This window comes from Scyliorhinus canicula, chromosome 17 (assembly GCF_902713615.1).
Source record: "Scyliorhinus canicula chromosome 17, sScyCan1.1, whole genome shotgun sequence".
NCBI classification, from domain to species: Eukaryota; Metazoa; Chordata; class Chondrichthyes; order Carcharhiniformes; family Scyliorhinidae; genus Scyliorhinus; species Scyliorhinus canicula.
The window spans coordinates 4,452,123-4,740,480 of NC_052162.1; the positions used below are offsets into that span (position 1 = coordinate 4,452,123).

General features: G+C 48.1%; 2 protein-coding genes across 2 annotated transcripts in view; both read left to right on the plus strand.

The window, feature by feature from the left end:
• Positions 1 to 62,322: 62,322 nt before the first annotated feature.
• LOC119951295 (tripeptidyl-peptidase 2-like) lies at positions 62,323 to 220,970 on the plus strand. The gene is made up of 29 exons (XM_038774358.1): positions 62,323 to 62,561; positions 78,249 to 78,377; positions 81,016 to 81,111; positions 81,749 to 81,853; positions 90,552 to 90,676; positions 98,477 to 98,640; positions 99,041 to 99,195; positions 101,750 to 101,826; positions 115,506 to 115,633; positions 120,839 to 120,938; positions 136,246 to 136,394; positions 141,184 to 141,299; positions 143,653 to 143,824; positions 147,207 to 147,364; positions 151,089 to 151,165; positions 155,643 to 155,749; positions 161,100 to 161,269; positions 163,498 to 163,614; positions 173,973 to 174,073; positions 174,960 to 175,056; positions 183,790 to 183,927; positions 184,896 to 185,140; positions 188,024 to 188,102; positions 195,271 to 195,422; positions 199,196 to 199,283; positions 202,718 to 202,848; positions 205,166 to 205,376; positions 213,050 to 213,169; positions 218,195 to 220,970. The coding sequence occupies exons 1-29, from the start codon at positions 62,373 to 62,375 to the stop codon at positions 218,282 to 218,284; spliced, it is 3,786 nt and encodes a 1,261-aa protein (XP_038630286.1). The 5' UTR covers positions 62,323 to 62,372; the 3' UTR covers positions 218,285 to 220,970.
• Positions 220,971 to 267,887: 46,917 nt separating this feature from the next.
• The window catches only part of f9b (coagulation factor IXb), a 25,674-nt gene continuing 5,203 nt past the window's right edge, over positions 267,888 to 288,358 (plus strand). The window contains exons 1-5 of the mRNA XM_038775913.1: positions 267,888 to 268,094; positions 272,167 to 272,327; positions 274,324 to 274,348; positions 280,192 to 280,305; positions 283,555 to 283,689. Coding sequence (XP_038631841.1) covers positions 268,028 to 268,094; positions 272,167 to 272,327; positions 274,324 to 274,348; positions 280,192 to 280,305; positions 283,555 to 283,689 — 502 coding nt within the window. The 5' untranslated portion in view covers positions 267,888 to 268,027. The remainder of the gene's footprint in view (positions 268,095 to 272,166; positions 272,328 to 274,323; positions 274,349 to 280,191; positions 280,306 to 283,554; positions 283,690 to 288,358) is intronic.

A 288,358-nucleotide genomic window follows, 5' to 3' on the forward strand; every position in this document is an offset into this window, starting at 1 on the left:
CTGCAGAATGGGGTGGGTCATGTAAATACATCTTTGGGAGATTCGTGTGGGCCTGCGATGCCTCAACTTTATCTCCGCATTTTCCTGATGAAGTCTATCGAAGAGTTTGATGCCTTTCCCAAGTGAGCCTTTTTCATTTTGTCAGTCAGAAGCCAGAGACTCCCATGTGCCAGCGAGGATGTTTGACCTGTTGAAGGATAATTTGAGGAAATCCAGAAAGCTTTTCCCTTGTCCTCCTGGGAGTCTCCGGCTGTGACCACGTTCTGAATTGAGCTGTTGCTTCAGGACTTTGGTGTCAGACTCTGCCCAGTGGAGCTGGTTCTGAGTGATTATTACCTGGATGCTGGGAGTGTTGGTTTGGGAGAGGACGCTGCTCTTGCTGGAACCACCTGTCCCCTGCCCCTAGACTTGGAGGATCTTGTGAAGGCTCCGCTGGTTAGACTTCTCCAGTGCTTGGAGGTGTCTGTTGTAGGTTGTCTAATCTTTGAAACATATAGAAGTTGGTGAATCACAGTACACCAACACAGTACGCTGCCCAGTACACAGGACCATCGTCTCTGATTGAATATCCTGGTCCTCAAATGCTCTTTCCCACTGTCGGCGAAAGGTTGAACTGGCACATTGGAGCTGATAATGAATTTTGTCATCTATAGTTAAATATAGCACTTATAGGGCAGCACAGTGGCACAGTGGTCAGCACTGTTGCCTCATGGCGCCAAGGTTCCAGGTTCAATCCCGGCCTTGAGTCACTGTCCATGTGGAGTTTGCACATTCTCCCCATGTCTGCGTGGGTTTCACCCCCACAACCCAAGGATGTGTAGGTTCCGTGGATTGGCCACACTAAATTACCCCTTAATTGGGAAAAAAGAATTGGGTACTCTAAATTTAAAACAAAAAGATATAGAACTTAGGGTGAAGGGATCAAAGGCTATGGGGAGAAAGCAGGATTAGGCTATTGAGTTGGATAATCAGCCATGATCGTGATAAATGGCAGAGCAGGCTCGAAGGGCCAAAGGCCTCCTCCTGATCCTATTTTCTATGACTGTCTTTGTTTGGAGGAGGTTCCCAAGATACGGAAAACCGTCCATATTTTCCAGGATTTCAGCTGTGATCCTAATTGATGAGGTGTGCAGTGGGAACTGGCTGGAAGAAGACCTTAATTTTCAATGAGAGGATTCCCCCAGGTGCAGGGTGTGAGTAACTCAATTGTCTCTGTCTGGATCATTCATCAACAGGAAATTAACCGTTCAGCTGGATGTGGAACCGTTGTCCGCACTTCCTTCAGGTTCACGTGAAGTATCAAAGTATCAGCACTGGGTTTAGCAGAAATAAAAGCACAGATTGCTGGGAATACTCAACAGGGCAAGCCACAAGAGTTAAACGTCTCAGATCACCACCAGGAGTTAGGATGGAGTTAAGATACAGATCAGCCATGACCTTTAGGAGTATCAGGCGAGGGGGAAGGGTGGAGGGTAGGTGTCCTCTGTGAGTATCAGCTAGCATTCTGTGCTCAAGTCCCAGAAGAGGCATTTCAACTCCCAGGCTTCTGATTACCCATTGGGTCACAACTGGCAAAAGTGGCAACAAACTGAAACAGATGGGGAGAGAGTGCGGAAATAGCCAGAAGCAGCAGAGTACCAGCAGCAAGCGATGAAAATCTGCTGAGAGTTTGACTGAAAGCTGTGGAGTAATTTCATTCAGAATTGTAAATGGAGTTTAATTGAATGTGCATGAAAGGGCAAATTAAGAAACTTTTAAGAGGATAGAGTAACTATATCGAAATCTTAATGCAAAAGACATTAAATATTTACAATATTTATAAATAGGTAATATAAATCAGGACTAACTCTTGGACTAGTTTCAATTTTCGAAGGGGGAGGGGAGGTCACAGAGAAATTTTCCAGTTTTCTTTTATTCCCCATTCCAACTGGATGTTCTCACTTTTCCCAGAAGCTCCCATGGTGAAGCGAGGAACATTCACAACTCTGAATTTAGGGGAGCAGGGCAGCACAGTGATTAGCACAATTGCTTCACAGCTCCAGGGTCCCAGGTTCGATTCCTGGCTTGGGTCACTGTCTGTGCGGAGTCTGCACGTTCTCCCCGTGTCTGTGTGGGTTTCCTCCGGGTGCTCCGATTTCCTCCCACAGTCCAAAGATGTGCAGGTTAGGTGGATTGGCCATGATAAATTGCCCTTAGTGTTGGGTGGGGTTATTGGGTTATGGGGATAGGGTGGAGGTGTGCGGTTGGGTAGGGCGCTCTTTCCAAGAGCCGGTGCAGACTCGATGGGCCGAATGGCCTCCTCCTACACTGTAAATTATCGGCTGCTTTCTTATCGGCTGTGTGGGCCAGGTTGAATCCGTCAGTGGGGCAGTTCCACTCCATCTTATTAATCCGCTTGGATCCAGTAGATTGGGAAGAGATTGAGCAGAAATTGCTCAATGCTGGGATTTTTCACCCGAGGATGGTCTTATGCTCAGAGAGAGAAGCTAGAGGGTGGCGCAGTAGCATAGTGGTCAGCATCGTTGCTTCACAGCTCCCAGGTTCGATTCCCGGCTTGGGTCACTGTCTGTGCCGAATCTGCACATCCTCCCTGTGTCTGCGGGGGTTTCATCCGGTTTCCTCCCACAAGTCCAAAGATGTGCAGGTTAGGTGGATTGACTATGCGAAATTGCCCTTAGGGTCCAAAAGAAAAGATGAAGTGGGGTTACGGGGATAGGGTGACGGAGTGAGGTTGAGGCGGGTGCTCCTTTCAAGAACCAGTGCAGACTCGACGGGCCGAATGGCCTGCTTCTGCACTGTAAATTCTATGAAAATCTCTTTGAAGTGGGTAAAATTTCCAAACCACTGGTGGGAATGTGATTTGCTCAGTTGTGTGTCAGGTGTGATTCCAGTACCTGTGTTACTAAACATTATAATTAAAACATGGGACTCCAAAGAGATCGCAAGCACCAATAGCAAGTAACCATGACACAGAAAAATATTTTCCATTCCCAGGAATACTGGCTAGCTTCCCGATGAATTCACTATCGAATTTCTTGTGTTTTTTTTTTCAATTCAAAGTGTGTTTAGCCAGAGCTCAATAGAATGCACATAGAGTCAACAATGTGACACGACAGTCAGGTATGTCAAGTAACTGGAAGGCAATCTTAATGTGACGAGACATTAAATATTTAACTACTCCGTAAAACACTTTAGATAATCTGACTGGGTGGTAAAACAAATACAAATCTGTCAAAAGGGAAAGCCAAGCATTTATACAGCATCTTTTACAGCCTAGATCGTCCCAAAATGATTTACAACCAACTATGTTGTTAATTTTTTGGTTTGTTTTTCCAATTAAGGGGCAATTTAGTGTGGCCAATCCGCCTACCCTGCACATCTTTGGGTTGTGGGGGTGAGACCCACGCAAACACGGGGAGAATGTGCAAACGCCACACGGACAGTGACCCAGAGCCGGGATCGAACCCGGGCCCTCGGCGCCGCGAGGCAGCAGTGCTAACCACTGCGCCACTGCAGCGCCCTAATTTGCAACCGATTAAGTATTTTTGAAGCTGTTGTGATGTCAGAAATTGTGCACACAGCAAGGTCCAGCAAACAGTGGGGATCAGTCAACAAGAAGGAATTAGATACAGCTCTTGGGGGGGGTGAAGGAATCAAGGGTAGGGGGGGAAAGCAGGATCAGAGTGTTGACCTCAATGGCCAGCCATGATCTTAGTGAATGGCGGAGCAGGCTCGAAGGACCAAATGGCCTCCTCCTGCCAACTAGGGGTTTTTCACAGTAACTCATTCAAGCCTACTCCTGACAATATGCGATTATTATTAATATTATTATTATTTTCTACATATGTTTCTATGTAACACATTGGCAGCACATTTTTATTTTAGTGAGATATAAATAATGGCAGGGTCAACAATGAGAACACAGCTGCTCTTCTTGCAATAGTGCCATCAGAACATTCACATACCAGCTAAGGGCGCAGGTGAGGCCTCAGTTTAATGGCTCAGAATTAGCACCACTGACAGTGTGGCACTCCCTCAGTACTGACCCTCTGACAGTGCAGCACTCCCTCAGTACTGACCCTCTGACACTGCGGCACTCCCTCAGTACTGACCCTCTGACAGTGCGGCACTCCCTCAGTACTGACCCTCTGACAGTGCGGCACTCCCTCAGTACTGACCCTCTGACAGGGCGGCACTCCCTCAGTACTGAACCTCTGACAGTGTGGCACTCCCTCAGTACTGACCCTCTGACAGGGCAGCGCTCCCTCAGTACTGACCCTCTGACAGTGCAGCACTCCCTCAGTACTGACCCTCTGACAGTGCGGCACTCCCTCAGTACTGACCCTCTGACAGTGCAGCACTCCCTCAGTACTGACCCTCTGACAGTGCAGCACTCCCTCAGTACTGACTCTCTGACAGTGCGGCACTCCCTCAGTACTGACCCTCTGACAGTGCAGCACTCACTCAGTACTGACCCTCTGACAGTGCAGCACTCCCTCAGTACTGACCCTCTGACAGTGCAGCACTCCCTCAGTACTGACCCTCTGCCAGTGCAGCACTCCCTCAGTACTGACCCTCTAACAGTGCAGCACTCCCTCAGTACTGACCCTCTGACAGTGCGGCACTCCCTCAGTACAGACCCTCTGACAGTGCGGCACTCCCTCAGTACTGACCCTCTGACAGTGCGGCACTCCCTCAGTACTGACCCTCTGACAGTGCGGCACTTCCTCAGTACTGACCCTCTGACAGTGCGGCACTCCCTCAGTACTGAACCTCTGACAGTGCAGCGCTCCCTCAGGACTGACCCTCTGACAGTGCAGCACTCCCTCAATACTGACCCTCTGACAGTGCAGCACTCCCTTAGTACTGATCCTCTGACAGTGCGGCACTTCCTCAGTACTGACCCTCTGACAGTGCAGCACTCCCTCGGTACTGACCCTCTGACAGTGCAGCACTCCCTCAGTACTGACCCTCTGACAGTGCGGCACTCCCTCAGTGCTGACCCTCTGACAGTGCAGCACTCCCTCGGTACTGACCCTCTGACAGTGCAGCACTCCCTCGGTACTGACCCTCTGACAGTGCAGCACTCCCTCAGTACTGACCCTCTGACAGTGCGGCACTCCCTCAGTGCTGACCCTCTGACAGTGCAGCACTCCCTCGGTACTGACCCTCTGACAGTGCAGCACTCCCTCAGTACTGACCCTCTGACAGTGCGGCACTCCCTCAGTACTGACCCTCTGACAGTGCAGAAGTCCCTAAGTACTGACCCTCTGACAGTGCAGCACTCACTCAGTACTGACCCTCTGACAGTGTGGCACTACCTCAGTACTGACCCTCTGACAGTGTGGGGCTCCCTCAGTACTGACCCTCTGACAGTGTGGCACCCCCTCAGTACTGACCTTCCCACAGTGCGGCACTCCCTCAGTACCTACCCTCCCACAGTGCAGCACTCCCTCAGTAATGACCCTCTGACAGTGCGGCACTCCGTCAGTACTGACCCTCCCACAGTGCAGCACTCCCTCAGTACTGACCCTCTGACAGTGCAGCACTCCCTCAGTACTGGCCCTCTGACAGTGCAGCACTCCCTCAGTACTGACCCTCTGACAGTGCAGCACTCCCTCAGTACTGACCCTCTGACAGTGCAGCACTCCCTCAGTACTGACCCTCTGACAGTGTGGCACCCCCTCAGTACTGACCTTCCCACAGTGCGGCACTCCCTCAGTACTGACCCTCCCACAGTGCAGCACTCCCTCAGTAATGACCCTCTGACAGTGCGGCACTCCGTCAGTACTGACCCTCCCACAGTGCAGCACTCCCTCAGTACTGACCCTCTGACAGTGCGGATGACCCTCTGACAGTGCGGCACTCCCTCAGTACTGACCCTCTGACAGTGCAGCACTCCCTCAGTACCGACCCTCTGACAGTGCAGCACTCCCTCAGTACTGACCCTCTGACAGTGCGGCACTCCCTCAGTACTGACCCTCTGACAGTGCGGCGCTCCCTCAGTACTGACCCTCTGACAGTGCAACACTCCCTCAGTACTGACCCTCTGACAGTGCGGCACTCCCTCAGTACTGACCCTCTGACAGTGCGGCACTCCCTCAGTACTGACCCTCTGACAGTGCGGCACTCCCTCAGTACTGAACCTCTGACAGTGCAGCGCTCCCTCAGTACTGACCCTCTGACAGTGCAGCACTCCCTCAATACTGACCCTCTGACAGTGCAGCACTCCCTTAGTACTGATCCTCTGACAGTGCGGCACTTCGTCAGTACTGACCCTCTGACAGTGCAGCACTCCCTCGGTACTGACCCTCTGACAGTGCAGCACTCCCTCAGTACTGACCCTCTGACAGTGCGGCACTCCCTCAGTGCTGACCCTCTGACAGTGCAGCACTCCCTCGGTACTGACCCTCTGACAGTGCAGCACTCCCTCGGTACTGACCCTCTGACAGTGCAGCACTCCCTCAGTACTGACCCTCTGACAGTGCGGCACTCCCTCAGTGCTGACCCTCTGACAGTGCAGCACTCCCTCGGTACTGACCCTCTGACAGTGCAGCACTCCCTCAGTACTGACCCTCTGACAGTGCGGCACTCCCTCAGTACTGACCCTCTGACAGTGCAGAAGTCCCTAAGTACTGACCCTCTGACAGTGCAGCACTCACTCAGTACTGACCCTCTGACAGTGTGGCACTACCTCAGTACTGACCCTCTGACAGTGTGGGGCTCCCTCAGTACTGACCCTCTGACAGTGTGGCACCCCCTCAGTACTGACCTTCCCACAGTGCGGCACTCCCTCAGTACCTACCCTCCCACAGTGCAGCACTCCCTCAGTAATGACCCTCTGACAGTGCGGCACTCCGTCAGTACTGACCCTCCCACAGTGCAGCACTCCCTCAGTACTGACCCTCCGACAGTGCAGCACTCCCTCAGTACTGGCCCTCTGACAGTGCAGCACTCCCTCAGTACTGACCCTCTGACAGTGCAGCACTCCCTCAGTACTGACCCTCTGACAGTGTGGCACCCCCTCAGTACTGACCTTCCCACAGTGCGGCACTCCCTCAGTACTGACCCTCCCACAGTGCAGCACTCCCTCAGTAATGACCCTCTGACAGTGCGGCACTCCGTCAGTACTGACCCTCCCACAGTGCAGCACTCCCTCAGTACTGACCCTCTGACAGTGCGGATGACCCTCTGACAGTGCGGCACTCCCTCAGTACTGACCCTCTGACAGTGCAGCACTCCCTCAGTACCGACCCTCTGACAGTGCAGCACTCCCTCAGTACTGACCCTCTGACAGTGCGGCACTCCCTCAGTACTGACCCTCTGACAGTGCGGCGCTCCCTCAGTACTGACCCTCTGACAGTGCAACACTCCCTCAGTACTGACCCTCTGACAGTGCGGCACTCCCTCAGTACTGACCCTCTGACAGTGCGGCACTACCTCAGTACTGACCCTCTGACAGTGCGGCACTCCCTCAGTACTGAACCTCTGACAGTGCAGCGCTCCCTCAGTACTGACCCTCTGACAGTGCAGCACTCCCTCAATACTGACCCTCTGACAGTGCAGCACTCCCTTAGTACTGATCCTCTGACAGTGCGGCACTTCGTCAGTACTGACCCTCTGACAGTGCAGCACTCCCTCGGTACTGACCCTCTGACAGTGCAGCACTCCCTCAGTACTGACCCTCTGACAGTGCGGCACTCCCTCAGTGCTGACCCTCTGACAGTGCAGCACTCCCTCGGTACTGACCCTCTGACAGTGCAGCACTCCCTCGGTACTGACCCTCTGACAGTGCAGCACTCCCTCAGTACTGACCCTCTGACAGTGCGGCACTCCCTCAGTACTGACCCTCTGACAGTGCAGCACTCCCTCGGTACTGACCCTCTGACAGTGCAGCACTCCCTCAGTACTGACCCTCTGACAGTGCGGCACTCCCTCAGTACTGACCCTCTGACAGTGCAGAAGTCCCTAAGTACTGACCCTCTGACAGTGCAGCACTCACTCAGTACTGACCCTCTGACAGTGTGGCACTACCTCAGTACTGACCCTCTGACAGTGTGGGGCTCCCTCAGTACTGACCCTCTGACAGTGTGGCACCCCCTCAGTACTGACCTTCCCACAGTGCGGCACTCCCTCAGTACCTACCCTCCCACAGTGCAGCACTCCCTCAGTAATGACCCTCTGACAGTGCGGCACTCCGTCAGTACTGACCCTCCCACAGTGCAGCACTCCCTCAGTACTGACCCTCCGACAGTGCAGCACTCCCTCAGTACTGGCCCTCTGACAGTGCAGCACTCCCTCAGTACTGACCCTCTGACAGTGCAGCACTCCCTCAGTACTGACCCTCTGACAGTGTGGCACCCCCTCAGTACTGACCTTCCCACAGTGCGGCACTCCCTCAGTACTGACCCTCCCACAGTGCAGCACTCCCTCAGTAATGACCCTCTGACAGTGCGGCACTCCGTCAGTACTGACCCTCCCACAGTGCAGCACTCCCTCAGTACTGACCCTCTGACAGTGCGGATGACCCTCTGACAGTGCGGCACTCCCTCAGTACTGACCCTCTGACAGTGCAGCACTCCCTCAGTACCGACCCTCTGACAGTGCAGCACTCCCTCAGTACTGACCCTCTGACAGTGCGGCACTCCCTCAGTACTGACCCTCTGACAGTGCGGCGCTCCCTCAGTACTGACCCTCTGACAGTGCAACACTCCCTCAGTACTGACCCTCTGACAGTGCGGCACTCCCTCAGTACTGACCCTCTGACAGTGCGGCACTACCTCAGTACTGACCCTCTGACAGTGCGGCACTCCCTCAGTACTGAACCTCTGACAGTGCAGCGCTCCCTCAGTACTGACCCTCTGACAGTGCAGCACTCCCTCAATACTGACCCTCTGACAGTGCAGCACTCCCTTAGTACTGATCCTCTGACAGTGCGGCACTTCGTCAGTACTGACCCTCTGACAGTGCAGCACTCCCTCGGTACTGACCCTCTGACAGTGCAGCACTCCCTCAGTACTGACCCTCTGACAGTGCGGCACTCCCTCAGTGCTGACCCTCTGACAGTGCAGCACTCCCTCGGTACTGACCCTCTGACAGTGCAGCACTCCCTCGGTACTGACCCTCTGACAGTGCAGCACTCCCTCAGTACTGACCCTCTGACAGTGCGGCACTCCCTCAGTGCTGACCCTCTGACAGTGCAGCACTCCCTCGGTACTGACCCTCTGACAGTGCAGCACTCCCTCAGTACTGACCCTCTGACAGTGCGGCACTCCCTCAGTACTGACCCTCTGACAGTGCAGAAGTCCCTAAGTACTGACCCTCTGACAGTGCAGCACTCACTCAGTACTGACCCTCTGACAGTGTGGCACTACCTCAGTACTGACCCTCTGACAGTGTGGGGCTCCCTCAGTACTGACCCTCTGACAGTGTGGCACCCCCTCAGTACTGACCTTCCCACAGTGCGGCACTCCCTCAGTACCTACCCTCCCACAGTGCAGCACTCCCTCAGTAATGACCCTCTGACAGTGCGGCACTCCGTCAGTACTGACCCTCCCACAGTGCAGCACTCCCTCAGTACTGACCCTCCGACAGTGCAGCACTCCCTCAGTACTGGCCCTCTGACAGTGCAGCACTCCCTCAGTACTGACCCTCTGACAGTGCAGCACTCCCTCAGTACTGACCCTCTGACAGTGTGGCACCCCCTCAGTACTGACCTTCCCACAGTGCGGCACTCCCTCAGTACTGACCCTCCCACAGTGCAGCACTCCCTCAGTAATGACCCTCTGACAGTGCGGCACTCCGTCAGTACTGACCCTCCCACAGTGCAGCACTCCCTCAGTACTGACCCTCTGACAGTGCGGATGACCCTCTGACAGTGCGGCACTCCCTCAGTACTGACCCTCTGACAGTGCAGCACTCCCTCAGTACCGACCCTCTGACAGTGCAGCACTCCCTCAGTACTGACCCTCTGACAGTGCAGCACTCCCTCAGTACCGACCCTCTGACAGTGCGGCACTCCCTCAGTACTGACCCTCTGACAGTGCGGCGCTCCCTCAGTACTGACCCTCTGACAGTGCAGCACTCCCTCAGTACTGACCCTCTGACAGTGCGGCACTCCCTCAGTACTGACCCTCTGACAGTGCGGCACTCCCTCAGTACTGACCCTCTGACAGTGCAGCACTCCCTCAGTACTGACCCTCTGACAGTGCAGCACTCCCTCAGTACTGACCCTCTGACAGTGCGGCACTCCCTCAGTACTGACCCTCTGACAGTGCAGCACTCCCTCAGTGCTGACCCTCTGACAGTGCAGCACTCCCTCAGTACTGACCCTCTGACAGTGCAGCCCTCCCTCAGTACTGACCCTCTGACAGTGCAGCACTCCCTCAGTACTGACCCTCTGACAGTGCGGCACTCCCTCAGTACTGACCCTCTGACAGTGCAGCACTCCCTCAGTACTGACTCTCTGACAGTGCAACACTCACTCAGTACTGACCCTCTGACAGTGCAGCACTCCCTCAGTACTGACCCTCTGACAGTGCAGCACTCCCTCAGTACTGACCCTCTGACAGTGCGGCACTCCCCTCAGTACTGACCCTCTGACAGTGCAGCACTCCCTCAGTACTGACCCTCTGACAGTGCAGCACTCCCTCAGTACTGACCCTCTGACAGTGCAGCGCTCCCTCAGTACTGACCCTCTGACAGTGCAGCACTCCCTCAGTACTGACCCTCTGACAGTGCAGCACTCCCTCAGTACTGACCCTCTGACAGTGCAGCCCTCCCTCAGTACTGACCCTCTGACAGTGCAGCACTCCCTCAGTACTGACCCTCTGACAGTGCGGCACTCCCTCAGTACTGACCCTCTGACAGTGCGGCACTCCCTCAGTACTGACCCTCTGACAGTGCGGCACTCCCTCAGTACTGACCCTCTGACAGTGCGGCACTCCCTCAGTACTGACCCTCTGACAGTGCGGCACTCCCTCAGTACTGACCCTCTGACAGTGCGGCACTCCCTCAGTACTGACCCTCTGACAGTGCGGCGCTCCCTCAGTACTGACCCTCTGACAGTGCTGCACTCCCTCAGTACTGACCCTCTGACAGTGCGGCGCTCCCTCAGTACTGACCCTCTGACAGTGCGGCGCTCCCTCAGTACTGCAGCGAGAGCGTGGCTGCCTGAAGTTCCTGGAGTGGAGCCACAACATTGTGACACAGGTGTGAGAGTACTACCAACTCAGATAGATTCATAGAATTTACAGTGCAGAAGGAGGCCATTCGGCCTATCGAGACTGCACCAGCTCTTGGAAAGTCTAATCCCACACTTCCACCCTCTCCCCGTAACACCACCTAACCGAATCTTTGCTCCCACATGAAATGGGGATGAATGTGGGGAAATGCAATGAGGCGGGGAAAAAGGGCATTAACCGTGGGAATATAAAACAAAGTCACTATAATTCTCTGATTTTGGTTCAGGATATATAATTATATATATTGCTCAATAAATACTGCTACTCCAGCTGTCTGGGTTACACAGGTACAACAGGAGCAGCAAAAATCTGATATATGTCCTGAGGCATTTTACAGGAGTGTAATCAGCCACATTTTGACAACAGGCAGCAAAAAGAGATGTTTGGACAGGTGGTTGGGGAAAGAGGCAGGTTTTAAGGAGTATATTAATGGAGGAGAGAATGGTTGAGAGACTGAGACAAGGAAATTCTGAAAGGAATATTATGTGTAGCTGTGTGGTGAAATCAGAGTGTAAATTAACCATTTAGAGTAGTGTTTGCCAACCCCATCAGCAGAACCCTTTTGATCTCCCAAGGGTTCTGAAGGAATGGCAGAGAAACATTCCTATTATATTAAAGAATTAAACCACAAAATGTGACTACTATTGTGCAATAGGTACAAATATACAAAAACAAACTTAAAAGATGTTTCTATGTCTGGAATGTAAACACTTATAACAATAAGAAAGTCTGTTATTCAACAATTATTTCCCAGTCTTAACTTCTTTATGTTATTTTTAATGAGAGCCACTCATTCGCCAAATGTAACCCTCACCCACTCTCACCCTCACCCTCACCCACTGTAACCCTCACCCACTCTCACCCTCACCCACTCTCACCCTCACCCACCCTCGCCCACCCTCACCCACTCTCACCCTTACCCACTCTCACCCTCACCCACTCTCACCCTCACCCTCACCAACTCTCACCCTCACCCACCCTCGCCCACCCTCACCCACTCTCACCCACACCCACTCTCACCCTCACCCACTCTCACCGTCACCCACTCTCACCCACTCTCACCCTCACCCACTCTCACCCTCACCCACTCTCACCCACACCCACTCTCACCCTCACCCTCACCCACTGTAACCATCACCCACTCTCACCCTCACCCAATCTCACCCTCACCCACTCTCACCCTTACCCACTCTCACCCTCACCCACTCTCACCCTCACCCTCACCAACTCTCACCCTCACCCACCCTCGCCCACCCTCACCCACTCTCACCCACACCCACTCTCACCCTCACCCACTCTCACCGTCACCCACTCTCACCCACTCTCACCCTCACCCACTCTCACCCTCACCCACTCTCACCCACACCCACTCTCACCCTCACCCTCACCCACTGTAACCATCACCCACTCTCACCCTCACCCAATCTCACCCTCACCCACTCTCACCCTCACCCACCCTCACCCACCCTCACCCACCCACACCCACACCCACTCTCACCCTCACCCACTCTCACCCTCACCCACCCTCACCCACTGTAACCCTCACCCACTCTTACCCACCCTCACCCACCCTCACCCACACCCACTCTCACCCTCACCCACTCTCACCCTCACCCACCCTCACCCACTCTCACCCACACCCACTCTCACCCTCACCCACCCTCACCCACTCTCACCCTCACCCACCCTCACGCACCCTCACCCACTCTCACCCTCACCCACTCTCACCCTCACCCACTCTCACCCTCACCCACCTTCACCCACTATCACCCTCACCCACCCTAACCCACCCTCACCCACTCTCACCCACACCCACCCTCACCCACTCTCACCCTCACCCACTCTCACCCTCACCCACTCTCACCCTCACCCACTCTCACCCTCACCCACTCTCACCCTCACCCTCACCCACTCTCACCCTCACCCACCCTCACCCACTCTCACCCACACCCACCCTCACCCACTCTCACCCACACCCACCCTCACCCACTCTCACCCTCACCCACTCTCACCCTCACCCACCCACACCCACTCTCACTCTCACCCACTCTCACCCTCACCCACTCTCACCCTCAACCCCTCATCTCATCCACACTAACCCTTTGTCACTCTCACCCTCACCCATTCTAACCCTCATCCACTCACACATTCACTCCCTCCCCCTCATTCACTCTAACCTCACACAATCTCACCTCCTCGCCCCCGTCCAGTCTAACCCTTGCCCACTCTCATCCTCACCGACCTTTAACCCTCACCCACTCTAAATCTCACCCCTCTCACCCACTGAAACCCTCATGCACTCTAACCCTTAACTATACTCACCCCATCAACCTCACTGACCCGCACTCCCACCCACTCTCACCCTCGCCCAATCTAACCCTTACCTTCCCTCACCCCCTCACTGAAAAGTAACTGAAAAGGCTATTTCTCGACCCGCTGAGCACATTGAGCAGAATGTCCCATGAGGTATTGGGATCTAGAGGAATTGGCTCCTATGCTTCCTTACCCTCTCCATTGTGGTCAATAGACGTTATCCGGGAGGGGATTCTGAAAATCTCAGTCACCAATGCTGCTGCCCAAAACATCTCAGTCCCAATACGGGTGTCCAATGACTTTAGTGCATATGTCACCTGCCTGTAGATTCTTGACTGGGGTTCAAAGTCCTACCCCTGTCGCCAATTCTCCATCACCAAAGGACTTAGTGAATGAACCATGGTAATAGCCTGTGTGTGATCTTGTTTATCGAGGGGACCTTGTGGTGACAATATTGAATTCTTTACCCATCAGTCTGGCCTCAATAAAACTCGAGATGGATTTGTAGGTATAGTATTATTTATTTTTAACCAACTTGCAAGGCTGACCCGCTCCACAGAGATTCAGAACACAGACAGTCTTCTGAAGCCCCAGAGCCGAGTGAGGTTGGAGACAAAGAAATCTCTGCAAATATCATTCAAATGGCATCAAGTTTCACATACAAGATTCCCATAGGTCATCCTATACACCTCCTGACCTGGCCATATATCCTGATTGGCTCACTTCGCATTTCTCAACCCTGGGCCTCTTGTTACCCAGCATCCTTTTCCCCATCCTCCACGAGGCTCCCCTCCCCCCTTCCTGGCCATGCTTTCCGAATCCCTTTGTCCTTTGTCTGTGAGCTCACTACTATCAGACTGGCTCACATCTACATTATTCTAACTAAAAATCCTATTTTATATCACATTTGTTTGTTCAATTCCTCAGTGGCACCATCATTGTCCAGATATCAGTGATATGTTGACCAAGATGGCTGACGCCACCTTGTCATTGCGGACTTTGTCCACCTTCGCAGTCATTGAGACCTTCCTTCACCCTGTTCTGCTATTGAGAACAGTCTGGATCGCACTTGGTCTGCCCACCAACCCCCCCCCCAGCCCCCCAACTCCCTGCCCAACTTTGTCACCATGGGTGACCCAAGCAAGGGCAAGCATAGCCTGATGCTGTCACTCAAGGGATTGTCGGAACGCACAAGCCTCTCCACCACATCAAGAGGGCAAACAGGGCTTCAATTGAAAGATGGCATCTCCAACAGAGCAGCACTTCCTCAGTATTGCACAGCAGTCATGTGGTTAAATCTGTAGGGTGAGGCTTCCATGAGATAGTTACTCATAAATCCAACAGAGAGAAGAATCTCAGTGATAAGAATGTGGAACTCGCCACCACAGGGAATGGTTGAGATGAATGGCAGGTTTGCATCTAAGGGGAAGCGGGTTGAATGCATTAGGGAGAAAATGACAGAAGGGATATGTTGCTGGAATGAGTTGAAAACGGGAAGTAAGAGGCTCGTGTGCAGCATTGATATTGTCATACATCAGGTGGTCTTCTGAGTTTCTACCTGTCTGCATATTAGAGTAGTGATATTCATTGTACAGACAATGGTTGGAATGTGGAATTGTGCCCCACTGAAACAGAATCCAGAGCTTCTTCTGAAAGGGAATGAGATACTTTCTTGAAACAAAAACATTGAAGTTATGCAGGAAGGGGGAGTGTACTTAGGCCCACACCCACTACCCTATTCCCATAACTCAGTAACCCCACCGAACCTTTTGGACACTAAGGGCAATTTATCATGGCGAACCCACCTAACCTGCACATCTTTGGACTGTGGGAGGAAACACGGAGCACCCGGAGGAAATCCACGCACACACGGGGAGGATGTGCAAACTCCACAGTGACCCGCCGGGAATCAAACCTGAGATCCTGGAGTTGTGAAGCAACTGTGCTAACCACTGTGCTACGGTGCAGCCCTTGCTACCGTGCCACTCTCGCATCATGATAGCTGAGCCTGGATTCATTACTTTCCCTGCTACCAGTGAAGAAAATAAATGGTTTTGTTCATCAATCGCCTTTAGTTATTGAAATCTGTTTCTCTTTAATAATTTCATCTGTGGCATGGTGGCACGGTGGTTAGCACTGCTGCCTCACAGCGCCAGGGTCCCAGGTTCGGTTCCCGGCTTGGGTGACTGTGTGGAGTCTGCACATTCTCCCCGTGTGTGCGTGGGTTTCCTCCGGGTGCTCCGGTTCCTCCCACAGTCCAAAGATGTGCAGGTTAGGTGGATTAGCCATGATCAATTGTCCCTTATTGTTCAAAGGTTAGGTGGGGTTACTGGGTTACATGGATGGGATGGAGGCGTGGGTTTGAGTAGGGTTCTCTTTCCAAGAGCCGGTGCAGACTCGATGAGCCGAATGGCATCTTTCTGCACTGTAAATTCTATGATTCTATAATAAGGGCTGCTACATGGCTTCTTAATTTTGGCTCACGTCTGTTCCTTATGGGCGGTATTCTCCCTCCCCCCCCCGCCAGGTGGGAGAATCGCCGGGGCGCCACGCGAATCGCGCCATGCCGCCCCGACCCCCGCACGCGATTCTCCCACCCCCACCCCAAAACCAGCGCCGCGCGAATCACATTGGCCGCTCGGAGAATCGCCCCAAATGGCAGACAGCGATTCCCCGGCCTGGATGGGCCGAGTGGCCGCTCTGACATGACAGGGTCCCTCCGGCGCTGTCCACCCCTGGTTTCTGCCGGCAGGAACTCTGTGGGAATGCCCGGGAGGCGGCCTGTGGTGGGGGGGGGGGGGGCTCCTTCACCGGAGGGGGACTCTGAAAGGGTCTGGCCTGCGATCGGGGCCCACTGATTGGCGGGCCGGCCTCTCCCCCCTGGGCCTACATTCCGCCGCGGCCAGCCCCTGAACTCCCACGCCACATTGCGTCGGGGCCGTCGTGCGTAAGAAGTTCCCCGCGCATGCGCAGGATGGCGTGGCCCGACAGCGCACGCACAGGATTGAGCTGCCCCAACTGCGCATGCGTGGGTTGGTGCGGTGCCCATTTGGTGCTGCATACAGAGGCTGGAGGGGCATGAACCGCTCCAGTGCCGTGCTGGCCTCCTGTGAGGGCCAGAATAGGATGTACCCGGGCCCTGTTCGCGCCGTCGTGAAACACGATGACGTTCACAAAGGCACATACACTTGGCCGCCATATCGGAGAATCACCCCCTAGATTTTTGCTCAGTACTTTGTCAAAATTGATTTTAGTCGCTACAATTACATTGGTCCCAGTTTGGACTTTGCACCTGACACTACCTCAGTCAAATTATTTTAAAGAGGCCAAAAAATGTGTCATTAAACAATTACGGGTCAAACAGTTTCATTAAGTTTTAGTCACACATTATCTGCCAATTTGCTCTGTGGCCGAACATCGATGTAATATGTTGTCCACATCCTTTCCTATTTTTGATGTTGGCATAATGGAACTTTGTCACACAGAAGGGACCCATCAGCCCTTCATCGCTGTCCTTTGCCGCCTCTTTGAAAGGCCTATTCAATTAGGTTGGGGGTCTTTCCTCGGATGAGGGTCATGTGGCAGGCTTTGAAAATCATTCAACTGTCTTTAGAGTTCACAATGTGAAAAGCAAACAAATGCAAAGAAAGACTGAGCTGTTGCTTAGCAACCAGGGGCCACCTTTAAGTTAGAAAGACCTTTTAAGTTTTGTTTTAACTGGAATGGTAGTTGGAGCCTAGCAACTGGAGAGGTAACAGCTCTCACATCTCTACCACATACAGCAGCAGAAGCAGGACATTCAAAAGTTTGGTGGAAAATAAGTCCCAAAAATTAATGAACAGATAATTCCAGAAACCAGGAAATGAAAAGAGAAGTCCCAGGAAGATTGAAGACAAAGGAACAAAAGGAACGGGAATTTGAACAAGGTGCTTTTCATTGGAAATTAAGGAAAAGGCAGAAAACGTGCTCTGAGGGAAAGAGGCAGCTGCAGGAACCAGATTTAAAGTGGGGACCCACACATTCAGAGGTAAATCAAAAACTTGGTGACATCTTAACGCAGCCTATGAAGCAGTGGCTGTGGCTGAGTGCCTGAGAGATTATATGGAAGCTTGAATGCATGTGGCAATTCAAGGCACAGGAATACTGACAGGAGAGTTGGGACTTCTGGAAATGGATCCTTGCTGAAAAGAGCTGTGGAAAGCATTGTTTGGAAGATTCTAAGACATGTATTTTTGAGAGTGGAGTTTGGGGGAACAGTCATATGGAAGCCAGACTCCAGTGAGGTCAGTTGGCTCACAGTGTAACAATCATCTGGGGGAAATTGAAGAGAAATCCACAGATGTTTGATTGGTGGCATCTGCCAATTGGTTTCAGAGTGGAGTGTATCTGACCACAGTAGGACCTTTGGTTTACAGAGACTGTGTATTTACTGAGAACAATATAGCAAAAGGTATATTTTTAACCTGTGCTACCCTTAAAATCAGCATATATTTGTGAAAATAAGTGGGAGTGAAGGAGTATTGTCGTATTGTCAAACTTTTCATGTTTAATAATTGATTCTCTGGGAGAGAGGAGTGGCTATTATTATGTTACAGGATTTGAGAACACAAAGGTTCAATGATTCCTCCAGGACCTGGGTTTAATATTGTTGCCATCTTATTATTGGTCTAAAGTGGGTTTCAATGGGTTGCTCTCATGCCTATGAATCAGAAAGTTGTGTATTTAAGCCGCACTCTGGAACCCTCAGAAAAAAACTCGAGGCAGGCACATCAGCATCAATGCAATACTTACAGAGCATCAGTACTGCGGGAATATGGGGGCAGTAATGCGGGAATTCTGGACAGTCGGTGTGTTGTGTAGAACTGAGTGAATGCTGCACTGTCAGAGGGTCAGTACTGAGGGAGTGCCGCACTGTCAGTGGGTCAGTACTGAGGGAGTACCGCACTGTCAGAGGGTCAGTACTGAGGGAGTCCCGCACTGTCAGAGGGTCAGTACTGAGGGAGTGCTGCACTGTCAGAGGGTCGGTACTGAGGGAGTGCCGCACTGTCAGAGGGTCAGTACTGAGGGAGTGCTGCACTGTCAGAGGGACAGTACTGATGGAGTGCCGCACTGTCAGAGGGTCAGTACTGAGGGAGTGCCGCACTGTCAGAGGGTCAGTACTGAGTGAATGCTGCACTGTCAGAGGGTCAGTACTGAGTGAATGCTGCACTGTCAGAGGGTCAGTACTGAGGGAATGCTGCACTGGCAGAGGGTCAGTACTGAGGGAGTGCCGCACTGTCAGAGGGTCAGTACTGAGGGAGTGCGCACTGTCAGAGGGTCAGTATTGAGGGAATGCTGCACTGGCAGAGGGTCAGTACTGAGGGAGTGCTGTACAGTCAGAGGGTCAGTACTGAGGGAGTGCTGCACTGTCAGAGGGTCAGTACTGAGGGAGTGCGGCACTGTCAGAGGGTCAGTACTGAGGGAGTGCCGCACTGTCAGAGGGTCAGTACTGAGGGAGTGCTGCACTGTCAGAGGGTCAGTACTGAGGGAGTGCTGCACTGTCAGAGGGTCAGTACTGAGGAAGTGCTGCAGTGCGAGAAAAGTGTCATCTTTAAGAAGTGTTTCTGGTCCTTGTTAAAACGATTGCAAATTTAATCTCCCTGAGTGCACAATGCGAGTGCATTTTATGAAGTCTTGTTGAGTACATTACTCTACATCGCAAAATGACTTGTCTCAGCATTCTTAGCCCTCATGATCGTTCATGAACTGGAAATGTTCCATTTCCCAAGCAATGGGCATTGTAAGTGGGTTTTGATGAAGTGTTGTCAAATTGCACACAGTATGCTGTATAATGTATCATCGGGTGGAAAATAACCAGGCTCGTCAATAGTTCAGTATCATCACTCATCTGCCAAAAAAATCAATTCTTTAGTGTCAGCCATAATATGATTTCCTGTGCTTTATTTGATAAAATAGCAGTGAGATTGCAAAGCAGTGTCAATTCATAATATAGTTTTGATATTTTCATCCATCAAAAATATGAGTCTGGGTTCTCCGTTCTGGAGTCTAAGTGCTGACACCAGTGTAGAAAGTGTTGACTTTCACAACAGGAAATTGGCACCAACTTCTCACCAATTCCGGTATCGGTGAGGAGCGAGCACCGTCGCTGACTGAAACAGCTGCCGTCACAGCCGGAGAATGGCCGTGTCCCGGGCCACGCGTGCGCACAGCCGCGACCTGCACCGGTCATGCTGTACAACATGGCGTCGGCCGGGCGCTAAACTTAACCCGCCGACCGCCACCCCATAACCCACCCCCTGGCCAGCCCCCAGACAATCCCCCACCAGTCCCCCCGGTCTAAAAGATGCTCCTCCGGCCAGCGGCATGGATCCGGGCCGAGAGCGGCGGCACTGGACCCAATCCGCAGCCGGCACGCCGTCTCAGACCACACGTGTCCTGCGCCGTCGGGAACTCAGCCCATCGGGGGCGGAGCATCGCGGATGGGTCAGCTGATGAGACGCAAACGGCATTGCGATGCGCACGGCACGCGTCACGATGACGGCGTTTTGGAGGGGGGGGGGGGGAATCAGGAACCGGCGTCAAACCTGTGCCAGCACCGATTCCGACGCGGAATTGATTCTCCGCCCGATCGCCGATTACGATTTCGGCGTCGGGCAACAGGGAATCCCGCCGATGATTTTTCTACATACCTGAGGGAGAAGAGAACAGAAGGATATGTTGATGGAGAGATGGAGTCGGGTGCAAAGCGGTTCATATGAATCATAGACCCCGGCATTGACCAGTATCAGCCTTGGCTTGCATGGCAGCCCTCTGGCCTCTGGGTTCAAGTCCCAGTCCAGGTCTTCAGCACACAATTCAAGGCTGCCACTCCAGTGCAATATTGAGGGAGTGTGATAATAATAATCTTTATTACTGTCACAAGTAGGCTTACATTAACACTGCAATGAAGTTACTGTGAAAAGCCCCGAGTCGCCACATTCCGCGGTGCCTGTTCGGGTACACTGAGGGATAATTCAGAATGTCCAATTCACCTAACCTGCACATCTTTGGACTGTGGGAGGAAACCGGAGCACCCGGAGGAAACCCATGCAGAGACGGGGAGGACGTGCAGACTCCGCACAGTGACCCAAGCCGGGAATCGACCCCAGGTTCCTGGCACTATGAAGCAACAGTGCTAACCACTGTGTGACCTTGCCACACTCTGATGTTTTTCAGGTATGGTGTTAAACTAAGGCCCATGTAAAAATCCCCTGGCACTCTTTTAAAGAAGGAAAGTAGAGCTGTTCCTAGCATCCAGCCAATATTTAGCCCTCAATCAACTTCACAAAAAACAGATTAATTGTCCTTTGTAATATTGCTGTTTGTGGGAGCTTGCTGTGCCCAAATTGGCTGCCGCATATCCTGCATAACAACAATGACTACGCTTCAGAAGTATCTAATTGGCTGTAATAAAAAAAGCTTTGTGACGTCTGCCAACTGTAAAAGCAGTTGTATAAATGCAAGCCTTTCTTTTTCCATGTAACAATATTATTTCTGTGTTGGTGTAATATTTGCATTCTTCTGATTAATATCTATCCTTGAAATGTACTAAATGTACAGAGTCAACATTTTCTATGATTTATTTTACTGACCTACAACCTCACGATTGTAAAGCAAGGAATAAATTGTGAATAAAAGCAAAATACTGCAGATGCTGGAAATCTGAAATAAAAACAGGAAGTGCTGGACGTACCCGTATGGTCAGGCAGCATCTATGGAGGGAGAAACATTTCACGTCCAATATGACCCTTCTTCTGAACAGAACAGTGCAAAAAGTTGTGAACTATGTCTCTATGAAAATCCAAAATGACTCTATCACATCCTTCTCAGAGGCTTGAGGTCAGGATTCTACAGCCAGGACCAGATTGAGCTGGAGAGAGCAATCAAAACGCTGGAGAAGGATGTGCTTGCACTGTGTGGGTCTAATTTTGATCTTTTAAAATTACCTCAAGGCAAGAGCCTTGAAGGATTGTCCATTGTACACTTGTGCAAATAGAAAACTGCAACTGGTCGCACAACCTTATCAGTCACAAGAATTTTACAAAAGACCGTCATTAATGAGCATTCCAAAACATTGGTGAGCATGAGCATGATTTTGTGAATATAGATCATGTCTGACTAGCCTGACAGTATGCTCTGAGGGAATAGTGGATAGTACAGTTGAGAATAATAATCTTAGTGCCACAAATAGGCTTACATTAGCACTGCAATTACGTTTTTGTGAAAAGCCACTAGTGGCCAAATTCCAGCACCTATTCGGGTATACAGAGTGAGATTTCAGAATGTCCAATTCACCTAACAAGCACGTCTTTCGGGACTTGTGGGAAGAAACTGGAGCACCCGGAAGAAATCCATGCAGACACAGGGAGAATGTACAGATTCTGCACAGACAGTGACCCAAGCCAGGAATTGAACTTGGGTCCCTGGTGCTGTGAAGCAACAGTACTGACCACTGTGCTACCAATGGCCAATAAAATGTATGCGGTGGATGTGGTTTATATGGACTCCAGGAAATAATTTGATAAACTGTCATGTAAGAAACGCTTGATCAACAAGGATTTAAGAAATATCTTAAAGGAGAGGGAGAGAGACAAAGAGACAGAGAGACAGCGAGGCAGAGAGACAGAGAGACAGAGAGACAGAGAGGCAGAGAGACAGAGAGTCAGAGAGGCAGAGAGACAGAGAGGCAGAGAGGCAGAGAGATAGAGAGGCAGAGAGACAGAGAGGCAGAGAGGCAGAGAGATAGAGACAGCAGAAGGAAATTCCGGAGCTTAGAGCCTATGCATCTAGATGCACAATCTGGTGCAATGAGGAAAGTGAGGAATGAACGAGGCCTCAATTGGAGGATAAAGGTGACCTTGGAGGGTTGCAGAGGTGCAGAAGTCTACAGAGAAAGGAAGTTATGAAACCGTAGAGGGATTTGAATGTGGGATGAGAATTTAAAAGCAAGACATGGTTGGACCAAGAGCCAATCTCGGTCAGTGAGCAGAAAGCTGAATGGGATTTGGCGTGATTCGGATACGGGCGGTTGGGTTTCCAATGGCAATGGAAGACCATCGTGTTCTGAAGCACTCTAAGCTGGAGTCACTTTGTCACGGTCTCCAGTGGCCTCTATTTCAGGTTTCCATTTGATGAAATCAGTTCCTTGCAATGCGAGTACATCAATGCCAGGGGCATCTGTACCGATGTATCAAATGGTGAGGTATAACATTTTCAGGAAAAAGTTGAAGAATTAAACAGAATTTGAACAATTTCCCTTTTACAAACGGAAGAGTGTTTGATATTCAATATTGGATTTGGCACAGAGCTAGCGACAGCTGGCACAGAATCATTTTCATTCCAGCTGACCCCTGTTCAGCGCAAAACACAACACAATACAATCGAAAACATTTCTCAGCCGTTTGTTACATGGGCATTCTTTATTTCCCCAAAGAATTTAAAGTATCTTTTAAGAACACAGGGAGCGTACCAGCTGAGGACAGATAGCAAAATAGGGGAATAACTTGTTTCAATTCCTCGCCTCACGGGGAATTTCGAGCAGCTTTTCAGGATCATTAGAGATTTGCCAAATGGCTTTTCTCACTATTAATCTCACTCAGCCACAGTGAGAGTTCATGCTGAACTTCAAAGGTCTCACCATCATCCAACTGTTTCATAAAATGGCAAATAGGATTCAAAAGGAATTTGGGTTCTGGGCTAAACAATTACGAGGATTTTGTCGCTGATATTTTCAGTGACCAGTGACATTCTCCCGTTGGGTACCTGAATGTCGATGAAACCCAGTTTATTTGATTTGAATCAGGGTTATTGTGCTGTGATTACATGAAGTGCTCCTCCAATAATACCCACAACAGTATTACGTCAGCCGATAAGAATATAAGGGAAGCAGGAGCAGATATAGACCATATGCTCCAGCGACACAGTTTCACCATTCAGTATGATCATAGCCCATCTCTGGTTTCAACTCCACTTTCCACCTGACCCTCCTACATATTGGATCTCTGAGACGCCAAACGTCTTTCCATCTCAGCCTCAAATATATTCAACGATGGAGCATTCACAACCCTTTTGGTTCGAGAATGCCAAAGATTCACAACCCTTCGAGCAAAGAAAATTCTCCTCATCTCCGTCTAAAATGGTCCGCTCCTTATCGTGAGACTGGGCCCCCTTTGTTCTAGAATTCCCAGCCAGTGACACACTCTCTCAGTGACTATCTTGTCAACCCCATCAGATTCTCACTAGATTCTTCATTCCTGAGACTAAGTGATGGAACCATCAATTCACTAGACACGTGCTTTAAGATATGAACAGTGGTTTTAATCTACTTACTACAGAGCCAGCCTGTTACCCGCTGAAATCTCGATGAACTGCAGGCTGGCTCTGGACAAGGGTATTTATACAGTAGTCCAGGGGGAGGAGTCGTGGGCGGAGCCAAGGGTGGAGCCCTGTACAAACTCCTGAGCATTCCCAGAGCTACTCCCCCTAGTGGTCGGCTAACGCTACTGCGCGTACAATGGTATTGGTAAATACAGTGTGAATTACTAAGTTACATTCACCACACTAAGCGGGGGCAGGATTCGTGGACTTCCACCATAGCAAAACTGGCGCTGCACCTGGACCAATACTATTCAGGGACCAGTACTGGCGCCACATGGAACACAATCGATTCCAATGAGAACTGGTGCTGGATTTGCCAGGTTTGGGGTTGACACTCGGGAGGCTGACAAGCTGCCGCCACATCTACACACTTCACCCCTCCCCCCCCCCTCCACACAGACCATCCCAGCCAACAACATGACAGCAAGGAGAGCGACACTCAGCGAGAGGCCCTCTGCACGCCATGGAGGAGAGGCGGGCCACCCGGTACCCAGCCCGGGACTGCCAGCCGCCGCCAATCACCATGCCTGGGCGCAGGTGGCAGAGACAGTCAGCGTCACCAGCAACATCGTCCAGACAAGCCTGTAGTGCAGGAAAAAAACTGCAGCACCTCCTCAGGGCGGTCAGGGTGAGTATGCAGCACTGTGCCCCAGGCACTAATCCCCGTGCCAGACACCCGTAACACCCTCCCCCCCCGGACCACACAGAGGGTGGCTGAACCCCCACCCTGCACCACAGGTACTCACCCAATCTGGGTGCCCTGGCTGCCCTGGGTGCCCTGGCTGCCCTGGGTGCCCTGGCCACAGAGGCCACCAGCACCTCACCCCCTGATCTGCATGCGTCGGACTCCCTCCCCCGAGGAGAATGCTGCCCATAACCACCGAGAGTGGGAGAAATCTGGAGAGGGACTGCCGGCCCTGCAGCCTTTCACCCTGGCTGAACAGAGGGCCCGGGACGTGGGCAGCAGCCCAGAGGAAAAGGGCGTTGCTGGGGTGGAGATCGGCCGTGGGAAAGGAAGTGAGACCCCGCTGAATTGTGGTTCCCCATGCTACATATGTCAAATCCCCGCTAACACCTTCCCCACACCACCCTCACCCCCACCCTTACCCTCACCCCTGCCAACCCCACTCCCCCACCCACCTCCCCCCTCTGCCCGCGGTCTAATGCCGGTGTGGTGGTATGACTAGGAGGTTTACGGTACCTCAGAGTAGTGCTGCCATTGGTGCAGAGGACTCGCTGCCCATTGGCTCAGGCAGGTCATGTGTCTCTCTGCCAATTGGCTGAGGTCAGTCATGTGACTGCTCGCCGATTGGCCGAGAGGCCAGTAGCCCCTCCTATGAGGCGGGGTATTAGAACCCGTAGCAACCGGCAGTCGGCCTTTCTTTGTAAGTCGACTGCCGGGCACACAACTAGTTCATTAAAGCCTAATATTTGGAACTTCTTCACGACTCGAGTTCAATTGATGGTGCATCAGTCGGTTTGGGTCACTGTATGTGCGGAGTCTGCACATTCTCCCTGTATCTATATGGGTTTCCTCCGGGTGCTCTGGTTTCCAAGTCCCAAAAGACCTGCTTGTTAGGTGAATTGGACATTCTGAATTCTCTCTCTCTGTACCTGAACAGATGCCGGAATGTGGCGACTAGGGGCTTTTCACAGTAACTTCATTGCAGTGTTAATGTAAGCCTACTTGTGACAATAAAGATTATTATTATAACCATGCTTCTTGTCTTGCACACACCCCCAGCTGGACCCCCACCCCGTGAGCTGGTCAGTGACGAGGAGAGCAGATTGGACGGGAGCCCCCAGGAGCTCGAGTCTGGGTATGATACAGATTTCCCGTCACAGCTCCAACCCTTCCCAGAGACACTCACCTCGGTTGGGCTTTAGTGAAGAGGCTCCTGGGACACTCTCTGGTGCAGGACACACAGCTAAGCCGGTACAGCAGGTGGAGGTAGGAGCACCCGAGAGGGCAGACGGTCAGAGGACACCAAGGACAAGTTGCCGTCCCGACCTATCTCAGGCTTCTGGAATGGACAGTCCCATTGATTGTGGAGATGCAGTCACAGAGCCAGGGACTACATGACGGGTTGCCGGCGAGCATCCAGCATCTGCAGGTCCAGTTGGAGGAGTCCAACCGTGTGCGGCAGCAGGAGGTGGTGTGGACCATGCAAGTCACCCAGGCCAACACCACACGGATGGAGTCCATGGTGGAGACATTGGAGGCAACGATTTTGGCTATGGATCAGCATGTCCAAGGCCTGGGGAATTCTGTGCAGGTTTCCTCCTCCAGTATGTCCGATTCACCCAACAAGCACATCTTTGGACTGTGGGAGGAAACCGGAGCATCCGGAGGAAACCCACGCACACACGGGGAGAACGTGCAAACTCCACACAGACAGTGACCCAAGCCGGGAATCGAACCTGGGACTCTGCCGCTGTGAAACAACAGTGCCAAACACTGTGCCATCGTATGTGGTATTACTGGAAAGGGTGCAGAGGAGATTTACCAGGATGTTGCCTGGGCTGGAGAGTTTTAGTTAAGGAGAGAGATTGGATAGACTGGAGTTGTTTTCCTTGGAGCAGAGGAGACTGAGGAGGGACATGATTGAGAAGTTTAAAATTATTAGGGGCATAGATGGAGTAAACAGGACAAAACCTTTCCCCTTGGTAGAGGGATCAATGACCAGGGGGCAGAGATTTAAGGTGAGGGGCAGGAGGTTTCGAGGGGATGTGGGGAGAAACCTTTTCACCCAGAGGGTGATGGGAGTCTGGAACTCGCTGCCTGAAAGGGTGGTGGAGGCAGAGACCCTCAGAACATGTAAGAAGTATTTAGATGTGCGCTTGCAGACATGGCTATGGGCCACGTGCTGGGAAATGAGATGTTAGGTTGTTGTTTTTTGACCGGTACAGACATGATCGGCCGAAAGGTCTTCTCTGTGCTGTAGATTTCTAGGACCCTATAAATAGAAGCAATAAAACGAGGTATATATATTTTAAATTAGTAATTAACCTTGGGTGGCATATTATGCAGTGAAAAATCGTTTGCACTTGCTCTGCTAAATCAAATTATAACTAACATCTTTGTGTAGATCTTCCGATATTTTGTCACTGGAGAGTTTATCTGGCCAGTCTCTGCAGGAAAGCTGTCGTCAGACTCATTGATTTGAACAAGTTAGGGCGATAAAGTCCTTTAAAAATGTGACAGGGTCCAAAAAGAAACCCTGCTAAACATGTGTTAGAAAAATTCCCGCAGGATAGTCGAATTTCAACTCAATGGTTTAAACACTTGCAACAATGTCGATCACAGAGTACCACAGGACCACACACTGATACTGGACTGAAGAAGACCATCTGGCCCATCAAACCCATGCCAGCTCTTCATAAAGAGCTATCCACTTAATTTGACCCCGCACCCCCCCACTCCTTCCACCTAACCCTGCAATCTTTTCCCCAAAACTCCTCCTTTTACTGCTGCAATCGGCTCTAGTCCAAATCACCTGTACAAAACTTTTTACTGTTTATGATGGGCAGCACGGTGGCGCAGTGGTTAGCACTGCTGCCTCACGGCGCCGAGGACCGGGGTTCGATCCCGGCTCTGGGTCACTGTCCGTGTGAAGTTTGCACATTCTCCCCGTGTCTGCGTGGGTCTCACCCCCACAACCCAAAGACGTGCAGGATAGGTGGATTGGCCGCGCTAAATTGCCCCTTAATTGGAAAGAAAATGGAAGAAATTTGATCATGGGATTTGAAACCGACCAATATAACAAAATTTGTAGGGAGGCAAAGGTCTATCTTTCCACCACGGTGAACGGCATTCAATGCAGTGTGGCCCCCGAGCAACACCTTTTCTCCATTTCATTGTCGCTTCCAGCTCTGCCTGAAAACAATATTCAATTGCATTAATTATTGCCTTTAATCATGTACAGAACATGGTAATATATTTGCTTGAAAATGTTGGCAGGATGTTTATTCAAATTGTACTCTCCCTCTGTGTACCCGAACAGGTGCCAGAATGTGGCGACTGGGGGATTTTCACAGTAACTTCATTGCAGCATTAATGTAAGCCTCCTTGTGATAATAAAGGTTATTATACTATTATTATTCCATCACAAAGCCCAGTTTCCAGTGGAGATCCAACCTGAAGAAACCTTTCTATCAAACTGCCCTGCTCGTTGTTTCAACTGGGACATTAGCCAGCTTATGCTGATGTTGTACGGTTTATTTCAAGCACCCTGGGACATGTACTACATTAAAGACACAAACAAATGCAAGCTGTTGTTGATTCGAACAGATTTGAAGTGAGATTCTCTGAGCGGACTTCTCCATCCCGCTCGCCCCGTTTTCTGGTGGGGTGCGTTCCCCCCGCAGCGGGAATCTCCCTTCCCGCAGCCGGCCAATGGGGTTTCCCACCCACACGCAGCCAGGGAACCCCGGGTGTGGATGCACTTGTGTCGAAACGGAGGATCCCGCTAACGGTCTGGTCATCGGGAATCTGACACCATGGGCTGAATTCTCTGATCCCCGACGCCGGAATCACGTTCGGCGAGGTGGAGAATCCCTGGTGATGACGTAACCTGAGGCGACGCCGCTTTTGCGATGCTCTGCCCCCTGAAATGTCGCGTACTCTTGGAGTACGCCGCACGCCGTATCCATGGCCTCTGAACATTGGCTGAGGCCCGACCCCCGATGCTTCGTCCCCGACCGTTCAAGTTCCCGACGGCATGGGTCACGTGTGGTCCCACCCGTCGGGAACTCAGCGTGGCGACTACGGATCAGTCCAGCGCCGCCACAGTCGGCGGAGAGCTGATCTGCAGGCAGGGGGGGCATTGTTCGGGGCTGGGGGCACTGTGGGGGGTGGGCTGGGGGCACTGTGGGGGTGTGGGCCGGGGGCACGCCAGCCGACCAAAGGAGGGGACTATTTCACGGGCCGTGTCCGCGGGCAGTGTCCGTCTTGAAGCACGGCGCGGCCGCTGCAGGTCACCGCCATGCGCATGCACGGCCACGGACCCAGCAACTCTCTACCTACCTTACCGGCGTGGACGGGCTCCGGGTCCTGCGGGGGGCGCGGGGCGATCTGGCCCCAGGTGGTGCCCCCATAGTGGCCTGGCCCGCGATTGGGGCTTACCGATCGGCGGGCGGGCTTGTGCCATGGGGGCACTCTTTTCCTTCCACCTTCACCATGGCGGACGCGGAAGTGACCCCCTCCCCTGCGCATGCGCCGGGATGATGCCAGCAGCCGCTGACGTACCGGCGCTTGCACGGACTTCCGCCGGCCGGCGAAGTCCCTTCAGCCCCGGCTGGCGTAGCGCCAAAGACCGTTCCTGCCAGCCGGCCGGTGAACCACTCCGGCACGGGCCTAGTCCCTCAATGTTAGGGCTTGGCCCCTAAAGGTGTGGAGACTTCCGCACCTTTGGGGCGGCCTGACGCCGGAGTGGTTCACGCCACGCTATCATGCCAGGCCCACCCGCCCCGCCGGGTAGGGGAGAATCCCACCCCAGGCCTTGAATATAAACAGAGAACATACAGAGCAGAAGGAGGCCATTTGGCCCATCGAGTCTGCCCTCAAGCCACTTAAGCCCTCACGTCCACCCTATCTCCATAACCTAGTAACCCCTCCTAACCTTTTTGGGTACGAAGGGCAATTTAGCATGGTCAATCCACCTAACCTGCACGTCTTTGGACTGTGGGAAGTAACCGGAGGAACCGGAGGAAACCCACGCAGACACGGGGAGAACATGCAGACTCCGCACAGACGGTGATTCAGGCCGGGAATCGAACCTGGAACCGTGAAGCAACTGTGCTAGCCACTGTGCTACAGTGCTGCCCCTGACATTACAACTGTGGCTACACTTCAAAAAGTAATTAGAGTCATACAGCACAGAATAGGCCCTCCAGCCCATCACATCGGTGCCGATCAGAAACAACCACCTAACCATTCCAATCCCATTTTCCAGAAATTCTCTGGTGATTATCCCTTTATGGTCCAATGAAACTGTCAGGAGGAACCATGGAGACCAAATCTGACAATTCCTCCTCAGTATCGGAACGCTCCACATGGAACAACCGGAGATCCACCAGTAGAACCGCTAATGAGACACCAACTCAGAACGAGACTGAGCCTCGTGTTCCCAATGTGCCAGCGAGGGTCACAGCCAGCCAAAGAGATGAGAAAACAAGCCAGGATCCACATACAGCACGATCATTTATGGGAAATGAAGTCACGCATGTGAAAAACCTTGTTCATGGATCTATTTGGATCCTGGAATTATTGTCTCTAAGACATTCATACCAAGTGGATGGGGAGATACAGATTGTTCATAAACACATGGGCTACGTGAGCAGTAGGGAGACGGACCAGCCGTCAGTGTTGTCATCAAGAAATGTTTTTGACCCCATCAGCACCGAAGTACCTGATCGACCTGTTATCAACATAACTGATGGAAGCAAATCGTGCTGAATCGCCTGTATCAGAAGATTGCAGGTCCTGTTAATGTCAATCCTGTGGAAGCATCTCAGACAACTGAATTACGCCACTCTACAATGAATACAAAATCCCCTCAAAGACTCGATTTACAATTGTCCAACTCGTGTACATAATGTTTAGTTAATATTAAGGACGGAGTGAATTAGTTATTGAAGATTGTACAAAGGAGTTCAAGGGGAGAGGATATCCTTTTAAGGGCAACACAGCAGAGTAAAGGTCACCTGGCCTGGGTGACCAATCAGGACTCAGGGTGTGGAGTCACCCCATGGTGAGGGAGGCTCAGAGATATTTTGGGAGCAAGCTACAGCCATGAAGCTGCTGTACACATTTTATGAATAAATAACTTTTGTGTTCACTAATATAGTCTGTAAATGTGCATCTTTACAACTTCATTGGGTGGAAAACATTTTGCAATGTCTAGACATCGTGACAAGCACTACAAAAATGCCAGTTTTTTAAAATTTGGAAGCTTTCATGACCTCAAGTTATCTACAAACAAATTTAAACTCAGATCGTGGGATTCGATGCTTGTAGATGATTAGCCCTGTTATGGGCAAGGGTTTAGAGAACCCCAAAGTGCATCATGGAGTTCACCTGACCCACAACTTTTAATAGATTGTGGTACAGCAGAAATGGAAAAGTATTTTTTAAAGCAAAACAATGTTTATTCTATGAACTCAAGTTAAACTTTTTAAAACAACCAGTGAACATCTTAACAACCATTAATTTAAATACAACCCCCAAAGAATACAACACTAGGTAATCTGTAAGATTTCCTTTTAACGTCCATACCACTTAAAAATAAAACCTTTAACAGAAGCACATTAGGTTAAAGTCACTACTGAAAACATTTATAATTCTGAATTCACCAAATGATCAAGAGATAGTCTTTTGATGGCAGAGAGAACAGCAGTACACCTGCCTCGACTGGCTTCAGCTCCAACACTGAAAACAAAACTAAAACACACCCTGCAGCAAACAGCCTAAAACAAAAGTAAAAGCCTGACAGACAGTCCAGATCCACCCACGCTCTGACATCAGTGATAAACACCCATTTCTTAAAGGTACTCTCACATGACAGCCCAGTAACATGATCCGTACACCACTCTTCCTGAGCCTGTGGGTGGGGAAGTGTCCCATAGGCTTTGAGGTTATTCTGTGAATATATCAGGGTACAAACAAAGAACAAAGAAAAGTAAAGCACAAGGACAGGCCCTTGGGTCCTCCAAGCCTGAGCCAACTATGCTGCCCATCTAAACTAAAATCTTCTACACTTCCGGGGTCCCTCTATTCCCATCCTATTCACGTTTTTAGACATGTAGCCCATCATTCTGAATCTGCTGTTTGATTTTAACAGTGGTGCAAATCCAGTTAAAATGTATTGGTTATTGCGTCTGTTACAATGATGGATGGAGGTTACCTATCTGTGGGCAATCACAGAGTTACTACCTTCATTATAATACAGAGCTAAATTATCCCCTGGATCAAGGATCAGAGGTTTGAGTAACATCTGGAGAAACTTGAGTCGTGTTTTAAAACAAACGGTTTGTACCCAACTTTTCACCTGTCATAGTGTTCAATAGTACTCAGTGGAAAAGATGATTGGGCGAGAGTACAATATGGAGCTCCGACAGGCGACCAATTCACTTACAAACACAGGAAACTGAAATACATACTTGGGCTTTTGAACCTAGGCTTTCAGAGGTAAAAGCACTGGAATTGTTGAAGAAACAGTTGGATAATGCAATAAGGTAATGTTAGGTTGAATAGTATTTTTAGGTAAGAACAAAATCCTCACCCCATATTTATAGAATCCCTACAGTGCAGAAGGAGGCCATTCGGCCCATTGAGTCTGCAGCGACCCTCTTAATAATTAATAATAATAATCTTTATGAATGTCACAAGTAGGCTTACATTAACACTGCAATGAAGTTACCGTGCAAATCCCTTAGTCGCCACATTCCGGCGCCTGTTCGGGTACACAGAGGGAGAATTCAGAATGTCCAATTCACTTAACAAGCACGTCTTTCAGGACTTGTGGGAGGAAACCGGAGCACCCGGAGGAAACCCATGCAGACATGGGGAGAACGTGCAAACTCCACACAGACAGTCACTCAAGTGCTGACCACCGTGCCCCCCCCTATTCAGCCCACCTATCCACAGCATTGTCATGGCACATTTCTAATGACCCTATGTGCCATATGTTCATAACAGCCTGCTGGCTTCCTTCTTGAACCCCCTCACAGTTTCTTATTACACCCACCCCTGACTATAATCTGTTCTACACACTGACCATCCTCTTAATAAAAAGCTTCCTGCAATTTCCATTTTCTTTTGCTCTCCTTAATTTGTGAACATCACCATTTGTTTCTAGATTGTACAGGGCAGAAAAACTAGTTATAGAATTTTGACACAGCAACAGCGAAGGAACAGGGATATATTTCCAAGTCAGGGTGGTGAGTGACTTGGGGGGGAGCCTCCAGGTGGTGGGGTTCCCAGGTATCTGCTGCTCTTGTCCTTCTGGATGGTCGTGGGTTTGGAAGGAGCTGTCTGAGGAACCTTGATAAGTTCCTGCAGTGCATCTTGTAGATGGTACACACGGCTGCCACTGTTCAACGATGGTGGAGAGATTGAATGTTTGAAGAAAGGGGAACAATCAAGCGGGGCTGCTTTGTCCTGGATGGTGTCGAGCTTCTTGAGTGTTGTCGGAGCTGCACTCATCCAGGCACGTGAAGAGTGTTCCATTACACTCCTGACTTGTGCCTTGTAGATGGTGGACAGGCTTTGGGGCAGTCAGGAGGTGAGTTACTCTCCGTAGGATTCCTAGCCTTTGGCCTGCGCATCATACAGATTTAGACATGCGAACAGACTAGATTTAAAAATGATCTCTGACCCAGTCATGCTAAACAGGCCATGTTTAGGTTTCCTGACTGCAGTTTCCCACCCAGGTAGCATTTTACTGTGACCATTTCCTATGGCCTAGTTTGATATTTAAATAACTAGTTCACTAAATTAAACATTGCATTCAGCAGAGGATAATTAATTCACTGTTTAATTAACACTATCTGGTAATCTCCAACAAATTCTGAAGGAGATTTATAGCCATTCGTGGAGGGTTTGATGCAATTTCAATCAATGCATTAAGGAATGATGGATGTCTAAACATCAGTTATGCACATTGGAGTCGGTATCCATGACGAAGAAATCCTTTTTAGACAGAAGCAAAACACTGCGGATTCTAAAAATCTGAAATAAAAGCAGAAAATTCTGAATAAACGCGGCAGGTCTGGCAGCATCTGTGGAGAAGAAATAGAGAACGTGTGGCCTTTCTCATACAGATTCAAAATGTTAACCCTTTGTTAAGACAGCTTGTCTGATCAGCCTATGCTAAACACAAATCCAAGCGGGTACGTTGAATGTCGCTCCTTCAAAACGGTAACACTATTAAATATCCAAAGAGGTAAATAGAAAACAGTGTCAAAGGTGAATCGATTATTTGGGAGGACTGCCTCTGTATATGATGCAGATTTCCACCCGAGTAAAATTGACCAGCACTCGACCCCTTGCTCACCCTTTAAGATGCTCCTTAAAATCTAGCTCGGGCAGGTGACAGGCAATCTGGGAACAGGCGTCATCCAATGATTTGGGCAAATAGGACGTAATACTGATCACTAAATTAAAAAGAATGGAAATCACAGACTGGCAGCCTAACATATTTATTCTCCCAAGGGTGTCACCGACAAGGGCAGTGTTTGTTGACCCTTAACTGAGTGGTTTGCTCGGCCATTTTGGAGGCGGGTTAAGCGTCAACCACCTTAAGACCATAAGACCATAAGACATAGGAGTGGAAGTAAGGCCATTCGGCCCATCGAGTCCACTCCGCCATTCAATCATGGCTGATGGGCATTTCAACTCCACCTCCCAGCATTCTCCCCATAGCCCTTAATTCCTCGCGACATCAAGAATTTATCTATCTCTGCCTTGAAGCCATTTAGCGTCCCGGCCTCCACTGCACTCTGCGGCAATGAATTCCACAGGCCCACCACTCTCTGGCTGAAGAAATGTCTCCGCATTTCTATTTTGAATTTACCCCCTCTAATTCTAAGGCTGTGCCCACGGGTCCTCGACTCCTCGCCTAACGGAAACAGTTTCTTTGCGTCCATCCTTTCTAAGCCATGTATTATCTTGTAAGTTTCTATTAGATCTCCCCTTAACCTTCTGAACTCCAATGAATACAATCCCAGGAACGCCAGCCGTTCCTCATATGCTAGACCCGCCATTCCAGGGATCATCCGTGTGAATCTCCGCTGGACACGCTCCAGTGCCAGTATGTCCTTCCTGAGATGTGGGGCCCAAAACTGGACACAGTACTCCAAATGGGGCCTAACCAGAGCCTTATAAAGGCTCAGTAGCACATCGCTGCTTTTATATTCCAACCCTCTTGAGATAAATGACAACATAGCATTCGCTTTCTTAATCACGGATTCAACCTGCATGTTTACCTTTAGGGAATCCTCGACTAGCACTCCCAGATCCCTTTGTACTTTGGCATTATGAATTTTCTCACCGTTTAGAAAGTAGTCTATGCTTGGATTCTTTTTTCCAAAGTGCAAGACCTCACATTTTCTCACGTTGAAATGCATCAGCCATTTCCTGCACCACTCTCCCAAACTGTCTAGATCCTTCTGCAGCCTCCCCACTTCCTCAGCACTACCTGCCTGACCACCTAACTTCGTATCATCAGCAAACTTCGCTAGAATGCCCCCAGTCCCTTCATCCAGATCATTAATATATATGGTGAACAGCTGCGGCCCCAACACTGAACCCTGTGGGACACCGCTGGTCACCGGCTGCCATTCCGAAAAAGAACCTTTTATCCCAACTCTCTGCCTTCTGTCAGACAGCCAATCCTCAACCCATGCCAGTAGCTCACCTCGAACACCATGGGCCCTCACCTTACTCAGCAGCCTCCTGTGTGGCACCTTATCAAAGGCCTTTTGGAAATCCAGATAGACCACATCCACTGGGTTTCCCTGGTCTAACCTACTTGTCACCTCCTCAAAGAATTCTAACAGGTTCGTCAGGCACGACCTCCCCTTACTAAATCCATGTTGACTTGTTCTAATCCGACCCTGCTCTTCCAAGAAATTAGAAATCTCATCCTTAACGATCGATTCTAGAATTTTACCAACAACCGAGGTTAGGCTAATTGGCCTATAATTTTCCATCTTTTGTCTTGATCCTTTCTTGAACAAGGGGGTTACAACAGCGATCTTCCAATCGTCCGGGACTTTCCCTGACTCCAGTGATTTTTGAAAGATCTCAACCAACGCTTCCGCTATTTCTTCAGCCACCTCCCTCAGAACTCTAGGATGTAGCCCATCGGGGCCAGGAGATTTGTCAATTTTAAGACCTTTTAGCTTTTTTAGCACCATCTCTTTTGTAATGGCAACCATACTCAACTCAGCCCCCTGACCCTTTATAATTTTTGGGATATTACTAACGTCTTCCACTGTGAAGACAGACGCAAAGTACTTATTAAGTTCTCCAGCCATTTCCTCATCTCCCATCACTAGCCTTCCAGAATCAGAATCACCTTGCCGTGGGTCTGGAGCAGGGGTGGGCAAACTTTTCCGTGCAAGGTTCCACATTCAGAAATTCACAATTTTAAAGGGCCGCATAGTATATTAAGTAAAATAATTACTTCACCCGGTTATGATTCTGGGCGCCTCATACAGAACATAGAACAGTACAGCACAGAACAGGCCCTTCGGCCCTCGATGTTGTGCCGAGCAATGATCACCCTACTCAAGTCAACGTATCCACCCTATACCAGTAAGTAACCCAACAGCCCCCCCCCCCCCCCCCATTAACCTTAAAAAAAAAATGTTTTTTTTAATGACTTGGTGGGCCGCATAAAGACCTTTGGCGGGCCGCATGCGGCCCGTGGGCCGTAGTTTGCCCACCCCTGGTCTGGAGTCACAAACAAGGAAGGACAGCACATTGCCTCCCTTAAAGGACAGTAGTCAGCTAGATGGGTCTTTTCAGCAATTACTGAGACTAGGTTTCAATGCCAAATCCATTTAATTGAGATTTAACTGGTTGCCGTCAGACCTCCCGCCCACACTACCAATCAATGGTCAAGCGAGCGTTATTGGGCAGTGTGTTTCTGAGCGATTCCGCAGTTAGAAAGAAGTCATTTTGGCCGTTGCTCTCCAGCCCAGCCAGTCACAGCGCTGCAGTGGCCAGACGCGGTACTGCAGTGCTCTGCCTGGAACAATGTCTGGGTCTATTGGAAAGTTAAGTACTGGAGGTCCTGGGGGCAGGAGGGTAGGCGATGCCCTGGTGGGCTGGGAGGGGGGCAATCAGCATGTCAGGGGTGCGCTAGGGGAGGGAGGCCTGGAATTCTTAGCTTCCAGAGGGGAGTGCACCCCAACTCTGAAGGGGCCTTCAGATTGATGTGCTTCCCCCCACTTCCCACCCGAGAATGGAGAAAATATTGTTTCTGTTTCCCACCCTGCATCTTCTCCAACAGCCTAAAAATTGAGGCTGGTCTGGAAAAGACCATTAAGCATTGAAACATAGAAAATAGGAGCAGGATGAGGCCATTCAGCCCTTCGAGCCTGCTTCGCCATTCACTCTGATCATGGCTGATCATCCAACTCAGTAACCTATTTACGTATCCTCTCCATATCCTTACCTATTCCCGGCTTGGGTCACTGTTGTTGCACGTTTTGCTATGAGTGTAAAACGCGTTTATTGGGGTGTATTAACTTCCAAGTGCTTAACACCACTAGGCTCTGTTCTATGTATTTATTCATCTTAGGAGTCGCCAGGTGCCGTATAGACACCGTCACGAGTATTCCAAGGTCAAGTTCAAAGTAATAAAGACGATACACCGATTAGTAAGGTCCAAACGATCAATATTTATTATACAATTATAATAAATACTCATGCACACACTAAGAGACTAAGCTATGACTAAACTAAAGTAATCAGAATACTTATCTAACAGGAACAGGCAAGGTCAGGGAGCGAGGCCTTCGTCCTGGTCTTGGGCTGCAACCTTCAGCAAGCGTTCTGGTCACTGGGGGTTCTAGCGGGCTTAGTTCGCGTAGCGAGCGTCGTACTGGCACTTAAGGTTCGGCGGCTGGTGCTCGACGGCTGGAGTCAGGATGTAGCTTCAAGGTCTTGGTCAGGGCCGGAGCACGGAACAACAGACCGGACAACACGAGGTCCCTGTCTTTTATAGGGATCCCAATGTCCTTCCCTCTTCTTGGGCGGGCTTTAACCTTTGGTTATCTATTGGGTCAATTCCTCATCGATACTGTTTGAATTCCCCAATGCGAGGGGGTCTCCGTGATGGGGGGGGGCGTTTCTTATGCCCTTTTGTTTGGAGGTTTCTGGTGCCTCGATGTCTGGGCCTTGGTTCAAATGTGTCCATTCAGAGTCAAATGTTTCTATTGTGTGGGTGTTCAGGTCTGATTGCCTCATTAGTATGCAAAGCGTTTTGCCATTTGCACCTAACTAAGGTCTTCTCACCTGAGCCCAAACTGGTTTCTGCTACTTGCAGAATGCAAAATGCTGTCTTTGCAGACTGCTGTTTTGGCTAAACTGCCTGTTTCCCTGCAGTCTTAGCGCTTGGCTTACTTTGTAGCTCAGCGTCCATTTTAGGTGGCTACATTCCCTCCTTGTGATCCTCACAATCAAAATATTGTGAAGGATCACCTATGTACGTCGCCTTGAGTGCATCTGGGTTGCCTTCTTTGTGTCCCCTGACCTCTTGCCAGTTCCTGGGCTACTCTATCTTAAACTATGGGAAGAAAAATTTTTACCTGACATCTCTACTTGGCGCTATGTCAAAGGGGACATGCATTGCCACAAACTGGGAACCTCTACCTATCACAATTATCCTTAACTTAACTTAAACATTTCCTCACAGACTAAAACCTTAACCATTCACACCACAACATCACACTTCCTAACTCGGCAGTCGAGTATAGGACAATACAATACAGGGTCGAATTTTTTTTTAAATTCATTACACAGTGCTTTATTCATCATGGGGCAAAGGGGATTGATGAAATCGGAAAATAGGAGATCGAACTCCATAGACGGAAGGGCAGGAACGGGAGGCTCTCCTCTTCCACTTCCTCAACCTGAGGGTCTGTACAAGTATGGCGAGGATCGCAATCACCAACAGTGATTCGATTACGTATGACATGGAGTACCATGTCATAAATTTTGTGCACCAGGTCTGAACCTCACTGATCAGAGCTGAGCACTGGGGAGTGGCTGTAAGGGAAACATTTACGGTGGGGGTTGTGGGGGAAACGTGTCTTGCTTCCACACAAACAGATATAACAGTTAAAAGCAATAGGTGAGCTTCCATCATCTTCAACTTGTTCTTCCTTCTTTCTTCCTCCTGTATGGACAATCCTTGCTTCGATCCCTGTCTCGTCCTTCGAAAGCTATGGGATCAAGCACAGTATCTGTCAATACACAGTTTAAGATCTTTACCTGTTAGTGCATCTGTCTTTTAAATTCCAATTGACCCTTTAAAAATGACTGGCCAAGTCACACCCTGTGACTCCCCTCATTTTTTTTTTCAAAAGCGAATTTGAAGACCAGAATACACCTAACAATCCTTCTCCTGCGAGCCGTCTCGCAGGCTTTGCTAGTTTACCATCCGAATGTTCCCGGATGTAAATAGCATGTGGGATGGCGGCCTAAGGGCTGCCTAACGAAAATGAAAACAAAATTTTGAAAGAAACGTCCGAATGAGTTGCGTATGGGCCGCGACGGGTACGAGTTGGATGGGATCCCCGGGTAGGGCGTGCTGTGCCATACCCGAGCTTGGCTGACCAAAGTGGGTTCTCAGACAGGGCGGGTTCTCAGTGCCGTTTGTCCACTGCCTGAGTAACCTGGATTAAAACGGGTACGAATGTGTTAACCGTGACTTGCAGCCTCTATTCGCCGAATAGAGGGGCATCTAAAAACAATGGAGGAGCCAAGATGCTCCTTCATCTGAAAGCATGAGCTGGGCTTCAGACAATTTAGCTGATAAGGTGAGCTGCTCACCATAGAAGTTCTCAGAGGTTTCGGCAGAGAAACTAAAGTGCGTGTAAGGTGGTCACAAGCCTTACAACTTTGAAAAGATCTCCAATCAAACGGGTTTGGGAACTGAAGTTCTCAAAGGTATCGGCGGACAAACTAACGTGTATGTGAGGTGGTCACAATCTTTTCAGCTGAAAAGAAGATGTCCATCCTCCAGCTGAACCATTTACATTCCTGAAAGACAAACAAACATAAAACGATAGACAAAATACGTGCAGGTTCCATCAGAAAGGACATCGCTTCCCTCAAGCGATTCCTATTTTACATCATCTGGACACCTCACTTTTCCTCTGTCTCTGTGAACAGGGTCACAAAGGGGTTGCCGTATCGGGATTCAGACACCGTGTCGTCCTGCTCTCCCGGATCCCACACCCTTGTGTGGATCAGGCATGATATCATTGCATTGTGTGACCGGGGGTCACGTTCGTCATTGCGGACAAGTCGGTACGAATTGTCCCTGTGCCATAGTGTTGGGTCCAAAAGTGAATGGGTATTGTCGGGGTCGTCGGGGTCGGGTGGTGGGTCTGGGTTTTTAATGTAAGTGACTTCCATGGGGTCACTGTAGTCGGGGTCATAGTCGCTGCTATGTGGGCTGTAGTGTGGTGTGCTGTGGCTGTCCTCAGAGTCAGTGTCTGTCCTGCTGTCTCTGCTGTGGCAGCTTGTGGGGGTTTTGGGGCGTGGTCTGTCGTGGTCTGTGGGCGGAGTCGTGGGCGAGTCCGTTGATGAACTGGTCTGTGAGGGGGATGGTGGAAAGGTGTCTCTGGTGGGTGGGGTGCAGTGTTCTGCTGCGTCTAGCAGGACATGGTGTGCATGGTTGGCCTGTGTTCCATATGCCTTTAACTGGTTGATATGGAACCACGCGGTCTTACCATTAGGATATTTTATCCTATAAACTGAGGGGCTAATTTTATCCGAAATTGAGTATGGGCCGGAATATTTTGGAGCCAAAAAACCGCTGGGGTTGTAAACAGATAACATTACCTGTTGCCCAACCTGGAATTCTGTGGGGTGTACGGTCTTATTAAAACAAGCTGTGCGTTGTTTACGGCGTTTCCCTAGCTGAACTGCGGCTGCAATCTGTGCAGACCTCACAGTCTCAACCAAGTCTTTAACCGTCTTTTCGTGTGTGAGGGCCGTCACTTTGGGGCTGGTCATGTCCAGTCCTAAAAGGAATTCTGTACCTTTCATAGGGCGTCCGGTCATGAGTGTGTGTGGTGTGTATCCTGTGGAGGTGGAAACAGTGTTCCTTATGAACATGAGTGCAAATGGGAGCACTGAATCCCATGTGGAGTTGTTCTCTTGAACCATTTTTCGGAGCGTTGATTTTAGGGTCCGATTCATGCGCTCCACAATCCCGCTGGACTGTGGATGATACGCAATGTGGAAATTTTGTTTTATGCCGAATATTGTCAGGACGTTCTTCATGACCCGTCCTGTGAAGTGAGATCCCTGGTCCGAATCGATACTTCGGGGTAAACCCCATCTCGTGAAGATGTGGTGGGTCAGGATCTTTGCAGCTGTCTTAGCTGTATTTGTTCTAGAGGGGAATGCCTCTACCCATTTGGTAAAGGTGTCGATGACCACCAGAACGTATTTATAGCCATTCCTACAAGGGGGCAATGGTCCTATAAAATCGATCTGGAGGTTTGTCCAGGGGCCGTTAACTGGGCGAGTATGCCGAAGTTGTGCCTTCTTAGAATACCTCTCCGGGTTATTCTGAGCACAAATAAGGCAATTCTCAATATAATGTGTGACATCAGTCCTGAGATTAGGCCACCAACAGAGTTGCCTGAGGTGCCTCGTTGTTGCATCAATTCCCTGATGCCCGTGGTTATCATGGAATAAAGCAATCATTGCATTCCTGTCCTGCTGCGGGACCACATAAAGTTGTTCCTTAATGATCACACCCTCATGTGTGGTCAGTGCGTGTTTAAATCTCTCGTACTCTGGCACAAAGTTGCCTTTAAAAACCTCCCTGAGGTCCTTATCCTGCTTTTGTGCTGCTACAAGATCTTTAATATCTGTCTGTGAGATTTGGACTGCGCTCACAGGGGCGCTAGCTGGTGCGCTAGCTGGGGGGGTCCATAAGAGTCCTCGCCTGGAACCTGCCTTAGCCAGTGCGTCGGCTTTTACATTCCCAGGGGGGGATGACCTATGGTGACTTCTTACTTTTATTATTCCGAAGGTCCTGTCCTTCGCTTTTTCTAAAATATGCTGGAGTAGAGGGGCTGATGGAAGGGGTTTCCCGTCTGCGGAGACAAAACCTCGTGTCCTCCACAGGGGCAGAAAATCGGTTAAGCTATTACAGACATATAAGCTGTCTGAATATATGTCTGCTGGGCTGGGGAAAGAAGCGGGGTGGTCCACTATATACGCTATGGCCGCGAGCTCTGCTGCCTGCGCGCCTAAGTGACCTGGTAGTTTTAGAGCGATTTCTTCGAGAGCGCGACCCTGCGCGTCCTCTACATAGATGCCGCATCCTGTGATACGCTCACCTTCTAAAACTGTGGAGGAACCGTCTACGTAAATCCTCAGTGGTCCACACGTGTCTGTGGGTTGGGGGCTTTGTTTTGGGTTCCCTATCTTCCTGGGGGGTGTTTTTGCGATAAAGGGTCCTGTGTTATGCAGGGAAGCTACAATTTCACAGTCATGGGGCTGTCCGGGGTATTGGAAGTTGTCTGCTAAATATGTGTGTGTGCGGGTCCGTTTTACTGTAATGTCCCGTCCTTGTAAGAGTAGTGTCCATCTAGCTGCCCTAATCTGGCTAACTGAACCGTCCTTCAGTCGACCGTCTAGGAGTAGCTGTGTGGGTGTGTGTTCGGTCAGAATAGTAATGGGGTTGAGTCCGGTAATGTATGAGAAGTATTGTACTGCCCAGAAGACAGCAAGGAGGTGCCTCTCACAGGCAGAGAATCCTTGTTCTACCGGGTCTAACAGTCGGGAGGCATAAGCCACTGGTCTTAGCTGCTCGTGCCGTTCCTGAAGCAACACGGCCGAGAGGGTCAGATCGGTGCTCGCTACCTCTATTGCATAGGGGGAAAGTTGGTCTGGGACTAGCAGCGCGGGTGCTGCGCTAAGGGCTCGTTTTAACTCCTCCACAGCCCCTGTATGCTGCGGAAGCCATTCCCAGGGGGCTCCTTTCTTAAGGAGGTCTGAGAGTGGGGCGGCTTTTGTCGCGAATCCGTCGATGTGGTTCCGACAATAGCCAACCAGTCCTAAAAACGACCGGAGGGCTGATACATTTTGGGGAAGGGGCAATTTGACAATCGAATCAATTCTTTTGAATTCGATCTCGCGTTTGCCGTGTGTGATGACTGTTCCCAAATACATCACTTTATTTTCCAAAATCTGGGCCTTTCTCGGGTTAACTTTACATCCAATTGAAGTCAACAGTTCCAGGAGTTCGGCCAGAAGCGTAATGTGCTCTGCCTTTGTGTCTGTCTGCAGTAGTAGGTCGTCTACATACTGTACCAGACATTCAGGGCGGGAGAATTTCTCTAAACCACTTGCCAACTGTCGGTGGAAAATGGAGGGGGAATTGTGGAATCCTTGTGGAAGGCATGTCCACGTATATTGTTGTGTTTTAAAAGTGAAGGCAAATTTGTACTGGCACGCTTTTGCCAATGGTATTGACCAGAATCCGTTACTGATGTCCAATACCGTGAAGTATTTGGAGTTGAGTCCCTGCTTGAGCATGGTCTCGGGACTAGTAGCTACCGTTGGGGCTACTGCGGGGGTGACTTTGTTGAGTTCCCGATAATCGATGGTCAGACGCCATGATCCATCGGGCTTCCTCACTGGCCAAATAGGGGCATTACTGGTCGAGGCTACCGTTCTGAGCACACCTTGCTCCAATAAGCTTCCTATCACCTTTTCTATTTCCACCTCTGCTTCCAGGGGAAATCTATACTGTTTCTGTGGTCGGGGGTCCTGTCCGGTAACGTGAACTGGTCCAGTCATTCTGCCACAGTCATGACGGTGACTTGCAAATGCTGTCCTGTGTTTGTTCAGTAGGGCTTTTATTTGTCTGTCGGTGTGGAGTGTAGTCAGGTCAAATGAGTACTCTCCCACTGCGCTAATCCGATTAGCGTAGTCTCCTACTGTGAGGGTGGCTGGTGCTCTGTCTGATCTAGCCATTCGCCAGACACACTGGTTCACTGGGTCGAACGACAAGCTATGAGCGTTCATAAAATCTATCCCCAGGATGTGTTCTGCTGTCCGGGGAAGATTTACTAAAACTACGGGGTGTTTGGTGGAGATGCTCCCTAGCTGGATCGCTACGGGTGCTGTGATATGTCCCTGCTGCGAGTGTCCGGTGAACCCGCTAAGTGTAATGGTGGATGTGGTCGGCCACGTGTCTGCGTGTGCCGTGGTCGTAGAGTTAATTGTGGTGCGGGAGCCTCCTGTGTCCCAAAGTAACTCTATGGGCTTCCCTTTTACTCTCGCTGTGACTACGGGTCTCCCTGATAAATCCCATAGTGTGTCACAGACCCAAGTGGGGGAGCCCGAACACCGTCAGTTCGTCTCGTCCACATTGGTGGGTCCTGACTGTACTGCTATATTGTGGATGGGTTTTGCCTTACTGCGGTTCAGAGTGCCTGTCTGCTGGCCTCTCTGAGATCGCTGGGGTGCATTGCATTCTTTTGCCCAATGCCCTAACTGTCCACAGTTATAGCATTCCTGGCCTTTCTGCTGTGGGCTGCTCTTCCCTTCATTTACCCATGCGGGTTTCTGGTGCTCTCTCACTGCCTGAATATCTGCTGCAGCCTGAGCCTCTTCTGGGGATTGAACCTTACTCTTTCCCTGAATTGATTGCTCCCAAGCGCGGGACAACCTTTTCAGGACCCATTTCTCATTATGGGCCTCTTCTGAGGGGTCATAACTGTTGCAAGCGCTCTGTCCTGCCTCTGTCGCGTGTGAGATTATGGTGTGCGTCCATTTGACCATATTTTCCCGGTTCAAATGCGCTCTATTTAAATCGCCGAAAACTGCGTTGAAATGAATCCACAGCCTTCCTGCGAATGCTGTGGGGTGTTCGGATCTTTTCTGCCAGCACTTATTAAGTCCTTCTACGGGGTCACCTCGATTATACCCTATGGCATCTAAAATGGAGGTGTGCATTTCCTCTAGGGTGCCTCCGGCAACGTTCTGTGGGTCGGGGAGGGCTGCTACTACTGACTGGTCTAAGCTCAGAACTGTGAGCTTAACCTGCTCTCTCTCATCCAGGCCGTACATGGTCGCCTGTTGCTTTACTTTAGCAAAGAACTGGTGGGGGTCTGCGGTGGGGAGGAACGGAGTGATCTTCTCACATGCGTCCCTGAGCTGGGTTACAGTTAAGGGGGTGGTGTAGGTAAGATCTGGTGCGCCTTCTGTTGTAGCTTTTCTCTGCGTGGTTACGGGATTCATGGGTGCGGTTATGATCTGATCTGTGGGGGGTGGGGGTGCTTGCCTTTTCTGCTGCGCTGCTGGCGCACATGTTCCCTGAACATAACGCTGCGCTGTCTCACTTAATTCTTGCCAATCTGGGGCATTTTCTCCATCTAGCTGGGTTCCAAAGGTGCTTTGAAACCCATTTTGCACCGAAAGCAGCGATTGCAGCTCTGCAATCTGTTTCCTGCATTTCGCGTGATCCACAGTACTTTGCCTTTGTTCTGTGGTTGCAGCATGGAGTGCTCTCAAAGCTGCTTTGAGATCAGAGCATTGCCTCTGCAAAGCCTCCACCTGCTTCTCTGATTCCTCTCTTATCAGAACGGCACGTTGCACGTCCTGATAAGCCTTTTCGTACTGGGTCTGGGAACTGCTGAGATGGGCTAGACAAGACTGATGTGCCCTCTTGGCATCATCCACCTCTCTACCTTTCTCTGCCAACTTCCCTCTTAGATCCAGATTTTCCTTCTCAATGTCCCTGACATCGACCTTACTCATTCGGTTCCTTTCTTCTAATTCTGCCCGGAGCGTCCTGACGACCTCCTCTGTGCCTCGCAATTGTGCCAAACAGGACACAATCGCCATCGGCTTACGTGCTTTACTAAGGTTCTTTTTGTGAATTTGAGAGAGGTTCTCCCACCAAGTATGTCCTATACTTCCGGGACCTGTCTCCTCATTCAAACAAAACTCTTTCCAAAGGGGCCATCCCTTTCCTTGCAGATACTTGCGGAGTTCCAGCTCCCACGTGGGACACTGACCTACCTGCTACTGCTGCTGGTCGCTGCGACCACAAACCTTTCTGGATCCATCAGACATTCCATTGCCTGCATGGCCATTTTCTCTGACTCTCTTTTAGTTAATTTGGAACAGGGGGTTGCTGGGGTTGTGTTTCAAGAAACGGGTACGGCTTACACTATGTTCCGTTCACAAAACTACCGAAAGTTTGTCGCAACAAAAATGCTTTCAGTTTTACCTTACAGCCCTGATAGTACGCATGCACTAAACACACTTCCGAATTACGCTTATTAGTTTGAACACCTTGAATACTCGTGATTTTCTTTACTTTCTTACTTTCTCTGTAATTTGGAGTTCTAATTCAAATTTCAGGGTCCTGGACGGTGTGGGGTTTCCACTTACAACCGTGTCCCGTCAGGAAGTCGCCACTAAATGTTGCACGTTTTACTATGGGCGTAAAACGCGTTTATTGGGGTGTATTAACTTCCAAGTGCTTAACACCACTAGGCTCTGTTCTATGTATTTATTCAGCTTAGGAGTCGCCAGGTGCCGTATAGACACCGTCACGAGTATTCCAAGGTCAAGTTCAAAGTAATAAAGACGATACACCGATTAGTAAGGTCCAAACGATCAATATTTATTATACAATTATAATAAATACTCATGCACACACTAAGAGACTAAGCTATGACTAAACTAAAGTAATCAGAATACTTATCTAACAGGAACAGGCAAGGTCAGGGAGCGAGGCCTTCGTCCTGGTCTTGGGCTGCAACCTTCAGCAAGCGTTCTGGTCACTGGGGGTTCTAGAGGGCTTAGTTCGCGTAGCGAGCGTCGTACTGGCACTTACGGTTCGGCGGCTGGTGCTCGACGGCTGGAGTCAGGATGTAGCTTCAAGGTCTTGGTCAGGGCCGGAGCACGGAACAACAGACCGGACAACACGAGGTCCCTGTCTTTTATAGGGATCCCAATGTCCTTCCCTCTTCTTGGGCGGGCTTTAACCTTTGGTTATCTATTGGGTCAATTCCTCATCGATACTGTTTGAATTCCCCAATGCGAGGGGGTCTCCGTGATGGGGGGGGCGTTTCTTATGCCCTTTTGTTTGGAGGTTTCTGGTGCCTCGATGTCTGGGCCTTGGTTCAAATGTGTCCATTCAGAGTCAAATGTTTCTATTGTGTGGGTGTTCAGGTCTGATTGCCTCATTAGTATGCAAAGCGTTTTGCCATTTGCACCTAACTAAGGTCTTCTCACCTGAGCCCAAACTGGTTTCTGCTACTTGCAGAATGCAAAATGCTGTCTTTGCAGACTGCTGTTTTGGCTAAACTGCCTGTTTCCCTGCAGTCTTAGCGCTTGGCTTACTTTGTAGCTCAGCGTCCATTTTAGGTGGCTACACTGTCTGTGCGGAGTCTGCACGTTCTCCCCGTGTCTGCGTGGGTTTCCTCCGGGTGCTGCTGTTTCATCCCGAAAGACGTGCTGTTCGGTGAATTGGACATTCTGAATTCTTCCTCTGTGTACCCGAACAGGCGCCGGAATGTGACAACTAGGGGATCTTCACAGTAACTTCATTGCAGTTAATGTAAGCCTACAGTAAATATTATTACATTATAAGGAGACAAAACAGCGCACAGTATTCCAGGTATACTCTATGGGGAAGCGGGATTAGGCTATTGAGTTGGGTGATCAGCCATGATCGTAATGAATGGTGAACATAAGAACATAAGAACATAAGAACTAGGAGCAGGAGTAGGCCATCTGGCCCCTCGAGCCTGCTCCGCCATTCAATTAGATCATGGCTGATCTTTTGTGGACTCAGCTCCACTTTCCGGCCCGAACACCATAACCCTTAATCCCTTTATTCTTCAAAAAACTATCTATCTTTACCTTAAAAACATGTAATGAAGGAGCCTCAACTGCTTCACTGGGCAAGGAATTCCATAGATTCACAACCCTTTGGGTGAAGAAGTTCCTCCTAAACTCAGTCCTAAATCTACTTCCCCTTATTTTGAGGCTATGCCCCCTAGTTCTGCTGTCACCCGCCAGTGGAAACAACCTGCCCGCATCTATCCTATCTATTCCCTTCATAATTTTAAATGTTTCTATAAGATCCCCCCTCATCCTTCTAAATTCCAACGAGTACAGTCCCAGTCTACTCAACCTCTCCTCATAATCCAACCCCTTCAGTGAAGCAGCTAGAAGGGCTGAATGGCCTCCTCTGGCTACTATCTTTTCTATGTTTTCTATGAATTTGGCCCTTGGATTTTCTGCCTTCTCACTTTTCTTATTCCTCTTTCTGACTTTTGTTTATGTCCTTATTTCCCCCTCTCCGACTACTTGCATAGATTCCCATTCCCTGCCATTTCAGTTTAAATCTTCCCCAACCACTCTGGCAAATACTCCCCCTCGGACATCAGTCCCAGTCCTGCCCAGGTGTGACCCGTCCAGTTTGTACTGGTCCCACCTCACCCAGAACCGGTCCTAATACCCCAGGAATCTGCAACCCTCCCCCTCACACCGTCTCTTCAGCCACATATTCATCCGGTATAACCTGCTATTCATATTCTGACTAGCACGTGACACTGGTAGTAATCCTGAGATCGCTACCTTTGAGGTCAGACCTCTGAACTTTCTTCCCAACTCCTTACATTCTGTGTAGAGGACCTCCTCCCTTTTTCTACCTAGTCATTTCTCCAATTGGCTGTTCACCCTCTCCCTCCAGAACGTCCTGTAACTGCTCTGAGACACACTTAACCTGAGCACCAGGGAGACAACATACCATCCTGGAGTCCCATTTGCGGCCACAGAAATGCCTATCTATTCCCCTTGCAATTGAATCCCCTATGATTAATGCACTCCTGTGTCTTTTACTCCTCCCCTCTGCAACAGAACCATCTGCGGTGCAAGGAATTTGGCTGATTTCCCCTGACAGTCCACTCTCCTGAACAGTATCCAAAGCGGTATATCTGTTCTGCAGGGGAATGGCCACAGGAGATTCCTGCTCTGCCTGGTGGTCACCCATTCCCTTCCTGCCTGTGGAGTCTGAGCCTGAGGTGTGGTCACCTCTCTATGCGTGCTATCCACGATACTCTCTGCCTCGCGGATGCTCCACAGTGTCTCCAGCCACCGGTCCAGCTCCAAAACCTGGGCTTCCAGGAGCTGCAGCTGGACACACATCCTGCACACAGGCTGGCCCTGGGCACTGGAAACGTTCCTGTCCTCCCACATGGAGCACGAGGAACAAACCACGGCTTTGAGCTCTCCAACCATGACTTAAGTTAAACCTTTGGAAGATGCTTGATATCAGATTATATCCAGTTCTCTCGGTCTCTTCTTTCCAGGTCCTTGTTACTCCTGAATATAGCCCTTACAAACTATAAACCACAAAAAGACCTCCCAAGCTACAAGTGATAAAAGTAATAACTTCATACCTGGCCTCACCCACTAATTGCCAATCAACTCTCCCCCTTGTCTCCTCTATTGCTTCAGCTGGTCAAGAATGCCCTCTGAAGATTGAAAAGTTATAAAGCAAGGGGGAAAAGCAAATAGTACCTCTTTTCACTCTGCACCTAATTCTCACTCAGCTTCAAATTCCCGATCCCCACTCTCACTCTGGCCGTGTCTCACTCCAGCGGTGAACTCTCCCACTGCTCGTACACACTGTGCTTCCAAGCCCCTTTCTTAAAGGGCAACTCATCCTACTGACATGTGTAAAGTTGACCACTTACGTGAACATGTAGCTCGTGGTGTCTTTTACTCCGAGTGCATGAATATTGGTTACAATTCTTTTTGATAAATTCATATTGGTTTAATTAGTCCTTTTGAATAAATTCATATTAGTTTAATACGTGTTTTTAATTCCTAAAAGAAGTACTGTAAACTGTGAAGAGGACAGTGTAGAACTTCAAAAGGTCATAGACACGCTGGTGGAGTGGGCAGAGAGGTGGCAGATGAAGTTCAATGCGGAGAAGTGTGGGATGATGCATTTTGGTTGGAAGAACATGGAACGCATCTGTGTTTTGGCACAATTCAAGGACAAGTCAAGTCTTTTGTATGCAGAATTGAAGAGGTCAAGAAAGGCTTATAAATCTGGCGGGGAATGAACAATGACCCTGCAGTCATCCGCAAACTGTTTAGTGTTGCTGCAGAGGCAACTGAGGTGTTCATAATAATAAATCGCTTATTGTCCCAAGTTGGCTTCAATGAAGTTACTGTGAAAAGCCCCTAGTCGCCATATTCTGGCACCTGTTCGAGGAGGCCGGTACGGGAATTGAACCCCTGTTGCTGCCTTGTTCTGCATTACAAGCCAGCTGTTTAGCCCACTTTGCTAAACCAGCCCTTGTTTTTGATCTCGGTGACATTTAATACTCAGACCAGAGGGCAGCTGATCTTTGATGGCATGAATGGCCATCTGGTGGAGCGTAATCAGTACAGGGGCTATCACGGAGTCTTGTTGCTTCACAGCACCAGGGTCCCTGGTTTGATTCCCAGCTTGGGTCACTGCCTGTGCGGAGTCTGCACGTTCTCCCCGTATCTGCGTGGGTTTCCTCCGGGTGCTCCGGTTTCCTCCCACAAGTTCCGAAAGTTGCGCTGTTGGGTAATTTGGACATTCTGAATTCTCCCTCTATGTACCCGAGCAGGCGCCGGAATGCGGTGACTAGGGGCTTTTCACAGTAACTTCATTGCAGTGTTAATGTAGGCTTACTTGTGACAATAAAGATTATTATTGAAAGTGATTTCAGGAAGTAGGTGATTTAGGAGAACATTTGAGGATTTTCCCTGATCTGGACAATTTCTACAACATGATTTATCTCCTTTCATGAAGGTTAGTTATAACTGTTGCATTCCTTTAAGTGCGGGGGCATGGGAGGTGGTTATGGTGGAGTGGGCAGGGGGTTGGCAGGGGACTGGGGGGGGCGGGCTCTGAGTTCTTTCACATCCCATGTTCGCAGGATGCTTGGCTGGAGTGTTGATGTGAGTAAAAGCCCGTCAGCTTTGGAGACCGCAGCTGGAATATAATCCAAGCCAGAGGCTTTGTTGTTTTTCACCCGTCTGGTTGCTCATTGCACCACTCGCACTGATGGTGGTTCACCGCTGTGCCGGGGGATAGCCTGGAGAATAACAGCTGCCACTGTGGATTCATGGTTGTGGCATTTATCTGGTATCTGCAGCAGTTTGTACAACTGACTGACTTCCTCGGCCATTTCAGAGGGAAATTTAAAAAAATTATTTGATGGGATGTGGGTGTTGCTGACTAGACCAACATAGCCCAGTCCTAATTGCCCTTCACAAGGTGGTGGTGAGCTGCCTTCTTGAACCGCTGCTGTCCCTGAGGTGTAGGTACATTCATAGTGCTGTCAGGGAGGGTATTCCAGAATCTTGACCCAGCGACACTAAATGAACGGCGATATGTTTCCAAGTCAGGATGGTGTGTGGCTTTGAAGGGAACTTGCAGGTGGTGGGGTTCCCGTGTATCTGCTGCCTTTATCCTTTTGTTTGCCCAGAATGTGGGGTTTGGAAAATGCTGTTGAAGGAGCTTTGGTAAGTTCGTGCAGGGCACCGTGTCGATGACACATTCTGCTGTGGTGGAGGGAGAGAAATGAAGGTAATGGATTGAGTACTCAGCAAGCGGGCTGATTTATCCTGGATGGTGTCAAGAATCGGAACATTAATGGCATTGCACTCATCCAGGCAAACTGAGTTATTCCATCACATTCCTCACTTCCATTTTGTCGATGGAGGAAAGGTTTTGGGGAGTCAGGAGATGAATTACTCTCTGTAGCACTCCCAGTCCCTGACCTGCTCTTGTAACTGTCATAGTATCCACTCATGTATATAATGAGATGCAGACAGGCAGTGATTGACACACAGGATGACCAATGAACACACAACACAGAACAACCAATCACCAGACAGGACACCACCACTATAAAGCCCATAGGGCATTATGACTCCCCCTCTCTCAGGACCCAGATACTGAGACAGTCAGAGTGCACAAGTTAGTGAGCACTATCACCATGCGGTAGCTAGTGAGTCTGGTCGAGCCAGTAAGAGGTTGTCAGTTGGATTAGTAGAGTGCCAACCCACAGCTGAACATGTACAGCAGTCCATAGTTAAATAAAGCAGTGTTGGATCATCTCCAGTCTCAGACGTTTGCTTCTAGCTTCCCTGCATCCAGTTGCAGTCAACGTCGAACCGACCTGCCTAACACATCATGGTAGCAGAGAGCTATTAATCCTAACGAACCTACCTCGAGTAAATCTGCAACGACCAGCAAGCGGCCATCCAGCGAAACTGAAAACATCCAGCCTCCTCCGCAGCTCCGCATCTTCGGCAACCTCGCCGCCAATTGGAAAATCTTCAAGCAAAAGTTCCTCCTGTGTATTGAGGCCTCCGACCTCGAGGCAGCATCGGATGCCAGGAAGATCGCGCTATTCCTGTCAACCGCGGGGGATCACGCCATCCATATCTACAACTCGCTTACATTTACCGATGGCGAAGACAAGACAAAGTTCAAAACAGTTCTGCTAAAATTCGACAGCCGCTGCAACATTGAAGTGAATGAGAGCTTTGAACGGTACATCTTCCAACAGAGGCTTCAGGGTAAGAATGAACCTTTTCAGTCCTTCCTGACCCAGCTCCGCATCCTAGCGCAGTCATGTAATTATGGCTCGACGGCTGATTCCATGATCTGGGAACAGTTCGTTTTTGGGGTCCACTCCGATTCCCTGCGGCAGCAGCTCCTCAAAATCAAACAGCTGACCCTCTCCGTCGCTATTGAGACGTGCGTAGTCCATGAGCATGCCAAGAATCGTTACTCCCACATCAGGGCGGCAGAAACTACAAAACTGGCCTCCCACGAGGCAGAACGGGTGCAGGCCATTGCAAAAATGCAAAGCCTGAGTATCGAGGAGAGTGGCCGTTTTGTGGGCTTTTCCCGGGTCCCTACGCATGATGACCACATTTCACAGCAGAGTGTGCAACCTGACACCGACGAGGTGCTGGCGATCAACACCATGAAGACCCCGGAGGACAAGAAGGCGGTCCTCCGCTTCCTCGGGATGGTAAATGTTCTCGGGAAATTCATTCCCAATATGGCAGCCCACACCACGTCCCTCCGGCATCTCGTAAAGAAGTCAACAGTGTCCCCCCGAGGACTCCGCAGGCCACCCGCAGAGCCAGGTCCCGCCGGTACGTACATGTTTGATTTACGGCAGCGGCCGCCAACCGGCGTGGCGCGATTGCTGCACCTGCCAAAACTCCGGCGCCAGAGAATTCGGCAGCTGGCGGCGGGGTGGGATTTACGCCAACCCCCGGCGATTCTCCGGCCCGGCATCAATGACATTTCTTTCCTTTGGACGCACGGTGAAGAATCACTGAAACAACTACACGATGACACCAATACGTTCCATCCCACCATCAGACTCACCATGGACTACTCTATAAAATCGGTTGCATTCTTGGACACACTCATCTCTATCAAGGACGGTCACCTCAGCATTTCGCTTTACCGCAAGCCCACGGATAACTTCACAATGCTCCACTTCTCCAGCTTCCACCCTGAACACATTAAAGAAGCCATCCCCTATGGACAAGCCCTCCATATACACAGGATCTGCTCAGATGAGGAGGAACATAACAGACATCTACAGACGCTGAAAGATGCCCTCGTACGAACGGGATATGGCGCTCAACTCATCGATCGACAGTTCCAACGCGCCACAGCAAAAAACCGCACCGACCTCCTCAGAAGACAAACACGAGACCTAACCGACAGAGTACTCCTCGTCGTCCAGTACTTCCCCGGAGCGGAGAAACTATGGCATCTTCTTCACAGCCTTCAACACGTCATCGATGAAGACGAACATCTTGCTAAGGTCATCCCCACACCCCCACTACTTGCATTCAAACAACTGCGCAACCTCAAACAAGCCATTGTTTGCAGCAAACTACCCAGCCTTCAGAACAGTGACCACGACACCACGCAACCCTGCCATGGCAATCTCTGCAAGACATGCCAGATCATCGACATGGGTCATCATTACACGTGAGAACACCACCCACCAGGTACGCGGTACATACTCGTGCGACTCGTTGAACATTGTCTCCCTCATAAGATGCAGGAAAGGATGTCCCGAAGCGTGGTACATTGGCGAGAACATGCAGACGCTGCGACAACGGATGAACGGACATTGCGCGACAATTGCCATTGGATTGTTCCAGCAACTGGAATGTTCCCTTCCAGTCGGGGAACACTTCAGCACTCGAGGGCATTCAGCCTCTGATCTCCGGGTAAGCGTTCTCCATGGCGGCCTTAAGGATGTGCGACAACGCAGAATCGCCGAGCAGAAACTTATAGGCAAGTTCCGCACACATGAGTACGGCCTCAACCAGGACCTGGATTCATGTTGCATTACATTCACCCCCCACCATCTGGCCTGGGCTTGCGAAATCCTACCAACTGTCCTGGCTTGAGATAATTCACACCTCTATAACCTGGGGTTACCCCATCTCTGGATCTGTAAAGACTTAATTACCTGCAATGCTCGCATTCCAAGTATTGTCTTGCATCTTTGACTTTGTCTATATATATGTTTCTGGAACAAACCCCTTCATTCACCTGAGGGAGGAGCAGTGCTCCGAAAGCTAGTGATTTGAAACAAACCTGTTGGACTTTAACCTGGTATTGTAAGACTTCTTACTGTGCTCACTCCAGTCCAGCGTCGGCATCTCCACATCATAAAATATTGTGTGCAGTTTTGGTCTCCTTTTCTGAGGAAGGATGTTCTTGCTCTCGAGGGAGTGCAGCGAAGGTTTACCAGGCTGATTCCAGGGATGGCGGGACTGTCATATGAGGAGAGATTGACTAGGTTAGGATTTTTCTCGCTGGAGTTCAGAAGAATGAAGGGGGATCTCATAGAAACTTATAAAATTCGAACATGACTAGACAGGGTAGGTACAGGGAAGATGTTACCAATGATGGGTGTGTCCAGAACCAGGGGTCACAGTCTGTGGATTTAGGGTAAACCATTTCGGACAGAGGTAAGGAGACATTTCTTCACCCAAAGAGTGGTGAGCTTGTGGAATTCATTACCACAGGAAGTAGTTGAAACATTGAATATATTCAAGAGGCAGCTGGATATAGCACTTGGGGAGAATGGGATCAAAGGCAATGCGGAGAAAGCAGGATTTGGTTATTTAGTTGGATGATCAGCCATGATCGTGATAAATGGCGGAGCAGGCTCCAAGGGCCGAAAGGCCTCCTTCTGCTCCTATCTTCTATGTATCTCTGTACCTCATGATTCACAGACCCCTCTCCCTTTCGCTCACTCGAGAGTCAACTTTCAAACATTTGCCTCCAGCTTTTCCCTCCCATGACATAACAACAGTCTACATGTACTTGAATCTTGCAATTGTTATCAAGGTGTGATCATGATCATTGTATTGTGCGTGAATTGTATGGAAATAAATAAAATTGATGTAAAATCTCAAAAAAAGTTCTAAACTCAGCCTGCGACAGATTGCACATGACCTAATTTAATTTGGTGCTCATAATTCTCAACAGAGTTTCTCTGCATTGATTATGAAGTTCATCATTCTCCCAGTCTATTTAATTCACTCTCGTGTTAATTCACTCGATGCTAGGTAAAGGAAAAGGTTATTGATGAGATGGGTGATTAACAATTCCATTTTCAACCAATCACCCCCATGGCAAATTCTATCATACGTTTGCTGACAGATAAGGTAGAAAAGTTGCCAGCTTTCTTTAAAAGTCAGAGCAACGTTCTAAAAGATGATTAGCTACATGAGATGGTAATGAGGCTGCCAGTCACAATCAGGACCTAATCGTGTCATCTTAATTGTCAGATAACCAATCTGTCTGGAAATTGCTGGTGACTAAGTTAATTTTATTTTTAAATGACTGTCTTCATCACCACTTCTTCAACTGAATCTTCTCCCAGTGGAGCAGAATAGCTTGGACATGTTCAAAGTGGTCAAAACAGACACAACAATGGGAAATAATAGAAAATAATAAAACACGCTGATTTTCCAAATATGTTTGCATTTTTAAATGCAGTGGGAAATAGACCATGGCAATAAATTGATTTTGAGAGGTTCTCGCCACAAGAGAGGAGAATTGGATATTTTAAGGCTGAGATTGATAGATGGTTGGGTAAAGGTGTCGAGAGATCCTGGGTAAATGTGGATGGATGGAGTTGAGGTACAGCTCAGTCATGATCACATTAAATGGTGGAACAGCCTCAAGAGTTGAAGGACCCTCTCTTATCCTTTAAGAGTGAAAGACAAGCAAACCATTATAGCTACGCAGAAGTCACAGAAACTGGTGTGAAATTGATTGTAAATATCCCACAATTTTATTGTGATGTTGAAGCTCAGTGAACTACAAGCCGGAGCACCAGTGGAGAGAATACTGTGGATGGGGACATGGCCGGGGGGGGGGGGGGGGGGGGGGGGGGCATTAACATTATAAACAATAAACACCCACCATCTGAACACACCCAGTTGCTATAGACCCACTTGTTTATCTCTCTGCTCCAGTATCTATACACCCCCAATGCAGTCGCCCTGACCCCTCTCCAGTTGCCGTGGTCCCTCTCCACCTAGTTACCATGACCACCCCTGTTGCCACGGTTCCCTCGGTTGCCCTTCTCTTTCCCCCACCCCACCAGTGCTATGCCGACCCCCACGCCCTCATCCCCAATTGCCATTCGCCGTCCGCACAGTTGGCATGGTCCCAATTGTCATGCCACGCCTCTGATTGCCTCTGCCCCACTATCACCATCACCCCGGTTACAATTCAGCCCCATGCCCCCGGCTGCTAATGCTCCATGTTTTAAAATTGTTGTTTCAAGGGACATGATTATTGAAGAGAAATCATGGGCTAGATTCTTAACCCCGCCTGCCACAAGAATTCCACGGGCGAGACGCGGACAACGGAGAAGCCCATTGACCTCGGGCGGGATTATCTGGTCGCCAGGCGGACACGGCCAGAGAATCCCGCCCCATGTTTGACAAACAATGGCCAACGGGCCACTCTATGGGATGGGGATGCGAGCAGAGTTATTCCCTGAAGCACCCCCACCATCTAGCGCTGTCAATCGTGGAGGCCCACACTGGTCTGCATGCTCGCGGCCAGTGAGCACAGGGACTGGACCATCTCCGTCTGGGACTGTACCACGTCACCCATTGACTGTGCCACCACTTTCTGGGTCTGTCACATCAGCCAGTGACTGCGCCATCCCCCTCTGGGACTGGGCCAGCTCCCTCTCTGTCTGCGCTATGTCAGCCAGTAGCTCGGCAATGCCACTGATGTTCCCAGCCATGGTCTGCTGCAGCTAGGCCATGCTCAGAAGCGTTGCTGCAATGTCCAGGTGGCTCTGGCACACGGCTGTCTGTGAGGCGGCAACCCTGTCATGGGCCTCGCCTGCACAGAATGCCCAAGGGCTTGAGCACGCTGATCCATAGCCAAAGCCCTCACCCCCAATGCCTCCACCACGGACGGCAGCTGTGCAGTGTTGGCCTCGATGGCACGAATGGTCGGCACCACCTCCTGGTCCAGAAAATGACAGTGTGAGAGAGTCTAATGCATGGAGCCCAGGGGATGGGTAGCTGGTGACCTCAGTGGCCATGGCGGCCGATATGGGTGCTGGCATGTGGTGTAGAGTGGGGGTTCGGCTGTCCTCCAGAGGGAGGGGGGGTTGGGTTACAATGTGTGGTAGGGGGGTTGGTGCCAAGGCCACAGTGCCCCTAAAAAGTCACTATTGTATCTGCTTCCACCACCTCCTCCGACAGTGAGTTCCAGGCTCCCACCACTGTGTAAAAAACTTGCCTCGTACATCTCCTTTAAACTTTGTCCCTCCCACCTTAAACCCCTAGTAATTGACTCTTCCACATTGGGAAAAAGCTTCTGACTATCCCACATGCTACAGCCCCTGAGCTAGAACCCCCCCCCCCATGCTACAGCCCCTGAGCTAGAACCCCCCCATGCTACAGCCCCTGAGCTAGAACCCCCCCATGCTACAGCCCGAGCTAGAAACCCCCCCATGCTACAGCTCCTGAGCTAGAACCCCCCCATGCTACAGCCCCTGAGCTAGAACCCCCCATGCTACAGCCCCTGAGCTAGAACCCCCCATGCGACAGCCCGAGCTAGAACCCCCCCATGCTACAGCCCCTGAGCTAGAAACCCCCCATGCCCACAATTGTTCACAATTTACATAGATGATTTGGAGTTGGGGACCAAGGGCAATGTGTCCAAGTTTGCGGACGACACTAAGATGAGTGGTAAAGCGAAAAGTGCAGAGGATACCGGAAGTCTGCAGAGGGATTTTGATAGGTTAAGTGAATGGTCTAGGGTCTGGCAGATGGAATACAATGTTGACAAATGTGAGGTTATCCATTTTGGTAGGAATAACAGCAAAAGGGATTATTATTTAAATGTTAAAATATTAAAGCATGCCGCTGTGCAGAGAGACTTGGGTGTGCTAGTACATGAGTCACACAAAGTTGGTTTACAGATGCAACAGGTGATTAAGAAGGCAAATGGAATTTTGTCCTTCATTGCTAGAGGGATGGAGTTTAAGACTAGGGAGGTTATGTTGCAATTGTATAAGGTGTTAGTGAGGCCACACCTGGAGTATTGTGTTCAGTTTTGGTCTCCTTACTTGAGAAAGGACGTACTGGCACTGGAGGGTGTGCAGAGGAGATTCACGAGGTTAATCCCAGATCTGAAGGGGTTGGATTACGAGGAGAGGTTGAGTAGACTGGGACTGTACTCGTTGGAATTTAGAAGGATGAGGGGGGATCTTATAGAAACATTTAAAATTATGAAGGGAATAGATAGGATAGATGCGGGCAGGTTGTTTCCACTGGCGGGTGAAAGCAGAACTAGGGGGACATAGCCTCAAAATAAGGGGAAGGAGATTTAAGACTGAGTTTAGGAGGAAATTCTTCACCCAAAGGGTTGTGAATCTATGGAATTCCTTGCCCAGTGAAGCAGTTGAGACTCCTTCATTACATATTTTTAAGGTAAAGATAGATAGTTTTTTGAAGAATAAAGGGATTAAGGGTTATGGTGTTTGGGCCGGAAAGTGGAGCTGAGTCCACAAAAGATCAGCCATGATCTCATTGAATGGCAGAGCAGGCTCGAGGGGCCAGATGGCCTACTCCTGCTCCTAGTTCTTATGTTCTTATGCTACAGCCCCTGAGCTAGAACCCCCCCCGTGCTACAGCCCCTGAGCTAGAACCCCCCATGCTACAGCCCCTGTGCTAGAACCCCCCCCCCATGCTACAGCCCCTGTGCTAGAGAAACCCCCCCATGCTACAGCCCCTGTGCTAGAGAACCCCCCCATGCTCCATCCCCTGTGCTAGAGAACCCCCCCATGCTACATCCCCTGTGCCAGAGAACCCCCCCCATGCTACATCCCCTGTGCCAGAGAACCCCCCCATGCTCCAGCCCGTGCTAGAAACCCCCCATGCTACAGCCCCTGTGCTAGAGAACCCCCCCCCCCATGCTCCAGCCCCTGTGCTAGAGAACCCCCCCATGCTACAGCCCGTGCTAGAGAAACCCCCCCATGCTACAGCCCCTGTGCTAGAGAACCCCCCCCATGCTACAGCCCGTGTGCTAGAGAACCCCCCCCCCATGCTAGAGCCCCTGTGCTAGAGAGCCCCCCCCCCCTATGTTCCAGCCCCTGTGCTAGAGAGCCCCCCCCCCATGCTGGTTTATGCTAGGGTCATGCTAAATTCACGATTCATGTCAGGGGCTGGTTTAAGAAACTGGGCTAAATCGCTGGCTTTGAAAGCAGACCAAGCAGGCCAGCAGCACGGTTCGATTCCCGTACCAGCCTCCCCGGACAGGCGCCGGAATATGGCGACTAGGGGCTTTTCACAGGAACTTCATTGAAGCCTACTCCTGACAATAAGTGATTTTCATTTCATTTCATGCTCCAGCCCCCAATAGAGTAATGCTAGGACATCCCCCACCCCACATGCTACACCCCCCCATGCTAGACCCCCCCCCCACATGCTACATCCCCCTCCACCCCACATGCTACACCCCCCCATGCTAGACCCCCCCCACATGCTACATCCCCCATGCTAGACCCCCCCACATGCTACATCCCCCATGCTAGACCCCCCCACATGCTACATCCCCCAATGCTACAGCCCCTGTGCTAGAGAACCCCCCCATGCTCCAGCCCCTGTGCTAGAGAAACCCCCCCATGCTACAGCCCCTGTGCTAGAGAACCCCCCCATGCTCCAGCCCCTGTGCTAGAGACCCCCCCAATGCTACAGCCCCTGTGCTAGAGACCCCCCCAATGCTACCGCCCCTGTGCTAGAGAACCCCCCCATGCTACAGCCCCTGTGCTAGAGAACCCCCCCCATGCTCCAGCCCCTGTGCTAGAAACCCCCCCCCCCTCCATGCTAGAGCTCCTGTGCTAAAGAACCCCCCCCCCCCATGCTCCAGCCCCTGTGCTAGAGAATCCCCCCCCCCCCATGCTACAGCCCCTGTGCTAGAGAACCCCCCCCCCCCCCCCCCCATGCTGGTTTATGCTAGGGTTCATGCTAAATTCATGATTCATGTTAGGGGCTACATAGAACAGTACAGCACAGAACAGGCCCTTCGGCCCTCGATGTTGTGCCGAGCAATGATCACCCTACTCAAACCCACGTATCCACCCTATACCCGTAACCCAACAACACCCCCCCTTAACCTTACTTTTTAGGACACTATGGGCAATTTAGCATGGCCAATCCACCTAACCCGCACATCTTTGGACTGTGGGAGGAAACCGGAGCACCCGGAGGAAACCCACGCACACACGGGGAGGACGTGCAGACTCTGCACAGACAGTGACCCAGCCGGGAATCGAACCTGGGACCCTGGAGCTGTAAAGCATTTATGCTAACCACCATGCTATCGTGCTGCCCACGGCTGGTTTAACACACTGGGCTAAATCGCTGACTTTGAAAGCAGACCAAGCAGGCCAGCAGCACGGTTCGATTCCCGTACCAGCCTCCCCGGACAGGCGCCGGAATATGGCGACTAGGGGCTTTTCACAGGAACTTCATTGAAGCCTACTCCTGACAATAAGTGATTTTCATTTCATTTCATGCTCCAGCCCCCAATAGAGTAATGCTAGGACATCCCCCACCCCACATGCTAGACCCCCCCACCCACATGCTACATCCCCCCCCATGCTAGACCCCCCCCACATGATAGACCCTCCACATGCTACATCCCCCCCATGCTAGACCCCCCCATGCTAGACCCCCCCCACATGCTACATCCCCCCATCCTAGACCCCCCCACCTGCTCCAGCCCCTGTGCTAGAGAAACCCCCCATGCTCCAGCCCCTGTGCTAGAGAACCCCCCCATGCTACAGCCCCTGTGCTAGAGAAACCCCCCCATGCTCCAGCCCCTGTGCTAGAGAACCCCCCCATGCTACAGCCATTGTGCTAGAGAACCCCCCCCATGCTCCAGCCCCTGTGCTAGAGAACCCCCCCCCATGCTACAGCTCCTGTGCTAGAGAATCCCCCCATGCTACAGCCCCTGTGCTAGAGACCACCCCATGCTCCAGCCCCTGTGCTAGAGAAACCCCCCCATGCTCCAGCCCTGTGCTAGAGAACCCCCCCCCCCCCATGCTCCAACCCCTGTGCTAGAGAACCCACCCCCCATGCTACAGCCCCTGTGCTAGAAACCCCCCCTCCATGCTAGAGCCCCTGTGCTAAAGAAACCCCCCCCCCCCATTCTCCAGCCCCTGTGCTAGAGAATCCCCCCCCCCCCCCTGCCCATGCTGGTTTATGCTAGGGTTCATGCTAAATTCATGATTCATGTTAGGGGCTGGTTTAACACACTGGGTTAAATCGCTGGCTTTGAAAGCAGACCAAGCAGGCCAGCAGCACGGTTCGATTCCCGTACCAGCCTCCCCGGACAGGCGCCGGGATATGGCGACTAGGGGCTTTTCACAGTAACTTCATTGAAGCCTACTCCTGACAATAAGTGATTATCATTTCATTTCATGCACTGGCCCCCAATAGAGTAATGCTAGGACATCCCCCACCCCACATGCTACATCCCCCCCCCCCACATGCTACACCCCCCATGCCAGACCACTCCCCCACATGCTACACCCCACCATGCTACACCCCCCCACATGCTACATCCCCCACATGCTACATCTCCCCCCCATGCTAGACCCCCCCACATGCTACACCACCCTCCACATGCTACACCCCACCCCCACATGATACATCCCCCACATGCTACATCCCCCCCCCACATGATACATCCCCCACATGCTACATCCCCCCCCCACATGATACATCCCCCACATGCTACACCCCCCCATGCTAGACCCCCCCACATGCTACACCACCCCCCACATGCTACACCACACCCCATGCTAGACCCCCCACACGCTGGATCCCCCCACGTGCTAGACCCACAGGCGCTGTAGCCCCCCCCTTCTAAAAGGTGACTCTGCCCCCGCCCCGTTGCTAGGTGGCTCTGCCCCCCCCCCCCGTTGCTAGGTGGCTCTGCCCCCCCGCGCGGTTGCCAGGGGCACGGTTGCTATGCGGTCGCGGAAGTGGCGTCAGGCGGCGGCGGGCTGTCTGGAGCCGGGATGATGTCGGTGGGTTGGGAGCGGAGCCGCAGCCCAGGCCCGGGCCTGACCTTCCCGCTCCAGGCGTTGCTGCCCAAACAGGAGACCGGGGCGCTGGGCTTCCTCAGCCGGAGGCCCGAGAGTGACGGCCGCGGGGTCCTGATCGCGGTGCTGGACTCGGGGGTGGACCCGGGAGCGGCGGGGCTGCAGGTACCGGGGGGGGGGGAGGGTAACACAAACACCCACACAGCACCCCCCCACCCCACACAGCACCCCCCCACCCCACACAGCACCCCCCCACCCCACACAGCACCCCCCCACCCCACACAGCACCCCCCCCACCCCACACAGCACCCCCCACCCCACACAGCACCCACCCCACCCCACACAGCCGCCCCCCCACCCCACACAGCACCCACCCCACCCCACACAGCCGCCCCCCCACACAGCACCCCCCCCCAATCCCACACGGCACCCCCCCACCCCACACAACACAGCACCCCCCCACCCCACACAGCACCCACCCCACACAGCACCCTCCCCACACAGCACCCACCCCACCCCACACAGCACCCACCCCACCCCACACAGCCGCCCCCCCACACAGCACCCCCCCCCAATCCCACACGGCACCCCCCCACCCCACACAACACAGCACCCCCCCACCCCACACAGCACCCCCCCACCGCACACAGCACCCCCCCACCCCACACAGCACCCCCCCACCCCACACAGCACCCCCCCACCCCACACAGCCGCCCCCCCACCCCACACAGCCGCCCCCCCACACAGCACCCCCCCCAATCCCACACAGCTACACCCCCCCCCAAACACCCACACGACACCCCCCCCCCACCCTCCCCCTTCCCCAAACACCCACACAGCACCCCCCCCCCAATCCCACACAGCACCCCCCCAATCCCACATAGCACCCCCCCAATCCCACACAGCACCCCCCCAATCCCACACAGCACCCCCCCAATCCCACACAGCACCCCCCCACACAGCAACACCCCCCCACACAGCAACACCCCCCCTCACACAGCAACACCCCCCCACACAGCAACACCCCCCCACACAGCAACACCCCCCCCACACAGCAACACCCCCCCCACACAGCAACACCCCCCCCCACACAGCAACACCCCCCCCCACACAGCAACACCCCCCCCACACAGCAACACCCCCCCACACAGCAACACCCCCCCCCACACAGCAACACCCCCCCCACACAGCAACACCCCCCCCCACACAGCAACACCCCCCCCCCCACACAGCAACACCCCCCCCACACAGCAACACCCCCCCCACACAGCAACACCCCCCCCCCACACAGCAACACCCCCCCCCACACAGCAACACCCCCCCCCACACAGCAACACCCCCCCCACACAGCACACCAACACCCCACCCCCACACAGCAACACCAACTCCCCCCCCCACACAGAAACACTCCCCCCACACAGCAACACTCCCCCCACACAGCAACACTCCCCCCACACAGCAACACCAACACCCCCCCACACAGCAACACTCCCCCCACACAGCAACACCAACACCCCTCCACACAGCAACACCAACTCCCCCCCCCCCACACAGCAACACCAACTCACCCCCCCCCCCCCCCCCCACACACAGCAGCACCCCCCTCCACACAGCAACACCCCTCGCTGACGTCCCCCAAACAAAAAATGTCCTAAACCCTGTCAACTACAATCACCCTTACAATCTCCCTTTAATGATGCTGGTACATCTACATTGTAAACATTTTTGAGTGTGAAATTGAATTTTGGGGTATTGTACATGAGCAAACTTGTAGCCAGCTTTGCATCACCATGTTGTGGATTGTAAGTAAAAGAGTGACTTGCATTTCTCCAGTGCCTTTCATGACCTTAGGATACCCAAAGACCTTTTACAGCCAATGAAGTCCTTTTGAATTGTCGTTACTCTAATGTAGGAAATGTTACATGCTAAACTGTGAACAGCACAAAGTTTTAATGATATTCCTGGAGCAATAGACATCAGGAATAACTCCTCTGCTCTTCAAATAGTGTTATTGATTTTTATTTGCAACTACCTGAGTGCCTAGAAGTGCTTTCACATCTCACGTGGAAAGCAGAATCTCGGACAGTGCAGCACCCCCCCCCAGGACTGTCAGCCTGGCTGTGTTCAAGTGCCTGAAGTGAGACATGAAGCAATGACTTGGGCAAGAGTTCTATACTGTATACTGAGACAAGGCTGTCTGCGGGAGGAGTATGCCGTTGGCATTTTAGTTGCACCGCCAAGAAATAGACTCACAAATTGACAAATTAGTTGCTTAGGCTTCACAGGACAGGTTAGCGGAGTTCATGAGCTGCACATGGCACCTGAGCGATGATCTGCACCCCTCCCACTAGTGTTAACGTCACTTATTCCCTAGAGCTGTGAAATGATATGGCAAAGAGGGGACCATTCTACCCACCTCATCTGTGCCAACGCTGATATCTGGTTGGAATTCAAGGCACAGACTGATTAGTGTCTCTGCGTGTTTACCGTGATGGCTGCCCATCTCCCTGTCGATTACAAGAGGGTAGGACACTCGACAGGCTATTACAGGGATTCTGCAAGATTCCTGCCAGCTCTTGTCTGACCATTGCTTTGATTGGTCTTCAAAATGGGTTAAGATTTAAAACATTATTGAGTTGCCACTTGGGGCTGGGGAAATGTTGAAAATCCAATGGATCAACTAAATGATGTAAATTTTAGTCTTCTGATATTATTACGCCATTAAATGAAGATAACATGAAATGAAAGTCGCCATAGTCCCCGATGCCGTAGGCTGCCCTCCCCCTTTGAGAGAGAGCTGACTGGTAGTGATTAATCCTGAGGGTCACCACACCTCGGGCAAGGTTGAGAAGGTGGGGCCTTCATGAGTAATCTCAGCCGCGCTGTTGGCGTCACTCCGCATCACGAACCAGCCGTCCAGTCAACCACACCCCCAAATACATTAAATAATTAGGCATCAAAAAGCATCATCATGAATGGTAGGGGGGTGCTGGGCAATCTGGTGTTTAAAAAGGATTCTGCCGGTAAGATACAGAGGAAATAGTCCTCTGCTGGTGGAACCACGAACAAAGTGACATAAAAATCGAAACAGAAAATGCTGGAAGTACTCAGCAGGTCTGGAGAGAAAATAGATTTGAAAAATCCACCTGGCCTCCTCCTCCCCCACTAGGCCATCTATCACTTCTTCAGTTTTGCTCTCACTGAACATTAATAGATTCTGATATCTCACCTTTATGCACCTACTACCTCCTGCCATTAACGCTTCTTCTGTCTCGTGACCTACACCTCTTTGTTGCAATCTGTCCAAGCTCCACCAGTAGCTCTTCTCTTACTGAGCAGTACTACATTCCGTATGCTTCACCCGATGTCTGTGCCTATTGATTTGCATCTCGTATCTAGCGTATGCCCTCTGTGTTTTCATGTATGGAACAATCTGGACTGTACGCAGAACGATACTTTTCACTGTACCTCAGTACATATGACAATAAATCCAAATCCAACCACTGACCTCCCTGCTCCAGAGAAGAAGAGTCATGTAGATTAGAAACATAGGAACAGGAGTAGACCATTCAGCCCCTTGAGCCTGCCCCGCCATTCAGTGAGATGGCTCCAGATATATCTGCCTTTGGCCTGTATTTCTTGATATCTTTGCTCAACAAAAATCTGTCTCAGATTAAAACATTAACAACTGTTCCAGCTTCAACTGCTGTTTGTTGGAGAGGGTTCCAAACCTTGACCACACTTTGAGTGAAGAAGTTCTTCTGACATCTCGACTGAACGGTCTAGCTCTAATCTTTAGGCAACTGTTTTAGAATCTCCAACCAGTGGAAATAGTTTGTCTTTCCCTGTTAATATCTTGAATCAGATCATCCCTTAGCCTTCTAAATTCTAGGAAAAACAGGCTAATTTGAGTAACCTCTCAATTAACTCAACACCTGTAATCCAGGTATAGCTGCAGCATAACCCCTGCCTTTATAGTCCAATCCTCTATTTGCTGTATAGAACCTTAGTTAGGCCACACTTGGAGTATATTGTTCAATTCTGGTCGCCACACTACCAGAAGGATGTGGAGGCTTTAGAGAGGGTGCAGAAGAGATTTACCAGGATGTTGCCTGGTATGGAGGGCATTAGCTATGAGGAGCAGTTGAATAAACTCGGTTTGTTCTCACTGGAACAACGGAGGTTGAGGGTCGACCTGATAAGAGGTCTACAAAATTATGAGGGGCATCGACAGAGTGGATAGCTTTCCCCCAGGGTAGAGGGGTCAATTACTAGGGGGCATAGGTTTAAGGTGCGAAGGGCAAGGTTTAGAGGAGATGTACGAGACAAGTTTTTTTACACAGAGGGTAGTGGGTGCCTGGAACTCGCTGCCAGAGGAGGTGGTGGAAGCTGGGACGATAGTGACATTTAAGGGGCATCTTGACAAATACATGAATAGGATAGGAATAGAGGGATAGGGACCCAGGAAATGTAGAAGATTTTAGTTTCGACGGGCAGCATGGTCGACACGGGTTTGGAGGGCCGAAGGGCCTGTTCCTGTGCTGTACTTTTCTTTGTTCTTTATAAAGGCTAGTATTCCATTAGCCTTTTTGATTCTTTTCTGCACATGGTCCTGGCATTTTAAGGATCTATGCAGCTGAACCCCAAGCCTCTTTGAACATCCACTGTACCTAACCTTTTCCATTTAGAAAGTACTCTGCTCTATCCTTTTTTGGTCCAAAATGGATAACCTCACACGTGCTTACATTGAATTCCAGCTGCCACAATTTTGCCCATTCACCTCATCTTGTCAATATCTCCTTGCAATTTTATGCTATTACCTAGGCTATCTACAATGCCACTCAACTTTGTATCATCAGCAATCGTTAACTCTTTTATCTCCCTGCACAGATGCTGTCAGACTTGCCGAGCTGTTCCAGCAATTTCTGTTTTGTTTCAGATTCCAGCCTCTGCAGTATATTACTTTTATTTTGACATAAAATGAGGGCCTGGCCATTCAAGTATGACATCAGGAAATACCTCTTCACACACAGGCTGGTGGCAATCTGGAACTCTCTCTGTCCTCAAATAGCTGTAGGTGCTGGGGGACAATTGGAGCTGTGAAGACCGAGATTGATTTATTTTTGTTGGGTTAGGATATCAAGGATAATGGAGCAAAGGCAGGCAAATGGAGTTACACTGCTTTAATTTGAATGGCAGTGCAGGAACATTGGGGCTGAATTGTCCCCTTCAGTTCCTGCAGCCCAATATGTATTTGCCGATACATTGTAGTGAGAATTAAGAGTTCAGGCACGGGTTTGATGAAGGCTCTTGTAAAAGTTCAGTGTAAACATGCCAGTCCGATTGCTTTGTGATGCTAAGGCACGGTAGCACAGTGGTTAGCATAGTTGCTTCACAGCTTCAGGGTCCCAGGTTCGATTCCCGGCTTGGTTCACTGTCTGCATGTTCTCCCCGTGTCTGCGTGGGTTTCCTCCGGGTGCTCCGGTTTCCTCACACAATCCAAAGATGTGCAGGTTAGGTGGATTAGCCATGATAAATTGACTTTAGCGTCCAAAAAGATTGAGTGGGGTTGCTGGGTTACAGGGCTTGGGTGGGGTGCTCTTTCCAAGAGCAGACTCGATGGGCCAAATGGCCTTTTTCTGCACTGTAAATTCTATGATTCTATAATTCATGCACGGGCTGGACTAGGCATTACTGACCACAGTTAGAGAGATAACAGTAGCTGTGCTTGTGATCTGGAGAGAATTCATCCTTGTACTGACCCAGAGCAGGTAGGGTTGACCAAAAATGATTTGGTCCATTGATTTTTCTTACTTCGCTGTGCCTGATCGGCAATCTCTGACAAGCTGTGAAAGCATGCAAACAGAATCAAACCTCAAAACCTGCGAGGCTAGCTGGCATCTCCCCAACTCCTCATGGGTGATTTATCTGTAGCTATGCTCTCCAAACATGACTATATTATAGATAGATAGAACAGTACAGCACAGAACCGGCTCTTCGGCCCTCGATGTTGTGCCGAGAAATGATCACCCTACTCAAACCCACGTATCCACCCTATACCCGTAACCCAACAACCCCCCCCTTAACCTTACTTTTTAGGACACTACGGGCAATTTAGCATGGCCAATCCACCTAACCCGCACATCTTTGGACTGTGGGAGGAAACCGGAGCAACCGGAGGAAACCCACGCAAACACGGGGAGGACGTGCAGACTCCGCACAGACAGTGACCCAGCCGGGAACTGAACCTGGGATCCTGGAGCTGTGAAGCATTTATGCTAACCACCATGCTACCGTGCTGCCCACTGCTACCATGCTGCCCACATTACTTTTAAAAACTGCTGGCAAAATTGTCTCTCGTCACACCAGTGTCAATTGAAAGGGGTTTAAAGTGCAGGAGAGGACTGCCAAGGCAGTGCCAACTACTGATTGTATGGCATGTGCACACTGATCGATATATGTTCAGGAGATAATAAAACAGGGTATTTCATTGCCACCTTTAGTCTTTTTATGCCTGGCTAAAATAATTCAACAATGAAGAGGAATTGCATCGGTTAGGTTTGCATTCCCTTCATTACAGAAGATTAAGGGGTGATCAATTGAGTTGTTTAAGATTATTAAATGAGTTGATAGGGTAGAGGGAGAGAAACTTTCCTCTGGTGGGAGTGCCCAAAACAAGAGGCCTTAACCATAACATTACAACTCGGCAATTCAGTGGTGATATTGGGAAACCTTGGAATGTCCTGAGGTCATGAAAGATGCTAAAGAAATGCAAATCTTTCTTTGTTCTGTTCTTCAGTAGTTTATCTCCTTTGTCAGCTCGAAGAAACATCCTAAGAAACATGCAGGTCTGGAGGCTGCTATTTGTAATTATCACATCCCTTCAGTTGATAAACTATTTGAGACCAGATGACGTAGGTGCAGAAGTAGGCCACTTGGCCAGTCAGTCTGCTCCGCCATTTAGTGAGACCATGGCTGACGTGTTACGATAATCCTCAACTCCACTTTCCTTTTTCTCAATAATGTCACCTCTCATTCTTTTAAACTCCAATGAGTACAGGGCCCAACCTACGCAATCTTTTCTCATCAGAAAATCCCATCATATCTAGGATCAACCTAATGAGCTTTCTCTGGTAAATGGTAAGCCCCCAGCATGTTTCAGTGGGGAATTCATAGACTTATATGGAGTTTTACAGCACAGGAAGCCTCTTTGGTCTATCCTGCCTGCGCCGGCCATTAAGCACCTATCATTTCTAATCTCTTTTTCCAGCATTTGGTCCGTAGCCTTGTATGCTATGACATTTTAAACGCTCATCTTAATACTTCTCAAAGGTAAGGGTTCCTGCCTCCACCACCCTTTCAAGAGTGACTTCCAGATCCCCACCACCCTCTGGGTGAAAAGTTTTTCCTCAAATCCCCTCTAAATCTATGCCCCCTGGCTATTGACCTCTCTACTAAGGGGAAATGTTTCTTCTACCTTGTCTATGTCCTTCATGCATTTGCACACTTCAATCAGGTTCCCGCTTCATTCTTCTCTGCTCTGAGGAGAACAGCCCCAGCCTAACCAGCCTCTGAAATGCTTTATCCCAGGCAACATCCTGGTGAATCTCCTCTGCACCCTTTCTAGTACAATCACATCCTTCCCATAGTGAGGTGACCAGAACTACACACAGCACACACTACTCTGCTATGGCCTAACAAATGTTTTATACAGCTCCATCATAACTTCTCTGCTCGTCAATTCTATGCCTCGGCTAATAAAGCAAATATTTCATATGTCTCCTTAGCCACCTTATCGACCTGTCCTGCTGTCTTCAGGGATCTCTGGAGCATGCACACCAATGACCCTCTGGCTCGCTGTACGTCCTGACATCCTACTGTTCATTGCATATTCCTTTGCCTTGTTAGTCTTTTCAAAATGCATCACCTCACATTTTGATGGATTAGCCGTCCATGGCCTTAACTGTTCAGCCAGCTCATCAATGATGGTAATTACGTTTCATGTCAAGGGGAAGTGGTTGGATTCTCACTTGTTGAAGGTCGTCATTAATAAAATTAATGAGGGAGATAGAAAATGGGTGACCAAAAGAAAGAGCAAGAGTAGGAAGGCAGTGCAGGTGTCCCCTGCGGTCATCTCCCTGCAAAACAGATATACCGCTTTGGATACTGTTGAGGGAGATGGCTCACCAGGGGAAGGCAGCAGCAGCCAGGTTCATGGCACCGTGGCTGGCTCTGCTGCACAGCAGGGCAGGAAGAAAAATGGCAGGGCTATAGTGATAGGGGGCTCGATCGTAAGGGGAATAGACAGGCGGTTCTGTGGACGCAATCGAGACTCCAGGATGGTATGTTGCCTCCCTGGTGCAAGGGTCAAGGATGTCTCGGAGCGGCTGCAGGACATTCTGGGGGGGAGGGAGAACAGCCAGCTGTCGTGGTGCACATAGGCACCAACAATATAGGTAAAAAACGGGATGAGGTCCTACAAGCGGAATTCAGGGAGTTAGGAGTTAAACTAAAAAGTAGGACCTCAAAGGTAGTAATCTCAGGATTGCTACCAGTGCCACAAGCTAGTCAGAGTAGGAATGTCAGGATAGATAGGATGAATGCGTGGCTCGAGAGATGGTGCAAGAGGGAGGGATTCAAATTCCTGGGGCATTGGGACCGGTTCTGGGGGAGGTGGGACCAGTACAAACCGGACGGTCTGCACCTGGGCAGGACTGGAACCGATGTCCTAGGGGGGGTGTTTTCTAGAGCTGTTGGGGAGGGTTTAAACGAATGTGGCAGGGGGATGGGAACCGATGCAGGAAGTTGGAAGGTAGTAAAACAGGGACAGAAGCAAAAGGAAGTAAGGGGAAAAGTGCAAGGCAGAGAAGACATAGTCAAAAATCTAAAAGGGCGACAGTACAAGGTACAGTGACTGAGGGGAGCTCAGTGAATAGGCCCAGTAATAACAAAAGGAATAAAACTGGAGATGTTAAGATTCAAAACAGAGGTAAAAAAACCAACATAAGTGTACTTTACCTGAATGCTCGTAGTATTCGTTGGAATTTAGAAGGATGAGGGGGGATCTTATAGAAACATTAAAAATTATGAAGGGAATAGATAGGATAGATGCGGGCAGGTTGTTTCCACTGGCGGGTGACAGCAGAACTAGGGGACATAGCCTCAAAATAAGGGGAAGTAGATTTAGGACTGAGTTTAGGAGGAACTTCTTCACCCAAAGGGTTGTGAATCTATGGAATTCCTTGCCCAGTGAAGCAGTTGAGGCTCCTTCATTATATGTTTTTAAGGTAAAGATAGATAGTTTTTTGAAGAATAAAGGGATTAAGGGTTATGGTGCTCGGGCCGGAAAGTGGAGCTGAGTCCACAAAAGATCAGCCATGATCTAATTGAATGGCGGAGCAGGCTCGAGGGGCCAGATGGCCTACTCCTGCTCCTAGTTCTTATGTTCTTATGTTCTTATTATTCGGAATAAAGTAAATGAGTTGATGGCACAAATCATCGTAAATGACTATGATTTAGTGGCCATTACTGAAACATGGTTAAAGGATGGTCACGACTGGGAGTTAAATATCCGAGGGTATCAAACTATTCGGAAGGACAGAGTGGATGGTAAGGGAGGTGGTGTTGCTCTGTTATTTAAGGATGACATCCGGGCAATAGTAAGGGATGACATCGGTGCTATGGAGGATAAGGTTGAATCCATTTGGGTGGAAATCAGGAATAGTAAGGCGGAAAAGTCACTGATAGGAGTAGTCTATCGGCCACCAAATAGTAACGTTATGGTGGGGCAGGCAATAAACAAAGAAATAACTGATGCATGTAGAAATGGTACAGCAGTTATCATGGGGGATTTTAATCTACATGTCGATTGGTTTAACCAGGTCGGTCAAGGCAACCTTGAGGAGGAGTTTATAGAATGTATCCGCAATAGTTTCCTAGAACAGTATGTAATGGAACCTACGAGGGAACAAGCGGTCCTAGATCTTGTCCTGTGTAATGAGACAGGATTGATTCATGATCTCATAGTTAGGGATCCTCTCGGAAGGAGCGATCACAATATGGTGGAATTTAAAATACAGATGGAGGGTGAGAAAGTAAAATCAAATACTAGTGTTTTGTGTTTAAACAAAGGAGAGTACAAGGGGATGAGAGAAGAACTAGCTAAGGTAGACTGGGAGCTAAGACTTTATGGTGGAACAGTTGAGGAACAGTGGAGAACCTTCCAAGCGATTTTTCACAGTGCTCAGCAAAGGTTTATACCAACAAACAGGAAGGACGGTAGAAAGAGGGAAAATCGACCGTGGATATCTAAGGAAATAAGGGAGAGTATCAAATTGAAGGAAAAAGCATATAAAGTGGCAAAGATTGCTGGGAGATTAGAGGACTGGGAAATCTTTAGGAGGCAACAGAAAGCTACTAAAAAAGCTATAAAGAAGAGTAAGGTAGAGTATGAGAGTAAACTTGCTCAGAATATAAAAACAGACAGTAAAAGTTTTTACAAATATATAAAACAAAAAAGAGTGGCTAAGGTAAATATTGGTCCTTTAGAGGATGAGAAGGGAGTTTTAATAATGGGAAATGAAGAAATGGCTGAGGAACTGAACATGTTTTTTGGGTCGGTCTTCACAGTGGAAGACACAAATAACATGCCAGCGACTGATAGAAATGAGGCTATGACAGGTGAGGTCCTTGAGAGGATTGTTATTACTAAGGAGGTAGTGATGGGCAAGCTAATGGGGCTAAAGGTAGACAAGTCTCCTGGCCCTGATGGAATGCATCCCAGAGTGCTAAAAGAGATGGCTAGGGAAATTGCAGATGCACTAGTGATAATTTACCGAAATTCACTAGACTCTGGGGTGGTCCCGGTGGATTGGAAATTAGCAAACGTGGCGCCACTGTTTAAAAAAGGAGGTAGGCAGAAAGCAGGAAATTATAGGCCAGTGAGCTTAACTTCGGTAGTAGGGAAGATGCTGGAATCTATCATCAAGGAAGAAATTGCGAGGCATCTGGATAGAAATTGTCCCATTGGGCAGACGCAGCATGGGTTCGTAAAGGGCAGGTCATGCATAACTAATTTAGTGGAATTTTTTGAGGACATTACCAGTGCAGTAGATAACGGGGAGCCGATGGATGTGGTATATCTGGATTTCCAGAAAGCCTTTGACAAGGTGCCACATAAAAGGTTGCTGCATAAGATAAAGATGCATGGCATTAAGGGTAAAGTAGTAACATGGATAGAGGATTGGTTAATTAATAGAAAGCAAAGAGTTGGGATTAATGGGTGTTTCTCTGGTTGGCAATCAGTAGCTAGTGGTGTCCCTCAGGGATCCGTGTTGGGCCCACAATTGTTCACAATTTACATAGATGATTTGGAGTTGGGGACCAAGGGCAATGTGTCCAAGTTTGCAGATGACACTAAGATGAGTGGTAAAGCGAAAAGTGCAGAGGATACTGGAAGTTTGCAGAGGGATTTGGATAGGTTAAGTGAATGGGCTAGGGTCTGGCAGATGGAATACAATGTTGACAAATGTGAGGTTATCCATTTTGGTAGGAATAACAGCAAACGGGATTATTATTTAAACGATAAAATATTAAAGCATGCCGCTGTTCAGAGAGACTTGGGTGTGCTAGTGCATGCGTCACAGAAGGTTGGTTTACAAGTGCAACAGGTGATTAAGAAGGCAAATGGAATTTTGTCCTTCATTGCTAGAGGGATGGAGTTTAAGACTAGGGAGGTTATGTTGCAATTGTATAAGGTGTTAGTGAGGCCACACCTGGAGTATTGTTTTCAGTTTTGGTCTCCTTACTTGAGAAAGGACGTACTGGCGCTGGAGGGTGTGGAGAGGAGATTCACGAGGTTAATCCCAGAGCTGAAGGGGTTGGATTATGAGGAGAGGTTGAGTAGACTGGGACTGTACTCATTGGAATTTAGAAGGATGAGGGGGGATCTAATAGAAACATTTAAAATTATGAAGGGAATAGATAGGATAGATGCGGGCAGGTTGTTTCCACTGGCGGGTGACAGCAGAACTAGGGGACATAGCCTCAAAATAAGGGGAAGTAGATTTAGGACGGAGTTTAGGAGGAACTTCTTCACCCAAAGGGTTGTGAATCTATGGAATTCCTTGCCCAGTGAAGCAGTTGAGACTCCTTCATTACATGTTTTTAAGGTAAAGATAGATCGTTTTTTGAAGAATAAAGGGATTAAAGATTATAGTGTTCGGGCCGGAAAGTGGAGCTGAGTCCACAAAAGATCAGCCATGATCTAATTGAATGGCGGAGCAGGCTCGAGGGGCCAGATGGCCGACTCCTGCTCCTAGTTCTTATGTTCTTATTACTTTGCACTAACAGAAGCAGTCCTGCTCCTCAAACCTGCTCCGCCATTTAATAAGATCATGGCTGATGTCTTGGCCTCGTTTCCACTTTCCTGCCCGCTCCCCATAACCCTTCATCCCACTGACTATCTCCTCAAAAGGTGTTTGATGTTCCTGCATCCACTGCATTCTGGGGCAGAGAATTCCACAGATTCACCACACTTTGAATGAAGTATTACTTGTGTGGCATGAATGTCACCAGACCTGTTGTCCAGGTCTTGCTGCATGCACGGATGGACAACTTCAGTGCCTGCGGAATTATGAATGGGGCTGGACATTGTGCAATCTTCAGTGTACATCCCCACTTTTAAGGGACTCACATAGCAATGTCCTGGGGTTGAGGTTGACCTCTAACAATCATAACCACCTTCCTTTGTGCTAGGTATGACTATGACTAATCAGATGAGAGTCCCGCCCCCCCCCCCCCCCCCCCCCCCCCCCCCCCCCAACCGATTCTCATTGACTCAGTTCTTTCAGAGCTGCTTGATGCCACACTTGGTCTGGTGTGCTGATGTTGAGGACAGTCAATCTGATCTGCAGCTTGTACAGTTTCACTTTCAGTTTATGATATTTGGCCTCTTCACGTAACCTTTTTTGGCTGGAGGCAAACATTGAACTGTGCTTCCGTCTCCATTGAGGTTAATAAATGTTTTGAAGTGTTCTGAGTTGATGGTTTATTTTCTCAAAAGGAAGAAGACTGTATTTATGAAAACTTAGCAGCAATGTCTCTACTTCATTCGTTAATACATATCAATACTTCAATGTTAGAGATGCTGTCCTTCACATGCGATGTTAAACACCATTGATTTTTTCCAGAAACAACTTCTTGAATGTCAAACCTTTAGAGCAGGGGTGGGCAAACTACGGCCCGCGGGCCGCATGCGGCCCGCCAACGGTCTTTATGCGGCCCACCAAGATTAAGTCATCAAAAAAAAAATAATTTAAAAAAAATTTTTTATTTTTATTTTTTTATTTATTTTTTGTAAGGTTAATGGGGGGCGCTGTTGGGTTACTGGTATAGGGTGGATACGTTGACTTGAGTAGGGTGATCATTGCTCGGCACAACATCGAGGGCCGATGTTCTATATGAGGCGCGCAGAATCATAACCGGGTGAAGCGCCATTTTTGAAAAGTAGAGAAAAAGAGGGCTAAAGGCAGGATGCCGGCGGGGGAAGCGCTGAGGTATATGCCGCACGCTAATTGGTTACAACTGGGACTATTAATTAATATACTATGCGGCCCTTTAAAATTGTGAATTTCTGAATGCGGCCCTTGCACGGAAAGGTTTGCCCACCCCTGCTTTAGAGTCTTTCCGAAAGTTGTGAAGTGTAAATGTGTGTTTGTTTTCTTCCCTTGGGAAATAATGAGTTGGGTCGAGTTCAGGATGATTAATTTGCAAGAAGATGTTATTTTTAATATATAATCACTTACAATAATAATTTGTAAGTTGTCATCTCCAAAACTGTCAATTGTCAGAAGGATGGGTGAGTAAATTTGCAGACGACACTAAAGTCGGTGGAGTTGTAGACAGTGCGGAAGGATGTTGCAGGTTACAGAGGGACATAGATAAGCTGCAGAGCTGGGCTGAGAGGTGGCAAATGGAGTTTAATGTGGAGAAGTGTGAGGTGATTCACTTTGGAAAGAATAACAGGAATGCGGAATATTTGGCTAATGGTAAAATTCTTGGTAGTGTGGATGAGCAGAGGGATCTCGGTGTCCATGTACATAGATCCCTGAAAGTTGCCACCCAGGTCGATAGGGTTGTGAAGAAGGCCTATGGTGTGTTGGCCTTTATTGGTAGAGGGAGTGAGTTCATGTTGCAGTTGTACAAAACTCTAGTACGTATTGCGTACAGTTCTGGTCGCCTCATTATAGGAAGGACGTGGAAGCTTTGGAACGGGTGCAGAGGAGATTTACCAGGATGTTGCCTGGTATGGAGGGAAAATCTTATGAGGAAAGGCTGATGGACTTGAGGTTGTTTTCGTTAGAGAGAAGAAGGTTAAGAGGTGACTTAATAGAGGCATACAAAATGATCAGAGGGTTAGATAGGGTGGACAGCGAGAGCCTTCTCCCGCGGATGGAGGTGGCTAGCACGAGGGGACATAGCCTTAAATTGAGGGGTAATAGATATAGGACAGAGGTCAGAGGTGGGTTTTTTACGCAAAGAGTGGTGAGGCCGTGGAATGCCCTACCTGCAACAGTAGTGAACTCGCCAACATTGAGGGCATTTAAAAGTTTATTGGATAAGCATATGGATGATAAGGGCATAGTGTAGGTTAGATGGCCTTTAGTTTTTTTCCATGTCGGTGCAACTTCGAGGGCCGAAGGGCCTGTACTGCACTGTATCGTTCTATGTTCTATGTCACCATTCATGAGTGTCTGTTTTAAAAAAAATAAATCCCTATTTGGGATGTGTACTGGATTATACCCAGTGCACTTGACTTCAATTTACTTATGGTTTATTCAGAAGCTCTGTTACAATATAAAGCAGTTGATCATTGAGTATTCAGGGAGTAGGATAATATATAATCCAAGAGTAAGGCAACATTTCCATAACAAATTATAGAATGACTCACTGAATAAAGTTTTTAAGATTCTGCTTTTTTGAGGTCTCAAAGATTACAGCTTTACATTGAATTAATTTTTTAGTTGTAATGTTCTTAACAGTAGAAATCTTGTCGGAACTCTTCAACATACATAGGGTGAGCACAGTAACAAGTCTTACAACACCAGGTTAAAGTCCAACAGGTGTGTTTCACCTGTTCACCTGAGGAAGGAGCTGTGCTCCGAAAGCTAGTGATTCAAAACATACCTGGTGTTATAAGACTTCTTACTGTGCTCACCCCAGTCCAACGCCGGCATCTCCACATCATACACAGGGTAGATAGAGGTTTGAAGCACTCTGTTGCGAATAGCAATTGATATCAGATCAATTCTTGGTTTTAATTCTGGGACTGATAGATTTATGTTGCTCAGTGGTATTCAGGACTTTGAGGAAAAGGCTGGTTTATGGCATTGGCCCGAGATCAGCCATTATTTCACTGAATGGCAAAGCAGATTTGAGGATCTAATTGGCCTGTGACTATATTTCTGTTTTCTGTAACACGCTTTTGTTGAAACACAGCATGACCTCTGACTAATTGTTAACAGCAGCCCAGAAGACCAGCTATCATTGAGATAATGTCTAATTCTTACAATTCAAAGATATGCTTAAAAAAGGCGAATCATGTAACATAAGCAAGGGAGGGGTACTGATACATATGTTCAGAGCATTTGAATAAGACACGTTTGCTTCACATTAGTGGGAGGTATATTTTGTGTCATGAAGGATATTCATTTTTCAGTGTTCACAACATTTCTGTTTGAGTATGTGCAACTATTAGAAATGAGCATATGAACATCTGGTCTCCCAGCTGTTGAGAACATGGAACACAAATGAACTGCCTGATTTGCTGACTACTTCTTACGTATTCTTTAGATAACAACAGATGGAAAACCAAAGATTGTTGACCTCATTGATGTCTCAGGAAGCGGAGATGTGGATACTTCCACGGTGCTGGAAGTTAAGGATGGCATTCTAGTTGGCCTCTCAGGAAGAACTCTGAAGGTACCACTAGGTCACTTCTGCACTGTTAACGTAGGCACAACATTGTTCAACACTTCCTCTTGTTTCAGCAATGAGAATGCACACACTAATAAAACACTAGTACCATGCTGGAAGTATTTTATAGAGTTGGGTTTAGGATTACAAGGAGTGTATGGCAGAGACTTGACTTCTTTGGCTTAACTGGTCTATGCTGCTGTTTATGCTCCACTCAAACCTCCCACCTTTCTTCATCTAACCTGTCAACGTGTATATCTAACCTCCCATAATGTATCTATGCTATTTGACTCAACCGCTCCATGTCTCAGCACTTCTGTTCTAACCACTCTCTGGTTAAAGAGGTTTCTCCTGAATTCCCCTGGATTGATTAATTGTTAGGTCTGTTGTGTGAGAATCCCAATAATTTGTAAGACTAAACTACAGGAATGATAACACTGACTAATAGGTATCTTTTATGCTAAAACAAGTTTTAATTTAAGCACAAAATCAATCACATTAGCAAAACAGTAATGGCCTTTCAATTAACAGTTAAAACAGTTCTTGAGTAAAAGGAAAAAGAAAACCCCTAGCTACAGCTGCCACTGTATATTCCAATTAAGCAACCCAATACAATTCAAATAGCCACATATACAGAAACCTCACAATTTGGGTTACTTGCTTATTTGTGCAGACCTTTGAAGAGAGAGAGACCCTTTCAGGAACAACCTGAAAATCGTTTTGTCTTGATAATCTTTTATTGTCACAAGTAGGTTTACATTAATTCTGCAATGGAGTTACTGTGAAAAGTCCCTAGTTGCCACATTCCGGTGCCTGTTCGGGTACACGGAGGGAGAATTCAGAATGTCCAATGCACCTAATAGCACGTCTTTAGGGACTTGTGGGAGGAAATCGGAGCATCCGGAGGAAACCCGCGCAGACACGGGGAGAACGTGCAGACCCAAGCCGGGAATCGAACCCGGGTTCCTGGCGCTGTGAAGCAACAGTGGTAATCACTATGCTACTGACTAAAACCCTATGGCAAACTGCTGTTCATTTAAAACCTTATAGCAGACTGCAAAACTACAGACCGACAAAGCTCTTCCCATTAAGTGCATCTGCATCAAAAACATAAAGCATTCTTCTGACTCCTCCCACTAAGATATCCCATGACCTGCTTAGCTAGGAGTAAACACAATCCCTCATATCTACACCCCAGGGACCCCCCAAAAACATAAACAAAAATCCATTAACCATCTGTCTGTAAACAAATAAATGGGTAAAATCAATGATTACCTCATCTTTATGACTCCTTAATCACAGCTTTAGCAAGAGATATTGCCTGTATCTATTTGAAGCCAGGGATTTTAATAACATTACAATAAAACATGTAACAATTTCTTACATTCATCACATAGTGACTATCTTGTATTTATGGCCTTTCGTTTTGGTCTCCCCCGACAAGTGGGAACATCATCCCTGCATCTACCCGATGAAAGCTTATCATAATTTTAATCCCCTCTGTCAGATCACTCCGCAGCCTTCTCTCTTCTCTTTGGTTCTTACAAGTACACATATGTTAAAATATGTTACGATGCATGGGTTAAAATTATTAATCATAAGAGCTGATGACTAAACTGTTACAATGGGAGGATATGTTTACATATAGTTGTGACTTATGTATGAGGTTTCTTAAAGTAGTTGTCACTCATCCCCTTGACTCAGAATCAAATGGAACCCACCACTGACGAGTGTGGGTATGAGATTGCTAATGTTTCTGATGTGTTGTCAGTTTAACTAATGTTGCAAGCTAATCAGCTGCCTTTGATCCTGGTGGTCTTAGCAGCATTCTGTAGGAATGTGGAGTAGGATTGAGATATGTGTCATAAATTATGCATATGATATATTCAATTATGACTGTAATGATTTGCATAATCTGGCTCACATTAGAAAAGACCCAGCTACAGTTCAACCATCACCATTACTACCATGCAGTGACGGGTATTCCATCCTTACTGTTTAGAGATAGTTTTCACAAATATAATTTTTTTGATGACAGCATTTGATGTCTTGCAGTTTGGGATTTAAAAGCCCAGTTGCCAAAGTTGTCTTGGGAATGCTGGCCCAAATATTTTTTTCAAAAAAATGCTTCATTAATGCTGCATATGGATTTTGCTAATTTCATACTTTGCAAGTCAGGTACATTTGGTGCAGAACTGAGACATCCGCTGACCCTGCCCGAGTAACAGGAAAAAGACCATCATTAGTTATTCAGCACTGGAAGGCACTGTGTTAAGCAGATTAGGTGGTTGCTTCCCAACCCGTGTGAGGCGTAACTGGGAAGGTTATCAATGGAGGGAGTATGTGGGATAAACAGTGGGCTAAACAGCTGGCTTGTAATGCAGAACAATGCCAGCAGCGCAGGTTCAATTCCCGTACCAGCCTCCCCGAACAGGCGCCGGAATGTGGCGACTAGGGGCTTTTCACAGTAACTTCATTGAAGCCTACTTGTGACAAGCCATTATTATCATTATTATTAAGGCCCTAACAAATGATGGAGATATTGTGCCATTTATTCAGTGTACAACCTATCGAGGACCCAAACTCAGAGATTGCTGTGTGTGATATACCCTCTGCATTGTGTAATGCTTGTGTTTTAATTTAGGTGCCACCAGATTGGATTAACCCTTCTTCGAAGTACCACATTGGTATAAAAAATGCATTTGAACTCTACCCCATAGCCCTCAAGGAGAGAATTCAGGTGAGGTCTTGATTTGATTTGATTTGATTTATTGTCACATGTACCGAAGTATAGTGAAAAGTATTTTTCTGCGGCCGAGGGAACGTCCACAGTACGTACATAGTAGACAAAAAGAATAATCAACAGAGTACATTGACAAATAGTACATCGACAAACAGTGATTACGGTGTGGAACAAGGGGCCAAATAAAGCAAATTCACGAGCAAGAGCAGCATGGGGTGTCGTGATCAGAGGAGAAGAATGAGGTATGTGCACAAATGCGTATGCGTGGTGTGTGTGCGTGAGCATGTGTGTGCGCGCGCGTGTGTCAAGCTGCTGCTCTATGCCGTGCACATTAGATTACTTCATTAAGACAGCTATTTTAAACTTTCTTTCTGCATTTAATCAATGCAATATTTAATATAAGCATTATTTTTCAATGCTGACAATTTATAAAGAAATAATTTTGATGGAACATTGTTTGGGATAGACTCTTTCCTATCAATGAGCTAACATTGCATTTTAGATCTAAAGGATTGTAGATGTTTGCAGCACAGAAAGATTCGCCTAATGTTCTGGTCCTCATTCTTTGTTTTCTTCATGACCTATTTTTTTTCCTCTGGCCTAATTTTGTGTGTTTACGTACTTTTACAAACAGCAAGAAAGACGGGAGAAGCAGTGGGACCCTTCCCATCGTGCTGCTGTGGCAGAAGCTCATCGAAGACTGAATGACTTCAACAAAAAGAGCACAAAGCTAGCTCAGGTACCAAGCACTAATTTGATCATGAAAAATAGGAGCAGGAGTAGGCCATTTGGCCCATGAAGCCTGTGGAAGGAAAGGAAGTGAAGCCATATTGGTGTCGGCTCAATTGGGGCTGGTCAGTTTTGAGTTTGTGTTAAAATGAGTGAGGGATGATCCAGTTCATCACCAATTAGCAGACTACCCCACAAAGCGGACGACCCTCTGGGAGGTGCACTGCAGGGCACCACCAGACCGGTCCAGGCATCAGAATTGCATCTTGAGCAGTCCGATGCACCGCTCAATAACAGCCCGGGTGACAACCATGGGCCTCGTTATATCAGGTCTCTGCATCAGTCTTTGGCCTCCACACTGCTGCTCTCAGTTAGGACCTCAGCAGGTACACCTTATCCTTCAAGAGCCGCACAAGTTCTCGCTCGAGCCCTAGAATGATCTGTTTGCATAGAAGTTCAGGGCTGTGTTGACCTGTATGATAAACGGGAGCAGGTGTCCTCCTCCTCCACGAGGTGCCACATCGGTGAAAATGTGGCACAGGTGCCATATTGTCTCTTTGTTGAGACGCAGTCTCCTTTGGCACACGCTGTTTGTCATCTCTTAGAAAGACCAACGATGCCTGTACACCTTGGGTAGTCGCTGGTGTCCCCTTCTGGTTCCTGCTCAGACTGATGGACAGCCGGGTCTTCAGAGTGTGAGGCAGCCCCCTGCACCTTGAGCCTGCGTCGACGCTGCCGCCGCATTCTCTGGCGTCTGATTGCCTGGACTGCCACCTAAGCCGTGAGGTCAGTCACTGTGGGACTGACATAACCAGCCATGTTTTGTATATCTGTGAGGAATTGGTGAAGAGAAGAAACCGTCAATCAATTAGGGCTTCCACCCCGGAACGCTCAAATCCCCAAGCCTCCCACATCCTTCCGCGTCCCACCTTCTTTGAGTGCCATCCACCGAACAAGTTGTGATGGAAAACCTCGCTCTGCACCCTCTCCCCGGGGCACAGCAGGAGCCCCTAGGCCCCAGCTCCCTGCCGGGAACATTAGGGAGACCGTGCTCAGGTGCCCTTCCCTGATCCACACAATCACCATTTGGTCGCGAGGATATCCCCAGTGCTGAGTGTTTCATTGATGGCTGTTGCCTCTGGTGCTGACACTTATAAAGTTCAGGCAAATTGTTGAGGCTTCAAAATTTGATTGAAATGTGATGCTTCAGCACCCCGCCCCCGACTAAGCGCAGCACCCACCCACCCATCCCACCGCACCCCACCCCCCCATCCCTCCGCACCCCACCCCCGAGAGCACTAGAGTAACAGCTGCATGCCAGAAAATGGAAATGGCTACTCACCACCCTTCGCAGCCATTGCACCTGCTTCATGTTTTTAAAAAGGAATACTGAACAACGCCCGCCTGATTTCTCACTGGGGAGCCGGTTAATTCCCGGGAGGCCGTTGCATTCGACTTCAATCTCTCGAATGAGATAGAAATGAATGTAATTGAGAGTTAATGATCTGCTCGCCATATTTAGGCGTGATCCGGAACACTCCCATCGGGAGCAGGTCAGTTGGCCTTTCCTGCTATTTAACTGGTGAGCACAGATCCGTGCCGGGCGCAATGCGGTGGTTAAATCGCGCCCCTTATACTTGAAGTTTCCTCATTTGCAAGAGCAATCTAACAGGGCTATCACCCTGAGAAATTAGCAGCATTTAAACAGTTGGTCTCTGCTGCTTGACTACCTTTGAGGGTCACGGGCATGCTCAGACATCTATTCTCATGCATGTGGAGGGTGTCCACAGGATCCAAGCCACCTTGTGAATTAAAAAGCAAGACACAGAGATTCTCCTGACTGAGATAATGTATTGACATCCCGATTTATATGATTTTTTTCAACATTATATGCTCTTTTTGAGACAAATAAAAGAAACTCATTAACAAATAAACTCCTTAACTAATTGAAAGCCCCTTTAGGGGATTTATATGTGCACAAAGAACTTAATTAAGCAAAGCCTTTCATCAGTGCAGCTCAACAATATAGTATATATTCGGCCCATCGAGTCTGCACCAGCCCTTGAAAGAGCACCCTACTTAAGCCCACACCTCCACCCTATCCCGTAACCCAGCAACACCACCTAACCTCGGCAATTTAGCGTGGCCATCCACCTAACCTGCACATCTTTGGACCACGGGAGGAAACCGGAGCACCCGGAGAGAACCCACGCAGACACCACACAGACAGTGACCCAAGCCGTGAATCGAACCTGGGACCCTGGAGCTGTGAAGCAACGATGCTGCCCACTGTGCTACCGTGCTGCCCGGTTAACTTGATATTAATAGCGGGGCCCTCTGAACTTTGGGTGAAACTATAGCAGGCTTAAAATCTGGCTTACTTTCCATGTGCGGAAACACACACATTTTGTTCCTGGTTCCCAGCAATGTTTGGACTTAAGGCAGCAGCTAGATTGTCAAAGCCTTGTTTGTGCTGTTGGTCTTATACAGGCTTTTACACAAGTTGCTCGTGAAACCTTTTGTGGGATGTACACTTATTTCTGAGATTGCTATATTATTGTGTCACCATCATTTTACTGTTTGACCCAAACCAAAACTGACATGGGCTCAGGACCAATTTACAGGTGTACCTGCAGAATTAAATTGTACTTCATAAATCAGTTCAACATTAAGGAGGGCTTGGTTTGACACTTCAATGATGAAAATAATTACCAATTTGGACATTGAGACGAGGGGCTTTCAGAATTTCAGACTTGTTTGAGGGCGAACCCGACCAGTTCTTGGTTTATATTGTGCATTTTGTTTTTGTTGCTGGATTGACCTAGGTTTTGCATTTGTAGGTAAAGAATTTTGTCAACGGGAATGTCAGCCTAGATGATGCACTCAGGTTTCCAGAGTGGAATTTGATCCAGGAACATTCTCACTCAGAAAGAACTGGCTTTTTCCTGATGCCCAGTGTGAATTCTATGTATCCAAACAGCTCAACACCCTTTGTTATAAATGACCCGTCACTCGTAAATTATTCTTCATTATCCTATTTCAGTTGGCCTTCACCATGCTTTTTCCAACATTAAATGGCTTTTGCTAATGATCTGGTTACGAACAATGTATTTCCTCACTCTGAATACTGTTCGGCCTCTAACAGAATGAGGCAAAATCTGTAAGTGGACATTGTTCCTGGTACGTGGTCTTGTGTGGATCACTTGGTGACAGTCGACAGGCAGTTTTTACTCTGAATTCCCAGCATCTGCACAGTGATATTGGGTGCTTCTGGCTAACTACAAGGAAACCCTAATGCAAATAAAAGAACCAAGAAAGCTAGTGCTTATTGCATTTTGTCACAATGGATAGAAACATAGAAAACAGAAGCAGGAGAAGGCTATTCGGTCCTTTGAGCATGCTCCGCCATTCATTATGATCATGGCTGATCAACCAACTCAATAGCCTAATCCCGCTTTCGCCCCCATATCCTTTGATCCCAGTCATCCCAAGTGCTAAATCTAACTTCTTGAAAACATACAATGTTTTGGCCTCAACCAATTCCTGTCGTATGCGAATTCCACAGGCTCATCACTCTCTGGGTGAAGAAATTTCTCCTCATCTCTGTCCTAAATGGTCTACCCTGTATCCTCGGACTGTGACCCCTGGTTCTGGACACGTCCAGCATTGAGCACATCCTTTCTGCAACTACCCCGTCTAGTCTTGTTAGAATGTTATAGGTTTCTATGAGATTCCCCCTCATTCCTGTGAACTCCAGCAAATCCAATCCTAACCGACTTAATCTCTCCTCATACCTCAGTCCCGCCATCCCAGGAGTCAGTCCCTCCATAGCAAGAACATTCTTCCTTAGATAAGGAGACCAAAACTGCGCACAATATTCCAGGTGTGGCCTCACCAAAGCCCCGTATAATTGCAGTGAGACATCCCTGCTCCTGTGCACTAATTCTCTTGCAATGAAGACCAGTATACTATTTGCCTTCTTTACCGCCTGCAATATCTGCATGCTTACCTTCAGCGACTGGTGTACGAGGACACCCAAGACTGGTTGCACATTCCCCTCTCCTAATTTATGGCCATTCAGATAATAGTCTGCCTTCCTGTTTTTGCTACTAAAGTGGATAATCTCGCAATTATTTAAATTATACAGCATCTGCCATTCATTTGCCCACTCACTCAACCTGTCCAAATCACACTGAAGGATCTCTGCAGTCTCCTTACAGCTCACCCTCCCACCCAAGTTTGTGTCATCTGCAAATTTGGAGATATTACATTTTGTTACCTCATCTAAATCATTGATATATATTCTGAATAGCTAGGGTCTGAACACCGATCCATGCGGCACCCCATTAGTCACTGCCTGCCAATTTGAAAAAAAGTCTTAATTCCTATTCTGTTTCCTGTCTGCTGACTAGTTTTCTATCGATTTCAATACAATTATATGCTAATCTCTTATGCCAAACTTTGCCAAAGGTCTTCTGAAAGTCTGAATAAACGACATCCACTGGCTCCCTCCACATTTCTACTAGTTACATCCTCTAAGAATTCCAGTAGATTTGTCAAGCTTGATTACCCCTTCATAAATCCATGCTGGCTCTGTTCGATCCTGCCACTGTTTTCTAGGTGCTCTGCCATAAAATCTCTGATAATGGATTGTAGAATTTTTCCCACTACTGACGTCAGGCTTATGGGTCTCTAATTCTCTGTTTTCTCCCGACCTCACTTTTTAAATGGTGGAATTACATTAGCTACCCTCCAATCTGTAGGAACTGTTCCATAGTTTATAGAAGCCTGGAAGAGGACCACAAATGCAGCCACTCTTTCTAGAGCTACTTCCTTAAATACTCTGGGATGTAGATTATCAGGCCCTGGGGATTTATCAGTCTTCAATCCTACCAATTTCCCCAACACGAGGCAGCACGGTAGCACAGTGGTTAGCACAGTTGCTTCACAGCTCCAGCATCCCAGGTTCGATTCCCGGCTTGGGTCACTGTGCGGAGTCTGCATGTTCTCCCTGTGTCTGCGTGGGTTTCCTCCGGGTGCTCCGGTTTCCTCCCACAGTCCAAAGATGTGCGGGTTAGGTGGATTGGCCATGCTAAATTGCTCTTAGTGTCCAAAAAGGTTAAGTGGGGTTACTAGGTTACGGGGTTGGTGTGGATGCGTGGACTTGAGTAGGGTTCTCTTTCCAGGGTCTGGTGCATACGCGATGGGCCGAATGGCCTCCTTCTGCACTGTAAATTCTATGATTCTATGAACACCATTTCTCTACCAATATTGATCTCTTTCAGTTCCTCCCTCTCACTAAACCTTGCGCTCTCCAACATTTCTGGCATTTGATTTGAGTCCTCATTTGTTATTTTTGTAAATTTAGATTACCCTATTCCTTTTTGCCAATTAAGGGGAAATTTAGTGTGGCCAATCCTCCTAACCTGCGCATCTTTGGGTTGTGGGGGCGTAACCCACGTAGACACGGGAGTGTCCTCATTTGTGAAGACAGAACCAAAATATGTATTTAATTGCTGAGCCATTTCTTTGTTCCCCATTATAACTTCCCCTCTTTCTGACTGTAAGGGACCTACATTTGTCTTCACCAATCTTATTCCCTTCACATACCTATAAGAAACATTTACAGTCAGTTTTATGTTCCCTGCAAGGTTACTCTCATACTTTATTTTCCCCTTCTTAACCAATCCCTTGGTCCTTCTTTGCTGTATTCCAAACTGCTCCCAATCGTCAGACCTATTGTTTTTCTTGGATAATTTGTCTGCTCTTTTCTTGCATCGAATGCTATGTCTAATTTCCCTTGTAGGCCATTAATTGGTCACCTTTCCTGTTTGTTTTAGTGCCAGACAGGAATAAACAATTGTTGCAGTTCCCCCATGCGCTCCTTGAATATTTGCAATTGCCTATCGGCAGTCATCCCTAATCGATCAAAGCCAACTCACACATCATATCATCGTAGTTTCTTTTACTGAGATTCAGGACCCTAGTCTCAGAATCAGCTCCTTCAATCTCGAGCTTGCTGAAAAATTCTGTCATTATTATGGTCGCTTATCTCCAAGGGATCTCACACAATTAGATTGGCAATGATTCCGTTGTCATTACACAGTACCCAGTCGAGGATGGCTTGTTCTCTAGTTGGTTCCTCAACGTAATGGTCTAGAAAACCATCCCGTATGCACTCCAGGAATTCCTCCTCTACAGTATTGTTACTAATTTAATTTGCCAAATCTATATACAGATTAAAATCACCCATAATTACAGATGTTCCTTTATCGCATGTAATAATCTTTTAATAAACTTTTATTGTCACAAGTATGAAGTTAGCGTGAAAAGCCCCTAGTCACCACATTCAGGTGCCTGTTCAGGTAAGCTGGTACGGGAATTGAACCCACGCTGCTGGCCTTGTTCTGCATTACAAACCAGCTGTCTCTAATTTCCTGTTTAATGCCATTCCCAACATCACCACTACAGTTTGTGGGGTGGTAAACAACGCCCTCCTAGGTTTTTTGCCCCATGGTATTTCTCATATGTACCCATAAAGATTCCACATTTTCAGAGCTAATATCCTTCCTCACTATTGTGTTGATTTTCCCTATAACCAGCAATGCAACTCCACCACCTTTTCCTTTTTGTCTGTCCTGCCTAAATACTGAATACCCCTGAATGTTCAGTTCCCATTCCTGGTCACCCTGCAGCCATTTCTCCGTAATGCCGATTGAATCACACCCATTTACATCTATTTGCACGATCAGTTCATCCGCTTTCTTGCGAATGCTCTGTTCCTTAAGGTACAAAGCCTTTAAGCTTTGTCTTTTTAATATTACTTGTCCTGCCCCCAATATTTTGCATTGTGGCCCTTTTTTTTCTCATTCCCCTTTCTGTCTTTTGTTTTTGTCCTTGTCTCCTCCTCCTCTGATTCCTTTCATTAGTTCTGATCCCCCTGCCGTTTTAGTTCAAACCCTCCCCCAGCCACTCCCGCAAATATTTCTCCGACATCATTCCAAACCCTGCCCAAGTGTAACCTGTCCAGTTCGTACTAGTCCCACCTCACCCCGAACTGGTCCCCAGGAATCTGAAACCCTCCCTCTGACATCACCACTTCAACCACTTATTCATCCGATATATCCTGCTATTTCTACTCAGACTAGCACTTGGCACTGGTAGTAATCCTGAGGTCAGACCTCTGAACTTTCTTCCGAACTCCTTACATTCTGTTTAGAGGACCTCATCCCTTTTTCTACCTAGTCAGTTCTCCAATGTTTAGCATAACTACTGGCTGTTCAATGCCCCCCCCCCCCCCCTCTCCAGAATGTCCTGTAACCGCTCTGAGACATACTTTTCCCCTGAGAGGTCATTCCCTATAACAGTATCCAAAACGATATATCTGTTCTGCAGAGGAATGGCCACAGAAGATTCCTGCACTGCCCTTCTAGCTCTCTTGCTCTGCCTGGTGGTCACCCATTCCCTGCCTGCCTGTAGAGTCTGAGCCTGCGGTGTGACTACCTCTCTCTACGTGTTATCCACGACATACTCTGCCTTGCAGATGCTCCACAGTGTCTGCAGCTGCCGCTCCTGCTTCAAATGCCAGGCTTCTAGGAGCTGTAACTTGAGACACCTCCTGCACACATGCTGGCCCCGGGCACTGGAAATGTTCTCGGCTTCCCACATGGAGCAGAAGGAGCAAACCACGGTGCAGTACCACAGGATATAGATTCTAACAACGCAGAGGAGGCTGTTCGACCCATAGTGCCTGTACCAGCTCTTGGAAGCAGCTATCCAATTTGTCCTCTCATTGTTTCCTATTCAGGTTTTCACATTGAGTTGACTTTCAGTCTACCTCCTGCACTTTCGGGCAATGAAGTCCAGATCATACCAATGTGCTGGGTCCCACTCGCCAGTGTGTAGGCTGTCTTCCCCTTATTTACTCAGTCAAAATGTCTCATTATTTTCAATATCTCTTAAATCTCCTCCTCACTTTCTCTGCTCTATGGGGAACAATCCCAGCTTGTCCAGTCTCATCCCATGACTGAAGTCCCTTGGGCCTTCGGCGACCGGCGATTCTCTGGCCCGGATGGGCCGAGCGGCCTGCCGTTCGTGACCGGTTCACGACGGCGGCAACCACACCTGGTCGCTGCCGTCGTGAACATGGGCGGCAAAGGCCCGTTTGAAGCTTGTGAGGGCGGACGGGAGTGAGCACCACGGCCGTGCTCGGGAGGGGACTGGCCAGCGATCGGTGCCCACCGATCGTCGGGCCGGCGTCTAAAAGCAACGCACTATTTCCCCTCCGCCGCCCCGCAAGATCAAGCCGCCACATCTTGCGGGGCAGCGGAGGGGAAGACGGCCACCGCGCATGTGCGGGTTTGAGCCGTCAGCTGTCGTGACGTCAGCCGCGCACGCGCGGGTTGGAGCCGGCCAACCTGCGCATGCACGGCTGACGTCACATAGGCACCGCCGTCGCGTCATTTGCGGCGTCAAGGCCCGGCGGCCGAGAATAACGGAGCGCCGCTCCTAGCCCCCTGGGTGGGGGTGAATAAGGTGAGAGGAGCGGCCTCCGAGGCCGTCGTGAAACTCGGTCGAGTTCACAACGGCCTTCCCGGGAGCGGAGAATTCCGCCCCTTGTTCCTGAGGCTATTCTGGGGTTGGGGCTGGGAAGTTCTCTTATCCTTTAAGTTGTTAACATGTTGTCTTACAATTGAACTCACCAACAGGAAGAGAAGTTGATCCTGGAAGACCTTCAGTGCCAAGTTGATCAGTTGGACCTACTGGAGAAGAAATACTCAGACCATGGGCCTGTATATGATTGCTTGGTTTGGCAGGATGGAAACAGTTGGAGGTGAATAAATTTTACATCTTCCAGTGTCAGCTCTTCAGACTTTTAACATAATGCACAGTGAATGTACCATCTCACAGTAGCAGCAGTATACACCGTCTACAAGATGCACTGCAGGGACTCATCAAGGCTCCTTAAGCAGCACTCTTCAAACCCATGACCACTACCATCTAGAAGGACAAGAGCAGCAGACACACGGGAATACCACCACTTGGACGTTCCCCTCCAAGTCACTAACTATCCTGACTTGAAAATATATCGCCGTTTCTTCACTGTCATTGGGGTAAAATCCTGGAACTCCCTCCCTAACAGCCCTGCGGGTGTACCTACACCTCAGAGACAGAAGTGGTTGAAGAAGGCAGCTCACCACAACCTTCTCAAGGGCAATTGGGGATGGACAACAAATGCTGGCCTCGCCAGCGAAGCCCACATCTTGTAAAATTGAATTTTAAAAAATTGTACTTGAGGTAATTTCCAACAGATGCAATCAAACGCTTGAAACCAATTGACATTTTCCAAAAGTGAATCTGCATGATAATTAATAATGTGTTGGTCAAATAATTACCTTAAGCAATGACGTAGCAGGATAAATTCTTTATTTACCTCTTGATTGCAAGAAAGTAGAAAAATTTACTTGGAAGCAAAGCAAGCTTTTTCTTAAATTGCAATACTTGTAATATTTGCAGTAATCATGTGGCAGTTCTAAAAGGGAGAATCAAACTATGATCACTTTGTGACCGAATTGTTAAATATTTCCTCTTGTCGAAATATAATCGTATCCTTGAGGTTTTTTACGCTTCTGAGCTGCACGTCATATTTACTTCAACCTATTTGGTTTGAAGATTTTGGATGTTGCCTGCAGGATCTCGCCATTCAATCCTCGCTGCCAGCTTTGGCAGATTCCCACAGCTCAGGCGTAGAAAGACACAAGTACATAGAATTTACAGTGCAAAAGGAGGCCATTTGGCCCATCGAGTCTGCACTGGCCCTTGGAAAAGAGCATTGGCTAATCTGAACTCCAAAAGTGCCTCTCCCGAGCTAGAATGTGCTCAGTGTTAGCAGGTTATCAGAGCAGAGGTTAGTTTGCGCTTTTGAGCTTCAGAAATACAGTGCAAAGGGATACAGGACTCTCTTGGTATGTTTTAAATTTAAATAAAAAGTCAATCTGAAAGCGAAAGCTGAAGGCATGCCCGCCAGTGGTGGGGCAAAGGAAGCTGGGGGTATACAAAGGCCAAAATTGAAGGATCGCAGAAGTCTCAGTGATTTGTGGGGCTGGTTACAGAGTAGGGAGGAGTAAGACCATGGAGGGCTTTGAATATAAGGATGAGAATTTTGAGTTGGAGGCAATGTTCGTCTGACCAATTAGTTTACATTTGACAACAGTTGTTTATGAAAGGCAAAAGTGATAGCTGGAGCATTGGGACCTTTTATTTAGAGAGGATCTCAAATTGCTCAGTGAGTGTATCCCAAAATAATATTAATTGTTATAAATCTCTAATTTGTATTTGAATGATTCGGTATGAATTGTTTCCATTGTCTCCCGAGGGAACCTGTCAGATATATTGACCACTCGCTCACTGATTAGTTTTGAATTTCCTTCGAGCGCGAACTGTGTCCTCTGATTTTCCTGTTCTGGACAAGATGAAACAGTTATTGTGGTTAACATTATCCAGTCCTGAAAAAGACTGTAAAGGGAACAACAATTTACAATATGAGAGCATTGCATGATTGCTCAGTGTACAAACTTGTGGCTGGAATAAGGAGCTTCAAAGCCATACCGCGAGATAATGGCTACCCTGATCTTTTCATTTCACACTTGTGTAACACGCAAGCTCATGAATGGACCTAAGGCTGCCACTTCTGGTCCTGGAAAGTGCTCAGACTACCTCAAATTACACTGGAAGGTTAAGGAATCTCAAACATTTGAGTAACAGGCAAAGCTAGATGTTTCCCGTACCTACTTCTGCAGTAGCAATACAAGTGGTGTTCACCACTAAGTCAAAAAGACGTTCTGCCAATCACACAAATGAGTAATGTGGTATATGGATTTCAGTGCTGATATGATGCCAGGTGTGTAGGCCGTACATCCCAAAGATTGGTGGATTGTATCAGACAGCTTGCCCCTTCCACTGTTTGCAATAAGTACTGACCAACCTGCGCCAATCAGAGCTCACTTGCCAAGCAACCAGCAATCCAGATTGAACAAAGAACAAAGACAATTACAGCACAGGAACAGGCCCTTCGGCCCTCCCAGCCTGCGCCGATCCAGATCCTTTATCTAAACCTGTCTCCTATTTTCCAAGGTCTACTTCAATCTGTTGCCGCCCATTCATATACCTGTCTAGATGCCCTTTAAATGATGCTATCGTGCCCACCTCTACCACCTCCGCTGGTAAAGCGTTCCAGGCACCCACCACCCTCTGCGTAAAAAACTTTCCACGCACATCTCCCTTAAACTTTCTCCCCCTCACCTTGAAATCGTGACCCCTTGTAAATGACGCCCCCACTCTTGGAAAAAGCTTGTTGCTATCCACCCTGTCCATACCTCTCATAATTTTGTATACCTCAATCAGGTCCCCCCTCAACCTCCGTCTTTCCAATGAAAACAATCCTAATCTACTCAACCTTTCTTCATAGCTAGCACCTCCCATACCAGGCAACATCCTGGTGAACATCCTCTGCACCCTCTCCAAGGCATCCACATCCTTCTGGTAATGTGGCGACCAGAACTGCACGCAGTATTCCAAATGTGGCCTAACCAAAGTCCTATACAACTGTAACATGACCTGCCTACTCTTGTACTCAATACCCCATCCGATGAAGGCAAGCATGCTGTATGCCTTCTTGACCACTCTATCAACCTGCGTTGCCACCTTCAGGGTACAATGGACCTGAACTCCCAGATCTCTCTGTATATCAATTTTCCCCAGGACTCTTCCATTGACCATATAGTCCGCTCTTGAATTTGATCTTCCAAAATTCATCACCTCACATTTGCCTGGATTGAACTCCATCTGCCATTTCTCTGCCCATCTCTCCAATCTATCTATATTTTGTTGTATTCTCTGACAGTCCTCCTCGCTATCTGCAACTCCACCAATCTTAGTATCATCTGCAAACTTGCTAAACAGACCACCTATACCTTCCTCCAGGTCATTTATGTAGATCACAAACAACAGTGGTGCGAGTACGGATCCCTGTGGAACACCACTAGTCACCCGTCTCCATTTTGAGGCACTCCCTTCCACCACTACTCTCTGTCTTCTGTTGCCCAGCCAGTTCTTTATCCATCTAGCTAGTACACCCTGAACTCCATACGACTTCACTTTTGCCATCAACCTGCCATGGGAAACCTTATCAAATGCCTTACTAAAGTCCATATATATGACATCTACAGCCCTTCCCTCATCAATTAACTTTGTCACTTCCTCAAAGAATTCTATTAGGTTTGTAAGGCATGACCTTCCCTGCACAAAACCATGCTGCCTATCACTGATAAGTCTATTTTCTTCCAGATGTGAATAGATCCTATCCCTCAGTATCTTCTCCAACAGTTTGCCTACCACTGACGTCAAGCTCACAGGTCTGTAATTCCCTGGATTTTCCCTGCTACCCTTCTTAAACAAAGGGACAACATTAGCAATTCTCCAGTCCTCCGGGACCTCACCCGTGCTCAAGGATGCTGCAAAGATATCTGTTAAGGCCCCAGCTATTTCGACCCTCGCTTCCCTCATTAACCTGGGATAGATCCCATCCGGTCCTGGGGACTTGTCCACCTTAATGTCTTTTAGAATACCCAAAACTTCCCCTTTCCGTGTGACAACTTGGCCTAGAGTATTTAAACATCCATCCCTAGCCTCAACATCCGTCTTGTCCCTCTCCTTTGTGAATACCGATGCAAAGTACTCATTAAGAATCTCACCCATTTCCTCTGAGTTCCTCTCTTGTCTTTGATTGGGCCAATCCTTTCCCTAGTTACCCTCTTGCTCCTTACATACGAATAAAAGGCTTTGGGATTTTCCTTAACCCTGTTAGCCAAAGATATTTCATGACCCCCTTTAGCCCTTTTTATTGCGCGTTTGAGATTCGTCCTACTTTCTCGATATTCCTCCAAAACTTCATCAGTTTTGAGTCGCCTCGATCTTACATATGCTTCCTTTTTCATCTTAGCTAGTCTCACAATTTCACCCATCATCCATGGTTCCCTAATCTTACCATTTCTATCTCTCATTTTCACAGGAACATGTCTGTCCTGCACTCTAATCAACCTCTCCTTAAAAGACTCCCACATTTCAAATGTAGATTTACCCTTAAACAGCTGCTCCCAATCCACATTCCCTAGCTCCTACCGAATTTTGTTATACTCTGCCTTTCCCCAATTTAGCACTCTTCCTTTCGGAGCACTCTTGTCCTTGTCCATGAGATCCATGTGATCGCTATTCCCAAAGTAATCACCGACTGAAACATCAACCACCTGGCTGGGATCATTCCCCAATACCAGGTCCAGTATGGTCCCTTCCCGAGTTGGACTATTTACATACTGCTCTAAAAAACTCTCCTGGATGCTCCTTACAAACTCTGCTCCATCTACGCCTCCAACACTACACGAATCCCATTCAATGTTGGGGAAGTTAAAATCTCCCATCACAACCACCCTATTGCTCCTACATTTTTCTATAATCTGTCTGCATATTTGTACCTCTACTTCATGCTCACTTTTGGGAGGCCTGTAGTAAAGTCCCAACAATGTTACTGCACCCTTCCTATTTCTTAGCTCCACCCATATTGCCTCAGTGCTCGAATCCTCTATCGTGCCCTCCTTAATCACAGCTGTGATATCATCTCTGACGAGTAATGCAACTCCTCCACCCCTTCTACCTCCCTCTCTATCCCTCCTGAAGCATCTATACCCTGGGATATTCAGTTGCCAGTTCTGCCCTTCCCTCAACCAAGTCTCAGTAATACCAATAACATCATATTCCCAGGTACTGATCCAAGCCCTAAGTTCATCTGCCTTACCTGCTACACTTCTCGCATTAAAACAAATGCACGACAGACCACCTGTCCCTTTGCGTTCACCTACTCTTCCCTGTCGACTCTTCCCCTTAGTCACATGGAGTTTATTATCTAGTACCTTACCGGATTTAGTTGCTGCTTCTTTACTGACCTCTAACCTCCTAATCTGTTTCCCATCCCCCTGCCACATTAGTTTAAAACCTCCCCAACAGTGTTAGCAAAAGCACCCCCTCGGACATTGGTTCCAGTCCTGCCCAGGTGTAGCCCGTCCGGTTTGTAATGGTCCCACCGCCACCAGAACCGGTTCCAATGTCCCAAAATCCTGAACCCCTCCCTCCTGTTGCCTTTATATTTGGTGAATTCTTGTGAATTGTCCCGAAGAGTACAAAATTACAAAGCTTTAACAGCATGATATTTTTCAGCAATACTCAAGTTCTGTACTGCCAAACAACTCTTATCCAGTCCCTTTAGAATCCTGAAAACTACAATCAGGTCATCTCTATACCTCTGGGTTCCAGTGGGAACATAACCAATTTAAATAGTTGCGCCCTGTAATGCAATTCATTTGTAGAAACAAAAAAAAACACTTGCCCTTGAGCCTGTTAATCTGTCTCTTAACTATTGCCTTAGTTTTGTATCCAAGAATACTCTTGCCTTACCAAAGCCTGTTAATCTCAGTTTTGAAATTTTCAGTGGTTCCCAATCCGACAGCTATTTGGGGGAGAGAGTTGACTAACCTTTGTGTGAAGTCCTTCATCCCTGAATGCATTAGTTCTAATTTTAAGATTGTTTGCTCCTTGATCTGACACCCTAATAGAGGAAATAGGGTCTGTGGAGAGAGGAAATAGGGTCTGTGGAGAGAAACTATCAGTTCCTTTGATCATCTTAAGTAATTCAATTATACCACCCTTTACCCTTCTAGACTCCAGGGAATACAAGGTTAGTCCAAGCGACCTGTTCTCATCATTTTAAACCTTTCCACTCAGGATGATCTCTTCAATAGCAGCAATTACTATTTTGTAAGGTGACGGCCAGGGCATTATACAATAAGGGTAATTTCTTAACTTCACTATTTCAGTTCAACATTCACAGGGGCAGCACGGTAGCACAGTGGTTAGCAGAGTTGCTTCACAGCTCCAGGGTCCCAGGTTCGATTCCCGCCTTGGATCACTGTCTGTGCGGAGTTTGCATGTTCTCCCCGTGTTTGCAAGGGTTTCCTCTGGGTGCTCCGGTTTCCTCCCACCGTCCAAAGATGTGCAGGTTAGGTGAATTAGACATGATAAATTGCCCCTTAGTGTCCAAAAAGGTTAGATGGCATTACTGGGTTACGGGGCTAGGGTGGAGGTGTGGGCTTAAGTAGGGTGCTCTTTCCAAGAGCCGGTGCAGACTCGATGGGCCGAATGGCCTCCTTCTGGACTGTAGATTCTATGAATACATCCCAACATTTTTCCATGCACCACACTTTCCATTAAATTTCATTTGCTACCTGTCTGCTTAATTCCCAAGTAAACTGAATTCCATCTGTAGCTTATCCTATTCAAATTTGGAGTGTACATCTTTATTAGCTTTGTATCATCTCCAAATTGAGCCACTGTGCTTGTAACTCAGTCCTTAATCGTTTATAAGACTATTAAACAAAGGCGGCCCCAAAACAAAACAAAGTCATCATCGCAGTGGAGTCACGCTCCACAAGTGTAGTATTGGTACAGAGCCAACATGACTTTATTCCAAACCTAAACTTGGTATGTGAAACCTGAGAGGAATCTGCAGCAATTTGCTCGAATGGTATCAGGGATGAGGGACTTCAGATATATTAGGGAAAGTGGAGAATCTGGGATTGATCTCCTCGGAGAGCAGAGAATGTTAACGGGAGATTTAATAGAGGTGCTCAAAATCATGAAGGATGAGTAAATAAGGTGAATTGTTTTTCTCTGACAGGAAGATGGGTAATCAGAGGCGCAGATTTAAGATAATTGATTGGGGAATCAGAGGAGTGCAGCATGTTATTGTGATCTGGAAGATAAGAAAGAGGAGCGGGAGCAGGTCACATGGCCCATCGAGACTGCTGCGTCATTCAATACAATCATGGATGATCTTGGGCTTAAACTCCATTTTTCCCACCCACTCCCTTTATTCTCCGAGAGACCAAATATCTGTCTCGCCCAGCCTTAATTGTATTCAACAATGGAGCACCCACAACCTTGTGGGATAGACAATTACAAGGATTCGCAACTCTTTGAGTGAAGAAATTTCTCCTAAACAATCGTTCCCTTATCCTTAGGCTGTGCTCTGTGTTTTGGACTCCCCGGCCAGTGGAAGCATTTTCTCAGTGTCTATCCCATCAAGTCCCTTCAGAATGAAATGGAATGCTATGCCATGTCCGAAAGAGTGGTGGAAGCAGATTTCCAAAGTGAATTAATTTTTTTTTTTAAATCACTGGGATATGGGGAAAGAACACGGGAATGGATCTAATGATTAGCTCTTTCACAGAACTGGCAAAGAGCTGGATAGACCACTTTTGTGCTCTAGGATTCTACGCACTGATTCTTAAGGGGAGCAGCGTGAATCTCACTCTGCTTCATTCTGGTCTCCGTTCCAGTCCTGGCTGCAGATTCCAGCTGCGTTTAACTGTAACAACAGAGTTAGTGAAAAAGCACAATCGCCAACGAAAATTGCCCAATTGCAACACGAGATTGGTCTTTGACTCTTTGGCGGCTCCTTGGGAATACTCTGCTTGGAGTTTATCTCTGATGTGCCCCTCATTCTGTTTTCTCGCTGGCTTTGTAGAGCTTGTATTGACACCAGTGAACGTGGAGACCTGAGCAGCTGCAAAGTGCTGAGCAACTACAGAGAAGGCCATGAATACGCGCAGCTGGGCAAGTCTGAGATGCTGAATTACTCCATCAACGTGTATGATGATGGCAACACTCTTTCCATCGTCACCAATGCAGGTGAGTGCACAAGCGGAAGGAATTATCCTCATTGCCTGTCTTTCTGTAAGAAACAAAAAGCACTGAAATAAACTGGAGCTGCGTCTCCAACTTGGAGCAAACACATTGCAAGCACCCTGAGTAAAGTTTAAGAAGACCCAGAGGGAAATGGAAATTATTTTTTAACATAGTGAATTAGATCTGGAATGCACTGCCCAAATGGGTGAGGGAAGCAGATTGATCAGTAATTTTCGGAAAGAAATTTCATCAAGTTTTTAAAAAAATGTAGGGTCCTGGGAATAGAGCTGGGAAAGTGGGACTAATTAGATAGCTCTTTTGTAGAGCTGTCACAGGCAAGATGGACCAAATGGCCTCCTGCTGTAACATTTGAAATACATAAATATCCTCTTCATGTACGCAGGGTCCCATGGAACACACGTGGCGGCAATAGCTGCTGGACACTTCCCAGACGAAGCAGAAAGGAACGGAGTGGCTCCTGGGGCCCAGATATTGGCCATTAAAGTGGCTGACTCCAGGCTAAATACCATGGAAACTGGGACCAGCTTAATCCGCGCGGTAAGTCTGTTCATTGTTGTTTGGTGTACTGTTGTGGCAAAGAATTTCTTAAAATTACATAGTAGCCTGCTGCGATCTGCTCTGTAGGATGTAGCTTTGTAAGCAAGTTGAGTAGCTGCCTGATCCATCACGTGCACTGAGTTTATGTCTCCCTTTCCAAAATTGGCCCTTCAAGCCTGTTCCACCATTCAATAAGATTATGGCTGATCTGATTGTAGCCTTCACTCTACTTTCTTGCCCTTCTCCCTCCTTGACCCTTTCACTTTTCCTATCTGGACTCGCATTGCTTGTGGGCCACTCCAGTCAAAACTAATTTCTGATATCGCGGCTGCAGTTCCCACTTTCGCTCTCCCATCTTCCACTTTCTGTTGTCTTGAGCCCATTGAAAATTCTGCTGCCTTAATAATAATAATAATAATAATAATAATGATCTTTATTATTGTCACAAGTATTGTCACATTAACACTGCAATTAAATTACTGTGGAAAAAACCCTAGTCGCCACATTCCGGCGCCTGTTCGGGTACACTGAGGGAGAATTCAGAATGTCCAATTCACCTAACAAGCACGTTTTCAGGGACTTGTGGAGGAAACTGGAGCACCCGGAGGAATCCCACGCAGACACGGGAGAACGTGCAGACTCTGCACAGACAGTGACCCAAGCTGGGAATCGAACCTGATACCCTGGCATTGTGAAGCAACAGTGCTAACATCTGTGCTATTGTGCCCCACCTAGTCTTATTCTGTACCAGGTGCCATTCATCCATCACCTTGTGTTTGCTTACTTACATTGATTCACAGTCCACCAAAATCACAATTTCAATATTTGCTTCTTCATGTTCGATTCCCTCCTCCACCCCCTCCCTATCTCTGAACTTCCTCCATCCCAGTAACCCACCAAAAGCTCTGATCTTTTTGAAGTTTGGTCTCTTCCATCCCTTCTTTCTTTGCCCCACCAACAGAGGCCTAGTCTTTAGCCAGTTAGGTCTCCCTAAACATCTTTGCTTCTCCCCCTTTAAAATGCTGTTTAAAACCTACATCTTTTACCAAACATTTGGTCTCGTAGGAATGTTTCCATTGGCTCATTATCAATTTTTTTTGTCTGATTATCCTCCTGTTAATTCCTTTATCATCGTATTGAGCAACTCCCAGGATTGTAGAAGGTGATATGGATGGGTCTTGTTTTTTTTTGTCCAGCAATTCCCATGTTCAACCTCTGTCCACACACTCTCAAAGTGGATGTTCACCTGTTTATTTTAAATTGGCCAACTCCTACAGTGCAGCAGAACTTAGAGGAACGTTGTAATTGTTCATCCGCTGAAGTCACCAATAGTAATATCTATGCAAAAGTATAATCTGCATAGTTTATAATAATTTAGTGTATGTAATTATCGGTGTCCTTCCATCTATGTAAGATGATGGACATCCAGCAAATCAAATCCATTGGGAATGTGGTAGCTTCATCTGGTGCACGTTTGCTGATGGTTGAAGAAACCAATCGATCAGAAGCAGGATTTAAAAAATCATTTCCTGGGATGTGGGCCTCGTTTATTGTCCGTCCCGAATTGAGAAGGTGGTGCTGAACTGCCTTGCTGAACTGCTGGAGTCCATGTGGTGCAGGTACACTGACAGTAATGGTTGGGAAGAGGTTCCTGGAATTATCCGACTACAGTGAATGAACGGCGATATATTTCCAAGTCAGGATAATAAGTGACTTGTAGGGGAACTTGGAGGTGGTGTTGTTCCCTGGTATCTGCTGCCTTTGTCATTCTGGATGGTAGCAATCGCGGGAAGGCGTCTTGTTGAGTTCCTACAATGCACTTTGTAGATTGTATACATGGTTGTCACTGAGCATTGATCGTGGAAGGAGTTAATGTTTGTTGTTGGGGTGCTGATCAGGTGGGCTGTTTTGCCCTGGATGGTGTTTCTTGTGTGTGTTGGAGCTACACCCATCCAGGCAAGTGTGGAGTATCCCATCACAGTCCTGACTTGTGCCTTGTAGGTGGTTGACAGGCTTTGGGGGGGCCAGGAGGCGAGTTTCCTGGTGCAATGTTCTTAACCTCTGACCTCTTGTATCCACAGTTGATTGTGGGGGATTCAGCAGTGGCAAATCCATTGAATGTCAAAGTGCGATGGTTAGATCCTCTCTTGTAGGAGATGGTCATTGCCTGGCACTTGTGTGGCATGGATGTAACTTGCCACTTGTCAGCCCAAGCCTGGATATTGTCCAGGTCTTGCTGCATTTGGACATGGACTGCTTCAGTATCTGAGGAGGCGCGAATGGTGCAGAACATTGTGTACTCATCTGCAAACATCCCCACTTCTGATCTTCTGATGGAAGGTGGTTGAACCTAGGACACTACCCTGAGGAACTCCTGCAGTGATGTCCTGGAGCTGAGATGATTGACCACAAGCTTTGCTCCATGTGTCACATATAAAGTGGTTAAGTGTTGTTGTGGGTTGTTTTCAGTGTATGAATGGCTGAAGGGATAGCAAAAGAAATAAAGTCTTGTCAGTTGCAAATAATCACAAGCATTTTACCTTCAATTTTCCAGATGATTGAAGTTATCAATTACAAGTGTGACCTTGTAAATTACAGCTATGGTGAATCATCTCATTGGGCTAACTCAGGGTAGGTATAAATTCATCTTGTATTGCACCGATCTAAACTGGACAATACTCAGCTCATTTTATGAATTGTCTTAGTGACCAAGCTGCCTGTTAGCCACAGCTGTATGTAAACTGTACTTTAATCTATGTTAATCTATGATCAATTGAAGCATTCATAAGGGAATTAGGCTTTTAGCTGAAAAGGAAGTATGCAGGGTTACAGGGAGAAGACGGGAATGGCACCAAGTGAATTGATCATTCAAAAAGCTGATGGAGATATGATGGGCCAAATGGCCTCTTTCTGAACTGTAACACGTCAGTGTGCGTCATATAACTGCGCCACTGTACCATGTGGTTGCATACACAGACGCTATAGCACAGAAACAGGCCTACTGGCCAAATTAGTCTCTGCTGGTGTTGACACTCCACACGAGGCTTCTCCACCATCCTCCACATCACCCTATCAACATATCCTTCTGTTCTTTTCTCTCTCATGTACTCATCTAACTTCCCTTTAAATTTACCGATCTTATATTCACAAATATTTATATGGTAGCAAGTGCCACATTCTCACGGCTCTCTGGGTAAAGAACCTTCCTCTGAATACCTCATTGGATTTATTAGAGACCATCTTGTATTTATAACTTTTAGTTTATGGACCCCAAGTTATGTTTGTCACTCATTTTGTGTAAACATTTATACCGCAGGAAACAGTGGTCAGGATCGTAAAGCTGCTGCAAGAATAGGAAGGATCAGAGAGTTTGCTTTTATTGGCATTGTTTGATAAAGCTTACTCAATCCACTCAAATTTTAATTACAAATGGGAGCTGACTATCCCAGTTTATTGATGTCAGTTTTTCAGTAGATTGACAAATTAATGATTGTGAGAAAAACAGAGCCACCCTCTCTTCTCTGCCAACTCCTGCAAGGCTTTATGCAAAAAGGACAGGCTGAAAACAAATGTGAATGGGATTAACTTTTGCTGATGTTTTTGGAAAGAAGCCAGACCTGTCGAGTCTTTCTTACTTCCTTAGAGACTTGCCCTTTGCTGTGAGAACCTGTCTATACCTGTCCATTTCGCCAGCCTTGCAATCTGATTTATTTTTCATTTCAATAGATTAGCAATCTGTCTGACTGCCAGAATTAAACTGACTTTGTATCATAGAAATGACAAAGCGAGATTGCTCGCTGCATTGGATCTGTGCCTGCTCCCTTCGCTGAGCCCCTTTTCCGATATTCTTTTTATATTCTTCATTACTTTTCCATTGACGAGGGATTACAGTTATCTGGATAGACTGAAGAAGCTGGGGTTGTTTTTCTTAGAGCAGACAGAGCAAAGAATAGCACAGTGGTTAACACAGTTGCTTCACAGCGCCGTGGTCCCAGGTTCGATTCCCGGTTTGGGTCACTGCGCGGAGTCGGCATGTTCTCCCCGTGTCTGCGTGGGTTTCCTCCGGGTGCTCCGGTTTCTTGGCACTGAGCCTGGTTCTGTGGCTCAGAAGGGAAGGGGGGAGAATAGAAAAGCAATAGTGATAGGAGAATCAATGGTTCGAGGAATGGATGGGAGATTCTGTGGTCGCGAACGAGACTCCCGGAAGGTATGTTTCCTCCCGGGTGCTAGGGCCAGTGATGTCTCGGATCGAGTCTACATGATTCTTAAGGGGGAGGGTGAGCACCCAGAAGTCGTGGTGCACATAGGCACCAACGACATAGCGAAGAAAAGGGATGAGGATCTAAAAGGTGAATTTAGGGATTTAGGTTGGAAGCTAAAAAGCAGGACAAGCAGAGTAGTGATCTTGGGGTTGCTACCGGTGCCACGTGCAAGTGAGGCAAGGAACAGAGAGCAAGTGCAGCTGAACACGTGGCTGCAGGGCTGGTGCAGGAGGGAAGGCTTCAGATATGTGGATCATTGGGCTATCGTCTGGGGAAATGAAATGAAAATGAAATGAAAATTCCTTATTGTCACGAGTAGGCTTTAAATTAAGTTACTGTGAAAAGCCCCTAGTCGCCACGTTCCGGCGCCTGTTCGGGGAGGCTGTTACGGGAATCGAACCGTGCTGCTGGCTTGCGTGGTCTGCTTTCAAAGCCAGCGATTTAGCCCTGTGCTAAACAGCCCCTGTTTAGGAAGGTGGGACCTGTACATGAAGGACGGGTTGCACCTAAACTGGAGGGGCACCAATATCCTGGGTGGGAGGCTTGCTAGAGCTCTTCAGGAGGGTTCAAACTAGTTTGGTGGGGGATGGGGACCAGAGCTATGGGTAAGAGGGTAGAGCAGCTGTTCAACAGGCAGAAATAGTATGCAGCAAGTCTGTGACAAAGGATAGACAGTTGATAGGGCAAAGTTGCACTCAGTGGAATGGGTTAAAGTGTGTCTGTTTCAATGCAAGGAGTGTCAGGAATAAGGGAGATGAGGTTAGAGCATGGATCAGTACTTGGAACTATGATGTTGTGGCCATTACGGAGACATGGATTTCACAGGGGCAGGAATGGTTGTTAGATGTTCTGGGATTTAGATTTTTTAAGAATAGGGAGAGAGATAAAAGAGGAGGGCTAGTGGCACCGTTAATTAGGGAGTGCACCACAGCTGCAGAAAAGGAGGTAGTTGAGGAGGGTTTGTCTATTGAGTCAGTATGGATGGAAGTCAGAAACGAGAAAGGAGCAGTCAATTTATTAGGAGTTTTCTATAGACCCCCCAATAGCAGCAGAGCAATAGAGGAACAGATTGGGCGTCAGATCTTGGAAAAGTGCAGAAGTAACAAAGTTGTTGTCATGGGTGACTTCAACTGCCCGAATATTGACTGGAACCTCCTTACTGCAAATGGTTTGGATGGAGCAGATTTTGTCAGGTGTGTACAGGAAGGATTCCTGACTCAATATGTAGATAGGCCGACTAGGGGGGAGGCCATATTGGACTTAGTGCTCGGCAACGAACCAGGCCAGGTGTCAGATGTCTCGGTGGGAGAGCATTTTGGTGACAGTGACCACAACTCCTTGACCTTTACCATAGTCATGGAGAGGGATAGGGACAGACAGTATGGGAAGGTATTTAACTGGGGGAGGGGGAATTGTACTGCTATTAGACAGGAGCTGAGGAGCATAAAGTGGGAACAATTGTTCTTGGGGAAATACACAACAGTAATGTGGGGATTGTTTAAGGAACACTTGCTGCGAGTGCTGAATAGTTTTGAGGAAGCAAGGATCTGACTCGGCTCTAGAGGGTTACAAGCTAGCCAGGAAGGAACTCAAAAATGGACTGGGGAGAGCTTGAAGGGGGCATGAAAAAGCCCTGGCGGGAAGGATTAGGGAAAACCCCAAGGCGTTCTACACTTAATGTGAGAAATAAGAGGATGATCAGAGTGAGAGTAGGGCTGATCAGGGATAGTGGAGGGAACTTGTGCCTGGAGTCTGAGGAGATGGGGGAATCCCTAAATGAATATTTTGCTTCAGTATTCACTGGAGAGAGGGACCTTGTTGCTCATGAGAACAGTGTGAACCAGGTTAATAGACTCAAATAAGTTGATATTAAGAAGGAGGATGTGCTGGAAATTTTGAAAAGCATCAGGATAGATAAGTCCCCTGGGCCTGACGGGATACACCCAAGGTTACTACGGGAAGCAAGGGAGGAAATTGCTGCGCCGTTGGCGATGATCTTTGCATTCTCACTCTCCACTGGAGTAGTACCGGATGATTGGAGGGAGGCGAATGTTGTTCCCCTGTTCAAGAAAGGGAATCGGGAAATCCTTGGGAATTACAGACTCATCAGTCTTGTGTCTGTGGTGAGCAAAATATTGGAAAGGATTCTGAGAGATAGGATTTATGATTATTTGGAAAAACATAGTTTGATTAAAGATAGTCAGCATGGCTTTGTGAGGGGCAGGTCATGCCTCACAAGCTTCATTGAATTCTTTGAGGATGTAGCGAGCCACATTGATGAAGGTCGGGCAGTGGATGTGGTGCTTATGGATTTCAGTAAGGCATTTGATAAGGTTCCCCATAGTAGGCTCATTCAGAAAGTTAGGGGGCATGGGATACAGGGACATTTGGCTGTCGGAATAGATAATTGGCTGGCCAAAAGAAGACAGCGAGTGGTAGTGGTGGAAAGTATTCCACCTGGAGGTCGGTGACCAGTGGTGTCCTGCAAGGATCTATTCTGGGTCCTCTGCTCTTTGTGGCTTTTCTGAATGACTTGGATGAGGAAGTGGAAGGGTGGGTTAGTAAGTTTGCCGATGGCACAAAGTTTGGGGGTGATGTAGATACTGTTGAGGGTTGTTGCAGGTGACAACAGGACATGAACAGGATGCAGAGCTGGGCTGAGAAGCAGCAAATGGAGTTCAACCTTGATAAATGTGGTGATTCATTTTGGAAGGCCGAATTTTAATACTGCATACAGGGTTAAAGGCAAGATTCTTGGAAGTGTGGAGGAACAGAGGGATCTTGGGGTCCACGTACATAGATCCCTCAAAGTTGCCAAGGTTGATAGGGTTGTTAAGAAGCCGTATGGTGTGTTGGCTTTCATTAACAGGGGGATTGAGTTTAAGAGCCGTGAGGTTTTGCTGCAGCTTTATAAAACCCTCGTTGGACCACACTTGGAATATTGTGTCCAGTACTGAGTAGCAATGTTGGCCTACTTCTAGGAATCCTATGAAAAACAAATGACACTCAACACTTGTGTGGTACACAAGGGGTATGGGAAGAGTTTAAACAATTTTTTTGTCTCCGCATTCATAAAGAAAAGGATTGATGTGGAGATAGCAATCCAAGAGGAGTAATGTGAAATATTGGATAAAATAATCATAACGAGAGAGTAAGTGTTCGAGATGTTAGAATCCTTGAAAGTGGATAAATCGCCAGGGCCAGATGGATTGTTTCCTCGGATGTTCAAGGAAGTCAGGGAAGAAATAGCAGATTCTCTGAGGATTATTTTCCAAGCTTCACTAGACACCGCGGAGGTGCCGGAGGACTGGAAGAATGCAAATGTGGTTCCGTCGTTTAAGAAGGGTATGAAGGAAATGCCAAACAATTATTAGTCTTTCTTCAGTAGTGGGCAAATTGTTAGAATCAATCTTAAGATAAACTACCACTTAGAAATGATGTGGAGATACTGGTGTTGGACTGGGGTGAGCACAGTAAGAAGTCTTACAACACCAGGTTAAAGTCCAACAAGTTTGTTTCAAACACTAGCTTTTGGAGCACTGCTCCTTCCTCAGGTGAATGAAGAGGTATGATGAATTTCGGAGCACTGCTCCTTCCTCAGGTGAATGAAGAGGTATGATCCAGAAACATATAGACAAAGTCAAAGATGCCAGACAATGCTTGGAATGCGAGCATTTGCAGGTAATTAAGTCTTTACAGATCCAGAGATAGGGGTAACCCCAGGTTAAAGAGGTGTGAATTGTCTCAAGCCAGGACAGTTGGTAGGATTTCGCAAGCCCAGGCCAGATGGTGGGGGATGAATGTAATGCGACATGAATCCCAGGTCCCAGTTGAGGCCGCATTCATGTGTGCGGAACTTGGCTAGAAGTTTCTGCTCGGCGATTTTGCGTTGTCACGTGTCCTGAAGGCCGCCTTGGAGAACACTTACCCGGAGATCAGAGGCTGAATGCTCTTGACTGCTGAAGTGTTCCCCGACTGGAAGGGAACATTCCTGCCTGGTGATTGTTGCGCGATGTCCGTTTATCCATCGTCGCAGCGTCTGCATGGTCTCGCCAATGTACCACGCTTCGGGACATCCTTTCCTGTAGCGTATAAGGCAGACAACGTTGGCCAAGTGACAAGGAGGATCGATAAGGGTTGTGCAATGGATGTTACCCACATGGATTTTAGTAAGGCATTTGACAACGTCCCCATGGTAGGCTGATCAAAAAAGTAAAAGCCCATGGGATACAGAGCAATATGGCAAATTGGATAAAAGTTGGCTTAGTAACAAGCAGCAAAGTTTCGATGGCTGCCCTTGCAAATGGAAAGCTGTTTCAAGTGGTGTTCCGTAGGTCTTGGTGTTGGGACCCCCGCTGTTATTTTATATATTAAGGATTTGGACTTGCACGTGGGGGCATGATTGGGAAATTTGCAGAAGACCCAAAAATTGGCCGTGTAATAGATAGAGTCATAGATGTTTACAGCATGGAAACAGGCCCTTCGGCCCAGCTTGTCCATGCCGCCCAGTTTTTATCACTAAGCTAGTCCCACTTCCTCGCATTTGGCCCACATCCCTCCACACCCACCCTGCCCATGTAACTGTCTAACTTTTTTAAAGGAAAAAATTGTACCTGCGTCTGGCACTCGTTCCAGATGCTCACCACCCTTTGGTGTGAAAAAATCTCCCCTCTGGCCCCTTTTGTATCTCTCCCCTCTCACCTTAAACCTGTGCCCTCTACCTTTGGGAAAAGATGTTGACTATCTACCTTATCTATGCTCCTCATTATTTTATAGATCGCTATAAGATCACCCCTAAGCCGCCTCCGCTCCAGGGAAAAAAGTCCCAGCCCATCTAGCCTCTCCTTATAACTGAGACTATCAAAGCCCTCTCAAATCTCTTCTGCACTCTTTCTAGTTTAACAATATCCTTCCTATAATAGGGTGACCAGAACTGAACACCGTATTCCATGTGTGGTCTTACAATTGTCACGTGTACCGAGGTACAGTGAAAAGTATTTTTCTGCGAGCAGCTCAACATTACTCAACCTGTACCCCTTGATCTCTTTGTTCTGTAACTCCCCCCAACTCCCTACCATTAACTGAGTCGGTCCTGTCCTGAATTGATCTACCAAATTGTATCACCTCACATTTATCCAAATTAAACTCCATCTACCATTCATCGGCCCACTGGCCCAATTGGTCAAGATCCTGTTGCAATCTTATATAACCGACTTCACTATCTACTAATAATAATAATAATCGCTTATTGTCACAAGTAGACTTCAGTGAAGTTACTGTGAAAAGCCCATAGTCACCACATTCCGGCACGTTGGAACGGGAATTGAACCCGCGCTGCTGCCTTGTTCTACATTACAAGCCAGCTGTTTAGCCCACTGTGCTAAACCAGCCCTGAATACACTCGACAAATTTCTCTCCATCCAAACTCCTAATGCTATGGCTGTCCCAGTTAGTGTTGGGAAAGTTAAAGTCCCCAACTATTACCATCCTATTTTTCCGGCAGCGGTCTGTAATCTCTTTACATATTTGCTCCTCAATATGCTGCTGACTATTTAAGGGTCTATAGTACAGTCCTATCAAAGTGATCTCATCCTTATTTTTCAGTTCTACCCATATAGACTCGGTGGGCGAACCCTCGTAGATATCCTCTCTCTGTACTGCCGTGATGTTGTCCCTAATCAAAAGCAACACCCCCTCCTCTCTTACCTCCTGTTCTATCTTTCCTATAGCATCTGTACCCCGGAACATTGAGCTGCCAGTCCTGCCCCATATTTAGCCATGTTTCAACAATAGCTACAGTCCCATGGTACCTATCCATGCCCTGATTTCACCTTCCTTGCCCGTTGGGCGTCTTGCATTGAAATAAATGAGGGGAAGTCGCGAGTAGGACCTTGATTGGGGTCAGTGGAGCGAGGGGGAGAGTGGAATTCAGATTCGAGCCTGTGTTAGTCTCTCTTGAGAGAGAGAAAGGTTGGATCACCAAGTCAAGAAGCAATGTCCTTACCCTAACCTGCTTGGATGGAATACTAATAAACAAGTATTAAGCAGTTCTTAGCATCATTTAAAGGAGAATGGCCTGAATGAGAAATGGAACCCTCACTTTGGTGCACTGGGAATTGTCTTGTGTATGGTTGGTGTCAAAGCACATAGTTGGAGCAAATCAGGTGAAGCTCAATTCTGTACCCAACCTGGCAGTTCTTAATAGCACTAGGGCCTGATGACAATATTAATGAACTAGTGCTTAACTTTCTGCGAGTTATCTGCTTGTCATTTTGCCAAAAGCATTAAAATAGAAGGGTGAAAGAATATAGGAGCTTACTGTGAGGTTAAGTGTATTAGAAGTGGAGAAATATTCCATTCTCCAGAAGTTATTTTCATCAGCAGAAAACTCAAGTAACAAACGAATGCCGAAACATAATAAAATAATTTAAATGACCCCTTTGATGTTCCAAGGCAGAGCACAGGAAGCGAGTGGCTGGGGAAAGTGTCTGAGGGGATAGTGGAGAAATGGTTTTGAACATTGCGGGTCAGTAGATGTGAGGTGAATGGTTTAAGGAGACAGTTCCAGGATGGAGGACTCAGGCAATTGAAGAATTCAGTGTTTTGGGAAAAAGGGACTCAAATGCATAAATTAATTAAAGCAAATTGGCAGCTGGTTGAAGCTTTCTCTAACAACTGAAGCACAGGCTCCAGGGACCATACAGAATCACTATTAACTAGAAATGTCCCTCTGGGATTCCTGGGTGAGCGTCAACATCTTACTGAGTCATTCTTTCCTTTGTTGTTTTAATGGAGTTATAAATCCGTTCAATTCATAGCGTGACAGCGTGGCTGGGTCTCAGGCCCTGCTCCGGTCCATAAGGCAGCATGGATTCCAAATCCGTTCAATTCATAGCGTGACAGCGTGGCTGGGTCTCAGGCCCTGCTCCGGTCCATAAGGCAGCATGGATTCCAAATCTCACCACTGCCAGAAGTTCAGCCGATTATTCTTTTGGGGATTACAACAAATTGCTATTAGTGGAGGAGTGGCTACTTCACTCAACGGATACTCGGTATAGGGGAGTTATCTCATGAGGAAAGGTTGGACAGGCAGGGTGATCTCATTGAAACATATAAGATCCTGAGGTGACTTGACAGGGTGGATGCTGAAAGGATGTGGTTACGATATCCTGGGCCAGTGCGCGGTCAATTCCAGCCTCACATGCCCCGAAGCCACAACACAATTGTATTAACCAATAGTTCTAAAAATACCAGAAGTTGGGGCGACATGGTGGCGCAGTGGTTAGCATTGCTGCTTCACGGCGCTGAAGGCCCGGGTTCGATCCCAGCCCGGGTCACTGTCCGAGTGGAGTTTGCACATTCTCCCTGTGTTTGCGTAGGTTTCGCCCCCACAACCCAAAGATGTGCAGGCTAGGTGGATTGGCCATGCTAAATTGCCCCTTAATTGGGGAAAAAAAGAATTGGGTACTCTAAATTTAAAAAAAAATACCTGAAGTTTTTGGCCCTTGGCTGCCCAATAATCAGTCACTAGGTTTGTAAATATAAACTGTTACTGGTTACTGTTTATTTATAACAAGAACTGTCATAATGTGTAGCAAGTGCAACTGGGTAACTATAAGCTAATAACCTAATTCCCACTGTACCGTACTCCCCACCATCCGCTACGTGCACACACAAGATAAACTGAGGTGTGGAAAGGGACAAATATCACAAGTGAAAGGAAGAAAATGTATTTGCCTCAGTTGGTGGTTTCAGCACACTTCTCATCACAGCAAGCCTGCAGATTAAAGTCTTTGGTTAGCAGCCCATAATAATCATAATGTAAGTGTACATTCCTGTGACAATAAAGATTGCTAAAATGACCCGGGGAGGTGGGGGCGATTTTCCTTTTTGTAAGGGGCGTATGCTCTATCCTGTTTTGAATTGGGTGTTAATTTGCTAAACTGTTTATCGTTTAGAGGGTTAAATTGTTCTGTTCTATTGGCATGTTGCCCTTCTTTCTTTGTATTATTTTCCTTTTTGGAGGGTTTTGTAAACTTATTGAAAAACTTTGAATAAATATATTTTTTTTTAAAAATTACTAAAATGATCTGTAGTTTATAAAATGCAGTACACTCAACTTTTCTTGGAGAGGCACCATATTTCTGTTTGAAATTTGTTTTCAGTTCCAGGTTTGCATTCCGGCTTCTCTAGTTTCAGGAAAACAGCACTCTCATGCCACCTGGAGAGAAATAGTACTCACAGTCGGCTTTTTGCTAGCACAGCCTGTAATGGTTTTGCTGTAAATAGATCCATCCGCACTCTCTGCCGCTTCAGAAGCACAGACTTTGTGGAGGAAAATGGCACGGTTCTTATCTTTCTGCTGCCACGAGTCAAACAGAAACTTTGCGGTATACAAGTGGGATAAGATCAAATCACCGCCTGTTACCGGTGGCAGAGCACAGCCTTTTGGGCCAATTCATTGACCACCAATCCATCAATCAAACCAAGTTTCAACCCATCTCTCTCTTCAGTGTCGACAAGTCTGTACCTCCTGTTTGAACCAGCACAGCCTTCTTGATTCCTCTGCTTGAGTTAAAGATACAGGTCGCTTGCCTTAAAGACACAGGTTCAGTAATCATCCATGGATCAAAAATGTAACGGCAAAAATAGAAGAAAGGGGAAACAAGAGAATAAACAGGAAGGATCCTCACAATGTTTCATGTTTTGGGGGAGACTGGAACTAGGGAAACAGTTTAAAAATAAGAGCGTGCTAATCAAGATGGAGATGCAAAGAATTTCTTTCTTTTGGAAGGTTGTGATTCTTTGGAACTCTTCCTCAGAGTGGTGGAGGTGGGCGTCATTGAATATCTTTAAGACTGAGGTAGAAAGATTCTTGACTAACAAGGGTATGGGGATATGTGGAATGTTGAGTTAAGGCCACAAGCAGATTAGTCACAATCTCATTGAATGGTGGAGCAGGCTTGAGGGGCTGAATGGCCTCCTAGTTTGTATGTATTGTTTGTAATTTAATTCATTTTGAATTGCAATAAAGGGAACACAGTTTAAATGGTAAGATGTTAAATGGTGTGCAGAAGCAGAGGGTTTTTGCTGTGTATTGGATTAGTTAAAAATGTTAACATGGTTGGGATGTGCCAAGGAAAAAACGGTGGTTCCCTTAACCATCTGGAATGAAATAATGAATGAATAAAGAGATCATAATAAACGTGCAAATGACCTTGGTTAATCTGCCATTAGAGTATTGTGTACCCCATTAAAGAATAGTGCAATTTGCATCTCTAGGATGTTAACAGGGATCGGAGTTAGTCACTTGAGAAGTTAGTGTTGGTGACTAGAATGGGGAAGGTCATTGGGTGACCTGATTGAGGTTTTAACATTTTCAAAGGTTATCAGTTAAATAGTGAGAGATTGTTTTCACTGGTTGCTAAGAGGACAATGAGGGGGCATAAATTGACGAGAACCAACAGCTTTAAAGAGCATGTAAGGAAAGAAATAAATAAGGGTTAAAATGTGGAAATCTCTGCCACAAACCAATTATGAAGTCAACTCCATAAATTCTTGAAAAATGGAGTAAATTGTTGCTTTAAAGAGTCAAAATTGAAATTGTGCAGGGAGTGGGATTAGGCGAGATGGGATATCAATGAGCAAGGAAAAGAGTGGGTCTAGACTGGGGGGATATTACAGGATACAGGAAATAAGCAGGGGAAAGAACTAGACTGGGGGATATTGAAAGGTATGAGGAATGAGCAGGAGAATGGAATTAGAGTGGGAGTAGGAGAGAAGAGTGAGTAGGAGAATGGAATTAGAGTGGCTGTGATATTAAAGATTATAGGGGTTAAACACTAGTGGGATTATTAGACAGTGGGATATCGAATGGGGCAGGGAATAAGCAGGAGAGTAGAATTAGACTGAATGAGATAGTAAAGTTTATGAAGAGTGAGCTGGGGGATGGGATTTTAGACTGGGAGGTTATTAAAGCAGGTCGGGAGCTGAATCAAATGAGACAGCATACGAAAGGGTGTGGAAAGTGGAATTAGATGGGAGAGCTTGCATAGAAAAACATCCCTTCAAATGTACGAGGAGGCCGTGTGCTGTGACTGGATTAGTAATTCAGAGGCCCATGCTAATGTTCTGGGGACAAGGGTTCAATTCCTACCAGGACATATCTAACTCTGAACCTAGCACAAAGGAGAGTTGTGGTTGGAGGTCAGTTACGTTCAGCTCCCGAACACTGAACATCACTGCAAGTGTTCCTCAGTGTAGGTCCGAGATCCAACCATCTTCAACAGCTTCATCAATGACCTTCCCTCCATCATAAGGCCGTAAGTGAAGATGTTCACTGATGACTGCACAATGTTCAGTACCATTTACGACTCCTCAGATACTGAAGGAGTCCATGTCCAAATGCAGGAAGACCACAACATTATCTAGGCTTGAGTTGACAAGTGGCAATTAACATTTGTGCTACACAAGTGCCAGGTAATGACCATCTCCAATAAGAGAGTACAATTGAATGGCATTACCACCACTGAATCCCCCATTATCAACATCCTGGAGGTTACCATTGACCAGAAACTGAACGGGACTAGCTAAATAAATACTGTGGCTCCAAGAGCAGGTCAAAGGATAGGGATCCTACGATGAGTAATTTGCCTCCTGCTCCCCAAAGCCTGTCCACCATCTCCAAGTGTGATGGAGTCCTCTCCCCTTGCCTGGTGAGTGTAAGTCCAACAACACTCAAAAAGCTAGACACTCCCTCGGACAAAGCAGCCTTCTTCATTGGCACCCGGTCCACAAAGATTCACTCCCTTCACCACCGACACACAGTAGCTGCCATGATTCACTCCCTTCACCACCGACACACAGTAGCTGCCATGTGTACGATCTACAAGATGCTCTGCAGACACTCACTAAGGCTCCTTGGACAGTACCTCCCAAATCCACAACCACTATCATCTAGAAGGACAAGAGCAACAGATACATGGAAACACCACCACCTGGAGGTTCCCTCCTAGCCACTCACCATCCTGACTTGGAAAGGTATCACCGTTCCTTCACTGTTGCTGGGTCAAAGTCCTGGAACTTACTCCCTAACAGCACTGTGAGTGTACCTACACCACATGCTGTGGTTGAAGAAGGCAGATCACCACCATCTTCTGAAGGGCCATTAGGTATAGGCAGCACAGACTGGCCCAGCCAGCAACACCCACATTCCTTAAATGAATAAAAAAATGTAGAGCAATGTGGTTGACTCTGAACTGCCCTCAGCAATGGCGTGGCAATCCACCCTGTTCAAGGGCAATTAGGGATGGGCAACAATCGCTTTACCAGCGATGCCAAAATCCCATGGAAGAATAAAAAGAACAAAGAAACTCTGTGTCTGGGTTCTGGTCTCAGTGACTTTGTACAGGGGGGCACGGCAACACAGTGGTTAGCACAGTTGCTTCACAGTTCCAGGGTCCCAGGTTCGATTCCCGGCTTGGGTCACTGTCCGTGCAGAGTCTGCACATTCTCCCCGTGAGTGAATGGGTTTGCTCCCAGTGCTCCGGTTTCCTCCCACAGTCCAAAGATGTGCAAGTTAGGTGGATTGGCCATGATAAATTGCCGCCCTTGTCCAAAAGGGTTAGGTGGGGTTATTGGGTTACGGGGATAGGGTGGAGGCGTGCACTTAAGTGGGGTGCTGTTTCGAAGGGCCGGTGCAGACTCGATGGGCTGAATGGCCTCCCCTGTAAAATCTATGAAGTATAATCAGATAGGGCTGTGGGGAAAGGGTAGAGGAGAGTGGGACTAATAATTTTTTAAAACATTTTTTTCATGGGCTTTGTGTCGCTTGCCAGACCAACGTTTATTATCTACTTCCAATTGCCCTGAAGAAGTTGACGGTGAACCACCTTCTTGAAGCGCTGCAGTCTATTTGAGATAGTTAGGAAGGGAGTTCCAGGATTTTGATCCAGCCCTTGCAAAGAGCTGGCGCAGACATAATGGACTGAAGGGCCTCCTCTGGTGCTGTATAATTCTGTGATATTTCTCTTCTGCTTTCTCATCCAGGCGGATATGCAGGGCGATTGATGACGCAGTTTTGAAGCACAATGTTATCTTTGTGTCCAGTGCTGGCAATAATGGGCCCTGTCTCTCGACCGTCGGCTGTCCAGGAGGTACTTGCACCAATATCATTGGTAAGTGTGAGATCAGTATGCGACTAAAGTAGTGAGAAAACACACACTGCTGCCAAATCAATAAAAACAACCTAACCTCACCTTATTAAAACAACATTTAATAGTAATAATAATCGCTTATTGTCACAAGTAGGCTTCAATGACGTTACTGTGAAGAGCCCCTAGTCGCCACATTCCGGCGCCTGTTCGCGGAGGCCGGTACGGGAATTAAACCATGCTGCTGGCCTTGTTCTGCATTACAAGCCAGCTGTTTAGCCCACTGTGCTAAATTTTTGAGGGGTGTGATGGGGTAGGTGCTGGGAGGATGTTTCCCCTGGATAGGGAGACTAGGAACAGGGTTGGCCATTTAGAATTTAGATGAGTGTTGAGGATCTTTGTAGTTGTCAATGAAGATGTTCAAGACAGAAGTCAATACACTTTTGCACACCAGGGGAATTGAGGACTATGAGATAGTCTGGGAAGATAGAATTGAGGTAGAGGATCAGCCAGTATCATGTTGAATAGCATAGGTTTGAAGGGCCGAATGGCCTCTTCCTGTTTCTTATGTTCCTAACTGGTTAAGGTTAAAATATTGAATGGCCACACTCTACTTTTAAAGCAGAATTGATGCCATAATTTCTGCCCTGTGTTTGATTTTTGAGTCGTTACAGTACTACCTTTGGACCCTCCCCACAACCTTAATATTAGGCCCCTCCTTGTCTCCCACAACACCAGAAGCTGGTGATTCAACCCGCCTTGACCCTGTCAATATTAGTTCCTTACCCAGATCCATGAAAGAATTTGTGTTCAGATCCCCTCCCAAGATTTGATCCCCGCTGCCTCTGACCAGCTTCCCACAGCACTCTCACCGAGAGTGTTTCTACAACTCTGGCACCCCTGATTCTCATTGCTGCACCATTGATGGCTGCCTACAGCTGTCTGGAGCCCAAAAGCTGCAATTTGCTCCTTCAACTGCTCCATCTGTCCTTGTTTAAAATTTTCCATTGGGTTATCTGTTATTTTTCAGATGAGGGTAACATAGTGGTTACAGTACTCACCGAGTGACCCAGAGGCCTGGATGAATGATGTAGAGACATGAGTTGATGTGACATCGTGACGAGTGGGAGATTTAACTTCAGTGAAGTGGGCGGAATGGTTGTACGGTGGTTAGCTTCAGTGTCAGGGTCCCAGGTTCAATTCTTTGCTTGGGTCACTATCGGTGCAGAGTCTGCACATTCTCCCCATGTCTGCGTGGATTTCCTCCGGGTGCAACGGTTTCCTCCCACATGTCCCAAAAGATAAATTGGACAGTCTGAATTCTCCCTCTGGGCCGGAATGTGGCGATGAGTGGATTTTCACAGTAACGTCACTGGACTGGTAATGTAAACCTACTTGTGCCACTATTAAAGATTATTATTATAAATTTGGAAAGAAAGTAATAAAAATAGTCAGTCGTGATCATGAAACTTCCAGATTTTAATAAAAATCATATTTGGTTTGCCCATCTGGTTCACTAATGTCCCTTAGGGAAGGAAATCTGCCATTCTTACCTGGCCTAGCCTACATGTGACTCCAGATTCACAGCAATGTGATTAACTCATAACGGACCTCTGAAATTGCTGAGCAAACCTCTCAATTGTATTCAAGGGGTGCAGCTCACCAACTTCTCCAGGGCAGTTGTGGAGAGACAATTAATGCCAGCCTTTCTGGGGGTGCTTGCATTCTATGCATGAACGTAACTTAAATCTCCTTCCTTTGTTTGATATCAATTTGTGACGAATTATGTTCATGTGAAGCACCCTGGGAAGTTTTTCAGCATTAACTGCAAGTATTGTTCTGCCTTGCCTCTTTCCGCCCTGCTTTCCAAATCTCACTGAAGCTTTCTCTACAATTGAGACTCGTTGCTTCAGCAAATACAGCAAAGGCAATGACCCCTGACAACATCCCAGAAGACATGTGCTCCATAACTAGCTGTGCCTCCAGCCAAGCTATTCCTATACAGCTACAATATGAAAGAAATCCTCAGTATAACCTGTCCATAAAAATCAGAACAAATCCAATCACTAGCCAACAGTATACTCTTGATATTGAGCGAAGATATGGAAGGTGCTCTTGGCACATAAAGAGCATTCACCTCACCGATGCTCAGTTTGGCTTCCGCAAGGGCCACTCAGCTCCCAAACTCAATATAGTCTTTTTTTTTTTCAAAATTTAGATTAGCCAATTATTTTTTTCCAATTAAGGGGCAATTTAGCATGGCCAATCCACCTACTCTGCACATTTTTGGGTTGTGGGGGCGAAACCCACGCAGACACGGGGAGAACGTGCAAACTCCACACGGACAGTGACCCAGAGCCGGGATCGAACCTGGGACCTCAGCGCCGTGAGGTGGTTGTGCTAACCACTAGGCCACCGTGCTGCCCTAACTCAATATAGTCTTGATCTAAACTTGGACAAAAGACCCTCATAGGTGAGGTGAGAGGGACTGCCGCGTATTACTTCAGGGCATTTGATGAGTGTGGTAACAGGGTGCCTAGCAAAATTCAGGCTAAAGGGAATTGGGGAATATTCTTCACTGTTTGTGGAGTCATCTCTGGCAGGGAGGAAGATGGTTGAGGTTGTTGGAGACAAGCATCTCAGTCCAGGACATGCTCCAGGAGTTGCTTAGGGCAGTGTGGTATTCCCAACCATTTTCAACAGCTTCATCAATGGCTTTCCCTCCATCATAAGGTGGCTGCTGATTACACAGCTTCACGGATTATTGCACAATGTTCAGTACCATTCACAGTTCCTCAGATACTGAAGCAGTGAGTGCCTGCATGCAGCAAGACCTGAGTAACATTCACGCCTGGATTTGTAAGAGGAAAATATAATTCATGACCCCCAGTTGCCAGGAAATGACTATTTGCAGCAAGGAAGTATCTAATCATCTCCCTTTGATGTTCAACATCATGACCATCACTAAATCTCCCACTGTCAACAACCCGGCGGTTACCATTGACCAGAAGCTTAACTACTGGACAAGCCGTATACTGTGGGTATGAGAGGTAGTCAGAGGCTGGAAATTGTGTGATGAATAACTCTTGCCCCCCCAACCCCCAAAGTCTCTGTATTATCTCCAAAGCAAGATCAGAAGTTCTTACTTGGATGAGTATAGTTCAACACTATTCAGGTCAAAGCTCGTTTCATTGCCACCCATTCCCCACCCGAAGCACACATTCCCTTCACCGTGGCAACAGTGTGTAGCATCTACAGGCTGCACTGCAGCAACTTGCCAAGGCTCCTTCGATAGCACCTTACAAACTCATGAACTTTTGTCTCCTTGAAGAGCAATGACAGGAAAGGCATGGGAAAGCCACTGCCTGCAGATTTGTCTCCAATTTCTGCACCATCCTGATTTGGAACTATATCGTCGTTACTGAGTCAAAATCCTGGAACTCCCTAACAGATAGCACTGTGATTGTACCTTCACCACATGTACTGCAGTGGTTAAAGATGGCCACTCTTCGCAAGGGCAATTATGCATGGTTCAATAAATGCTGGGCCTGCTAGCATTGCTGACAAGAATTAAATTCAGGAGACAATTCTCCATTGGCAACCGTTTTACCAGTTGGGTATTTCTCTGGACCTAGTCCATACTGAGTTGTTAGTAGCTTTACCTGATGCTAGATTAGGTTCCAGTATTAGAATGTATGCTGTGAAAGTAAAATGAATGTTGTTACTTTTCTCCTGCAAGGAGACTTGTGAAATGTAGTTCTATGGGCAGCACGGTAGCACACGTGTCTAGCGCTGTGGCTTCACAGCGCCGGGTCCCAGGTTTGATTTCCCGCTGGGTCACTGACTGTGCGGAGTCTGCACGTTCTCCCCATGTCTGCGTGGTTTCCTCCGGGTGCTCTGGTTTCCTCTCATAGTCCAAAGACGTGCAGGTTAGATGGATTGGCCATGCTAAATTGCCCTTCGTGTCCAAAAAGGTTAGAAGGGGATAGTGGGTTATGGGGATAGGATGGAAGTGGGGGCTTAAAGGGGTGAGTGCAGTCTTGATGGGCCGAATGGCCTCCTTCTGCACTGTATGTTCTGTGTCTATGTATAGAACCGGACACTGAAAGCACCTCCAGCACATCCCTTTAGTGAAAAACCTCATTGTACAAAGTTCCCAACCAGCAGCCACTTAGCAATACTTAGTAATACTCTGACAGAGCTGCAGCTAGTTTCTCCATCAAAAAGTTGCAATTGAATAGCAAACTATGGACCCATGCAGCCCAGAGCTCCGCCATTCTATGAGATCATAGCTGATCTTTTGTGGACTCAGCTCCACTTTCCGGCCCGAACACCATAACCCTTAATCCCTTTATTCTTCAAAAAACTATCTATCTTTACCTTAAAAACATTTAATGAAGGAGCCTCAACTGCTTCACTGGGCAAGGAATTCCATAGATTCACAACCCTTTGGGTGAAGAAGTTCCTCCTAAACTCAGTCCTAAATCTACTTCCCCTTATTTTGAGGCTATGTCCCCTAGTTCTGCTTTCACCCGCCAGTGGAAACAACCTGCCCGCATCTATCCTATCTATTCCCTTCATAATTTTTAACGTTTCTATAAGATCCCCCCTCATCCTTCTAAATTCCAACGAGTAACATCACGGTGTGGTATTATGCCTCCAGGGAATTACATACAATTCGGTTTGTTGGAGGAGATCATGTATGTGCATTAAACTTCATTTGTGATTTACTACCAAGAAGAAAATCTGCATTTATGTAGTGCCTTTAACACAGTAAAACATCGTAAGGTGCTTTGTATTATTGAACAAATGTTGACAGCGGACCGTTTTAAGGAGAGCTTAAGAGCAGAGGTCTGCAGAGAGGTCGGCATTAAGGAAGCTTTTAAATGAGAAAAGAGGGAGAGATTTAAGGGGGAATTCCAGAGCCTGGGGTGGAAGTAGCTGAAGCCACCAATACAAGTGGGGGAGAGATTAAAGTCTGGACGAGCAAGTGACCATATTTAGAAGAGTGCTGAGGTCCCTAAAAGCTTGGGGGGAGAGGGGGGGATGGGGGGGGGGGGGGGGTGATTACAGAGGTGGGGGTGAAACCATGAAAAACAAGGATGAGAATTTTAAAATTGAGACCTATAACAGTATGATTTTTCAAATTGCAAGTCTGTGGGATGTCTGTCGTTCTTGAGTGTTCAAAGTATCGCAGGTGCCAATGACTGTAACCTGTTGCATTATTAGGTGTTGGTGCATATGTCAGTCCAGATATGATGGTTGCAGAATACTCTTTGCGGGAGAGGTTACCAGCGAATCAATATACGTGGTCATCAAGAGGACCTTGGTAAGAGCATGTTAAACCAGTTGTCCTTGCTCCTGTCCTGTATTTTTTTTTTGGGTACCCAATTCATTTTTCCATTGAAGGGGCAATTTAGCGTGGCCAATCCACCTAGTCTGCACATCTTTGGGTTGTGGTGCCGAAACCCACGCAAACACGGGGAGAATGTGCAAACTCCACACGGACAGTGACCCAGAGCCGGGATCGAACCTGGGACCTCGGCGCCGTGAGGCAGCTGTGCTAACCACTATGTCACCGTGCTGCCAGTCTTTTATTGTTTTAAACAGAGGCTGTAATAAGGGCAGAAGGTGGAATAATACCTGGGACGGTTTCCCCCAGAAACCACGTCGGCGTAGTGCTAACATGCTCCATGCCAACTTGCCCCCGTACTCGGTGCTGCACAGTGGAATAGCAAGGGCTGAGTGAGACTCCCACCGGATGTCCTGCCCTCTGGGACTGCCAGCCCATCGGATTGGCCAACAGCTCCATTAGGCACGTCAGCGACAGAAAGGCATCATCTGAAGCTCCGGGAAGGTAGAAAACGATCACCCCATGAATCCACGGAACAGGTAAGTCCTGGGGTCTTGGACCGGGAGGGTTTGGGTAGGTGAGGTCAAGGGAAGGGTGAGGAGGGTCCAAGTAAAACAGCGGGTTGGAAAAGTGGGGGTCTCCATACCCACGAGGCCACTCCACGATCGGCCAAGGGTTGCCCCCGATAAGCAACTCCCACGTTCCATCCCGGCCTTTAAACATGCAAGTTTAAGAAAAATGGGCTTCCTGCTCCAGCTGACTGCCCACACCAAACGTTTTGTGGTAGCCTATTATCAGGGTCAACTGCCTTGATAACGAGCCTAATTGACCCTTAATTATTCACTTACATCTGGCGGGGGCAGCTTCTGAATTTGTTACTTGCTGCCCCAGATTATGAGGGAGAGCTCAGGGGTCGGCGGGAAAGGTGGTGAGGTGGGAGTCCACCCTATTTTATGTGCCCCCCCCTGCTCACTGATGGGAATCACCACTGCTGCGAATATGTAAACTTCAGCCCAAATACCGAACATCATCACCAGAAGAATGAAGGGAAAGCTATTCCAACATGGATTGTATGGAACTTGCAAAAGAAATATCCTCGCTCAATGTCAGGTTGGGATCTGAAACAGATGACCGGGAAAGGGGGTGGAAGCTGATTCAGAAGAAGAAATTAAAAAGGGGGTTGGACAGACACTTGAGCATGAAAAGATGAACAGGGTTACAGACAAAAGAAAACGGGTGTGGGAATAAATGTGACTGCTTTTTCTAAATGTTAGAAATATGTTAGGGGCAGCACAGTGGGTAGCACTGATGCTTCACAGCGCCAGGGACCCGGGTTCGGCTCCTGGCTTGGGTCACTGTCTGTGCAGAGTCTGTACGTTCTCCCTGTGTCTGCGTGGGTTTCCTCCGGGTGCTCCGGTTTCCTCCCACAAGTCGCGAAAGACATTCTGAATTCTCCCTCAGTGTACCCGAACAGGCGCCAAAATGTGGCGACTGGGCGATTTTCACAGTAACTTCATTGCAGAGTTAATGTATTGTGACACTGATAAAAATTATTATTTAAAAATTTTGAACCAAAAACCTAAATATAAACGTAGATTTATATGGTTGACGCAATCAAGGTTTTAACTATGGTCAGTGTTTGGGCTCTGAGTCATCATCAATTATAGAAGCCTGACTATCAAATCAGGATTTAATTGCTGTATTACTGCCAGCATAGCAGGCAGATTAAATTGCAGTTTATTTTCTATCTTGGAGTCCTCTGGCAGTTGCCACTTAACACCAAACAATTTATCTGTCGTGAACCTCTAACTCCTGTGAGTGTGAAATGCATAGCACTTACAAGATCTCAGGATAGCCCAAGGTGCTTAAAAGCAAATTAAATACTTTTTGAAGTCCCTGTTGTAATGTGGGAAATATGGCAGTCAATTGGCACACAGCAAACTCTCACACAAGGGTCGACACAGTGGTTAGCACTGCTGCATCACAGCGAGTGACTATCTTTGTGGAGTTTGCACATTCTTCCCATGTCTGCATAGGTTTCCTCCGGGTGCTCCGGCTTCCTCCCACACTCCAAAGATGTGAAGTTAGGTGTATTGGCTATACTAGATTGCCCCATGGTGGGGTTATGGGGATAGGCTGGGAGGTTGGGCCTAAGTAGAGTGCTCTTTCAGAGGGTCAATGCAGACTCGAGTCGAATGACCTTCTGCGTTGTTGGAATTCTATGATGATGCAATGTGATAATGACCAGATAATCTGTTTCAGCAGTGTTTGCCGGGACTTCATGAGGAACTGCCCTGCCTTTCTTAAAGAGTGTGCCACTGAAACCTTCATGCCCAGATGTCAGACAGTTTTGTAATTTATTGGGCCTGACCTGAGAGCTAACATGTTCAGGGAGACGAGACTACTAGCCAGGGAGTCTTACTGTTTACGTTCATCAGTTTGGTTCATTTGTGGCAGGTGCAAATTGTTATGGACAGGAGGCCCTAACTTCTTGCCACTCATCCGTAAACAGAAGGTGTTTTAATTTGTTTTCCTCTTTTGATAAGGCCCCACATGGAGACTGATAGAAAGGGCTCATGGGATCCAAGGACATTTGGCAAAGTGGCAGGAATCAGGCGGTGATGGGATTCTATGGTTGAGGGGTGTTTTACTGACTGGAGGCCTGTGTCTAGTGGGGTCCTGCAGGAATCAGTGTTGGGGCCCTTGCTGTCTGGTTTATATAAATAATACCAAAATGAATGTAGGAGAGTTGATCAGTAAGTTCATGGATATTACGAAAATTGGCAGGGTGGTAAATAGTGAGGAGGATAGCCTTTGATTACAGGAGGATATAGACGGGCTGGTCAGATGGGCTGATCTGTGGTAAATTGAGTTAAATCTGGGTAAGTGTGAGGTGATGCACTTGGGCAGGACAAACAAGGCAAGGAATACATGGTAAATGACAAGAACCTGGGATGCACTGAGGACCAGAGGGACCTTGGTGTGCATGTACACCAGGGCTGGTGGATACATTGGTTAAGAAGGCATATGGTATACTTACCTTTATTAGCAGAGGCATAGAGTTTAAGAGCAGGGAGGTTATGCTGGAGCTGTATAAAACGTTGGTTAGGTCACAGCTAGAGTATTGTGTGGAGTTCTGGAATCCACATTGCAGGAGAGTTCTGATAACACTTGAAAAGGTGCAGAGGAGACTAACCAGGATGTTGCCTGGGCTGGAGAGTTTTGGCTATGAAGAGAGATTGGAAAGACTGGGTTTGTTTACTTTGGAGAAGAAGAAACTGAGGGAGGACATGATTGAGATGCATAAAATTATAAGGGGCATAGATAGAATAGACAGGAGGAAACTTTTTCCCCCTGGTAGAGGGGTCAATGACCAGGGGGCATAGATTTAAGGTAAAGGGCAGGATGTCCAAATCAGATGTGAGGAAAAACATTTCCAGAGGGTGGTAGGAGTCTGGAACCCACTTCCTGATAGGGTGGTTGAGGCAGAGACCCTCTTCACATTTTAAGAAGTATTTAGATGTACATTTGCGATGCCAAGGCGCACCAAGCTATGGGCCAGAGCAGACATGATGGACTGGGGGGACTTTTCTGTGCGATAGACCAGTGTTTTTCCTGGGACTCACTTTTCCCAACCGGCCAACATTCGCGACCCAGGCCGTCCGACTTAAGTGACCCACGCCGCTCGACTTCCGTGACCCGCGCCGCCCGACTTCCGTGACCAGCGCCGCCCGACTTCCGTGACCCGCGCCGCCCGACTTCCGTGACCCGCGCCGCCCGACTTCCGCGACCCGCGCCGCCCGACTTCCGCGACCCGCGCCGCCCGACTTCCGCGACCCGCGCCGCCCGACTTCCGCGACCCGCGCCGCCCGACTTCCGCGACCCGCGCCGCCCGACTTCCGCGACCCGCGCCGCCCGACTTCCGCGACCCGCGCCGCCCGACTTCCGCGACCCGCGCCGCCCGACTTCCGCGACCCGCGCCGCCCGACTTCCGCGACCCGCGCCGCCCGACTTCCGCGACCCGCGCCGCCCGACTTCCGCGACCCGCGCCGCCCGACCTCCGCGACCCGCGCCGCCCGACTTCCGCGACCCGAGCCGCCCGACTTCCGCGACCCGCGCCGCCCGACTTCCGCGACCCGCGCCGCCCGTCTTCCGCGACCCGCGCCGCCCGTCTTCCGCGACCCGCGCCGCCCGACTTCCGCGACCCGCGCCGCCCGACTTCCGCGACCCGCGCCGCCCGTCTTCCGCGACACGCGCCGCCCGACTTCCGCGACCCGCGCCGCCCGACTTCCGCGACCCGCGCCGCCCGACTTCCGCGACCCGCGCCGCCCGACTTCCGCGACCCGCGCCGCCCGACTTCCGCGACCCGCGCCGCCCGACTTCCGCGACCCGCGCCGCCCGACTTCCGCGACCCGCGCCGCCCGACTTCCGCGACCCGCGCCGCCCGACTTCCGCGACCCGCGCCGCCCGACTTCCGCGACCCGCGCCGCCCGTCTTCCGCGACCCGCGCCGCCCGTCTTCCGCGACCCGCGCCGCCCGTCTTCCGCGACCCGCGCCGCCCGGCTTCCGCGACACGCGCCGCCCGGCTTCCGCGACACGCGCCGCCCGGCTTCCGCGACACGCGCCGCCCGGCTTCCGCGACACGCGCCGCCCGACTTCCGCGACACGCGCCGCCCGACTTCCGCGACACGCGCCGCCCGACTTCCGCGACACGCGCCGCCCGACTTCCGCGACACGCGCCGCCCGACCTCCGCGACACGCGCCGCCCGACCTCCGCGACACGCGCCGCCCGACCTCCGCGACACGCGCCGCCCGACTTCTGCCAGATGAGTCTGCTTGGTTCTCATGATCACACTTGAATCAGGTTGAAACGAGGAGAGGGCAATGTGCATTTTAGGTGCAGAGTTCAACCAGTTCCTTTGTGACTTCATCATCTACAAAAAACGGAAATCCAACCTCGCAGATGTATGTGTTCATGAAGGGCAATAATAACAAAATGCTTGTTTTACTCAGCACTCGATACTCCTGGGAGATGCTACACCAGAATGCTGACAGTTTCACGGGCTTTTGCCATGTTTTTAATTGGTATCACAGGTCAGCTGCAGAATCATAGCTTTTTAATTTGGAGTCAGTTGTAAGTTAATAACTGACTCTGGGAAATCAGCCTCAAAAGGAATTTTTAATCCACCAATTATCTTTCAAAATTTGAAACTTCTCTAATTTGCCAGTACTTCCCTACATAATACACACATGGGCTTTGCATCCTTACTTGCATTGGCACAATTGATAAAATCATATCTCAGGAAATCATCTGCATACAGCATTTTGTTCCTGAGTTAAGTTTCTTCTTTGTGGGCCAGAGGCCCTGGAACTCTGTACAGAGCTAACACCAATACTACTATGTCCTACCCTGGACTCTCCTGGGCAGCTTTCTCCAGTCACCAGTCAGTTGTGAGATCCTGCCCAGTAAGTACACTGCCTATTTGAGTCTTTGGGTTGCTCTTACTTTTAAGAGAACAATCCATCTCTATATTCCTCTTGCCAACAGCTAGAAAATAGAAGCAGCTCTACTCTGTGATTTGGTGCCAAAAGCACAAACATGGAGGGCGCTTAACGTCAAGTGTATGTGCAGGGCGCATGTCCTGCTCTCTGCTGCTGCTTCTGGCCGGAAGACTGCACACACCCTTATTTATTTTGATTTAAAAGACAGCAGCGGCTGCCATTCTCAATTTAAAAGCCGGTAGCGGCCGTTGGGCACTTTCCCCACGATCGGAACCACTGCAGGAACGGCGTCCAATCGTTCTGCGACCCTCCTGACACCCACCTGCGACCCACAAGCAGGTCAAGAACCGCTCTTTGAAAAACCCTCAGGTAGACCTCTGTGCCTCTATAATCATTGGTGTATTACCCTGCCCTTTTCTTTTGATGCAATCCAAGTTTCTATTATAGCAAACTTGAGACAGGATGAACTCAAAGGGTTAGTTTAGTTACTCACATTCCAAGAGTGGGAGGAGGATGACAATGTTGCCTCCTTTGTATTCATACAGTAAAGGTGGGACAGAGAAAATAATGATTTACAGTGCAGGGACCACAGAGAAAAGAATATTGCTTCACGTCGCTTTTGCAAAACCCTGGGACTCCCTCCCTAACAGCACAATGTGTGTACCTACACCTCCGGGATTGCCGCAGTTCAAGAAGGTAACTCACCACCTGAAGGACAACTAGGGATGGGCAATAAATACTGCCTTAATCAGCAATGCCCCCATCCCTTAAATGAATTTTTTTAAATCCATGGGTTCCAGATTGCAGAAGTCCAATGAGGTATTACTTCACGCAGGTCAGTTGGCTGAAAACTGATGCTGGATAATTCGCTTTACCAGTGGTATCTCACAATGAGACAGGCACGCAGAGATGAATCGAATGGTGTACCGAAAACAACCTCTCTCTAAATGTCGGGTGGTCGATAGCTTTAAGTTCCTGGGGGTCACCATCACCAACAGTCTGTCCTGGTCCATTCACTTTGATGCAACGGTCAAGAAAGCCCAACAACGTCTCTACTTCTCAGAGAAGCTGAAGAAATTCGGCATGTCTGTATCGACTCTCACAAACTTCTACAGATGAGCGAAAGAGAGCATCCTATCCGGCTGCATCACAGCCTGGTATGGCAACTGCTCGGCCCAAGATCGCAAGAAACTGCAGAGTGTGGTGAACTCAGCCCTATGCATCACACAAGCTTGCCACACTCCCATTGATTCTGTCTACACCTCCCGCTGCCTCAGGAAGGCAGGCAGCATTATCAGAGATCCCTCCCACCCAGGCTTTGCCCTCTTCCAGACCCTTCCATCAGGCAGAAAATAGAGAAGTCTGAAGACCCGCACAACCAGACATAGGAACAGCTTCATAGGAACAGTGGGGCTGGTTTAGCACAGGGCTAAATCACTGGCTTTGAAAGCAGACCAAGGCAGGCCAGTAGCACGGTTCAATTCCCGTACCAGCCAGGTGCCGGAATGTGGCGACTAGGGGCTTTTCACAGTAATTCATTTGAAGCCTACTTGTGACAATAAGTGATTTTCATTTTCATTTCATTTCAGCTTCTTCCCCACAGTTACTAGATTCCTCCACGATCCCCTTGGACTGATCTGTTCCCTGTATCAACACTATTCACGATGCCCTATGCTGCTCTTGCTCATGTATTTGCTGATGTACTCTGTCGATTATTATTTTTGTCTACTGTGTATCTACTGTGTACATTCCCTTGGGCACAGAAAAACACACTACTTCGGTACATGTGACAATTAATCAATCAATCAATGAGTCTTGTAGGCGATGATGCAGAATTTCCAGTGTAGGTGGGAGCAACCATTAACAACTGGAAGGACGGTTGCAGCGGCCCTTTGTCTCAGCAGACGAGCAGACTCTTGTTGGCTAGCCTGGGTTATAAAATGTTGATGCCTTTTGTATAGCGCTCTTTGAACTTAGCCTGGTGCAGACCACAGGGGGTTGTTACTGACTCTTCAGGGATAACGAGGTGAGGGTTTCTCCGATTCTGACCGGGAGCTTCTTTTGTTCAGGCTCACAATAGACATTGATTCAGCCATTTTTGGTCTTTGTGCAGTTGCAAATGTTTTGCGATGGCAATGAGCATATCTCTGTTTATTTTATATAACAATTGAGGGCCTCAGTCCTTCACAAGAGTCATAAGGCAGAACTGGGATCGACAAAGTCTCTGCCCACAACTCAATACGTGTGTCCACTTGTTTGAGGAAAGCAAATATGTAATTTTAATATGATTGCTAACGAACAGGAGGGCTGCAGCATTGGGGCGGCTCTGAAGATGACCCAGGATGTGAGACAATATGCTTGGCTGCTTATTAGAAGCCAGAGTGATCCAGTAACTCTCGCAACCAGCTGCTGCCCATTGGCGTCACATTTTGACGCAGTGTAAATACTTAGTCTCTCTGGTTTATTGTTGTCCTGTGCTGCATGGGTGTTCAAAGTGAACAGCCTGAACCCTCATGTCCATGAGGGTTTTCAGAGTGTAGGAGTAAACTAGTGCTTCCGTCTGTCTGTATTTTTCAGGATGCATTAATTTATGATTTCGTGGCTGTATGCTAATAAAAATATGTCGGCAATGATCACACTTCATGTGCAACTGACAGCCCCTGTGGAAGGATATCATAATTATGTGTCTATATTTAAAATGGAACCTGTGGGAGTTTTGTTATTTAAATGGGGTCTGCAGAGGTTTTCTACGATTTACAGGGGGGGTCTCCAGCAGTGTGTCAGTATTTACAGGGGGTGTCTCCAGCAGTGTGTCAGTATTTACAGGGGGGTCTCCAGCAGTGTGTCAGTATTTACAGGGGGGTCTCCAGCAGTGTGTCAGTATTTACAAGGGGGGTCTCCAGCAGTGTGTCAGTATTTACAGGGGGGTCTCCAGCAGTGTGTCAGTATTTACAGGGGGGTCTCCAGCAGTGTGTCAGTATTTACAGGGGGTTTCCAGTGTGTCAGTATTTACAGGGGGGTCTCCAGTGTGTCAGTATTTACAGGGGGGTCTCCAGCAGTGTGTCAGTATTTACAGGGGGGGTCTCCAGCAGTGTGTCAGTATTGACAGGGGGGGGTCTCCAGCAGTGTGTCAGTATTTACAGTGGGGGTCTCCAGCAGTGTGTCAGTATTTACAGGGGGGTCTCCAGCAGTGTGTCACTATTTACAGGGGGGTCTCCAGTGTGTCAGTATTTACAGGGGGGTCTCCAGTGTGTCAGTATTTACAGGGGGGTCTCCAGCAGTGTGTCAGTATTTACAGGGGGGGGTCTCCAGCAGTGTGTCAGTATTTACAGGGGGGTCTCCAGCCGTGTGTCAGTATTTACAGGGGGGTCTCCAGTGTGTCAATATTTACAGGGGGGTCTCCAGCAGTGTGTCAGTATTTACAGGGGGGGTCTCCAGCAGTGTGTCAGTATTTACAGGGGGGTCTCCAGCAGTGTGTCAGTATTTACAGGGGGGGTCTCCAGTGTGTCAGTATTTACAAGGGGGGTCTCCAGCAGTGTGTCAGTATTTACAAGGGGGGTCTCCAGTGTGTCAGTATTTACAGGGGGGGGGGGGTCTCCAGCAGTGTGTCAGTATTTACAGGGGGGTCTCCAGTGTGTCAGTATTTACAGGGGGGTCTCCAGCAGTGTGTCAGTATTTACAGGGGGGTCTCCAGTGTGTCAGTATTTACAGGGGGGGGGGTCTCCAGCAGTGTGTCAGTATTTACAGGGGGGTCTCCAGCAGTGTGTCAGTATTGACAGGGGGGGTCTCCAGCAGTGTGTCAGTATTTACAGGGGGGGGGTCTCCAGCAGTGTGTCGTATTGACAGGGGGGGTCTCCAGCAGTGTGTCAGTATTGACAGGGGGGGGGTCTCCAGCAGTGTGTCAGTATTGACGGGGGGGGGGGGGTCTCCAGCAGTGTGTCAGTATTGACAGGGGGGGTCGCCAGCAGTGTGTCAGTATTGACAGGGGGGGTCTCCAGCAGTGTGTCAGTATTGACAGGGGGGGGGGTCTCCAGCAGTGTGTCAGTATTGACAGGGGGGGTCTCCAGCAGTGTGTCAGTATTTACAGGGGGGTCTCCAGCAGTGTGTCAGTATTTACAGGGGGGGTCTCCAGTGTGTCAGTATTTACAAGGGGGGTCTCCAGCAGTGTGTCAGTATTTACAAGGGGGGGTCTCCAGCAGTGTGTCAGTATTTACAAGGGGGGTCTCCAGCAGTGTGTCAGTATTTACAAGGGGGGTCTCCAGTGTGTCAGTATTTACAGGGGGGTCTCCAGTGTGTCAGTATTTACAGGGGGGGGGGGTCTCCAGCAGTGTGTCAGTATTTACAGGGGGGTCTCCAGTGTGTCAGTATTTGCAGGGGGGTCTCCAGCAGTGTGTCAGTATTTACAGGGGGGTCTCCAGTGTGTCAGTATTTACAGGGGGGGGGTCTCCAGCAGTGTGTCAGTATTTACAGGGGGGTCTCCAGCAGTGTGTCAGTATTGACAGGGGGGGTCTCCAGCAGTGTGTCAGTATTTACAGGGGGGGGTCTCCAGCAGTGTGTCGTATTGACAGGGGGGGTCTCCAGCAGTGTGTCAGTATTGACGGGGGGGGTCTCCAGCAGTGTGTCAGTATTGACGGGGGGGGGGGGGGGGGTCTCCAGCAGTGTGTCAGTATTGACAGGGGGGGTCGCCAGCAGTGTGTCAGTATTGACAGGGGGGGGTCTCCAGCAGTGTGTCAGTATTGACGGGGGGGGTCTCCAGCAGTGTGTCAGTATTGACGGGGGGGGGGGGGGGGGTCTCCAGCAGTGTGTCAGTATTGACAGGGGGGGTCGCCAGCAGTGTGTCAGTATTGACAGGGGGGGTCTCCAGCAGTGTGTCAGTATTGACAGGGGGGTGGGTCTCCAGCAGTGTGTCAGTATTTAAAGGGGGGTCTCCAGCAGTGTGTCAGTATTTAAAGGGGGGTCTCCAGTGTGTCAGTATTGACAGGGGGGTGGGTCTCCAGCAGTGTGTCAGTATTTAAAGGGGGGTCTCCAGCAGTGTGTCAGTATTTAAAGGGGGGTCTCCAGTGTGTCAGTATTGACAGGGGGGGGGGGGGTCTCCAGCAGTGTGTCAGTATGTTTTTCTAAATTCACCTATATGTTTTAGAATTCCCTTTATACCAAAGAACCTTAAGGGCCAATATTCTAAAAACGGCGAACAGGGAACTCCCTCCCTGACTCCAGTACAGGCCTCTGAGAGTGCTATTCGGGTCAAACTCTCCTTTCAAGTTATCCCCCGGTATAACTCCTACCTTCACTGAAGAATTTTACTTACTTACCCCTTAATGGCATTGATGTCCCGGGTCCTGCTTTCTTAAGGAAGTGAAGTAAGCTAATAACCACTTTTTCAGGTTAAATTATTTTATTATTAACATACTCTTTTTTATCTCATTAAATTAAAAACATTATTTACTTTTTGATGTTGTCTGGTTGGTTGGTGAGGCCTTCAGACTCTCTCTCTCTCTCTTTCACTTTCAAGCCTCCTGGTCATCTCTCCTGGTGCAGTTTTCTCTTTTTCTCCTCTTCTGTCTTCAGTGGCTGCTGCTCCTGCTGCTGGGCCGTCTTCCTTCTGGTCTGGTCTGGTCTGGTCTGCCGTTGGGCCGCTTCTCTCCTGCTGCTGCTCCTGCTGTCCTTCTTGCTTCTTCGGGTGCCGCTGGTGTTCTGCTGCTGGTGTCTTTTTTCTTGCTGCTTGCCTCGTGGGGAGAAAAGGGGAGGAGTCTGAAGCCCGCGCTGGTTTCTTTGTTTCAGCTGTTCTGATCGGGACCTCTGATAAGGATCGGACTTCGGGTCTTAAAGGGGCAGTCCATCACAATTTTCCAACAACACAAAGAGATTTTTTAAAACTTTTTTCTTTTGCCTTTCTCCTGCTGCAGGTTGTAATAACCATTCTGATAGACTGAAATTGCTGCCCACAGTTTCTGTGCCCTTCAGCTGCCACCAACCTCTTGTGGGATCTTTCCCTGCACTCTCCCCGATCAGATGTTGGCAGACCTCTATGTTTCAAATGACACATTCTGTATTTTCCAGAACAAGTATTTAAAGGGGGGTCTCCAGTGTGTCAGTATTGACAGGGGGGGGTCTCCAGCAGTGTGTCAGTATTGACAGGGGGGGTCTCCAGCAGTGTGTCAGTATTTAAAGGGGGGTCTCCAGCAGTGTGTCAGTATTGACAGGGGGGGTCTCCAGCAGTGTGTCAGTATTTAAAGGGGGGTCTCCAGCAGTGTGTCAGTATTGACAGGGGGGGTCTCCAGCAGTGTGTCAGTATTTACAGGGGGGTCTCCAGCAGTGTGTCAGTATTGACAGGGGGGGGTCTCCAGCAGTGTGTCAGTATTTACAGGGGGTCTCCAGTGTGTCAGTATTTACATGATGTGGAGATGCCGGTGTTGGACTGGGGTAAGCACAGTAAGAAGTTTTACAACACCAGGTTAAAGTCCAAAAGGTTTGTTTCAAACACGAGCTTTCGGAGCACTGCTCCTTTTCCAGTGATCCAATGTTTATTTTTGCCTGTTACCTTTTATATATTGAAAAAAACTCTTCCTATCTTCATTTATATTACGAGCTAGCTTGCACTCGTACTTCATCTTCTCCTCCCTTATTGCTTTTTTAGTTGTCCTCTGCTCACTTCTAAAGGCTTCCAAATCCTCTGGTTTCCCACTAATCCTCGCCACTTTGTATGCTTTTTCTTTAGCCTTTATGCTGTCCTTGACAATCCTCGTCAGCCTTGGATGTCTTGTCCTCCCCCTTAGCATGTTTCCTCCTCCTTGGAATGAAAATTCTGTTGTGCCTCCCAAATAACCCCCAAAACTCCTGACATTGCTGTTCCACTGTCTTCCCTGCTCGGCTCCTTTTCCAATCAACTCTGGCCAGCTCCTCCCTTATGTCTTTGTAGTTACCCTTATTTAATTGTGATACCGTTACATCTGATTGCAGCTTCTCTCCCTCAAACTGCAGGGTAAATTCTATCATATTTGTGGTCACTGCTCCCTATGGGTTCCTTCACCTTAAGTTCCCTAATCAAGTCTGCCTCATTACACATCACCAAATCCAGAATTGCTTGTTCCCCAGTAGGCTCTGTCACAAGCTGCTCCAAAAAACCATCTCTTCGACATTCCACAAAATCCTTTTCTTTGGATCCACTACCAACCTGATTTTCCCAGTCCACCTGCATATTGGAGTCCCCCATGATTATTGTAATATTGCCTTTTTTACATGCCTTTTCTATCTCCTGATTTATTTTCTGCCCCACATACTGTCTACTGCAAGGGAGCTTGTACATAACTCCCATCAGGATTTACAGGGGTTCTTGTGAGTGTGTCAGTTACAGGGGGCTCTTATAAGAGTGTCAGTGTTTACAGGGGGCTCTAGGTAATGTGTCAGTAATTTCTAGGGGCTCTTGTCAATGTGTCAGTATTTACAGAGGCTCTTGTGATTCTATCGATAGCAAGGAACGATATATGATCAGAAGATATAGAATCTCTGTGGGTAGAGTTGAGGAATCGCAAAGGTAAAAAGACCCTGATGGGAGTTATGAGGCAGACTTGATTAGGGAACTTAAGGTGAAGGAACCCATAGGGAGCAGTGACCACAAATATAATAGAATTTACCCTGCAGTTTGAGAGGGAGAAGCTGCAATCAGATGTAACGGTATTACAATTAAATAAGGGTAACTACAAAGACATAAGGGAGGAGCTGGCCAGAGTTGATTGGAAAAGGAGCCGAGCAGGGAAGACAGTGGAACAGCAATGTCAGGAGTTTTGGGGGTTATTCGGGAGGCACAACAGAATTTTCATCCCAAGGAGGAGGAAACATGCTAAGGGGAGGACAAGACATCCAAGGCTGACGAGGATTGTCAAGGACAGCATAAAGGCTAAAGAAAAAGCATACAAAGTGGCGAGGATTAGTGGGAAACCAGAGGATTGGGAAGCCTTTAGAAGTGAGCAGAGGACAACTAAAAAAGCAATAAGGGGGGAGAAGATGAAGTACGAGTGCAAGCTAGCTCGTAATATAAATGAAGATAGGAAGAGTTTTTTTCAATATATAAAAGGTAAGAGAGGCAAAAATAGACATTGGATCACTGGAAAATGTGGCTGGAGAAGTAATAATAGGAAATAAATAAATGGCAGACGAACTGAATAGTTACTTTGCATCAGTCTTCACGGTGGAAGACACCAGTGGGATGCCAGAGCTCCAGGAGAACCAGGGGGCAGAGGTGAGTGCAGTGACCATTACTAAGGAGAAGGTTCTGGGGAAACTGAAAGGTCTGAAAGTGGATAAGTCACCTGGACCGGATGGGCTACACCCCAGGGTCCTAAAAGAGACAGCTGAGGAAATTGTGGAGGCATTAGTGATGATCTTTCAGGAATCACTGGAGGCAGGAAGGGTCCCAGAGGACTGGAAAGTGGCTAATGTAACACCACTGTTTAAGAAGGGAGGGAGGCAGAAGACAGGAAATTATAGGCCGGTTAGCCTGACTTCGGTCATTTGTAAGATTTTCGAGTTGGTTATTAAAGATGAGATCGCGAAGGGGATCGTGGGGATAAAGGGATTTTTTTCAGCATTGTCCCCGGTGACTCGTTTGCCTCAAGGTTCTGTGCTGGGACCACAGCTTTTCACGACACACATTAATGTTTTGGAGGAAGGTACTAAAGGAACTGTTGCTAAGTTTGCAGAATGTACAAAGATCTGTAATGGGACAGGTAGTATTGAGGAATCAGGTGGTCTGCAGAAGGACTTTGACAGGCTAGGAGAGTGGGCAAGGAAGTGGCAAATGAAATACAATGTGGAAAAGTGTGAGGTTATGCACTTTGGAGGAAGGAATTTAGGCATAGACAATTTTCTAAATGGCGAAATGCTTAGGAAATGAGAAGCACAAGGGACTTGGGAGTCCTTGTTCATGATCTCTGAAGGTTAATGTGCAGGTTCAGTCGGCAGTTAAGAAGGCAAATGCAATGTTTGCATTCATGTCAAGAGGGCTAGAATACAAGACCAGGGATGTACTTCTGAGGCTATATAAGTCTCTGGTCAGTCCCCATTTGGAGTATTGTGAGCAGTTTTGGGCCCCGTATCTAAGGAAGGATGTGCTGGCCTAGGAAAGGGTCCAGAGGAGGTTCACAAAATGATCCCTGGAATGAAGAGCTTGTCGTATGAGGAATGTTTGAGGACTCTGGGTCTGTAGTCTTTGGAGTTTAGAAGGGTGAGGGGGGGATCTTATTGAAACTTACAGGATACTGCGAGCCCTGGATAGAGTGGACATGGAGAAGATGGTTCCACTTGCAGGAAAAACTAGAACCAGAGGCTACAATCTCAGACTAAAGGGACGATCCAACTCTGCTTCGGTAATTGTCCCTGCACTGGCATTGTGCCCAGGATAGTGCCAACTCCTCTCTGCTGGTGACATTTAAACCCATTTTATGGGCCTGTACTTGTGGTGGAAATGCCTTATCAGTATACAGCTGTTGGTGTGACCTTCCTTTTCTGCATACAGTCCAGGTCATCAGACCCTCCTCCTCTTGGACAGACTTTCCCTGCTTTTCTTCCACTCTGTTATTTGTATGTGACTGTTTGTACCTCTTTCAGAACCATCTTCTGTTACTGTATATCTCATTATTATCTCCTTTTGTCTCCTGCTCCCCCCCAGGTTTAGGCAATCTGTTTTCATAATTTAGACTTTTAAGTCCTGGTAGCAACCTAATGAATCTGTGCTCCTCCAAGGCCCAATGTTCTGTTAACAAATTTGCTTTTGATCCATTAGTGTTGATGGAGCGCTCGGAGTGTGCATCACTGCTCCAGGGGGAGCCATTGCATCTGTTCCCAACTGGACACTACGTGGCACAGAACTGATGAATGGAACTTCAATGTCATCTCCGAATGCTTGTGGAGGCATCGCTCTGTTACTCTCAGGTACAGTAAGAGGCGGCACTGATATCTCTGTGAGATTGACAGTCAGAGTGGCAGGGAAGCTGTGCGCACTTTGTGATATCATTCTGTATCCAAAGTGTTAAGTGTTGCTTTGAACCATCACAGCACATATGTACTAATGTTTAAAGCAAATATCCACCTCGGGGACCTTTGCTGCTCCTTGTATTATGTTAAAGACACTAAATTATTCTGTTTGCTTTCATCTGATTCCTCTGAATAGCTACAACATCCTTTTCGTACTATGCCAAATAGAGCTAAACACATGTGTTTAATGTTTCTGAGTGCCATTATTACACCAGTGAGTGATAAAGCAACAGAATTACTTCACGATTTTGACTCAGTACAACTATCGCAAAAGACTGAACAGTTGCGGGTTGTTTTTCTGGACGAGGGAAGATTGAGGAGGTGACCTGTTAATGAAGGGATTCAGTGGGCGAGATTCTCCGCAAATGCGGATAATCGTAAAGGCTGCCGTGGGACAGGCCGTAACCCACGGCAGCCTTCACGCCCACTTCCGGGTCCGATTCTCCCCCCGGGCGGGGCTAGGAACGCAGCCCCGTGCGTCACGGCGGCGCGGCCTTGACGACGGTCGTCAACCCGCGCATGCGCAGTTGGCGTCTTTCCCCTCAGCCGCCCCGCAAGACGTGGCGGCCGTGGTACTGCCGTGCCAATCGGGCCCCCAGATGCCCCACGACGACAGTGAGCAGGTGTGTTTGCTGCTGTGTTGAAACGGGCGTGAAGGCTTGGCCCATCGGCCTCGGAGAATCGTCGCTCGCCGTAAAAAACGTCGAGCAGCGATTCGTGGCGTGGGGGGGGGGGAGAATAGCGGGAGGGCGTGAAAAATGTTGGGAGGCCCTCCCGCTATTCTCCCACCCGGCATGGGGGGCGGAGAATCGCACCCAGTAGGTTTGATATGGAGCTGATGCCTTATTGGGGAGTCTGAAACCGGGAGACATAGCCATAAATATAAAATGGTCAACAAATATAATCGGGAATTCAGGAGAAATTCTGGTGAGAATATGGATCCCGCTGCCACATGGTATGCCTGAGGCAAATGGCATGGATACATTTAAGGGGAAGCTGGATAAACACATGAAGGAGAACAAAATAAAAAGTTGTATGGATCGTGTGAGATTACATAGGGTATCATAGAATTTCTACAGTGCAGAAGGAGGCTGTGATGATAGGTAGACTATCATCTGTAGATAATATGAATAGATCATCATCTGTATGTGTATTATAAGTTACATGTTTTACTGTTGTAGTTCTAACATCTGACCAGCAGGTGGGGCGAGTATGCATGCATGTGACCTGGACACACTATGGGCGGAATTCTCCGCTCCCGCGAAAAATCGGGAAGGCCGTCGTGAACTCGCTCGTGAGAGGCCGCTCCTCTCACCTTATTCACCACCACCCGGGGGGCTAGGAGCGGCGCTCCGTAACTCTCGGCCGCCAGTCCTTGACGCTTGCGTCAAGGCGTCGCGCCGAGAATGACGCGACGGCGGCGCCTAAGTGACGTCAGCCGTGCATGCGCAGGTTGCCCGGCTCCAACCTGCGCATGCGCGGCTGACGTCACGACGGCTGACGGCTCAAAGCCGTGCATGCGCGATTGCCGTCTTCCCCTCCGCTGCCCCGCAAGACGTGGCGGCTCGGTTGGCACCGATCGCTGGCCAGTCCCCTCCCGAGCACGGCCGTGGTGCTCACTCCCGTCCGCCCTCACAAGCTTCAAACGGGCCTTTGCCGCCCATGTTCACGACGGCAGCGACCAGGTGTGGTTGCCGCCGTCGTGAACTGGTCGCGAACGGCGGGCCGGAGAATCGCCGGTCGGCGTGAAAAACGGCGAGCGTCGATTCTTCCGACCCGGGGTTGGGAGAATCGCGGGGGGCACCAAGGGGGCGTGTCGTGAGTCGCCCGGCCCTCCCACGATTCTCCCACCTGGCGTGGGGAACGGAGAATCGCGCCCCATGTGTTCCAGGACAAGGTGTTAGTAAGGAGTTGATAGCAGTCGCATATCGAGTTGCTCTGTAGTATCTTAGTGTATGTTAGTGTTAGACCATTATTTCCAACTGCAGTAATCTTAGACATTATAGTAATCATTTAGAGTAGTGTTAGTAATAAATAATTTTGTTGTAAGTTCTTCGTTAATACGACCACATCAAAATTCCACATCAGCCATAATCAAAGAACCTCACAGAGGCCATTTGGCCCATTGAGTCTGCGCCAACCCTCCGAATGAGTGCCCAACCTAGGCCCACTCCCCACTCTATCCCTGTAACCCTACCTAACCTTTGGACACTTAGGGGTAATTTAGCATGGCTAATCCACCTAACCTGCACATCTTTGGACTGTGGGAGGAAACCGGAACACCCGGAGGAAACCCACAGGGGCACGGGTAGAATGTGCAAACTCCACACAGACAGACACCCGAGGCTGGAATTGAACCTGGGTCCCTGGTGCTGTGAGGCAGCAGTGCTAACCACTGTAGTAGGAGACGACTTGTGTGGAGCAGGTTGGCCAGATGGTCTGTTGTTGTTTTGTACAATTCTTTGTAATTCCATACATAAAAGCCTGCGTTCTCAGTCTCTGTCTCCCTGCGGTTCCTATGTGTCTTTGGTGAGTTGAAGAGCTTCATTCCAATCGGTTAATCCCAAAAAAGATCAAGTTAACAGACGAAGCCCGTGCTTTGCTGCATGCACGTCGCAGATGACTAAGAACATCTGATTGTGGAATCGGCTGACATTTATAACACTTGAGGCCTCTGCGTGTCACCCATTTGTAAAGGTTTATATCATTAGCACTCAATATTAGGGTAGTGTCCTAGGCCCAACCATCTTCAGCTGCTTCATCAATGATCTTCCATCACAAGGTCGGAAATAAAGATGTTCACTGATAATTACATAATGTTCAGCATCTTTTGCGACTCCCCAGATAATGAAGCAGTCCATGTGCAAAAACATCAAGACCTGGACAATATCCAGGTTTGGGCTGACAAGTGGCAAGCAACACTCATGCCGCACAAGTGCCAGGGAATGAACATCTCCTACAAGAGAGAATCTAACTATCGCCACTTGACATTCAGCAGCATTACCATCGCTGAATCCCCGACAACATTCTGTGGGGGGTGGTGGGGGTTGTTAACATTAACTAGAAACTGAACTGGACTAGCCATATACATACTGTGGCTACAAGAGCATGTCGGAGACTAGGAATCCTGTGGTGAGTAACTCCATAAAGCCTGACCACTATCTACAAGGCACAAGTCAGGAGTGTGATGGAATACTCTTCACTTGCCTGGATGTGATCTCCAGCAAAGAAGCTCAACACCATCCAGAACAAAGCAGCCACTTGACCAGCACTCCTTCACAAACATTCACTCCCTTCCCCACCAATGAATAGTGCCAGCAGTATGCACTGCAGAAGCTTACCAAGCCTCCTTAGGCAGCACCTTCCAAACCCATGACCACGAACATTTAGGAGGACTTGGAACCCCACCACCTGGGCATTCAGCTCCAAGTCACTCACCGTCCTGATTCCTGGCTTGGAACATATCGCTGTTCCTTCACTGTCACTGGGTCAAACTCCTGGAGCTCCCTTCCTTTTTTTTTAAATTTAGAGTACCCAATTCATTTTTTTCCAATTATGGGGCAATTCAGCGTGGCCAATCCACCTACCCTGCACAGCGTTTTGGGTTGTGGGTGCGAAACCCATGCAAACACAGGGAGAATGTGCAAATTTCACACGGACAGTGACCCAGAGCCGGGATCGAACCTGGGCCCTTGACGCCGTGAGGCCGCAGTGCTAATCCACTGCGCCACTGTGCTGCCCAGTGGAGCTCCCTTCCCAACAGCGGGTGTACCTACACCATATGGACTGCAGCAGATTAAGAAGGCAGCTCACCACTTCATTCTCAGGGACATTTAGGGATGGGCAATAAGTGCTGGCCTAGCTCATGGCACCCACATCCTGTGAATGAATGAAGAAAAATGCATGACTTTGCAATGAGCATGGATAACCTTTACTCATTATTGGTCCTGAGTTTGTAATTTACCACTTCTGATTGCATAGAACCTACAGCACAGAAGCAGATCTTTAATCCCAGCAGGTCTATGCTTGTGTTTATGCACCACGCAAACCTTCTCTCACCCCTATTTCAAGTACCGCTGTCAGAATAACCAACTTTTCCTTTTTCGCTTGTGTTTATCCAACTTCTGCTTAAATGCATCATGGGCAGCACGGTAGCACAGTGGTTAGCACAGTTTCTTCACAGCTCCCGGGTCCCAGGTTCGATTCCTGGCTCGGGTAACTGTCTGTGCGGAGTCCGCACATTCTCCCCGTGTCTGCGTGGGTTTCCTCCGGATGCTCCGGTTTCCTCCACAGTTCAAAGATGCTTAGGTTAGGTGGATTGGCCATGATAAATTGCCCTTCGTGTCCAAAAAGGTTAAGTGGGGTTACTGGGTTTCGGGGATAGGGTGGAGGCGTGGGCTTAAGTAGGGTGCTCTTTCCAAGGGCCGGTGCAGACTCGATGGGTCAAATAGCCTCTTTCTGCACTGTACATTCTATGATTCTATGATATGCTGTTCACCTCAACTACTCCATGTGGTACAGAGTTCTACATTCTCACCGAGTTAGAAAAGTTTCTTCTGAATTCATTATTGGCTTTGATAGTGGCTATCTAATATTTACATTTTATGCAAAATGGTTTGTGTCCATGTTGGATTTGATGTGAACACTTTCAACGCTAACATTACAATTGTTACCATAAATACTTTAGGATTGAAAGCGAATGACATATATTACACACCACATTCGGTGCGACGTGCCCTGGAGAACACGGCACTGAAAGTGGAGGATGTTGAAGTATTTGCACAAGGTCACGGGATCATTCAGGTAAAAATGGCAACTCATCATTGTTTTGAATGCCTCCTTTATGCAGTCACTTAGGCAGCAGTGGTTCCATCTGCTTCAGGAATTAGTTCAGGAGTTTCATCGAACATACAGTGCAGAAGGAGGCCATTCGGCCCATTGAGTCTGCACCGACCCACTTAAGCCCTCACTTCCACCCTATCCCCGTAACCCAATAACCCCTCCTAACCTTTTTGGACAGTAAGAAGTCTTACTTACTTAAGGAAGTGCTCCAAAAGCTAGTGTTTGAAACAAACATGTTGGACTTTAACCTGGTGTTGTAAGACTTCTTACTGTGCTCACCCCAGTCCAACGCCGGCATCTCCACAGCATGGCAACCTTTTTGGACACTAAGGGCAATTTAAGGGGCTGGTTTAGCAAACAGCTAAATCGCTGGCTTTGAAAGCAGACCAAGACAGGCCAGCAGCACGGTTCAATTCCCGTACCAGCCTCCCCGAACAGGCGCCGGAATGTGGCGACTAGGGGCTTTTCACAGTAACTTAATTTGAAGCCTACTTGTGACAATAAGCGATTTTTATTTCATTTCATTTATTATGGCCAATCCACCTAACCTGCACATCTTTGGACTGTGGGAGCAAACCGGAGCACCCGGAGGAAACCCATGAAGACACGGGGAGAACGTGCGGACTCCGCACAGACAGTGACCCAGCGGGGAATCGTGTGGTTCATCACTGTAGTCCGCGCTGCCTCTAATTACTGTGAAAGTTTGTCAGCTTTTGTGTCGCCCTCTGTGAACATCAGCTCATGCAAATCTCTGCTGCCCGCAACCTAACTCACGCCAAAGGCTGCCTTTTACATGACCTCAAATTTTTTCGGCAGAGGGGCAATTAAAATAGGGCAGGCGCCCACCCCACCACCTTCCTACCCACCTTCATGCTCACCTCTGATACCAAAATCAGCAGCCCACCCACTGCTGGCGGTGGGGGGGGGGTTGCTGGCGTGAAGCATGTTGGCTCCACACCAACTTTGCTGCTGCGGATAGGGGTGAGACTCCCTGGCAATATTCTGCCCCTTTTACAATTCACCCCTCTCTACAATGGCTCTTGGTCCAACAATGCCTTGATTTTAAAAAATCTCATTCTTCGTACTAATTCTTACTCATTGCTCACTGGGCACGAATCAAAGAGACAAAAACTGTCCCATTTCGCCTGCACCAGCGAGAAAGACCCCCCTATTTGACAGCACTTTGCCGTTATGTTTGGTATTGGCAGGGAGCGCCCTGTCGAGGCTGCACTTGCATCATTTCCTGAACTGACAAGCTCAGGAAGACTACATGCGGATCGGGGCGGCGCTTTTAAAGGCTGCACCAATCTTCCAGTCCTCCTCAGCGACTCCACTGTGGCCTCCAGACCACCCCTGCTGCAACCAACTTGCTTCTTACAGGGTCCTCGAGCCCCCCCTCCCCCTTACCTCTAATGGGCAAGGCACCCCGGGCCAGACTCATTGGCGCTACTACCTGGGCCACATCTGAGTTAAATCTACCTTTAGCTTTCTCCGCTCACATCTCCAAATAACTCCAGGCCCTCAACACTGATCTCATCCTAGGAAATCTCCTGAGTGTCCTCTTTAAGGCCTGGACATTCTTTCTAAAGTGTGGAACCCAGAACGGTACACAGTACCCTCGCTGAAGACTACTTCTGTCCCTGTCTGGTCGGTGCTGTCTAACCGGGACAGTCTAACCGGGGCAATGTTTGACAATAATGATAATATGGTGCTCATTAAAAAGAGATACAACGTCAGCAGTCAAGGGCATTTAGCCTCTGATCTTAGGGTAAGTGTTCTCCAAGGCAGGACGCGCGACAACGCAGAATCGCTGAGCAGAAGCTTATAGTCAAGTTCCGCACACATGTATACGGCCTCAACCGGGACCTGGGATTCATGTTACATTACATTCACCCCCCCCCACCATCTGGCCTGGGCTTGCAAAATCCTACCAACTGTCCTGGCTTGAGACAATTCACACCTCTTTAACCTGGGTTTACCCCTATCTCTGGATCTGTAAAGATTCAATTGCCTGCAAATGCTTGCATTCTAAGCATTGTCTGGCATCTTTGAATTTGTCTATATATATGTTTCTGGAACATACCTCTTCATTCACCTGAGGAAGGAGCAGTGCTCCAAAAGCTAGTGTTTGAAACAAACATGTTGGACTTTAACCTGGTGTTGTAAGACTTCTTGCTGTGCTCACCCCAGTCCAACGCCGGCATCTTCACATCATAACTCGTGATAGTGAGAGGTGTTACCCAACAGAGTTGACCCCCCCACCTGGTGGATTGTAACATTGTGTTTAATTTTTAATTTTATTTTTCCGGAGCAGATTGAAAAGGCCTATGACTACCTCAGCCAAAACGCCGCGATAAAATGCCATCAGTTGGGCTTCAGCATCAAAATAAGTCATCTGCGTGGAATCTACCTCAGGGACCCAGCGTATCTGTCGGTGCCAATCGACTTCTCCGTTTCTGTGGAACCAGTATTTCCTGAAAACACAGGTATGGAAAAATCAAACTTCAGTGCAAGAAGCAGCTGAGATTTTCAATGTGTAGTTTAGGAGGTTGAGCAGACTGATGGCAATGCGGCAACGGGTAAGATAATGGGTTAAATAGGAACAGACATTTCTTGAGTGGCGTATAATGTCAACTTAACAACAATAACTTGCATTTATATAACACCTTTAACATAGGAAAATATCCTTCACAGGAAAGCAATGCAAGAAAATAGATGGTCAGACAAAGAAGGAGCTATCGAGGTGTGAAGTCATTGTCTTCTTCACTCCTCTATCTTTCCCATCCACCCAAATCCCATGTCTTGACCCCTCCATGCCCACCTTAACCATATGTCCTGACCCCCTCCACCCTTGACATGTTCTGCTTCACCCTAACTTGGGGCTGCACATTGACTTGAACTTCCATCTCTCCCCACTTCTTGTCAGTTCTAGACTTGAGCCTGACTCCGTGCCAGGGGCCTTCTGACCATTTTAATGTTCCAGACCTGCAAATACTCGCACTTCAAACCCTTAGCGGGCAGGGTGCACAAAGTGAGTATGGTTCCCATCTAGCCCCTGAGCTGAGCCAACACAGCCAGAGGAATTAGCCTCATCACTTTCTTATGCAGGTGCTACATACCAAAGCATATACAATATACAAAAGGGTACCTGCAAGAAACAATGATGTGGAGATGCCGGCGTTGGACTGGGGTGAGCACAGTAAGAAGTCTTACAACACCAGGTTAAAGTCCAACAGGTTTGTTTCAAACACGAGCTTTCGGAGCACGGCTCCTTCTTCAGGTGAATGACGAATTCACCTGAAGAAGGAGCCGTGCTCCGAAAGCTCGTGTTTGAAACAAACCTGTTGGACTTTAACCTGGTGTTGTAAGACTTCTTACTGTGCAAGAAACAAGGCATTGGGTAAAGTCGATAGCTGCAGTTTCTACCTGTGAGAGGAGTTTGTTAGTTGATTTAAAGCATTGATCACAGCATTGATGAGATTAATGGGATTTTTGAATAGGCAACTCTTGTGTTCAAAACAACTAATCATTTCACTTAAAAAAGAAAGAATTGCATGTATACAACACCTTTCATGACCTCGGCGTGCTTAGCACTGCTGCCTCAGTGCCAGGGACCTGGGTTCAATTCCAGCCTCGGGTCACTGTGTGGAGTTTACACTTCTCCCAGTGTCTGCGTGGGTTTCCTCCGGGTGCTCCGGTTTCCTCCCACAGTCCAAAGATGTGCAGGTTAGGTGGATTGGCCATGTTGGATTGCCCTTAGTGTCCAGGGTTATGCAGATTGGGTGGGGTTATGGGTTGTGGGATTACAGTAGCATAGTGATTAGCACTATGGCTTCACAGCGCCAGAATCCCAGGTTTGATTCCCAGCTTGGGTTACTGTCTGTGCAGAGTTTGCACGCTCTCCTCGTGTCTGCGTGGGTTTCCTCCGGGTGCTCCGGTTTCCTCCCACAGTCCCGAAAGACGTGCTGTTGGGTAATTCGGACATTCTGAATTCTCCCTCTGTGTACCCGAACAGGCGCCAGAGTGTGGCGACTAGGGGATTTTCACAGTACCTTCATTTTACTATTAATATAAGCCTACTTGTTACAATAAAGGTTATTATAGGACCGGTGAATGGGGTGCTCTTTCGGAATGTCAGTGCATATTGATGGGCTGAATGGCTTCCTTCTGCACTGTAGGAATTCTGTCATGATATGCAAGGTGGTAATTGCTGGGCTGCCCAAATCCCAAAGTGGAACTTGGACAAGCTATCAAAACAATTTACAATTGGTATTTTATAATGATAAGGTATCTGAAGTCAGGAGCGGAAATTGCCAACGGGTATTGGCGCTTGTATGTATTTATTTTAAACATTTATTTAAAAAGGAAAAGAAAACTTAAACACAAGATTACATTTACACAGTTAACAGGAGCTCCACAAACATTTTCCAAATGGTTTCTGCTTCGTTAAACTCAACTTTTGGCAACAGTCCTTATAGATTTTCTCCATAAATATTCCTGTAAAAATTACCACAGACATCCACCATTGCTACAGGGGGCGTGATTTAACGGAAACATTTCTCGGTGTAATTTCAGGCGGGTTTGGCTGGGGGTTCTTCCCCCGGCTGTCTGCAAATTCTCCACCGCTATCTAACCACACTTAGTCATTTGTCTGGGTCTTTGAGGAGTTTCTCCCCAGTCAAGCCCACACTTAGATTTTTTTCATCACTGGGGAGCTGTACTCGCTGCCAGACCAGCTCCTCAGAGATCGGGCCGCCATTTTGAAAGGGTGTCCCAATGTCTAAGTGAGCTTGTGGGACCCCCTCCCCCACCCACAAGCAATGTCACCCCCCACACACACACACACACACACATGATCATTACCCCACAACCCCTCCGTGAGGACATTTTGCTATGGGGTCACTGAGGGAGTCCCCCTTTGAGGTCTTCCCATGCCGCATTTTGGGCCAAAACACCCCTTTTGAGGATTCCCCCCCCACCCCAACATTGTGGAGGCCCCTTTATACCTGCCCTTCATCTCCCCACCCTTCATACATCCCCTCATCCCTGCTTTCATCGACATGGCCAGGTTGGAAGTACCAAGGTGACCGGATGCCAGGGGGAGAGCCATGCTGCTACCCTGCCCTGTCCCTGAACACCCAGAGTTCTTAAATGGCCTGGGAGACCCCCCTTTCCACCTGGCCCATGTTTGTGTGGATCAGTACTGAACGGCGCCCTGCTGGGGTCTCCTTGGGGAGGCTGATAGATGCCAGGAGCTGCCGTCAGCACAATTAAGTGGGTTCTTAAACCACTTATTTCCCTCGGGAATCCCGAGGAGGCCTCTTCTGGCATTTACCGGCCGCATTGTGCCCCGGTTCCGGTGGGACACGGCCGGTTGACCATGCCCAGGGTGTCTGAGGGAGGCTGAAAGCTGCTTCCTTCACAGGTTTGTTTCACCACACATAGTCTTGAGGATGTCATGACCACATTTATTATTCAGCCTTCAATCTGTCTTTAAATAGTTTTTCCCTTACACCTAAAATTAAAGGGTTTTAATATCCCTTTGGAGATTCCCTTTCACAGAACATACAGATCTTTCATGCTATTTTTTATGGCTGCTCCTTTTGGGTAAAAATAAACGTAATACTTTGCTTTCTGCGTTTACAATCATTACCAATAGTGTCATGGAACCTTTTAAGTTCAACCGAGGGGGCAGAAAGGGTCTTGGTTTAAAATCTCAACCAAAAAACAGCCCCTCCGACAGCAATCCGTCGGTGTTGCAGTAGAGCGTCAGCCTAGATTTCATTGAGCTCAATGTGCAGGCTTGAGCCAGCCTATTGGCAATGTTTGCTGTTCAGTTCTCCTCATTATTCTTGTTCAAATTCACAGAAAGTAATGAGAAGATAGCTCTCCAAATACACCTAGCTTTGACCTGCAATGCGTCATGGGTGCAGATCCCCTCCCACCTGGAGCTGATGAACCAATCCCGCCAGGTGACTATCAGGGTGGATGCGCGAGGACTCCAGGAAGGACCACACTTCACTGAGGTTGGTTGGATGTATTTTCTGTATGTGTGACCAGTTGACACCTTATACTCAGTTGCACAATGTTTTGCGGTACTTTCAATCCGATGTTCTCCTTTGAGTTAGTGTGTGGTAAAGGTTTTCAGTGATTTGCTTTGTTTGTGTTGTTTAAGCGATAACTATTGACCAGGACCTTGGCGAGAACTCTCCATTTTATAGAAATAGTTTGGGATCTTTATGTCCACCTGAGAGAGCAGGCGCAGCCTGGTTTAATGTTTCACCTAAAAGGCAGCAGCTCTACCAGTGCAGCACCTCCTCACTGCTGCATTGGGAGTGCTGAATTTAATGGTCGCAGCAGTGGCCCCTCCACTGACCAGAAAGCCGGTGGCAGCCTTGTCACAGCAATGTTCAGGATCCCTAAAGGCCTCAAGTGCCAACCAGGCGGTTAATTGCCTGATGCTGGGTTTCCTAGGCCTTCAAAGACGAAGAGCCAGGCTCCAACAGCGCCGCCAAGAGCGGTGGCCACTACTGGGACAGCAGGAAGCCTGGAGCGCCAGACAGCGACAAGAGGTCCAAGAAGACACGTGAGTGGGGTGGGCTTGCTAAGGTCGGAATAGGTGCCATCTGGGCCCCCCTCAGGGCACAAAGTGACTGATCAGGAGGCCACCTCCTCAAACTTGCATGTAGAATGCCAATTCGACCTTCTCACCCCTGACGTGTGGAGTCAGGAAAACGACAGGCTTGTTTTCAAGGCAGATTATACAGGCCCCTCCCCCATCTCCAAAGCCACTCCTGTGAGGTGGACAATAAATGCTGCCTGGAATGTACTGTACTTAAGCCTTTGTAATGGGACTTCATCGCACAACCTTCACTGGCACTGATCATAGTTATACTTGCGATTGTCCCTCCGCATTTAATGATTTTTGATTATGGGTGGAATGTTGATGATTACTAATTCAATCTGTCCAAGCAATAGATGGCACAGTGGTTAGCACTGTCGCCTCACAGCGCCAGGGTCCCAGGTTAGATTCCGGCCTCGGGTAACTGTATGTGTGTGGAGTTTGCACTTTCTCCCCATGTCTGTGTGGGTTTCCTCCGGTGCTCCGGTTTCCTCTCTCAGTCCAAAGATGGGCCAGTTAGGTGGATTGGCCGTGATAAATTTCCCCTAAGTCGGGTTATGGGGATAGGGTGGGGGATTGGGAGTAGGTGAGATGCTCTTTTGGGGGGGGGGGTCAAGGGTCGGTGCAGACTTGATGGGCTGAATGGCCTCCTGCACTGTAGGGATTCTAGATTCTGTTCTATGAATAGAGAATCAGGATGAGAAATAGTGAAGGAATTCCATTGTTGTGATCTCAGTCAAGAAAGAAGAAATCCAAACTCCCAGTTATTTCAGAAAGAATGAGGCCACAAGCTTTCACCGTTTCAAAGAAAAGATTATTTACTATACCAAGGTCAAACAAAACAAACACTAAATATTCCCTTGTGGTTGGGGCTCATGTGATGTGAGCGCGGGAGCAGTCGTGCTTCCACAAGCTCCGGCTTTGCTCATCCTTTAACCTGTCACGTTATCCTGGTGCACACTTCAGTTCCGTCCTTCTTTTGGGGCACTATGTCGCTGGAAGCTCCTGATTGGTGCTTCTATGAGGAAGAGCCAAGACAGAACGTTAAGATCCTTATTTGCTTGTGCCGTTTGGAGTGGGCTGTGGTGGGGACTCGCTTGCCATGGCGGAGTTCCTCCTGAGCGGGCTCTCGCCATGGTGGTGCTGTGTGAATCTGGATGATGGACGCAGGCAAAGATGTTGGCCGAGACCCGCAGCCGGCAGTGCAACTGGAGCAGCGCGGAGCACTCTGGCGCCGTGCTGGCCCCCTGTGGATCACTGAATCGCTGGGCCAAGAGGCCCATTGACGCCGGCGTGAAACACTTAGCTGCGTTTTTGGAGAATCCTAGCCGTTGTCTTGGCTGAGGATCTCGGTTCTGGAGATCAGGTCGTTAAAGCTCACTTTGAAGAATTGTGAGGTACTTTTATCAGAGCGCTTACCCTGGTGAGGGCCTTGTGTTGTTGAAATCCTGTTGCACGGTGTGTCGTCTATCCTGTCTGGTTCGAAAGAGGGGCTGCTGGGCGGTGTGTGTCCCCGGGCCCGTCGCTGGCGAGAAGTGGGGGCAACTTCACGATTGACTTTGGAAATTGGTTGCTGTCCTCAGGTAATCTTGATCTGGAGGCTGGGTGCATCAGATTCGATGGAGCACAATGTATCCTATCTTCGAGACCAGGGTCGTTTGGCCCACCGATCACTGGTCCTTTATTGTCCTGTTCTCGATGCTTGTCGTGAGGGGTTGGAGATGACCGAGCCGGTCGAGTCATCCCCCCCCCCCCCCCCCCCCCCCCTGGTGGGGGCCTAGGTGATTGCCTGGGTGTCAGGGAGACTGCATGATGGAAGTCATTCGAATCCTTGAAAGATCCTGAAGTGCGCTTGTTCATTCTGCCACATCCTTCGTCTTGTCGTGCAACATAGAAAATGTCTTCATCCTGCAAATTGTCCTGCGATTCTTCTGTAACCCTGGACATTGCCCCCTATTAATCATGTTGCTGATTATTTGTTTTATCCTTTCTCCTACAGGTAGATGTGAAAGGTATTGGTTATCCTGATCTAGCAGAATCATATTGAGTCAATTGTGGGAATGTGATTTGTACAGTTTTGCTCCTTTTGGTTATTGGGGAGGGTGAGTGGGGCCGGGGCAGTGGAGAGGAGTGGAGGGGTTGGGTTAGACTGAGCATAACTGCCCCAGTTAGAACAAATTTGTTCGGTATTAATTATTTATTTTATCGAATTTAAGAATCCGCGTCTTTATCCTGAGATGGCCTGGGAGGGACTGCGTTCCTTCTGACTCTCCATTGTGGTTGAAGTTTTTTTCACCTTTCTCTCTGTTTGGGTGTCTCTCTCTCTCCATTGGTGGGTCCAAAATATGGGAGGGGCATTTGGCTCCCATTCCCTTGTTGGCTTTTTTCTCCTTGTTGGCTTTTTTCTCCTTGTTGGCTTTTTTCACATTGTTGAGGAGGTTGTTTCTCTGGGCGATCCTATCGGTTTGATCATATTCCGAGCGTGTCGCTGCCCGCCCCCTCTCTGGAATGACTTTGGTTCTGCCTCGGGCCTGGACTGGGGTTTAGTTGTGTTGTGTAGCATGTAACATGTATGTAACTTCCCTTAGGACTGGGTCTTTGCGTGTTTTCATTTGTCTTTGCAAAATCCACTCTTGGCTTCCACGTGGATGCTGATGGGTCTGGTATCCGAATAGAGGAGGCTTCGATGGGTCGGTAGTGCCTTTGATGCTGCTGGAGTTGAGGGAGATGTACATTGGTATCTATCTTCTGCAACCTGCCTGTACTGCACCACTGGGATTATTATCTGCTGAGCTCTGGTGTCTCTGTCTCCTTTTATATGGTTTCAATCAGTTTCAGCCTCCTCAGAAGTTTAGTTTTCCAATCTTAGTTTCAATCTGCTTTCTTAGAAACTGGGAGAATGTAATTTTGCTTTTGCGGTTTCCCTTTCCGATTAGAATCCATCTCAAAAGTACAAACTTAAGGCTGCTATTTAATAATTATCCAAGAATATCCCCTTGGGATGAGTTGGGTGGATTGTGGCCCAATATATGCTGCGCTCGGAAAGGAAATTGTCCTGGTGATGTTTCAAATGAGAGCTGTTTTTTCTTTTCTGTGTTAACTGTGGCATTTTCTCCTCCTTGCTCCAGGTCCTTGGTTATGACACAACAACCCCTCACGCTGGTCCATTGTTCCGAATTCCAGTAACTGTCATTATTCCTTCAAGGTTTGTGAAAATTAGTGTGCTCTTTGGGGATGTCTGCTTATTACGCTGTTTACACAGGGCATTTGATGCTACTTCATAGCCAAGCAACCAAAATAAAATGTATTTTAGCATGCTCCCATTCTGCTCCCCATCTCCCAGAAGATCATTAAACCATAGAAATCTTCAGAAGGAGACCATTTGGATCATCAGGCTTGTAATTGGCTCTTTGAAAAAGCACTTGGAATTAATCACCACCTCCCCACTATCTGTCTATAATCCTGTAAATTCCTCATCCATGGGTACCTCTCCAACCCCCTTTTAAAATTAATTATAGGATCAATTTTTACCAATTTTCAGGAAGAGCATTCAGATCCCAACAACCCACTATGTGAGAACATTTCTCTACGTCTTTCCTTCAAATCTTTTTGCAAATGTTTTGAATCTTTGTGATTGACCCACTCAACAGAGAAAACCTCCTTTAACTATCAACTTGATCAAAATCTGTCATCATTTTGAAAGCCTCTCTTCGATCACCTCTTAACCCTCCCAGTTCCATGGAGAACATTCTTAACTTTTCCAACCTCTCCTGGTTACACAATTCCTCATCACTGGAACATCCTGGTCAACCTCCTCTCAACCTAAGAGCTTTACAGCTTTCCTGAAAAGTGGCCCTCAAAACTCCAGCTGAGGCCTAACCAGTGATTTATATAGTTCCACCAAGATCTCTTTGCTTTAATATTATTTGCCTCTATTTATAAATCCAAGTACTGGTGTTCTTTGTCACCACTTTATCAACTTACCCTGTCACCTTTAATAGTTTGTGTCTATGGAACAATTGTTGATAGTTTCATGGTCACCATTACTAAGATTAGTACTGTGTGCAATTCCTTGGCCGCAGAAAAATGCTTTTCACTGTAGTTCGGTACAGGTGACAAATCAAAATCAATCAAGAATTTAAATTCCACCTCCTGCCATGAATTTGAACTGTGTCCTTTGAGCATTAGACTGGATCTCTGTATTACTAGTCCAGTGATATTACCACTATGCTACCATCTCCCACTGATGGAAATAACTACCCTCGTGATTATCTGCTATTTTGCTAAATTTCATAATATTTGCAAAGTTTATGAAGCTGCTCCCTACACCCGGGTCTAGGTCATTTATGAAAATTAAAAAGGGTAATGGACCCAAGACTGATACTTGGAGTGTACATACCACTGCAAACCAATAGTATTCATCCAACACCACACTTTGCTTCTTGCCACTGAGCCAATACCAGATCCATACTACATCTTTTTCCTTAATTTCATTTGCTTCCATCGACGTAACAAGCCTCTTATGTAGCATTTTGTCAAATGCTGCCCCAAAGTCCATTTTAGCAATCAGCTGCTGCAGTACTTCGAGCAATCTGCTTTGTTACTTCATCAAAGAATTCAAGAAGGCTTTTAGCATGCTGCCCTTCATCAGTCAGGGCATTGAGTATAGAAGTTGGAAAGTTTATGTTGCAGTTGCACAGGACGTTGGTGAGGCCACACATGGAGTATTGTGTTCAGTTTTGGTCACCTTGCTGTAAGAACAATGTTATTAAAAGTGCAGAAGAGATTTACAAGGAAGTTGCCAGGGCTCAAGGGACTGAGTTATAGGGAGAGATTGGACAGAATAGGGGTGGGACTCTGTCGGCGGAATTCTCCGTTTTGCCGGCATCCGGGGGTTTCCCGACAGCGTGGGGCTGCCCCACAATGGGAAACCCCCATTGACCGGTCAGCGTAACGGAGAATCTCGCCGGCGGGTCGAGGCTGAAAAGTGGCGTGGCGGTCCGGAGAATCCAGCCCTCGGACTTTTTTCTTTGGAGCGTAGGAGAGTGAGGGGTGACCTTGGTAAAATCATGAGAGGGAATGGATAAGGTGAATGCACTCAGTCCTTTTTCCCAGGGTTGGGGAATCGAGAACTAGAGGGCAGAGTTTTAAGTTAAGAGGGGAAAGAATTAATGGGAACCTGAGGAGCTACGTTTTCTACAAAAGGGGTGATACGTATGTGGAATGAGCTGCCGGAGGAAGTGGTTGAGGCAGGGACATTGACAACATTTCAAAGGCATTTGGGCAGTTACAAGGATAGGCAAGGTTTATAGGGATATGGGCCAACTGCAGGCAAATGGAGTTAGCTTAGATGGGCTTTTTGGTGGGCATGAACCAGTTTGGGCCGAAGGGCCTGTCTCCGTGCCGTTGATTCTATGATAATCATGCCAGTCCAACACAGTTTGTTTCAGCCACTCCATGCTGGCTCTACTTGATTAACCAATACCTTTCCAAATAAAAGCTAATTTTTGTCCCTGATCGTGATTTCAAAGAGCTTCCCCATGATAGGGTGACTGGCCTGTAGTTTCCTGGTTTACCCCTCTTCCCTTTCGTCAATAGGGATATAACATTAGTAACTTTCTAGTACTTAGAAACAACTCCAGTATCCAATGAGGATTGAAGGATTGTGGCCAGTGCCTCTATTATTTTGACCTTTGCTTTTCCTTTTGAGTAACCAAGGATACATTCCTTCCCCACCAAGTGACGCAAACCAGTACGTCTTGTCTATTACGATCGTGTTCATAACTTCCCCTCCTCTTTTAGTGTAACATTCACATCACCCGCTTACTCTGTGGCGACAGATGCCGAGTCCTCATTTAGTACTCTAGCCACACCCTTTGTATCTTGTAGTCGTTTACAGTTTTCCCATTTTCCCTCTCCAACTCCCTGCCGGTTTTGAAGATGTATGTCAAACAATAGAGCTTTCAACAATTGACCGAAAAGCCTCCCAGGGGAAGGTCAGTCACCGAGATGGAAAAGCCCAGCAACAACCTCTGAATCGGGAGGGGATATTGGGTTACGGGGATAGTGTGGCAGTGAGGACTTAAGTGGGTCGGTGCAGACGCGATGGGCCGAATGGCCTCCATCTGTACTGTATGTTCTATGTTCAGTCACTGCGTTGCTGTTGTAGACAAGTGCACATGAATTGCATTGGCTTAGGACAGAGGTCCGCAATTTCGTATTCATTAAGGATCGATTTTTAAATCCTTTTAGCAGTCAGAGTGTTTGTGGTTAACTACAGAAAGCTTTGCTGCCAATGTCCTCGTAAATGATCAGAGTCAAAGAATTGGGAATGTTCCAGAAGTGGCTAAGAATAGACCTAAATAGGAACATGGGAACTGTTGGATGAGAAAAAGCCAAAAGTCATCAAGCAATCACAATATTAATAGAGTTGTTGACGACCATAGCAATCAATCTCTGTCAAGTAGTCTGCAACTGACCCAGACATTAGGCAAAGAAAATCCTCAATTTTGGAGATCTTTGCCAACCGCAGGTCCAAGGTCATGCTGCACTCACCTCACGTCTCAAACTTCTCTTGTACTGAATTCCAAAATTATTATTAAAATGTAACCAGGACAATAGAAACTGTGTTTAGTTTTTATTTAATTTAATTTGTCACCTTTAATATTAATTAATTAACGGCACAGGAAAGGCCCTTCGGCCTGTTCCATTTGCGTCGGTCAAAAATAACCACCTAATCCCATTTTCCAGTGCTTAGTCTTGTATGCCTTGGCATCGCCAAGGGCACATCTAAATACTTCCTGAATGTTATGAGGAGCTCTGCCTCCACCTTTTCAGGCAGCGAATTCCAGACCCCTACCACCCTCTGGGTTAAAAGGTTTTTCCTCACATCTCCTCTAAACCTCCTGCATCTTACCTTAAATCTATGCCCCCTGGTCATTGACCCTCCACCAAGGGGAAATGTTTCTTCCTGTCTATTCTATCAATGCCCCTCATAATTTTATACATCTCAATCATGTCCCCCCCTCAGTCTCCTCTGCTCCAAGGAAAACCAGCCCAGTCTATCCAATCTCTTAATAGCTAAACGTCTCCAGGCCAAACAACATCCTGGTTAGTCTCCTCTGCATCCTTTCAAGTGCTATCACATCCATCCTATAGTGTGGATTCCAGAACTCCACACAATACTCTAGCTGTGACCTAACCAATGTTTTATACAGTTCCAGCATAACCTCCCTGCTCTTAAACTCTATGCCTTGGCTAATAAAGGCAAATATGCCATATGCCTTTTTAACCAATGTATCCACCTGCTCTGCTTCCATAAGGGACGGGTGTACACGCATACCAAGGTCCCTCTGATCCTCGCTGCTTCCGAGCGTCCTGCCGTTCATCAGGTATCCCTTTGCCTTGTTTGTCCTACCCAAGTGCATCACTTCACATTTATCCGGATTGAATTCCATTTGCCACTGACCAGTCCATCTGACCACCCCGTCAATATCCTCCTGTAATCTAAGGCTATCCTCCTCACTATTTACCACCCAATTTTCGTGTCACCCGCAAATGTACTGATCAACCCTCCTACAATCAAGTCTAAGTCATTTATATAAACCGCATGCAGCAAATGTTTATTCCAGTTATAGATAATGGAACTATTCTAATTGCCTTTTTTATGTATTTGGATGTAGTGTAAATGCAGCTTGTGAATACAGACTTGTGCAAAAAAATGTGCACTTCAAGCCTGGAGAGATCAGAAGGCATTTCATTGAAGTTCCCCAAGGTGCTACCTGGGCCGGTAGGTGACACATTTCTGGGAATTTTTAGCATTTACATCAATAAAAAAATAAAATAGTGATATTAATAATGAACTCTATAACAGCAGATATGGAAAATTGATAGATCAGCAATAGGATTAAGAACATTGTTCTGCAAATCTTTTTTAAATGTATTCCTGGGGTGTGAGTGTCGCTGACGAGGCTGATATTTATTGCCCACTGTTAATCGTATTGAGGGGCTGGTGCTGAGCTGTCACCTTGAACTACTTCAGTGCATGTGGTGAAGGCACTCGCACAATGTTTATGTCCCCGTTCCTGTTTTTGTTGCATTTAAAGGGCAGAGGGTGAGGGGGAAATGCTCAATATGAGGCAGCATTGATCAGATGAGTTCTGCCTTGGACAATGCCAATGTGCCGGAATATGTTTTGTTGTTAAATTCTTAGTGATTGCAACTTGGCTATTTCCGTACATCTCAGCCAGCCTTTAAAATGTTGATATGTTAGTGAATCCTTACTGGTGATTAGGCAACAAATCAATTCATTCCGGTTGTGACCTGGAATGCACAGCCTGAAAGGGTGGTGGGAGCAGTCTCAATGATAACTTTGAAAAGAGGTTTGACTATCTGGTTAAAAGTGGAAGAACCTCCAAGGCTACAGAGAAATTAAAACAGGGTAGTGCAATTACCTGGATAGTTATTTCAAAGAGCACATACTTCTGTGCTGCAGAATTCATTGATTCTACGGTTTAACCTTTGCTTTCTGTTACTAAGCCAACTTTTTATCCTGTTTGCCACATTGCCCTGTATCCCATGGACTTTTACTTTTTTGATCAATCTGCCATGTGGGACTTTGTCAAACACCTTGCTAAAATCCATGCACGCACCATCCACTGCACTACCTTCATCAACCCTTCTTGTCACTTCCTCAAATAATTCAATCAAATTTGTGAGGCAAGACCTTGCTTTCAAAAATCCAAGTTGACTATCCCTGACTAATCTATGCCTTTCTATGTGACAGTTAATCCTATCTCTCAGGATTGATTCTACTAATTTGCCCACCACTAACGTAACTGGCGGGCCTATACTTGTTCGGCATTTCCTTCGATCCATTTTAAAACATTGGTACCACGTTTATATTCCTCCAGTAGCTCCCCTGTAACTAGTGAGAATTGTAAAATCATCCTCCGAGCATCTACTGTCTCCTCCCTGACCGCCTTCAGTTGCCTCAGAAACAATCCATCTGGCCCTGGCGACTTATCAGCTTTCAAGGATTCCAACCTTTTGAGTACCTCCTCCCTTTTTATGATGATTCCATCCAATATCTTGCACTTTTCCTCCTGCACTACTACTTCTGCATCATCCATTTCTTTTGTAAACACGGAGACAAAATATTAATTTAAAACCCTTCCCACAAGGCGGCATGTGGCGCAGTGGTTAGCACTGGGACTGCGGCGCTGAGGACCCGGGTTCGAATCCCAGCCCTGGGTCACTGTCCGTGTGGAGTTTGCACATTCTCCCCGTGTCTGCATGGGGTTTCACCCCCACAACCCAAAAGATGTGCAGGGTAGGTGGATTGGCCACACTAAATTGCCCCTTAATTGGAAAATAATAATTGGGTACTCTAAATTTATATTAAAAAAACAAAAAAAAAACCTTCCCACAGCCTCTGCATCGACACACAAGTTCCCTTCTTCATCTCTGGTCTCATTTTTTCCTCAACTAACCTTTTACCGTTAATATATAGATAAAACATCTTTAGGTTTTCTTCAACTTTACTTTCTACTCTTTTTTTTTTCAGACCCTCTTTTTGATCTCCTTATTTCCTTTTTGACTTTGTCCCTGCACTTCCTATACTCGTCTAGGCTATCTGCAGTGCTTAGTTCTTTGTGCCTACCATACGCTTTATTTTTCTGTTTTATCTTCCCTTGTATTTGGGCAACCAGGGGGTCTCAATTTGGCAGTACCACTCTTAATTTTGAAAAGGCATGTCTACTTTGTACATTTAGGATCCTGCTTTCGAGTGCTTCCTGCTGGTTTTCCACTGATTTATCCTCTAGCAGTGCTGGCCAGTCCACCTCAGCCAAATCCCTTCTCATTTCTGCAAAATCTGCCTTCTCCCAGTTCAAATTCTTTACTCCTGCTTTATCTCTGTCCTTTTCCAGGGTAACACTGAATTGCCATCACTATCCCCGATATGGTCGCCAACTGTCACTTCACCCACTTGCCCTTCTTCGATCCCCAAGACTAATTCTAGAATTGCATCTCCTCTCATTGGGTTTGTCACTAATTGGTTCAAAATATTTTCCTGGACACACTGCATGAATTTTTTTCCCTCATTTCCCCTTACATTGTTTGAATCCGAGTTGATATTGGGATAGTTAAAGTTTCAGATTATTATTGCCCTCTTCTTACAGACAGAAATTTGCCTACATATTTGATCTTCTATCTCCGTGGTTAGCAATGCTGCTTCACAGTGCCAGGGTCCCAGGTTTGATTCAGGTTTGATTCCCGGCTTGGGTCACTGTCTGTGCAAAGTCTGCACGTTCTCCCCGTGTTTGCATGGGTTTCCTCCAGGTGCTTCGGTTTCCTCCCACAAGTCCTGAAAGACATGTTTGTTAGGAGAATTGGACATTCTGAATTCTCCCTCTAAGTACCCGAACAGGCACCAGAGTGTGGCGACTAGGGAATATTCACAGTAACTTCATTGCAGTGTTAATGTAAGCCTACTTGTAACAATAAAGATTCTTATTAATTATCAAACTATTTGGGGGTCTGTAGTATATTCCCAGTAATGTGATTTCCCCTTATTTATTTCTGAGCTCAACCCATACGGCCTTGCTATTTGACCCATTTAGTATATCATCCCTTCTCACAACTGGAATTGATTCTTTAACCGTTAGTGCTGTTCCCCCTCCTTTTTAATCTCCCATTGTATTGTATCTGAAGTCTATAACCAGGGATATTCAGCTGCCGTTTTTGGCCCCCCTTTTGCCAGGTTTCCATTATAGCAATGGCATCCTGCTGCCATGTGTCTACCTGCGCCCTTAACTCATCTACCTTGTTTGGAATACTCCTTGCATTGAAATATAACAGTTTAATCCCACCGTTTCCCCTTGCTGGACACGTTTTAAACTTTGCTTCTCCTGTAATTCCAAGTCTATCACTACATCATCTACATCACTCGCTAATGTTCTGCCTCCATTCTCCAGATCTGAATTTGACCTATCTGATCCTAATCCTGGGATCCCATCCCCCCGCCACACTAGTTTAAATAATCCCCAACCAGAACTAGCGAAAGCCCCCACGAGGACATTGGTCTTTTCTCTGCCTGGGTGCAACCTGCTCGATTTGTAAAGGTCCCACCTTCCCCAGAACCGGTCCCAGTGCCTCAAGAATCTGAATCCCTCCTGGCTACATCATCCCTCCAGCCACGCATTAATTTGATCTATCCTCTTATTCCTGCTCACTTTAGCATGTGGAACTGGGATAATCCTGAAATTGCTACATTTGAGGTCCTACATTTATGTCTCCTAACTTTCTGCACTCCGCTTGCAGCTCCTCAACCCTTAGTTTATCAGTCTCCTCATCCAAGACCTGAAAGATTGGCTTAAAAAATGACTGCGTAGGTTTCACCCCTACCACCCAAAGATGTGCAGGGTAGGTGGATTGGTCACACTAAATTGCCCCTTAATTGGAAAAAATAATTGGGTACTCTAAATTTATTAAAAAGAAAAAAAAAAATTTTGTAATTAATTTACGGGATGTGGGCATCGCTGGCTAGGTGAACATTTATTCCCCATCCTAATTGCCCTTGAGAGGATGGTGGTGCGCTGCCTTCTTCAATCACTGCGGTGTAGGTGCACTCACAGTGCTCTCAGAGAAGGAGTTACAGGATTTTGACCCAGCGACAGAAGGTACAGTGATATGATACCACGTCAGGATGGTGAGTGACTGCGGTTCAGTATGAAACACCCCAAGGGCAGACATTTCACCTGCCGAGAGCTGACAACCAATCAAAGGACAGCAGCTGTATTGAATAACAGTGCCACCTGGGAGGGAGCAGCTGTTGCTGGTCCAACGCTAACCCGAGGCTGGGATTCTGGATCCCAGGCTGCAAGTGAGTGATGACGGGAGGGTGCCCATGGTGTGGGGATCATGATTGAGTGGGGGTCAGCAACAAGACCTCATGGTAGCATGGTGGTTAGCATCAATGCTTCACAGCTCCAGGGTCCCAGGTTCGATTCCAGGCTGGGTCACTGTCTGTGTGGAGTCTGCACGTCCTCCCCGTGTGTGCGTGGGTTTCCTCCGGGTGCTCCGGTTTCCTCCCACAGTCCAAAGATGTGCGGGTTAGGTGGATTGGCCATGCTAAATTGCCGGTAGTGTAAGGTTAATGGGGGGATTGTTGGGTTACGGGTATACGGGTTACGTGGGTTTAAGTGGGGTGATCATTGCTCGGCACAACATCGAGGGCTGAAGGGCCTGTTCTGTGCTGTACTGTTCTATATCTATATTCTATAAGAGCAGGGGATGGCTCTCAGGGGGCGCCCCCACCTTCCCAACACCTAATTTCTCGATTAGGTGCCTTTAAATGAGTGACCCCTCTGAAAAGCAGCCAGAAAACTCTACACAGGTTTGCATGTTGTGCTTCCCGCATGATGAGCCTCTTGCCACAGTGGTATGAGACCCTAAATGGGCATTAATTCTGTGATAATTTGCAGGGCGACCCCAAGAGTGTGTCAGAATTGATAGGGCGACCCCAAGAGTGTGTCAGTATTTACACGGGGTTCCTGGGAGTGTGTCAGTATTTGCAGCCGGTCCCTGGGAGTGTGTCAGTATTTGCAGCCGGTCCCTGGGAGTATGTCAGTATTTGAAGGGGGTCCCTGGGAGTATGCCGTATTTGAAGGGGTCCCTGGGAGTATGTCAGTATTTGAAGGGGTCCCTGGGGGTGTGACAGTATTTGCAGCCGGTCCCTGGGGGTGTGTCAGTATTTGCAGCCGGTCCCTGGGCGTGTGTCAGTATTTGAAGGGGATCCCTGGGAGTGTGTCAGTACTTGAAGGGGGCCCCTGGGGGTGTGTCAGTATTTGAAGAGAGTCCCTGGGCGTGTGTCAGTACTTGAATGGGGCCCCTGGGCGTGTGTTAGTACTCTGGGCTGGTCCTGGGACTGTCGGTGTTTAAGGGTAAGGTGCCTTACTTGTGTGTAATTATTTTCAGCAGGCCTCTCGTTAGTAATCCTCTGTCAAAGAGTGTGAAGCTGCAGTCCAAGCAAGTATGAAAGCTGTATGACCTATCAGCAATCATGTGCGTTGTAGCAGACACAGGACCACCCTACTAAGCATAGCAATGTAAAGGTTAACTTTTTGAATCTCACTGAGAACTTCTTTATTTCAGAATAAGCCTGACTTCAAAATCGGAAGATACAACCTCCGAGTTTGTGGTACACACTATCCAGCTGCAGAAACAGATGGCCTTTCGGGTGCACGAGTTCTACCACCACCTCTGCCTGTCAGAAAAAGCCTCTGTGGCCGATGCTTTTCCAGTCCAAGTGAGTACTGCTGCATCAATGATGACCCGGCTGGGTTTTCGATCAAGGCATAAATGTGCACCAGCTTGCCTCAGAGGAGGAATTAACCGTAACGGCAAGAATTATGTGCGTAAAACCTACACCAGCATTGCACCTGAGAGAGTGGGGAAGACTCTTGAATTGCACTTGCTGACCAAGACAGGGCTGTGCCTGCAAAGAGCATAACTCGCAGGAGCTGCCAGCCACTAATCTCACATCAGGAGCTCATGGTTTATCTGTTAGACAATGAGCAGGAATTTCAGCTCTGCCCATCCAGGAACAGCTCACTCCAGCTACCTGATCACGGAGTCTGCCTTTGTAAGTTTTCAGGACACCTTGGAAATGACAAAGGCAATACCTGCAACTCGCAGGGGTAAATGGGCATGAAACCTCAAACAGGGAATTCAAATTGTCGATGACTGCAGGCTGTTCATCCATCCGTTCTATGCCAGGTTTTGCTGCATATCAACCACGTGGTTTAACCTCAATCTCTCATTGTGCATATTCTTTAATATTTAACCTGGCTTTCAGGACATTCCGGACAGGCGCCGGAATGTGGCGACTAGGGGCTTTTCACAGTAACTTCATTGAAGCCTACTTGTGACAATAAGCGATTTTCATTTCATTTCATTTCAGTTGTGAACATATACTTGGATAATTTACACTTTTTTGGAAAGTGAGAAGAGGTGAAGGCTATTCGGGCCTGTGAGCCTTCTGAACTTTTCATTTCCATTGATCATGACTGATCAGTATTCTATTTCCATTCACCCACCATGCCCCTTGATACTCTTACCAAACACAAAATTATCCAAAGATGTGCAGGTTAGGGTGGATGGGCTATGTTAAAGTGCCCAGTGGTTAGGTGGGGTTACGAGGATAGGGCGGGGGATTGGGCCTAGGTCGGATGCTCTTTCACAGGGTAGGCAGGAATGTGAAGTTGAGGTTCAAATCAGATCAATCATGATCTTAATGAATACCGGAACAGGCTCACGAGGCCGAGTGGCCTCCTCCTGATTCGTATGTTTGTAAGTACTTGTTGGGGAAAGCCAGAATGTAATTGGAGAGAAGGTTGGCGAGGGACCGGTTGAAGTTTTGGAATGAAGGTAATAGCTGGGAGCCAGGTTAGTGGAAATGTTTGACGTTAAATCGAGAGCTGTTGACCATGAGGATAAATTTCTGCAGAGTAATGGAAAACAGAGGTGGGTGGGGACTGCAACTGGAGCAGGAAGCAGAGGAACCAAGCCTTGATGAGGGCCGAAAGGCTGAGGACTGAACAACCAGAGTCTAAAGTGACTAGTCAGAGGCCAGGGAAATGGATCTTATTAGAACAGTCGGGAAAGTCACTGACAGGGTTCGGAAGAGAACGGGCGAAGAAGAACCAAACAGAAAAATTACGATGGGGCAAAATTAATTCAGTGGGATGGGAACAGATAAATTTCCTATTTGGACAGGCCTATTGGTGTGTCAGCGAGGAAATGGGATGTGGGAATCGGTGGAACAGCGTTAGGAAATAACATCACCTGGAAGAGATGGCATCAGTGACAGTCTGGAAGTGATGGTTTGATTTTCAGTGGGAGTGGGGTGGGCCAGAATGTGTAGTTGCTGATGTCAGGGAGGTTGAAAAACTCAGCCGGGTGGAGCCCCTTTTGGCTTGTGACACAATTTAGTTGATTCTCTTTCCTGAGTTTGCTTCTCGCAGTTTCTGGTTCTGATGAAGGATCCACATTGCAAAGCCTTTGTTTAATGTTGTGCATTTATTCTTACCTCCCTCTGCACATCATGGTAGCATAGTGATTAGCACAATGGCTTCACAGCGCCAGGGCCCCAGGTTTGATTCCTGGCTTATGTCACTGTCTGTGCGGCGTCTGCACGTTCTCCCCGTGTCTGCGTGGGTTTCCTCGGGGTGCTCTGGTTTCCTCCCACAGTCCAAAGATGTGCAGGTTAGGTGGATTGGCCATGATAAATTGCCCTTAGTGTCCAAAAAAAGGTAAGGTAAGGTGGGGTTATGGGGATAGGTTGGAGGTGTGGACTTGGGTAGGGTGCTCTTTCCAAAGGCCGGTGCAGACTCGATGGGCCGAATGGCCTCCTTCTGCACTGTAAATTGTGTGATTCTGTGATATCAATTGTTAAGCAAAGGACATGCACAATTAGAGTGGCCTGTTGGGTTCACTGACTCTGGTGTATTTCTATAACCATGTCATTCTTCACAGGAAGAAAAGACCATTGAAATTTGTATTGCGCGTTGGTGGTCCAGCCTGAGACATGCTACCATCGACTACGTCATTTCATTCCATGGATTGAAGTGTAACAGTGACACATTACACATTGTGAGTATTGCCCTCTGCTCATTTACTTTACATATTTAATGATCAGTGTTGTGCTGAATTTGGATTGTGTTAAACTGTTTGAGAAATACTTGGATTAATGGAACGTTTGTGCAAAAGATGGCAGAATATTGACCAACAGACAAAAGAGAACTCTCTTTCTCCCTCACGAACTGCTTCAAATGGATGTGGTGAAATTTGGTTCACCGGCGAGGCCTCCTGGTTTAATTTCGCATCCGAAAGACAGTGGAGCACCTCCTCAACACTGCACTGTGGTGTCAGTCTGGATTTTGTTTTTTTTTAAATAAATTTAGAGTACCCAATTCTTTTCTTTCCCGTTAAGAGGCAATTCAGCTACCCTGCACATCTTTGGGTTGTGGGGGTGAGACCCACGCAGACACGGGGAGAATGTGCAAACTCCACACGGACAGTGACCCAGAGCCGGGATTGAACCTGGGAACTCGGCGCTGTGAGGCAGCAATGCTAACCACTGTGCCACCGTGCTGCCCCATAGTCTGGATTTTGTGCTGATGCTTGTGGAATGGAATGCAACTGCAACCTTCTGACTCGGAGTTTGGAGTGCTTCCCACTGACCATGACTAACACGAGGTAGAAAGCAGTTAGTTTTAGCATCTGGCTGTTACTGCCATCTACCTGATCGTATCAAATTAATTCCATATATCCATTACCGTGATGTGGAAAAATGAAGTGATATTTTGATAATTTGATATTTATGTCATATTTTGAAAGTAGCTGCTTGCTGACATGTGGAAAGCAGCCTTAATGCAGAACTGGAAGGATTGCTGAACTGTAACCATGTTTGTTTACGGTGTCAGGTGAAGTGTGTGACATGATATATAATCTATTATATATGTGTGTAGTTCAGTGAAATCAAACTCCCAGCTTCTCAAGACAGTCAAGTGAGCCTTCAGCCGCTGGAGGTGGGGGAATGTCTTCTTGCAGTTTATTTGTACGACCTCCCGAGGATACACACAAGATAAACTTACTCACACGATCTCCACGCAGATATGTTATAAGACTTGCAGAATCTTCAGGACTGATCACACTTCCAGGCTCAGTTACTATTGTTAAATGTCTCAGACTTCACCATCTGCACCCCTCAATACATATGAGGCTGATTTGCCTGAATGGATTCCTGGAGTTTGTGTCACGTGACCACCTGCCTCCAGCCATCCTTTGTTTTTGTTACCGAAACATTTTTAACATTCCCATTTTTTTCCCCTCAAATCAGAAACGTAGAAAATAGGAGGAGGAGGCCATTCGGCACTTCAAACCTTTTCTGCCATTCGTTACGATCATGGCTGATCATCCACTGCTCCCACTTTCTCCCTCCCCCACCCCCTTACCCTTTGATCCCTTTAGCCCCAACAGCTATATCTAACTCTTGAAAGCATAGAATTTTTTGGCCTCAACTGCTTTCTGTGGTAAGGAGTTCCACAGGCTCACCACTCTCTGAGTGAAGGCAGATTTCCACATCTCAGACCAGCATATGGTAGCACAGTGTCACCAGGGACCTGGGTTTGATTCCCGTTACTGTGAAAATCCCCTCGTCGCCACATTCCGGCGCCTGTTCGGGTAGACGGAGGGAGAATTCAAAATGTCCAATTCACCTAACAGCATATCTTTTGGGGCTTGTGGGAGGAAACCGGAGCACCCGGAGGAAACCCACGCAGACCGGGAGAATGGGCAGACTCCGCACGGACAGTGACCCAAACTGGGAATCGACCCTGGCACTGTGAAGCAACAGTGTTAACCACTGTGCTACCGTGCCGCCCCAATATTGTATTGCAACAATCTGAGGTCCTCGCACTAATCCCTGCGTTGCCCCACTAGTCACTGCCTGTCATTTGGAAAAAAGCCAATTCATTCCTACTCCTTGTCTCCTGTCTGCCAATCGGTTTTCTACTCTTTTCAATACACTATCCCCAATTCCATGTGCTTTAATTTTGCACACTAATCTCTTATGTGAGACTTTGTCGAAACTATTCTGAAAGTCTAAATAAAGCATATCCACTGACCCCCACCCCCCCCATCCACTCTACCAGTTACATCCTCGAAGAATTCCATAGATTTGCAAGTATGATTTTGCTTTCATATATCCATGCTGACTGTATGATCCTGCCACTGTTTCCCAAGTGCTCTGAACAAAGAACAAGAAAAGTACAGCACAGGAACAGGCCCTTCGACCCTCCAAGCCTGTGCCGACCATGCTGCCCGTCTAAACTAAAATCTTCTGCACTTCCGGGGTCCGTATCCCTCTATTCCCATCATATTCATGTATTTGTCAAGATGCCCCTTAAACGTCACTATTGTCCCTGCTTCCACCACCTCCTCCAGCAGCGAGTTCCAGGCACCCACTACCCTCTGTGTAAAAAAACTTGCCTCGTACATCTCCTCTAAACCTTTCCCCTCGCACCTTAAACCTATGCCCCCTAGTAATTGACCCCTCTACCTGGGAAAAAGTCTCTGACTGTCCACTCTGTCTATGCCCCTTAGAATTTTGTAGACCTCTATCAGGTCGCCCCTCAACCTCCGTTATTCCAGTGAGAACAAAACAAGTTTATTCAACCTCTCCTCATAGCTAATGCCCTCCATACCAGGCAACATCCAGTTCTGTCTTCACAGAGGACACAAATAATGTGCCAGAAATTATGGGGAACGCAGTGTTTAGTGAGAGGTTGGAACTGAAGGGAATCGGTATTAGTAGGGAAATTGATGGGATTGAAGAGCGATATATCTCCTGCACCCTCTCTAAAGCCTCCACATCCTTCTGGTAGTGTGGTGACCAGAATTGAACACTATTCTCAAGTATGGCCTAACTAAGGTTCTATACAGCTGCAACATGACTTGCCAATTTTTATACTCCAATGCCCTGGCCAATGAAGGCAAGCATGCCGTATGCCTTCTTGACTACCTTCTCCACCTGTGTTGCCCCTTTCAATGACCTGTGGACCGATACACCTAGATCTCTCTGACTGTCAATACTCTTGAGGGTTCTCCCATTCACTGTTATGTTCACTACCTTCCAAAATGCATTACCTCACATTTGTCTGGATTAAACTCCATCTGCCATCTCTCCCGCCAAGTCTCCAAACAATCTAAATCCTGCTGTATCCTCTGACAGTCCTCTTTGCTATCCGCAATTCCACCAACCTTTGTGTCGTCCGCAAATTTACTAATCAGACCAGTTACATTTTCCTCCAAATCATTTATATATACTACGAACAGCAAAGGTCCCAGCACTGATCCCTGCGGAACTCCACTAGGCACAGCCCTCCAATCAGAAAAGCATCCTTCCATTGCTACTCTCGGCCTTCTATGACCTAGCAAGTTCTGTATCCATCTTGCCAGCTCACCCCTGATCCCGTGTGACTTTACTTTTTGTACCAGTCTGTCATGAGGGACCTTGTCAAAGGCCTTACTGAAGTCCATATAGACAACATCCACTGCCCTACCTGCATCAATCATCTTTGTGACCTCCTCGAAAAACTCTATCAAGTTAGTGAGACACGACCTCCCCTTCATAAAACCATGCTGCCTCTCACTAATACGTCCATTTGCTTCCAAATGGGAGTAGATCCTGTCTCGAAGAATTCTCTCCAGAATTTCCCTACCACTGACGTAAGGCTCACCGGCCTGTAGTTCCCTGGATTATCCTTGCTACCCTTCTTAAACAAAGGCTGTTCTCCAGTCCTCCGGGCCATCACCTGAAGACAGTGAGGATCCAAAGATTTCTGTCAAGGCCTCTACTATTAAATCTTTCATAATGGACTCTGGCAATTTCCCCACTATCAACATCAGGCTGACTGGTCTGCGAATCCGTGTTTTCTCTCTACCCCACTTTTTAAATAATAGGGTTACCTTAGCTACCCGCTAATCTGTCTATAGAATCTTGGAAAATGACCATCAATGCATCCACTATTTTTAAGGCCACTTTTTTAAAGTATTCTGGAATGTAGATTATCAGGCCCTGGGGATTTATTGCTCTTCAATCCCATCAATTTCCCTACTAATAATGATTCCCTTCAGTTCCAACCTCTCACTAAACCCTGCGTTCCCCAACATTTCTGTCACATTATTTGTGTCCTCTGTGAAGTCGGAACCAAAGTATGTATCTAGTTGGTCAGCCGTTTCTTTGCTTCACATTATAAATTTCCCTGTTTCTGAAGACATTTGTCTTCACTGATCTTTTTCACATACTTATGGAAGTTTTTACAGTTACTTTTTATGTTCCCCACAAGCTTACTCTCGTACTCTATTTCGCCCTTCTTAGTCAATTCCTTGGTCCTCCTTTGCTGAACTCTAAACTGCCCCTTATACTCAGGTCTGGTGTTTTTTCCACCAATTTTTTTGTGCTTCTCCCTTGGATTTAATGTTTTCTCTGGCTTCCCTTTAAGCCATGGTTTGCTCAACTTCCCTGTTTTTTTGTGCAATGAACAATTATTGCAGTTCACCCATGCAATCTTTTTTTTTTAGATGTTTTTTTAAAATTTAGAGTACCCAATTATTATTATTATTTTTCCAATTAAGGGGTAATTTAGCGTGGTCAATTCACCTAATCTGCACATCTTTGGGTTGTGGGGGTGAAACTCAAGCAGACACGGGGATAATGTGCAAACTCCACACAGACAGTGACCCAGGGCCGGGATTCGAACCCGGGTCCTCAGTCCCATAGGCAGCAAGGCTAACCACTGTGCCACGTGCCGCCCACCCATGCGATCTTTGAATATTTGCCATTGGCTGTCCACCATCATCCCTTTAAATAACGTTCCCCAATCCATCATAGCCAAATCGTACCTCATACCATCGTAGTTTCCTTCACTTTGAATCAGGACCCTAGTCTCAGAATTAACTGCGTCACTCTCCATCTTAATGAATGAATATCATGATCACTCATCCGCAAGGCGTTTCACACAACTAGATTGCCAATTATTCCGTTCTCATTATCCAGTCTAGGATAGTGTGTTCTCTCACTTGTTCCTCAACGTATTGGTCCAGAAAACTATTCTGTATACATTCCAGAAATTCCTCCTCCACAGTATTGTGACTAATTTGATTTGCCCAATCTGCATGCAGGTTAAATGCACCCATAAATACAGATGTTCCTTTGTCGCATGCGTCTCCAATTTAATGCCATCACCACTACCCGTTGGGCGTCTATATAATAATAATAATCGCTTATTGTCACAAGTAGGCTTCAATAATATTGAATACCCGTGAATGAACAGTTCCCCTTCCTGGTCACCCATTTCTCCGTAATCCCGACTATATAATACGCATTTACATCTATTTGCACGATGGATTCATCCACCATATCGCGAATGCTTCGTGAATTAAGACACAAAGCTTTAAGGCTTGCCATTTTAACATTCCTCGTCCTGTTCCCATTATTTTTCACTGTGGCCCTGTTTGATTCTGGCCCTTAATTTCCCTGCCTATCACTTTTCTTATTCCCCCTTCTGCCTTTTGTTCTTGCCCATGTTTCCTTCTCCTCTGACGCCTGGTTCCCATCCCCCTGCCATTTTAGCTTAAACTCTCCCAACCACTCTAGCAAATAGTCCCAGTCCTGCCCAGACGTAACCTGTCCAATTTGAACTGGCCCCACCTCCCCCAGAACCGATCCCAATGTCCCCGGAATCTGAAACCCTCCCCCTCACACCATCTTTTCAGCCACGTATTCATCCGATATATCCTGCTATTTCTACTCTGACTAGCGCATGACACTGGAGGCAATCCTGAGATCGCTACATTTGCGGTCCAAACTTTTCAACTTACTTACAAGCTTCCTGTAGTCTGCTTTTACGACCTCATCCCTTTTTTCTAACCTATGTTATTTGTACCAAAATGTACCATGGCCACTGGGTGTTCACCCTTCCCCTCCAGAATATCCTGTAACCACTGATACATTCTTAACCCTAACAGCAGGGAGGCAACATACCATCCTGATGTCTCATTTGCAGCCACAGAAATACCTGTCTATTCCCCTTACAATTGAATCCCCGATAACTATTGCATTCCCACACTTTTTACTACTCCCCTCTGCAGCAGCACCAACCGTGGTGCAATGAATTTGGCTGTTGCTGCTTTCCCCTGAGAGGTCATTCACCCCCCCCCCCCCCGCCAAAAACAGTATCCAAAGTGGTATATCTGTTTTGCAGGGGAATGGCCACAGGAGATTTCTGCACTGCTTGCCTCTGCCTCTTGCTCTGCCTGCTAGTCACCTGTTCCCTTCCTGCCTGTAGACTCTTCGCCTGTGATGTTACCGCCTCTATTTGTGCTGTTTACGATGCTGAGCGTAGCAGTGTCCCCAGCCACCACTCCAGCTCCAAGTTCTAGGCTTCCAAGATCTTCCTGCACACGTGCTGATTCCAGAGGCTGGGAATGTTGCCGATTTCCCACATAGAGCAGGATGAGCACACCATGACTTTGAGCTCGCCTGCCATGATTTACTCCTTTAAATTAATCATGTTATAAGATGCAAGAAAATAATATCAATTACTCTAGGGTTCTGCTTTCCTGGTCCTCGTTACTACAGAATATAGCCCCAATAAACTATGAACCACAAAATATAGACTTTATAAACTATAAGCGATAAACGTTGCTTGCACTTTTCCCGTGTAACGTTTGAATCCTGAAATCAGCTCAGGAGCTCCAAACTCCCAAGCTAGCACTCCGCTCTCAGTCTAGCCCTTTCTCTGGCTCTATTATTTCCCTGGCTCCACTCTCAGTCTAGCCCTGTCCCGTGTTCTTTTATTGGGGGTCCACTTCATGCCCAGGAGATTGAAATTAATCTCTTGGAAACATGGCAACCCTACTTTAATAGTCTCCAACTAACAACACCTGGAAGCTATGCAATGCTCATTGGGGAAGCACCTTCACCTTTGAGGCAGAAGAATAAGCACACAATCCAGGCCAATACTCCTCCACTGCAGTCCTGATATTTTAGAGAGTCCGTACTGAGGTGGTGCTGCAACATCAGAAGGGCAATATTGAGGGAGTGCTGCACTATCAGAGGGGCAGTATTGAGTCGGTGCCAGTACAGGAGTGCTGCACTGTTGGAGGATCAGTACTGAAGGAAGTGCTGCACTGTTAGAGGGGCAATACTGAGGGAGTTGTGCACTGACAGAGGGTCAATACTGAGACAGCACCATAGAGTCGGAGGGTCAGTACCGTGGGAGCATTGTCGGAGAGTTCAGTTCTGAACGAGAACCATACTTTTGGAAAATCACTATTGAAGGAGTGCTGCACTGTCGGAGGGTTTTTACCAAGGAAGTTGTTTTTGGTCATTCAAAGGATGTGAGCTTCACTGGCTAGGCCAGCATTCATTGCCCATTTCTAATTGCATTTGGCAAGGTGGTGCTAAGCTGCATTCTTGAACTGCTGCTGTCCATGTGTTGAATGTCCACCCACAGTGCTGTTGTTTCAACCATCGACCAACAACGGCAATATATTTACAAGTCAGGATGGTGGGTGGCTTGAGGGGAACTTCCAAATGGTGGTATTCTTTTCTTTTCTTTTAAACTTTATTGTCACAAGTAGGCTGACATTAACAATGCAATGAAGTTACTCTGAAAATCCCCTAGTCGCCACACTCCAGCACCTGTTTGGGTACAAAGGGAGAATTCACAATGTCCAAATTACCTCACAGCACGTCTTACAGGTGCTGGAATGTGGCGACTAGGGACTTTTCACAGTGACTTCATACTTGTGACAATAAAAAGATTATTATTTTTTGGGACTTGTGACAGGAAATGCACGCAGACACGGGGATAACATGCAGACTCTGCACAGACAATGAGCCAAGCTGGGAATCGAACCTTGGACCCTGGAGCTGTGAAGCAACAGTGCTACCATGCTGCCCATGTATCTACTAACCTTGTCGCTCTAGATGGCATTGGTCATGGATTTGGAAGGTGCTGTCTCAGGAGGCTTGGTGAGTTGCTACAGTGCAACTTTTAGATGGTACACACTGTGCATTAGTGATGGAGACAGTGGATTCTAATGAAGCGGGCTGCTTTTTCTAATCAATGGTAACCAGCAGGATGTAGATAGTGGGGGTTTCCGGGATAGTAATGCCATTGAATGTCATGGGGCAATGGTTAGATTCTCTCTTTTTAAGATAGCCATTAGCTAGCACTTCTGTAGCGCGAATGTTACTTGCCACTTGTCAGTCCAAGCCTTGATATTGTTCAGGTCTTGTTGCACTTGGACATGGACTGCTTCAGTATCTGAGAAGTTGTGAATGGTCCTAAACATTGTGCAATCATTAGCAAACATCCACCCATCTGATGGAAGAAGGTCATTGCTGAAGTAGCTGACGATGGTTGGGCCTGGGACAGTACAAAGAACAAAGAAAAGTACAGCACAGGAACAAGCCTGTGCCAATCATGATGCCCAAACTAAAAACAAAACCTTCTGCCCTTACTCGGTCCGTATCCCTCTATTTCCTCCCTGTTCATGGACCCATACAGATGCCTCTTAAATGTTGCTAATGTGCCAGCTTCCACCACATCCTCTGGCAATGCGTTCCAGGCATCCGCCATTCTCTGTGTGAAAATACTTACCCCGCACATCTCCCTTAAACGTTCCCCCTCTCACCTTGAACCTGTGCCCCCTTGTAATTGACACTTCCACCCTTGGAAAAAGCCTCTGACTATCCACCCTGTTTATGCCTCTCATAATTTTGTGGAGCTCCATCAGGTCTCCCTCAGCCTCCGTCTTTCCAGTGAAAGCAATCCTAGTGTATTCAGCCTCTCCTCATAGCAACACCTTCAAGACCACACACTGTACTGGTGAACCTTCTTTGCACTCTTCAAAGCTTCCACATCCTTCTGATAAAGTGTTGACCAGAACTGCTCAAAATACTCCCAAATGCGGCCTAAACACGGTTTTACACAGCTGCAACATGATTTACCAACTCTTTTACTCAATGCCCCGGCTGATGAAGGCAAGCACATCATATGCCTTCTTAGTCACCTTGGCCACCTGCGTTGCCACTTTTAGGGAAATCTGGACCTACACGCCCAGATCCCTCTGTATGTTAATTTTCTTATGTGTTCTGCCATCTGGACGGCATGGTCGCACACAGGTTAGTACTGTTGCTTCACAGCGCCAGGTTCGATTCCCAGCTTAGGTCACTATCTGTGCGGAGACTGCACATTCTCCCTGTGTCTGTGTCAGTTTCCTCCAATCTGCCGAGATCCTGTTGTATACTCTGACAATCCTCGGCACTATAAACAACTCCGCCAACCTTTGTGTCATCTGTGTACCATAAGGAACTCCTGCAATGATGTCCTAGAGTTCAGATGACTGACCTCAAACATGCACAACCATGCTAAATACTCCAGTCAGTGGAGAGTTTTCCCCCTGATTCCCATTGACTAAAGTTTTGCTGGGACTCCTTGATGTCATACTCAAATGTTGCCTTCATATCAACGGCTCTTAGTATCATCTCACTCCTGGAATTCTGCTCATTTGTCCATGTTTGATTCAAAACTGTAATGTGGTCAGGAGCTGAGTGACCCTGGCGGAACCCAAACTGAGCGTCCGTGAGCAGGTTATTGCTGAGTAAGTGCCGCTTGATAGCTCTGTTGATGACTCCTTCCATCACTTTACTAATGATGGCGAGTAGACTGATAGGATGGTAATGGGCTGGGTTGGATTTATAATTCTTTTTCTTAAGTACAAGACACACCTGGGCAATTTTCCCCATTGCCGGATAAATGCTGCATGATAGCCCTGTTGATGACATCTTTCATTACTTGACTGAAGGGAGGGACTGAAACAATCCTATATTTGAACTTCAAGGCTCTCATCAGTGGAGGAACTTCAGAAAGCGACAGTCTACCCAAAAATATATCCCACTTCCACATTCTCAGGGCAACTAGTGTTGTCCATATCCCAAACACAAATTTATTTTTAAATGAATGGATATGGTCTACGTTTACACTCTGAAGTATTTATTGTAAATGGAAGTGATCAGGATTGGTGAATGCTGTTCAACAGGAAGTATAACTGTGTGATGTAAATAGGCTATTAACAGGGCTCATCAGAGAGACAGAATGGTAGCAGTCTCATCATTGAGTCAGAACATCGTGGGTTCAGTTCCCACTGCAGACAGGTGAGGGCATCATTTAGGCTGAGAGTCCAGAGTAGTATTGTTTTGTTTTATTGTCCTTTAGGTGAAACATTAAACCAAGATCCCGGCTACCCTTTCAGGTGAATGTATAAAATCTCATGGCATTATTAAAAGAAGCATGGAGTCCTCCCTGTGCCCCTGGACAATATTACAAAATGATTTATCTGGTTGTTAATCGCATGTGTGATTTTGTTCCTTCTAGCACGCGTCGGAAGGTATAGCGCGGTTTGATACCACAGCCTCACTGAAGTACGAGGAGCTCTTGCCTGTCGTGACTCTGAAAACCTGGGTGCAGACCCTTCGGTAAAGTTAATGTTTTACTCAAATCTGTGACAATGCCAGACCTCAGCTGCACCTTAATGGTGCGATAGCCTAATTAGTTGTTACACTGCCTGTTGTGTGTGCAGCGCTGCCTGAAGGCTTCAGCTGACACAACTCATTTTTTCAGACCTGCCTCAATGGTAGCAGTTCCATCTTTGAGTCAGAATATCTTGGGTTGAATTTCCACTGCAGACAGGTGAGGACATCATCTAGGCTGACAATCCAGAGTAGTACTGTTTGTTTTATTGTCTTTTAGGTGAAACATTGAACCATGACCCCGTCTGCCCTTTCAATTGAATGCAATAGATCCCGTGGCATTATTAAAGAAGCAGGCAAATCCTCCCTGTGTGCTGGACAAGGTTTATCCCTCAACCAGAATCACTTCCAAAAATTGGTCACCTGGTCATTATCTCATTGCTGTTTCTGGGATCTTGCTGTGCACACACTGGCTGCTTCATTTCCTATCTTCCAACAGGAACTGTGTTTCAAAAGTACTTAATCATTTGTGAAACATGTCAGGACATTTTGAGATGTAACAGGTACTATTGAAACGCAAGTCTGTCTTTTTAATCTCTAGTTCTGTTCATGAATTTCCGAAGATAGAATGTGGCTCAATGTTTAAGACAGATCGATTTATCTTCCAAAGCATTTTTGCAGTGTTGTTCTAGAAATGAGATTCATTTAGCAACAACAAATGAGGAATGCAACATTCTTTTTCCAAATTCAGACCTGGATTTGATTCAATGTGGAGACAAGTGCATTTGTGTTTTTCAGGGATACTCGAGAACAAATGTCAATTTAAGTGCCTGGCTCTGATTTTTTTTCCAAATTATAGACCAATAATAAAAGGATATAACTCTTTCTACAGGCCTGTGGATTCCCAAACAAGACCCTTAGGCTCCCGTGACATCCTGCCCAGGAACAGACAACTTTATGAGCTGGTTCTAACCTACAATTTTAGCCAGGTAACCGCTTACTGTACAGCTGAGCATTCCTCTTCAGAAACTGTCTGTGGAGACTATTCACCACACGTGTACTGTCTGCGGTTGCATTCAATGTGTTGTCACTTTAGGGGCAGATTGCATTGAAACCTATCACAGTTAAAACTTACATTTACTTTCATTGACTTCAATGAGAAAGGAAATCAGACAGGGTGTGACCATGCAGAGTGAATGTATACCCCTTCGGTCTCCAGCTTCGAAAAGAGGCAAGCAAAAGAGGACCGAAATGAAACATGTAAAATACTAGTTGGAACAGAGAAAGGGTAATCCTTAGCACTAATCAAGTTGCTCCACAACTGAAAGACCAAGAGTTAGGAGTATGAACTGATAAAGAACTGGTGTCAAGAATGGGTTATTATATGCAGCCAGTACGAAGTGTGGTCTCTAATAGCAGAGTGAAGGGAAAAACCCTGTTATGAGACAAGAGAATGTTATTGGGGGGGCGGGGGGGGGGCTCTAATCCTCGTAGGAAGGCTGAGTGAGCTGGCTGTGACTCAACTGTACTTATTAACTATGTTTTATGCCTCCCATCTCGTGTCAACATGCAGTTATTCAAAACTGCTCCTCGTGTCCCAACTTGCACCAAGTCATGTTCACCCATCACCCCTGTGCTTGGCTTGCAGTCTGACAATGCCTCGATTATTAAATCCCCATTCATATTTGCAAATCTCTCTAAGGTCTCACCCCTTCTCTCTGTAGCCTTTTCCAACCCATTGACCCTCCAAAGCTGGCCACATACACTTGAAATTCTGTAACCTACCCAGCTACAGGCCAAGAGCTAGAAAGTGGAGGCTGGATAGCTGTTTTTTTTGGCTGGCAGACACTGTGAACCGAAGGACGATTTCCTGTGCTGTAAATTTTCAATTTTTCTATCCCTAGCTTTAGTTGGCGGCTGTGGTTTCAAGCATCTAGAACCTAAACGCTGCAATTCCTTTCCTAAATCTCTCCATCCTTTCATCTCCTTTGAGACGTTTAAAACCTACCTTTTTACCCAGTATTTCCACAGCTTGTCCTAATATCTCCCTACGTAGCGCAGTGCCAAATTTTGTTTGATAATCATTTTTGTGAGGCACATTGGGCCATTTTCCTGTGTTAGAGGTGCTATGCAAATACAAGTTGTTGTTTGCAATCACAAGCTCTTTGTTTTCAGCACTGTCCAGCCGTGTTTGTTACAAATACTAATAATTGGATTTAAACAGGCAGCACGGTGGCGCAGTGATTAGCACTGCTGCCTCACGGTGCCGAGGTCTCAGATTTGATCCCGGCTCTGGGTCACTGTCCGTATGGAGTTTGGACATTCTCCCCGTGTTTGCGTGGGTTTCGCCCCCACAACCCAAAAGATGTGCAGGCCACACTAAATTGCCCCTTAATTGGAAAAAATTAATTGGGTACTCTAAATTTTAAGGAAAAATCAAATTGTATTTAAGCATCTGCAGAAAAAACTGCCTCAAAGCTTGCATTTATATGGCACTTCAAACACTTCAGTACATCAGTGAAATGCATTCTGAGGCACAGTTTTAACACAGCGAGACTTGATCGACAAGGGTGTCAAGGATTATGGGAGACAGGCAGGGATGTGGAGTTAAGGCTACAATCGGATCAGTCATGATCTTATTGAATGGCGGAGCAGGCTCGAAGGGCCGAATGATCTATATCTGCTCCTAAGCCTTATGTTCCAATGACATAAGAACTAGGAATAGGAGCAGGCCATCTGGCCCCTAGAGCCTGCTCCACCATTCGATAAGATCATGGCTGATTTGTTTGTGGACTCAGCTCCACTGAGCCGTCCGCTCATCGTAACCTTGTATTCCTTTACTGTTCAAAAATCTATCTACCTTTGCCGAAAAAACATGCAACGAGGCAGCCTCAACTGCTTCACTGGGCAGGGAATTCCACAGATTCACACCTCTTTGGATGGAGAAGTACTTCCTCAACTCTGTCCTAAATCTGCTCACCCTTATTTTGAGGATCTGCCCTCGAGTTCTAGTCTCACCCGCCAGTGGAAAGAACCTCCCTACTTCTATCTTATCTATTCCCTTCATAATTTTATGTTCCTATCAGATCTCCCCTCATTCTTCTAAATTCCAATGAGTCTAGTCCCAGTCCACTCAGTCACTCCTCATAAGCCAATCCTCTCAACTCTGGAGTGAACCTATTGAATCTCCTCTGCACACCCTCCAGTGCCAGTACATCCTTACTCATGTAAGGAGATCAAAACTGTACATGGTCCTCCAGGTTTGGCCTCACCAGTACTTTATACAGCTGCAACCTCCCTGTTTTTAAACATGATGTGGAGATGCCGGCGTTGGACACAATGTCCTTTGTTTTCAATAGGTTTAAATTGTTTAAATAGATTCCATTCACTCCAGAGCGCTGTTTAGAAGTCTGTTGGTTTAAATAGATTCCATTCACTCCAGAGCGCTGTTAAGAAGTCCGTTGACTGTACTGTTTTTATTGGGCTGGCGATGAGTTGGGCTGGCGATGAGTTGGGCTGGCGATGAGTTGGGCTGGCGATGAGTTGGGCTGGCGATGAGTTGGGCTGGCGATGAGTTGGGCTGGCGATGAGTTGGGCTGGCGATGAGTTGGGCTGGCGATGAGTTGGGCTGGCGATGAGTTGGGCTGGCGATGAGTTGGGCTGGCGATGAGTTGGGCTGGCGATGAGTTGGGCTGGCGATGAGTCGGCGGCGATGAGTTGTCCTAGACCCGATTATTTCTTGGTCCTCACCTGCCGTAGCCTCCTTGCCAACAATTATTGGCATGTTATTTGTGCCTTCCACAGTGAAGACCGAAACAAAATACCTGTTCAATGCCTCAGCCATTTCCTCATTTCCCATTATTAAATCCCCCTTCTCATCCTCTAAGGGACCAATGTTGACCTTAGCCACTCTTTTTCATTTTATATATTTGTAGAAAATATAGAAACTTTTGCTATATGTTTTTATATTCTGAGCTAGTTTACTCTCATAATCTATCTTACTTTTCTTTATAACTTTTTCCAAGGCTTTCTGTTAACATTTAAAGACTTCCCAGTCCTCTAATTTCCCATGAATCTTCTCCACTTGGTATGCATTTTCTTTCAATTTGACACCCTCCTTTATTTCCTGAGATATCCATGGCTGATTAGCCCTTTTCCTCCAGTCCTTCCTCTTCACTGTTATATACTTTGGCTGAGCACTGTGAAAAATCGCTTTAAAAGTCCTCCACTGTTCCTCAATTGTCCCACCATAAAATCTTTGCTCCCAGTCTACCTTCACCAACTCCTCCATCATCCCATTATAGTCTCATTTGTTTAAGCAGAAGACACTGGGATTGGATTTTACCTTCTCGCCCTCCATCTGTATTTTAAATTCAACCATACTGTGACCTCTCCTTCCGAGAGGATCCCTAACTGCAAGATTATTAATTATTCCTGTCTCATTACACAGGACCAGATCTAGGATAGCTTGCTCCCTCGTAGGTTCCGTTTCATACTGTTCTAGGAAACTATCAGGGACACATTCTATGAACTCCTCCTCAAGGCTGCCCTGACCGACCTGGTTTGACCAATCGACATGGAGGTTAAAATCCCCCATGATAATTGCCGCACCATTTTTACATGCATCAGTTATTTCTTTGTTTATTGCCCACCCTACCGTGATATTATTTAGTGGTTCATAGACTACACCTATCAGTGACCTTTTCTCCTTACTATTTCTAATTTCCAACCAAATGGATTCAACCTTTTTCTCCAGAGAATCTATATCATCTTTCACGACCGCCCTAATGTCATCCTTGCATATCAGAGTTACACCACCTCCCTTACCTTCCTGTCTGTCCTTCCATATAGACACCTGCTGCCATCCAAGTTTAGAATCCGTAATCGGTGCAATGTGTAAGGTGCCGTATCCTTAAAACCTACGCCACAATGTGGTGCTGAAACCATAACATTTATATCTAGAGATGTACCCAGTGTACAGATAGTCCTGCAATGATCCAGGCCAGTGTTTATGCATTAAATAAACCACCTCCTACACCAACTTAATTCCTTTTCTCCCTAATATGATTATCCAGCTTGCCATTGAATGATTCTGATATGTTACTGTTTACCTCAACCACTCCCTGTGGTAGAAACATCCACATTCTCACCACTCTGTCTGAAGAAATGGGTTATATAGAGAGAGGGAGGAGGTATGGGCTTAAGAAGGGTGCCCTTTACAAGGGCCAGGGCAGACTCGATGGGCCGTATGGCCTCATTCTGCACTGTAAATTCTATAAGAAGTTTCCCCTGAATGCCTGATTGGAACTAACTCTTATATTGATGGCCTCTTGCTTTGGAATGTTACACAGTTGGAATGATTTTCTCTACCAGTGGAATTTTTCAATATATCAGGCCCTCTGACTGAAACCCAGTGTTTAGCTCTCCAGCTGCACAGCTCTGTTTTTAGTCCAGATTTTGAGCCACTCTGGGGATAAAAAACAGTGGGCATGGTTTATGCCGGCTCCACAGAAGTCAGGGTGCCATCTTTAAAGGGTGCCCTGATCACCACAGAAATAACCCTCCCCCGAACAGACACGGGGGTTTCCCCACCACAAGCATTGGATCTTCCCCCCCTCCCAAAAAAAACCCCCACAAGTATCAGCATCGCGCCCCCCGCCCAAAAACAAACAAAATGGGAACGCTGCCGCCAATGGGGCTTTGCAGAAGGTCCACTCCAGCACTGCTCCCTACCACAGGTTGGCACTGCCAGGCATGAGCCCCTACCTCGGGTTTATAACTCAATCTTGTTTTTACAAATCTGTTGCGTCACATCTGTGAGGTTTAAATATTCAGTGAGAGGGGATCATGTGGTGGGGAGGCTACACAAATCATATGTAAACGTATTAAAATGAGGTTCCCGCCCTTTGTGGGTGTGAACCTTGTAATGTCACCTGTGAGGGACATGGAAAATTTGGAGACGAAATCTCACCAGTGAGAATCCTTTTTCCCAATTCTCGGGCGAAATTCTCTGCAGACCGTCGTAACGCCGATTTCCGGCGAGCAAAATTGGTGTAGATGACTCCGGCGTGGGGGCCTTCTTTTAGGCAGCTTTTCTCCGTTCCCGGAGGGGCCAGCAGCGGACTGACGCGATACGCGTCAGTTTCACCAGCTGCGGAAGTGGTGAGACCCGGCGTTTTTTGGGGGGTGGAGGAGGAGGAGAGAGACTGACCCGGCGTTTGACGGGGGGGGGGGGGAGAGAGAGAGAGACAGACCGGCATTGGGGGGGGGGGGGGGGGGGGAGGAGGGGGAGAGGGAGAGAGACAGACCGGCATTTTGGGGGGGGGGGGGGGATAGAGAGAGACAGACCGGCATTGGGGGAGGGGGGGGGAGGAGGAGGAGAGAGACAGACCGGCATTTTGGGGGGGGGGAGGAGGAGAGAGACAGACCGGCATTTTGGGGGGGGGGGGGGGGGTTTGCGGCATCGGGGGGGGGGGGGGGGTTGCGGCATCGGGGGGGGGGTTGCGGCATCGGGGGGGGGGTTGCGGCATCGGGGGGGGTTGCGGCATCGGGGGAGGTTGCGGCAATGGGGGGGGTTGCGGCATCGGGGGGGGTTGCGGCATCGGGGGGGGGTTGCGTCATCGGGGGGGTTGCGGCATCGGGGGGGTTTGGGGGCAGCGGCGTGCAGAGAGGGGGGGCGACAGATGCCCGGGGCCAACGCACCGTCGCCCCCCCCTCTGTACGCCGCTGCCCCCTACCCCAACCATCCCCCCCTCACCACCCCTACCTCCCTCCAACGCCCCTACCCCCCTCCCCCCTCCCCACCACCCCTACCCCCCTCCCCACCACCCCTACCCCCTCCCCACCACCCCTACCCGCTCCCCACCACCCCTACCCGCTCCCCACCACCCCTACCCGCTCCCCACCACCCCTACCCCCCTCCAACGCCGCCCCCCTCCAACGCCGCCCCCCCATCTCTCGCAACGCCGCAACACCCCCCCCTCTCAACGCCGGGTCTCCCCCCCCCTCAACGCCGGTACCCACACCCCGTCCCCCTCCCTCTGCAGGCCGGTACCCACACACCCCCTCCCTCTGAAGGCCGGTACCCACACCCCCCCCTCTCTCCTCCTCCCCCCTTCCTTCCTCCTTCCCCCCCTTCCCTCCTTCCTCCTCCCCCCTTCCTTCCTCCGTTAGTGGGGGGGGGGGTGCGCCGTTAGTGGGGGGGGGTGCGGCGTTGGAGGGGGGTAGGGGTGGTGGGGAGGGGGGTAGGGGTGGTGAGGGGGGGTTGGGGTAGGGGCAGCGGCGTGCAGAGGAGGGGGGCGACGGATGCCCGGGGCCAACGCACCGTCGCCCCCCCTCTGCACGCAGCTGCCCCCTACCCAACCACCTCCCCTCACCACCCCTACCCCCTTCACCCCCCCACCCCCCAGTAACGCCGCACCCCCCCCCCCCTCCCACTAACGGAGGAAGGAAGGGGGGGAGGAGGAAGGAAGGGGGGGAGGAGGAAGGAAGGGGGGGAGGAGGAAGGAAGGGGGGGAGGAGGAAGGAAGGGGGGGGGAGGAGGAAGGAGGGGGGAGGAGGAAGGAAGGGGGGGGGAGGAGGAAGGAAGGGGGGAGGAGGAAGGAAGGGGGGGAGGAGGAAGGAAGGGGGGGAGGAGGAGAGAGGGCGGGGTGTGGGTACCGGCCTTCAGAGGGAGGGGGGGTGTTGGTACCGGCCTTCAGAGGGAGGGGGACGGGGTGTGGGTACCGGCGTTGAGAGGGGGGGGGACCCGGCGTTGAGGATGGGGGGTTGCGGCGTTGCGAGAGATGGGGGGGGGGGCGGCGTTGGAGGGGGTTAGGGGTGGTGGGGAGGGGGGTTGGGGGAGGGGGTAGGGGTGGTGGGGAGGGGGGTAGGGGTGGTGGGGAGGGGGGTAGGGGCGTTGGAGGGAGGTAGGGGTGGTGAGGGGGGGTGGTTGGGGTAGGGGGCAGCGGCGTACCGAGGGGGGGGTAGCGGCGTACAGAGGGGGGGGGCGATTGTGCGTTGGCCCCGGGCATCCGTCGCCCCCCCCTCTCTGCACGCCGCTGCCCCCAAACCCCCCCCCCCCATGCCGCCACCCCCCCCCGATGCCGCAACCCCCCCCCCCCCCCCCGATGCCGCAACCCCCCCCCCCGATGCCGCAACCCCCCCCGATGCCGCAACCCCCCCCCCGGACACTGAACGGCATCAACCATCATCAATGGTTGACGCGGTTTTAAAGGTACTGTGATTTTCGCCGACGTGACCCGTGGCCACGTCGGCGGGACTTCGGCCCATCCTGGCCGGAGATTTGTGGAAACAAAAATATAATGACATCCCGCCGGCGCCAGCTGTTTTCAGAGGCTGCCGGCGGGATTTGCACAGCGCCGGTTTTTGGCCGGTCAGAGAATTAAAAACCCTGCGCGAGTCGGATTAACGCCGCTGCCGGCCGATTCTCCGACCCTGCGTGGGGTCGGAGAATTTCGCCCCTCATGAGAGTTTGCGGCTGCACTACCGTTCGCACTGATGGTGGCCACGGGTGCAACATCTACACTATCACACCATCATAATCTTAAATACTCTTTGGTCAATTACCAAAAATTTCGATTTGATCTGTCACGGGAGTGTCCCTTTAACAAAGGTTTTTGTCTTATCACATGGCTTCAGTGTTGTCTTTGTTTGGGAAGAGCTGAGCTGTGGTTGAAAGTTTTTTGTTTCGCTTTCACATTTGGCTGCTGTGGACTCCGACAGAAAACAGAAGTTTTTTTTTGGCCTGCCTCTCTCTCTTCATTTTAAAAGCTGTTCCAGACTGCTTGGTAACTTAAAAGAGATAATTGCTTTCTGGAAGGAATTCTAATCTGTTTGAAAGGGAGAACAGAATATCAATAACAACAGTCTTATGCAAGTGAGAATGCTGTGTGCTGGGCCACGCCTTTGAAAAGGGGTTTCTGGTTTTACTTGGATTATGTTATTGAATTGGAACAGCTAAGGGGGAATTCATTAAAGGTTATACATAGGTTACCATAGTTGTATGGGGTCTTTATGTTTGTAATTGATTTTTAAGATTGCTGTGTGTGCTTATACAAATGTTAACTAAAATTTTAGAATAAAGCTTGTTTTTTTTATGAAAAGCAGCAAAGAAGTCCGTTGAATAACCCCTGAAAGGCAGGCTCTTGTGCTCATCATAGCCAAATTCAACAAAAAGATATAGGTTAGGTGAACTCCATAGTATACTTAAACCCAGGTTCATAACAGGTCACCATTCATTATTTTCATTTCTGCGGAAAAAGGAACCTGGGCCTGTTCAGATTTTCCTTTTTTTTAATAATAGGAGACCAGACGCAACGCTGTTCGGTGAGGTCTAACCAAGACACTGTCCAAATGGAGCATATCTTCTCTGCTTTTAAATTTTGTCTCTTCAGAAATGATCCCGAGTGTTTGGTTTGTTATTTTTATGACCTTATGGACCTGCAATATAATCTCAGCTTGATTTGTATTGGTCTCGTTGTTATTTGGAGGGGAACTTGGAGGTGATGGTGTTCCCCTGACATTGCTGCCCGACTCCCCCTCAATGGTTGAGGTCACAGAGAGAGGGAGTTGCCAGAAAAGTCTTGATGCATTGATGCAGTGCACCCTGCAGATTGTACTGAGTGTGGTCACAATGCACCAATCCTAAAAGTATATGGATTGAGTTCAGTTTTACCTGTTGCTATTCAGTGGTAACTGCGTTTCGTTATGTATTACTGCAGGAAAAGTCCGGTGAAGTGACTCCCAGCTGCCCCTTACTGTCTGACTTGCTATATGAATCAGAGTACGACAGTCAACTTTGGATGCTCTTCGATCAAAACAAGCAGCTGGTGGGATCAGGCGATGCCTACCCTGACAGGGTAAGAGTGAAGGTTAAGGATGGAGTAATGGAGTCCTGTGCATTGAGCTGGCTGAAACAATCCTGTGTTATGGGCCAAGGTTTAGAGAACCCCAAAGGGTATCATGAAGTTCACCTGACCCACAACGTTTAATAGATTGTAGTTATGGGGAGTGCACAGGCCTACCTTACAGGTGTAGTGCAACAGAGAGCTAAAGTACTTTTAAATTAAAACAATGTTTATTCATGAAACCAGTTAACACTTTATAAACCCACAGTAAACATCTTAACAACTATCAACACCAATAAGTCCCCCAAACAATACAGTGCTCTATAAGTAACTCATAATCTTTCCTAGCAACATCCATAAGACAAAAAAAAGAACCCTTTTTACAGAAAGACATCAGGTTTAATTTCTCTACTGAGAGCAGCTACCACTTTGAAATTGCCAAATTAACATTCTTTAGCTTGCAGAGATTCATGCACATCTTGCGGTGACTGCAGCTTCTCCAAATCTAAAACGAAACTAAACATACCCTGTAGCAGTCGGCCCAAGTCAAAAGTAAAAGCAGACAGCCCAGCTCCACCCACACTCTGACATCACTGATAGACACCCATTTCTTAAAGGTACATCTACTACAGTTATTTTCTAAACACCCATTTCTTAAAGGTACTCTCACATGACACCTGTTACAGAATTGTGAAATTATAGTGAGGTAATGCTTTGGCAAGCTCAGGAGAAGGCACCTTTTAGTGAGGCTGACACAGGTGGTTCTGATCTTGAAAAGAGGATGTCATCACACCATCAGTCTGCATTTCCCTCAGTGAAGTAAAGGATCCACTGCTATCACAGAGTGGAGTGTTTGGAAAGGGGACGGAAGGAGGTAGGGGCAAAGTGAGAAGAGGAAAAACATTCATCTCAGCACGGAAGCTTCAGAAGGTGTTTCCCTTTTCATTCCGTTCATGAAAAACATTGTTGTTTCTTCACAGTACTCCCTGAAGCTAGATAAAGGAGACTATGTGATACGCCTGCAGATTCGCCACGAGGCGCTCAGTGAGTTGGAGCATTTAAATGACCTGCCGTTCCACATCATTTCCAAGCTCCCAGCCCCGCTGAATCTGGACGTCTACCGGACCCATGTTAATGCCTTACTCAACAAGAACAAATTTAGCCCCCTTACGCTGCCCCCAAAATACACCATTCCATTCTACATCACCTCTTTGCCAGATGACAAGTAAGTAATCATACAAGGTGGGACTTTACAGAATCTGACCAATTAAAGTTTTGGGAAAGTAATATGTGCAACATCTTGTTCAGGCATGCTGGCTGTGCTCCCAGTTCTCCGATGTGCGCTCCCATCTGCCAAGTCCCCTTGCTGGGATAATGCATCATTTATGTTGTATTTTTTTGAGCACTCTTAATTCTCAGTCATGTTTGTGACTACAGGCAGCACGGTGGCATAGTGGGTTAGCCCTGTTGCCTCACAGCGCTGAAGTCCCAGGTTCGAATCCCGGCTCTGGGTCACTGTCCGTGTGGAGTTTGCCCATTCTTCCCGTGTGTGCGTGGGTTTCGCCCCCACATCCCAAAGATGGGCAGGCTAGGTGGATTTGCCACGCTAAATTGCCCCTTAATTGGAAAAAATGAATTGGATACTCTAAATTTATTTCTTTTTAAATGTTTGTGACTATGTTCCAAATTTCAATTAAAACTTTGTTTTTTTGCCTTTGTTCTATATCACTTTATATCCTTACTTGTAAAAATTTTCAATTGATCCGAAACATCCATCGTCTTTTGAGGGAGAAAATCGTGCGAATGACATTGCTGCAAATGCTGATTCCATATCCATGCACAGTAAAGATACGGGGCGTGTGTAAATCCTGCCCCCGCCCTGTCCCAAATTCTCCGCCGTAGGAGTTTCGGCGGGGGCGGGAATCGTGCCGCGCCGGTCGGCAGCGCCCCCCCCCCCCCCCCCCCCCCCCCCCCCCCTCCCCCCCCGGCGATTGTCCGGCCCGCAATGGGCCGAAGTCCCGCCGCTGTCAACACTTTCCCGCTGGTGTGGATCAAACCACCTACCTTACCGGCGGGAGCAGGCTGTGCGGGTGGGCTCCGGGGTCCTGGGGGAGGGGAGGGGGGGGGGGGGGGGGGGGGGGGGCGATCAGGCCCCGGGGTGTGCTCCCACTGTGGCCTGGCCCGCGATCGGGGCCCACCGATTGGCGGGCGGGCCTGTGCCATGGCTGCACTCTTTTCCTTCCGCCTTTGACATGGTCTTCACCATGGCGGAGGCGGAAGTGACCCCCTCCCTTGCGCATGCGCTGGGATGACGCTCTGTCGCATGCACGGACTTCCGCCGGCCATAGAAGCCAAAGCCCTTCCACGCCAGCCAGTGGGATGGGAACCACTCTGGCGCGGGCCTAGCCCATCAAGGTGAGGGCTTGGCCCCTAAAGGTGCAGAGACTTCCGCACCTTTGGGGCGGCCCGACGCCGGAGTGGTTCACGCCACTCCATCGCGCCGGGACCCCCCGCCGGGTAGGGGAGAATCCCGGCCAGGTTTGTGTACTGGCCAGTTTGATAATTTAATCAAGGTGGTCGCCTGTCATAGGGATGCATAAAACACGCAATAAGGGAATGTCAGTCCATATTTCTGTTGTTAGATTTTGAAATTACATCGAGGCCCGCAAAAACCTTTATTTCACAAGTTGCATAAAGAAAAACTTGCATTTTCTTCACCAAGGCCGCAAGGTATTTTCAAGATGTTTGCAGCCAGTGAATTAATTTTGGAGTCTACTCGTCGCTGTTATGTAGCCAAACGCAGCAGCTAGTTTGTCCTCCGCAAATGAGATGACTGATCAGATCTGTTCTTGATGTTGGCTGGGGGACAGAATAGAGCATCGATTTATACACATGTGTATACACAAGCAAGAAGAAAAATTGGAAATAGTTAAATCTGACAGTACTGAAGGAGGCCCATTGTAACTCTGCTGGCTGGTTGGAAAGGGTTATTCAATTAGTCCCGCTCTTCTGGTCTGTCCCCAAAGACCTGCAGACCTGAAATAAAGAACACAGGAAATAACACAACACATCCATCAACATGTGCAAAGAGTAAAGGCAGCCTAATTAGAAGGGTTTAATGGAGTAAATAAGGCAAAGCTGTTTTCATTGGCAGGAAGGTCAGTAACCCGAGGACACAGATTTAAAATAATTGGCAACAAAACCAGGGGAGATGAAGAAAAAAATAGAATTGCAGAGAGTTGTTCTGATCTGGAATGTAGTGCTTAAAAGGGTAATAGAAGCAGAATCAATAGTCCTTTTCCAAAGGGAATTGGATAAATAATTGAAAAGGAAAGATTTGCAGGGGTATAGGGCAAGAGCCGGAGGATTGGGACTAATTGGATAGCTCTATTAAAGAGCTGGCACAGACACAGTGGGCCCAATGGCCTCCTCTTGTTCTATATGATTCTATTCTTCCAATGTTTTCGCTGTAACTGTTAGATTTGGAATCTAACCAGTAGCAATCAAAGCTTTTAAGAGTTGCAGAGTAAAGGGAAGAAGTAAGAGGGCGAAAAAGCAACAGATAGTCCAGTCACGTGTGAAAACGCTTTTCTAACAAGCAATTTAGAGTTTGTTCCACCCATTAGTTAGGTTAGGTTAGGGCGGCACGGTAGCACAGTGGTTAGCACTGTTGCTTCACAGCTCCAGGGTCCCAGGTTCGATTTCCTGCTTGGGTCACTGTCTGTGCGGAGTCTGCACGTCCTCCCCGGTGCTCCGGTTTCCTCCCACAGTTCAAAGCTATGCAGGTTAGGTGGATTGGCAAATTGCCCTTCGTGTCCTAAAAGGTCAGGTGGGGTTGCAGGGATAGGGTGGAGGCGGGGTCTTCAATAGGGTGCTCTTTCCATGGGCCAGTGCAGGCTTGATGGGCCGAATGGATTAGTCTCCTTCCTGTGATTGGGAGCGCTTTCCATTCCTTCTTTCTCCCTGGCTTAGTTTTAATTTCTTAATTTCCTTGACAAGAGACTGGCTGATCATCTGTGTACTCCTAACCTTTTCTGTTTCCAAATATGTTTATGTCTCAGTATATGGCAGACAACAAGTGGAATTAATTTGATCCTTTTTCCTCCAGAGTTCCCAAAGGAATTGAAATTGGCTGCCAGCTCACGGGGACACTCACGCTCTCTAAAACGGAAATGGGCAAGAAAGCTGTAAGTCTGGTTGTTATTCAGGCACTGCCCAGCGTACTCTCTTTTGACCTGCTTATCATGTCTGTTCCTTAACAAAGGTTGACGTCTGTTATGCGTTCGCAGAAACTGCTGGCAGGTTTAGCTCTTTCCTGTTGCGTAGGAACATCGGACCAATGGGAGGGCATTTAATCCCTCTGGCCTTTTCTGAGATTCTGTTAGATCAGGTTTGATCTGAACCTGAATTAACTTTGTTTATTTGCTTTTGTTCTCTATCACTTTATATCCTTATAAAAATTTTCAATTGATCCTAAACATCCATAGGGCGCGATTCTGCGCTCCCCACGCCAGGTGGGAGAATCGCGGGAGGGTCCCCCGACTAATTTCACGCCCCCCTGGCGCCCCCCGGGATTCTCCCACCCCACGCTCGTTTTTCACGGCGACCGGCGATTCTCCGACCCAGATGGGCCGAACGGCCTGCCGTTCGCGACCGTTTCACGACGGCGGCAACCATACCTGGTCGCTGCCGTCGTGAAATCGCCGTGAGATGCCCGTTTTGGGGCTTGTAGGGGGCCTGGGGGGGAATGAGCACCACGACTGTGCTCGGGAGGGGACAGGCCCGCGATCGATGCCCACCGATCGTCGGACCGGCGTCTCAATCGGACGCACTATTTCCCCTCCGCCGCCCCGCAAGATCAAGCCGCCACGTCTTGCGGGGCGGCTGAGGTGAAAGACGGCCACCGCGCATGCGCGGGTTCGAGCTGTCAGCCGTCGTGGCGTCAGCCGTGCATGCGCGGGTTGGAGCCGGCCAACCTGCACATGCGCACCTGACGTCACATAGGCGCCGCTGTCGTGTCACAGTCGGCGCGCCGCCCGGCGGCCGAGAATTACGGAGCGCCGCTCCTAGCCCCGCCGGGAGGGGAGAATAGGGGGCGAGGTGCGGCCTCCGAGGCCGTCGTGAAACTCGGCCGAGTTCACGACGGCCCTCCCGATTCTTCCCGGGAGCGGAGAATCGTGCCCATTGTCTTTTGAGGGAGAAAAGACCAGAATCGCAACTGTCTTTGCGTGGACCATAGAATTCCTACATGCAGAAAGAGGCCAGTCGGCCCATCAAGTCTGCACCGACCCTCTGAAAGAGCACCCTACCTAAACCCACTTCTCTGTCCTATCCCCATAACCCCACCTAACCTGCATATATTTGGACACTAAAGGGCAATTTAGCATGGCCAATCTACCTAATATACACACCTTTGGACTGTGGGAGGAAACCAGAGCACCACGCAGACACGGGGAGAAAGTCCAAACTCGACACAGTCACCCGAGGCCAGAATTAAGCCTGGGTCCCTGGCGCTGTGAGGCAACAGTGCTAACTGCTGTGTGGTTCCTAATTTTATTGCGTAGTTAGTGATCCAGCTCCAATTTTAAGATTTTGCCAAAAGAAAGGTTATATTTGACTCGATAGGTTATCTCCGATGCTGCCACATTGCTAAATCTTTTCAGTTCTTTCTCTCATTTAGCTTCTGCTCCCTTGTCCAGGATCCCTCACCGAGGAATTAACTTTATAATTTAAATCCTTTCTTCAGTTTTCTTCAGTTTATCTTCGAAATTCATGGGAATACAACCATGGTCTCTGCAACCTGTCCTCAGAATTTAACCTTTAAACCCTGCATTACTCTGAGGAATCTATGTTGTACATCTTCCAAAGCCAGTGTATCCTACCTGACATGTCATCTTGCCATCCGATTTTCATGTGGTGGGTGAGATGGTAGCGCAATGGTAATGTCACCGGACTACTAAGCTAGAAGCTCAGGTTAATGCTTCGAGGGCATGGGTTCAAATTCCACCATAGCAGATGATTAAATTTAAATTCAATTAATTAATCTGGAATATAAAGTTTGACTCCATAGTGGTGACCATGGCAACTCTCAACAATGACTGTAGAAACTCATCTGGTTCATTAATGTCCTTTAGGGAAGGAAATCTGCCGTCCTTACTTGGTCTGGCCTACATGTGACTCCAGACCAACAACAATGTGGTTCACTCTTAACTGCCCTCCGAAATGGCCTAGCAAGCCAATTCAGTGCAAGGCTAATTAGATATGGGTAACAAATGCTGGTCTTGCCAGCAATGCCCGATGCCAGGGAAGAAGTAAAAAAAAAAGCCATATTTTTGCAGAGTGCTACCTGCCTTACTGTGTCAGCACAGCTAAGTATTTCCTCAGTTGCATCTAGTCCTAACTTGCTCCAGCCCCTACAAACAAACCCTACCCTCCTTATCTGCCACAACCGCCCCCCCCCCCCCCCCCCCCCCCTCCCTACACCGCGACTGTCCTCGGAGGCACTCCATTCCACTGACTGACATTTGCCCCCACCATTTTCCCCTCTCAGTGACTTAGGGTTCCCTCCCTAAACCGCCGCCCCCCCCCCCCCCCCCCCCCCCCCCCCCCCGGTGGGCATAAAGCATCTCATCCCATTACTCGGAAGAAGAACGGGACAATTCTCCCCGTATCCAATATCTATTACCCAACATTGATAAACATTATTAATTATTGGTTGTTTGTGGAAACTTGCTTTGCCTAATTTGGCATCCCATGTTTCTTGCATTAACAATTACTACATTGGTTTGTTGGCTGAACCTTTTGTGACATCTCAAAATCATGAAAGTTGTTATAAAATTTTCGCTGATTTGTCTTTCTGGGCCTATAATTCCATGCGCAGGATTCTTCAGCCTCGCCTGCCCGGCGACAAGAAATTCTTGCCCGAGGTCAATTGGCCTTTACCTGGTCTGCGTCCCATCCGTGGCGATATTGCGGTGGGCGCAATCGAAGAATCCAGCCCAATGTTCTCCCGCCGGAGGTGAATTGCAATGATTTGAACTCCCGCTTGGAGCGCAGATCAAGAAGCAATTCACTCTCCCAATTTGCATGGCGAGGATTACAAGCGATTCCAGAGGGAATCCCGCTAACGGGCAGACTGCCATTTTGAGCGGGCGGCCTGATAGGGAGGTCTCGTTGCAAATCAGTCCCCCACCCCTCCGCCATAGGGGCTGGTTTAGCTCACCAGGCTAAATCGCTGGCTTTGAAAGCAGACCAAGCAGGCCAGCAGCACGGTTCGATTCCCGTACCAGCCTCCCCGGACAGGCGCCGGAATGTGGCGACTGGGGGCTTTTCACAGTAACTTCATTGAAGCCTACTCGTGACAATAAGCGATTTTCGTTTTTTCATTTCATTTCATTTCCCCCAAGTACTGGGATGACCACCCACAGAGTTCCCCTAGATAGGGAGACGCCCCATAGAGTTTCCCCCCACAGATCCCCCAGAAAAGAGAAACCTGTCAGGAAGAGACCATAAGATATAGGAGCTGAATTAGGCCATTTGGCCCATCATTCAATCATGGCTGATATGTTTCTCATGCCCATTCTCCTGCCTTCTCCCCATAACCCATGATCCTCTTATTAATCAAGAACCTATCTATCTCTGTCTCAAAGACACTCAGTGATTTGGCCTCCACAGCCTTCTGCAGCAAAGAGTCCCACAGATTCCCCACCCTCTGGCTGAAGAAATTCCTCCTCATCTCTGTTTTAAAGGATCGTCCCTTTAGTCTAAGATTGTGTCCTCTAGTTCTAGTTTTTCCTCCAAGAAACATCCTGTCCACATCCACTCTACCCAGGGCTCACAGTATCCTGTAAGTTTCAATAAGATCTCCTCTCATCCTTCTAAAGTCCTAACGAGTACAGACCCAGAGTCCTGAACCGTTCCTCATACGCCAAGCTCTTCATTCCAGGGATCATTCTTGTGAACCTCCTCTGGACTCTTTCCAAGGCCGGCGCATCTTTCCTGTGATACGGGGCCCAAAACTGCTCACAAGACTCCAATTGGGGTCTGACCAGAGCTTTATACAGCCTCAGAAGTACATCCATGCTTTTGTATTCTAGCCCTCTCGACATGAATGCTAACATTGCACGTTAACCTTAAGAGAATCCTGAACTAGGACTCCTAAGTGCCTTGGTGCTTCTGATTTCTGAAGCCTTTTCCGATTAAAAAATATTCTGTGCCTCTGTCCTTCCTTCCAAAGTGCAGGCCCTCACACTTTTCCACATTGTATTCCATCTGCCACTTCATTGCCCACTCTCCTAGCCTGTCCAAATCCTTCTGCAGCCTCCCTGCTTCTTCAACACAATCTGTCCCCCAACATATCTTTGTAGCATCTGCAAACTTAGCAAATGCCCTCCGTTCCTTCTTCCAGATTGCTAATGTATATCGAGAATAGTTGTGGTCCCAACACTGCGGAACACCACTAATCACCGGCAGTTATCCTGAAAAAGAACACTTTATCCCCACTCTGTCTGCCGGTCAGTCAATCCTCTATCCATGCCAGTACTTTGCTCCTAACACCAGGAGTTCTTGGCTTATTTAGCAGCCTCCTGTACCTTGTCAAAGGCCTTCTAGAAATCCAAATGGATCATGTCTGCCTGTTCTATTTTACTCGTTACCTCCTCAAATAATTCTAACAGATTTGACCCCTAGCAGGAAGCCCCCAAGAAAAGACTCCTGTCAGGAAGCTAGAGAGCAGTCCAGACACCAGCAGTGAGGGCATAGAAGAAGCGGGTCTGGAGGGGGTGGGGTGGGCAGGGTGGCCCTCGGATGGAATTGGGGGCAACTCCCTTAAGGGATTAACCCTTGGCCCACCATGAGGTCCACCACGTCAGGGCCTGGCTGGGAAATACCAGTCGTAAATCCAGCTCGGGCCCAGAGGATTGGAGAATCACACGGGCCCGGAGAATATGGTACCCGGTCCTTTAAGTGGATGCAAATCTGTCATTAAGACCCATTTTCATACTCTCGCTGGCACGAACCCCGATTCCACTGCCAGCGTGGGGCCGGAGCATCGGGTGCTGATCCTGTTTTTACCCTGGATACCCGATTCTCCACCACATCGGGAGCACCGCTACCAGCAGCAGGCGGGGAGAATTCTGCTGCGGGCTTCTTGCTGTCAACTAGCTACTGATAGCCACGGCCAGTAATCTGCTTTAAATCAGCTGTCCCCATGGTGCTGTAACATGGTTAGCATACGAAAGTGGGATGCTCTTTCCAAGGGCCGGTGCAGACTCAATGGGCTGAATGGCCTCCTTGTGCTCTGTAAATTCTATCAGTTTGTGTTTATGGAGCAGAGTGGAGACTGCCCTTTAAGAGGCTGGAGTGATGTTTGCACAGAACAATTCTCTTTGTGATATAATGCAGCCTCCCAGAGCAGCTGAATCATTCTGAAAACTAAACTGTACAAATGTTTTTTGTGGACACAGATGTTGGGTTCTGATTGTATTCTGTTTGTGTTTATGATTCATTCTGGCTGGTTAGAGATTTCATGACTGCAGGTGATTGCTCCATTAGGAAGTCGACTTCACGGTTCTGTTCACAGTGATTAATCAACCATACTACCTGCACCTGGAAACCTGTGTCAGCTTTTTGCTCATTTCTGTAGCTCACTGAGGTGAAGGAGGAACTTTACTGAAAAACAGGAGCGTTATTCCTCAAACACATAAGCAAAATACTGCGGTTGCTGGAAATGTGAAATAAACGCAGTAAATATGGAAACACTCAGCAGGTCTGGCAGCAACTGTGGAGGGAGATTCAGAGGGAATCTTCCTGCTCTTTTGGCACCTGATAACAACACAACAGCACTTACGTTTATATAGTGCCTTTAAATGTAGTGAAACGTCCGAGGTGCGTTACCACACCAATATTTTGATACCCAAGACAATGGCACAGAACATTCTCCAGGGGTCGTACCCAGTTAATATCCCAGAAGATGCGCTGGGGGTCCCCCAGAGGTCTCCGTGCAAGGACTGCAGGGGAATTGTCCGGGCAATTACCCCTGTACCTGTAACAACCTGACGCTCTGATTTCAATCGGAGACTTCAAATGGTCTGACTCTCTTAGCTGAATAGTTATCCAAGAAAAGTTAGAAGCATGAAAACCACTTCTAACTGCTGTGGGACTATGGTACTGAATTCCACCCCCCCCCCCCGGCTGCTCCCGACTACTATCCCCACCACCCACCCGACCGCTCTTCCTGCCTCCCGACCGCTCTTCCTGCCTCCCAACCCGCTCTTCCTGTCTCCCGACCGCCGCTCTCCCCCTGGACTACAGTCTCCCGTTCCCTGACTAAACACACACACACACACACACACACACACACACACACACAACCTAAAACAAAATCATTTCCAGGATGTGGGCACCGCTGGTTAGGTCAGCATTTATTGCCCATCGCTAGTTGCAGTCAGAAGGTGGTGGTGAGCTGCTCTTGAACCGCTGCTGCCCATGTGGTGTAAGTACACCCTCAGCTCTGTAAGGGAGGGAGTTCCAGGATGTTACCCCAGCGACAGTGAAGGAATGGTGATATGTTTCCAGGTCAGGATGGTGAGTGACAGCCCCCGTTCTCCAACTCTATCCTAAATTTCAAAAAGGCACTCAAAAGATATTACCACACGTTTGTTATCGGTATACAACAAGTCAATAACAGGACAGAAAATTGTGAAACTCGCCCCGTCTGATACTGTCATAAACCCTCCTACTGTCCTAGTTTGAAAACCCAACTCTTAAATTTTATGTCCTATAGCCAAGCTGATATTGAGATGCTTTTCATCAATAAATGCTCCCAATGCAAAGTTGCACATGACAGAAGAATGCAAAGGCAACTGGGAATCACTTTGGGCACAAGTGACATCTATAATTGGATTCTGGCGATCACCCCTGACAATGGAAGCTCAGTACTGGGAGAGCTGCTTCCTGTCCAGAGCACGACTTGCAACATATGACCTTCTGACTCTGCGATGGGAGCTTGACGCGCTAAGTCATTAATACAAAACCAAAAATATTGCAGATGCTCAAAATTGGCAATAAAAGCAGAAAATGCACCTAGTATCTGGCAGGAAAGTGGAGTTAAAGGCTAGATGGGCTGAATAACCTATCCCTATTTCTTTGGAGGCCAGATAGCATCTGTGGAGAGAGAAAAACAAACTGAATAGTTCAAATTCGAGTTGTAAGAGAAGGTCACCCACCTGCACTGATGCAGCCTGATCTGCTGAGTATTTTATGTTGTGATATATATACGATCGGCATATTTGCCACTGCAAAAGTGATTGATTTCCGCCCTGAGCCCATGAGTGAATATTGAGTAATTATTTTCAGGATGTGCACAATGTGTCCTACCATCTGATATCACCTCCTGTTAAGACAAAGGAAAGAAGCAAAGAAAAGTCGAGCAAGGAAAAGGAGGAAAAAGAACCGAGCGAGGTGTTCGAGGAGGCCTTGAGAGATCTCAAAATACAGTGGCTGCCCAAGTATGTAACAACAAACAATTCAGCCAAGTTAAAAAAAAAAAATTTAGAGTACCCAATTATTTTTTTTCCAATTAAGGGACAATTTAGCATGGCCACTCCACCTACTCTGCACACTTTTGGGTTGTGGGGACGAAACCCACACAGATACGGGGAGAAAGTGCAAACTCCACACAGACATTGACCGTGGGCCGGGATTGAACCCAGGTCCTCAGTGTTGTAGACAGCAGTGCTAACCACTGGGCCACCATGCTGCCCTTCAATTCAGCTACGTTATAAGCAACAGCTGATAGCTCACGTAATAATGCACAGCACATGGAGAAGATGGAGCTCAAACACCAGCTCGCAACTACCGAAACTCCTGAGAACGTTCGATTTCTGTTGTACTCGTAGGTCTGAGAGGTGGAGTTTTCCAAATTTGGATTCCTAATAAAGGTAAAGTCGCCATAGTCCCAGATGACCATTGGCTGCTTTCCCCTTTGATGGGGCGAGCTGACTGGTCGTGATTTAACCCAAGGGTCAACACACTTCGGGCGAGGGGCAAGGTTGAGAAGGCGGGGTATTCATTAATAACCTCAGCCAGTACGGGAATTGAACCCACGCTGCTGACCTTGCTTTGCATCACGAACCAGCTGTCCTAGCCCACTGAGCTAAACCGGTCCGCTACTGAGACACGTGGCTGCACTGCCTGTAATTTTCCAACCAATTGGTTGGTTAGTTACCCTGCCAGAAATGCAAACCAGCCCTCTGCAGCTTTTTGCAATGGTCTAGAATTGGACCATGTTCTTTGGAAGTCAATTTTCCAGCTTGTTGGAGCCCAGAGCAGCTCTTTATTTGCCATCAACATCTAAGAGTGCATTAATTACCTTGGCACACGTTCAAAGCAGTTTTATTGTTTGCCGGTAGGCCTGCCAGCATCTGTGGAGAGAGAAGCAGAGCTGATACTTCAGTGCTGGAAATCAGAAGAAAGGTCCTCGGCCTGAAACATTAACTCTGTTTCTCTCTCCACTGATGCTGCCAGGCCTGTTGGGTACTTGTTGCTTTTATTTCCGATTTCCAACCCCTGCAACGTATTTGCTACTGTTATTCCTTGTCAGTGTGGCCGATTTGGAAGTGCTTCCTCATCTTTGAATCGGAAGGTTGGGGGTTCAGGGCAGCATGGTAGCATGGTGGTTAGCATCAATGCTTCACAGCTCCAGGGTCCCAGGTTCAGTTCCCGGCTGGGTCACTCTGTGCGGAGTCTGCACGTCCTCCCCGTGTGTGCATGGGTTTCCTCCGGGTGCTCCGGTTTCCTCCCACAGTCCAAAGATGTGCGGGTTAGGTGGATTGGCCAGGCTAAATTGCCCTTAGTGTCCTAAACAATAATGTTAATGGGGGTTGTTGGGTTATTGGTATAGGGTGGATACGTGGGCTTGAGTAGGGTGATCATTGCTCGGCACAACATTGAGGGCCGAAGGGCCTGTTCTGTGCTGTACTGTTCTAAGGTGCTATTCTAAATACTTGAGCACAAAAGTCAAGGCTGACATTGCATTGCAGCACTGACCGACTGCTACACTGTCGGAGGTGCTGTCTTTCAGATGAGTATCTCAACCAAAGTGAATGGTAGAACCCTCGAGTATTGACAGTCAGAGATACCTAGGTGTACAGGTCCACAGGTCACTGAAAGAGCCAACACAGGTGGAGAAGGTAGTCAAGAAGGCATACGGCATGCTTGCCTTCATTGGCTGGGGCATTGAGTATAAAAATTGGCAAGTCGTTGCAGCTGTATAGAACCTTAGTTAGGCCACACGGAGTATAATCTTCAATTCTAGTCGCCACACTACCAGAAGGATGTGGAGGCTTTAGAGAGGGTGCAGAAGAGATTTACCAAGATGTGAAATGAAAATTGCTTATTGTCAGTGTTGCCTGGTATGGAGGGCATGAGCTATGAGGAGAGGTTGAATAAACTCGGTTTGTTCTCGCTGGAATGATGGAGGTTGAGGGATGACCTGATGGAGGTCTACAAAATTATGAGGGGCATAGACAGGGTGGATAGTCAGAGACTTTTTCCCAGGGTAGGGGGGGGTTCAATTATTAGGGAGCATAAGTTTAAGGTGCGAGGGGCAAGGTTTAGAGGAGATGTACGAGGCAAGTTTTTTTACACAGAGGGTAGTGGGTGCCTGGAACTCGCTGCCAGAGAAGGTGAAAATGAAAATGGCTTATTGTCACGAGTAGGCTTCAATGAAGTTACTGTGAAAAGCCCCTAGTCACCACATTCCGGCACCTGTTCGGGGAGGCTGTTACAGGTGGTGGAAGCTGGGACGATAGTGACATTTAAGGGGCATCTTGACAAATACATGAATAGGATGGGAATAGAGGGATATGGACCCCGGATATGTAGAAGATTTTAGTTTAGGCGGGCAGCATGGTCGGCGCAGGCTTGGAGGGCCAAAGGGCCTGTTCCTGTGCTGTGCTTTTCTTTGTTCTTTGTTCGGCCTGTTCAGGTGCATGGAAAAGATCCCATGACAGTATTTAATGAACAGTAGGGGAGTTATAGTTGGTGTCCTGGCTAATATTTATCCCTCACCAACATCACAGAAACCGATTATCTGACCATTATCACATTGCTATTTGTGGGTTTGTTGAGCACAAATTGGCTGCTGCATTTCCCACATTACCACAAAATGATTATGCTTCAATAAAGTACTTCATGACTTAAACATTTTGAGACAGAAGTGTGAGGTGATGTACTTGGGCAGGACAAACAAGGTGAGGCAATACATGATAAACAGCAGGACCCTGGGAAGCACCGGCGATCAGAGGGTCTTGGTGTGCATATACACTGTCGCTTAAGGTAGCAGGGCTGGTGGATACAGTGGTTAAGAAGGCATATGGCATACTTGCCTTTATTAGCCGAGGCTTAGAGTTTAAGAGCAGGGAGGTTGAGCTGGAACTGTATGAAATGTTGGTTAGGCCACAGCTAGAGTATTGTGTGCAGTTCTGGAATCCACATTATAGGAGGCAGCACTTGGATGTGTGCAGAGGAGACTAACCAGGATGTTGCTTGGGCTGGAGAGTTTTAGTTATGAAGAGGGATCGGATAGACTGGGGTTGTTTTCCTTCGAGCCGAGGCGACTGAGGGCGGACATGATTGAGATGTATAAAATTATGAAGGGCATAGATAGAGTAGACAGGAAGAAACCTTTCTCCTTGGTGTAGGGATCAATGATCAGGGGGCATAGATTTTAAGGTGAGGGGCAGGAGGGTTAGAGGGGATGTGAGGAAAACATTTTACTCAGAGTGTGATGGGTGTCTGGAACTTACCGCCTGAAAGAGTGGTGGAGGCAGAGACCCTCATAGTTAGATGTGCAGTTGCGATGCCAAGGCATAGAAGACTATTGCCCAAGTACTGGAAAATGGGATTTGAATAGTTAGGTGGTTGTTTTGACTGGCGATGACACGATGGGCGAAGGGCTTTTTCTGTGCTGCAGACCTCTATGAGTCTATGATATCCGCTAGTTTTAAGAAGATCTGAATAAATGCAAGTCTTTTATTAATTTATTGGGTCTTTAAACCCCTTTAAAACTGATAACCATGCAGTCATTTATTGTTCTTTCCAGGTTTCCCCTTTCCTTAAGGGCTCCCTTCCCACACACATTCAATAATTTCTGTTAAATTTCCATTTTACTCAAAGCTGTCAGTCTTTTAAAGTCACTCGATCCTAGTTATGGATAGGACTATTTTCAAACCAATTCACATATGTCCAGATCAACTGTGAATACTTTGTTCTTTTACAGATTGGACCTGCATGAGGAATTAGTATCAGTGTACCCTAAACACTTGCCTGTACATACCGCTCATCTCTCCAGCCTCAATTCCAGGAAGGTGTGTTTTGCCTTATACTTATTGTTGCTTTCCTGAACATCTTAATTCCTATATGCCCCTTATCCTGTTCAGTTCACTTCAAGCAGCTGCAGTCCAGGATATATTTAACATGATGCACAGAAAACAGAAGCCCTGTCATGAGAATGTCACTTTAAGACATGTTTGGCTGCTCTGGGGCGAAATTCTCCGACGCCACGCAGGGTCGGAGAATCGCCCGGGGCCGCCGAAAATCCCGCCCCCGCCATGGCAGACATTCCTTGCCACCCGGGAATTGGCGGGGGCGGGAATCACCACACGCCGATCGGCGAGCCCCCTGCAGCGAATCTCCGGCCCGTGATGGGCCAAAGTACCGCCGCTGGGAGGCCTCTCCCGCCGCCGAGGTTTGAACCACCTCTGGTGGCAGCGGGATCAGCGGCGAGAGCGGGCCCCCAGGGTCCCGGGAGAGGGGGGAGGGGCGATCATACCCCGGGGGGCGCCCCCACGGTGGCCAGGCCCGCGATCGGGGCCCACCGACCGGCGGGCGGGCCAGTACCGTGGGGGTACTCTCTCTTCCGCCACTGCCTCCACCCTGGCGGAGACGGAAGAGAATCCCCCAGCGCGCATGCGCCGGTGGTGATGCCGCTGACGTCACCACCGGCGCATGCGCGAACTGGCGAAGACCTTACTGGCGGCGGGCGTCAAAGGCCGCTGGTGCCGGTTTTGGCGCCAGTCGGCGTGGTGCCAACCGCTCCGGCGCGGGGCTAGCCCCCAAACGTGCGGAGAATTCCGCACCTTTGGGGAGGCCCGACACCGGAGTGGTTGGCGTCACTCTGCTACGCCGGGACCCCCCGCCGGGTAGGGGAGAATCCCGCCCATGGTTACTGCAGCGATGTCAGAGTGTGGGTGGGGCTGAGCTCTGGCTCTGCTTTTTAGTTTCACTTTGAGAAAAGCTTGGGTGTGTCTGTGTCTTTTTGGTTTTGTTTTCAGTGTTGGAGCTGAAGCCAGACAAAGCAGGTGTACTGCTGTTCTCTCTGCCATGAAAAGACTATCTTTTGATCATTTGGTGAATGTTCTCAGCAGTGAGTGCAAACCTGATGTGCTTCTGTTCAAAGGTGTTTCTTTTGTCTTCTGGATGTTGTTTGGGAAGTTATTACGGATTACTTAGTGTTGTATTCTTTGGGGGTTATATTTGAATTGATGGTTGCTAAGATGTTAACTGTATGCTTTAAAAAGGTTAACTTGAGTTCATAGAATAAGCATTGTTTTCCTTTAAAAAAAACTTTTCCATTTCTGCTATACAACACCTGTAGAATGGGCCGTGTGCTCCCCATATCAAAATCTAGGAAAGGTTGTGGGTCAGGTGAACTCCATGATACACTTTGGGGTTCTCTAAACCCTGGCCCATAACAACCTCTTTGACCGTGTCTTCGACCACCTAGCAGGGGGTGTGGAAGCACCTTGCTAACAAAGTTATTCCAATCTCTTGGCAAATCTCTGGTAATAATAAATCAAAGTGCTATTTGGAAAGCCAAGCAGTAGCTTTAAACGCTGGTCTCTCGGTGCACTCCAGGGGCGAAATTCTCCGACCCCCAGCAGGGTCGGCGAATCGCCCGGGGCCGCCGAAAATCCCGCCGCACTGAGCGGCGAGCCCCCTGCGGCGATTCTCCGGCCCGCGATGGGCCGAAGTCCCGCCGCTGGGAGGCCTCTCCCGCCGCCGAGGTTTGAACCACCTATGGTGGCAGCGGGAGCAGGGCCCCGGGGTCCTGGGGGGGGCGCGGGGCGATCGGACCCCGGGGGGTGCCCCCACGGTGGCCCGCTCCGGCGCGGGCCTAGCCCCTCAATGTGAGGGCTTGGCCCCCAAAGGTGCGGAGAATTCCTCACCTTTGGGGAGGCCCGACGCCGGAGTGGTTGGCGCCACTCCGCTATGCCGGGACACCCCGCCCCGCCGGGTAGGGGAGAATCCCGCCCCAGATATCAGAGAGATCTAGGTGTATCGGTCCACAGGTCACTATGGAGAATGTTGTCAAGAAGGCATATGGCATGCTTTCCTTCATTGGCCGAGACATTGAGTATAAAAATTGGCAAGTCATGTTGCAGCTGTACAGAACCTGAGGCCACACTTGGAGTATAGTGTTCAATTCTGGTCGCCACAGTATCAGAAGGATGTGGAGGCTTTCGAGAGGGTGCAGAAGAGATTTACCTGGATGTTGCCTGGTATGGAGGGCATTAGCTATGAGGAGCGGTTGAATAAACTCGGTTTGTTCTCACTGGAACAACGGAGGTTGAGGGGCGACCTGATAGAGGTCTACAAAATTATGAGGGGCATAGACAGAGTGGATAGTCAGAGGCTTTTCCCCAGGGTAGAGGGGTTAATTACTACAGGGCATAGGTTTAAGGTGCGAGGGGCAAGGTGATGAACGAGGCAAGATGTTTTATACAGAGGGTAGTGGGTGCCTGGAACTCGCTGCCGGAGGGGATGGTGGAAGCAGGGACGTTTAAAAGGCGTCTTGACAAATACATGAATAAGATGGGAATAGAGGGATACGGACCCCGGAAGTGTAAAAGATTTTAGTTTAGACGGTCAGCATGGTCAGCGCAGGCTTGGAGGGCCGAAGGGCCTGTTTCTGTGCTGTACTTTTCTTTGTTCTTTGTTCATAACCAACTAATGTTGATTATGGAGTGCATTGAGAGACCAGCGTGAAACATTGGTTCACTGAGGCACCATTCTCAGTCACACTACAGTTGGAAAATGCTGAACACAGCATATTGGATCGATCATTATCTTGAGATTGTTGTCCAGCTAGATGCTTGGAGTATTATTAGTGTCGCCACCTGGAGGCACCTGACTGAATGGAGGGCGTTCCTCCAGGATGCAATCTTTCACAAGATTTAAGAGGCCATACTTTGAAGTCTTCCATTGTGGAAGTATTGCAATGTGCGATATTTAGCACAATACTGGCAAAGCTGCATGGATTGATTCCTTTGCAAATGTTTGGCCTGCTAAGAATCTATGACAGGGTTGGTGTCTGGGGTTCTGTGTAGGTTAGGCTGGCTAGGGGTGTCAGTTTCTCTTCCTTGAAGGACATTGTTGGGTTTTCAGTGATGATCTAACAGCTTCCAAGATAATTTTCAGCTAGCGCTTGGGTTTCACTTATTTCTTGTGTTTTTTAAAATTTGCTTCTACTTTGTAACAATTTGGCACAACTGAATGTCTCGTTAGGCCCAAAAGGGACAACAGTGAACTGGTTGGATTTTTACTGGTTTTATTTTTATTCCATATTTCTTTAAAACATGAATTGTTGGGGGGAGAAGGCAGGCAAATGTTACTCAGTGAATTGCTCATTCAGAGAGCTGGCGCTGACATGATGGGCCGAATGGTTTCCTTCTGCCCTGTGAGCATTCTGTAACGCTGAGATTCGGATTCAGGCTGGTAAAACTTTGCTTTCCTTTCTCAGGATAGGATGACGAAACTTGATGAAATTGCTCGAGCAGCTGACATAGTTGTCTCACATATTGATCAAAACGCCCTGGTGTCCCATTTGGCCATGAAGGCTGACCCAAGACCAGATGCGGCAACTATCAAAAGGTACCGAGTTAAAACGTGTGCATGGACCCCAGTCAGAGGAAATAGTGCACAAACATATCAAAAAGGGTGAGCACCAGGTAGCCAACCTCACTGCTCACGATGACTGGAGTATTGCGATTGGACACTTCTTAATGTGAAGTCCGAGGAGAGGCAAACACAAAGGAGAAATCCGAACCTAACAACGGGTCCAGTAACCTCTGTAAAATTCGCCTCCGTCCCTCTCATTCTTAAAGCCAGTCTCAGAGATGAGGTGGCCCAATTATTCGTTATATTATCCCCCTCCTACCTTTTATATGATGCAGGTTCTGCTCAAGTCTATTTCCCACTTTAAGGTGCTACTGAAAGTCGGCACCCACCGGATCAACTGGCAGCACATTCCAGAAGTTTACTGCTCCCTGGGAAAAGATATACTGCCCACCATCCCATCTGTTCCTGCTTTTATGTGGTGTAAACTCATGCCTTCTGGTCCACACCAATCTTCCACCCTGAAATAATCTATCAATTGGTGATCTTGCCTCTTCTAAACCTCTGATCAGTCACCTTGAAGTATATACTAATTCAGAATAAATAGGCCCAGCTCCTTAAGCCTAATCCACGGCATTTTTATTCTTAACATTTTTTATTCTTGAAATTCCGCATAAAGTTAAAAACCATTAACGTCATGCGTTTGAACAGACAGATGCATGCTCGTTATTATTGCAACAGTGACATCTGCAGGGAATTCGTGCAGGCAAGCAATAGATTCATACATTTTTTACCAGCCCTTGGCTCGTATAGAATTTGCCTTGTTCGCAATCAGATACATTTGTCCTATAAAAATACTACATATCCCACATCAAATTGAATTTTTTATGCAGCAGACCTCATACATGCAATTATCAGGAGTCATATCCTTTCCCGATCGAGTCTCCATTGTGGAGCCTTCCCAGCCTGCTGTATTCATAATTTAAGCAGAGCAACTCCTTGTTATTTTTACACAAGCTATACATTACTGTGGAACACTGTTGTGCAGCCACTGTGCATAGTATTACTGCTGACATCATTCCATGTTCAATATATGCTTCTGCAAACACTGATATAGGTATAATATAGATTGTTATACATTGATATTATCACATATATCACTCCTCAACTTTCTAAACCCAAAGCCAAGTATCCTCAACCTGTTCTCATAATTCATCCTTTTAACCCCAATATCATTCTGGTGAACCATGCAAGACCAACATGTCCTGACAAAGGCTCCTTACAACTAAAGTATTGCTTCCTCCCCCTTGAATTGCAACCCACTCAAGATATAGGCTAATATCCATTGGACTTGCTGATTACATTTTGTACCTCTCACTCTAATTTTTAGTTCTTGCATATAGAGGCACCCACATTTCTTAACTCCTCCATAGGATAAGAGTTTGATTTGCCTTCCTGGGATCCAGAGCAGATGATTTCACACTTTGTGTGTTGCATTTAATCGGCCATAGTTTCTCCCCCAGTCTTCGGCCCGTAGTAAGTTCCTACCCGCACCTTTAGCACTTCTAGATTCTAGTAGCGAAAGCCTGCCGACGGAATAATTTCACAGCTTTTTGAATCCAGTCAGTTTGCCTCTTTAACTTGTGGAAGTATGGAGAATATTGTCTTGCCCAGTGATTGACACCATCACATGCATGTGTCCTTCACAGATGCCCAAAGCACCCATTGTAGGCACTGTTTGCTGAGTGTTCTGGTCACAGCTTGTGATGCAAGTAACTAAAACCAGCACTTATATAGAAACATAGATCTATTCTATGTTACAACATCCCAAGGCACTTCACAGGAGTGAGATGAAGTCAATCTTTGATGCTGAGGAGATATTAGGACAGACCAACAGCTCGGTCGAAGAGGTAGATTTTAATTAGAAGCTTAAAGATTGGAGAGGGTTTGGGATGGAATTCCAGCGCTTCGAGCACAGGCAGCTGACACGTGACCACCAATGCTATGGAGTAATGAAAATTGGGGAGAACAGGAGACCACAATTGGGAGGAGTGCAGTAATCTTTAAGGGTTGTCAGGCTGCAGGAGGTTTCGGTTCTAAGAAGGAGTGAAACTATGGAGGAATTTGGAAATAAAAGGATGAGAATTTTAAAATGCAGGCATTGCTGAAGTGGGAGCCAATGTAAATCAGCGAGGACCGAGCGGGCGGGGTGATGATGAATGAATGAGGCTTGGTGCAGGTTAGGATGAGGACAGCAGATGCAAAGAAAACACCCATTATCCACTCGAGTCTGGTTCCTCTTGAAACCATTCGCTCAGTAATAATCAGATTGTACTGACCTCTATGTTTGCAGTGAGATGGATAAGCAGAAGTCTGCCCTGATCGATGCTCTCTGTCTGAAGGGGTGTGCTCTGGCTGATACGCTTCTCCAGTCCGAGTCGCAAGACCAAGTGACATCAAGCAAACAAGTCTGTCAGTATGAGAGTGAGACAGACAGCATCCACAGGAGCCTGATGGACACTTTCAATGATGTCCAGAAGTGGATCGAACTCACTGATGTTAAGGTAAGTTACAAATATTGAGCCAAGGCGTGCGTATTTCAAACCACTTTCTTCCTCAGAATGTCTGATTTAACATTGGTGGGGCAGTGCAGATTTTAAAATCGCAATCTCAGACCAAACACAAGGATCAGGAATAGACCCTTCCTTCTGCCACCCTGTTAGATACGGGTACATACCTCAAACCCTTTTTTACCTGTCGTTGCTCCACATTTCCTGCTAGCCTGGTCCAACAGAAAATCTCAGCGATCACTGTTTTGAAAAATCTAATTATTCCCCAGCATTCACAGCCTTCTTGTAAAAGAGGTTCACATTTCCAGTACCCTGTACTTTGTTCACACTTAATGAGAAAGGACATTGGCACTTTACTTTTGTTCGAGGGCTTTTGGGCTGTTTCTTGATCTGCAGTGAATTCTGGGTTCCTGTCACAACACTCTGATTAATTCTGGATATGTGTGCTGGGTTACCCTAGCAACACATTGCCTCTTTGGGTGCGAGGAGTGTTTTCTGTTGGCAAAGCTGTTTATCAGAATCCTTCCTGCACATCAGATAGAGCGATTCAGAATTGGGATAACTGCTCGGGCTGAGGCACACAGGCTCTGACTGCAATTTGGTTTTAATCCTTAGGCTATTTCATGCTGCTGAGATTAGTTAAATGTTCATGTATCTTTCTGATATACAGCCTCTCGCACATTAGTCTGCCCTGAGTGCATTGGTACATGTGATTCTGTCTCCTGTAACGTCAATGTTGCTAATTTATTTTGCAGCCAGCGTTAATGATTGATGCATTGTGCTGAAAACGTTGAGTTGCATCTTGTGTACTACACAGAAACAGGCCGCTCGGCAGAACTGATCTATGTCAGCGTTTATGTTATATACAAGCCTCTTCCCAGTCTACTTCATTTCACCCTATCAACAGATACTCCTATTTGTTTCCCCCTCATAGGCGTATCCAGCTTCCCCTTAAACGCGTCTTATATTCACTTCAGATCTGTCCTCAACGATCCAAAAGACATTTCTCTTCAGTTGCCGATTGGATAATTGCATTTATTAGTGACTTATCTTAAATTTGTGACCCCTAGTCTGGTCCCACCTGTGAGCAGAAATATCACTGTGCCTACTCGATCAAATCCTTTCATGATCTCTGTTATCTCTATATCTCTAGGGGCTTTTCACAGTAACTTCATTGAAGCCTACCTGTGCCAATAAGCGATTATTATTATTATTGTTAGATAACCTGACCTAGGGTGGGTGGGGGGGGGGGGGGGGGGGGGCAACAGCACGGATTCAATTCCCGTACTAGCTGAGGTCATCCATGAAGGCCCCGCATTCTCAACCTTGCCCGTTGCCTGAAGTGCGGTGATCCTCAGGCTAAATCACCAGCAGTCAGCCCTCGAAGGGAGAGCAGCCTATGGTCCTCTGGGACTGTGGCAACTCTCATTACATTAGATAATCCCTCTTTATTCCACAAAAAAGAGGGCATTAGACTGTTCAATCTGATAAATATCTGCTCTCAGTTGCCCCCCTCAGACTAATGTGGTATTATCCTTGTGAATCTTATTGGAAATTCTCCAGTGTGTCCATATCCTTTTTATAATACACAGGGCCGGCTCAAGGCACCGGCAACTCGGGCAGTCGCCCGGGGCGCCATGTGCTAGGGGGCGCCAGACTCTGGTCCCGCGCATGCGCAGTTGGGCCGGCGCCAACCAGCACATGCGCGATGGCCGCCCTCCCCCAGGGCGCCCCCCCCCCCCCCCCCCGGTCCGGCCCCCCCGCCCACCCCCCCCCTCGGGTCCCCGCCCCCCCCCTCGGGTCCGCCCCTCGGCCCCGCCGCCTCCGCCGCCTCCGCCCCGCCCCCTTGGCCCCGCCCTGCCCTCGGCCCCGCCCCCTCGGCCCCAGGGCGCCGAAGTTCAGCTTGCCCGGGGCGCCAGCAACCCTAGGGCCGGCGCTGATAATACAGAGGTCAAAAATGTTCACAGTACTCCAAGTGTGATCTAACTTGGGTTCTAAATTCACTGCTTTACAGTTCTGTCCCTCTAACAATGAATCTGAGTAGTTGGGTTTCTTTTTATGGCCTTACTAACCAGTACCGCTACTTGTAGTGATTTGTGAATGTGTACCCCGAGATCTCTTTACTCCTCTGCCCCATAAAGATTTAGTATCCAAGCAACTTACGATCTCCTTATTCTCCCTACCATAGCCTCACTTCTCTGTATTGATATTCATTTGCCAATTACATGCTCATTTGCAGATTTATTCCTTTTTTTAAATTTTGCCATTAGTTAACTGCACCCCCCCCCCCCCCCCCCCTAAATTTGGTGTTGTCCACACATTATGAAATTGTATCTGAGTCCTGAGCCAAAATTATTTGTGTAAATTTTTAAAATTTCTTTTCAATTAATTTTTATGGGATGTGGTCATTACTGGTTCGGCCAACATTTATTGCCCATCCGTAGTTGTCCTTCAGAAGATGGTGGTGAGTTGCCTTCTTGAACTGCTGTAGTCACTGAGGTGTAGGTACACCCACTGTGCTATCCAGGAAGGAGTTCCAGGGCTTTGACCCAGTGACGGTGAAGGAACGGCCGATATATTTCCAAGTCAGGGTGGTGAGTGACTTGAAGGGAAACCTCCAGGTGGTGAGGTTCCCAGGTATCTGCTGCTCTTGTCCTTCTAGATGGTAGTGGCCGTGGGTTTGGAATGTGCTGTTTGAGGAACCTTGGTGAGTTACTGCAGGCATCTTGTGGATGGTACACACGGCTGCCACTGTTCGTCGGTTGTGGAGGGTTTGAAAGTTTGTGGAAGGAGGAGCAGTCAAGCGGGTTGCCTTGTCCTGGATGGTGTTGATGGGAATAGAGGATGGGAATAGAGGGATACGGGGCCCGGAAGTGTAGAAGATTTTAGTTGAGATGGGCAGCATAGTCGGCGCAGGCTTGGAGGGCCGAAGGGCCTGTTCTTTTCTTTGTTCTTTGAGCTTCCTGAGTGTTGTCGGAGCTGCACTCATCCAGGCAAATGGAGAGTATTCCATTAAACCCCTGACTTATGCCTTGGTGCACAGGCTATGGGAGGGGGACATGTCAGGAGGTGAGTTACTTGCCGTACGATTCCTAGCCTTTGACCTGCCCCGGTAACCACAGTATTAATATGGTTAGTCCAGTTCAGTATCTGATCAATGGTAACCCCCAGATGTTAATTGTGGGGTTCACCGATGGTAATGCCAATGAATGTCAGGATCAGATGGTTAGATCCTCTCTTGTAGGAGATGGCCATTGCCCGGCTTGTGGCAAGAATGTAACTTGCCACTTGTCAGCCCAAGCCTGAATATTGCCCAGGTCTTGCTTCATTTGGACATGGACTCCTTCATTATCTGAGGAGTCGCGAATGGTGCTGAACATTGTGCAGTCATCTGCAAACATTCCCACTTCTGACCTTATGATGGAAGGGAGGTCATTGATGAAGCAGCTGAAGATGGTTGGGCCTAGGACACTACCCTGCGGAACTCCTACAGTGATGTCTTGGAGCTGAAATGATTGACTTCCAACCAGCACAACCATCTTCCTTTGTGTCAGGTATGACTCCAACCAGCAGAGAGTTTTCCCCTGATTCCCATTGACTCCAGTTTAGCTAGGGCTCCTTGATGCTGTACTCGGTCAAATGCAGCCTTGATGTCAAAGGGCAGCCACTCTCACCTCACCTCTGGCATTCAGCTCTTTTGTCCATGTTTGAATCAAGGCTGTAACAAGGTCAGAAGCTCAATGACCCTGGCGGAACCCAAACTGAGCACGGTGAGCAGGTTATTGCTGAGTAAGTGCCGCTTGATAGCACTGTTGATAATTCCTTCCATCACTTTGCTGATGATGGAGAGTAGACTGATAGGGGAGTAATTAGTTGGGTTAGATTTGTCCTGGTTCTTGTGTACAGGACACAGCTGGGCAATTTTCCACATTGCCGGGTCTATGCCAGCTATACTGGGACAGCTTGTCTAGGGGTGTGGTAAGTTTTGGAGCACAAGTCTTCAGTGCTATTGCTGGAATATTGTCAGGGTCCATACCTTCTGCAGTATCCAGTCCCTTCAGCCATTTCTTGATATCACATGGAGTCAATCGTATTGGCTGAAGACTGACATCTGTGATGCTGGGGACCTCCGGAGGAGACCGAGATGGATCATCCACTCGGTACTTCTGGCTGAAGATTGTTTCGAATGCCTCGGCCTTGTCTTTTGCACAGATGTGCTGGGCTCCTCCATCATTGAGGATGGATATATTTGTGGAGCCTCCTCCTCCAGTGGGTTGTTTAATTGTCCACCACCATTCACGGCTGGATGTGACAGGACTGCAGAACTTGGGTCTAATGAATTCATTATGGAATTGCTTAGCTCTGTCTATTACTTGCTGCTTATGCTGTTTGGCTCACAAGTAGTCCTGTTGTAGCTTCACCAGGCTGACGCCTCATTTTTCAATATGCCTGGTGTTGCTCCTGGTATGCTCTCCTGCACTCTTCATTGAACCAGGGTTGATCCCGTGGCTTGGGGGTAATGGTAGAGTGGGGGATATGCTGGGCCATGAGGTTGCAGATTGTGGTTGAATACAATTCTGCTGCTGTTGATGGTCCACAGCACTTCATGGATGCCCAGTCTTGAGTTTCTAGATCTGTTCGAAGGCCATCCCATTTAGCACGGTGGCAATGCCATACAGCACGATGGAGGGTATCCTCAATGTGAAGACGGGACCTTGTCTCCACAAGGACTGTGCGGTGGTCACCTCGAACATAGAAAATAGAACATTACAGCACAGTACAGGCCCTTCGACCCTCGATGTTGCGCCGACCTGTGAAACCCCTCTAAAGCCCATCTATACTATTCCCTTATCGCCCATATGTCTATCCAATGACCATTTGAATGCGTTTAGTGTTGGTGAGTCCACTACTGTCGCAGGCAGGGCATTCCACGCCCTTACTACTCTGAGTAAAGAACCTACCTCTGACATCTGTCCTATATCTATATCCCCTCAATTTAAAGCTATGTCCCCTCGTGCTAGACATCACCATCCGAGGAAAAAGGCTCTCACTGTCCACCCTATCTAATCCTCTGATCATCTTGTATGCCTCAATTAAGTCACCTCTTAACCACCTTCTCTCTAACGAAAACAGCCTTAAGTCCCTCAGCCTTTCCTCATAAGATCTTTCCTCCATACCAGGCAACATCCTGGTAAATCTCCTCTGCACCCTTTCCAATGCTTCCACATCCTTCCTATAATGCGGCGACCAGAACTGCATGCAATACTCCAAATGCGGCCGCACCAGAGTTTTGTACAACTACAACATGACCTCATGGCTCCGAAATTCAATTCCTCTACCAATAAAAGCTAACACACCGTACGCCTTCTTAACAACCCTCTCAACCTGGGTGGCAACTTTCAGGGATCTATGTACATGGACACCGAGATCTCTCTGCTCATCCACACTACCAAGAATCTTACCATTAGCCTAGTACTCGGTCTTCCTGTTATTCCTTCCAAAATGAATCACCTCACACTTTTCTGCATTAAACTCCATTTGCCACCTGTCAGCCCAGCTCTGCAGCTTATCTATGTCCCTCTGTAACTTGTAACATCCTTTTGCACTGTCCACAACTCCACCGACTTTAGTGTCATCTGCAAATTTACTCACCCGTCCTTCTACGCCCTCCTCCAGGTCATTTATAAAAAGGACAAACAGCAGTGGCCCCAAAACAGATCCTTGTGGTACACCACTAGTAACTGGACACCAGTCTGAACATTTCCCATCAACCACCATCCTTTGTCTTCTTCCAGGTAGACAATTTCTGATCCAAACTGCTAAATCACCCTGAATCCCATGCCTCTATATTTTCTGCAATAGCCTACCATGGGGAACCTTATCAAACGCTTTACTGAAATCCATATACACCACATCAACTGCTTTACCCTCATCCACCTGTTTGGTCACCTTCTCAAAGAGCTCAATAAGGTTTGTGAGGCACGACCTACCCTTCACAAAACCATGTTGACTATCTCTGATCAAATTATTCCTTTCCAGATGATTATACATCCTATCTCTTATAAACCTTTTCAATACTTTGCCCGCAACAGAAGTAAGGCTCACTGGTCTATAGTTACCGGATTTATCTCTACTCCCCTTCTTGAACAAGGGGACAACATTTGCTATCCTCCAGTCTTCTGGCACTATTCCTGCAGACAAAGATGACTTAAAGATCAAAGCCAAAGGCTCAGCAATCTCCTCCCTAGCTTCCCAGAGAATCCTAGGATAAATCCCATCCGGCCCAGGGGACTTATCTATTTTAACACTTTCCAGAATCGCTAACACCTCCTCCTTATGAACCTCAAGCCCTTCTAGTCTAGTAGCCTATATCTCAGTATTCTCCTCGACAACATTGTCTTCTACCGATACTGTCATGGACAGATGCATCTGGAGCAGGCAGGTTGGTATGAGGTCAAGTATGTTTTTCCCTCTTATTGGTTCCCTCACCACCTGCTGCAGTCCCAGTCTAGCAGCTATGTCTTTTAGGAGCCAGCCAGCTCGATCTGTGGTGGTATCACTGAGCCACTCTTGGTGTTGGACATTGAAGTCCTCCACCCAGAGTATATTCTGTGCCCTAGCCACCCTCAGTCCAAGTGGTGTTGAACATGGAGGAGTACTGATTCAACAGCTGATGGTGGCCGGTAAGTGGTAATCATCAGGAGGTTTCCTTGCCCATGTTTAACCTGAAGCCACGAGAATAAATGTGGTCCAGAGTCGAGGTTGCGGGCTCCCATGGCAACACCCTCCCGACTGTATCCCACTGTGCCGCCATCTCTACATGGTCTGTCCTGCCGGTGAGACAGGACATTCCCAGGAATGGTGATAGTGGTGTCTGGGACATTGTCTGTAAGGTATGATTCTATCAGTATGACTATATCAGGCTGTTGTTGACTAGTCTGTGAGACAGCTCTCCCAACTTTGGCACAAGCACCCAGATCTGACTGAAAAATGATTCAGTGGGGGAGAGAGGGAGACGGTGTTGTGTTAATACCACAGAGCAACTAATCGAGAGGCCCAGGCTAATGCTTTGGGATCATGGGTACGAATCCACCTTGGTAGCTGGTGGAATTTAATAACGTCTAGAATTGATAGCCAGTGTCAGTAATGGTGAGCATGAAACTATCATCGATTGTCACAAAAACTCATCGGGTTCACAGTTTCCTTTCGGGAAGGAAATCTGCCGTCCTCACCTGGTCTGGCCAATATGAGACTCGAGACCCATGGCAATGTAGCTTGACGCTTAACTGCCCCCGGAAATGGCCTAACAAACCATTCCAACCCAGGGCAGTGAGGGATGTGCAAGAAAATGCTGGTCTTGCCAGTGATGCCTACATCCCATCAAAAGAACATCGGCATTAATTCACCGAAGAGATGGGAAGTTTCCCCCAATGTCCTGGCCAATAATTATCCCTCATCCTACATCACAAATCAACAGGTTACCTGGTTATTTATTTTATTGATGTTTGTGGGACCTTACTGTGTGTTACAGCAGAACGCTCCAGAATTACTTCGCTGCAGGATTGAGGAAACGCTGTTTTGATTAGGAGAGCGCCCCAAGCTTTGTGAAATATTGCTGGTGTTTTTCTGGTATTCATTTGTGTCTGTGTATTTATGTTTGTTATTAGGCATTAACATTTGCATACAAGCATGCCTTGGTGAAACAAACATTTGGACGTGCTTTGAAGTTTGCTACACAGATTGTCGAGAATAAGCCAAGTCTAGAAAACTGGAATAATTGCATTCAGGTTGGTAAAAACGTCCCTTTTTCCACATGCGAACAAAGATCATCAGATCCAGGCCTCCTTAAAGCGTCGCAGCCGCAATTGACATAATTTTCAAAGTTTATTCTCTGCCCCTCTACAAAGTGCCATGAACTATCGATTTAACTGAAGAAAGTTAATGAGATCCTGCATTGTGAGGAGGCTGGAGACCGGGGACCACTTATCCCAGACAAGACTAGACTTGGGGGTGATCTAAAGGACACAGCATAATAAACTCACTCGCATCCCTCCCACTTAACACTCTGTTGAGGCCTATAAAAATAAAAACTGAGAAGAGATATATAATGGGCGATAAATCCAATTTATCACCACGCCATGTTTTAAATTATCGATAAAAGTCAATGTTACTCGCAACAAATTTTACACATGGGGTGGAATTTTCCTCATTGCACCAGCTGATGCTGCTCCCGGCACATTTTGCAGAGGTTTGTGCAGACAGATTCTCCCAGGATGGCCCAGGGCATCGTGCTGATGGGGTGGAGCTTAATACACCTGAGAATGCTGGCTCTATGTGCTATGCTGTCCAGCCATCTCTCTCCCCCCCTCCCCCCTGCGGGTTCCCTATGCCTGGTTCCCATTTTTGAAAGCAATTGTCATCCCATTTGCCAGCACTTGGCCTTGAATGGTATGACGTACCATGTGCTCATCCAGGTAAAGGATGTGAGGCAACCCGCCTCTACCACCCTCCCAGGCAGCGTGATCCAGACCGTTACCACCCTCTGGATAAAAGGGTTTTCCCTCCAATTCCCCCTAAACCTCCTGCCCCTCACCTTGAACTCGTGTCCCCTCGTAACTGACCCTTCAACCGAGGGGAACAGCTGCTCACCATGCACCCTGTCCATGCTCCTCATAATCTTGTACATCTCAATCAGGTCACCCCTCAGTCTTCCCTGATCCAGTGAAGACAACCCAAGCCTATCCAAACTCTCTTCATAACTTAAATGTTCCATCCCAGACAACATGCTGGTGAATCGCCTCTGCACCCACTTATACTAAAATGTAATGGGGTCACCCACTTTCCTCATTACATCACCACTTGACAACTAATCAGCATTCCCTTCCCATTAGGTATAAATTGTTGTTCCCTTTATTTTTGGAGTTCTCGTGAATTGCCCTGAAGAGTATTTTCTTCAGAAATACTCAAATATAATATAATGAGATCCTGGGAGGTGATTGGAAATGTAGCAAAAACAACAACAGTTTTATCAATGAAAGCAAGGGATATGGGCTCGCTGGGAAAGAAGTGTTTGTGCAGGGGATGGAAAAGAGGATTTTGGGGGGAGATGTTTGTGAGGAGGAGTGGAGGGAGAGATTTGTGCGGGGGGGCGGAGAGGGGTTTGTGCGGGGGGGGCGGAGAAGGGTTTGTGCAGGGGGGGCGGAGAGGGGTTTGTGCAGGGGGGCAGAGAGGGGTTTGTGCGGGGGGGGGCGGAGAAGGGTTTGTGCGGGGGGGGGGCGGAGAGGGGTTTGTGCGGGGGGGGAGAGGGGTTGTGCGGGGGGGGCGGAGAAGGGTTTGTGCGGGGGGGGGCGGAGAGGGGTTTGTGCGGGGGGGCTGAGAGGGGTTTGTGCGGGGGGGGCGGAGAGGGGTTTGTGCGGGGGGGGCGGAGAGGGGTTTGTGCGGGGGGGGCGGAGAGGGGTTTGTGCGGGGGGGGCGGAGAAGGGTTTGTGCGGGGGGGGGCGGAGAGGGGTTTGTGCGGGGGCGGGCGGAGAGGGGTTTGTGCGGAGAGGGGTTTGTGCGGGGGGGGGAGAGGGGTTTGTGCGAGGGGGGAGAGGGGTTTGTGCGAGGGGGGAGAGGGGTTTGTGCGGGGGACGGAGAAGGGTTTGTGCGGGGGGGCGGAGAGGGGTTTGTGCGGGGGGGGCGGAGAGGGGTTTGTGCGGGGGGGCGGAGAGGGGTTTGTGCGGGGGGGGCAAAGAGGGGTTTGTGCGGGGGCGGGCGGAGAGGGGTTTCTGCGGGGGGGGCTGGAGAGGGGTTTGTGCGGGGGGGGCGGAGAGGGGTTTGTGCAGGGGGGAGCGGAGAGGGGTTTGTGCGGGGGCGGGCGGAGAGGGGTTTGTGCGGGGGGGGGCAGAGAGGGGTTTGTGCGGGGGGAGCGGAGAGGGGTTTGTGCGGGGGGGGTGGAGGAGAGGGGTGGCTGGAGAGGGGTTTGTGCGGGGGGAGCGGAGAGGGGTTTGTGCGAGGGGGGAGGGGATTGGGTGGGGGGGTGGAGAGGTGTTTGTGCGGGGGGGGGGCGGAGAGGGGATTGTGTGGGGGGTGGAGCAGGGTTTGTGCAGCGGGGGCAGAGGAGAGGGGTTTGTGGGGCGGGGGTGGAGAGGGGTTTGTGCGGGGGCGGGCGGAGAGGGGATTGTGCGGGGGGGGGTGCAGAAGGCTTTGTGCAGCGGGGGCGGAGGAGAGGGGTTTGTGCGGGGGCGGGCGGAGAGGGGTTTGTGCGGGGGCGGGCGGAGAGGGGTTTGTGGGGGGGGGGCTGGAGAGGGGTTAGTGCGGGGGCGGGCGGAGAGGGGATTGTGTGGGGGGGGGTGGAGAGGGGTTTGTGTGGGGGGGGTGGAGAGGGGTTTGTGCAGCGGGGGCGGGCGGAGATGGGTTTGTGGGGCGGGGGTGGAGAGGGGTTTGTGCAGCAGGGGCGGAGGAGAGTGCTTTGTGCGGGGGGGCGGAGGAGAGGGGTTTGTGCGGGGGGGGCTGGAGAGGGGTTTGTGCAGGGGCGGGCAGAGAGGAGTTTGTGGGGGGGGTGGAGAGGGGTTTGTGGGGCGGGGGTGGAGAGGGGTTTGTGCGGGGGGGCTGGAGAGGGGCTTGTGCAGGGGGGCGGAGAGGGGATTGTGTGGGGGGGGGCGGAGAGGGGTTTGTGGGGGGGGGGTGGAGAGGGGTTTGTTCAGTGGGGGCAGAGGAGAGGGGTTTGTGCGGGGGGGCTGGAGAGGGGTTTGTGCGGGGGGTGCGGAGAAGGGATTGTGTGGGGGGGGCGGAGAGGCGTTTGTGCGGGGGGGGTGGAGAGGGGTTTGTGGGGCGGGGGTGGAGATGGGTTTGTGCGGGGGGGCTGGAGAGGGGTTTGTGCGGGGGGGCTGCGAGGGGATTGTGTGGGGGGGCGGAGAGGGGTTTGTGCGGGGGTAGCAGAGAGGGGTTTGTGCAGGGGGGTGGAGAGGGGTTTGTGCGAGGGGGGAGAGGGGTTTGTGCGGGGGGGCTGAGGGGTTTGTGCGGGAGGGGTGGAGAGGGGTTTGTGGGGTGGGGGGTTTGAGTGGGGGGGGCAGAGAGGGGTTTGTGCGGGGGGGACGGAGAGTGGTTTGGGCGGAGAGGGGTTTGTGCGGGGGGGGCAGAGGGGGGTTTGTGTGGGAGGGGTGAAGAGGGGTTTGTGCAGAGGGGGCGGAGAGGGGTTTGTGTGGGGGGGGAGTTTGTGTTGGGGAGGGGAGAGAGGTTTGTGTTGGGGGTAGTTTGTGGGGGGAGTGGTTGTGTGTGGGGGGGTTTGTGTGGGATGGGGGGTTTGTGTGGGGGTGTGCGTCGGGGTGGTTGTGGTGGGTGTTTGGGGATGGGTGTGGGGAGGGATTGTATGGGGGGTTTGTGTGGGTTCTGGAGGGGGATTTGTGTGTGGCGGGAGTTGTGGGGGGGTTGTTTGGTGGGGGTAGTTTGTGTGGGGTGGGGTTTGTGGGGGGTGGGTTATGTGGGGAGGGGTTGTGTGTGTGGGGGGGGTTTGTGGGGGGCGAGTTTGTGGAAGGGGTTTATGGGGTGGGGACATTTGTCCGGGGAGGGAATTGTGTGGGGGGGATTTGTGGGGGGGCGGGGGGTTGTGTGCAGAGTTCAGGATGAGCAGCGGCATGAAGGTGGGTGGATGTTCAGAAAGAGAAATAATTTGCCTGGCCATGGGAAATGGTTAGGGAATGGGATAGACAGAGTTGCTGTTGCAAAACAATGGCACAGACACAATGGAGCCAGTCCTACTCCTGCCTTTCTGTGATTCAGTGTGGGCGTAGGTGGTTGTGTTGGGTGAGGGTAGAGGGAAAGGGAAGGTTCCTGGGAGCAGACGATGCACAAGCTACTCATTTCATTGGGAATGGATTGATTTTAATTTCTTTTCAATCTCACTTTATTGTCCATCCGGAATTATATTTTGGTTACATTGCTCGTATGTTTGGAAATTACATGTCAATGAATAATAACAAAAAAGAAAGAAAATGGCCCCATCGCAGGGATCTGACATTAATTAAAATATGTATTCAAAATTATCCGAAACATGAAAGTAATCAGTCCCGCCTTCGATGCAAATCCTCGTCCGTGGATCAAACTTGTGTTAAAAGTTGTTACAGAGAAGGGTAGAAATGAGTTCTGGAACTGATTTGTCCAGCATCTGAGGGACTTTTCCTGAACGTACCCAGCAGTAATGCTGAGACGAGAGGTGCTTCTCAAAGTTCATGACAGTTTTGTCAAGATTCCACAGGAGCAGATTTCATCAAAAAAAGATCTGCTCAACAAGTCCCCTTCCTTCCTGGCTCAATGACCTATTACCCTTAAAAGAGTTTGTTTTCCAAAGATGACAGTACCAGGCGAGACATTTCAATTGCAGCTGTGTGGAAGATTTTCATGATTGTCGAATGCAGTCGAAAGTGTTTCAATTTTCCCAGGTGGTGTAACGGTGTGTGTCCCTTTGCCAACCACATTTAATAAAGATTCTTATTATTATCTGTATCTTGTTCCTGCTGATCAGCTGCTGAATTAATGTCAGTGGCTGCACTTCAAAGCAATTTCCTTGCTTGTGAACCACTGCGACGTTTCTGCACTGTGGCCTGTGCAGTACAGAAATGCATCTTTATTTGCTTTTGTATTGTTTGGTCAGGTTTCTAACCCTCGGTATATAAGCTGAAGTCAGAGACGGGATTGAGTGTATATTTTAAGATGTGTTTTTGCGATCGTTAGCATTCAGGCTACATTAGTTGATTGCGGCTTTATTCAAAATGTTGGTGCTGAGTTAGGAGATACTGTTGTGTCAACCACGATAATTCTTTTTTCTTTTGCAGTTGATGAAGACCCTCGGTTGGGATCATTGCGTCTCTTACTATGAGAACTCCCTCCTAGTGATGTATCCCCCAGATTACGTCCCATTCTAACTGTTCCCAGTGGTGAAGGATATATGTGTGCATTTTTAATCTGGTTTGATATAGGAGAAGCCTTTCTGATGATTGGGTTGGCTTTTGTGTTTACTCTATTTTTGCTTGTCTTTTTTTAAATGTTGGCAAGACTTCTGAGGAATTCTACAATACATTTTATACCTGTAATATCATGAAGTCTTCAGGTTTCTTTCTCAAGTGCTTTGACATTCCCTTGCAGCATTACCGACTCAGCTGGAGCCATCCTTTCCCGATATTAAAAAAATGAACGAGGGGCTTGTCTAAAATATTCTTCCCAAAGGCTCCCAGGTCCCACGGTCCTCTTGGAGGATGGTGCGGAGGTCACATTCTGCCCAGCTTTGCTCCTCCTTCCAGCTGAATTGGAGATGGCAGACTCCTTTGCATGCCGAGATCGCACCCTCTTATTTTAATTTGTCCAAGGATACAGTTCCTCAAGGCCGTGACATGTCTGATACCCGCTCCAGGCTGGTCATCAGCGAAAAGTGGGATATTAGGAAAGTTGGCAGCACTGAGATAGCGGGAAGAACAGGATTTCCTTCCATTTCCCAAGTCTGTTTGACCATTCGATTAGATGATGCCCATTCAGTTAGATTTGTGTCAGCTGTGGTTCAGTGGGTAGCAATCTCACCTTTGAGCCAGAGCTTCTGGGTTGAAGTCCCACTTCAGGACTTGAGCCTGACAACAATCAAGGCTAACACTCTAGTGCAATAGTGAGGTGGTTGGAGGTGTCTGTTGGATGAGACATTGAACTGAATGGTGACTAAAAGATTTAATGGCAAATGGATTTTGAAGAAGAGAAATGTGTCTTCTCCCACGTATCCGGGACATTATCCCTCAGCCAACATCAGAAAAGACGATTATCTGGTTAATATCAGAGGTGTTGTGTGCAAATCTTCTAATAATATTTACACTTCATGGCTGTGCAGCACTTTTGACGTATCCCGTGATCATGGAAGGTGCTATATAAATGCAAGCCTTTCCTTTATGGCCACTCAGTATCTTCATTTTGTCTTGCCTGCCTTGGTTCTGTACCAAGAATTATTTTTATTTATCTACCCCTTTCCGATTGAACAGATGTGGGACCCTGTGAGTGGGACCCTACTTGCCACAACATCAGCCAGTTGGAAGATGTGGATAACATATTTGCTGACTGAAAGATGGTGCAATAGTGGAGTGGTTATGTTCCTGGACTGCTAATATCGTAGACGTGGAGTTTAAATCCCATCATTGCAGTTTGAAAATTTTAGCCGGCATTTGAAATATATTTGTCCTTACACAGGCTTGCCCCATACATTACGTAAGATATACCAGAAGGAAACGGGCCATTTGGTCCAACCAGTCCACACTGGCATTTATGCTCCACAGAAACCTGCGTCCATCCTTCCTCTTGTAAACCTGTCATTGTAGCTATCCAATCCCTTCTCCCTCAAATGTTATCTCGCTTCCCCTTCAATACATCTGGACTATTTGTGTCAGCCGCTCCCTGTGGTAATGAGTTCTCATCACTCTTTGGGTAAAGGAGTTTCTTCTAAAGCCTTCTGTGTAATATAATAACGTAAATACAGTGTGATAGAGTTATGCAGTCTGAGTGCCAGCCTCATTTGTCTAAATATGTTATACTTCTCAAAGTTAATTCCTAGTCCTGATGTTTCTGGAACCATATCTCAGGAATCACTGCTTTGTCTGAATTCTCCCAATACATAATTGCCTCCAATTCCCCTGTTTTATTATGGATGCTATGTGCATTGTTATACAGACATTTTAATTCACTTTTATGTTTAATCAGCATTTTAGACTCCTGTTCTATCACTCTATATATTCCCTTGCCATCAGTGTTCTCGCTTGTTTTACTCTTCCCCTACGCTCTCCTTCCTTGTTTCATTTGCACACCATCCCTTTAGCCACATGTTAATCATTTTGATTTATGTACTCTTGCACCAATTTGCAAGAGGCCCGGGCCCGGGCAGTAACTCGGAGAATATTATCCTCCAGGTCCTGCACTTGAAGGGGTAACCTTTCCTAGTCGGCCCTTTATGTATAAGATCCCATCTCATCCACCTTCCTTCAAGCTCGAACTGTCTGTTTTTGAACACGTTACTCTCTCCCAGGAACCAACAGATGCAGCCAAACTGAGATTTTAAGATCCAACAGCTAACTGACCGAGGAACCAATCAATAAAAAAGCAGAACAAACATCAAAACTGCAGTCCTACAAGGGAATTGAATAAATATTTTATAAGTGGTTATTGTTGTGAAATACAAGTTTTAATATGAAAAGCATTTCAACTGTTATTTATGCAGATGCTGTTTTTTACGCCACGACCTGCAGATTTTTGTTTTAGCTTTCTGTGTTGTGATTGTTTCAGGACAAGACAAATATATTCTTTTTTTAACTGCAGTGGCATTATGGAAACCAGAGTAATGACCATTGTGCCTTCTAATCTGAAGCAGCCTTTTTTCTTAGACGTGTATCAGTGTTTAGCAATTAAGAATCAATATTCTAATTAAGAAGCTGAAATTTTAAATTCATCGCACCTGGAGGAAATGTCTGGCATTGTGGGGAAATTCATTGCTCCATGTACAATACCTGAACGAAGATGATAAAACCCCTGCAAAATTGGCTGAATGTTCAAACCAAATAAACCATCAGCTGTTCGACAAAAGAATGCCCCACGTATCTGTTGTGTGTAACCGATGGCGATCTGTAAGGACATTTGCAGGATAGCAGGTCATGGTGATACTGACCATTCAGCCCATCCCGCCGGCTCTTTGGAAGAGTTTTTCAATCAGTTCCACTCCTCTATCTCCCCGACAAATTTCCCCTTCCTTTAAGCATTTAAACAATTGCCGTTTGAAAGTTTTATCAAATCTACTTCCACCTCACTTCCACATCATCACACCTCACTGTGAAAATAAATATATTTTGCTCATCTCGCTGCTGGTCCTTTTCCCAGATATCTGATCACCAGTCACTGGCACATTTGCTCCTTGTTTACGCTATCAAAGCCCCTCATGGTTTTAAACAACAATCAAATCTCCTGTTAACCTATTCTGGGGCGGAATTCTCCGACTCCCCGCAGGTGGAATTCTCCACCACCCGGGAATCGGCGGGAGTGGGAATCGGGCCCCGCCGGTCGGCGTGCCCCCTGCGGCGATTCTCCGGCCTGCGATGGGCCGAAGTCCCGCCGCTGTCGGGCATCGCCCACCGGTGGCCTGGCCCGTGGTTTAAACCACCTCTGGTGGCGGCGGGATTGTCGGCGTGAGCGGGCCCCTGGGGGGGGGGGGGCGCGCGGGGCGATCGGACCTCGGGGGGTGCCCCCACGGTGGCCTGGCCCGCGATTGGGGCCCACCGATCGGCGGGCGGGTCTGTGCCGTGGGGGCACTCTTTCTTCCGCCGCCGCCACCACAGGTAACACTTGCATGGCAATTGCCCAAAAGTGAAAACTTCCCCTGGGAAATTGCCCTTCAGTGGGAACTCACCTGAAAATGTGATCTAAATTACAAACATAATACAATCTTTATTGTTACAAGTAGGCTTATATTAACACTGCAAAGACGTTACTGTGAAAAGCCCCTAGTTGCCACATACCGGCGCCTGTTCGAGTACATAGAGGGAGAATTTAGAATGTCCAAATTACCTAACAGCTTGTCTTTCGGGACTTGTGGGAGGAAACCGGAGCACCCGGAGGAAACCCACCAAACACAGGGAGAACGTGCAGACTCCACACTTAGTGATCTAAGCCACGAATCGAACCTGGGACCCTGGCGCTGTGTAGCACCAGTGCTAACCACTGTGCTACCGTGCCACCCAATTGGATGGTTCTGACTTAATGGTTCCATTAATGGACGCCCAGAAAAGATTTGGAGAATTACAACCTCTGCCAACTTGGCAGAGGGCAGCAGAGCAGAGCTACTGATCAGCTGTTCTGGGGAAATTTGCATACGTGCAGTGCGGTCAGCCTAAGTTGAAGGTGAACCTGCGAAGAAGACCCAAGGAGTTTGAGTAAAGGCAAGCAACCAGCAGAGGGCAGCAGAGCAGAGCTACTGATCAGCTGTTCTGGGGAAATTTGCATACGTGCAGTGCGGTCAGCCTAAGTTGAAGGTGAACCTGCGAAGAAGACCCAAGGAGTTTGAGTAAAGGCAAGCGGGCAGCAGAGCAGAGCTACTGATCAGCTGTTCTGGGGAAATTTGCATACGTGCAGTGCGGTCAGCCTAAGTTGAAGGTGGTTTGTGGAGGGGCTGTTGGCAAGTGACAGTTAAACACTTTGTGAGTGTTTCCCACCCTACCTCCTCCTCTAACCAACCCCCCCACCCCACGGTGGTTGGGAAGCGGGAGCAGGGGCCTGTCGTGAAGGTGAGTGAGTGCCTTTAAATTTGCTTACCTTTCAGCGGGATCAGGGTTTGAGGTAATATCAGGTAAGCTCTTCCTTTCTTTTTCTTTTTCTTGTTTTTTTTTAATCTAGAGGGGATGTCAGGGAAGGCAGTACAATGCTCCTCCTGCAGAATGTTTGAGGTGAGGGACGCCGTCAGTGTCCCTGCTGATTTCATCTGTGGGAAGTGCACCCAACTCCAGCTCCTCAAAAACCGTGTTAGGGACCTGGAGCTTGAGCTGGATGAACTTCGGATCATTCGGGAGGCAGAGGGGGTCATAGATAGGAGCTTCAGGGAAGTAGTTACACCAAAGACTGGAGATAGATGGGTAACTGTAAGAGGGACTGGGAAGAAGCAGTCAGTGCAGGGACCCCCTGCGGTCGTTCCCCTGAGTAACAAGTATACCGTTTTGGATACTTGTGGGGGGGACGACTTACCAGGGGTAAGCCATGGGGTACGGGCCTCTGGCACGGAGTCTGTCCCTGTTGCTCAGAAGGGAAGGGGGGAAAGGAGTAGAACATTAGTAATTGGGGACTCAATAGTCAGGGGCACAGATAGGAGATTTTGTGGGAACGAGAGAGACTCACGTTTGGTATGTTGCCTCCCAGGTGCAAGGGTACGTGATGTCTCGGATCGTGTTTTCCGGGTCCTTAAGGGGGAGGGGGAGCAGCCCCAAGTCGTAGTCCACATTGGCACTAACGACATAGGTAGGAAAGGGGACAAGGATGTCAGGCAGGCCTTTAGGGAGCTAGGATGGAAGCTCAGAGCGAGAACAAACAGAGTTGTTATCTCTGGGTTGTTGCCCGTGCCACGTGATAGTGAGATGAGGAATAGGGAGAGAGAGCAATTAAACACGTGGCTACAGGGATGGTGCAGGCGGGAGGGATTCAGATTTCTGGATAACTGGGGCTCTTTCTGGGGAAGGTGGGACCTCTATAGACAGGATGGTCTACATCTGAACCTGAGGGGCACCAATATCCTGGGGGGGAGATTTGTTAGTACTCTTTGGGGGGGTTTAAACTAATTCAGCAGGGGCATGGGAACCTGGATTGTAGTTTTGGGGTGCGAGAGATTGAGAGTAGAGAGGTCAGGAGCACAGTTTTGACTTCGCAGGAGGGCGGCAGTGTTCAGGTCTGTGGTTTGAAGTGTGTCTATTTCAATGCCAGGAGTATACGAAATAAGGTAGGGGAACTGGCAGCATGGGTTGGTACCTGGGACTTCGATGTTGTGGCCATTTCAGAGACATGGATAGAGCAGGGACAGGAATGGTTGTTGCAGGTTCCGGGGTTTAGGTGCTTTAGTAAGGTCAGAGAAGGGGGCAAAAGAGGGGGAGGTGTGGCGCTGCTAGTCAAGGACAGTATTACGGTGGTAGAAAGGATGCAAGATGGGGACTCTTCTTCCGAGGTAGTATGGGCTGAGGTTAGAAACAGGAAAGGAGAGGTCACCCTGTTGGGAGTTTTCTATAGGCCACCTAATAGTTCTAGAGATGTAGAGGAAAGGATGGCGAAGATGATTCTGGAAAAGAGCGAAAGTAACAGGGTAGTTGTTATGGGAGACTTTAACTTTCCTAATATTGACTGGAAAAGATATAATTCGAGTACATTGGATGGGTCGTTCTTTGTACAATGTGTGCAGGAGGGTTTTCTGACACAATATGTTGACAGGCCAACAAGAGGTGAGGCCACTTTGGATTTGGTTTTGGGTAATGAACCAGGCCAGGTGTTAGATCTGGAGGTAGGTGAACACTTTGGAGACAGTGACCACAATTCGGTGACCTTTACGTTAGTGATGGAAAGGGATAAGTATACCCCGCAGAGCAAGAGTTATAGCTGGGGGAAGGGCAATTATGATGCCATTAGACATGACTTAGGATGTGTTGGTTGGAGAAGTAGGCTGCAAGGGTTGGGCACACTGGATATGTGGAGCTTGTTCAAGGAACAGCTATTGCATGTTCTTGATAAGTACGTACCAGTCAGGCAGGGAGGAAGGGGTCGAGCGAGGGAACCGTGGTTTACCAAAGAAGTGGAATCTCTTGTTAAGAGGAAGAAGGAGGCCTATGTGAAGATGAGGCGTGAAGTTTCAGTTGGGGCGCTTGATAGTTACAAGGAAGCGAGGAAGGATCTAAAGAGAGAGCTGAGACGAGCAAGGAGGGGACATGAGAAGTCTTTGGCAGGTAGGATCAAGGAAAACCCAAAAGCTTTCTATAGGTATGTCAGGAATAAAAGAATGACTAGGGTAAGAGTAGGGCCAGTCAAGGACAGTGGTGGGAAGTTGTGTGTGGAGGCTGAGGAGATAAGCGAGATACTAAATGAATACTTTTCGTCAGTATTCACTCAAGAAAAAGATAATATTGTGGAGGAGAATGCTGAGACCCAGGCTATTAGAATAGATGGCATTGAGGTGCGTAGGGAAGAAGTGTTGGCAATTCTGGACAAGGTGAAAATAGATAAGTCCCCGGGGCCGGATGGGATTTATCCTAGGATTCTCTGGGAAGCCAGGGAAGAGATTGCTGAGCCTTTGGCTTTGATTTTTAGGTCATCATTGGCTACAGGAATAGTGCCAGAGGACTGGAGGATAGCAAATGTGGTCCCTTTGTTCAAGAAGGGGAGTAGAGATAACCCCGGTAACTATAGGCCGGTGAGCCTAACGTCTGTGGTGGGTAAAGTCTTGGAGAGGATTATAAAAGATACGATTTATAATCATCTAGATAGGAATAATATGATTAGGGATAGTCAGCATGGTTTTGTGAAGGGTAGGTCATGCCTCACAAACCTTATCGAGTTCTTTGAGAAGGTGACTGAACAGGTAGACGAGGGTAGAGCAGTTGATGTGGTGTATATGGATTTCAGTAAAGCGTTTGATAAGGTTCCCCACGGTCGGCTATTGCAGAAAATACGGAGGCTGGGGATTGAGGGTGATTTAGAGATGTGGATCAGAAATTGGCTAGTTGAAAGAAGACAGAGAGTGGTAGTTGATGGGAAATGTTCAGAATGGAGTTCAGTTACGAGTGGCGTACCACAAGGATCTGTTCTGGGGCCGTTGCTGTTTGTCATTTTTATAAATGACCTAGAGGAGGGCGCAGAAGGATGGGTGAGTAAATTTGCAGACGACACTAAAGTCGGTGGAGTTGTAGACAGTGCGGAAGGATGTTGCAGGTTACAGAGGGACATAGATAAGCTGCAGAGCTGGGCTGAGAGGTGGCAAATGGAGTTTAATGTGGAGAAGTGTGAGGTGATTCACTTTGGAAAGAATAACAGGAATGCGGAATATTTGGCTAATGGTAAAATTCTTGGTAGTGTGGATGAGCAGAGGGATCTCGGTGTCCATGTACATAGATCCCTGAAAGTTGCCACCCAGGTTGATAGGGTTGTGAAGAAGGCCTATGGTGTGTTGGCCTTTATTGGTAGAGGGATTGAGTTCCGGAGCCATGAGGTCATGATGCAGCTGTACCAAACTCTGGTACGGCCGCATTTGGAGTATTGCGTACAGTTCTGGTCGCCTCATTATAGGAAGGACGTGGAAGCTTTGGAACGGGTGCAGAGGAGATTTACCAGGATGTTGCCTGGTATGGAGGGAAAATCTTATGAGGAAAGGCTGATGGACTTGAGGTTGTTTTCGTTAGAGAGAAGAAGGTTAAGAGGTGACTTAATAGAGGCATACAAAATGATCAGAGGGTTAGATAGGGTGGACAGCGAGAGCCTTCTCCCGCGGATGGAGGTGGCTAGCACGAGGGGACATAGCCTTAAATTGAGGGGTAATAGATATAGGACAGAGGTCAGAGGTGGGTTTTTTACGCAAAGAGTGGTGAGGCCGTGGAATGCCCTACCTGCAACAGTAGTGAACTCGCCAACATTGAGGGCATTTAAAAATTTATTGGATAAGCATATGGATGATAAGGGCATAGTGTAGGTTAGATGGCCTTTAGTGTTTTTTTTTCCATGTCGGTGCAACATCGAGGGCCGAAGGGCCTGTACTGCGCTGTATCGTTCTATGTTCTATGTTATGGGTAACCATTACACAGATGCGCACCTACCCTCACAGGACTCCCCAACCCCCTGGGGACTTTGCTCCTCCACTGTGACCCCATTTCCAACCATGGGATATTTACCACTCCTCCCCCGCCTGCCGCCCCATGGAGACTCCGCTCCCCCCGCCTCAAATCCTACCCACTTATATATCCAACGCTGATTGCCACTCTGAAGGTTTTCAGGCCCTGAAGATAATCTGAAAAGCAGCCTCCGAGCTTGGCAACTGGATCCCAATACATGGGGGAAAAGATAACCTTGGACTAACACAAATGGAGAAGTTTCTGTCATTGAGCAATCTTAGCATTTCAGGAGAACAGAATCCAGTGTCTCAAGAATAAGCGATTGCGACACACAGCCAATGCCTCCACCCGTCCCTCCAACACTGACTTCATATCCCGTATCAGCAATTCGTTATGCAAATTAAGATGCAACCTAATGTTACTGGGAGTTGACATCAACCTAGACCTTAAATATTCCAGCCTCGGGTGACTGGAGTTTGCACTTTCTCCCCATGACTGCGAGGGTTTCCTCCAGGTGCTCTGGTTTCCTCACACAATCCAAAGCTGTGAAGGTTAAGTGGACTGCCAATGCTAAATTGCCCCTTGGTGTCCAAAGGTTGGGTGGGGTTATGGAGATTGGGTCTCAGTCGGGTGCTCTTTTGCTCTTTCCAAGGGTTGGTGCAGATTCGATGGGGTGAATGGCCTCCTTCACTTGGGGGATTCTGTGATTCTATGAAATGTACATTCCCTTGAGGAATAAAAGTTCCAATGGGAAAGCAGTACAGCTGTCTTTAACTAAGGAAGTTAAGGATAGTTTTAGATTAAAAGAACAGACTTACAATGTTGCCAAAAAAAGCAGTGAGTTTGAGGATTGAGGGTTTTGAAAAGCAAAGAAGGAGGTGATAAAAGTAGTTAAACCTACAGTAAATATAAAACATAACGGGTATGTTTAAAAATAAACGAAGGGACTTGAGAACATAAGAAATAAGAGCAGTAATAAACTGAGGCCCATTGAACCTGCTCCACCATTTAATATGATCCTTAACTCCACATTCCTGCACACTTCCCCGATCCCTTGATTTCTCTGCGGCACCAAAAATCTATCTCGGCCTTGAGTATTTTCAATGCTGGAGCACCATAGCCCTCTAGGGCCAGGAATTCCAAATGTTCACAACCGTTTGAGTGAATAAATTTCACGTTTGTGATGAAACCGTATATTTGCTGAGTTCAGAAGCCGAGTCCTCTGATTCCCAATGAACCTCGGGAGCTGGCCACACATACCAAATCTGAGAATTTTATATTATTCAGACCAAGTGCCAGCCTGTCCGAACCTGCACAGAATGAAGAATGAAGAACTGCAGGAAAGGGAAGGTCAGGTGACCTGGAACAAAGCCACAGGAGCGGGGCTGTTTAGCACACTGGGCTAAATCACTGGCTTTGAAAGCAGGCCAGCAGCACGGTTCGATTCCCGTAATAGCCTCCCCAAACAGGTGCCGGAATGTGGCGACTAGGGGCTTTTCACAGTAACTTAATTTGAAGCCTACTTGTAACATTAAGCGATTTTCATTTCATTGTTGGGTGAATGTTTCAAGGAGTGGGACGCGGTGGGAGGGAGACTGGGATAGGTCCCAGGTAAGGGGCAAAGACAGGACAGATATGCCCCATTAAATTCAAAGACAGGAGCAGCACAATAAGAGCTAAAATTAAAGAAAGCTGCAGGGAGCAGACTTTAAGCAATATGAACTCAAGAGAAGCCCTGAAGATTTAGACTTCTTGTCACGTGTACCGAGGCACAGTGAAAAGTATAGTTCTGCACAGTCCAGACCAATCGTTCCATACATGAAATCAGAGGACATATGATAAATACAAACCGTAAGTATAGACACAGACATCAGTTGAAGCATACAGAGTATAGTGCTGCAACAATGGAGAAGATGCGTAGAGGGATCAGTTCAGTCCATAAGAGGGCCATTCATGAGTTTGGCAACAGCGGGGAAGAAGCTGTTCTTGAACCTGTTAGTGCGTGTTCTCACACTTTTGTGTATCCTGCTCAAATGGAAGAGGTTGGAAGAGAATAACCCAGGTGGGAGGGATCTTTGATTATGCTGCCTGCTTTCCCAAGGCAGCGGGAGGTGTAGACAGTCAATGGATGGGAGGTGGGTGCGCGTGATGGACTGGGCTGTGTTCATGACTCTAGTTTCTTGCGGTCTTGGGCCGAGCAGTTGCCATACCAGGCTGTGATGCAGCCAGATAGGATGTTTTCTATGTTGCATCTGTAAAAAATTGGCAAGAGTCAATGTGGACAGGGTGGCACGGTGGCGCAGTACTGAGCACTACTGCCCACTGCGCTGAGGACCCGGGTTTGATCTCGGTCCCAGGACACTGTGTGGAGTTTGCACATTCTCCCGTGCAGGGTAGGTGGATTGGCCACACTACATTGTGAGATCCGACCCACTACGGCGATGTCATCAGCAAACCTTTAGATGGAGTTGGTGCTGAATTTTGCCGCACACAAAGTTTGTCGTGTGTGTGTGTATAGGGAGAATAGTAGGGGGCCAAGTACACAGCCTTGTGGGGCCCTGATATTGAGGACTATTGCGGAAGAGATGTTGTTTATTCTTACTGATTGAGGTCAATGGGTCAATAAGTCGAGGATCCAGTTGCAGAGGGAAGAGCCAAGTCCTAGATTTTGGAGTTTTGATATGAGCTTGGCTGGGATTATGGTGTTGATGGCGGAGCTGTAGTCAATAAATAGGAGTCTGACGTAGGAGTCCTTGTTGTCGAGATGCTCCAGGGATGGGTGTAGGGCCAGGGAGGCAGCATCTGCTGTGGACCGGTTGTGGCGGTATGCACATTGCAGTGGATCAAGGCATTCTGGGAATATGGAGTTGATGTGCCTCATGACCAACCTCTTGAAGCATTTGACATTGATAGATGTCAAGGCATGTTGCCTGGTTTTTCTTTGGCACCAATATGATAGTGGTCTTCTTGAAGCAGGTGGGAACCTCGGAACGGAGTAGGGAGAGGTTGAAGATGTTTGCGAACACACCTGCCAGTTGATCCATGCAGGATTTGAGTGCACGACTAGGAACTCGGTCAGGACTTATTGCTTTCCATGGTTCACTTTCAAGAAGGCTGATCTAACTTCTGAGGCTGTGATGGTAGGTACGGGTGTGTCGGAGGCTGTTGGCGCAGTTGACAGTAGTTTGTTGGCTTCCTGCTAGAAATGAGCATAGAATGCATTGAGTTCATCGGGGAGGGGTGCGCTGCTGCCAAAGATTCTACTCTGCTTTGCTTTGTAGCCAGTCATATTGTTTAAGCCTTGTCACAACTGACAAGAGCCCATGTCGTTATTCTGTGACTCTAGCTTAGTCTGGTACTGTCTCTTGGCATCCCTGGTGGCTGTGGAGGTTGTACCTAGATTTATATAGATCAGGTCACCTATCTTGAATGCCTCAGACCTGGACTTCAGTAGGGAGTCGATCTCCCTGTTAAATCATGGTTTCCGCTTGGGGAACGCACGTACTAACTTCAATAGCAATCTTCGATATACTGATGAAGTCTGTGACGGTGGCGGCATACTCGATTGGCTGCTGAGCTCTTGAATATGTACCAGTCCACTGACTGCAAACAGTCCCACAGGATCTCTTCCGTTGCCTCGGACCAGCAATGCACATCCTTCTTAACCGGATTCTCCTGCTTAAGTTTCTGCTTATATGCCGGGAGAAAGCAGTGTCGTGGAAGCATTGGAAAGGGTGCAGACGAGATTTACCAGGATGTTGCCTGGTATAGAGGGAAGATCTTATGAGGAAAGTTAAGAGGTGACTTAATTGAGGCATACAAGCTAATCTGAGGATTAGAGAGAGTGGACAGTGAGAGCCTTTTTCCTCGGATGGTGATGTCTAGCACGAGGGGACATAGCTTTAAATTGCGGGGACATAGATATAGGACAGATGTCAGAGGTAGGTTCTTTACTCAGAGAGTAGTAAGGGCGTGGAATGCCCTGCCTGCAACGGTAGTGGACTCGCCAACACTAAGGGCATTCAAATGGTCATTGGATAGACACATGGATGATAAGGGAATAGTGTAGATGGGCTTTAGAGGGGTTTCACAGGTCGGCGCAACATCAAGGGCCGAAGGGCTTGTACTGCACTGTAATGTTCTATGTTCTATGTCTTGTGGTCCGATGCGGTTGGGGGATGGATCGGTCGGTGCCCTTGATGTTTGTGTAGCAGTGGTCAAAAATGTTGGGGGCCCTGGTGGGACAGGAGATGTCTTGGTGGAATTTTGGCAGTACACTCTTGAGGTTAGAACATAGAACATAGGACTTCCGGTGGCGGCGATGTTCGAGTGAGCCGCTCATTCGGCAGGCTCTCACTCCAGCGGGGCTTAACAGCTGATTCCCCGCGATAGCGGGACCACGGGGGCGGCAAAAAGGCTGCTGTGAAAGAAGAGGAGAGCGGGCTGCAGCGGATGGAATCGTGGGAGGCCAGCAGGTAGAGGAAGAAAGAGAGAGAGAGAGACGGAGGCAAGGAGGAAACTGACCTGAAGGGTAAGATGGCGGACCCACGGACCTTCCTTCCTCCAGGACAAAGAAAAAAAGTTTGGAGTTGCTGAGGAGGGACAGCTTGGACCCACTTCAGATGCCCAGGAGGTAAAATTTAAGGAGCTGGGCGAAGGAAGGCGGCAGCGAAGGTGCTGAGGAGCGGGCTGCGGCACATGGAACAGCGGGATTCCAGAAGGCAGAAGAAGAAGGAGAAAAAGGGACAGAGACAAGGACCTGAAGAAAATTACCTGGGACCTAAGATGGCGGACACACGGACCCCGGACTCAGCAATCAAGCTGGCGCTGGATAACATGCTCCAGGTAATGAAGTCCAGTTTTGAAGCGCTGAAGCGGGACAGCTTGGACCCAATCCAGAAAGCGGTGGATCAGCTGAACCAAAGGCTGGACGCCCAGGATGTTAAAGTTAAGGAGCTGGGAGAGGCGGTGGAGGAGCAGGCGGATGCGCAAACGGTTGCAGCGCTAGAAGTTGACGGCCTGAAAGAGCGGCAGAGAAGACTGCTGGACAGAGTGGAGGAGCTGGAGAATAGAGTCCGCAGGAACAATCTGAGGATGGTCGGCCTCCCGGAGGGGGCGGAGGGAGCTGATGCTGCAGCGTTTGTAGCAGACCTGCTGAAGCAGCTGATGGGGGCCGAAGCCTTTCCGCGACCGCTGAAGCTGGAGGGAGCAAACAGAGTGCAGGCAAGGCAGGGGCGGCCGGGCGGACCCCCCCCGCCCGATGGTGATTAGGTTCCACAAGTTCGTGGACAAGGAGCGGGTGCTGCAGTGGGCAAAGAGCGCCAGGAGGAGCACGTGGAACAACAGTGTTCTCCGCATTTATCAGGACCTAAGCCAGGAGGTGGCTCGGCGGCGAGCAGCCTTTAAGAATGTCAAGGAGGTGCTGTTCAAGAAGCACGTGAAGTTTGGTCTGCTGTTCCCAGCTCGGCTATGGGTCACGCACCAGGGTCAACACCACTACTTCTCCGAGCCCGAAGAAGCGATGGATTTTGTGAGGGACCTGGGGCTGGTCCCGAAAGGAGGCCCCAAGGACGTGAGTTAGGGCCCGAGGATTTCTGTGGGAAGGAACGCCGAATGTGCCTGGACTGCTGCTCAACGGTTTGCTGGGCCAAAGGGGCCAAGCGGAACATTTGAGACTCTTTCCTTTGTTCATGGACATTTATGTGCTTTTTCTCTTTTTTCTGTGTTTTTTTTTCTCCTGTTTGGGTTGGTTTGTGCTTTTTGTGCAGCTCGCGGAAGACACGGGAGCCGGCTTGCCCCAGTGGGTGGGGAGGAGGACGGGGAAACAATGGGAATGAGACAGGAAGGCGCCGGAGTGTTGAGTCACCGGGCTAGCAGATTGGCTAGTCAAGGGAGTCAGATGTGGGGGGGGAAGTTACAGCCAGTGGATGGCAGGGGTGGGGGTATCGGGAGATGGGGTTAGGGAAGGGGGGGGTTGTTCTGCTGACGGGAGAGGGACTTGAAATAGGCACTGGAAAGGAGGTCGAGGGTGGAGGCAGCCAAAGGGCGGGCCAGGAATGGCGCGACGCACGGGTCAGGGGCCGGCCCGAGAAAGGCTATGGCTGACCGGCGGGGTGGGGGGTTTGGGATGTGCCCCCTGACCAGGCTGATCGCCTGGAACGTCAAGGGACTGAATGGGCCGGTTAAGAGGACGTGGGTGTTCGCGCACTTGCGGGCCCTGAGGGCGGACGTAATTATGTTGCAGGAGACACATCTGAAAGTGTCAGACCAGACCAGGCTAAGGAAGGGCTGGATTAGCCAGGTCTTCCACTCGGACTTGGACTCGAAGTCCAGAGGGGTGGCAATCATGATCAACAAGCGCGTGCAATTTGAGGCAGAGGGCATATCCGCAGACTGGGGGGGCAGATACCTGATGGTACGGGGCAGACTGGAGGGGAGAAGAGTGGTGCTGGTGAATATATATGCCCCGAACTCGGATGACGTGGACTTCATTAAAAGAGTGCTGGGGAAGATCCCGGACCTGGATTCTCGCAGGCTAATAATGGGAGGGGACTTTAACATGGTCCTTGACCCGACTTTGGATCGGTCGTGTCCCAGAACGGGTAGACTCCCAGCAATGGCAAGGGAGCTGAAAGGGTTTATGGAGAAAATGGGGGCAGTGGACCCCTGGAGAGATGGACAGCCAACAGGAAGGGGCTACTCGTTTTACTCGCACGTCCATAAAGTATATTCCAGGATAGATTTCTTTGTACTAAGCAGGGACTGTATGGGGGAGGTAAAGAACACGGAATACTCAGCAATTACCATTTCAGACCATGCCCCGCATTGGGTGGACCTGCAGTTCGGGGGAGCGAGCTATCAACGCCCGCAATGGAGGCTAGATGTGGGACTGCTGTCGGAGGAGGGGATCTGCGAGAGGCTTCGGAAATGTATAAAAAATTACCTGCAGGTGAATGACACTGGGGAAGTCTCAGCGGCGACCGTGTGGGAGGCGCTAAAGGCAGTAGTGCGGGGGGAGCTGATTTCAATTGGGGCCCACAGAGCCAAGGCAGACCGGGCAGAGATGGATAGATTGGTCAGGGAAATGGGTCGGATAGATGAAGAGCACGCGGAGTCCCCGGGGGAGGTTTTACTCAGGGAGAGGCAGAGACTACGGCGGAACTGGGGGCACTATCCACGAGCAGGGCCGTGGAACAGCTTAGGAAGGCGAGGGGAGTGGTGTACGAGCATGGGGAAAAGGCTAGCAGACTGTTAGCGCAGCAGCTCAGGAGGAGGGAGGCGGCCAGGGAAATAGGTAGAGTGAGGGACGGGGGGGGGCGCAAAGTGGAGGATCCAGCAGAATTGAATAGGGTATTCCGGGACTTCTATCGTAAGCTGTATACTTCGGAGCCGCCGGAAGAACCGGAGGGGATGAAAAGGTTTCTGGATGGGTTAATATTCGCAACAGTAGGTGGGGGGCGAGTGGTTGAGCTGGGGGCCCCGATTAGAGTGGAGGAGGTATTGGGGGGCCTAAAGGCCATGCAGTCGGGGAAAGCCCCGGGGCCGGATGGATACCCAGTAGAGTTCTATAGGAAGTTCTCTAAGCTGGTGGGCCCGGTCTTGGCGAGGGTTTTCAATGAGGCAAGGGACAGAGAGACCCTGCCGCCGACAATGTCACAAGCCACCATATCTCTGATATTGAAGCGGGGTAAAGACCCGGAGGTGTGCGGGTCCTACAGGCCAATCTCCCTGATTAATGTAGACGCCAAGCTCCTGGCAAAGGTACTGGCGGGTAGAATGGAGGACTGTGTACCGGAGGTGATTGGGGAGGATCAAACGGGGTTCGTGAAAGGTAGGCAGCTGGCGGCCAATCTGAGGAGATTGCTCAATGTGATAATGATGCCCCCGGCGGGTAGAGAGGTGGAGGTAGTGGTGGCGATGGACGCCGAGAAGGCCTTTGACCGGGTGGAGTGGGACTATCTATGGGAGGTGCTCGGACGGTTTGGGTTCAGGGAGGGATTGGTGGATTGGATCAAATTATTATATCAGGCCCCGAGGGCCAGCGTCAGGACCAACAGAGAAGTGTCGGAGTACTTTAGGTTGTACCGAGGGACCAGACAGGGCTGCCCGCTCTCCCTGCTGCTGTTTGCGCTGGCCATAGAGCCGCTGGCGATTGCGCTGAGAGCCGCAGAGGGGTGGAAGGGGATGGTGAGATGCGGGGTTGAACACAGGGTTTCTCTTTATGCAGACGACCTGCTCCTGTACGTGTTGGACCCAGTAGCCGGGATGGGAACTATACTGGGAATGCTGAGGAAGTTCGGCCAGTTCTCAGGATACAAATTAAACACGGTCAAGAGTGAAATGTTTGTGGTCCAGGCAAGGGGCCAGGAGAACAGATTGAGAGGGCTACCGTTTAGGTTAGTTGAGGAAAATTTCCGGTATTTGGGAATCCAGGTGGCACGAGACTGGGTCAGGCTGCATAAGTTAAATTTGGCCAGGGTGGTGGAGCAGATGAAGGGAGAGTTTCGAAGATGGGATGTACTCCCGCTGTCGCTGGCAGGGAGGGTGCAGACTGTAAAGATGACAATCCTCCCTCGATTTTTGTTTATTTTTCAGTGCCTCCCAATCTTTATCCCACAGTCCTTCTTCAAAAGAGTTAACGGGCTGATCATGAGCTTTGTCTGGGCGGGAAAATCCCTGCGGGTGAAGAAGGCGATGTTGGAGAGGAGCCGCAGCGAGGGAGGGCTGGCTTTGCCGAGTCTGGTCAATTATTACTGGGCGGCCAACATCGCTATGATAAGGAAGTGGATGGTGGGTACGGGGTCTATTTGGGAGCGGGTGGAGGCGGCTTCGTGCAGGGGCTCCAGCTTGGAAGCCTTGGTCACGGCTCCTCTACCGCTGCCGCCGGCCAAGTACACCACCAGCCCGGTAGTGGTGGCGACCCTGCGGATATGGGGCCAGTGGAGGAGGCATGTGGGGGAGATGGGGGCGTCTGTCTGGGCGCCAATCTGCGACAACCATCGGTTTGCCCCCGGCAGTATGGATGGGGGGTTCCGAGTATGGCGGCGAGCAGGGGCGGGCGATATGTTCCTGGAAGGGAGCTTCGCGAGTTTGAGGAGCTTGGAGGAGAAATTTGGGTTGGTAAGGGGAAATGATTTTAGATACCTACAGTTGCGGGACTTTGTTCGTAGACAGGTCCCATCTTTCCCTCGCCTCCCGCCAATGGGGATCCTCGACAGAATAGTCTCTAGGAGGGAAGAAGGGAAGGGCAGAGTCTCGGGTATATATAAGGTGCTCATGAGGGAGGAAGGATCCCAGACAGAGGAACTGAAACTTAAATGGGAGGAGGAGCTAGGCGGGGAAATGGAGGACGGGCTGTGGGCAGAGGCCCTGAGTAGGGTAAATTCGACCGCGACATGTGCTAGGCTCGGGCTGATCCAATTTAAGGTCGTTCACCGGGCCCATATGACGGTAGCTCGGATGAGCAGATTTTTCGGGATAGAGGACAAATGCGCTAGGTGCGCGGGAGGACCAGCGAACCATGTTCACATGTTTTGGGCGTGCCCTGAGCTGAGGGGGTACTGGGAGGGATTTGCGGGGGTCATGTCCCAGGTGCTAAAAACAAGGGTGGTGATGAGTGAAGACCCGGGCCCCCAGGGGGAGAAAGAGGCCGATGTGTTGGCCTTTGCTTCCCTGATAGCCAGGCGACGAATATTACTGGCGTGGAGGGACTCAAAGCCCCCGAAGACTGAGTGGTGGCTTGCGGACATGTCGAGTTTCCTGGGTATAGAAAAAATTAAGTTCGCCTTGAGGGGATCTGTGCAGGGGTTCACCCGGAGGTGGCAACCATTTATTGACTTCTTTGCGGGAGAGTGAGCGTCAGCAGGGGGGTGGGGGGGGGGGGGGTAGAGTACAGTAGGAGGGAAAATATGGCGGGTAGTGCCGGTGGGAGGGGAGCAGGCTTGTGCAATATGTTACGATGGAAGTATTGAAAGTACGTGGATGTTTGCACATTTTTGCCTTTTTTGCTTCCTTTCTGATGATGTCTGTAACTGTTTATAAAGCCAAAAACTACCTCAATAAAATTGTTTATTAAAAAAATTTAAAAAAAGAACATAGAACATACAGTGCAGAAGGAGACCATTCGGCCCATCGAGTATGCACCGACCCACTTAAGCCCTCACTTCCACCCTATCCCCGTAACCCAATAACCTCTCCTAACCTTTTTGGTCACTAATGGCCAATCCACCTGTACGTCTTTGGACTGTGGGAGAAAACCAGTGCACCCGAAGGAAACCCACGCAGACACGGGGAGTTCGTGCAGACTCCACACAGACAGTGACCCAGCAGAGAATCGAACCTAGGACCCTGGCGCTGTGAAGACACAGTGCTATCCACTTGTGCTGCCCCATTGAAGTGGCCTGGTTGAAGTCACCGGCCACAATGAACAAGGCCTCTGGATAGTCTCTGTTTCACTGTTATTTATAGCGGTGTAAGGGCAGCACAGTGGCACAGTGGGTTAGCCCTGTTGCCTCACGCCGCCGAGGTCCCAGGTTCGATCCCGGCTCTGGGTCACTGTCCGTGTGGAGCTTGCACGTTTTCCCCGTGTCTGCGTGGGTTTCGCCCCCACAACCCAAAGATGTGCAGGTTAGGTGGATTGGCCACGCTAAATTGCCCCTTAATTGGAAAAAATGAATTGGGTACTCTAAATTTATTTTTTAAAGTTTATAGCGGTGTGCAATTCATCAAGCGCCTTCTTCATTTCTGCCTGGGGTGGGATGTAGGCCGCTATGATGGTGGCAGAAGTGAAATCCCATGGATGGTAGAACAGGCGGTACTTCACGGTCAGGTATTCCAGTTCCGGGAGCAGTAGTTCACCAGGATCGCCATGTCTGAGGACCAGGAGGAGTTGATGAAGAGGCAAACCCCTCCACCTTCCACCATTCGCCGTGTGGTCCATCTGGTGAATGTAGAAGCCGGCAGGTTGTATGGCACAGTCCGGTGATGCAGGAGTGAGCCATGTCTCATGTGACTTCACCTTTTGTACCAGTCTACCATGAGGTACTTTGTCAAAGGCTTTACTGCAGTACAAGTATGTAACATCTACTGCCTTACCCTCATCTATCATCTTTGTCACTTCCTCGAGAAACTCTATCAAATTGGTGAGGCACGACCTCCCCGTCACAAAACCATGCTGTCCGTCACTAGTAAGTCCATTTGTTTCCAAATGTGAGTAAATTCTATCTCAAGATCTTTTCCAATGATTTCCCTATCACTGACGTAAGGCTCACCGGCCTATAATTTCCTGGATTATCTCTGCTGCCCTTCTTAAACAATGGAACAATATTGGCCATTGTCCAGTCCTCTGGAACATCACCTTAGCCAATGAGGAGACAAAGATTACTGTCAAGGCCCCAGCAATTTCCTCCCTTGCCCCCCACAGTATTCTGGGGTAGATCCCATCTGCCCCTGGGGACTTATTTACTTTAATACATTTTAAGATGCCCAACACCTCATCTTTATTAATATCAACATGACTCAGAATATTTACACACTCTATCCTCTACTCGTCCTCCCCCAAATCCTTCTCTTTGATGAATACTGAGGCAAAGTATTAATTTAGTAACTCTCCCATTTCCTCTAGTTCCATACATAGATTCCCTCCAATATCTTTGAATGGACCAACCCTTTCTCTGGCTACCCTCTTGCTCTTTACATATGTATAAAACTCCTTAGGATTTTCCTTAATCCTGTTTGCCAACGACATTTCATGACCTCTTTTAGCCGCCTAACTCAGACCTTAGGTTCCTTCCTCCTTGCTTTATATGAAATGAAATGAAAATCGCTTATTGTCACAAGTCGGCTTCAAGTGAAGTTACTGTGAAAAGCTCCCAGTCGCCATATTCCGGCTCCTGTTCGGGGAGGCTTCATCTGTCCGAAGCCTTTTGTACCTTACAATGGTTCCTTTTTCTTTTTGACAAGGTTCATAATATCGCTCGTTATCCTATACTTGCCACCCTTATCTTTCATCCTCACAGGTACAGGCCGGTCCTGAATTCTAATCAACTGACATTTGAAAGCCTCCCACATGCCGGAAGTTGATTTTCCCTCAAACAGCCTCGTCCAGTCAACACCCTCCAGATCCTGCCTAATGCTGTTGTAATTCGCCTTCCCCCAGTCTAACACCTTCACCCGAGGACCACTCTTGTCCTTTTCCATAAGCAGCTTAAAACTTACAGAATTATGATCGACGTTCCCAAAATGATCTCGGAGGATTGGAGAATTGCTAATGTTGTCCCTTTGTTTAAGAAGGGTAGCAGGGGTAATCCAGGTAATTACAGACCTGTGAGCTTGACGTCAGTGGTAGGCAAACTGTTGGAGAAGATACTGAGGGATAGGATCTATTCACATCTGGAAGAAAATAGACTTATCAGTGATAGGCAGCATGGTTTTGTGCAGGGAAGATCATGTCTTACAAACCTAATAGAATTCTTTGAGGAAGTGACAAAGTTAATTGATGAGGGAAGGGCTGTAGATGTCATATACATGGACTTTAGTAAGGCGTTTGATAAGGTTTCCCATGGCAGGTTGATGGAAAAAGTGAAGTCGTATGGGGTTCAGGGTGTACTAGCTAGATGGATAAAGAACTGGCTGGGCAACAGGAGACAGAGAGTAGTGGTGGAAGGGAGTGTCTCAAAATGGAGAAGGGTGACTAGTGGTGTTCCACAGGGATCCGTGCTTGGACCACTGTTGTTTGTGATCTACATAAATGACCTGGAGGAAGGTATAGGTGGTCTGATTAGCAAGTTTGCAGATGATACTAAGATTGGTGGAGTTGCAGATAGCGAGGAGGACTGTCAGAGAATACAACAAAATATAGATAGATTGGAGAGTTGGGCAGATAAATGGCAGATGGAGTTCAATCCAGGCAAATGCGAGGTGATGCATTTTGGAAGATCAAATTCAAGAGCGGACTATATGGTCAATGAAAGGGTCTTGGGGAAAATTGATGTGCAGAGAGATCTGGGACTTCAGGTCCATTGTACCCTGAAGGTGGCAACGCAGGTTGATAGAGTGGTCAAGAAGGCATACAGCATGCTTGCCTTCATCGGACGGGGTATTGAGTACAAGAGTTGGCAGGTCATGTTACAGTTGTATAGGACTTTGGTTCGGCCAGATTTGGAATACTGCGTGCAGTTCTGGTCGCCACATTACCAGAAGGATGTGGATGCCTTGGAGAGTGTGCAGTGGAGGTTCACCAGGATGTTGCCTGGTATGGAGGGTGCTAGCTATGAAGAAAGGTTGAGTAGATTAGGATTGTTTTCGTTGGAAAGACGGAGGTTGAGGGGGGACCTGATTGAGGTCTACAAAATTATGAGAGGTATGGACAGGGTGGATAGCAACAAGCTTTTCCCAAGAGTGGGGGTGTCAGTTACAAGGGGTCACGATTTCAAAGTGAGAGGGGGAAGTTTAAGGGAGATGTGCGTGGAAAGTTTTTTACGCAGAGGGTGGTGGGTGCCTGGAACGCTTTACCAGCGGAGGTGGTAGAGGCGGGCATGATAGCATCATTTAAGATGCATCTAGACAGGTATATGAACGGGCGGGAACAGAGGGAAGTAGACCTTGGAAAATAGGAGACAGGTTTAGATAAAGGATCTGGATCGGCGCAGGCTGGGAGGGCCGAAGGGCCTGTTCCTGTGCTGTAATTTTCTTGTTCTTTGTCCTGAAACTTTAATCAGCTGGCCGGGCTCATTCCCCAGCACGATGTCTAATATGGCCCCTTCCCGAGTTTGGCTATTTACATATTGTTTCAATAACCCTTCCCAGACGCTCCTACCAAATTCTGCTCCATCCATGACTCGAGCAGTAAGTGTGTCCCAGTCAATATCGGGAAAGTTAAAATCACCCATCACAAGTCCCACAGTCCAAAGATGTGCGGGTTAGGTGGATTGGCCATGCTAAATTGCCCGTAGTGTCCTAATAAAAGTAAGGTTAAGGGGGGGGTTGTTGGGTTATGGGTATAGTGTGGATACGTGGGTTTGAGTAGGGTGATCATGGCTCAGCACAACATTGAGGGCCGAAGGGCCTGTTCTGTGCTGTACTGTTCTATGTACAACAACCCTATTGTTTATGCATCTTTCTAAGATCTGTCTGCATATCTGCTTCTCTATCTCCCGCTTGCTGTTAGGAGCTCTGTAGTAAACCCCTAACATTGTGACAACACCCTGTTCCTGAGCTCTACCCAGATTGCCTCGCTGCCTGAACCCTCCAAGGTGTCCTCCCTCAGCACAACTGTGATATTCTCCTTAACCAATAATGCAACTCCTCCCCCCCTTTTGCGTCCTCCTCTATCCTGCCTGAAGCATCTAACTTCTGGAATGTTTAGTTGCCAATCCTGTCCCTCTTTCAACCAAGTTTCTGTAATAGCAACAACATCATAATTCCATGTACTAATCCACACTCTAAGTTCATCTGTCTTAACTGAAATACACCTCGCATTGAAACTAATGCGCTTCAGCCCACCAGCCCCACTGCATTGACCAACCGCTCCCTGCCTGCTCTTCCTCTTAATCTTACAGGTTTAGTCTCTAGCTCTCCCTCAGTTATTACTCCCGCTGACCCACTGCTCTGGTTCCCACCCCTAGTTCAATCTGTTTTTCTGCCTTCCACTTTTTTCCTTACTAGGTTTTGTTTCTGTCCCCTCTTTAACACCCTTTGACTTCCTGCATTGGTTCCCACCCCCGTCACGTTAGTTTAAACCCTCCCCAACAGCACTAGCAAATAACCCCCTAGGATATTGGTTCCAGTCCTGCCCAGGTGTAGACCGTCTGATTTGTAATGGTCCCACCTCTCCCAGAACTGGTTCCAATATCCCAAAATTCTGAATCCCTCCCTCCTGCACCACATCTCAAGCCACGCATTCATCCTGTCTATCGTGACATTCCTACTCTGACTAGCACGTGGCACTGGTAGCAATCTCGAGATTACTACCTTTGAGGGGAGAACATGCAGATTCCGCACAGACAGTGACTCAAGTGGGATTCGAACCTGGATCCTTGGTGCTGTGAAGCAACAGTGCTCGAATGCCACCCATGCCATGCTTCGGTGGAAGCAGAGGAACTAACAGGAATACAAAATACAGTTCCCTCTGCTGATGAGAAGTGTACACAGCAGAAGATGTTATTTTTCAAGTGTGTTGGCCACTCTGGGAGCCAGGCTGGCAGTGCTCAGGTACCAGATTGGCACTCCAGTTGTCGCAGCCTGGAGAGTGCCATGCCCATGAAATAGGGTGGTGAGGGGGGGCAATGAAGGGAGGGTAAGGTGGGCCTAAAGAGGTTTCATAAAGGGTGCTGGGAGGGGTCCTGAAAGGAGGGGTCCTGAAATGGGGGTGGGGGCCGGAGAGGGTAGCTCCTCAGCGACCCTATAGCGGCGTGCCCTGACTTGTGGAAGGGGGGGGTAATGCCCTTGTTTGTGGGATTAGCATTCCCCTGAGTGGGGGTTGTGGGGGATCCTAAAACTCACTTTGAGATTGGGGCACCCTTTCTAACTGGCTCACAATCTCTGAGAAGCTGATTTCGCCGGCAAGCGAAAATACTTTGTGTGGACTAGACTGGAGAGAAACTCCCCAAGGTTCAAAAAAGTGACTAAGTGTTGGTGAATCCAGGACTGCATATCACCCAAAGAGCCGGCAGGAGATACCCGCAGACCCTTCCAAAATGACAGTCAATGTTTGAGTGAATCACGCCCAATGAGATCACTTTAAAAATGAAAGAGAAGATCATTGTTGAGACTGTCTCTGCTTCTCTGACATAATAGCTGCCGCTGGTCACATGCTGACAGTTCCAAACACTTTGCTCTCAAGACTGGCCTTCAGAATTTCTCTTCTCGGACACTGAATGGAATTCTGCAGACAGAGCCACTGTGATTGGACTCACTGAACATTCCACTCGTGTGAGAAAAAGTTAACTCCTGAAACTGAATGAGCCTCTGAAATATGCTGAATGGCAGCATGTTGATTGGAGTATTTTCTCCTGCACTGGGCTGGTTCATTCTGTCCTGTGCTGCAGTGATGTCATTGGCTGATTCTTTAACCCCATTGCTCATCAGCAAGTTCCATGTTTGCCCGCCTGAAGACCCACATCGCAATATTGACCATCGCCTGAAGACCCACATCGCAATATTGACCACCGCCTGAAGACCCACATCGCAATATTGACCACCGCCTGAAGACCCACATCGCAATATTGACCACCGCCTGAAGACCCACATCGCAATATTGACCACCGCCTGAAGACCCACATCGCAATATTGACCACCGCCTGAAGACCCACATCGCAATATTGACCATCTTTGCCATCATTCTGACAAGAGGTAAACTTGGATTTCAATTCTGCATTTTTTCATACATGTGCATTTTTACAGGTCAAGAAGTACTAAAGCAGAGTGGCACGGTGGCGCAGTGGTTCGCACTGCTGCCTCAATGCGCCATGGACCCGGATTCGATCCCGGCCCCGGGTCACTGTCCATGTAGAGTTTCTCCCCATGTCTTTGTGTATCTCACCCCCACAACCCAAAAATGTGCAGGTTAGGTGGATTGGCCACACGAAATTGCCCCTTAATTGGAAACAAATAATTGGGTATTTGAAATTTATTTTTAAAAGGGAAAAAAGCACTAAAGCAGTTACGCAGTGATCAATTTGTGTATTTTTGTGACTTGAAATGAAATGAAAATCGCTTATTGTCAGGAGTAGGCTTCAATGAAGTTACTGTGAAAAGCCCCTAGTCGCCACATTCTGGCGCCTGTTCGGGGAGGCTGTTACGGGAATCGAACCGTGCTGCTGGCCTGCCTTGGTCTGCTTTCAAAGCCAGCGATTTAGCCCTGTGCTAAACAGCCCCTTGCGCCTTTGCGTTCTGTGAGACAAGGATGGAAGGGGTCAGGAGGAACGTGACATCACGGGTCAAGGCTCATGACATCATTGAAGGGGGGGGGGACCCAAAAATGAAGGTGAGTGTGGGGTCCCACAAAGTGTCAGCCTGCCACTACCTCCACTGCACAGCAAGCTCTGTGATCGATGTGATCTGATTGTTCAAAACTGTTAACATTGCTGAGATACGAATCATTCACTGCTGAAGTGTTTTAGTCTTTGCACTGAGCAGCTGAATGAATAAATTAGCATCCTTCTCAATAACACTGATCTCCGGACAGCAAGGTCAGCAGAAAGTTCAGCTCGAATCAGAACCTGAAAAATAACGATACTGTCCCCGTGTCAACTACAGACCGACATGTGACCGAGGAAACCATTCAATCCTCTGAGCACAATCTACTATTCACTTAGATCATGACTATTTTGTATCTTAACTTCATCTACCTGCCCTGCTTTCATAACCTTAATCTACATCTCTAACTAAAATCAATGAACCCTAGCTTTGAAAATTTTAATTGACCCCAGCATCGATAGCTTTTTGGGTGAGAGTTGCAAGGTCTTTGTGACAAGAGGTGCTTCCTGACATCATCCCTGGACATCCTGTCTCCAATTTTTAGGTTGTGCCCCCTCATTCCAGCGATAGTCTCTCTCTCTCTTTCTCTCTCTCTCTCTCTCTCTCCCTTGACCTCCAAGCACCACAATCAGTTTCCTTTGTGCCAGGTATGACTTCAAGCAGCGGAGAGTTTTGTTCCTGATTCCCATTGACTCCAGTTTAGCTACGGCTCATTGATACTGTACTCGGTCAAATGCTGCCTTGATGTCAAGGGCAGTCCCTCATACCTCACCTCTGGCATTCAGCTCTTTTGTCCATGTTTGAACCAAGGCTGTGATGAGGTCAGGAGCTGAGTGACCCTGGCGGAACCCAAACTGAGAGTCCGTGAGCAGGTTATTGCTGAGTAAGTTTCATTTGATGCATAAGAGAAAATGCTGGAAAATCTCAGCAAGTCGGGCAGCATCTGTAGGGAGAGAAAAGAGCAAACGTTTCGAGTCCGATGATTCTTTGTCAAAGCTGTCGTTTGATAACACTGTTGATGACTCCTTCCCTCACTTTAACGATGATGGCGAGTTCACTGATGGGGCGGTAATTGGCAGGGTTGGACTCGCCTTGCGTGTTGTTTTTACTGTAAATGCACAAAACCAAAATGCTTGAAATAAATTTCACACAGGACCCAATACAGCTTCAGGCGTTGATGAATTTCCCTTTGGCAAGATATAAATGAAAGTTGCTGAGGTGAAGAGCAGTACATGAGGCTGCTGGTGTCGTCCCTTGCCCCACAGAGAGTCATCATTCACAGACTGACCTTATTCTAACATTAATATTTTATTGTCACGACTTTCATTAAAAGCGTTTGGCTGGTTTCGCCTGTTAGCTCTCTGTGCTGCGTTGACCCAAGGGTCGTGTTAACTGAACACAGCTCATACACTCAGAGTACAAATGGCCCGGACTTTTTGTCATGTTATGCTTGACCTTTATCTTCTGGTCAAGCTTTTGGCACGGCCAGCGGTCGGACTGTACAGGACGGGAGGACGAAGAACGCAGGAATGATAGTAATAGACGATTCATCAGTTAGGGAAATGAAAATGAAAATCGCTTATTGTCACAAGTAGGCTTCAATGAAGTTATTGTGAAAAGCCCCTAGTCGCCCCGTTCCGGCGCCTGTCCGGGGAGGCTGGTACGGGAATCGAACCGTGCTGCTGGCCTGCCTTGGTCTGCTTTAAAAGCCAGCGATTTAGCCTAGTGTGCTAAACCAGCCCCACTGGTTTACCCCGCTGGAAGCAGACAGGCGTTTCTGTGGCCGCAGACGTGACTCCAGGATGGTGCGTTGCCCCTCTGGGTCTAGGGTCAGGGATGTCACTGAACGGCTACAGAGCATCCTAAAGGGGGAGGGGGGGGGGTTAATAAGTCGGAGGTCGTGGTACACGTTAGTAGCAATGATATATGTAAACTGAAGGATATGACTCTGTGCAAGAATTTTGGGAGTGATGCACGATCAATTGTACAAAGACTAAGGTTGGATACAACTGTGGCTTTATTGCAGTGAGATGTGTAGCCTCCCACAGCAGCTGGCAAAATGGCTGCTGAATAGAGGACACGCTCCTCCTACTGGGCGGAGCTAGCCGGCAGGGGCTACCGGTGACCCTGTAGTACAAGTCCTACCTTACATCACCTAATACAGGTGTAACAGTGATTTACCACAGGGAGCTAGGCAGTAAACTAAAGAATAGGACATGAAGGTGTTAGCGAGTACAGAAATAGGAGAATGGGGCAGAAGAATGTATGGCTTGAGAGTTGGTAGAGGAGGGAGAGTCTTAGATTCCTGGATCACTGGGATTGTTTCTGGGGAAGGTGGGACATGTTGAGCTTCAAGGGGGTGAGGAGAGGCTGAATGGCCTTTACTTTAATGCAAGGAGTATCAAAGGTAAGACTGGTGTGTTAATAGCGGCATTGACACGTGGAATTGTGTTGTTCACAGAGATGTGGATGCGGGATGGGCAGGGCTGGCTGGTCAACATTCCCGGGTATTGGATCTTCAGGCAAGTCAGGGGAGGGCGTAAAAGTGGAGGTGACGTGCATTATTAATTAAGGAGCCTGACTTCAGTAAGGAGGATGATATCTTGAAGGGTCTTCTGATGAGGCTTTGTGGGTGGAGCTTAGGAACAAAAAGGGGGCAGTCAAGACTTCTGGTTTCGGCTATGTCACACATTTGGTGGCTCCCGCTCGGGTCGGACTTTTGGACCTTTTCCCCGATTTTCCACTGGACTTGAATTGAAAAATTGATGACAGAGGCAATTGTGTCCTGAATTCCCACATCAGTGCGTGGAGAGGTGGACTAGAGGTGCTCGTAAAGGCAGAAACAGAAAGACAGAGAAGGCTTGGGCTGAAGCTGAAGCAGGAGACAGCATGGCGGGGGACCGGACCTCTGGTTTGCTGACCCAGCGGTCAACGGAGCAGCTGATGCAAGTTATTCAGGACGGCTTTGCTATGGTAGGCGAGGGTGAAGGAGTTCTCCTACTCACACGTGCATAAAGTGTACTCCCAGATTGATTTCTTTATTCTGAGCAGGGCCTTGCTGACGGGGGTGGTGGACACGGGGTACTCGGCGATCACAATCTCAGACCATGCTCCCACTGGGTTGACCTGCAGGTTAGTAAAGACAGTAACCAGCGCCCGCACTGGAGGTTAGATGTGGGACTTTTAGCTGACGAAGGGGTGTGCGAGCGGCTGAGGAAATGTATTCAGACCTACCTGCAGGGCAATGACACAGGGGAAATTTCAGCAGCGATGGTCGGGGAAGCACTGAAGGCGGTGGTCAGAGGGGAGCTGATCTCAATATGGGCCCAATGGGAGAAGGTGGACAGGGCAGAGACGGACCGACTAGTAAAGGAGATACTAGAGATTGATAGGACGCACGTGGATACCCCAGAGGCAGGGCTTTTAAGGGAATGACAGAGGCTACAGGCGGAGTTTGGCTTGTTAACCACAGGCTGGACGGGGGAGCAGCTGAGAAAGGTGAGGGGGGCGATATATGAGTATGGAGAGAAGGCCAGCAGAATGCTTGCACAGCAGCTCAGAAAGAGGGAGGCAGCCAGGGAGATAGGGAAAGTAAATGATGGAGATGGAAACCTGGTTTGTGATTCAGCAGGGGTGAATAAGGCGTTTAGGGATTCTACAGTAGGCTGTACAGGTCGGAACCCCCTATGGGGCCGGAGGGGATGAGGCACTTCTTGGGTGGGCTGAATTTCCCAAAGGTGGACGGGGAGCTGGTAGAAGGGCTGGGGGCCCCGATCGGGCTGGGGGCCCGGATCGGGTTGGAAAAGATAGTGGAGAGTCTGAAGACCATGCAGTTGGATAGCCAGGTACCCAGTGGAGTTCTATAAAAAGTTATCTCGGATATTGGGGCCTGTGTTGATGAGGATGTTCAATGAGGCAAGGGAAAGAGAGGTGCTCCCCCCCCCCCCCCCCCCGACGATGTCACAGGCCATGATTACGCTGATTCCGAAGCGGGACAAGAACCCGGAGCTGTGTGGGTCCTACAGGCCGATATCCCTGTTGAATGTGGACACCAAATTGCTGGCCAAAATTTTGACTCCAGGATTGAGGATTGTGTTCGGACGTTATTGGGGAGGACCAGACGGGGTTTGTTAAGGGCAAGCAGTTGGTGCCCAATATAAGAAGGCTATTAAACGTGATCATGATGCCCCCAGAAGGTAGGGAGGTGGAGGTAGTGATCGCAATGGACGCAGAAAACGCTTTTGATCGGGTAGAATGGGAATATCTGTGGGAGGTACTGGGACGTTTCGGATTTGGGCGGGGCTTTATTGACTGGGTCAGGTTGCTGTATCAGGCTCCTGTGGCGAGCGTACGGATGAATAGGACAACATCGGACTATTTTAGACTGCACTGGGGGATGAGACAGGGATGCCCCCTCTCCCCACTGTTGTTCGCGCCGGCTATAGAGCCTTTGGCTATGAGGCTGGAAGGGGCTGGTCCGGGTGGGGGGGGGGGGGGGGGGGGGGGGGGGGGGTGGAGCACAGAGTCTCTCTCTATGCAGATGACCTGCTTCTGTATGTATTGGACCCAATAGAGGGGATGGAAGCAATCATGAGGATTCTAGGGGAATTTGGCCGGTTTTTGGGGTATAAGCTAAGTATGGGGAAAAGTGAGATGTTTGTGGTCCAGGCGAGGGGACAGGAGAGGCGATTGGGGGAGCTGCCGTTTAGATTAGTGGGAGAAGCTTTAGGTACCTAGGCATCCAAGTGGCGCGGGAATGGGACCGGCTGCATAAATTGAATCTGGCCCGGCTAATAGACCAAATGAAGGACGATTTTCGGAGATGGGACGCCTCCCGTTGTCATCAGCTGGGAGGGTGCAGACGGTGAAGATGACGGTCCTCCCGAGATTCCTGTTTGTGTTTCAACGTCTCCCCATCTTTATTCCGCGGTCCTTTTTTAAACGGGTCAACAAAGTGATCACTGGCTTTGTTTGGGCGGGCAAGACCCCGCGAATAAGGAAGGTAATGCTTCAGCGGAGTCAGGGAGAGGGCGGGCTGGTGCTGCCAAATTTGAGTAACTATTACTGGGCGGCGAATATAGCCATGATCAGGAAGTGGATTGCGGGGGAGTGATCGGCATGGGAACGGCTTCATGGAAGGGCACCAGTCTGGGGGCGTTGGTAACTGCGCCTCTGCCGTTTCCGCCAGCACGGTACTCCACTTGCCCCATGGTGGTGGCGGCCCTGAGAGTCTGGGGGCAATGGAGGAGACATGTGGGAGCAGAGGGAGCATCGGGTCTGGTCCCCAATCTGTAATAATCGCCGGTTTGTCCCGGGAAGTATGGATGGGGTTTCCGGATATGGCGGAGAGCAGGGATTGAGAGGCTGGGGGATATGTTTATAGAGGGGAGCTGTCTGAGTATTAGGGTGCTGGAGGAGAAGTTTGGGTTGGCGAGGGGAAACAAATTCAGGTATCTGCAGGTGTGGGACTTCCTACGTAAGCAGGTGACCACCTTCCCACTCCTACCGCTAAGGGGGATTCAGGACAGGGTAGTTTCCAGAGGGTGGGAAGGAGAAGGGAGCATCTCGGACATTTACAAGGAACTTCTGGGGTCAGAGGAGAAACAGACCGATGAGCCAAAGTGCAAGTGGGAGGAGGGGCTGGGAGGAGACACAGAGGATGGTCTATGGGCGGACGCATTAAGTAGAGTCAACACGTCCGCAACATGTGCCAGGCTTAGCCTGATACAGTTTAAGGTTGTTCATCGGGCTCACATGTCAGTGGCCGGATGAGCAGATTCTTTGGGGTGGAAGACAGGTGTGCAAAGTGTGGGGGAGGACCAGCGAACCATGTCCACATGTTCTGGACATGTCCGAAGCTTGGGAGATTCTGGCAGGGGTTTGCAGATGTCATGTCCACGGTATTAAAAACAAGGGTGGCACCGAGTCCAGAGGTGGCGATTTCCAGGGTGTCGGAAGATCTGGGAATCCAGGAGGAGAAAGAGGCAGACGTTCTGGCCTTTGCTTCCCTGGTAGCCCGGAGATGGATACTATTAGTTTGGAGGGACTCAAAGCCCCCGAAGTCAGAGACCTGGCTATCGGACATGGCTAGCTTTCTCTGTTTGGAGAAAATCAAGTTCACCCTGAGAGGGTCAATGTTAGGGTTCACCCGGAGGGGGCAACCGTTCGTCGACTTCTTCGCGGAAAATTAATCATCAGCAGAAAGGGGGGGGGGGGGGGGGGTTAGTTTAGCTTACAGTAGGGAGTTAATAAAGGTGGGACCTGTAAGAGAGGGAGACGGCTTTTGCGCTATGTTTATAGTTTCATGTACATTGTTCATTTTGTTGTTGTTGTAACACCAAAAATACCTCAATAAAATGTTTATTAAAAAAAGGGGCAGTCACACACAGCGGGGAGTGTATTATAGACCACCAAACAAACAGTCAGAGGGCAATAGAGGATCTGATATGTAGACAATTCACTGAAGTGTGAAAAAGCAATGATTGAGTAATTATATTAGGGGATTTCAACTTTTCCAACACTAATTGGCATGGTCATTTTGTAAAGAGTTTGAAGGAAGCAGATTTCCTGAAATGTATTCAAGAGGCTTTTTATATAAACATGTTGAAGATCGACGGTGCAGAGCTGGTCCTAGTTCTGGGGAATGAACACGTGGTTGAGTTAGCGGTGAGGGAGCATTTTCGTGATAGTGAGAAAAACACTGGGCTGGATCTCCGCCCCGCTGCGCCACGTTCCTGCCCCGACCCGCCGGCGGGATTCTCCGGTCAATGGGGTTTCCGATTGTGGGGCAGCCTCACGCCGTCGGGAAACCCGCGGACGCCGGCAAGACGGAGAATCCGGCCGGCGGAGAATCCCACCCACTATGTTTTAAATTTGTCATCAAAAAGGAAAAAGATGGTTTGCAAAAAAGGGGTTTTGGATTGGGGGAAGGCTGATTTTATTAAAATAAGGCAGGATCTGGCCAAAGTGGACCTGGGAACAGCTACGCCTGGGTAAATCTACGGTAGAGCAGTGTGATGGGATGGGGGGGGGGGGGGTTTGTTCAAAATGGAATTGGCGACAGTATGGGTTCAACATGTTCCCTTTTGGGTAAAATGGGAGCAACACAACCAGAGAACCCTGGATGTCTGGGAATATTCAGGACTGGCCAAGAGGTAAAAGATAATCTTTTAACAGGTACAAAGGGAGAAAATCTACAGAAGCCCCTGTGGAGGGTAGAGAATTCAGGAGGGAACTCATAAAAGTAATTAGGAGAGCAAAGATGGGGCATGAAAAAGAACTGTGAGGTAAGATTCGGGAAAATCCCAAGATATTCCATAAGTATATCACGGGGAAGAGGATATTCAGGGTATGAGTCGGACCCGTTCGGGACCACGGGGGTAATCTGTGCGTTGACCTGGGTGACATTGGTAGGATATTAAATGGGTAATTCACATCTGTCTTCACTTTGGAGAAGGAGGATGTGGGTGGAGAATTCAAACAGAGGGACTGAGAGGTTCTTGAGCAGTTTGATAGAGGGAGTGGGAAGGTCCTGGAGGTTTTGGTGGGCTTAAAAGTGGACAAGTGCCAGGTCCAGGTGAGTTGTATCCCAGGCAGAGAAATTACAGGGGCGTTGATCCAAATTTTTAATTCCTCTCTGAACACAGGGAAGGTACCAGCGAACTGGAGGACAGCTAATCTGGTTTCACTTTTCAAGAAGGATGGTAGAGATAAGCCAGGGAATTACTGACCAGTCTCACATTGGTTGTAGGGAAATTATTGGAGAATATTCTGAAGGACAGAATCAATCTCCACTTGGGCAGGGGAGGTTTGATCAGGGACAGTCAGCATGGCTTTGTCAAAAGACGGGAGGAACGGCAGAAGCGGAGACGAGCGCGAGACGGCAGCGAGATCTGTCCGGGAGAAGCAAGCGACACCATCAACACCAAACCCATTTGAATATTGCCCACTGTAATTATTTATTCGGCACCCGAATGTATATTTACCTCCCCAGTTTCCACCCCCCCGCAAACAGTCACCCATTTATGTGTTGTAAATAATTTTGCCAGGTGTACAGAGTTGCTGCTGTTGAGCTGGTGCACAATACTTTACCAGTTATTCTATTTTATTTTTTATTGTATTTTTTTTAAACTATGTACTACTTTCTTTTCTTTGGTATGTTTGGGTGTGCCCTTCTCTTCTATATATGTGTGTATATATATCTATATATGTTTCTTATCCTGTGTACATAACGGTAAATATACTTTGTTCAAAAACCAAATTAAAAAACATTTATTAAAAAAAAGCATGGCTTTGTCAGAGGGAGGTCGTGCCTAACAAATTTGATTGAATTTTTTGAGGCAATGACCAGGTATGTAGATGAGGGTAGTGTAGTTGATGTAATTGATGGATTTCAGCATAGCCTTTGACAAGGTCCCACATGATGGACTGATAAAGAAGGTAAAGCACATGTGATGCAGGATAATGTGACGAGTTGAATCTCAAACTGGCTTTGTGGTAGGAGACAGAGGGTGGTGGTGGAAGGTTGTTTGTGACTGGAGGCCGGTGTCCAGTGGCCAAACACAGGGAGCAGTGCTGGGTCCCTTATTGTTTGTGATATATATAAACAGTATGGAAGAAAATGTGGGGAGGGATGGTAAGTAAGTTCGCAGATGACACCAAGATTGGGTGGGTGGTTGACAGTGAAGAAGACGGTCTTCGGTTACAGAAGGGTATAGAAGGATTGGTCAGATGGAAGATCAGTGGCAGGTGGAATTGAACCCTGAAGAGTGTGAGGTGATGCACTTTGGAAGGAGTAACGTGACAAGGGAGCACTCAATGGATGGCAGGACACCGGGAATCTCAGAGGAACAGGGGGATCTTGAGGTGCATGTTTACAGATTTTGAAGGTGACAGGACAGGTTAATAGGGTTGTTAAGAAGGTTAATAGGGTTGTTATGAAACAGTCATTGCATAGATTACAAGAACAAGGAGGTTATATTGAAGTCTTACAGAACTTTGATAAAGCCACAGCTGGAGTACTGTGTGCAGACCTGGTCACCGCACAATAGGAAGGATATGATTGTACTGGAGAGGGTGTAGAGGAGATTCACCAGGATGTTGCCTGGGAGGGAACATTGTCACTATGAAGGGGCTGGATAAGCTCGGGTTGTTTTATTTGGAGCAAAGAAGACTGAGGCGGGACCTGATTCAGGTGTATACGATTAGGAAGGGCATGGGCAGGGTGGATAGAAAGCAGCTGTTCCACTTAGTTGAAGGGTCAATAATGAGGGGGCATCATTTTAAGGTGATGGGAAGGAGGTTTGGAGGGGATTAGAGGAAATATGTTTTCACCCAGAGGGTGGTGGGAATCTGGAATGCACGGCCTGGGAGGGTGGTCCAGGCAGGAAGCCTCACAATCAGTAAAAGGTAATTGGATGAGCAGCTGGAATGTCATCACATTCAAGGCTGTTGGTCAAGTGTTGGGAAGTGGCTAAGTGTAGATCAGAGTAGTTATTTTGTCAGTGCAGGCTTGGGGCCTGGAATGAAAGGCCTGCTGTGTACTGTACGATTCTATAATGTGGTAGGATGGTTGAGGGTCAGTACATTAGCTGTGGCTGATGAGGACTGACATCCCTGGGTGAGGGTATGGCACCTTTAAGAACCTCCCTTTTATAGATAACTGTGCCTGGGATGGGCAAGAGTTTCAGGGGAAGTAATAATAATATAATAATAATCGCTTACAGTCACAAGTAGGCTTCAATGAAGTTAGTGTGAAAAGCCCCTAGTCGCCACATTCCAGCGCCTGTTCAGGGAGGCCGGTACGGGAATTGAACCCGCGCTGCTGGCCTTCTTCTGCATTACAAGCCAGCTGTTTATCCCACTGAGCTAAACCTAAGATCGGAGGGAGGCACAGTGAGTTGCACAAATAAAAAGATGTTTTGCGTGATTGGCAATAACAAAAGGTGATTGGACCTTAAACAATTTGTTTCCAGTGGAGTTTGCAGGAATGAGGAATGGCTTGATTGAAGTATCTAAGTTCCTGAATGGCCTTGACAAGGTGGACATGGAAAGGATGTTTTCTCTTGTGGATGAATCCAGAACTAGGGGGCGCAGTTTTAAAAGAAGACACAAACTGAACACAATATTCAAAATGTGGTATCATCAATTCCCTGCATAACTGAAGTAGAACTTGTTTACTTTAATGCTGTATTCCTCTCTTAATAAAGGACAACATTCCAATCGCCTTCTTAACTACTTGCTGCATCAATTCCTCATTTTCTCAGTTACATAATAAAGGATTGTCTATGAAATCATGTGACACACACAGTCAATGACCTGGCTCTGGTATAAAGTAGGAAACGTATGATTATATGAAGAGTTGAGCAATTTAGAGCTGCTATTGTATGAATAACTACAATCTGGACAGCCAAGTCTTAATTAATAGCAGAATTGCCCAGAGACAGTGTGGGGAGCAACCACTAAATTAAGAGGAGAAAAATAGACATCAGTAATTTTGATTTGCTGGTCTTGAGCAATTTATGGGGCAGAGGTTGTTTGTAATAAATCCCCAACTGTAAATCTAATCAGGTTCTACAAGACCTAAACTTTAAATGGTGAATTCAGAAGATTTATTAATCACTAAAGGTAGAAAGGTAACACGTCACAATGATAAATAGCAAAGTGTCCATTAACAGTGATTAGCAGTCAGAGCGGAAAGCTTAACTTTATCAATTAAACAGATTTCTCACAACTTTCCTCGCTTGATCAGGCCAAGGCGTGAAGTGATCATTCCAGCAGAGGGCAGCAGAGCAAAGCTACTGATCAGCTGTTCTGGGGGAATTTGCATACGTGCAGTGCGGTCAGCCTAAGTTGAAGGTGAACCGGCGAAGGAGACCCAAGGAGTTTGAGTGAAAGCAAGCATCCAGCAGAGGGCAGCAGAGCAAAGCTACTGATCAGCTGTTCTGGGGAATTTGCATACGTGCAGTGCGGTCAGCCTAAGTTGAACGTGGTTTGTGGAAGGGCTGTTGGCAAGTGACAGTTTTTTGTTCCTTTTCTTGTTTTTTTTAAATCTAGAGGTGATGTCAGGGAAGGCAGTACAATGCTCCTCCTGCAGAATGTTTGAGGTGAGGGACGCCGTCAGTGTCCCTGCTGATTTCATCTGTGGGAAGTGCACCCAACTCCAGCTCCTCAAAAACCGTGTTAGGGACCTGGAGCTTGAGCTGGATGAACTTCGGATCATTCGGGAGGCAGAGGGGGTCATAGATAGGAGCTTCAGGGATGTAGTTACAGCAAAGACTGGAGATAGATGGGTAATTGTAAGAGGGACTGGGAAGAAGCAGTCAGTGCAGGGACCCCCTGCGGTCGTTCCCCTGAGTAACAAGTATGCCGTTTTGGATACTTGTGGGGGGGACGACTTACCAGGGGTAAACCATGGGGTACGGGCCTCTGGCACGGAGTCTGTCCCTGTTGCTCAGAAGGGAAGGGGGCAAAGGATTAGAACATTAGTAATTGGGGACTCAATAGTCAGGGGCACAGATAGGAGATTTTGTGGGAGCGAGAGAGACTCACGTTTGGTATGTTGCCTCCCAGGTGCAAGAGTAAGTGATGTCTCGGATCGTGTTTTCCGGGTCCTTAAGGGGGAGCAGCCCCAAGTCGTAGTCCACATTGGCACTAACGACATAGGTAGGAAAGGGGACAAGGATGTCAGGCAGGCCTTTAGGGAGCTAGGATGGAAGCTCAGAGCGAGAACAAACAGAGTTGTTATCTCTGGGTTGTTGCCCGTGCCACGTGATAGTGAGATGAGGAATAGGGAGAGAGAGCAATTAAACACGTGGCTACAGGGATGGTGCAGGCAGGAGGGATTCAGATTTCTGAATAACTGGGGCTCTTTCTGGGGAAGGTGGGACCTCTATAGACAGGATGGTCTACATCTGAACCTGAGGGGCACCAATATCCTGGGGGGGAGATTTGTTAGTGCTCTTTGGGGGAGTTTAAACTAATTCAGCAGGGGCATGGGAACCTGGATTGTAGTTTTGGGGAACAGGAGATTGAGAGTATAGAGGTCAGGAGCACAGATTTGACTTCGCAGGAGGGTGCCAGTGTTCAGGTAGGTGGTTTGAAGTGTGTCTACTTCAATGCCAGGAGTATACAAAATAAGGTAGGGGAACTGGCAGCATGGGTTGGTACCTGGGACTTCGATGTTGTGGCCATTTCAGAGACATGGATAGAGCAGGGACAGGAATGGTTGTTGCAGGTTCCGGGGTTTAGGTGTTTTAGTAAGCTCAGAGAAGGGGGCAAAAGAGGGGGAGGTGTGGCGCTGCTAGTCAAGGACAGTATTACGGTGGCGGAAAGGATGCTAGATGGGGACTCTTCTTCTGAGGTAGTATGGGCTGAGGTTAGAAACAGGAAAGGAGAGGTCACCCTGTTGGGAGTTTTCTATAGGCCACCTAATAGTTCTAGGGATGTAGAGGAAAGGATGGCGAAGATGATTCTGGAAAAGAGCGAAAGTAACAGGGTAGTTGTTATGGGAGACTTTAACTTTCCAAATATTGACTGGAAAAGATATAGTTCGAGTACATTAGATGGGTCGTTCTTTGTACAATGTGTGCAGGAGGGTTTCCTGACACAATATGTTGACAGGCCAACAAGAGGCGAGGCCACATTGGATTTGGTTTTGGGTAATGAACCAGGCCAGGTGTTAGATCTGGAGGTAGGTGAGCACTTTGGAAACAGTGACCACAATTCGGTGACCTTTACATTAGTGATGGAAAGGGATGAGTATACCCCGCAGGGCAAGAGTTATAGCTGGGGGAAGGGCAATTATGATGCCATTAGACATGACTTAGGATGTGTTGGTTGGAGAAGTAGGCTGCAAGGGTTGGGCACACTGGATATGTGGAGCTTGTTCAAGGAACAGCTATTGCATGTTCTTGATAAGTACGTACCAGTCAGGCAGGGAGGAAGGGGTCGAGCGAAGGAACCGTGGTTTAACAAAGAAGTGGAATCTCTTGTTAAGAGGAAGAAGGAGGCCTATGTGAAGATGAGGCATGAAGTTTCAGTTGGGGCGCTTGATAGTTACAAGGAAGCGAGGAAGGATCTAAAGAGAGAGCTGAGACGAGCAAGGAGGGGACATGAGAAGTCTTTGGCAGATAGGATCAAGGAAAACCCAAAAGCTTTCTATAGGTATGTCAGGAATAAAAGAATGACTAGGGTAAGAGTAGGGCCAGTCAAGGACAGTGGTGGGAAGTTGTGTGTGGAGGCTGAGGAGATAAGCGAGATACTAAATGAATACTTTTCGTCAGTATTCACTCAAGAAAAAGATAATATTGCGGAGGAGAATGCTGAGACCCAGGCTATTAGAATAGATGGCATTGAGGTGCGTAGGGAAGAAGTGTTGGCAATTCTGGACAAGGTGAAAATAGATAAGTCCCCGGGGCCGGATGGGATTTATCCTAGGATTCTCTGGGAAGCCAGGGTAGAGATTGCTGAGCCTTTGGCTTTGATTTTTAGGTCATCATTGGCTACAGGAATAGTGCTAGAGGACTGGAGGATAGTAAATGTGGTCCCTTTGTTCAAGAAGGGGAGTAGAGATAACCCCGGTAACTATAGGCCGGTGAGCCTAACGTCTGTGGCGGGTAAGGTCTTGGAGAGGATTATAAGAGATACGATTTATAATCATTTAGATAGGAATAATATGATTAGGGATAGTCAGCATGGTTTTGTGAAGGGTAGGTCATGCCTCACAAACCTTATCGAGTTCTTTGAGAAGGTGACTGAACAGGTAGACGAGGGTAGAGCAGTTGATGTGGTGTATATGGATTTCAGTAAAGCGTTTGATAAGGTTCCCCACGGTCGGCTATTGCAGAAAATACGGAGGCTGGGGATTGAGGGTGATTTAGAGATGTGGATCAGAAATTGGCTAGTTGAAAGAAGACAGAGAGTGGTAGTTGATGGGAAATGTTCAGAATGGAGTTCAGTTACGAGTGGCGTACCACAAGGATCTGTTCTGGGGCCGTTGCTGTTTGTCATTTTTATAAATGACCTAGAGGAGGGCGCAGAAGGATGGGTGAGTAAATTTGCAGACGACACTAAAGTCGGTGGAGTTGTAGACAGTGCGGAAGGATGTTGCAGGTTACAGAGGGACATAGATAAGCTGCAGAGCTGGGCTGAGAGGTGGCAAATGGAGTTTAATGTGGAGAAGTGTGAGGTGATTCACTTTGGAAAGAATAACAGGAATGCGGAATATTTGGCTAATGGTAAAATTCTTGGTAGTGTGGATGAGCAGAGGGATCTCGGTGTCCATGTACATAGATCCCTGAAAGTTGCCACCCAGGTTGATAGGGTTGTGAAGAAGGCCTATGGTGTGTTGGCCTTTATTGGTCGAGGGATTGAGTTCCGGAGCCATGAGGTCATGTTGCAGCTGTACAAAACTCTGGTACGGCCGCATTTGGAGTATTGCGTACAGTTCTGGTCGCCTCATTATAGGAAGGACGTGGAAGCTTTGGAACGGGTGCAGAGGAGATTTACCAGGATGTTGCCTGGTATGGAGGGAAAATCTTTTTTTTTTTTTTTTTTATAAATTTAGATTACCCAATTATTTTTTCCAATTAAGGGGCAATTTAGCGTGGCCAATCCACCTACTCTGCACATTTTTGGGTTGTGGGGGCGAAACCCACGCATACACGAGGAGAATGTGCAAACTCCACACGGACAGTGACCCAGAGCCGGGATCGAACCTGGGACCTCAGCGCCGTGAGGCGGTAGTGCTAACCACTAGGCCACCGTGCTGCCCAGGAGGGAAAATCTTCTGAGGAAAGGCTGATGGACTTGAGGTTGTTTTCGTTAGAGAGAAGAAGGTTAAGAGGTGACTTAATAGAGGCATACAAAATGATCAGAGGGTTAGATAGGGTGGACAGCGAGAGCCTTCTCCCGCGGATGGGGGTGGCTAGCACGAGGGGACATAGCCTTAAATTGAGGGGTAATAGATATAGGACAGAGGTCAGAGGTAGGTTTTTTACGCAAAGAGTGGTGAGGCCGTGGAATGCCCTACCTGCAACAGTAGTGAACTCGCCAACATTGAGGGCATTTAAAAGTTTATTGGATAAGCATATGGATGATAAGGGCATAGTGTAGGTTAGATAGCCTTTAGGTTTTTTTTCCATGTCGGTGCAACATCGAGGGCCGAAGGGCCTGTACTGCGCTGCATCGTTCTATGTTCTAAAAGGTGGATACCGGCGTGGTTTAATGTGGATACCGGCGTGGTTTAACCACCGAGTTGCTCCCGGTGAGGATCTGGATAAGCAACAGGAAAGGCCAATATTGAGATATGATCTGGGCAATTCACCCGGCCCGCACCCAATGGCAAGTTCTGCATCCCACCCAAAAATGAGAACGTATCATTAACCCTCATTTGCATTCATTTGAATCTCATGAGTGAGATTGAAGTCAAATGCAGCCCCCCCCCCCCCCCCCCCCCCCCCCGGGAATTATCCGACTCCCCAGCGGGAAATCAAAGAACAAAGAACAAAGAAAAGTACAGCACAGGAACAGGCCCTTCGGCCCTCCAAGCCTGTGCCGACCATGCTGCCCGTCTAAACTAAATCTTCTACACTTCCTGGGTCCGTATCCCTCTATTCCCATCCTATTCATGTATTTGTCAAGATGCCCCTTAAACGTCACTATCGTCCCTGCTTCCACCACCTCCTCCGGCAGCGAGTCCCAGGCACCCACTACCCTCTGTGTAAAAAACTTACCTCGTACATCTCCTCTAAACCTTGCCCCTCGCACCTTAAACCTATGCCCCCTAGTAATTGACCCCTCTACCCTGGGAAAAAGCCTCTGACTATCCACTCTGTCTATGCCCCTCATAATTTTGTAAACCTCTATCAGGTCGCCCCTCAACCTCCGTCGTTCCAGTGAGAACAAACCAAGTTTATTCAACTTCTCCTCATAGCTAATGCCCTCCATACCAGGCAACATCCTGGTAAATCACTTCTTTACCCTCTCAAAGCCTCCACATCCTTCTGGTAGTGTGGCGACCAGAATTGAACACTATACTCCAAGTGAAGCCTAACTAAGGTTCTATACAGCTGCAACATGGCTTGCCAATTCTTATACTCAATGCCCCGGCCAATGAAGGTAAGCATGCCGTATGCCTTCTTGACTACCTTCTCCACCTGTGTCACCCCTTTCAGTGACCTGTGGATCTGTACACCTAGATCTCTCTGTCTTGAGGGTTCTACCATTCACTGTATATTCCCTACGTGCATTAGACCTTCCAAAATGCATTTGCAGACGTTGTTTAGTACTCCTTTTCAAAAACATGTAGCTGGTGCAATGGCTGCTGAGGGGAAGTGAGGAGGTAAGTAGCCATTTCCATTTTCCAGCATGCTGCGCAAGGGCACTAGAGCTTCTGCCCCAGGCCTCAGGGAAGGGGGGGAATCCGCAGGTTGGGCGTTGCCCCTGGGTCGGGGAGGGGGGGCATGGATGGTGGTGAGGGGATTTGCATCTGTGAAACCTTCAAACTATCATTAAATATTGTGGAGACCCATAACAGGGGCAACCCCAGATGTAGCCTGTCTGTCCTACCAGACACTTCCAGGACAGAGCCCTCCTGAGGCTTCTAATCCTGAAAGTCAATTTCACTCCCTTTGAATGTGAGCAGCCTCCAGCTTCACAGCTGAAGGCTATTTCAAATGAGAAATTAGCCTTGTTAGTTGTGGCAGAATTTCACACTCCTCAACTCTCAAGTGGCTCTGGGTGGACACACGTGCCATGTCTCGGAGGATGATTCGTGTGTGGCATGTCAAACAAACTTTGATGCCTGAACAGTGTGCCTGTGCTCAAGGAGGTCAGCACCATAGTCTCTGCCCTATCACCTGCATTGTGCTGGTGGGTGCCAGGGTGTTCCGAGGAACAAGCACAAGAAGGAACGGATGTGGGGAGGGTGTGAATTGTCTGCCAGTGATTTATGGGGAGGGGCAGTGGTTTGGGGACTGGAGGGGTGAAGGGCGGAACTGGTGACAGGTTGGTAACTTTTACAATTCTCATGATTTATGGTTAGTATATTTCAAATCAAATGATAATTATGTGAAATTATAAAACATAACACACTTTGTGTTAGAGGTTACATTAACAACTTTGCTATTGATCAATTTCCAATTCCAATTCTCTTCCCAAGCCGATGGTGCATTAAGGCCGACTATTTTCTGTTTCCATAGCTAGTGCTTCCCAGAACACGTCACTCGTCTGTCCTCAGGGGCTTATAGCTTGAGGGGCGCCACTCCACATCATGCATAGCTGAGCAGGAGTCTCTCCCACTCTTACCGCTAGCCATTAGCGTGTTGGGAAGGGTTTATAGGTTAACACGCTCAACCTGTTTGACCACATTATGAATGCACCTTCCTTGGCCGTCAAGTCCTAGGGCGGAACCTGAACCCAGAGGCCCTGGCCCAGAAACAGGGACACGAACCTACTGTTCCACAAGATTCACCCCCCCCCCCCCCCCCCCCCCACTTCTGAAGGGCAGCAAGGGATGGGCAATAAATGCTGGCCTAACCAGACACGCCCACATCCTGTAACTGAATAAAAGAAAATACTGAGAGTCTGCTGGCCGGAGAATTTAAAACAAAGGGGGCCACAGATTGAGGATAAGCGGCCGGTCATTTAAGACTGAGAAGAGGAGAAATTACTTCACTCCAACAGTTGGGAAACTTTGGAATTCTCTACAGCAGAGGATTGTGGATGTTCCATCATTGAATATATTTGAGTCACTTGGATGTGCAGAACTTGAATATTGCTGAATAAACAGACATAGTTTTGGCTGCCCGTCGAACAGCAGAGGGAAAACCGAAGTGGAGATCCATGGTAGTCATGGTAGTTCTGTGAAGAAGATGACACCAAACGAATGAGGAGATAGGACGCTGAGGATCAGTTCAATTGAAATAAGATCAGTCAACAAGAGCCAGTCAGCTCCGACCTGGTGTGGAATGGACATCGCTAAGCAACAGAACCATTGTTATCAGCAAGCATTGCCAAAATTGAACAGAATTCAATCCTATGGCTTGTAAATGCCAGTAAATATTGCAAAATGAGTTCATCCTCACAAAGGTAATTATTAACTTCCAGGTACTGAATGTTAATGAATACCAGAAGAAATGTTATAGAATGATATAGCTAATCATGCAGCTCACCCCGCAGTCGCTTTGAGAGAGTGAAACAGTTAGTCCCTCTCCCCTGCTCTTTACCGATTGCTCTGCAATGTTTTTACTTTTCAAGTATTTACCTAATTCCTTTTGAAAATGACTATTGAACCTGTTTTCAGTGCCTTTTTAGGCAGCATATTCCAGGTCACAACAACTTGTGGTGTAAAAGTATTTCTCCTGCCCTCCCTCTCTGGTTCTTTTGCTGATTACAAGGACAGGGAACTAGGAAAGGTGGGGGGGTGGGGGGGGGGGGGGGGGGGTGGGCTCTGTTAATTAGTGATGGTAGGATCGAGATTAGAGGAAACGATAATGGGAGCTTGTTATAAACGCATGTCAATAACCAGGAGGGGGAATTAATTACTTGAAAAATCAGATGAAAAATTGCAGCGTAGATGATGATTTCATAAACTGTTTTTGGGATAGTTTCTGAGAACAGCACATTCTGGAGCCAAGCAGAGGGCAGGCTGCTAGACAGCACGGTAGCAGTGTGGATAGCACAATTGCTTCACAGCTCCAGGGTCCCAGGTTCGATTCCCGGCTTGGGTCACTGTCTGTGTGGAGTCTGCACATCCTCCCCGTGTGGACGTGGGTTTCCTCCGGGTGCTCCGGTTTCCTCCCACAGTCCAAAGATGTGCAGGTTAGGTGGATTGGCCATGATAAATTGTCCTTAGTGTCCAAAATTACCCTTAGTGTTGGGTGGGGTTACTGGGTTATGGGGATAGGGTGGAGGTTTTGACTTGTGTCGGGTGCTCTTTCCAGGAGCCGGTGCAGACTCGATGGGCCAAATGGCCTCCTTCTGCACTGTAAATCCTATGATCTATGATCTATGTTACAATTAGTTAGCAATGTAATGAGCAACTGCGAGTAGAATATGACCGAATTTTAAATTCAGTTTGCGGGAAAGTAGAGCGGGTGCAAGACGAGTATTTTAAACTTAAATAAGGCCAGTGATGTGGGAATAAAAGCAGAGTTAGCTAAAGCATACTGGCAAATGAGGTTAACTGATAGGTCAATAGAGATGCAGTGGGAGACATTTGAAGGGATATTTAAGAAGACGCAGAATAGATACACTTCAACAAGAAAGAAAGATTCCAAGTGGAGGACCAACATCCGTGGTTAACTAAAAAGTTAAAGACAGTATCACATTTAAAGAAAAAACATACCATTTTGCAAAGATGGGGCAGGTCAGAAGAGTGAAGAGAATAGGAAAAAACAGCCAACAATGGCAAAATAAAGGGAAAAATTACAGTACATGAGAAAAGTAGCTAGAAATATAAACACGGATAATAAGAGTTTCTTTAAATACTTAAAGTAAAGGTAACAAAATGAATGTTGGTCCGATAGAAAGTGAGTCTGGGGAATTGATAATGGAAAATGAAGAGATGGCAGATGAATGGAGTAAGTATTTTGTATCAAGTTTCACTATAGAGGCCACAAGTCACATCCCAGAAAGAGCTGTAAATCAGGATTGGTAGGAAGGGAGGAACTCAGGAAAATTACATTCACCAGGGAAGTGGCACTGAGAAGATTGTTGGGTCTGTGGGCTGACAGGTCCCTGGGTCCTGATGGACTTCACCCAGGGATATAAAATAAGTGACTAGTGAGATAGTTCATTCACTGGTTTTAATTTTCCATAATTCACTGGGGGTGAAATGTTTCCCGTAATCACGATTTTGCCTGCTGCAAAGTGTGCCGCTTATACCACTGGGATCTCGCTCACTGCCACCTGCAGATTCACCACCATTTGCTCGCCCACTCACATCTTCATCTCCCCTGCGGGTTCTCTCCTCATCAACTCACTGGTCACACTCACCACCCACATGTGCCAGGCATCCTGATCACCTGGCCTGGCACACAGCCTGCTAACAGTCTCGCCATCTGCCTTGGTGTAGGACGAGCTGGCACACAACAGGATGGAGAGATTACAGATGGGCGGACCTACGCCGGACTTTGAGGACTGAGCCATTCAGCTGGCCGGGGAGGATGTCGACCCCTCCTGTAGTGATGGTGAGGTCGGGGGCGATAACCCAAGTGACAATCCAGCACCGCATCATCCGTCAGACAACAATTCTGGGAGTGATGTCTCCTGTTTCCAAAGGTCTCTGCTGTGTACTAATTTACTATCCTTTCTGTTGCAGGCACATCTGGGAAGCTGTCCAGGTAGTCCACCAGCCAGGTCCTCAAATCCAGCCCTGACCAGTGCACAAGAGGAAATCACAGACCCCGACACTGATGACCCACCACAGCGTTCACCCACATCCCCCACCAGTGCAGAGACACACACCCCCTTGGGACTTAGTTCCAGAGTAGTGTTAGAATCCAAGACGAGAACCCAACTATTTACAATTTACAAAACTATGAGGAACTGTTACTGCATCATAGTAATAACTCTGGCCAATGGGTATCTTTTCTGCTACAACAAACTTTAATTTAATCACAGAATTAACCACATTAACAACAGAGATAGGGCTAACAGTTACAACAGTTCTTAAGTAAAAGGAAAAACTTTAACTTACTTCCTAAACCTGCCTCTGTATTCCAATTAAACAGATCAATATACGACTCATGAATAAAATGAATAACTAGGTTTGTACTTGCTTTTCTCTGTGCAAAATCTTTGGAGACAGAACCTTTCAGGGCCAAAACTGAAATACATCTGTTTAGATTAAACTCCGAGGAAGACTAACTTTTTTCAGGCAGACCTGGCTCCTCCCCTTAATTATAATCACCTGTATCCCAAGCATAAGTGGCTGGATTCTCCAGTGGTGGGATTCTCCCTTGTGTTGACAGTGCACCCACATCCAGGGATTTCCCGATGAAAATCCCAGCCCAGAAAAACCCCATTAGCCGGATTGGACGGAGAATCCCGCTGCCAGCCGGGGGAGCGCCGTACCAGAAAATTGGTGCGGTGTCCCCCTTCGATACAAGACGGTTGCCATTTGCGATTGAAAATGTTTACCTCGTCACCAACGTGGCGGCTCGAGCTGCACCCTGGAGTCTTCCAATATTAAACAAAGGGGTTTATTGGTGAACGGCAAAGGCAGCTAAGTAACAGGCACAGAACACTATGTAACAAGTCTTTCCTCTTCAGCTCCCTGGTCTACACTGCCTGGGGTCTTGTACAAATTCCCCATTGGACGGCGTTCACATGCTCCCGTGCGATTGGCCCTGGCCCAGTCTAGGTAATGAGATGCAAATGTATTCAAATGAGGTTCCCGACATTGAATGATGATGATTGCGGATAGCTTTCACGCTGACATATAACCTGTTTTTGGACTTTTCGCAATCATTTTTGCTCCAGTCCACAAACCCGTCCGTGCTATTGACAACGGAAAATCCCAGCCCAGATTTGGGGCAGGTTCTATTGCATTGGAAAATAGCAAATGTAACTGCTTTATTCAAAAAGGGAGGAGGAAAGACAACAGAAAACTGCAGGCCAGTCAGCTTAACGTCTGCCATCGGGAAAATGTTCGAAGCTATTATTGAAGATAAATTCAAGGCGATCAGGCAAACTCAACATGGTATGTGAAAGGTAAACCCTGTTTAACCAATTTCTTTGAAGGAGTCACATGTGGTGTGGATAGAGGGGAACCGGTGGATGTACTGTACTTTGATTACCAGAAGGCATTTGAAGGTCCACAACAAATGTTGCAGCAGAAAATTAAGGCTCATGGTGCAGGGCGTAACATATTGACATGAATAGAATATTGGCTGGCTAACAGGAAACAGAAAGGAGCCACAAATTGGTCCTTTTTGCTTGGCAGGATGGCATGAGGGGTGTGCGAATGGGATCAGTCCTGAGACCTCAACCGTTTACAATTAATATAAATGACTTGAATGAAGTGACATAAAGTAAATTTTCTGATAATACAACAATAGATAGGAAAGTAAATTATTAAGAGGACACAGGGAGGTTATAAGGGGACACCAGGTTAAGTGAATGAGCAAAGAATTAACAAAGGGTGTGTGATGTGGGAAAATGTGGAATCGTCCATTTTGGCAGGAAGAATAAAAAATGATCTAAATGGGGAGAAATTGCAGAGCTCTGAGCTGCAGAAGGATCTGGGTGCCCCAGTGCATGGTTAGTATTTGGGTAGAGCAAGTAATCGGAAAGCTAATGGAATACTATAATTTGTTGTGAGGGAAATTGATTACCAAAGTAGGGAGGTTATGCTTCAGTTGTACAGGGTATTGGTGAGACACATCTGGAGTATTGTGTACAGTATTGGTCTCCTTATTTAAGGAATGATGTACCCGTTCAGAAAAGGTTTGCTTGACTAATACTTGAAATGGGTGGGTTGTCTTATGAGGAAAGGTTGGACAGGCTTGGTTTCTATCTGCTGGAGTTTAGGCGACTTGATTGAAATATTAGATCCTGAGGGATATTGACAAGGTGGATGTGGAAATCCTGTGGGGGAATCTAGAACAAGGCGTCACTGTTTAAAAATAAGGAGTTGCTCATTTAGGGCAGAGATGAGGAGAATTTGTTTCTCTGAGAGCCACGAGTCTCTGAAACGCTCTCCCTCTAAAGCCGGTGGAAACAGTCTCTAAATGTATTCAAGGCAGAAGTAGATAGATTCTTGACAGACAAGGTGAAACGTTATCAGGATTGGCTGAAGGTTATGATCAGATCTTATTGAATGGCGGAGCATGCTTAAAGGGCTGAGTGGCCTTCTCTGCTGAATTCAGATGTTTGTGTGTTTGTACATGTATATATGTTCTCTGATTATTAACCCTTCTGCCAGGGTAACAAATTATCCATTTTTCCAAGACCATAGCCCCATAGCATTTTGAACACTTCTGGGATTGGATTGGATTGGATTAGTTTATTGTGACATGTACCGAGTGAAAAGTATTTTTCTGCGAGCAGCTCAACAGATTACTAAGTACATGAAAAGAAAAGGAAATGAAAGAAAATACATAATAGGGCAACACAAGGTACACAATGTAACTACATAACACCGGCATTGGATGAAGCATACAGAGGTGTAGTGTTAATGAAGTCAGTCCATAAGAGGGTCATTTAGGAGTCTGGTGACAGCGGTAAAGAAGGTTTTGAGTCTGTTTGTGCGTGTTCTCAGACTTCTGTATCTCCTGCCCGATGGAAGTAGTTGGAAGAGTGAGTAAGCGGTGGGAGGGGTCTTTGATTATGCTGCCTGCTTTCTCTATTAAACCTATGGAGTGGAATTATCCGGTTGCGCCCGATTCAACACCATAAATTCCCACACGAGGTCAACGGATTTTTAAATGGTCCGTCGATTTTTCCTTCCCGCCCGCGACAATTTCCGCGGCGACTGGGACTGTGCAAGTTACCACATGGAATTAATTTCTAAATATTGTAGTTGACATAAGAGCAAGGGGTTTTAGAAACAGAAAATTGATGTGAAGCCAAAGTACCGGAGTTTGTGTTTTAGTTAATAAAGTTTAGGATAAAACAGGGAAGGCGGTGACATAGTGGTCTTGTCAGTGGACCAGTAAACCAGAGACCCAGAGTAATGCTCTGGGGAACCAGGTTCAAATCCCGCCACTGCACATGGTGAAATCTGAATTAAATAAAAGGAAATCTGGAATCAAAAGCCTAATAATGACCATGAACCCATCTGGTTCACTAATGTCCTTTAGGGAAGGAAATCTCCCGACTTTACCTGGTCTGGTCTGGTCTACATGTGACTCCAGATCCAATGTAATGTGGTTGACTCTCAACTGCCCCCTCAAGGGCATTTAGGATTGGGCAATAAATGCTGGATCAGCCAGCGTGCCCACACCCCATGAACGAATAAAAACAAACTTGCATTTGGTTCAACAAATACCCAATAACCTTTACAAACAGAGAGTCCTGTCCTCATTATTTCATACATGATTCAAAACTCTGCCTCCCCCTAAAAATCGATGGGTTTCAAAGTTTGCAAATATTAACATGTAGAATCCTGATTAACCAATTATTTCCTCGTATTGTACGCTGTTGTTTCCAGGTTTGGCCACAAGTTGTCAAGAGATTTGGATTTGAACCAGGTCACTCAGTAAGTTGGATGGTAAATAGAGACCAGCAAAGTGCATGGACTCTGTGGCTAATCATTGAACTGTTTGTCTGCTACCTTACATTTACCTCATGCATTAAATTTCTATTTTCAAAGAGAGGATCATGGCAGAAATCTACTTGCTATTAATTGTTAGTCTTCTTGGTCTCGTCAAGTTCAGTGACTGCGAAGGTACGTAAATTTCACGTTCGCTTCTTCTGAGGGAGCAAAACTCAATGGGAAAAAACCCCCCACAGGCTTCGGGATTTTTTTGGAAAGATTTTTTGTTTAACCTGATGACCGAGGGTGATATTTTCCTTTCTCACCAACCTTTTCCAAAACTATTTACCCCCCCCCCCCCCCCCCCCCCCCCCCCCCACCACCTCTTGTCCTGTCTTTGTCGGGGGTCTAGACCACAACATAGTGACGAAGGAGAGGCCCCACACCGAGTGGGTCAATCGAGAGTTTGGAACTCACTGTTGGATTTCTTGGGAAGCGGCTCACTTGTGCGGTGTGGGTGTGGGTGACATTGGGAAAACTGACATTTGTGGCCTGTTACTGGTCACTGCTTGTTGTATCAAAGTAGATCACTTGAAGAGGGACGCTTAGTGTGAGCCATATGTTGTCAAACAGGAGACACATATAGGCCAAGACCAGATAAGGATTGCAAGTTCCCTTTACAGAAGGATACCAGCAAACTAGTAAGGAGTTCAACAATAATTTAACGGCTTCATGATCATTCTCATTGGGCGTGCTTTGCGGCAGACACAGACCTGGGCACATCGGGTGAATAGAGGGTAAGGGCAAAATCGAGATTCGCTCCAATCATTTTTGCGATTCACCTGACCCGCTCCCGATAGCGAGTTCCGGATATCGCCCAAAGGTGGCGAGATTATCATTCACCCTAATTTGCATTTATTTCAATCTCATTAGCGAGATTGAAGTCGAATGCAGCGGCCTCCTTGGAATGACTCGACTCCTCAGCCGGAAGCCACATGGGTGTTGTTTAGTACTCCTTTTGAAAAAGGGGAAGCTGATGCAATGGATACTGAGGGGAAGTGGGAAAGTGAGTGACCCTTTCCATTTACCAGCTTGGAGGGTGATTTCGGGGGGGGGGGGGGGGGGGTTGTAGTTATTTGGGGGGCTGAAAGTGATCCTGGGAGCAGGGTCATTTACCGGCCAAGTTACGCCACAACTTTCTGCTTTTCGAGTGCAGCGTGGCCGATAGCCCCTGGCCGTTATTTGAATAATGGTGGAACATGTTGGCTGGATCTCGGACTTTGTTAACCGAAAGAAATCTTAAAGGGGGCGGTGTAAATTCTGGACTGGATTTGCTGTTAAAAGTGGAGCATGAACTTTGTTTGAAAGAGTCATTTTCAAAACCTGGACTAGATTTTGGGATACAAAGCGCCAAGAGGAAGCATTGTAATGATAGGAGAATTTAAAGCGTGATTTTGGGAGTGGAGTTTGGCAACTCTTATGTGATGATCATCAGTGTGGATTGTGAAGAGAATTCCACAGATACTAACTTGGTTTCAGAGCAGGGTGCTTGTATTTGACCACAGTCATCCTGGGCAGTTAAAAGGGACTTTTTGTGTTAATCAGACCATTGTAGCTTAAGTTGCACTCTGTAATCGATGTGAATCTTTATCTATTGGTTAAGATAAGGGGGTAGTAAATGAGCATTATATTATAATCCGATTTTTCCATGTTTAATAAATATGGTTTTTTTGTTGTTAAAAATAATTAGTGGTCCTGTGACACTGTTCCTCCATGTTTCATAAAATAAATGTTGAGGTCTTTTGAGCCATGGTTCCATTCTGGGATCTTCCCGTCCAGTTATACCATCATCTCGATCATAACAACTGATGTGGATTTTCCTCCAAGTAGTTGCTACCAGTGCACTTTCGCCAGATCCTGTCTTATCCTATACAAATTGGCCTTCCCCCCCCCCCCCCCCCCCCCCAATTCAGACCCTTTATTCCCGGCCAAAAGCGGCTTTTCACAGTAACTTCATTGCAGTGTTAATGTAAGCCTACTTGTGACAATAAAGATTATTATCTTTGTCCTTTTCTATAACTAAAAATCTTAGCGCTGCTATCACCAAAATGCCCCCCTACTGACACCTTTACTGCCTGTAACTGGTTTAATTCCCCAAAATTATGTCCAGTACCATCTCCTCTCTTGTCGGGCTTTCTACATGTTGGCTCAATAACCTCTCCTGGATGCTTTTGAAGAATTCTGGCCCCATCCAAGCCTTTCCCACTTTGCCTGACCCAAATAATATTGGCAAAGTTGAAATTCTCTACTATTCTTACCCTATTATTTTTACATTTCTTTGAGATTTGCCTGTATTTCTGCTCTTCTATTTCTTCCTGACTGCTTAGGGGCCGATAGTACATCCCAGAAATGTGACTGACCTCTTTTTATTTTGAAGTTCTACCCACATGGCCTCAATTGACGAGCCTGCTAAGATATCACTGCTCCTCGCTGCTGCAATTGATTCCTTGATCAATACTGTGACAACACCTCCTCTTTCATAGCCCACCACCCCATCTCGCCTGAAGATTCTATACCCAGAATTATTGAACCGTCAGTCAATCCCTTCCTCAGCCATGTCTCCACGATAGTAATAATATCAACACCTTCCATCGCTTTGTTGATGGTCAAGAGTAGATTGATGGGGTGGTAATTGGGTGGGTTGGATTTGTCCAACTCTTTGTGTACAGGACCTGGGCAATTTTCCACATTGCCGGGTTAGATGCCAGTGTTGTAGCTGTACTGGAACAGCTTGGCGAGGGGCAGCAAGTTCCGAAGCACATCTTCAGTATTATTGCTGGAATTCCACCTGATTACCTAGCCTTTGCAGTACCAGTGCCTTCAACTGTTTATTGAAATCCCGTGGAGTGAATCGATTTGGCTGAAGACTGGCATCTGTGATGCTGTGGGTCCCAACAGGAGGTTGAGATGAATCATTCACTCGGCACTTCTGGCCAGCGCCGGCCCTAGGGTTGCTGGCGCCCCGGGCAAGCTGAACTTCGGCGCCCTTGGGGGGCGGGGCCGAGGGGGAGACGGGGGGGGGCGGACCGGAGGGGGGGGGCGGACCCGAGGGGGGCGGGGGCGGACCCGAGGGGGGGGCGGGGGGGGCGGACCCGAGGGGGCGGCGGACCGAGCGGGGGAGCGGACCGAGCCGAGGGGGCCGCCCTGGGGGAGGGCGGCCACCGCGCATGCGCTGGTTGGCACCGGCCCACCGGCCCAACTGCGCATGCGCGGGACCCGAGTCTCTGGCGCCCCCTAGCACATGACGCCCCGGGCGACTGCCCGAGTTGCCGGTGCCTTGAGCCGGCCCTGCTTCTGGCTGAAGATGATTGCAAATTTTTGCAAAGTGTCTGTCCAAATCATTGGTCGGTATTAGAACCTGGTGTTTGCCAATCTGTGTTTGGACAGGGTAATGGGAACACGTTGATAATGGGCTCAGTTATTTTGCTGCATAGTCAGCAATTAGACTTCAGTTTGAATGTTGCGCTGACAACCAGCTCAGTCAGTATGTCACCACAAGAATGAGAGGTGAGGATGCACCATTGCAACCATATATAATGTGTCTTATCAAGAATACCCTACCACCCAGCTGATCTCGTGCAGCAAAGTCCCGTTAGCTACCCCTTAAAGATAAATCAGAATGCGGGGCATGCCGCTGGGACTTTCCATCCTACATTATAAACCATTGTCTACTTAAGCTTAGTACCTGATACAGTCGATCAGCAAGCACGAGGCCATTGTACTTACCAGGTAAAGCATTATTCCAATTTGCAACAAGATATGAAATCTGTTTCATTGATACCAGATTACCTGTTTAATTGAAACCAGATTTGTGTCTCTTAGCAGAAAGTTGCAGAACTTTGTTTTTGGACAAGATTTTAATTCATTCAAAACCCACCCAGTTACACAAATGTAAAATTGAACTTTTAATAAAGTCAAAGATCGCAATAACCTTTTTAACAGCTTTCTCTAATTGTCTTGCCTCGTACAATGATTTGTGCATGCTCAGCTCCCAGGTTTCTCTCTTCCTGCAATGCGTTTAATCTTGCACCATTTATTTTATGCTGTGTCTCCTCACTGCACTTATGAAGTGTTTCACTTCACATTGTTCGGTTTTGTCTCAATTCCATCAGGCTGTAGAGAGGCGAGCAGGAGTTTGAGAACTTGACACACACTCACAGAAGTCCCAATACTCGGTTCAACTTTTGTTTTCAATTCATTTCAGTTTTTCTCCACAACGATGAAGCAAACAACATCTTTAAGAGGCTGAAACGAGCCAATAGTTTTGCAGAAGAGCTCAAAGCAGATAACATGGAAAGGGAATGTGTTGAGGAAAGATGTTCATTTGAAGAAGCACGAGAAATATTTGAAAACAAGGATCTCACAGTAAGTTTTACAAAATTGAGAGTAACCAGACTGGGTTTCCCAGACTGATTCCAGGAATGGTGGGACTGTCATATGAGGAGAGATTGACTAGGTTGGGTTTGTCCTCGCTGGAGTTCAGAAGAATGAGGGGGGATCTCACAGAGGCGTATAAAATTCTAACAGGACTAGACAGGGTAGATGCAGGGAAGATGTTACCAATGATGGGTGTGTCCAGAACCAGGGGTCACAGTCTGAGGATTCAGGGTAAACCATTTTGGACAGAGATAAGGAGACATTTCTTCACCCAAACAGTGGTGAGCCTGTGGAATTCATTACCACAGGAAGTAATTGAGGCTAAAACTTTGAATATATTCAAGAGGCAGCTGTATATAGCACTTGGGGAGAATGGGATCAAAGGCTATGGGGAGAAAGCAGGATTAGGCTATTGAGTTGGATGATCAGCCATGATCGTGATTAATGGCAGAGCATGCTCAAAGGGCCAAAAGGCCTCCTCCTGCTCCTATCTTCTCTGTATCTATGTAACATACATGAACAGCAACAAATGATGCAAAGTTAATTCAGTGGCTAACATTGTTAAAATTGGTCTGGAGATCATTTATTCATTACGATAGAATGTATTGGTATGGAGGCTAACAGAGTTTTGTAATGAATTTCTTCAAAATCCTCAATCCTCTCTAAGTCCCTCTATGTTCCCAAGTGGGCCTTCTTTCTCCAATAGATGGTCCCCCCCCCCCCCCCCCCCCCGTCCATCCAACATCTCTGTTCCCCCACTCGCCCCCATTCTCTACCCCCTTTCTTTGCCCAATGGCTCACCCATGTCTCCCTCGCCCCTCCTCTCTCTCCTCTCCCCCCCCCCCCCCCCCACCCCCACCACCACCACCACCACCACCAATGAACCTACTGGCTATGAACAGGTCTTGGAACAGGTTGGTGAACGGTTTCCAGCTCCTGTGCGAGCCCTCATCCCACATACGGATGTCAAATTTTATTTTCTCCAGCCTGAGAAATTCTGTCAGGTCGGACAGCCAGTCCCCCCATCCTGTCTCCACCTCTTGAAGGTGGCGAGACTGAACCTGTGGTTGTTGCAGACAGGGACCATGACGGACATTTTGGTTAGGCCAAAGTGTTGCTTCATTTGGTACCACATCCAGAGCGTGGTTACTACCACTGGGCTCCTCGATTATTTGGCTGGGGGTGCGGAGGGGTGGGGTGGGGTGGATGGGAGAGCGGTTGTGGCTAGGGCTCGGAGGGATGTCCCTGTGCAGGAACTCTCTTCCATCTTCACCCACTCTGCTCCCGGGTCCTTAACCCATGTTTCTGCTGTGGCCGCCCATTGGTAGAACTGTAGGCTCGGGAGGGCCAGTCCTCCCATGTTTCTTCTCCTTTCTAGGACCTTCTTTTGGATCCCTCTCACGGGGAGCCCCCCCTCACCGGGAGCCCCCCCTAACCAGGAGCCCCCCTCACCGGGAATCCCCCTCACCGGGAGCCCCCCTCACCGGGAGCCCCCTCCCCAGGAGCCCCCCTCACCGGGAGTCGCCTCACCGGGAGCCCCCCTCACCGGGAGCCCCCCTCACCGGGATCCCTTTCACTGGGAGCCCCCTCACCGGGAGTCACCCTCACCGGGACTCCGCCTCACCGGGGGCCCCCCTCACCGGGATCCCTCTCACCAGGAGTCCCTCTCACCGGGAGCCCCCCTCACCGGGATTCCCTCTCACCGGGAGCCCCCCTCACTGGGAATCTCGCTCACCAGGAGTCCCCCTCACCGGGAGCCCTATCACCAGGAGTCACCCTCACCGGGAGTCCGCATCACCGGGATCCCTCTCACCGGGAGCCCCCGCTCACCGGGATCCCTCTCACCGGGAGTCCCTCTCACTGGGAGTCCCCCTCACCGGGATTCCCTCTCACCGGGAGTCCCGCTCACCGGGAGTAGATCGGAATTATTTCTAAATTCGAAATATATATCCATGCAACAATTAATTTTATTTTATTTTTCCAGATTGAATTTTGGAATAAATATATAGGTAAGAGTTTTATAATAACTTTTTAATGTTAACTTTTGATGAACTGAAGTGCGAGGCAACCATCAGAAAAATATTAATTTCAACAAGTGTCTATTTTCTCCTGTCCTGAACAATATGATAATTATTAAACATCGACCCCACGTCGACCCCTCATTGACCCCACATTGACCCCTCATTGACAAATACAACTTAAGTTTGAATTTTTCCCAGAATTAGGAATGAGTTTCCCTGAAACACATAATACTTCATCCAAAGCATGGACCAATCTTGTCTTTACACTTTAGTTTTGATAAACATATTTTAAGAGGAGAATGGTTGCTACAGCGACGAGCCTGCTGCTTCTGCCTTAAACCAGGAGAAATTGGTTCTAGTTCCGAGGGTTCAGTAACCAGAGGAAACTGAATTGAGGTATTGGAAAAAGGCCAGAGGCAACATGAGGAAGAAGTTTTTTATGCAGTGAGCTGTGATCTGGGCCTGAATTTCCACGCAATCGTTTTGGGCGGCATCAGTACTGAAAGTTGGCTCAAGAAGATTTTGGGCATGTGTTCTAGGCTATCTCTGCCTCCCCCAGCTCCATGTGTTCTAGGCTATCTCTGCCTCCCCCAGCTCCATGTGTTCTAGGCTATCTCTGCCTCCCCCAGCTCCATGTGTTCTAGGCTATCTCTGCCTCCCCCAGCTCCATGTGTTCTAGGCTGTCTCTGCCTCCCCCAGCTCCATGTGTTCTAGGCTGTCTCTGCCTACCCCAGCTCCATGTGTTCTAGGCTGTCTCTGCCTCCCCCAGCTCCATGTGTTCTAGGCTATCTCTGCCTCCCCCAGCTCCATGTGTTCTAGGCTGTCTCTGCCTCCCCCAGCTCCATGTGTTCTAGGCTATCTCTGCCTCCCCCAGCTCCATGTGTTCTAGGCTATCTCTGCCTCCCCCAGCTCCATGTGTTCTAGGCTATCTCTGCCTCCCCCAGCTCCATGTGTTCTAGGCTATCTCTGCCTCCCCCAGCTCCATGTGCGAGTGTGGTGTGCGGCCACCATTGTGCACCACACACCTGCCTGTATCGGCTTCGGTGATTGGTGCAGAGAGAGGGTGTGACACGGGGTGGATCCGTCATTAGCGCTTCCTCTGGTGTCAATGGGGGTCCTGGGGGTTCCCGATTGGCTCTGGTCGATGGCTCACCTGAGGGAGGGAAGCAATTGATTAGTATTATCACTCATCACGCAGGGTTAATGCCCGTGCTGGGGTTTGACTAATATCAACAGCATCATAGTGACTTTGTTATTGCTAAATCACTGGGGGCGCTTTTTCCAAAGTCGTTATCAGGAATGTGACGACCCCATATTATCATAGTATTATCATAGAATTTACAGTGGAGAAGGAGGCCATTCGGCCCATTGAGTCTGCACCGGCTCTTGGAAAGAGCACCCTACCCAAGGTCAACACCTCCACCCTATCCCCATAACCCAGTAGCCCCACCCAACACTAAGGGCAATTTTGGACACTAAGGGCAATTTATCATGGCCAATCCACCTAACCTGCACATCTTTGCACATATTCTCCTCGCTCGCCGCCTGTCCCGCTTCTGTCCTCTGGATTCTTACCTTCCTCCGAGGCGCCTGTTAGGGTACCCGACCAGACCACAATTTATATTAGGATCCCCAACAAGAAACCCCCCAAAAACATTTCAATTTGTAAAACCATGAGGAAAGGATACTTCACCCTGGGAGTGATGACTCTGACCAATAGTTATCTTTCATGTTAGAACAAACTTTATAAAATATAATATATAGCAGTGTCGTACATTTATCACATACCTGCCTCACCACAACCTAAGGATTTTACTTCATGCTTGCAATCGAGCTCCAGGGCGTCCATTGGATTGGATTGGATTGGATTTGTTTATTGTCACGTGTACAGTGAAAAGTATTTTTCTGTGAGCAGCTCAACAGATCATTAAGTACATGGGAAGAAAAGGGAATAAAAGAAAATACATAATAGGGCAACACAACATATACAATGTAACTACATAAGCATCGCATATCTGATGAGGATTACAGGGTTGGTCACCCCAATACCGATTGCTGAGAGCTCAGTGTTATTGTGGCTTCTCTTCTCCTCAGTTCCAAAGATCCATTCATTGCTCAACCGTCAACCTGCAACACCACATTGTGTCCCTCCACCCCCACCCTGACCCTTCACCACTGCGAGCCGCCTTGATTTTCCCGGCCTCTTTGCTGACCTGACCCTCAGATGAATCCAGGGCCTCTGATCTTAGCACATGTGGCTTCTGTTACTCTGTTTCCTACACCCCCTGAGGGCCGCTAAGGCTAGTCACCCTTTCAGACATCTCCACACGTGAGCAAGCCAACTCTATACTCACCCTTGCCTGGAGCAGATCACCAAACCTCATCCGGCACTGTATCCATGGGTGGTGCACTGTGTCATGCCCGCTGACCTGAGTGGCAATCCCTGCCCTGGCCTTCTTCGTTTGTTGCGTTGGCCTCCTCTCGCCGTCCTGTGGCATAAATGTGTCCCACGCGGCACCCCCTGCCTCCACGCAAGCACACAGGCACTCATCCGAAAATGTTGGCGCTGTGTCCACCTGCATTGCCCTCCTGCCCGGTGTGTCCACTGGGTGCTGCTGCCGTGGTTTCTGGAGAGCTCCCTGTGCCTCCTCCGATCTGACTCAGCCACCTTGATAGCTTGCACTGGGATCCCTCAGGGCCTGTGTCCGTGTCGCTCTTGCCCCCTGCTTCCTTCCCTGTGCCAATGTCCAGGCATGTTCTCGGACAGAAATGGAAAATGCACCACTTCCGATCCTGCCCGCTGAGCGAGCCCGGCATGTGCAAAATCCAGGCCCTGGAGTTTAAAAAAATGTAATCTTTCATGGAATATGGGGATTGCTGGCAAGGCCAGCATTTGTTGCCCATCCTTAATTGCCCTTAAACAACATGATTGCTGAGTCTTTTTAGAGGGTAGTTAAGAGTCAGTCACATTCCTGTGGACTGGAGTCACATGTAGGTCAGACCCAGGTGAGGATGGCAGATTTCCTTCTCTGAAGGGCAAATTCAGGCAATTGGATCAAACTCAGTGGTAAAAACTGGGCGTCATGGACAGTTGGGCCGAAGGGCCTGTTTTCATGCTGTAAACCTCTATGACTCTAATGAACCAGATGGCAATCAATGATGGTTTCCTTTATCTCCTCCCTCCTCACCATCCAGGGCTCCAAACACTCCTTTTGTGTAAAGCAGCATTTCACTTGCACCTCCTTCAATTTAGTTGACTGTATTCGTTGCTGTCAATGCAATATCCTCTACATTGAGGAGACTAAACACTGTCTGGAAGGCCAATTTGAGAAACACCTTTGCCATGTCTGCAAGCATGACCCCCAACCTTCCTGCCACTCGCCATTTCAACTTGGCACCTTACTCTCATGTTCATCCTTGGCCGGTTGGAAGATTCCAGTGAAGCCCAGTGTAAACTGGAGGATCAACACCTCATCTTCGATTGGGCATGTTACAGCTCTCTCCACTCAGCATTAGGCTCAATAGCTTTAGACTGCGAATCTTTCCCTTTATTGGACCCTCACTTTTCAACAGTGGCTCTTAGTTTTAGATTCTCCTGCAAGAGGAAACATCCTCTTCACATCCACCTCTTCAAGGCCCCTCTGGACCTTGTGCATTTCAATCAAGTCGCCTCTTAGTCTTTGAAACTCCAGCGGATACACGCCTCGTCGGTCCACCCTCTCCTTACAAGGCAACTGGCCCATCCCAGGTATTAGTCCAGTAAAGCTTTTCTGAACTGTTTCCAATGCATTTACATCCGTCCTTAAATAAGGAGACCAGTACTGTAGTTTAGCAGATATGATCTCACCGATGTCCCGTATAACTGAAGCATGATCTATCTACTTTTATATTCCATTCCCCTCACAATAAACATTAAAATTCTATTCGCTTTCCTAACTACTTGCTATATCAGCTTTTTGTGATTCATGCACTAGGACACCCAGATCCCTCTGCGCCGCAGAGCTCGGCAATCTCTCACCATTTACATCTCCCACATCATTTTTCGATCTGGCCTATTGAACCTTTTACAAACGTTAACTTCAAATGTCTACAGTCCTTCTCTCCTCTCTCTGTTTTCTGATGCTAGAAGTTAGTCTTCTCATTCATCATAAGTTCATAAGGTATAGAAGTGGAATTAGGCCATTCGGCCCATCGAATCTGCTCCACCATTCGATCATGGCTGATCTCATCCTGGCCTTAACTCCACCATCCTGCCCATTCTCTATAACCCTTCAACCCATTATCAATTAAAAATCTGTCTAATTCCTCCTTAAGTTTACTCATTGCCTCCACTGCACTCTGGGGTAACGAATTCTACAGATTCACAACCCTTTGGGAGAAGTAGTTTCTCCTCAACTCCGTTTTAAATTTGCTACCTCTTATCCTGAGATGCCCCACAACAGGAAGCATCAGCTCCACGTCTACTTTATCAACACCTTTTATCATCTTGTATACCTCAATTTGATCTCCCCTCATTCTTCTAAACTCTAGAGAGTATCGTCCTAAACTGTTCAATCTCTCCTCAGACAACAAACCCCTCATCTCTGGAATCAACCTAGTGAACCTCCTCTGAACTGCCTCCAATACCGCTACATCTTTCCTCAAATAAGGGGACCAAAACTGTGCCCAATACTCCAGGTGTGATCTCACCAATGCCTTGACATTACTTCTTTACCTTTGTACTCAATTCCTTTAGCTAGAAATGGCGACATTCCATTTGCTTTCCTTATTATCTGCTGTTCCTGCATGCCAGTTTTCTGTGACTCATGCACGAGGACACCCAGATCCCTCTGCATCGGAGCTCCCCGAATTCGCCCCCCATTTAGATAATAAGTTGCCTTTCCATTTTTTCGACCAAAATGCATGACCTCACACTTAGCCACATTAAACTCTATCTGCCACATATTGGCCCACTCTCCTAACCTATCTATATCTATTTGTAAGGTTCTTATTTCCTCATTGCAACTTACTGTCCCACCTATGTTTGTGTTGTGTGCAACTTTAGCTATGGTACCTTCTATCCCTGTATCCAAGCCATTAATATAGATTGTAAATAGCTGGAGCCCAAGGACCAAACCCTGTGAGACCCCTCTGGTTACAACTTGCCATCCAGAAAAATTTATCCCGACTCTCTGTCTTCTGTCCATCAGCAATTCTTCTATCCAAGCTAATAAATTACCCCCAATCCCATGTGATCCAACCTTGTGAATTAACCTTCTGTGCGGCACCTTATCAAATACCTTCCGGAAGTCCAGATATACTACATCTACAGGATCCCCATTATCCACTTTTCTTGCATTATCTTCGAGGAACTCTAGCAAATTAGTCAAACATGATTTGCTCTTCATAAAACCACGCTGACTCTGATGGATAACGTTTTGACTTTCCAAACATCCTGATATTACTTCTTTGATAATGGATCCTAACAATTTCCCAATGATAGACGTTTAGTTAATGGGTCTGTAATTACCCACATTCTGCCTCCCTCTCTTTCTGAAGAAGGGCGTTCTCTCAAGGTTTCTCTTCTCTCTTGGTATTTAGGGCTGGGCAAAATATTGAAGTTGTCGACCCCATCGCAGCTCAGTAATTTACATAAAGTCATTGGTTCCGGTTTAAAGATGTTCTGCGTATCGAACTGTCCCAGGTTATCACGGCTCCTTCAGTTTAGACGGATTTGGAATCAATCTCATTGTCTTTGCTCCTAAATTCCATCCATGGTATTTCCCCAAGATTAAGAATTCTCTGGTGGCTGGAGGTCTGGACTGATATTGCAGCTGATGATTTATTTTCAGATGGTAACCAATGCGAATCTGATCCTTGCCAAAACGAAAGTGAATGTAAGGATAGCATCGCTTCCTACTCCTGTTGGTGCAGACCAGGGTTTCAAGGAAAAAACTGTGAAATAGGTAAGAAAACAAGGAGGATAATTTCTTTAGTGGATGCACCACATGTTTGTTTTGTTTAAAAGTATTTTATTCCAAACACGTATCAAAACAGTTTACAGCACTAAATGCCCTGGCAAACATACTTCCCAGCTATCAACTATACAGTCTGTACAGATATTTCCCCTTTTTCAACCCCCCCCCACCTCACCACTGCGATGAACAGCCCCTCAACTTTTCTCAAACCCCACTGCCGAGCCCCTTAACTTTATCTTCTCTAATCGCAGGAAGTTGTACAGGTCATCTAACCAAGCCGATCGCCACTCCAGCAAAATTCACTGCCGTGCAATCAGAAATATAAAAAATGATTATTTTGAATACATTAGCATGTCAAAGAACAAAAAACAATACAGTACAGGAAAAGCCATTCGGCCCTTAAAGCTTGAACCGGCCATGATACCACTCTTGGCCAAAACTCTCAGCACTTCCTCGTGCTGTATCCCTCTATACCCATCCTATCCATGTACTTGTCCAGATGCCTTTTGAACGCCATTAATGTATCTGCTTCCACAATCTCCCTTGGCAGCGCATTCCAGGCACTCACCACTCTCTGTGTAAAAAACCTGCCTCGCACATCTCCTCTAAACTTTGCCCCACGGACCTTAAATCAATGCCCCTGGTGACTGACCCCTCCACCCTGGGAAAGAGTGCCTGCCCATTCACTCTATCCATGCTCCTCATAATCTTGTAAACCCCTATCAGGTCACCCCTCAACCTCCATCTTTCGAATGACAACAGTCTGAGTCTGTTTAGCCTCTCCACATAGATAACACCCTCTAGACCAGGCAACATCCTGGTAAACCTCCTCTGCACCCTCTCCAAAACCTCCACATCCTTTTGGTAGTGTGGCGACCAGAATTGTGCACAATATTCCAACTGCGGCCTGACCAAGTTTCTTTACAACTATAGCATGACTTGCCAGTTTTTATACTTAATGCCCTGTCTAATGAAGGCAAGCATTCCGTATGCTTTTTTGACTACCTTGTCCACTTGTGTGCCACTTTCAAAGATCTGTGGACCTGCACGCCCAGGTCTCTCTGACTTCCTATATTCCTAAGAGTTTTGCTATTTACGGTATAATTCCCCTCTATATTAGACCTACCAACAGGCATTACTTCACATTTGTCTGGATTAAACTCCATTTGCCATTTCTCTGCCCAAGTCGCCAACCTATCTATGCCCTGCTGTATCCTCTAACAATCCTCAACACTATCTGCCATTCCACCAACCTTGGTACCATCTGTGAACTTACTAATCAGACCGGCAAATATGTTCTATAGCAGTAAATAAAAACAAAAATTGCTGGATTAACTCAGCAGTCTGGCAGCATCTGTGGAGCGAGAAACAGAGTTAGCGTTTTGAGTCCATTGTCACTTTTACAGAACTGTTCTGTAGAAGGGTCATTGACACGAAACGTTAACTCTGTATCTCTCTCCCCAGATGCTGAGTATATCCAGCATTTTCAATTTTTATTTCAGATTACCAGCATCCAGAGTTTTGGTGTTTGATAACAATTGTTAGTTACTAAATAGTGTGACAACTGGTTTAGCTCAGTGAGCTAGACAGCTGGTTTGTGATGCAGAACAAGGCCAGCAGCGCGGGTTCAATTCCCGTACCAACTTACCCAAACAGGTGCTGCAATGTGGCTTTTCACAGTAACTTCATTACTTGTGACAATAAAAGGTTATTATTATTAACCTTTGACCCAAAAGCAGTACAGTAAGGAAAATGTATAATTTCTTTAAATTGTTTGTGGGATCTGGAATTGGATTTAAGGATGTTTAAAAAGGACATTGAAGAGTTTGTATAAGTTGTGAAAGAATCCATTGTAATTTTCTTGAATAATGAAAAATATTGATCCATATGACCTGGTGAGCCTTCGCCTGGGTGCAGTACTAACAGGAAGTTAGTTCTGTTACTGGCAGACACAAAGAAGCACTGCTGCAGGAGACAGTTATCAAACCCATGGTTTAGGAACAAGTTGAGCTCTCGGTGAAAAGATCAGATTTGTGTTTGGCAGGAAGAAGAATAATAGAATTCGAGAAGCTCTTGGGGAAGTGGAGTTGAATCCTGAAAGCGCAGTCAACAACTCAGGCATGTGAAAGTGCTGAGAGTACGTATCAGAGGATCAGATCGTGAACCAGCTACTATTGCTTGGGTGGTTAGAAATGAAGGAACAGTGGAAAGTTACAACATCAGATCTGACCTGACCCAAGTGCAAGAGGGTTGGTAGATGTGTTAACCACACCCAAGGACTTTAGATGAGAATTATTTTCTGGTCAACATGACTCAAGGGCCGACTCGATTGAGTGGCAAGGAGAGAGGTCCTATATACCAGAGGCTAAGTTAGAAAGACTGCTGCACTGCAGATGGTGCCACATTTGTGTGGGGAGTCGACAATTTAAAGTGAAATTTACCTTTTTTATTTGAAGTATCATTTATGGACGGCGGGATGGCACCGTGGGTAGCACTGTTGCTTCACAGCGCCAGGGTCCCAGGTTTGATTCGCGGCTTGGGTCACTGTCTGTGCGGAGTCTGCATGTTCTCCCCGTGTCAATGTGGGTTTCCTCCAGGTGCTCCGGTTTCCTCCCACAAGTCCAGAAAGACGTGCTGTTAGGTGAATTGGACATTCTGAATCCTCTCTCTGTGTACCCGAACAGGCGCCGGAATGTGGCGACTAGGGGCTTTTCACAATAACTTGTGACAATGAAGATTATTATTAGAATGGACAGGCAAGTAATAATAATCTTTATTAGTGTCACCAGTAGGCTGACATTAACACTGCAATGGAGTTACTGTGAAAAGCCCCTAGTCGCCACATTCCGGCGCCTGTTCGGGGACACAGAGGGAGAATTCAGAATGCCCAATTCACCTAGCAGCACGTCTTCCGGGACTTGTGGGAGGAAAGCGGAGCACCCGGAGGAAACCCACGCAGACACGGGGAAAACGTGCAGACTCCGCACAGACAGTGACCTAAGCCAGGAATCGAACCTGGGACCCCAGAGCTGTGAAGCAACAGTGCTAATCACTGTGCTACCGTGCTGCCCACATTTTTATGTAATTTGTATTAGTTCTGACTGATCTTAAAGTAAAAGCTACAAAAAGTGGAATCCAGTTGATAATTTCATCTTTTTGGGGTCATTCAGTAAATTTGGTTATATGAGGTAATAGTTTCCCCATCTGGATCATAACAATAGTTTTATACTCCTGCAGAGCCAATAAAATTGTGCAGTTTGGATAACGGGAATTGTCATCATTTCTGCAAAGCCGATGCAACAAGAGGAGTGAAGTGTGTGTGTGCCCCAACGTACAAACTCGACACAGATCAACGCTCCTGTATCCCTGAAGGTAAAGCCTACAATATCATATCCTGTTAGATAGAGCTTCATTGAGTATCAGTACAGAAAAGGGCCATTCAACCCTCTGCTCCATTCAGCTTTATGTCCTGAATTATTGTTCTCCCACCCCTATCTCACACTATTAATATGTTCTTCAACTCACTTTCACATCATGTGGTTGTACAGCTTCCTCGTAAGTGTATCCGTGTTCTTCAAGTGCGATTCAACCACATCTTGTCCTGACAGGTTTGAAGGCTGTCTTGGTAATGGAGCAGAATGTGTTGCGAACCTTGTGTTACGGCAACCTGGGCTGCACTGGACCCGGAGTCACAACACAAATTAATCCATCAATAATTCTTTGAAAAGCATTCAAAGTCTTTGGCCCTTGGCTGCCCAATAATTATAGTCACCAGGTTTGTAAATTTAAATACAATTTAAACTTTTTATTAATAACGACAACTGTAATGAAATCTGCAGCAAATACAACTGGTTAACGATGATCTAATTCTTAATTCCACAAGTCAACTTGCCCCCTCCCTCTACATACACACATAAGACAGACAAACAGCGAGGGGAAGAGAGGGGCAAAAATCATAAGTAAAAGGAAAATGAGTCTTTGTTTCAGATTGGTGCTTCCAGTACCTTTCTCCTCTTCAAACTTTGCTTGCAGTTCGAGGTATTTGCCGTGGATTGATTCAGGTCTCTGTAGTTTTAGAAATACAGCACTCATGGCCTTTCTGGAAAAAGATTGAGAGAGTGGTCCTTGTCTTTGTGTGTCTAGGACTCAACTTCTCCTTGCGATATCTGAGAAACATCCGACTGGGGTAGGATCCAATCACCACCAGATACCTGACAGGGCATGGCCTTTTGGTCAATTCACTGACCACCAGCCAATCAATCATACTGAATCCCACCCCATCTCTCTTTCTCTGGTGCCGAAAAGTCTGGGGTCTCCTGTTTAAACTAGCAGAGTGCTCTCTCCTGTAACTTCTGAATTCCTCACTCCTCTCTGTTGCTTGACTTAAAGACACATGTTCATTAACCATCCATGGAAAATAATAACGGCAAAATATAAGAAAGGGGAAGTAAGAGAATAAACAGGAAGGACCCGTACACTTGTCTCAGGGTGAAATGTGACACAAAGTGTGCAAACGGTCCAGCTCAGTCTCAGACCGTTGTGATGGAGAGGAATTGAGTCAGTGAACAGGAAATGGATTTTCTGACAGGGGGGTGAAGATAATGGCTTTTGCCTTCCAAATATATAATTGGAGGAAATTATTGGCCATCTAGTTCTCCTTTATTCATAGAAACATAGAAAATAGGAGCAGGAGGACACCATTCGGCCCTTCGAGCCTGCTCCACCATTCATTATGGCCGATCATCCAACTCAGTAACTTGTTCCCCCTTTCTCCCTATATCCTTTGATCCCTTTAGCCCCAAGCGCTAAGCCCTAACTGCTTCTTGAAACCAGACAATATTTTGGCCTCAGCTACTTCCTGTGGTAACGGATTCCACAGATTCACCGCTCTCTGGGTGAAGACATTTCTCCTCACCTCAGTCCTAAAAGGTTTACCCCGTTTCCTTAAACTATGACCCCCCTGGTGCTGGATACCCCCACCTTCAGGAACTTATTTTCTGCATCTACCCTGTCTAGCCCTGTTTGAATTTTATCGGTTTATATGAGATTCTCCCTCATTCTTCTGTGAATATAATCTTAACCGGCCCAATCTCTCTTCATAGGTCAGTAGTACCATCCCAGGAATCAGGCTGGTAAGCCTTCTTGCATGCCGTCTATAGCAAGAATATCCTCCCTCAGATAAGGAGACCAAAACTGCACACAATATTCCAGGGATACACAGTTGGGTGGGAGGGTGAGCTGTGAGGAGAATGTGGAAATGCTTCAATGTGATCTGGACAAGTTGAGTGGCAAATGCGTGGCCTCACCAAGGCAATTGCAGCAAGACATCCCTGCTCCCGTACTCGAAACCTCTCGCTTTGACGGGCAACATACCATTTGCCTTCTTCCTCGCCTGCTGGACCTGCATGCTTACCTTCAGTGACTGGTGTACGAGGACACCCAGATCTCATTGCACATTCCCCTCTCCTAATTAATGGACATTCAGATAATAGTCTGCCTTCCTGTTTCTGCTACCTAAGTGGATACCTTTATCCACATTATTCAGCATCTGCCATGCATTTGCCCGCTCACTCAACTTGTCCAGATCACATTGAAGCATTTCCGCATTCTCACAGCTCACCCTCCCACCCAACTTTGTATCATCTGCAAATTTAGGGATATTACATTTAGTTCCTCATCTAAATCATTAATATAAATTGTGAATAACTAGGGTCCCAGCACCAATCCCTCGGTACCCCACTAGTCACTTTCTTTGTTTCCTGTCTGCCAGTCAGTTTTACTAATAATCTTTATTATTGTCACAAGTAGGCTTACACTGCAATGAAGTTGCTGTGAAAAGTCACCGCACTCCGGCCCCTGTTCGGGTACACTGAAGGAGAATTCAGAATGTTCAAATTACCTAACAGCACGTCTTTCGGGACTTGTGGGAGGGAACCGGAACACCCGGAGGAAACCCACGCAGACACAGGGAGAACGTGTACAATCCACACAGACAGTGACCCAAGCCGGGAATCAAACCTGGGACCCTGGCGCTGTGAAGCAACAGTGCTATCGTGTTTCCTATTCATCTCAATCCCACACGCTTCAATTTTTCATGCTAATCTTTTACATGGGACTTTGTTGAAAGTCCAAATAAATCGCATCTCGTTGGCTTCCCTTCATCAATTCTACTGATTACATCCTCGAAGAATTCCAGAAATCTGTCGAGCATAATTTCCCTTTCATAAATCCATGCTGACGACGATATGAAAAATGAAAAATGAAAATCGCTTATTCTCACGAGTAGGCTTCAATGAAGTTACTGTGAAAAGCCCGATATTTGATTCTACCACTATTTTCCAAATGATCTGCTATAAAACCTTTGATAATGGATTGTGGAATTTTCCCCACTACTGACGTCCGGCTGACTGGTCTCAAATTTCCTCTTTTCTCTTTACCTCCCTTTTTAAGTTGTGGGGTAACATTAGCTACAATCCAGAAGTCACCTACCTTCGAGATCATGTCGCAGATCCCACCGTCACCATCACTGGGTATGTCCTGACGCACCGGCATGGTGGCACAGTGATATACGCTTAGGAGAGAGTTGCATTGGGAAGTCCTCAAAATTTAGGCTGGACCCAATGAAGTCTCATGGCATCTGGTCAAACGTGGGCAAGGAAACTGCCTGCTGATTAACATGCACCATCACCTCTACTATTCCTTCAACGCCATAATCCCAGCCAAGCTCCTTTCAAAGCTCCAAAACCTCCTGACTCCCCAAAGCCTGTCTATCATCTCCAAGGCACAAGCCAGGTGTGCAATGGAACACTCTCCACTTGCCTGGATGAGTGCTGCTCCAACAACACTCAAGAAGCTCAACACCATCCAGGACAAAGCAGCCCGCTTGATTGGATGCCTTCTGCAAACATTCACTCCCTCCACTACCCATGCACACTGCCAGCCATATGCACCATCTACAGGGTGCACCACAGGAACTTGCCAAGGCTCCTTAGGCAGCACTTTCTAATCCTTGACAATAACCCTTGACGAGGGCAGCAGACAGATGTGAACCACACCACCTAGAGGTTCTCCTCCTAGTCACTCACCACCCTGGCTTGGGAATATATTGGCCGTTCCTTCGCTGTCACTGGGGGAAAATCCTGTAACTCCCTCCCTAACAGCACCGCAGCTGTACTGTCATGTGACAGTACCTTTCAGAGATGGGTGTTTATAAATGGGTGTGTATATAAATATCTGTAGTGAGAGTACCTTTAAGAGATGGGTGTTTATTACTGCAGTGATGTCAGAGAGTGGGTGTAGCTCAGCTGTCTGTCAGCTTTTTACTTTTGTTTTAGGCTGTTTGCTGTAGGTTGTGGTTTAGTTTCGTTTTCAGAGCTGGACAGCTGCAGTCACAGCCAGAAGGTCTATTAGAGTCTCTCTGCAACCTAAAGACTGTAAATCAATCCTGGTGATTTAAAACTAATAACAGTACTGTACTGTACTTCTGCACTGTAAATTCTATGATAACTAAGTAGTGACTTTAATCTGATGTGCTTCTGGTAAAAGGTGTTTTAAGTCTTATGGATGTTAAAAGGAAAGCCTAAAGGATTACTTAGTGTTGTATTCTTTGGGGGTTGTATTTGAATTAATGGTTGCTAAGATGTTCACTGTAGGTTTTAAAAAGGTTAACTTGAGTTCATAGAATAAACATTGTTTTGCTTTAAAGAATACTTTTCCATTTCTGCTGTACCACACCTGTAGAGTGGGCCGTGTGCTCCCCATACCACAATCTATTAAAGGTTGTGGGTCAGGTGACCTCCATGATACACTTTGAGGTTCTCTAAACTCTGGCCCATAACAGTACCTACACCACGTGGACTGAAGCAGTTTATGAGTGTAGCTCACCACCAGCATCTCAAGGGCAATTTGGGATGGGCGCTAAATGTTGGCCTCGCCAGTGATGCCCACATCCAGTAAATTAATAAAAAGCATGAAATGACGATAATGCATTGGTTGAGTAATCCCAGCAATCAGTCTGTATCAGTTATTCTACAACAGACCC

Excerpts from the sequence above, each read along its gene's own strand:
- LOC119951295 (XM_038774358.1), top strand. The coding sequence starts at position 62,373 with ATGATGTCGGTGGGTTGGGAGCGGAGCCGCAGCCCAGGCCCGGGCCTG. Across the intron at positions 78,378-81,015 it reads TCTCAGGAAGAACTCTGAAG|GTGCCACCAGATTGGATTAA; the intron begins GTACCACTAGGT and ends GTTTTAATTTAG. Across the intron at positions 202,849-205,165 it reads GATGCGGCAACTATCAAAAG|TGAGATGGATAAGCAGAAGT; the intron begins GTACCGAGTTAA and ends CTATGTTTGCAG.